The sequence below is a fragment of the Eumetopias jubatus genome, unplaced genomic scaffold, assembly GCF_037043125.1.
Source record: "Eumetopias jubatus isolate StellerSeaLion01/CBP00866 unplaced genomic scaffold, mEumJub1_p1.0 scaffold_9, whole genome shotgun sequence".
NCBI lineage: Eukaryota > Metazoa > Chordata > Mammalia > Carnivora > Otariidae > Eumetopias > Eumetopias jubatus.
The window spans coordinates 130,657,128-130,945,485 of NW_028274815.1; the positions used below are offsets into that span (position 1 = coordinate 130,657,128).

The window sequence follows — 288,358 nt, forward strand, 5'->3', positions numbered from 1 at the left end:
CACTGTGAAACGCACTTACCTCATTCATTTAATTCCTTGGTTCATCCCACATTTATTGAACACCCACAATGTGCCACCTGTTTTGAGGTTTCCAGAGCAGCATGTAAGTCCGAGCCCTGTCCTCACAGAGCATACATTTCTGTGGGCAGGGCTGGAAACAATGCTCTCATGGTGCTAGGTGGCTGAGGACAAATGCAGCTGGGCGAGGGGCTAGGGAGTGACGGGGCTGTGACATCAGACGGGGCGGTCAGCGAAAGGCTCTCTGAGAAGGGCCATGTGAGCAGGGGCCATGAATGTCGCCTCCATGGTGTCTAGAAGCTGCCTGGCACCCAGGAGGCACTTGATAAACACACAAGCCGTGGATATCGAATGGGGCCGCCAGACAGTTCAGGGGCCCTCTCCCTCCAGGTGACGACATCCCCGCCATGACTCATGGCTCAAGGCCTCTGCCCCCTCCCAGAGCTGACTCTGCTCATAATTAGAAGGTGGGAACAGTCATTGTGACACAACGACAGTGGCTAGAGAATGTGGCAAAGCCCTGGGAACTGCCATGTCGGGGATGGAGGGAAGGCGGGTCCTTGGGATGAGGAGAGTCAAGTCAATGGAGCTTTCGTTCGTCATCTCTGCTGGCATTTCTCAACCTCTTGCGACATGCCATGAAGGAATGCAGCTTGCTGGGCAGATGAGAAGTGGTTGTTTTACCAGGAGCCTTGAAGCTGAGGGTTGAAGTGGATTGTAGCTCAAAAGAGGCAGCTGCCTCTAAGACAACAGGGCTGGGCTCCAATCCTGATCCCTCCCATCACCTAGGAGCTGTGTGACCTTGAGCCAGTTACTGAACCTCTTAAAGCCTTGCTTGTACGAAAGAGAACAAGTCTCCCCCTCTTCAAAAAGATCCCCGATACAAAGCACTATGCATGTAGCCAGAGATGCTTTTGACCCAAGACTCCGCGAGCCAAACTGAGAAGTGATGTGATGCCAAATTCGAATCACAATGAGATATCACGACGCACCCCCCAGAGGGGCTAGAATTAGAAATCGTGGCAATAAAGAGAATAAAATGTCGAGCTACAGGTGGGGGGGGAGGGATTTGAAATCACATATTCGACAATATCTTTGTATCCAGAATCTATAAAGAACTCTCAGAAGTCAATTAAGAAAACAACGGGAATTTTTAAAAAGTGGGCAAAAGACATGAACGCCTCCCCAAAGAAGGTATGTGGGTGGCAACCAAGCACACGCAAAGACGTTCAATGTCATCGGCTTCTAGGAACATACAATGAAAACCCTGAAGAGGTACATCTGCTAGAATGGCTAATGCAAAACCATGGACAAGGCCAAGTGCTGACGAAGGTATGGAGACGTGGGACCCCTCGTGCGTGCTGGTGCAAAATATTGGCGGGTTTTTTTTAAAATGGAGTTGTTGAACTACAAGTTACATACTATATAATTCATCCATTTAAAGTGTACTGTTCGGGACGCCTGGGTGGCTCAGTAGGTTAAGCGTCTGCCTTCGGCTCAGGTCATGATCCCAGGGTCCTGGGATCGAGTCCTGCATCAGGCTCCTGGTCAGTGCAGAGCCTGCCTCTCCCTCTCCCTCTGCCTGCCGCTCCCCCTGCTTGTGCTCTCTCTCTCTCTGTCTGACAAATAAATAAAATCTTTAAAAAATAATAAAGTGTACTGTTCAGTGGGTTTTAGTGTATTTTCAGTTGTGCAACCATGTGTCTAATTTCAGAACATTTGCATCACCCAAAAAAGAAACCGACTACCCATTAGCCGTCACCCCTCATACCCCCTTAGGTTCCCCAGCCCGAGGCAACCATGGATCTGCCTTCCACCTCTATAGATTTGCCTCTTCTGGACATCTCACAGAAATGGAGCCATACATACATACATACATACAGTATGTGGCCTGTAGGGCCTGGCTTCTTGCACTGAGCATCATGTTTTCAAGGTCTGTCCGCCCTGCAGCACGTAGCATACTTTACTCCTTTTGACGGTGGAACGGCTCTGCCACCTCTCGTTTATGTACTCAGCAAGTGCTGGACATTTCCACTTTTTCTGCCATCATGAATAGTGCTGCTGTGAGCATTCGTGCTGCTGTGTGGGCCTGATCTGACCCCAGGCTCCCTGTGACGCTTTTCTCACCTCCCAAATGGGGATGATAACACCTGCCTCCCGGGATCATGAGGGGTAGGTAGGGGAAGCACTGTGCAACTCTAAAATACCAGGATAAGGCAAGGTCCACTTATTTCAGTCAGGTTCCTGAATTTTCCAGAACCTTCTCTTAAAACTCAATGACTCGATGTCACTGAACGAGACATTCCAAAATGGTTAAAATGGTCAATTTTACGTTATGTGTATTTTACCACAATAAAAATTAAACAACCAGACCCTCAGTGTTTACTGAGCCCCAACCATGGGCCCGGCCCTGGGCTGGCTAAGGATAAAACCAGCTGTGCCTTAGATCTGTAAAGAGCAGAGCCAGTGAAGAGGCACCGCCTGCCCGGGCACCAGCCTCCCTTCCCCCCCAACACATCGCCCAGGCCTTGCGGTTTCTTTTTTACAACTCAAGCAAAATTTGCCTTCTTCTCTATTACAGTAATGAATTTGCTTTCGTGTAAAAAAAAAAAAAAAGTGTTACATGATTGGCCATTCAGTGACTTGCTCTCATTCTGCCTCCCAGATCACGGAGTCAGTGGAGTCTCTGGGAAGTCCCCTTTCTCCCTTGGCCACATCTACCCCCAACCCCGAAGGCCTTGAGCGTCCCTAGGGAGGCCCAGGCCAGCCCCGCGTGATGCAGGCAGGTTCGTGTCCCACGCAGAGCACCTCTGGGAGAACAGGGCCCGGGGGGGCGGGGGGCGGGCATTCGAAGGCAGAGTGCCTGCGAGGTCAGCAAAGGTTAGTGAAAAGACTCAGGGGGAGATGTTGCCTCCGCCCAAGATCCGAAATCCCCTGCGAACTCTCTCCAGTTGGGGGACCTCCGTGTTTGAAGAGTCTGGAAGCGAGGAGGCCTCCCTCCATGCGCAGCCCGCCCTTTGCTGAGGTCCCCAGGGGAGGTGAGGCTACTCCCCGCCTTCCCCAGCTCAGGGAATTGTAGGAATCGGGCCCCCATCGCTCAGTAAATATGGGAATTGGTATTCGAATCTGTCTCCATTCCAGCTGGGTCCATGGCACGTGTCCCTAGGCTGCCCGCCCCCAAGTTCCCGCACCTCCCCTAAAATGGCATCGCATTCATTTCTATTCTCCCTCGAGTTAGGGCCCAGAAGAAAGGCAGCGCTTTTTCTTGGTGTCTTCCTCAAGCCTGAAGCCATTTTGGAGCAAAAGTCTCCACGTCTGCACGAGTCAGCCCAGCGAGCATTCTTTCTGGTCTGATTTTTCTCTAATTCTGGCGGTGATGAGCTGCCTGAGAAAATTATGCTAAGTTATGTGCATAGGGAGCAGCATCTTACACCCTAATTATCGGCCCCGTCTCTGAAGAATTCCCGAGCAACTCACCTCTTTCTTTGGGTCTGATTAATCGCTGGGGCCAATTTAAACCCCCGCGCCCCTGAATCAACAGGGCTCTGGATGTCATTAGCTACTCCAATTGCCTTTTAAAAAATCTGTTTCACATAAAAGGACAAATGAGAATGAATATTTGCCCATCTTTAAGACACTAACTACATTCTTTTCCGCAGCCTGTTCTCGTTATTCTTTCTTTCTTTGGGAGGAATTTGAACACAGCCTGGGCTCCCGCACGCAGGCTTCCTCTTCGACATCGGACCCAAGTGGGCATATTCTGGAAATGTGGCAACTTCGAAGAACGTGACCCAGTTCACTTCTCTACCTGTCCTCCCCCCGGACTCACCTCCCCGTTCTGACGTGGCCTGCTTTCCAGGACTCTCAGATGAACAGCCGCCCACTGCACCCCAAGCAGAACAGAAGGCCTTGGTAGTATTTGCTGGAAAAGCAAGAATTTCATCCAAGGACCAGCTTCTTTTCCCCTTTATTTAACAGTGTCGTTTATGCCAATAAAATCACAAGAAATACCAGGGATGAGAGTGGGTTGATTCCAGTGGGAGGGGTGGGTCTCCCCGGAGCCCTCTTAGACCACGGAGGTGGAAACAAGAACAGGCAGGGATGGGTCAGGGAGGCATAGGAGACGGCAGTGAAACAGGGCCTCTCAGACACAGTTCAAGTGTAGCAGGCAAACTTGAATAATGCTTGCTCAGTTCTCAGACAGGGCGCCTTAGTCTGAATGCCATGGTCTGCAGGCCTTAACCTCTGTCCCTACCCTCATCTCCTCCATGTTCCCCCTTGGTCTTAGCACACCAGCCATGTGCCCCTCTTTCTGCTCCTCCAACATACCCAGCCTTTCCAACCCCAGGGCCTTTGCACACCCCACACTGCATGAATGCTGCTTCCCCCAGACCTTGCCACAACTCCCTCCTCTTTATCCTTCAGGCTTCTGCTTCAGTGGGCCCATCCCCGAAGGGTTGCTTCTCTGACCCCCATCACTTTCTCCAGTCTTACTCCTACCGGATCAATGCCCTCTGCCCACCCCTCACCCTGTTTTGTCTTAGGACACTAGAATCCGTACCTGTCTTCTCTCTCACACACATACAAGGATGTAATCATAGTGAAGGCAGGGACTGCCCATCTTGTTCTCCACTGTCCTCCAGCCCAAAGAACAGTACCCAACACATAGTAGGTGCTCAGTAAATATTTGATGAATGAATGAATGAATGAAAAAGCAACCCCTGTCCCCCTTTCTCTTTCGGGATTCTGCAATCTTTCTTGAAGAAAATTTAAAAATATTTCTGGGCTTATCTGGACCCAATAAAAGAAAAGAAAATGCTTTGCTCTTAAATCTCTTGAAAATGGACCGCAGAGGCTTGGAACACCAAGTTCTTAGTGTGAGCAAACAGAACCTGCAGGCTGAGTTCTAAGAAATGGGGCCCACCCGGTTGTCGGGCACAGGTTGCGGAGCTAGTGACCTCACAATATGATTCAATTACCCCAAATCTTAGTGGGAATGCACTTCAAAGTCCAAACCTCAACACAGAAGGCTGAGGGGTGGCTTGGCTTTGACATTCCTACAAGAAGGCAGGCTCTCTGAAAAGACACTACGTTATAGATAACTCATCCACCAAAGGGGGAGCAGGAGCGAAAGGGAGAAACCCAGGATCGGGCGTGTTTGTCTGCTAAGGCTTCGGATGGAAACTGATCCGGGGATGCGTGATCCTCCAAAAATCTGCCAGCCCCCAGAGTGCTGAAGTTATCCCTCCGACCACAGCCACATGGAGGATGAAATTAAATCCCACGGAAAGAGTTGACTTTTTTAACATTATGCAATGTTTGGGTGAAGGAAAGGGGGAGCTATCAGGAAAAAAAACTCTTTTTCCCAGAGTTTAGCAAAGCTATTTCTAGCTTTTAATGATACATTTCACCATCACTACATGGGTAGTTTTGAGAGGCACGAAGGCGGGACTGTTCTTGTTATGTAACCCATTTCAAGTAGGAAATTAGCAAGTCCTGAATGAATTCTGTTACTGTGCTCGACTTCTGGAAAGTTTGGAGCGACTACAGTTCTATTTTGAGGTGAGCAAATCCATCATTTATAGATCTCCTCACAAATACCGCAGGGCTTCATGTCACCCTGAAAAAGTTTCATAACAAAAACAGTTAAAGTACTTGGGGTGTTGGAACATTTCGTCTCAAAACCTTATTAGCCTGAATAAGGAGTAGGGCAAGGCCTCCCAGTTGCCAACTATTCAAGAATACAAATATCCAAGATCAAATAAATATTCATCTCCCCCCACACACCCCCCTCCCAACCCTAGTTTTTTTGTGCGTGTGTTTTTTTAAGCGAGGTCCAGCAAATAGTCTGGTCAACAACATAAAAAGAAATGTCTGTTTTTAACAGAGCCGTTGGCCATGAAATCAGTTCTGAGCTATGAAAGTGGCGTCTTGAACAGAGCGGCTGGGCTCCAGGACCTTCCTGGTTGTTGAAAACAGGAAACATAAAGGTCTTTCAATCTCAAGTTCCCCCTAGTGGCGCGAAAGGGGCAGTGTCTGCACGCGCATGGAATTTCACAGCTGAGGCATGACTACCTTGATAGCACCCGTTCCGGAAAAGTACTGTGGGTCTGTCTACCCCTCTGGAACCCATGTCACAGGGGCTGAGAGCACGCGCCTCCAATTTGCCCAGAGGAGCCACTACAGGGTTGAGAGGCGGCTAGTTTACAATTCCCTTTCTAATCGATAAACTGAGGATGACCCTTGCAGCGCAGAGCCAGGAGGAGGAAACCAGCAGCACACACCGCAAATAGCTCCTAATTAAAACACTTGGCCAGCTGGGTGTGTACGTAGCTGGTTCCCTGAGACACCAGCGTTCCCATCGCTGCACTCCTCTGGAAATGAAGAAAGTCTCCTGCAAATGATAAATCGGACACGTGCGGGTTGTAGGGGGATGGGGAGGAGGGTTCTCAACCTCAGCACGTTGGACATTCCAGGTCGAGTAATTCCATGTTGTGGGGGCCGTCCTGCAGCATCGCTGGCCTCTCCCTCATTAGGTCCCTGAGCAGCCCGCCCCAGTTGTGACAACCAAAAGTACTTCCCGACTCTACCTGGCTGAGAGGCACTGGGTGAACTTAATAAAACATGTCCTCTGCTTCCTACACAACAGCTTACAAACCTCTTCTCCCTAAAACTTAGGTCACTGCGTTCCTAAATCTATCTTGATTAAAAAAAAAAAAAAAAGGTATCTAAACTGATCAAGGACTACGTATATAAATAATCTGATAAAATGTTTTTTCCTATTTGTATCGATTACCTTTTGAAATTCTGACATGTCTGGAATAGACAACAGTACAGAATAATAATGCATGGGTTTGGGATGGGATTTTTTCTTTTTTTTTTTTTGCCAAAATCGAAATAACTTTAGCTGGAGAAAAAGCTATTCACATTTTTTGTACCATGAGTTACACACAAAGCAGCCTTCATTTTGACACCAGAATTCATGTTTCTGCACAAATTAAAATGATCCCCCAAAGGCATAAAGTACACAAGCTTTATTGGGCAACAGCGATGGGCCAGGCTGGCAGACCATGAAAGGAGAACCGCTCAGAAACACGCAGGATCACATGTGTATCATCACAGGATCGAGAATTTAAATCATCTGGGAGTCCCCACTAAATTAAAGCATCCTGTACCAGGCTTCCCTCTAATGACAAAACGCTGTCCTGGTGAGTATCTGCAAGGCGATCACCCGTACAGACCTACATGGACTCCTAGGAGAGTTTATAGTTAGCCCCATTGCAACAAAATCAGAGATTAGCCACAACTTTTTTGTGCATCCCCCACCTGCCTCCCCCCCCCCACAAACACAGGATTCACTGACGTTGCCCAGCTATGTGAACGGATGGCACCTCTGACCACGGGGTGACCAGGACGGATCCGCAGGTAAAGCTGCTGGGGCGTGAGCAGGTGCCGCAGAGCTCAAGGTCTTCAGGGCGCTGCTCACGCCATGGTGTGCCTCTCCGTTCCATTCGAAAACATATACTTTTCCAAGATGAAATGAACATCATTAGTGGAAATATTTCCCCATAAGTATACATGACAAAAGGCTTTACATTAAAGGAAGGGAGGAGATAAAAGCGGTTGTATTTACAAAGCTCCTTGTATGCTTTTTAATGAAAACAAAGCTGGGATTAACGGGATTTAAATGCAAACCAAGTATCTCATCAAAAAATTGGAGGTGACACACTCACATACACACACACTTACACACAGATTAAACAGCTGACAGGTGTTTGCCTTCAATAGGATGGAGTGGAAGCACATGTAGGTCCCATCAGCAAATTTTGGCAAAGGTTTAAAATGCTGCCCCATAAAGGCATGAGGGCGTTCCCATCCCCACCCCAGTAAAAACAAAACAAAGTATAAAAGCAAAAGCCCGGAGAAAGAAGAGGCATTATCGTGTCAATTTCCAATGAGCACAAAACTCAAAATACATTCAAAAGTTGTCAGTGTAACCTAAACTTTCAGCAGAGAACACACTAAGGGAAGGGTAAGCAGACACTGGTATTCAAGATTACTGCGACATGAAAGGGCTTCACTTATTAAGGGAAGCTGGCCTGAGACCTGGATAGAATAACCGCATCAGTGGGAGACACCCCAGCTCTTGGTCTCCCAGCTCCCAGCAGCTGCAAACAGGTTGTTTGCTCCGATGTCAGGATGCTCCCGGGGATGCCCTCCATGGCTCCATGACGGAGTCCGCCGCCCCAAGCAGCCCCAGTCAGTGCAACCAGCCTCTCCCAGCATCGCGGGCAATGCGCACCTGTGCCCGCACAGCCGCCAAACAAGAACCAACACTGTCAGGCATCAGAAATTACTGGAGATGGAGAAGCTCCATCTGGTCATTTTCTTAGAGGAAGGAGGGAAAAAGGAGAAACCACGAACAGATCCCATTGTCCTCACGCACACACAACGATCACCGGAAGAGCGAATAAAAATCATCATAAAACATATGTGCTTACTGTGACAGAAATGGGTAGTGGTGTCAGAGGGTGGGCGGGGGGGGTTGTAATTTTTACTTTAAGGAGAAATGTTTGAACAGCACTGATGGCATGCCGTGGGGCCTCCAGCCTCGAATTAAATCAGCTGTCAGAGACTTAGGTCCCACTGAGGTCCAAAAAGAGGGGAAGGGGTCAGTGGTGCTTCCTAAATTCTTTCCAGATTGGTAAACCAAGGAAATGGTCAACAGAATCCTTATGCTTACAGTTTATGAACTCAGGAGTTTCCTATAAAGTAGCTCGGGTGTTTGTCTTCCCCTATAACTAAGATAACCCGCGTGTGCACCACTTCTCTCTGCTGGGATGAGTCTGACATGTGCAGGTGAGGATCCTGCCCTTTGAGGCTCCAACTTTGAGAAGCACGCGTGTTCCTGGCTATTCGAGGCCCCCCGGCAGGGGGTGTGAACAGGCTGCCCACTAATGGGGCCACTCCACAGCATGGTGGTCTGGGCTCCACTTGGGTTCCGGTCCCTCTGGCCCTTGACTGCCTACCAGAGTACAGCCGAGACAAGGGAAAAAGGTTTGCAATGGTACAGACAAGCATCCTTCAACTTCCGGGGGGTAGGGGGGCTTCTTCAGCCTCTCTGAGAAGCTTCCTTCCTTGGAGATGGCAAGCAGTATCTCAGGTGTTGACTTCAAAAGTCAACTCACACACCTGGATCAAACTTGGGACTTGAGGGAAAAAACCAGAGAGACCATCTCCCTCTATCTGCTGGGAACGTCTAAAATTTCCTAGCAATAGTTCTACAAGCCCTACCTCAGGAGCCATCACCTGTGAAGAAGGCCAGTTTCAGGGTCTGCAAACTCAGAACGGAACGACTTAAGACTTATAATTGGACTTCCAAAAGCACAGATCGGAAATGTGAAACTGAGCCCCACGCTCCCCTCCCCTACCTATGAAACTCCATAACGTCACTCAGGAAGATGTCTGATGTGTTCGATCTTTCTAAGAGTTTGGGACCAAGGTCCTATTCCTAAATAACCATTCACTGCAACCTATATTCTCTGTAGGTCTTTTGTGTGTGGCAGGAATGGGTGGCACAGGAAGGCAAACGTGACTGCAGAAATGCACAATCTTAACACAGAAGCCACGTCTACAGCCAGCTTCCCAGTGCCTGAAACCTACGGCCATTTTATGAAGTTTTAAACGGGCAACATAAACACACGAGCGTATCGAGAGGGCTCCCCAGGGAAGGGGACCACCGCCTGTTCCTCCCACCCCCAACTCCCCCAGAACCGGATGCCCGGAGGGTAGTGGGCGCCGCCACCAGGCCGGAGCTCGGAGCCCTGAAGCCCACACAAGCAGGAGGGCTGAAGGAATTAATCCAAGTCCAAGATCTTGAGCACGGTCAGCTCTGGAAGATCGACCAGCCGAACCCTGGTGCCATGCATATGCGGCTGTGGCGCCGAGCGACTTGAAAACCCAAGAATGAATGCTTTGCCCTGCCCCGTGCAGGCCTTGCACACCCCCTTCCTCCTCTGAAGCAAGAAGCCACAGCTTTATGAGAAACACACATGCGTGTACTCTGTCCCTGTGGGGGAGGGATCTCTACCACCGCCTGCCTTCCAGCAAGTTCCCCTTGAAAGCTGTGGGCAGCGCGACGGAGCCCGGGCCTCCTCCCACCGGGGCAGCCACCGACAAACGATGCGCGGCAACACGTGAGACGCCTCTGCCTTTGTCATTCAGCCTCCTGATGGAAAACAGACTTGTGTGGAAGCCTCGAGCCCCCATCCCTGACCTTGCCCTCAGGACTCGGAGGGGCCCGGCCACATGTGCAGCGTCGTCTAAAGAATTAGTTGAGTCTCACTCTGTCGACACGTTTGGGAGCTGTTCGGTGGCACGTTTCCTGCTACAACAACTCTGCTGAAAACGTCTGAGGGTGTCCTCGGACGGCCAAAGGCTTGATAATTGTTACCAGGTCCAAACAAAGCAGGATAACACTTTTGAAATTCTTCTGCGAGGTGGCAGGTGGAGCTAAGTGAAGCGCTGGAGACGCTGAGTCCGAGGGAGGAGACCAGACTGCACTTACGGCCCGTTCTCTCACTCTCTCTCCTCCCATTTGCTTTGTGTCACTCTAGGGAGCCGGTGCGGAGGGCAGGAGTGAACAGCGCCACCTCGGACAGGATGTTCCGCATTTCCACCTTGAGATTACCGTCTGCATAACTTTCTACCAAAGTCACAGTCTTTTCCCGCAAACCTATACCAAGAGCTTTTACATTTCTCTGAAACAACCGGTTTTTAAGAGCGAGAAAGATGTAAAGAGTACACACACATTAGGATGGTTTAAAACAAAAACCACTCTACGATCGTCAATTAGAAACTTTTATCACATGACAACAAAATTCAAGTCATAGGAAGCTCGCACAGTGACCCATGTATAAATCTGTTAGCTGAGCCACCAGCTTTAACATATGTACATTCACCCCGGGCCGAACCGCCAGGGGCCCGAGCAGGCCCGCGTGGGCCCCTTCTAGGAACCTCCCCGATCATTCAGCGTCAGGACTCCGCGCAGAGCCTTTTCATGTCAAAACTGCACATGTTAGTGATTACTGCAAGATCCACAGGTGGCGGTTAAGAACAACGCAACTTGAACTCTGCCCACCAGGAGAGCGCAGAGGCTACTGTGCCCCGGGCCAGCACACGCCTACGATGTGAGCTTCGAGTAGCTGGGCGGGGAGAACCGTCTCCGCAGGTACTTGAGGACGTACAGGGGCAGACAGCTGACCAGAGTGATAACGGAGACCTTCCACAAGAACGACAAAGTGGCGATGAAATACACATCTGCAAGCAAACGGGAAGACAGCAGTGAGCAGGCAGAATGTTCCGGAAGGCGTGTGCAGCTCAGAATAGCCAGCATAATGATCCGGGGGGATGGGCGGGAGTTGTCTCCCGCCACCGACATATGGCTCCTGGCACTGGCCCGGTGCTTCCTGCGAGACCCCCAGCTCCCTCCCCTGACCTGCTTCTGCAGCTGAGTTCACTGACAGTCACTGAAATGCTGTTTCCAACACCAGGGAAAGAAAACGAGGGGCACAAACAATTCTTACAGGTGTTTCTGATGTGGAATCTGACAGCCAGGGTTTTTCTTTGTACACCCCGCCGCCCGAGAGCAGAAAGGCACTCCAACACCAGAAACGTTTTCCCTTCGCCTCTGGGATGAGCACCAAAGCCCAGGTCAGTGGGGCCTGAGGGCGGTGCCGAGTGGGAAATGGGGGTAGCCTCGGGGGGCTTCCAGATAAGCACAGGTGCCCCCTTCTGCTGCAGGACAGTAAGCCTGCAGTCCAGAGGGTTCTGCGAGAGCAGAGCACGGCCGTGGGCTTCCGCAGAAGTGGAGCTCAGGATGGGGAGCGGGCGGCTGGCACCGGCCGCGGCCCCACTGAGTGCCCAGCCATGGAGCCCACCCATGGCTGCCCAGCCGGCCCCGTGGCAGCTTCCCAAGGGCAGAGCTCAACACCCCCAAGCCACTGCACACACAGCAGGCACTGACAAAACCCATTCGGACAGACTCTCAGAACAAGTGTGAAACTCCTTGAGGACTTCACTTTTCACAGGATGCTCCTCCTACCTTTACCAGACCCTTAAGGACCGTTTGCTGATCAACAAGAGATGGAATCAGAGGTGCTTTCAGGGAATGGCGGAGTTTTTCCACCTCCTGATAAGGACAAATCCTGCGGGGTTATCACTTATTCATGAGCAAGACCTGGATGTCTGACCTCTCCATAGCCCCCCAGAGCCCAGCACAGTGACCAGCTCCCTCAAGAATCCCACCCGGTCTTTGCTGAATTACATGGGATCCCCTTCTAGGCCAGTTAACACAGTGTGCTTTTAAAAGGAAACCCTATTGACATCATGCCCGAAAACCTCTGTTCCAGGAAGCTGAGTCACAACTGCCACTTGCCCCAAGGGGACGCCAGTAACAAAATGGGGGCCACTGAGTGCCAAGGCCTGCTGGACAAAGAGCTCAGGATGAGTCCCGGGAGGCCCCCAGACCCCACTGCCAGGATGCAGCCCCAGGGTGGGGGGCGGGGGGCTCTTACCGATGAATTCGTGTAGGAACACCAGGGAGGCGATGTAGCAGGCCAGACTGAGCAGCTCAGCCACTGTCATGAGCCAATGCCACGTCTGGATCGTCAGGGCCACCATCAGCAGCTCAGTGAGGATCAGCGACGTGAAGGAAATCGCCACGATGTGCACGAACTCGGACTCAAACAGCAGCAGGGCCCCGTACATGATGGTGCTCCCTGCGAAGGCAGAGGAAGCCGGCGTCCCACCCCGCCCTGCCTGCCCGCAGATGCCGCCCCCCGCGCTCCCCGCCCAGGGCTCCTGGGGCTGCTCACAGGCGGGGGCTCCTTTTTGTTTATTTTCCGTTTAGACACGAAAGATGACACTTGCTAAATGAGGCTGACGAGTGCTGCTTTACGGAGATTTTAAAGAGGTGTCCCATTCTGGTTTCCCATTTTCCCTTTGGACCTTATATAATAAGGCGTCTATAATTGCAGGGGAGAGGAGAAGAGGGACAAAGAGGAAGGAAAGAGAGAAGGAGGGAGAGAGATGGAAAGAAGGAAAACGGAAGAGAGGCAGGGCAGAGTAACCATCTGGAGTGGATGCAACAAGAAAGAGAAATTTAAGCTTAAATCTATGATTTAAAATGACAGAGGTAAGCAGTCACAAAAAGGCAAATACTGTGGATGTTCTACTTCTAGGAGGTATCTAAAGTAGTCACACTGGAGGAATTGAAAGGGAAGGGGGAATGGGGACAGAGTTTCAGCTTCCCAAAGATGAAAAAGTTCTGGAGATCTATTCTTACAACAATGTAACGCTATAAATGTACAATGTAACTCACCGCTGTGAATACACTGCACACTAGTGAACTGTGCCCTTAAAAAGAGTTAAGATGGTGAATCTTAGGTCATGTGTTTTTTTAGCCACCACCCCCCACACACACACAAAATGACAGCGGTAACCCAGAGACACTCAGTGTCATGCCCCTAGAACAGGGCAAGAAAGGAAAGTGGAGGAGGGTACAGCTGTTTTTCTAGCACAGCAGAACCAGAGACGGTGATGGTGCTCGCGTAGATCCCAACTACAAGCAGCACAAAAATATTACTAGATGCTAAACCCCAAAACTCCTCAAGCCACTGCCTACTGTGACAGGGTTCAAGATGGAGGGGTGACATGGAGCTTCCCTGTTCATTATCTATGAACTTCTATACATAAAAGGTAGCTGCAAAAATCTATGCATACATTATGCTCTGATGGAGTTCTTAAAAAAAAAAAAATTCCTCTATTTTTTAATGACAATTTAACCTCCTGCCAACAATTTTAATGGTTTCTACACCTTTTGGTTGGATGTCCCATCAGTAAGACCTCCCAACATACAATGTATATCTGTAAATTGTATGTTGGTACCTGGGCTGACATAGACAGATATCAGGACCACTGCACAATTATGTGCACATTATAAAACATACCTCAAAATAGAAATAAACACCAACAAAGGTTTTGATATTTTCTTCTCCTATACTTGTAAGTCATCTTACAAAATCTCTGCAATCTGAGGGACCCTCCCTGGAGGCCACTGAGGTAAATACATCTTTCAAAAACCAGAACTTGACCTCCGAAAAAGTATTAGAACATTCCAGAAAAGCTAACACTTTCTGTTACAATAATTTAAGCCCCTTGTCAGGTTTTGAGTAGTATCCCTTATCTTTTTTTTTTTTTAAGATTTTATTTATTTATTTGACAGAGAGAGACACAGCGAGAGAGGGAACACAAGCAGGGGGAGAGGGAGAAGCAGGCTTCCCGCGGAGCAGGGAGCCCGATGCAGGGCTCGCTCGATCCCAGGACCCTGGGATCATGACCTGAGCCGAAGGCAGATGCTTCACGACTGAGCCACCCAGGCGCCCCTCCCTTATCTTTTTCTCGGACTTTATCTCATGAGGCAGATGGCACCACCTCACAGATCTATCACCGTGCTGAATGTTCCAGTCCTTAGAACACGCCAAGCAGGGCCTCCCTTGGGGCACACTGTCCCGCTCCTTAACCAAATTTCAGGGTTCCAGCTTCTTCTCTTCATGTTCTATGGACAACAGAAAAGCTGACCCTTAGCACAAGACAACAGGTGGTCTCGCTTTCCTTACCTTGATAGATGCTAATCAAAACCCATATTAAGAAGGTCTTGTAGGACAACGGTCTTCCCTAAATGAGAAAGCGAGAAAGAGCAGGTTACTACCGTGCTTGGCTCCTCCACTAATGAGGCAACCTGCCTGTTTCCATCAAAAAAAGTGTCTTGCATGTATCTGAACACATTCGAGAAATTACATTTTTTAAGAATTGATATTAAGTGGAAATAAATCTGATCTTCAGTAAAATTCCTTGAGGACAAATAAAGGAAATCATACACACACACACCACACACCACATACCACACACACACACACCACACACACACCACATACACACCCACACCCACACACCACACACACACCACACACACACCCACACCACATACACACACACCACACAGACCACATACCACACATACACACACCACACATACACACACCACACACACTCCACATACCCCACACAAACCACATACCACACACACCCCACATACCACACACACACACCACATACCACACATACACCACGCACACCACATACACACCCACACACACCACCCAGACCGCATACCACACACACCACACACACACACACCACATACACACCCACACCCACACCACATACCCCCACACACACACCACACAGACCACATACCACACACATACCACACACACACCACATACCACACATACACACAGCACACACACACCCCACATACCACACACACACCACACACCCCACATACACACACACACCACACACACCACATACCACACACACACCACACACACCACATACCACACAATCACACACACCACATACCACACAATCACACACACCACATACACCACATACCACACACACACACAGCACATACCACACACACCACAGAACACACACACACCACAGAACACACACCACATACACACAGCACATACCACACACACACATCACACACACACCCCACATATTACACACACACACCACATACACACACATCACACACCACACATACCACACACACCACACTCACACACATCACACATACACATCACACACACACACCACATACACATCACACACACACACAGCACATACCACACAAACACATCACACACACACACCACACATACCACACCACACACACACCACATACCACACACACCACATACACACACACACACCACATACCCCCACACACCCCACATACACACACACACCACACACACCACATACCACACACACACCCCACACACGCTTTTTTACACACACACCACATACCACATACACACACACCCCCCACACACACCCCACACATGCTTTTTTTACACACACACTTTTTTTGGAAGTGTACACAAGGACGTTTCCAGGAGCAGGCATCAGCTGCAGCTGCAGGATGGAACCATCAGGACTTTCTTTTAAAGTTGTTAGTTGGTCTGTTTGCAGTTTACGTATTATTGTACTGTTTAATATTCTTTACACGTGCATATACTACTTTCTTAAGGAAAAAAAAAAATCCCATGCCTTCCTCTGAAAAACCACCAGTTCAAATCAGTATATTCAAACCAGATATGCAGGGTCTGTGTGAAATAAATTAAAAGTAGGGAGAGAGAAGGGGAAGGAGGGGTAAGGAGGAGGAAGGAATGAGGAAGGGAAGCGGGAGTCCAGTGAACCTTGAGGAGATCCTTGTAGAGCTCAGGATACAGCATGGCAACTTCCGACTTGACATCTTTGTCCAAGACCAGAGAAAACACAGGAAACATGGTGTAAATGGTGGAGTACCTGAGAGGGAGGGGGCAGAAATCACCACAGGTAAGACCCAGCCGAAGGAATATGAGCAATTTGTTTCTCCAGCCTCTGCAGCCCAATTTCCATTCATTCCTTCAACAACCATCCACTGCGTGCTTATTCTGTGCCAGGGCTGGTTTTAAGCACGGGAGATTCAGATGAAAAACAGACGGAAACATCTGCCCTCGGAGAGCTTTCATGCTAATTACTGAGTCAACAAAGTCAGTAAACTACACTGTGTTGCAGGTAAGTGCTAAGAAGTAAATTCTAATGGGGAAGAGGGAAAGAGACATGGGGGTGGTGTGATTTTAGAGAGGGTGCCCAAAGGATGTGGCATTTGAGTAAACACCCATAGAAGGTGAGAGGCAGTCATGCCCAAATGGAGGGAAGAACATCCCAGGCAGCGAGAGCATCGCGTGCAAAGGCCCTGAGGCGAGAGTGCGACTTGTTTGAAGAACAGCAAGGCAGCCACTGCAGCTGGAGCTGAGTGAGTGAGGGGCAGAGAGAAGGAAATGGGAACAGAGAGGGACAAGGGGTCCAGTCATGGAAGGCCACAGGGAGCCCCTGCCTACACTCTGGCATGTTCTTTCGTTCTTCTGGGACCTGATAAAAGACAGTCCACTTGTCCAATTAGAAGCAAGCAGAATTCCACTGCTGACTCTCAGACCGAATGGGCCAACATAAAAAGAAGGCAGGCATCCTTCGTAAGACTCTCCCCCGGGGTCAGCCGGCCTTTCTATGCTTCCCACCTCTTCACGACCAGGAGTGCACCCTACATGCGTCTCCATCTAGGGTGTGTGGTAACCAAACTCCACCTACCTGGGCAATTCACAGACTGAGCACATTCTCTGAAGGATCAAAAGGAACGTCATGAATTCCAAGTCAGGAATGGGGCTGGGTTTGAAGGCAGCAAATGTCCAAGTGACACCCTAGTCTAATAGGTCAGTGGCACACAGCAATGAAGGTCCGTTAGGCGCATCCCCCAAGAGAGCAAGGCTCTGGCCCCGCCTTACAGACCCAGCGGCACAACGTTCTACCGGGGTCCACAGCAGGGAGGGTACTTTCCAGGGCTCCCCTTTCACTTTTTCTAAGACCCCAATGAAATCACTGAGTCTGAACCTTCAATCTTGCTTTGGTTGCCAATCACCGATCAGCTCAGACTCTCATGGGCAAACATTTTTCCATCTCCAGGTACAGACGGCCAAGTGCTATGAACCACAAACATATTGGACTCTACTTCCTCAATCTGGTTACAGGCTGGCCAGTTCAAAAAAACTAATGAAAATTCGAGAAGGTTCTGAACTGCATCGCGGACAACTTGGGGACCAAACAGTCTAGACAGCATGTTTCTTCTCTCATCTGTGGCATTTTAGGGAGGTTTCATAAAAAATTAATACCCTGCCTAGATTTCCTTACCCAATGATGAGGAATCCTTGATAGAGAGGAACGGAGGCAAAGTAAAACACGGAGGAAAAGACAGCCTGTGCCAACGAGAAAGGAGGATGTTACCGAAAATCATGACAAAATCCCTATGCTTATATAATAAAATAACACCCAACACTTAACATGGCACAAACTTTCCTAGCACCGTTGTGAGTGCTTTAAGGACATCAGCTCATTTCACAATTGCAACCACCTTATGAGGTAGGTACTGTTATCATCAACCCCTCGTCACAGATGACAAGAGTAAGGCACAGCAAGGTTAAGGGACCTGCCCAAGATCACACAGCTCGTAAGTGACGGGAGCCAGGAGTCATTCCCAGGTGGTTTAGCTCCAGAGACCCTCTGTGAACATAGACTTTAACTGACACAGGCTGGACCCAGGAATACTCTGTGTGATCTCCGTGAATCCCCAGAACCACCCATGAGAGCAAGTCCTCCTATCACCTGCATTTCACAGGAGGGGAATCTGAGCAGGTAAAGGGCACTGCAGGGCTGAAGCCCAGCTCTGTCTCCAGAACCCACAGTCCTGAGAGCTCAGAAGCACCACCTCTCTGGGCTGCGACCGATAAACAAGTTTGCGGAGGTACGGACACAGAGGTAGAAAGAGTCCCCCACTTGAGGATGTACACCAGTTACCCTGGAGGTGGGGCGGCAGAGAAGGCATGTCCATGTCCCTTCTTACAGGACACATTTTACTGTTTCTGGAAATTTTTACAAAGAGCCCACAACCTGCTGCCTTTGTTAGACAAGAGCAATAAAGACACTTCCAAACCCTCCCTGAAATGTCTGCTTCCTGACTTGGAAAACAGCAGCTACTGGCAGTGAAAACCAGGCTGGGGAGATAAAATCGGACTTGATGCTCCGTTACACTTCCTTCTCTGGGCATCGACAGGCTAACAGAAGGAAAGTGGCCTCAAAGCTAATTCCTATTAGTATAAAACCAAAAAGAGGCCAGAGACAGCTAGAGGCTTTTCAAGAGCTGTATACAAGCAAGAGCCCAAGCCAGCCTGGTGATTAGAAAGGGTGTGTGACCAGAGGTGTCTCCCCCAATCACCTGCGGATCAGGTCCTGGGCAGCCCCACCGGCACTTTGGTCATATTTCAGAACTGGAAGGTGAAAGCCACCTTTCAAATGACTTTTCACCTCAGCTGGGCTGTGGCACAGAAAGGATGGTTGTAAAAATGTCAAGAATCTGGTGTTTAGTTTCGTAAATCAACGTCAAGAACCTCCTTCCTCTAAAAGGGCCGGGCTGGCCAGAAATCCTTCATCTTGGAGAGAACACTTAAGGGAAAAGAAAACACTACGGCCACATCTATCGAAGAGACCAACGCCAAGGTGCGGTTCTAACAGGGACATGCCCTTAGCCAGCCACTTTCAGCACAGTGGACAGGGGTGAAGGGCCTTTTTCCATAGCCCCAAAGAACAATTTCCCATGGAAAAATTCCCTGGAATTTTTTTCTAAATTGATGTTCAGAGTAACAACATACAGGCTTTACAGAAGTCAGCTCACCCAGCCCAGCTTATGTGTGCATGCCCAGGGACAAGCTGATTCATCTCCCAGTGATTACACCATAGCGATATCTATGAGCTACCATGAAAGTACAGATGTGGTCTGATGAACCGTAACAGCTGTTTGGGTGTAGATTGCATTGATAAAAATCACTTAAAGGCTCCTATGCTCACAAATGCAAAAGATATCGAAAACATAAAATCAACCCCAGAAGGCAAGGAAGAAGCCAGAGGAGGGGGAGGCTCATGTACACAGAACAGCATCACTTCAGCTACTTGGAAAGGCAGGATGCCTTTTATATGGTAATTAAGTGCCTTTCCCACAGATTAAAATGTCACCTTACTGGATACATCATCCTGTTTGGTTTTTATGAATAGAGGCAAGGATGCCTTCTGCACTTGACACCTTATAGAACTCTACTTCTCAAAGTAGCCTTGTCCGAGAGGCAAGGCAGGTCTTACCATCTCCATTTCACAGATGGAAGACTGAGGCCCAGATGGGTAAAATGACTTGCTAAAGGTCTCAGAGATATTTAGGGGTGTGGTCAGAAAGAGATGTGGGTTTCAAGTCACATCATCCCTATGTTCTCACTACTTAACTGCGATATTTTCACCAAATGTCCATGAAGGTAATCAGTCAATAGTTCTTCAACACCCAAGTGTTTTCTTCCCCACCCTCTGGCCTTCCTCCTAGTGTACACCTAATCGCTACAGCCTGATGACGGATGTTAAAGGAGCTGGTGAGACAGAAGGTGGGGAAAACACTCTAGAATCCTTTTGTGGGGAACAAGATGGGAACAAGATGTTACTCCTGAGAAGACGAACAATCAAGACAACCCAGCTTGACTCTCACCCGCGATGGCTGGAGGCAGAACTGTGACACCGGGGGCCCCTCAGGCTATGCTGCCCCACCCGAGAGCCCATGCAAGCCGAGGCAGTGGCGGCCTCCATGGATCGAGGGCACTCAAGGAGACACCGTGATGAAGGGCTCTGCAGTCCCCCCCCCCCCGCCGATGTAGACTAAACCCCCGAGGGACACTGCACACATTTCTCAGCCTCGTGGAGGCTCAGGCTCCCCATCTGTACAATGGGCACAGGCTACTGTGACGACTGCACGAGACACTGCATTGTGAACATGGAGCCGGGCATCCAGGGTGTAGGAAGAGCTCCAGAAAATCAAGTTCTTCTTTTGTGGTTATTCTCTGCTGGCCCTCATGTGTGCATTTGGGAAACCTAGGACCAGAGTATTCACCTAGCATTTCACTCTGCATGCTTCCCTCTGGCAAAGCAATCCTAACAACTCTGGGCATTGACACCACACCTCCCCCCTGCCAAGCCCTGGACAGCCACCCCTGCTGATGCTTGCAGCCACCCCCCGCAAGCCAGGATGGCCTGCCCCATCCACCAGAGGAAGGATCTGAGGCAGTCCAAGGTCTATCAGCCAGAATGTGGCCAGGTAGGGATCTAAACTGGTCAGGTGGGAAAATAAATTCCGTAAGTGAAGCAAGAGACTGGCCAGGGAGGGTAACAGCTCCAAAGCCCGCTCTAGCCCCAGGCTCTGCCCCTGCCGGCCCCGTGCCCGCGTGGGGCGGCGGAGCGCCTGCCCACCTGCATGGTGCTGATGCAGAGGCTCCGGTGGATCACGAACTGGCTGAGGGCGGCTGAGCGCTTGTAGCTGTTCCGGCCGTGCACCGTGAGCAAGCGGCCGAGGTGCTGGAACTGCGTGACGGAGAAGTCTGCGGCCAGGGAAGCCTGCTTGCCCTCCTGAAATCCGCGTGAAATTGGGCACCGTCAGGAGCACAGGTCAAGGCAAGCACTTTTTTTTTTTTCATTGAAAAAGCAAGACACTGTGAGAAGATCTTTGGAAAAACTTCAATGAAGAGCTTCTTTGGTTTCAAGCTGTGCTCGGTTAGTGATCTAAGTCCAGATGTGATTTAAAAAGAGGAATTTATTCTGAAAAAATTCTAAATCACAGACAGTTATAATCTGGAGGCCAAGTGGATCTAGTGTGAAGCCTTGGCGGGTAGGCCCACCCTATGACGTGTATTAGAAGCAGAGGACCGTCAGAGATAGGCACTTGACAGCGCTCCGTCCCTCTAAGTGGGGTGTGAGGCTGGGAGGGCGCCGAGCCTACTAACACCACCAAATGGGACATTCCTGAGCGCACAGCTTCGCACATTTGTAGACGTGCAACCATTACAATTCTCTGATTTCAAAAGCTGCATGACGGGTGCCACTAGTGGGGCAGACCGGCATTAAAAGAGTCCGTTCCAGTAACATCTCACTCAAAGATCACTGAATTCTGTAACTTTGAATAACTGTCAACGGGATGAGAACCACAAGACCAGAAAGGGTGGAAAGAGGAATACAAAAATGTTTGCATTAAGCCCAACTCATGAAGCTATGGAACAAAGTGCATAAGACAGCATCTCCGGCCCTCACTAAGGACCTCTGTACTCTTGTTTTACACAAAGCTCTAACAAACCTGGTAACCAATCTTCTTGCCTATCGTCATTTAGAGGTCACAAATTAGGACAGAGGAAACTGTAAGAGGCAAGTACATAGGCGACAAGGACAGAAAGAGAAAAACTATTATAACACACCAACTTTTTAAAAATGCAGCTTTTAGCGAGGGGCAGACCGTGCCACATTCCTCCCTAATCTCCAAGACATCCACACACGGCGTGATGACTGATGCTTTTATGGACACCATGACAACGGCCGTGGGAAAGTGCCAAGTACGTTCACTGTGCCCTAACAATATAGCAAAACACTCTTTTTTTTTTTTTATTTAAGTCTTGGCATGTGAAAAACCAGCACTTGTTGTCTGTAAGATGGAGTGATGTAGATCTCCGTCCGACTCCCACGTAATAATATCAGGTGATCATGTTTCATGGTTCTTTATGCTTCATGATGCGAATCTAGAATTTTCAGGAGCATCAAAGCTATGTTTGGAGGGAAAAAGAAGCTCCAGCTGGTGAAGCAGAGCAGCTACGACGACCCGACACCCTCGTACCGACTACTCGGCAGTGAGCAGCCCCCCTCCACGCCCCACACCCACACTCACCTTCCCCTCGACCCCCACGCCGCAGTCAGATTCCTGAATCATGCTGACATCATTGCCTCCATCACCTGTGGGCCGCATGGACCAGAGAGAAAAGCCGGGAAATTGGGGAGAGGCGAGAAACAGGATCCCCACATTTCATCCTTACTTTGAATCATCATGCACGATTTGCCTTTTACTGAGTGCTTGCTTATTACTAAGAGCCTTTTCTGCCCTGCTCCATTTAATCATTCCCACGCCCCACAGTATCAGCTTCCTGTCTCATAGACAGAGCAGCTGGGCGTCAGAGGAACCCCAGGTGACTGGCGGGAGCCCCAGCCATCGAGCAGCGGCAGGGGGACCGTGTCCACACCACACCAGTGTTCACAGCCACCGCACCCCTGCCTGGGAGGTGCGGGGCGCCACATCCCATCAGGATCAGTGACGGACTCTACACTTACTGAGCCTATACTGTGCCCTGTGGCCAGTGCTTTTTAAATCTACCCCTTTTCCAGCCTCATCAGCACCATTTGAGTGCTTATGACCCCATTCTACCAATAGGCAGACTGAGGCTCCGCCGGGCACTGGGGCTAAAAGCAGCACAGACGGGAGCCCAGATCCAGCTCCACCATGTGTGGTCCACAGCCCTTTGCAACACTGCTTCCTGCCTCCCAAGCAAAGAAAGAGCAAGCTCAGGAGAAAAGCCCTAGAGCACGCTTATCTCCACTTACTCAAAGGGAAATACTAAAAATAATAATAATAACAGAGCCAAAGTCTGTTGGGAGAAAAGAGCATGACCTACATGAAGTGGCCTGGGGATCTGAGGAACACAGCAACCGAGTCTGACCACCCTTACAGAAAGGGACCCGGTGCAGCAGTGGTGGCCGGGGCGGGGGGGGGGGGGTGGGGGGGGGCAGCTGCCTGCCTACCCACTGCGCAGGTGAGCTTCCCGGTGCGTTCCTGGAGCAGGCGCACGATCTGGGCCTTCTGGGTGGGGGTGCAGCGGCAGCAGACCACAGCTGGGCACTGGCAGGCCAGCTCCATGAACTCATACTCATAGTACTTGAGGCAAACCTGGGGGGAGCGGGGGAGGCGGAGGGGGTGGGTCAAGCGAGGTCCCCGCCCCCGCCCCCCCCGAAGCAGGAAGGGGCGCACAGTCCTGGGAGGACCCCGCCGGCGCGGTCCCTGCACCCACCTCCAAGGAGTCTCCAGAGATGACCAGGGCACAGTCATGCTTCCTGCGGAAAGCGTTCAGCTCGAGATGGGCCTCACTGCGGTTGGTCACCTGGAAGGGAACGGAGGGGTGGAGAAGGCCTTGCTCTCCCGAGATGGAAGAACAACAAACAGCGGCTTCCTGAAGCCGGGATGAAGACAATGGCCACCCCAGCCAAGGACCCCTGCCCCGCCCCTGCCACCAGACCCAGAGCCAAATTAAACCGTGTTTGTTATGATTCTGTGGGAAGTGGGACAGCCTGTATACCAACTATCACCTTGCATTGCCCCCAGGACGGCTGTGACCCACGTAATAAAAAAAAAAAAAAGCTAAACATGACCCCACTTTCATTGTGTGCCAGGCACTGTGCTAGGCACTTTCCATGGATTTTCCCCATTTACTTCTCACAACAACCCTACAAGATGCATAATGATAACAGAAACACTTTTACACGTAAGGAAACGAAGATGCGGCAGAGCCGTGAGCCTGCCCCAAGTAACACATCTAGGGGGCTGTGAAGCAGGCGTCAGAAGCCAGGCATCTAGCAGGGTGGCCAACTTTTCTGTAACACACCAGATGTTACACACTGCAAGCTCTGGGGACCCCACAGTGCTCGTCAAAACGACTCGACTCTGCTGTTGTAGCGCCAAAGCAGCCCTGACCCTCCCCCTGCTCGTGTTCGCTCTCTCAGATAAAAATCTTAAAAAAATGAAATAAAACTTTATTTACAAAAGCAGGTGGCACATGGACTGTCGTTTGCAACCCCTAAATATACAGAATGTAGAGAATACAGAATATATAAGACATACAGTTGATTCTCATTATTTTCAGTAGTTACACTCGATAAAGTCGCTGTGAACACTGACTTAGCAAATAAGGAACCATTCATTGCTCCTAGGGGAAATACGGACGAGGTTCCTATGAGCCTTTGGCCACAACATTTTTGTCAATCAATATATAACCTTGTTTTATATGTGTTTCTAGTTAAACCCATCTTTTTTGTTTTTTTAATATTTTATTTAGGGAGAGAGAGCATGCAAGCAGGGGGAAGGGCAGAGGGAGAGGGAAAACAATCTTAATTGTTTTTTCAGCAAAGAGCCCGACCCAGGGCTCGATCTCACGACCCTGAGATCATGACCTGAGCCGAAATCAAGAGTCAGATGTTTAACTGATGGAGCCACCCAGGTGCCCCTAAACACATCTTCTGAAATACATATTGTTGACTCATGAACACTGAACTCCTAACCAACAGCATTCTAACTCATGCCTAAAGGAAGCCCATCCAACACACATACGTTCTCCATAGAGCACATCGGAGCCCTCCTGCGCTTCACAACACTAGACAGCACTCCAGCACTGTGCTGGGAGGGAGGATTTTAAACAGTGAAATCACTGACAGCACAAAAATAAAAAAAAAAAAAAGTGGCCCTGCACAGACCGTGAAGTACGCTCATGTGCAGTAGAGGGCAGAGAAGGCAGGGAATCGCCTTGTGTGACCCCAGCTGGGAATGTGCACATCAGGCAACAACGATTTCTCTCTGCTCTGCACATGTCCATGGAGGACTCTGAGAGAGCCCTAAGGACTGATTTCTGGGTTAGGAATACATTTTAGTTAAGTAAGTGCATTTGCAAATCTGGAATCCATGGCTAATAAAGACGAACTGTATCTGTCTCTACACAACACTACTGGGGCCAGTCCCCAAACTGCCGGATCTCCTGTAGGCGGCGTGTACCACGGACCAAAGGCAGGGGGTCGAGGGGACACTCCTGGGACCGGCAGAGAGCCCCTCCATTCTGGGCGTGAGGGCTCTGGTTTCAGGAGCAGGACTGGTGCATCCTGCCCGGAGGGGACCTCCCGCTCCTCACCTCCCAGCTCCGTCAGGCTGATCCCAGCCCTTGGCTTCTAGCCTCGAGCAGCTCCTTGTGGCTGCACTGTTGGGGGTCAAGGGCTTGCCGCAAGGGCAAGACACAATTTCCCATTTGCCCACCCACTATACCTCCTTCTAAAGACTCCTAAAGGCTTCCTTCAGGAGGGCAGACAGGCCACTATCTGTGATCTGGAATTTACTTCTTATCCAAGGACTTGGTCTTCAAGGGTCCAGGGGCATCTGGGCTCATATGTACAATTTTCCACGTATGGGCCTAGCTGCATCCTTCATCCCGATTGTGTCCTGCATCAGCTCCTCAAATGGACCATGACCCCCACCAGGTTAAGAACCCAGGGCTGTACTAGGCCCGCACTACCTCCGGAAGGAAGCCTGCAGCTTCCCCAGGGCCCCTCAGTAATTTCCCCCGGCAAACCAATGCTGTAAGATCCCCCGCCACGTGGTTAACACGCTCCTCCCTCCCCTCTTTAGGGGTGCACTGGAGGTCCTGAGGTCACGGGGCAAACTGCAGCGTCACCCCCATGAGACCCCAGTGCAGACAATACTTTACCAGCCGGAAAACGTGGATGTCCTGGTTTCTGGTCACCAGATGTGCGTTCTTCGCTGTGCACGTAGCTGTCTCCAGCTTGTCCCCCGTCAGCATCCAGACCTGGAACCACAGCAGAAGGAAGCGCTTCTTGGTCACTGTTCAAGGCCAGCCTGCAGCCTGTGTCTGTTCAGTTTCCAGGAACATCGAGCTAAACTTCATTTATTCCAACTTACCTCAAGGCTCATGGTGTCCCCAACACACCACAAGGATACCCCATTTCAAAGGCTTCAGGACCCCAAGTGATCACTGCTGGTGGCAGCAAAAGCTGATACAACATTTCTCGAAAACCATTTGGCCACACGCTTCCACAGACATCATGAAGGTCGGCCTCGGACCTCACCACCCCCCTTCTGGAAATCTTTGTTAAAGCAATGAAAAATCTCAAAGAAGGGGATGGTGGTATGGGTGAGGGGTCACTTCCGTGTCCTACAGAAAACACTGGTTTGTCACGTTACATGCAGTCTTTCTATGTGGTTGGTTAAGCCAATGGTAAATGTGCCAAGTTCCTCCCCACCTCCTAACAGATCATTCTGCGTTTTGCTGCCGCGGGCTCAGAGAGGGCAGGTGACTTGCCCCAAAGCCTCACAGCTAGCTCCTGTCCCAAACAGGCCCAGAATCCCAGCCTTCAGAGCCCAAACTGAATGCGCTTCCTGCTCCGCTGGTTTACCCACTGACCCCCTGCTCTCGCGGCCCCAGCAGGGAGGGTCACGCACAAAGCACATGCCGGCAGTGGGGAGGTACAGGAAAGCAATGGCCATGGTCTCCAGAGCATTTGCCGGGCCGGGCACTGATCAAGCGCCATCCACGCTCAGTGCACTTGACCTTCAGGGTAATGTGGAAAGGTAGGAAACAGAGCACTGAGAAGTCAAGCCACTTGCCAAGGGCTGCCAAAGCAGTCAGTGGAGAAATTGGAGCCAAACCCAGGCAGTGAGACAGCCAGGATGCGGGCACTGGGCCCTTCTCAGGGGGGCTGTGGCTCTGGGCTTGGCCCTGGTGGGTGTCAGCCTCCTCTCTCAACATCTCATCTGGCCGTTAAAAAAAAATTCTTTGTAGTGATCCCAGTGTTCAGGGTTTGCTGAAACACTGGGAAAGGAGCTAGGAGGCTCAAGTTCTAGAAAACCATGGAAAGTCATCGAAGCACCATGTGACTGATGCCCCACGTCCGGGATGACAGGGGGGCACTGCAGGTACGTGCCCAGACCTGAGCCCCAGGCCCAGCAGCACACTTCCCACCTTGCTTGGCCTCAGCTGCTGCATCTGGGGAGGGGCTAAAGTAGAAATTTTCCAAGTTCCAACAGCTTCTGGCCTGTGAAGGACCTTGTGCTAGGCCTGCCTACAAACCCCCCTGACCCCTCACCCCCCCCTTCCCCCTCCCGTCTGACCAAGGAAACCAGAAAGAGAAGTCCAGTCCACACTCTGGGAATAAAACAGCCTTTTGGAGAGGACAGCTTTGAGGGGAAGCTCAGGATGGAGCCAGAAGCAGAAACCAGAATTCCAAATCTTAGGGAGATGAGGTCTACGGAAGTTGCCAGGGACAAATTTCAGCGCCACAGTGCAACAGAAGCAAGCCCTTCTGACTTTGGACTGTTTTTCCAAAACTGGGATCTTGCTGGCAATGTCCTTGCAACAAACTAGATACACGACAGGATCTGGTTTGCAATGACACTTGCCCACATGCGTGTGAGTCCCCCCCACGGGCACGACTGTGGCTAGAGCTCCCTTATTACTGCGGCCCCGCTCACGGGAGCCCGTGCCAAGTACCGGCCCAAGGACTCCCCCGAGAGCTGCTTCGGGGAGGAGGTGGGCGGCAAACACGCCCAAGTCCAGGAGCTTCAAGCCAGTGAGGTTGCGCTTGTTTTGCTCAGGGCCTTTAAAACGTAGCGTGCTGTTCGGACGCCCTCTGCTGGCCTCTCTGGATTAAATGCCTGAATTTTTTTCTTTCTTTTTTTTCTTTTTGGACCCAAACAGTGTAAATAAATAAGGCAGTTTGTTGGTACAGGTGGTCAGTCCACGGGGCGGCCCCTCATTCACCGAGAACAACAGGAAGATGGCTGGCCAGCCGGTGGCTCAACAAGAATATGCCGAACACCCCAAGCCTGCTGGAGGGAGAAGGGGAGGCACGTGGTCCCACGGGGAGCCCGCTGCGGGGGGAGGGTGGCGGACGACAGCAGTAAAAGCAAACACACAAGACGTCTTCCAGAAGCAGGGCTGGAGGGACGCAGTGGCTCATCTGAGCCAGAGCTGTGGGTCGCTGTCCGTGCCCCCTCCTCCCCCCACCTTTCCTCTATTCCCACCTCCTTCCCCACCCCCTCCCTAATTTCTTTTTTTTTTTTTTTAAAGATTTTATTTATGTATTTGACAGAGAGAGACACAGCGAGAGAGGGAACACAAGCAGGGGGAGTGGGAGAGGGAGAAGCAGGCTTCCTGCCGAGCAGGGAGCCCAATGTGGGGCTCGATCCCAGGACCCTGGGATCATGACTTGAGCCGAAGGCAGACGCTTAACGACTGAGCCACCCAGGTGCCCCCCACCTTCTCTAATTTCTGCACTCTGCTGCAGGGCCGATGGTGAATCTCAGCAGCTGGGTCCCAGGCAGGTCCGGCCTACCTTAATGCCAGCATTCCTCAGCGTCTCCAGGGTGGGCCTCACGTCCGCCTGCAGCTGGTCCTCCACCCCCGTCAGACACAGCAGCTCCATCTCCATCTCCAGGCTCTCGATCACGGTGGCCACTTTGAGTGAGCGGTCGTGCACACTCAGCTTGGCCTGGACATAGCGGGCCTGCGACACAGCGGGAGACCCAGCCACTGCTTAGGGTGGGAAGGGGCCAGGCTGACGGGCAAGGAGAATGCAACACCAAGTGGGGGACCCCAGGGCATGGTTGGACCTCCAAGGGATGAACGGAGACTTCCAGTGTCCTTCCAAGTTCATTGGCCCAGAACTTGCATAGGCCCTAGTTCTACCCTTTCCTCTTTACTTACCTGCTGTGCAACTTCTAGCAAGCTGCTCAACGTATCTGAGCCTCCACTGTTCTCACCCATGAAGCAGCAATAACAGCCCCAACCTCCCTGGGTTGTTGCAAGGATTGGTACAACTTAAGATCTCAAAAAAACGGCAGGTTCTCCCACACACAGCACACGCTTTGTGACCAAGAACCCCTGATCACTGGGTTTTCTGGAGATGAAGTCCCACCTCCAAAGACCATTGACCCAACCCTTCAGTTTAGCTACTTTGCAGGGTTAGCAAAGACATGGAAGAAAATCAAAAATCCCTTAATGGGTTGTTTCAAACACACGCCTTTAAACTTGAAAGGACGGTAGAATTTATCAGGGCTAAAATTCTTGCTAAATAAAACTTTACGAAGAACTCAAGCACAAGGAAGAGACAGACTCAGGCATAGCTCCTCTGGGTGGAGCCAGACAAGGACCCCAGAAGCCTGTCCCCAACCACACTTCTCTCCCTTTCGGTCACACACCCATGCATGCGCTGGGCTTTGTGACAGGCCGGGGGATACAAGGACCCTTCCCTCAAGAAACACACAGTTTATGGGAGAAGAGGACAATAAACCAGACATATTCATGCTGGAACCCTTGGCCGTGAAAGTTAATGATCTATTTCAACTCTTTTTTCATACAGAAATGAGGGCTCCAAGGAGGTGATTCATTTCAAATTTTCCAGAGGGTATACCATGTGCCCATGACTAACCTAAGTAGTGGGATACAAGAGCAAACCAGACTGATGGTCTCTGCTCTGAAAAAGATTTTGTTCCAGGAAGGAGATATGAAGAACACTAGACAGAAACATAGAAATAAGATCATCCTAGATGGGGATTCGCACAGTGAAGAAAGTTAAGCAGGTGATGGATGGCAAGCAGTGAGGTGGTGCTGCCTTAGATGGGGAGTCCAAGAAGACTTCTCAGAGGCAGTAGTATTTGAGCAGAGACCCAAAGGAAGCAAGGGAGCAGGCCACAGAGCTCTGTGCAGGAAGAGAGTTCCAGGCAGTGAGAAGAGCAAGTGCAAAGGCCCTGTGGCAGAAGTGAGCCTGGGGTGCTCAGAAAGGACCTCAGTATGGCTAGAGCAGAATGAGCGAGGAAGAGACGGAGAGGAGATATGACCAGGGAGGTAAGGGTAGGGCTGCAAAAAGTAGCAGAAAGGTCCCAGGACCACTTACTTCAAAGTCTTGATACTGCTCCTCTGCGAGAGACTTCTTCGCCACCACGAGCACCCGCAGACCTTCTCGGGCCATGTTTCCACACTGCAAAGCAGACCTCAAGTCAGTGGAGAGCCATACTAAGGGCTCTGCCTCCAAGCCCCAGACTCTCACTGAGGAGGGCTGGATGCTGCAGTGGACACAGGGGCATGGGGAAAGTGGCAAATCAGAATATGGCTTTCCCCTAAAGCAACCCTCCCTGAAGTAAATCTCAAGGGAGGCTGTGACATCACAGCCCACGGGCCAAACATGGCCTATGCATAGGTTTTCTTCGATTGGCACAGTATACATTTCAAAATGTAAGTCAATGCTCTAAGACTTCACAGATAAATGTGGATTTTTGGCTTGCTGGAAAAACCGAACCTCTGAGGAAACCACACATGCTTTCCCAAATAACCGCAACCAACGATGGAAGAAAAGCAGCTGCTTCTAGGTCTTCCCAGAAAACAGTTGTCAAGTGAAGACACACAAAGTGTGACCCTGTTATAACACACCCCAGCCTGTTTCATTTGACTTACCTGCCTGGCCCCTGTCGGCATTTGAGTTTGCAACCCTCTAACTGAAAACATAGTATTACTGAATGGAAAATGTGTATTCCCCTACCTGGAGCTGAGAGATAAAATAAAAACGGCCTGATAAACCAGAGTTTCTTCCCTCCTTGCTGTGGCCAATTCTCCACATCACAAACCGGGATAGGCAGCCTGTGACATGGCCCCCAGTGACCCCCACCCTCCTGGTACCTGCCTCCAGCCAAAATCCAGTGAGGAGCTGACTCTTGTGCAGGGCAGCTGAGTGAGCTTGGAAGTGTCTTGCCCCACTTGAGCCTTCAGATGAGACCCCAGCCTCAAGCAAGCCCTCGAGAGACCCTAAGCAGAGGACCCAGCAAAGCTGTGCACAGATCCCTAGCCCACAGAAACCAGGAGAAATAAAAGCGTGTTGTTCTAAGCTGCTAAGTCTGGGGGTGATCTGTTACATAGGCACAGGTAACAAGTACAGGGACCCATCTTACTATGCCATGCAAGGGGCAGCCTCCAGACATGCTTCTGCCGCCCAGTTCTCAGTCCCTGCACCCCACTTACCTCTTCCTCCAGCCAGTCATTGTACTGCACGATGCCAGCCATGACAACATCCGCTCCCTTCATGTAAAACGTAATCTCTCCCGTTGATTCATCCTAGAGAGGGGGCCCAGTGGAATGAACACCCAGAGGAACACCCGCTTTCTGCTCCTGTGCCCACTTCCCAGGACAGATGGCACACAAAGCATACTTAGCGGACGCCAATGTTTTTTTCACTTGGCCAAAGATAAAAAGCAAGAAGTGGGGGTGGAGGCCCTCACTTTGGGGCAAAGGCCACAAGAAAATAGAAGAAAACTCAAAGCATTTGGAAACACATTAAATGATGAAAGCAAGATCAAAAGGATTTAAGAACTTTGTTTTTAGTTATTACTATCCCAACAGAAACAGACTCCCACGCTGGAAGATCATCTTAAATTTATAGACGGGACTGCCAGGATCATCAAACTGTGGTCTACCTGGAAAAGTGGGGAAGTAAGGTAATTATCTAGAGCAGGGTTCTCAACCTTGGCATCATTCACACATGGGCTAGAGAGTACTTTGCTGTGGGGGTTGACCTGTGCACTGCAAGACCTTCTGCAACATCCCTGGGATGTCCCCACCAGCTGCCAGCAGCACCCCGATGGCGACAACAACCCAAATATCTCCAGACATAAACAAACATTCCCTGGGGAGCAAACTGCCTTCACAAACTGCTGAGTCCAGTAACTCCAGACCCCTATGTCTACCTGAGCACCTAGCTAGTGATCAGATTACCCAGGTGTTCGTTCACACTGACCAGGTTTTCTGGGAAGTAGGTAACACCACAGCCGAGGCATTGAATGCTTAGACCCGACACCAGCTTTTGGCTGTGTGCACTTGGACATGTTTCTTTCTCTAAACCTCAGTTTTCTCATCTGTAAAACAGGAATACTAACAACTCTTACCACATAGGCTGTTGTGGCTTAAACAACGTCACCTACACAGAGCACAGAGCCAAGGACCGGACACAGAGATGGTGTCCATTCAACATCATCAGTCCTGCTCAGGGGACAGTAACTCTATGCGCCCCTCGAGCACACCGTATGTGGAGACCAAGGCTTATTAGCCCAGCGGCTCTCCAGGGAGGGGATTTTGTATTTGCCGGTATCTGGAGACCTTTTTGGTTGTCACAACTAGGGGTTGTGGATGCTACTGGCATCCCATGGGTGGAGGCCAAGAATGCTGCGAAGCACCCCACAGCACACAGGACAGCCACAGCCTAGAATCATCCCGCGCTGGCACCAACACTGTTGAGGCTGAGAAAACCTGGCTTTGAGGAACGGTGGTAAAGCCCCTGGTTCTTACTCCCTGACAGTCCTTCCTCAGCAACCCCCATCACGGCGAGCCTGGAGGCAGCAGAGACAGGGAAGGGGACGGAGCATGGCCGTCCCCACTTCCTGCCGGGATTCTGCTGCCGGGGAAAGCCCAGAATACGTACCTGTAAACTCGTTACTCAACACGAAATAAATACCCAAAGTCAAATTTGTGGTGTAAGTTTCCTCCTTTAAAACAGCTTTCTAATGCCCTCTAATCACTGACAATCTTTGAGAACTACACGCTTACCCATAAAAGCCCCCGCCGGCCACCCTGAGAGGCACCTGTGTGTTAACAGAGAAAAGCTGCACGCTTCATCTTTGACGGATCACACCTATGCCTGCTCGTGACTCCGGCCAAAGACAACTGCCTGAAAGCATCCCAGGGCTTTTCCCTTTTCCCTTCACCCAAAAGGTGCTTAACGACACAACGGTAGGAAATAGCTTCCCCCTTCCCAGCTTCCTCTCCTGCAGAGGGTGCTCGGGAGAGCTCAGACAGCCCGTCCAGTATAAACACTGTATCAACCATCTCCTCCCGTTACTCATTTCCTCCCACCCAGTTCATCACAAGGTTACTTCGCTCTCATATTATGGCAAGACTACGCCGTAAATTTACAGAGCTGCTGGATGCACTGCATTGTTTGGGGGCCTCATCTTTTTCCACTGTGGTCTGATTCTGGCCCCCGTTCAAAGGCCTCTTTTATGCAAACAATGACAGGGGTATGATCTACAGCGATGATCCGCCTCCATCATTCTACGTGGGACGGGTGGGGGAGCGGGCAGTGAAACATCTGTACACAACGAAAACAAAGCAGGCAACGCAGCCTTTCTTCAGAGAGACAAGGACGCTAGCCCCAAAGAAGCCCTCAGAAGACAGAGATTCTCGCCAAGACTTCACTTTGTGAGTGCAAGAAGTACCTGCCAAGTACCGTCCACGGGCTCACACGGATTTGGGGGTGCTGATGAACCAGGAGAGAGCACAATCCTAACTGTCAACAGGCACCAAGCCAAGACATCTTACAGCTGAGTTAACACTTCCTTCCACGGGGTAGTTGGGCAGGTATCTTCAAGTAAGAGGCAGGATATCTGGGTACATCAGAACTGAGCTGTTGGCCCCCACACAATGAACATTTGGGGTGGATGGATCATTCTTTGTCAGGAGGTTGTCCTGGTCTCCACCCACTAGATGATGTCAGTGGTACCACCCTGAGTTGTGACAACCAAAAATATCTCCCAACATTTTCGAGTGTCCCCTGGAGGCGAAATGGCCCCAGGACGAAAACCACTTCATTAGAGGAGTTAAGGAGATTTCTACAGAGAACCTGCCCACATGCCCTGGAGGCTAATTTCCACCCATCAAAACCACAGATAAAGAAGGAGACAGGGGCGCCTGGGTGGCTCAGCCAGTTAAGCGTCTGCCTTCAGCTCAGGTCATGTTCCCGGGGTCCTGGGATCAAGCCCCACATCGGGCCCCCTGCTCGGCGGGAAGCCGCTGCTCCCTCTCCCGCTCCCCCACTGTGTTCCTGCTCTCGCTGTCCTCTCTGTCAAATAAATAAATAATATCTTAAAAAAAAAAAAAAGACAGGTCAGCAAACTAGAAAACTTAGCAATAATACGCATTTCATTAAAGATGGCCTAGCAAAGATGGATGCTCACAAATTGACTTTTAGTTGTGGAGAAATGAAAAACGTTAAGTTTCCAAGAAAGGAATATTTAATTAATGGTATTTTTTTTTTCAACAGAGCACCATGCACACATTAAAATCATAAAAATCATCTTTTACTGATCTGAGAAAATTTTCACCATATATATTATTCAATGTGGGGAGGGTTTAGAAAGCCTTATGTGACATTTGATCCCAATTTCATAAAAATTTGTGTGATTTTTACACTCCTATATGCATAGAAAAAAAAAACTGAGCGGAAATTCTCTGAAAAGGGAAGAAGGGGGTCATCTTTGGGTGGTGAAAATAAAGATGATTAGAGCTTGAGCTCTTTCTTTACATACGTATTTGTTCTGAATGCCTTAACTAAATATTGGGTTCGTCTGTTTTTTATTACCTTGGAAGGGTGGGGTGCTGTTTTTAAAATAACCATTTGCCCATCCAACAAGTATCCCCTACTGTTCCTGCTGTGATAAGACACGGGGCCACAGCTCATAAAATATGGCGCGTATCTGGGAACGAACGAGAGCCCCTCACAGCTAAAGGAAGGGTGGGGGATATTGCTCACTTATCCGAGAATGGCTGATATTGGGTATCTGACGATGAGTCAGCCCTCAAATGACTTCAGCAGTGCCCATGGTCCTAAAACTTGAAAACATAAAAGCCGGAACAAAAGTAAATCCATGGGAGATAATGACTCTGATTCACCAGGAAACACCCACCCACCTGATTTGTGCTGTTGCTTCCAGGCCACGGATGTTCTTGACATCAGATGTGTGCTCAAGATAACGGTTTAGAAGCCATGGGTCAGGCCAGGTATGGGCCCGTGGGGAACAGCAGCAGCAGCGTGGGCAAAAGAGCCCCCTTCCCACCCAAAAGTTGCCAAGGATATGCGTCCTGTTGAGTCTGAAAGTACCTACTGGCATCAGGGACATAAAAATCCCTTAAAATGTGTCATTTTCAAAGCATATTCATGCTGTGTCACTGGGTCAGCACAACAGCAGTTCATGAAGCTGTTTCTTCTACACGGAGGGGAGGCAGCTTCTTCAACGGCTCCCAGTGACCCCTAGGCCCTGGTACTCATGCCCTTATAAGACCTGCTCCCACTGAGTTGGGGCGGGGGGCGGGGGATGGACTCGGTGACTTGCTTCCAGTTTAGCGTTGCAGAAGTGAAGTGAGGGGAGGCCAGTTCTGAGAGCAGGTTACAAAGTCTGTGCCTTCCCTCCTGCTCACATGCTTACTCGTTCACTCAGACAAAGCCGGCTGACAAGGGAGCTGACCTACAGAGAGGCCCGTGGAGCAATGAATGAGGGTGGCCTCCTGCCAAAACAGTGAAGAACTAAGCCCTCGGTCCAACAAGCGCAAGGAGCCAAGTCCTGCCAACAACACTGATTTTATCTGGAAGTGGATCCGCCCCCAGTTGAACCCTAGGTGTTGGCAGCCTGCGAGACACCATGGGCCACAGGACCCAGCAAGGCTGCACCCAGAGTCTTGGCCCAGAGACCCCGTGAGATACCACCTTCTATTGTCAGAAGCCACTAAGTGTGGGGTAATCTGCTATGCAGCAACACATGATACACTACCGCAACATTACTACGGATGCTCTAGGAGCTTTTCAACACCCCATTCACCACACCTAAACTCCCAGGTCCTAGTGGTTAAAGAGCATGGACTTGGGGGCCATATCACCTGGGGTCCAGTCCCAGCTCCACCATTCTCCAGCAAGGTGAACTTGAGGAGACTGCTGAGCCTCTCTACACCTCAATTTTATCCTCTGTCAAATGCCAGTCATACTGGTACCTACCCTGTTGGCTTACGATAAGAATTAGTGAGTTTATGCAAATCATTTAGAACAGCATCTGGCACGCAATAAGCATCATTAAATGTTACCTATCATTACATTATTGCTGTTCCAGCAGCTACTAGTACCTCTGCTACCGCTAACGACCCTGATCACAAACTTCTCGTACTACTATTACAGAATTATTATAATGGAATCTACAGCTCTTTGCTCTTTATAAGGCATAAAACACTGGGGTAGATCAGGGTAAAGGGGAGCCTCATTTCTTTTTTTTTTTTTTTTGATTTAAATTCAGTGCCTCATTTCTTTTAAAAACAAAAAAGATGAGTCATATTCCAAAGTTGCCCATGATCTGAGCACAGTTTTTTCCAATCAAGCCAAATGATGTGAAAAACCTTTACAAATGCCAAGGAACCATCCCAATACCAAAACAGGTCCAGATGGGACAAAGTCATCTGCATTTTTAAAGCTCTCTGGGTAATTCTGATGATCAGCCAGGTTTAAGAGTTACTGAACACAGTGATGTGTGGAACACAGGGTTCCCAGGCTTCCCAGAATGGAAAGTTGTGGTTCTCTGAGTAAAAGAGCAAATGGTAAAACAAGATAGTGACAAAATTTTAAAAATCTGACACTATCGAATAGTGGTGAGGACGTGGAGGAACGGTGGGGCTGAGATTAGTACAAGCACTGCGGGGAGAGAAGCGGATGACCTCTGGTAGAGGTAAAGATGTGTATGTCGCCAGTCCAGCCAACCCGACCTCTGGACATACTCCACAGAGGAACATCAGCATGACATCTAACGGAGGCCAGGACAAGGACATGCAGGGCAGTGCTGCTTCTAACGGCAAACACAGGGCCAACTATCTAAATGGGTATCAACAGGGAACTCCAGTAAACTGAAGGAAGGGACATATATCCATACAATGTAACGCTCTAACATGGCTAAAAGTAATGAAGTAGCATTAAGTGTATGAACATAAAGTTCTTTTAAATGTTAAGAACAGGAAGTGAGATAATGATACAATGCTACTTATACAAAGAATAAAAATACGCAAAACCGTAATACACATTATTTATCCCCAAACGTATCTGATATTAATATTTGAAAATTCCTTAAAAGTTACGAACTTCCTATAGGAATGGAAAGGAAGCACATCCAGGAGGGGCAGATGGGCCTTCAACTGAATGCACAATGTTTTATTTCTTTAAAAAAATATTTAAACTGCAATACCTACAAAAATAGGGATGAATCTCACAAATATAAATTTGAGCAAATGAACTCAAACATGAAAATCTACTGCATGATTTCTCTTATATAAGGAGAAAATCTCAAAAAGAGATTAATCAGTGGTAGAAATTGGGAGAGTGGTTCTATCCCTGTTGGGAGAGGGATATAGGTGACCAGCAAGGAGCACAAGGGAGTTGCTGGGGTAACGAAGGTTGGGATTCTGATCCTTGCTCTGGATGCTGGTCACATGGGTGTGCCGTGTAAAACACTTGAGCTGCACACTTAGGATGTTTGCACTGTTCGCTGTGGACGTTGTATTTCAACAAGTTTCAAAATATATAAAAACAAAATTTGAAATAAATGTGACAAAATGATAATGCTGAGTGATCACCATATTTTTTTCCAATAATTTTTATAATTGTACAAATGAAAAACCTTTTAAAATATTGAATTACAACAAGGGGGCCAAGACTACTCAATGAAGAAACAACAGTCTCTCCAACAAATGGTGCTGGAACAACTGTATATACACATGCAAAAGAATGAAGTTGAATCCCTACCTCACACCATATACAAAAATGAACCCAAGATGCGTCATTGACTTAAAGAGCTAAAACTACAAAACTCCTAAAATATAGGGGTAAATTTTCATGACCTTGGATTTAATGATAAATTCTTGGATATGAAAGGGTATTATGCTAAGCGAAATAAGTCAATCAGAGAAAGACAAGTATCATATAATCTTACTGATATGAGGAATTCGAGAAACAAGACAGAGGACCATAGGGGAAGGGAGGAAAAAATGAAACAAGATGAAACCAGAGAGGCAGACAAACCATAAGAGACTCTTAATCTCAGGAAACAAACTGAGGGTTGCTGGAGTGGTGGGGGGTGGGAGGGATGGGGAGGCTGGGTGATGGACATTGGGGAGGGTATGTGCCATGGTGAGCGCTGTGAATTGTGTAAGACTGATGAACCACAGACCTGTACCTCTGAAACAAATAACACATTATATGTTTAAAAAAAAAAATAAGATAGTAGGAAGGGAAAAATGAAGGGGGGTAAATTGGAGGGGGAGACGAACCATGACAGACGATGGACTCTGAGAAACAAACTGAGGGTTCTAGAGGGGAGGGGGGTAGGGGGATGGGTTAGCCTGGTGATGGGTATTAAGGAGGGCATGTATTGCATGGAGCACTGGGTGTTATACGCAAACAATGAATCATGGAACACTATAACAAAAACTAATGATGTAATGTATGGTGACTAACATAATAAAATAAAATGAAATAAAAATTTAAAAAATAGATTACTAAAATAAAAAAAATTCTTGGATATGACACCTAAGTCAAGTGCAACAAAAGAAAAAATAAATTGGGCTTCAGCAAAATTAGTGACTTCTGTGATCAAAGGAATTTTATCAAGAAAATGAAAAGACAACCTACAAAATAAGAGAAAATATTTGCATATCAACTCTCTGATAATATCCAGACTACATAAAGAACTCTTACAACTGAACAACAAAAAGACAAACAACCAAATTAAAAGGTGGGCAAAGGAGTTGAATACACATTTCTTCATGGAAGATATAAAATTGGCCAATAGGCACACAAAAAGATAGTCAACGGGGCGCCTGGGTAGCTCAGTCGTTAAGCGGCTGCCTTCAGCTCAGGTCATGATCCCAGGGTGCTGGGATCAAGCCCCACATCGGGCTCCCTGCTCGGCGGGAAGCCTGCTTCTCCCTCTCCCGCTCCCCCTGCTTGTGTTCCCTCTCTTGCTGTGTCTCTCTGTGTCAAATAAAATCTTAAAAAAAAAAAAAAGAGAGAGAGAGTCAACATCATCAGTCATTAAGTTAATACAAATCACAACCACAATGAAATATCACTTCTCAACTGCAAAAATGGCTATAACCAAAAAAATGAAAAAGGAAAATAAAAAGTGTTGGTGAGGATGTGGAGAAATTGGAAGCTTCCTACGTTGCCAGTGGGAATGTAAAATGGTGCAGCATTACAGAAAACCATTTGGAGGTTCCTCATAAAGATAAAAGGATTACCCAGCAAGTGTGTAATGGACCCAGGATGACCCAGCAATTCCATTCCTAGGTCTATAGCCAAAAGAATTAAAAACAGGTATTCAAATCCCTGTACGTGAGTGCTCATAGCAGCACTATTCACAATAGCCAAAAGGTGGAAACAACCCAAATGTCTATGAACAGATGAATAGATAAGCAATCGCTTAGCCGTATAAAGGAATGGAGTTCTGGTTCATGCTACAACCTGGATGAACCCTGATAACATTATGCTAAATGAAAGACGTCAGACACAAAAGGTCATGTGTCATAGGATTCCAGTTATATGAACTATCCAGAATCAGTAAATTTCTAGAGACAGAAGCAGATTGGTGATTCCTGGGACTAGAATGAAGGGGGGAATGGGGAGTCGCTATTTAATGGGTATTAGGGTTCCTTTTGGGGTGACGAAAATGTTTTGCAACTTGACAGAAGTGGTAGTTGCAGGGGGCCTGGGTAGCTCAGTCAGTTAAGTGTCTGACTCTTGATTTCGGCTCAGAGTCATGAGATCAAGGCCCGCACTGGGCTCCGCACTGGGTGAGGAGCCTGCTTAAGATTCTCTCTCTCCCTCTCCTTTCACCCCACCCCCCAGGGCATCTGCATGGTCTCTCCTAAAAAAAAAAAAAAGAAGAAGAAGAAGCGACGGGTGCACAACACTGTGAATATACTAAATGCCACTGAATTACACACTTTAAAATGGTTTGCTTATGTGAATTTCACCTCAGCAGATAGATGTTTAAACAAAAGTGTACACAATGAGAAAGGTATTGTTATCAAGAAATGCCCAGTCCTTGGGGCACGTGGGTGGCTCAGTCGTTAAGCGTCTGCCTTCTGCTCAGGTCATGTTCCCGGGGTCCTGGGATCGAGCCCTGCATCGGGCTCCCTGCTCCGCGGGAAGCCTGCTTCTCCCTCTCCCACTCCCTCTGCTTGTGTTCCCTCTCTCTCCGCCAAATAAATAAATAAAATCTTTAAAAAAAAAAAAGAAAGAAAGAAAGAAAGAAATGCCCAGTTCACGTACTTTAGGCCTTTCCCTCTAGAACTAGGTTAACCAGAAGCTGATCAGCTATCTGAGGTCTTGTCTAATTGATGGACTGATAATATTCTTAACGTTCAGGCAATTCTATTCTCTTGTTAGTTTGGACAATCGACATCAGAAAAAAGAGGGTAATAAACAGTTAAGAAAGAATGTTGAGGTTACGGGGACCCACGCAGGAGACTTAAGTTTTTAATCATGTTAAGTCCTAGAGAAGGTAACTCACCCTCACGATGATGCCCATGCGCTTGCTTTCATAGGTGAAAGGGAATATCTGTAAGATGGTGAAGTTCAGGATCTGGTCGCCAGGGGTCCTCAGCTGCATGGAAGACTGGTCTCGGCCCACCAGGGTTAAGCCCACGCTTTCGGTCCACTGTACCAGGGCCACCTAAACGTGACACAGGGTCAAAGGTCAGATACACCGCCGAGGGTCCCGGTTCAGAGGTCAAGCAAACGAACACCAAGGGGGAAGGGGCTGCGGCGACCAGCAAAGCGCAAGCTGCCCCTGTGTCCCTGGGGAAGGCTGGGTCGGCCGGTGACAGCATCGGTTCCTCGGGGCCTGCAGGCGCTGCCACCCGCCCAGCCGCCCTCCACGCGGCACAACTCACCTTCTCTCCCAGGTCCCCAGGCAGGCTGCATGCCTGAGCCGGGCAGAGAGCGCGCGCAGGGTCGAAAGGGACCCCTTCTGGAGGATTCGCACCGAGCCCACAGCAGCACGAGCAGAGGAGGACGCGGTGCAGGGCGGCGCTCGGCCTCCACGCTCTCCTCTAAGCCTCGCGAACACCCAGCCAGGCAGGTGTCCACAGCGGGTCTCAACCAGGCAGCTCTGCCCCCTAGGGGACATGCAGCCATGAGTGGGGACAGCTCCGGCTGCCAAAACCGGAGAATGGGCGTGCTCCTCGCACCTCCTGGCCTCCGCCCGTGAGGTGCTGCTACACCTCCCAGAACGCAGGGGACAGCACCCCCCGCCCCCAGACGGCAGGACCGCCGAGGGTGAGATCACTGGTCCACGCAGAGGAGGACGCAGGTGCAGGGGGAGGTTACTAACTCACCGCGCCAGGTGATGCTGCTGGGCAGTGGCGCGGCCAGGCCAGGCGGCCACCCGGGTTTACCCGGCGCCCAAGCCCACCCACCGCGCACTGCCCTTCCTGGAGGCGCGGCTTCTGTCGCCGCCTGGAACCTTCTGTCGGGAGGGGGGGGTGCAAACTGCAAGACAGGGGCCAGACCGGCTGCGCAAGTCAGTGAAGAGGGCGGGGGGGGGGGAGCGCGTGCCAAGGGGAGCCGCGGCACACCCACAGCGGGCGGCGACCCCCGGTCGCGCTGAAGGACGCTGCCCCAAGGCAATGCGGCCCAGGAGCGCCAGAGCGTCCAGCCTCTCAAGAAAAACGAGATCTGGGCCTGTCCCTGAGGTCTCCTTTTAGATGTAAACAATGGGCGTGTTTTTAAAAGCCTGTGAAGAAAATAAACCCCCGTCCACAGAAGAATCTGGCTGAGTGTCCGGGAAGTACGAGCGGAAAAGGAAAGCAAAGGTGGGGTCAGAGAGGGGGGCCGGGGCGGGGTGGGACAGCTGCGAGTCCTCACCCCCGCCACTGCCCAGGAAGGAGACCCGAGTAAGTGTGAAGAGCCCACAGCGCCCCCCAAGGGACACGGCCTACACGACAGGGCCAGCCCGCTCGCGCATCAGCCCGCTGAGCTAAGGACCAACTCCGCCTGACGCGAGAGGCAAGCGTGGCGGGCTGCTCTCGGCTGCTCTCGGCTGCTCTCGGCTACTGTCGGCTGCTCTCGGCTGCTCTCGGCTGCTCTCGGCTACTGTCGGCTGCTCTCGGCTGCTCTCGGCTACTGTCGGCTGCTCTCGGCTACCGTCGGCTGCTCTCGGCTACTGTCGGCTACCGTCGGCTGCTCTCGGCTACCGTCGGCTGGCAGCGGCGACAGGCTGACGTGGAATCTCATCCTGGATCTAACTGACCAAGTATAAAGCCCCAGGGAAACGCCAATCCCAGCTCATCCGGGTGCCCGGCCGCAGAGCACCGGGGCCAAGGCTGGGCGGTGCATGCGCACTGGCGCATCCTCAGGGGTGCCTGACCGCAGTCAGGCATCCATCCCTGACATCCCCCCCACTGTCACTGCTAGAAACTTCACAGGATGTGCAGCAGGCCGAATAATGGCCCCCAAAGATGCCCACATCCCAATCCCCGGACGTGTGAATATGTTACCTCACGGGGCAAAGTGGGCTTGGCAGGGGGTGATGAAGATGAAGGACCTGGCACTGGGAGACCGTCCCGGATTATCCAGGTGGACCCCATGTAATCACAGGAGTCCTCAAAAGGCAGAACGCTCCCGGCGGTGGCCCGGGAGAAAACCGCGGGCAAAAGGAGGGTCAGAGCGATGAGACGGTGTTGGTTCTGAAGGTGGAGGAAGGGACATACACCGAGCAATGGGGGCAGCGTCTCGGAGCTGGGAAAGGCAAGGCAACAGAGCCACCCCTGGGGCGTCCGGGAGGAACACGGCGCGCCCTGCCGACACCCTCATCACAGTTCAGTGAGCCCGACCTCACCTACCCCGCTGGAACACATCGTGCTGTTTCAAAACAGCAGATTTGGAGCAACTGGCGACAGCAGCGATAGGAAACGCATCCAAGAGGCTCCCGATTTTAATGCCAAACAAGCTGCCATTTTATTCTGATCCAAACCCAAGAGCATGGGGTCTAAAAAAAGAAAAAGCACCCTTCCCCCCCCCCTTTTTTTTCCTAGAAAATTCAATCTTTAGGGAAAGAAACGGAGGCAGGTTTTAGGAGAGAGCAGACCTGGGGAGTGACAGAGGGTGACAGAGAAAGGGGCGCATGGAAGGTGTCAGTTCTGAGATGTTTTATTATCTTTAAGCCCAGAGTGGGGGACAGAGGTGCCCATTAATGCTCATCTGTAACTGTCTGCAGTATTTCACGGGGTCCCTGTGGGGGCTGGAGGCAGTGAGAGTCACTCTCCCAGGGAATCAGATGCCCACACTTCTACTTCATTGGGGTGCTTCCTGAGCTCCCCCTTCTGCTACCAAGGGACTCTGCACAAGCAGACACCCGCTGCTCCTCGGTTCTGTTTCCAGAACACCGAGGCCCTCCTGGGCTGCCCTGCTTTACCCTGAAGCAGTGGGGAGGATGAAACCAGGGTTCCAGCCCAGCTCTGCCACCTACCCGCACTCCCTCCAGCCTCTGCAAAGTGCGGGGCTCCAGGTGGCTTATTTTCCATTTCTGTTCCAGCTCTAAACATTCTGTGCATCCATCCTTAGTGGGCTATGCTCAGATACCTAACTAGGTTTCTGCGGTGGACACAAATTGAATTTACACTAACAAGAGGCTTGTCTTCAAGAATGGGAAACTCTACCCTGTTTCAATGATGTCGAAACAAGTCAACCAGGATTTACAGAAAAGGAAGGTACTGTCACACTGACCTCCCCCTCCAAAGAAACAGGCCAATCAAGTAATGATTGTTTTCGGGTCTTTTTGCTATTAGCCTACATCAGTCTTTGGAAACCTATTCATTAACTCGTTTAATTCAACGGCTCTTTCAATAGTGTCTGTCTTATCTGATAACAATCCTCTCTCAAAGTCCAAAATGAACAAATCACTGAAGATGGGTATACACAAAATACTCCCATCGGTACATAAAATGGGCATTGGGTGCCACATGTGATGAGCCATACTACTATCTTCTACTTTTACCCTTCTGCACTACTGAAATATTTTTATCATGTACATGCACTTTTTATTTATTTTAATTAAGTAAACTCATATCCCAACACAAGATATTACAAATACGTAAGGACACACAAGCTGAGAAAGCTTGACTAAGTTTACACCTTTACACACCACTTTATAGTAACAAAGAAAAATTCTTCTCTGGAGGTCTTCAACCATAATTGTTAGTGAAAGGGGTTTTTCCATTCTTGTTTTCAAGCTGCAGTGACTTCACCCCCTAAAAACCTCTTTCATTGTTCTAAAAAGACGTAAAAAGTGGGTGGTACTGGGCTTCAAGGAAACACATTAATTACCCCAAAACCTGCTCCTCACATCAATCATCAATCCAGGAAGAATGTGGAACTCCAGACCTGGAAGCAGCTTCCAAGCCTATGAGGCAGTTCTGGCCTTGGCCAGCCCAGCCCCCATGCCAGGGACCCAAGGGGCCGTATTGGGGGAACAGTTGGTCTTTAAATCTGAAATGACAAACAGTGACATATGCTGATGGATGAATTACACCTGTAGGCAAACACCTTCTAACTGCACTTTGTTCTGCAGCGAACCTCTCAATGGAGTGAAGGAACCAGCCACCACCATGCTTGCTGCCCCCCACCCTGGGTCCAACTTCCTCATCAAAACCCCTCTGGTCTCCTTGGGGACAGACGCCCCCAGGACATGAGAGCCCTGTGGTGGAAGTAGAGTCAGGAGTGGGGAGGGTCTCTGATTCTCACCTTCCCCTCTCTGGCCCATGTTAACTTAAGTCAGCGTTAATTTGGAGCTGCTTTCTAATAGAAATCCCTGAGATTCTACTGAGAAGAGACTGGTTTGGAACTGGGGTGCTCCCTGACCCTTCTCAATTGCAGCAGGGACAGACATTTCAGGGGTCAGGAGAAACAACTGCATTTCTTCCCAAAACAAGATGATAAAAAATGAGGCTACTTCTTTCTTATCCTGGCAGGTCCGAGCTTCCGTTCAAGAGAATCATCCCTTATCACCCAATCAGAAAGGATTTGGGGGTTTTGAGTCTCACTATCCTTAACAGCCAGAAGTGGGGTCGCTGGGGCTTCGGATCAGAATATCCAGAAGTCAGAGCAGAAGCAGAAAAAGAAACCCTGTTACGGTTGAATGAATGAATGAATGAATGAACAAATAAATTAACTCAATCAAATGAAAACCGAGAAGGGGTGGAGGGTGGGGAGCTGGGGTCCTGAGTCGCCTGTGTGCTCTGGTTCGGGTCAGGAAATCAAAAGGACAGGCTGCTACGCCCCCTCCCTAAAATGCCCATCTGAAGAATTCACGCCAGAACAATCCATGAAAGGGCTTTTTCATCATTTGTGGGTCAGCAATAAACCACCTGTGACAAGTTTTAATAATTTTCCCTTTGTACCTGGGAATGTGTGCTTGGGAAAGATGCCAGGTCAGGCTAACGAGCCTTGATTTCTTGTCAGAAGCAGGATATGCAGTAATCGTAAGAGCACGCGTGAATCTGATATCTTTGGTGGCATTCAAGAAGATCAACACTCGGGCTCACAAAGACTGGCCAGTCCGCCCTAATCCAGCCTTTCAAGGCTATGAATGCATCCACAGACCGAAGTATTCTTTACTTAATGAGGAAACTGATTCACTAAGGCACCACTGGGGGCTGGACAGGGAGCAGATAGGAGGAGGGCGGGCCCCACAGGGGCAGGGGTAAACTGAGGCAGCAGCCACCCAGCTCGGCTAACCACTGCCCAGTAGAAACTGGGCCCACCATTTCCAGATGTGATCTTCCTCAAGAAAAGCTGATTCTTAGATAACATTAAGTGATCTTTAAAATACTGCTGATTATTAAACACACACACACACACACACACACACAGCACGGAGCAAACAAAACACGGCCGGTTTTGCTTAAGAACCTGTGGGCAAGATGGTGGAATAAAAGGCCACTCCCTGATCCAAGTTCTTTGATCCATTACTTGAAATTCAGCCGCCTCCTATCACTGAATCAGACGAAAATTAGTATCTGAAAAGAATGACGTCATCTCCATAAAAACGTAGCCCTTTAGAAATGACTATTCCCTTAAGTCCATTCTGGGCTTAACCCTAATAAGAAACAGGACAGAACTTTTGCATCTCTGGCCCACGGAGCAGCTGATACCAAGGATGGCTCATTTGATAGTTTCCTCCGGTGTCCCTGAAACACAGCACCCCCTCTCTTCCGAGCAACCAAAATTCTATTTCAAGATTCTTACCCCCGTGGTTAATAAATAACATTGATGGAGGAGGGTTTTCTCCTTGAGTTCCTGACCTCTGTTCTCTGAACTCAACCTGGAGCCGAGGACCGGCAGTGAGATGGTAAAGCCCCACGCACCTCCTAAATCTCACTCCTGCGCGCTCTGGTCTGAATGCGGTCATTGTCCGCGTGCCTGGAGCGCAGGTACAAGGAGGCATTTTGGGGGAGCGCACACCCCTGAGAGAGGAACATGGCCCCGGAGGGGAAAACCACGGGGCCTCACAAGGACTGAGCTTGCAGGACCCCCGGAAAGCCACACGCTTGCCCTTCCCTGGTGGGTCTCAGCCTCACTCTCTGCAACAGAGTTAGGAAGATGCAGAATGAGACAACTGGGACCTTTTGCATACACACTCGGAGATGTGCAGATTTAATCCATCAGGCCATCCGTCAGGACGTTAAACTGAGGACAGCCAGGAGTGGGAGGCAGGATAAATCATCTGTGCTGTACCTAAGCAGGAGAAAAGAGTGTAGCCACTAAACATCCTACCACAGATGCTACTGGACGGGGATGAGACAATGTACTACCAAGTGGACACATCAAGGTGGAATGTGGAATGACGCCAAACATTTTAATTCTATGTAGAGAAGAGAGATGGGAAGGGAAAATACTCGAATTTTTTTTCTGTAATTGTTTACTTTTTCTTTTGTTTTTTAAAGATTTATTTATTTACTTGAGAGAAAGAGGGAGCACGCACGGTGGGGAGGGGCAGGGGGACAAGGAGAGACTCTCAAGCAGACTCCACACCGAGCACACAGCCCAACATGGGGCTTGATCTCAGAACCCGGAGCTCAGGACCTGAGCTGAAACCAAAAGTCAGATGCTTAACAGATGGGGCCACCCAGGCGCCCCTGCTTCCTTTTTCTATAACAAGCTTGTGTTACTCTTATAATTGGGGGAGGAACTAAAAATAAAATCCGCTTCTAGGTGAGCTGTAGCTTCACTCCCCTTTTCCATCTCCCAGCACAGTGACCGGAACACAGGAACGCCCTCCTGCCACTAGGCCATTGGGGAGAGACCTGTGCACACAGCTCTTTGCTTATCTCTCGTCCGTCTGTAAGGGGGACTGTTTCAAGGTTACTGGAGACTCAAGGAGCAACACACCGTCATTCGTTTTCCTTTCCAAGGACAGGATCTTGGAGAGATGGGTAGTGAAGGCAAGACACTCCATGGGAAGGCTTCTGCGGTCTGCTAGAAGGTTTCTTAGCTCCAAGCATGGAAGCCGCCCAAAATGAGAAAGAGGCAAGGAACCAAAAAGCATGCTTCACTGAGCCTAGGAGGCCAAGAGCCCCTGAATGTGAGCTCAGAAGAGGCAAGAATAACCAGACACTCGGCAGGTCACGCAGTATCAGCCCTAAGCTCCCACCACAGGTGCACAGCCCTCACTGTCCTTCGTGAGCGACAAAGCACGTTCCAGCCCTCTTCCCATGGGTAGAGAAGCAGTACTGCTGAGTCATGTGACCAGCCCCCGGCCGGAGGCTGCCTCGTTTTAATCCTGCCAGCCACGTGGCCTTGCGGGTACCCCTTAGCCAACCTACGCCTCATCTGCAAAACAGGCACAATCACAGTAATTGGGTTGTAAGGGCTGCCCAGAGCACAGTGCCCGGCACGGAGAACAGGTGTTCAGCAGGTGGCCATGTCATACTGCTGTCAGCTCACCAATGCTTTGCCTAAAATCACTCCGCGAAGGAACCCTCGTGCACTGCTGGTGGGAGTGCAGGCTGGTGCGGCCACTATGGAAAACAGTATGAAGGCTCCTCAAAAAGTTAAAAATGGGGGCACCCGGTTGGCTCGGTCAGGAAAGCATGCAACTCTTGATCTTGGATCTTGGAGTCTGAGCCCTACGCTGGGCACCGAGATTACTTAAAAAAATAAAAATAAAAATAGGGCGCCTGGGTGGCTCAGTCAGTTGAGCCTTTACCTTCGGCTCAGGTCATGATCTCAGAGTCCTGAGATCAAGGCCTGCATCTGGCTCCTTGCTCAACGGGGAGCCTGCTTCTCCCTCTCCCTCTCCCTCTGCCTGCCGCTGCCCCTGCTTGTGCTCGCTTGCTCTCTCTTCCTGTCAAATAAATAAAATCTTTAAAAAATAAATAAATAAAAATAAAAACCAGAGAGTATTATGCTAGGCAAAATAAGTCAGAGAAAAAAAATATCGTATGATTTCATTCATATGTGAAATTTAAGAAACAAAAGAGATGAACATAGGGGAAGGGAAGGAAAAATAAAATAAGATGAAAACAGAGAGAAAGACAAACCATAAGAGATTCTTAACTCCAGGAAACAAACTGAGGGTGGCTGCACCAGAGGGGGTGGGGAAAGGGAACTGGGTGATGGGCATTAAGGAGGGCACTTGATGGAATGAGCATTGGGTATTACATGCAACTGATAAATCACTAAATTCTACCTCTGAAACTAATAATACACTATATGTTAATTAAATTGAATTTAAGTAAAAAAAATTTTTTAATAAAATAAAATAAAAAGTTAAAAACAGAACTACCCTACGATCCAGTAACCACACTACTGGGTACTTACCCAAAAAATAAAACAACAAAGGGATACATGCATCCCTATGTTTATAGCAGTATTATTTACTACAGCCAAATTATGGAAGCAGCCCAAGTATCCATCGATAGATGCATAGACAAAGGGGAAGTGATACACACACATACACACACACACAATGGAATATTAACTCAGCCATAAGAAAGAATGCAATCTTGCCATTTGCAACGACATGGATGGAGCTAGAGTGTATGATGCTAAGTGAAATAAGTCAGTCAGAGAAAGACAAATAGCATATGATTTCACTCCTGTGTGGAGTTTTAAAAAAACAAATGAGCAAGAGGACAAAAAGAGAGATAAGCCAAGAAACAGACTCTTACTATAGAGAACACACTGATGGTCCCCAGAGGGGAGGTAGGTGGGGGGGTGGGGGAAACATGATGGGGATGAAGGAGGGCACTTGTCAGGAGTACTGGGTGATGTATGGAATCACTATGTTGTACGCCTGAAATTAATATTCACTGTCTGTTAACTGTACTGGAATGAAAAGAACATAAAATAAAAAATTTTTTAATTAAAAAAACTAAGTAATAAAAAGTCAGCATGTGGTAGTTAAACACAGCTGATAACTGCACTGGGGGAGTCAGGAGGCCAGTGTGATGCCCTCACCTTCCATTAAAATGGACAGGAGGGTCCTTAAATGCCATCGAGAGATTATGGGAACACACAGTACCTCAATATTTGAGTAAAACTCAGGCCTCTGCTGACATCACAACTCGGTGACGCTCCAGGTACTGACACGCTGCAAGCAAGGTGCAGAACTGAGTCTGTAATTTACAACTGCGCTTTTTACATTTTTTAAAATACGTTAATAATGGAGGGGCGAGAAAAATTCTAATCCATGCAAAGAATTATTTCTGCAAGGATACTCAGATACTGATAACAATGGTGTCTCAGAGGAAGGGAGGGAGGAGGTCTGTGTAGAGAGGGCAAGAATGAAGGTCTCAGGGTAAGGAGACACGCGTCTCACCTAAGGCCGCCAGCATGGGGCGGCCTTGCAGAACAAACTATACGTGACCTAGAACTTGTAATTAATTGCTCTGAAATTAGTGAGCCATGGCCAAGGCATCAGAAAACTTTCAATCATATACACATCACACACACACACACACAAGTCCACACATACACGTGCTCATAGGGCACATGTGAGCACATACACACATGTGCCTACATACAAACACACACACTCATGCACACAGAAATCCTAGGAATATGACAACATAGGAGACTTGCTAAAGGATGTTACTGAACTCACTCCACGCTCCTTCCTTCCCTGGGCTACAGTATGATTCTGTACTATGAAACATGCAATTATGTTTCTACATATAGAAGCAGACGCTTGGGGGAAATCTATAGCAGAATATAAACAGTAATCTCTAGGTGGTGGATAAAATTAATGTTTATCCACTTCTTTTTCGAATCTACAATTTTATTTTTTCTGTAATGAGCACATTAGTACTTGTGATTTTAGAAGCCTAGAAAAGTTTTCTTCTATATGAAAGAATTCCTAGAAAAGACAAATAAATGAGTCCTAGGGCTGATTCGACCTGCTCTTAGGAGAGCACCTCCTTACCATTCATGCCAAGAAACAAATACATTAAAAATTGCATCCTGACCACCTCCGAGAGCTCTCCTCCCTCGCCCGCTGTACCCGACTTCCAACGCTGCCAAACATCCGGGACAAGATGGAATGCTGTCGGGCTGAGCACTTAAGGAGCACCTCTCTCTCTGGCCAGATTACATCGATTTCATTTCCCCTGGGAGTTACCCTACGGGGGCAGGCAGGCCCCAGCGCCCCTCAGGCTGTAATCAATGGCTGAATAAAGACACTTCAAGGCTTTTTCCAAAGCAGAATGTACACAGGAAACAAATTTAGGAAATCCTGCTTTCTGTTACAGGAAATGAATCCTCCCCTGACTGGTAGAAATTATTCCGGCAAGTCCAAAGTAAAATGAATGCCGGTTTCTATGTGTATTCCAGACACTGACCTTGCATAGACCAGCAAGATTTTATTGATATAGAATTTCAAAGGTAGGAGTCTAGACCCAGCCAAGCCTAGGTGGAATCCTACAGGGATTTAGAAAACAGTACAGCCTTCTGAGAGATTTGGCTGGAAGTCGACGTAGCCTCCTTTCTGTCACACGGTGTATTTATATACACAGACTTGTATTTTGCAATACACATCTTTCGAAATAATTTGGAAGGCAGGTCAGTAAAATATTAACAGTGGTCACATCTTTAGTTAGCAGGAGTACAGTTTGCTTTTTCTTTCCTTATCTATATTTTCACATATTCTGCCATAAACATGAAATAACTGTGCAATGATAAATAAAGTTGTTGGGGGGGGATACTAATAAGGTAACACTGACCTCTGTGAAGACACCGAGGACCAAAAGAAAATAACTTTTTTTTTCGATCACTACTCAGAATCTTAGAAAAACAAGACAAATCTGAATCTGAGTGCAATTAATGAACAAGAGCTGAGAAGCACAAAGCATTCCATAGAAGATTTACCCGCATGGAAAAACTGCCTAGCCCTAAAACAAATATATCAAAGTTCAGTGGGAACCAGGATTGGGGGACAGGCATTAAAGACCTCCCATGTGCGTGTCAATCAATAGCCAGTATTAGGAGCTCCCAGGTAGCAGTGCTGATCAGATCGTCCACATCTGAAACCTGTTCAAATTCTAGTCCCATCAAACACCCGTAAGCTACCGGTTCCCAGTGTGTAACTACCAAGAACCTGGGCCTTTCACACATCTCCCATCCAGGGATATTGTCTCCCATTTCCAAATGGAAAAGCGAGATCCAACAGACTAAATTCGGTGGAGAAACGATGACCCATCTGAAGCTTTCAGTTACTACAGCACAAGTCCGAATAAATGGGTTGGATTATCCACATCCATCCGCCCTCCCCCTTCTCACTCTCTGCACACAATGCCCATCTCAGAATTTGGCCAAGGTTACAACATTTTTCACCCCTAAAAATACAGGTTCAAATGTCAGTGGTCACAGATGGGCTGCGCTCAGAGTTGAGCTGTTCCACAAACACCAAGCTGACTGCAAGGAGTCAACTACCAGGGGCCACACTCCAGGGCCCTCAAGAAGGATAAAGAAGCTACTGGTCAGGGAAAGCCATGTCCACACATCCTTTCCTTTCGGAACTTTGGAAAAGGTTATCATTGCGGTATTCCCCCAAGCACCATCCAGCTCTGGCTCCCTGATACTCTCCAATTAGTCCAGACCTCTATGACACTATTTACCAGAGAAGCCCCCTCCCTCCTTCGTAAAATGAACAAAAAATAATTGGAAGCGCCTGTAACATTGGTGGAAGAATAAAATGGTTTAAAAATAATTCTGGAAATTACCTGATCATTTATACCACGAGTCTTAAAAATACTCCTTCAGTGTGACCCACAGGACTGACTGTCTGCTAAGGGGCTCATGACAACCCTCTTGTCACAAATACAGGGAGGTACAGAGAGATGCGGCCGCCCAGGTATGGAGCTGGCATCCCAAGACTCACATGCTCAACGGTCTCACCCCTGCCGCCTCCCTGGGGACAGGAGCTGCTGTCTTGTTAAACGCTGACTCCCCAGTGCCCCGTCCATCGTAGGCACCCCAGAATGCTTACTGAATTAATGAGCCCAGTCACACCATTTCTAGAAATATTAGGTATAAGGATGCTCACTGCAAATGTGTATAAATGTTGTGCTAAACATGAGAGAGAACTTAAGTCCCTACGAGAGGAGAATGGTTAAAAATATTAGTGTGCATACATAAACAGTAATTATAAAAAGCAGTCTTTTAAGGACATTCAAAAAATTTGGGAAACGGGCATGATGAAATATTAAGTTTAAAATGGAGAATACAGAACTTTATGTTAAAAATTCCTGTTTTTTAGGAAACAAATATATGAAAAGATATTGGAAGATCACACATCAAGAAGTTCTTGGTCGTGGGGCGCCTGGGTGGCTCAGTCGGTTAAGTGTCCAACTCTTGATTTCAGCTCAGGTCATGGTCTCAGGGTCATGAGATCGAGCCCTGCATCGGGCTCCCTGTTCAGTGGGGAGTCTGCTTCTCCCTCTCCCTCTGGCCCTCTCTGCTGCTCATGCTCTCTTGCACTCACACTCTCTCTTAAATAGATAAATAAAATCTTAAGTAAATAAATAAATAAATAAAATCTTAAAAAAAAAAAAAAGAATTCTTACTGGCTTCTGAAAAATAACTAAGTAAAATGACTAAGAGTTTGGGTTGTGACAACACACTCCCTGGGTTAGAACCCTGGCCCTGTCAGTCAGGGAACTGCTGTCATAAGATTAATTAGCAAGGGAGAATGGCACCTTTACCATGAAGAAACCTGGGGACACCACCGGATCCAAGTGACCTTAAGTTAGCATCTTGAAGAGCAGGACACACCAACAGCAGGTCTCCTTATAACACACACTGAGGACAGCGCCAAAGATGCAATAAACTGAGTCCTCACCGTAAAAAATGTCATCAGACCCAAACTGAGGCACGTTCTATAATGGCCTGTATCTTTCAAAAGTGTGAGAGCCATGAGAGTCAAGGAAAGCTGAGGAACCATTCCACATTAAAAGAGGTAAGAGGTATGAGGGGCGCCTGGGTGACTCAGTTGGTTAAGCTTCTGCCTTCGGCTCAGGTCATGATCTCAGGGTCCTGGGATCGAGCCCCACACCAGGCTCCCTGCTCAGCCTGCTTCTCCCTCTGCCCCTCCCCCTGACTGGTACTCTCATTCTCTCTCTAATAAATAAAATCTTAAAAAGAGAGAGAGAGACAAAAGTTATGGCAACTGAATGTAGTGTGCATTCCCAGGTTGGACTCTGATCTGGGGGGAGAAATATTCTTTTTTTTTTTTTTTTGGTGGAGATGTCAGTGGGACAATTGATGACATCTGCAGGGCAGATAATAGTACTGTATCACTGTTAATTTCCTGTTTCTGACAAATGTCCTTGTTGTTTAGAAAATAAAAGTAAAAGAAGATCATGTCTGCAGCTGACTCTTCTAAGGTGAGGGAGAATGATAAAGCACAGGCAGAAAAAGGTTAACATTTGAGGAATCAGAGTGAAGTTTTGGTAATGGGGAATTCTTTGTACCAATTTTACAACTTTTAAGGATGAAATCGTTTCCAAGACAAAAAGTTAGAAAAAAATCCAGGTGACTTTAGGCTAAATATTTAAACTGCCTTTGATTTTTCTCTTCTGAAAATGGGGGTCATAATGGGGCCCCTTAGTTGCTAGAAAGATTAAATGAGATACAACATGGAAAGCACTTCAGATGGGATCTGATGGGCACCAAATGCTCAAGGAAAGTTACCTATTGTCATCTTTCAAGAATGAGATTACAATTGACCCAGTTTCTTCTTTATAGTTGTCTGAAATGTCCAAATGTTCTATACTGAAAAGTAATGGCTTTCATAATCAGAATACAAGTTTTCTGGAAGGGAAGGAGGGAGAAGGAAAAAAGACCAGAAAGTTACCAGCTTGGTGAACTACCCCTGTGTCTGAATCACACTCAAGTCAGGAAGATAAAGAAGATCCTATTTTCATGATGAGGGCATTCCCATCCCATGATACCCCGATACCCCGGGAGGGAGAACAATTAGGGGCTTGTTACAGAAAACCATAAAGGGCAACCATGCTAGGAGACCCTCTGTTCTTGAACATGTAATCAAAGGAGTCCTGGTTCTAGCAAGAGCATGTGCTTACACAGAAACAACAACTTTGAAAATATGTGGCTTATTGGGCTCGATCAAAACTAAACACTTTAGGGTTTCAAAGGACACCATCGCAAAAGTAAAAAGACAGCCTTCATAGTAGGAGAAAATACTTGCAAATCATATATCCCGTAAGAGACTTTGATCTAGAATGTATTAAAAAACTCTTTTAACTCAACAACAAAAAGACACATATTTAAAAGGGGGCAAAGGACACTGGAGAGAAGCACAAGCAGCCAGTGAGGGCATGAAAAGATCATCCTGAGCCATCAAGGAAAATGCAGATGAAAACCACTCCACACTCACTAGGATGGCCAGAGTCAAAAGGACTGCCAAGGAGTGGGCATGGAGAAGGACTGCCATGTGGGCAAAGGAGAAGAGAACCCGGAACCCTCATGCATCGCTGCTGGGGCTGTAAAAGGATGTGGCCACTTTAGGGAGCAGCATGGCGGTCTTGAGAAGCTCAAACGTGGAGTTAACATAGGACCCAGCAATTCCACTCCTACAGATACACCAAGAGACATGAAGATATATGTCCACCCAAAAACCTGTGCACAAATGATCACAACAGCATTATCCATAACAGCAAAAAAAGAAAAGAAAGAAAGGAACAATCCAAATGTCCACTAACTGATCAATGGGTAAACAAAATGTAGTATTATCCATGCAATGGAATATTAGTCATCCATAAAAAGGCCTGGGGGTTGATACACGCCACTATGTGGATGAATCTGGAAAACCAATGCTAAGTCAAAACAGCCAGACACAAATGTCATATACTGTACATTTCCATTTGTATGAAATGTCCAGAATAGGCAAATCCAGAGAGACAATAAGGGGAGGGCAGAGGCTTGGGGGAGGGCAGGAGTCCAGGAAAATACAGGATGGAGTGCTTCCTTATTCAGGGTGGTGAAAATATTCTCAATCGATTGTGCTAATAGTTGCAGAACTCTGTGAATATACTAGAAACACTGAACTGTGTATGTTAAATGAGCCATTGTATAGTATGTGGACTATAACTTAATAAGGCTGGTATTTTTTAGAAAAGGGAAGGTGTGGGGCCACTGGGTGGCTCAGATGGTTGGGCGTCTGCCTTCAGCTCAGGTCATGATCCCAGGGTCCTGGGATCGAGTCCCGCATCGGGCTCCTTGCTCAGCAGGGAGTCTGCTTCTCCCTCTCCCTCTGCCTGTTCTCTGTCTCTCTCACAAGTGAATAAATAAAATCTTAAAAAAAAAAAAAAGAAAGAAAGAAAAGGGAAGGTGTGGTTTAAGTGAGACCTTGTGCCCTTATGAGCTGGCCATCTGAATCACAAACAAGATCTCTTTCTCCCTGCTTATTTGGGATATATCTGGAGTCCAAGAGTATTTGTTCTAGAGGGAAGCAAGTCTTGTGTGCATCTGAAAATGTGTTTCCCTGGCGGCACGGTATCCTCCTGGCTCATGTCTGCTGACAGGTGGTTCCCCTGGGGAACCCCACCTCCAGCACGTGGAAAACGGGCACAGCATCTCTCTGTGTGTCCAGCCACCTCTGCCTGGGATTTACCTCATCTGGGCTGGAGGCCTGGTACACGCGGCAGGAGTCTTCGTACTGCTTCTCGGCCTCAGCCTGGTCGGTCACACCATTGGACTCGTACACAGGAGTCACATTGTGGCAGAGCGCAATGGCCTTCACGGCCTCGTGCACACGGCTGCTCATGGTCCGCCGGACTTTGGTGGTGAGCGTGGGGCCCTTCTGAGCAGGTGGATCCTGGGATTGCTACAGGAGAAAGAAATGAACAAGGAAGATGACTGGAAACACAGAAGGGTCCAGAACGTGTGGAAGAACCACCACGTGGAGATACTGCTTTTCTTTCCATGGCGTTAATGCACAGCTCTTAGATACATCTACAGTGACACTGCAATAAACGGCATGTAATTTTTAGGGACCCAATCATTTATAATTGGCCAAAAAAAAAAAAAACCCCAAATGCAAAACAGAGAAAAACACTACAATTCAGTGAATGTGGGTGATTCTACCTTTGAACACATGAATCTGTCCTCCTTTGGGTGGTGTCAGGGGCCTGCGCTGTAAGTGAGGCTGGCGCAGGAGGCCAGGGCTTCTTAAACTGGCACAGCTGACACTTGGAGAGGATAATTCTCTGTTGCAAGGGCTGCCCTGCACTTAGTCTTCGTTAAACGCAGATGCCCCCCTACCCCATGGGTCAATGGGGCCTACCTGACCAGCCCCTGCCCACCTGTGTAGCCTCCCTTCATGCCATGTTCCTTCTCCTCTCTGCTCCAGCCACACTGGCCTTTCTGTTCTTTGAACACCACCAAGCTCCTTCCTGCCTCAGGGCCTTTGCAGCTGCCTTGCCCTCTGCCTGAAACATCATTCCCCAGAACTCCGCAGGGCTGGCTCACTCTGTCTCATCACTGAGGTCTCAATTTAAATGTTACATACTCAGAGAGGCCCTCACCGAGGCCCCCAGCTCATGGTGCCCTGTGTGTCCCCCCACCAGAAATCATGCCCCCACACTGCAATGTGTGATGCTGTGTTCAGTCTAAAACGGGCTCGTTCACCTGAGGATTCTCCTGTTAAGCCATGAGAACAAAACTTGTCCGTGTGTGTTATTCATCACTGCAAGCCTAGTACCCAGGGCAGTGCCTGGCATACATCTACATTTGCTGAACAGATGAGCCAATTAACCACTCAGGATTCCTAAGGTGATGGTGGGGCATCCTCCCCTGACATGGCAGTTTTTTCTATTTCCAAGAAGAAATAAATATCAAATCGACCAACATTCCTTCCAGGTTTTAAATCACAGTTGTGGACAAAAGGAACCCCTTGCAATGGTCTTCCTCTACAGCCATCGGAGTCCCGGGAGTTAGAGATGTCTCTGGACTTACTGGGTGCGCATTCCATTAGAAACATAGTTGATCCAACAGAAGAGAAGTGACCCAATCCCGCAGAAGGAGTCGCGTTTTATACCCATGAACACATGGTTGCCCAAAACGGAGAACAGATGGGTCACAAGAAATAAGAAAATGACTTTCATTTAATTTTTTAATACTATTTTTAGCAGTGGCATTAGCCTCCCCAGTAATTAGACAATTACTAAATTATTCTGGTCATGCAGGCACACATACTGCTCAGGCTTCCTGCTCTGTTAACCTCTGGTGTCAAGAGGGCATGAGTTTCACTTCCAGGCCAAAGGGCACTGCATGGTTACGGTAATTAGAGCAATGAATCAGAACTACAGTTTAAATGAATCATTATTTGCCAAGTGCTTTTAATTATAAAGAATTTAACTCTAAAATTATAACAAGGACTAGAGATTTACAGAAAGGTTCTCTCCACTGGAAAGACTACATTCAGAACGTTCTCTCTGAGCTCTGTGATTTATGTTCTAGCCACGGCCACGTGTCTTCCTTTTGCCCACATTCTTCGCACCTGGACCAAATTATTATTTGACATTAGAGGCAATAACAAGACCTCTGACAACGTCATTGCTTTGGCCGGGAAGTTTCAGTAACAGTGGGTTTGAAGGAAAGGACAAGCGAAGGGCATCCTTTACAAACCTTTGATTTGTATAAACCATCTGATTTCACATCTCCAGAAATATTTCCACTAGTATTTCAAATGGGGGATAACACCGAGCTCTGGGGCTTTGTATTCCAGGGGAAACCAGCCAAAAGCAAGGCGAAGAGAGAAACACGGTAGCCACAGATTTCTTGCAAAGACCTCACTTCCAGACCAGGGAACCAGCTGACACCAAATCAGAACACGGGGGTGATTAACCTCAACCAGCACCATGGGCCACAGGTGTAATGTCTCCACGTTCATTTATTTCTCTCTCAAGTTAATACTTATTCCCCTTTCCAACCAAAGACGTTTCAGGGAGGAGGAATTAAAATCACAAATTCTGGGTGGCTCAGTTGGTTCAGCGACTGCCTTCGGCTCGGGTCAGGATCCTGGAGTCCCAGGATCGAGTCCCGCATCGGGCTCCCTGCTGCTCAGCAGGGAGTCTGCTTCTCCCTCTGACCCTCCCCCCGCCATGTGCGCGCTCTCTCTCTCTCTCTCTCTCTCTCTCATTCTCGCTCTCTCAAATAAATAAATAAAATAATCTTTTAAAAAAAAAGTTAAAAAAAAAATCACAGATTCTGAAGCGCGTCTTTTAATTCTCAAAAGAAAGGCTCAGCCACACACCAAATGGCAATCCACATCCACCTTGAAGGTGCTGGTAATTACCAGGGGCTCGGCCAGCATCAGGAGGGCCCAGTCTTCAAACATCCTCACATTCCCCATATGGAAGAGTTTCACATCGTACAGTGTTTATCTGCAGCCTCCTCCCCACAGGCCTTGAACCTACGCACATTTCTCTTTACTTAAAAAAATACCAGGGGAAAACAAAAACAGATGTGGTATCCACAGAGGCAGGTTACAACTCTTTCTGCCCTGGGGAGAAACCACGGGTCCTCTTGTGGAGGGGGACAAAACCTCCACATGAGGTCAGAAGCTGGAAGAGGAAATCGAGGCCTTACAGACAAAGGCCCCCGACATGGGCCCCTGGGTGGCTACCTCACACCATATAACGCTTCAGGGTCGTTCTCCACGTCCAGCCAACATATGAGACACAGAGGTGAAAATGAACAACAGGCCTCCATGTCTCGCTAGCGATCCACGGCAGGGGCCCTTCCCAACAAGAACGCCAGTCTGTCTCAGAGGAAAGATTAATACAAAAATTAAACATTGATTTCCCACAAATACCTGTTTTCTTTCTAAAGGCAATTAAAACGTCGCCACTTAGGAGCGTTCATAATAATGGATACTGGGAATGGGTTGCAACTGGTAAAAATACATTTACATAAAAGAGGAAGAATTCCTGTTTCGAAAGCCTCACTTCACTCCCTCAAATAAAGCTCAAAGCTGATAGCTCATTAACCTCAAAGGATCACCCCCACAGAGATAGGCCCAGAGCCTCCACTTCCAAATAAGTCAAATGAGTTAGGGGGCGATTAAGTGACTGAAAAAACTTAATGTTTACTTACTTCATAGACATCTTCCAGCATGACAAAGGCAACAAATTTCAATTTGTTGAAATTGAACCCCACCTAACACAGGGTTTTGCCCCCCATCAGTGTCCGGAGGTATTTCTGGTTCTTAGAACCGAGGGAGGGGGACACCTCAGGCATCCAGATGGTAGAGGGCAAGGATGCTACTAGACATTACGATGCACACACAGCCCGCACCACCAAGAATGATCCAGCCCACTATGTCACTACGCCAAGGCTGAGAACTGGGGTATAAAGCCACTGACAACATAAAATCAGGGCCAGGACTACGATGAGGGATATGAGCCTTCACAGTGCCAATCAGAGCTGGATCCTGTTAATTTCAAAACTCAGATTTGTGTTCATCATGGAGTTCTGCACTGAATTTTTAAAATATCGCATTACCAATGAATCATGGAACACTACATTAAAAACTAATGATGTAATGTATGGTGATTAACATAACAAGAAAAATTTTTAAAAAATAAAATAAAATATTGCATTACAATGTGATTTATCTTGATCGCTGTGTTGTGCGTTGTTGTGGAAGGTTTTTTCAGCATCTCATTAAGTTTTGTTCCCTAGGTGCATACCTCAGTCTCCTTACCCTAGTCCTGGCCCTGTTATAAAACCACTGGTGGTGGTGGTGGTGGTGGTGGTGGTGGTGTGGTGGGGGGCAGCCAGGTGGCTCAGTTGGTTAAGCGTCTGACTTTGGCTCAGGTCATGATCTCAGAGTCCTGGGATGGAGTCCTGTATTGGGCTCCCTGCTCAGAAGGGAGCCTGCTTCTCCCTCTCCCTCTGCCCCTCTCCCCTGCTTGTGCACATGCTCTCACTCTCTCTCAAATAAATAAAATCTTAAAAATAAAAAATAAAACCATTAAAAATGATTGTCATCACTGACATAAGTGAAAAAAAGTAAGTCTGATAGTGATATTCTAACAGTGGTTCTTAACTGGAAATGGTTCTCAGAATAAGCAATAAAGATTTTAAGAAATATGTGTTTGGGCCCCCTATACCTAAAGAATGCAGTATGGCCCAGGCATGTTGCATACATACATATACATATATATACACATACATATGTGTGTGTGTGTCTCAAAACATTCTGATCACATAATACACTGAGAAAAAAAACTTTTTTTTTTTTTGAAGATTTTATTTATTTGTCAGAGACAGAGCAAGAGAGCATAAGCAGGGGGAGTGGCAGGCTCCCTGCTGAGCAGGGAGCGCGATGCGGGACTTGATCCCAGAACCCTCAGATCATGACCTGAGCTAAAGGCAGATGCTTAATCGACTGAGCCACCCAGACACCCCATGGGAAAAAAATTCTTGAGTACCCTCCATATGTGTATTTAACTTTGTATAAATATTGTATTGTGCCTTATAAAACAACAAAAGACGAATTCTAGAAATGATAGGACAAAAATGAAACACAGCATTTTTCACAGAATTGACTAATCCATTCAGGGTAAGGGGCACTGAACGTTACAGATTTGAAATGACATTTCAAATGGTCACGTGTGTCGTTCCATCACAAAGGGGAATGATGCGCAGATGCATGCTACCACCTGGAGGAACCTCGAAGACATTATGCTAAGTTTCCGAAATAAACCAGGGGCAAAAGACATTGTAAGATTTCACTTACATGAAACATCTAAAACAGGCAAACCTACAGACACAGAACGTAGACTGGTGGTTGCCAGGGCTGAGGAGTAGGGGTGGGAGTTGAAGAGATATGGGGTTTCTTTTGGGGGTGATGAAAATGTTCAGCAATCAGATAGTAGCAACGGTTGCATGGTGCTGAGAATATACTAAACACTGAACTGTACACTTTAAAAGGATAAATACTATCCCTGTGAATTATATCTCAATTTTTTAAAATTTTTTTAGATTTTTTTGATTTGAGAGAGAGCACACCCATGCTCAGGAGGGAGGGGCAGAGGGAGAAACTTTAGAAGACTCTGCGCTGAGTGTGGAGCCCCATGCAGGACTCAATGTGGGGCTCGATCTTACAATCCCAAGATCACAACCCAAGCCAAAACCAAGAGTCAGATGCTTAACCAACTGCACCACCCAGACACCCCTGTAGCTCAATTTTTCAAAAAGGTACTAATAAATAAAGAAGCCAAAGGAAAAAATCATCCTATCTCCTTAGCCTGTCATGGTTTTTTTCTCAAAATGAGTTGGGCATTTTCTTATGGTTTACTTGGGTTTATATTAATAATGTGGAGTCTTCCTGCAGAAATCTTTTAAAGCCACCTATTTATGAGGTTTAGTTAAATGACATCCCTCAAATGGGTCACATGAACACTCATCACCTGCAATCTACATCTCCATGTCCTGAAAATAAACCCCCACAGAACTCTGACTCCTGAGACTCCTTCCACAAGACACCTCAAGGACCGGACCTGACAGACGCTCGTCTGATATACAGATTGAGGGTCCCTGGCTTTCAATATTTAAATTTTGCTTCAATGGGGCCCCTGGGTGGCTCAGTTGTTAAGCGTCTGCCTTCGGCTCAGGTCATGATCCCAGGGTCCTGGGATTGAGCCCCGCATTGGGCTCCCTGCTCCGCTTGGAGCCTGCTTCTTCCTCTGCCTCTCCCCCTGCTTTTGCTCATTCTTTCTCTCTCAAATAAATAAAATAAAATCTAAAAAATAATAATAACTTTAAATTTTGCTTCAAGTTTGAAGATGCAAATCAGAGCAAACAGACGCCCTAATCTTTTCTTCTGTCTCTCCAACGGGTCATCTCACAAACTCTGTTTTGGAGTTTGTTTGGTCATCTGGAGTCCACAGATTGAGACACTGGTTTTCTGGGAAACAGGGCAAACCTCAGGTTCAGGGTAGCTGTTCTTAAACACTGCTGTACTTTGGAATCACCTGGCTCACCTGTCAGAACTGTAGGTCTAGAGAGTCCGACTATCCCAAGGGATCTGACCCAGGCGTTCCAAATAGTGGACTTCATGAAACACTGGTATAAAATCCCATTATTAAACTCTGAAGTCAACTGAATGAGTAAGGAGCTCGGGGGAATCTTTTTGGGGTTGTGGTAATGGTTCCACAGCTCTGTAAATTTACTAAAAAATCACTGACTTGGACACTTAACAGAGCTGCATTTTATGATAGGTAAGCTACACCTCCATAAAGCTGTTTTAAAAACCTGGGAAAGCCTCTGAAAGCCTCATCACAAACGTATTCACGTGTTCACTGCAGGATTTTTAGATGGCGTGAGAGAAGAATGCACACACCTTGCTGGGGTGAGCGGGTGCCGTAACTCTGAGCTCACACTAGCCTCGAGATGACCCAACCCTGTAACACTATTTTAAATCCAAGGCCAGGATGGGTAAATGAATTTATGAGCTTCCGCTAAGGAAGGGGTATGGGGTAGCGTTCACGGTAAGAAATGTCCCTTTCTGACTTGTAACACTTGACAAAGAGTGTTATCTGTGCTAAAGCAAAAATGGACCATAAAAGCTGAGCTGTGCAAATATCCCGAGAAGGGATGGTTTCTGCAAATACCACAAGCTCTTAAATACACCACCCAACTGGGCAAGGGAGTGTCTCCTGCTGGGGAGCGGGGCGCACACCCCGGCTGTGAAGCTGGTGGGTACAATCATCAGCCGGCAAGCGGGGCTGAGGACTGGAAGGAGGGGGGTTCAGCCAGGTGCTGGTGAGCCGGACAGCCCACACAGGGGACCCCCCCAGGTGGGGCCCGGAAGGCATCTGGGGTCAAGGGTGCAGAGGGAAGAGTCACAGAAACAAGGCAGCTCACCCTGCCCTAAGCACCGAAGTTGCGAGCGGAGGAGGGTGAACTACAGGAGGGGTGCCCGGAGTACGGGGAAGTCTCAGCCCCAAGATGGAGTTAACGGTATAAGGGGCACCCCATGCTCCCAAGAGCAGCAGGGAAACTGTGCAGGGCAGGGAGGGCGGGGGGATGTGCGTAGACAGCCGGGAAAGGGAGAGTAGTTTTGGCCTAGCGAGTGAGAAGAGATGAAGACAAAAGGCCAAACACATGAGCAGGTGGGAGCAGACATCCCCAAGGGTCTGGGACTGAAGGGTTGGGGAAGGAGGGGGCGTTTCTCAAATCCTTGGAGGGAGCAATGGGTGTGGGGGGGGGGGGGCACCGCACTAAGACAAGAGCCTCTGGAAGAGAAGCAGGTGTAGTGGATGGGGGAAGAAAGTCAGGACTGTAGGTACATTGTCCTTAGGATCCGTAAGCAGCCATGCCAAGCATGCAGGTATCTTCCAGTCTAAAGCTCCAGGTCGGGGCCACAGACAGAGACGGGGGCCACTGGCGGGAGTGATGGAAGCTGGGGGAGGAAGGGACCGCCTCGAGAGGGGCACACGGGGGCCAGTACGGAGCGGTGGGGGCTGATAGGTCAGAGAAAGGGACCGGAGGCTGGATGTGGCTTTTCCTTCCTGTCCAACAAAGTCCTCGTGTGTTTTTAAGAGTCCTAAAGTATATCTTTGGAAACAGTCCAAGGATCCGTTTGGAGACAAGCCACAAATGCCCCACTCAGGGAGCCTAGAAGAATTATAGGTATTTCACTTACAGGGATCAAATTAACTGTCCTCCATTTAAAACTCACTCCAACTTCCAAACTGTATTCCCTGCTCTGCCATTTTCAGGAGAGAACCCTAGAAGTCCGGGCGTGCCTACCAGTGAATGTTCCAGAAAACTAAACGTCCAATGTAACCATGGCATGAAGTATTCAGGAGTTCTACCTCTATCCCTTATTGGGAAATAGTTCCTTCGCTTTTCTAACTGGTCTTTTGACAACTGAATCATTATCTATTTTGATAAATTTAAGCAAAATGGCCTCTTTATTCTCATCTCCAGACAAGTGCCACAACGTGTGGCTGGTCCGTCAGCCCCGATGTGTCTCAGAATTACCAAGGCACCTGTCTGTGTGTCATCCTCATTTTGAAACAAAGAAGCCCAGCTCTCCCCTAATCCTAATGAATCGGAATCCCTCAGGTGAGAGGCCCAAGTCAACGTCCTTCCTTTGGTTTTTGTTCCATTTTGTTTTTAAAATATCACTAGTGGTTCTGAGCAGCCAAGGTAGGGACCCACGGGTATAACGTTTTAGGAATATTAGGACACTTTCCAGTAATATCTTTCTCTGAAAAAGGACTGATTTTGAAAAACCTTGTGGAAACAAATGTGGGAGCAGAGAAGTTGTAGGCCACCTCTGACAAATTAATCCCTTCCACGCGATCATGGAGTTGAAAGCAGACGAGAAACTGAAGCTCATCAGTGACAGTTTTTCATGAGCAGATCGCTCATGACTACTGCTTCGGCTTCTACCCAGGGAAGAGCAGTAAAGCTAACCAGTGGGCTCCCAAAGCTATTTTTTGTACTAGTTATTGGCAAACAAGTTTCTCTTAGGTTTTTCCCAATATTCATAAGCATTTCAGTAGAGCAGGGTAACTCTGGGAATGAGGAATACGGGGCAGGGGGAGGATCTCAACGGCAATTTTAATCAAAACATAAAGGACTGGTAGTTGCCCTGGGTTTGGAAGGGGAGGTGGCTGGGGAGGAACAGGGAATGACAGCTAATGGGGATGGGGTCTCTTTTTTGGGTGATGAAAACAAAATTGATTATGGTGAGAGTTATACAACTCTGTGAATACACCAAAGACCATTGAATTGTACCCTTTAAATGGGGGAGTTGTATAGTATTAGGAAGAATATCTCAATACAGGTGCTAATAAATGCAAAAGAATTGTTTCAGGTATCAAAACAGAAGGTTTTTACCTGGGTATAAATACTAAATATGTGGCTCTGTACTTCATCCATTGAGTCCAGGCCATAGGCCACAGTGCCCAGATGGAGCCGTTTGAAAACCATCTCATTCTGGGTAAGAGTTCCTGCAACACAAGACAGATGAGTAACTCTGCCTACATCCTGGGGCTTCTCGTAACATGAAGGACAGCTGTGGTTTTCTGAGCGTTTACTACTCTACGTCGTACACGGGTTTCAGCACTGCCCTCGTTGGGGAGATGTCTGCGGTATTGATTTGGTCTGCCCGGAATCTAACTCCTTTTCTTTTGAAAATGGCATCCTGGGTTTCCATGGGGGAAATGACCACCCTCATTCCCTGGGATGGTCTTAAGGGAAGGTCAGGCAGGGTGCCTGACTCATTCCATCAGCCAAGATGGTGGCACATGACTTACACTAGATTCTGTTCGGAAGGAATCTGAATCTTGAGATTCTGAATCTGAATCTCTCACCCCAATGGGAGAGTCCTACAGAGACTATCCCAGGAGTTCTGATGCTGACATACCCAGAAATTTTCTGGTTCTGTTCCTTCCTGAAACCTCATTTTTCTCTGATGTGGTGAGCCACCCCAGATCTTTGCAACAGATTCACTTTCGTCCCACGGTCACTAAGCGGTAGAGAGGAAGCTCTTAGCCACTCTGATGGTAAATTGTGGAGCAGTGTTTTGGGGTGCGGTGATGAGGACTCAAAGCCAGACTGCCCAAGCCCGAAGCCTGCTTCTGTCACCCTGTGCTTCTCACAAGGCAGTCAACCTCCCCATGCCTCATTTCCTCATCTGTAAAATGGGGATTAAAATGCCTACCTCACAAGATGAGGCTGAGGATTAACTAAACAACCCTCTATGAACACCCAGAAAAGTGCTTTGCACATAACTAGTACCGTATGAGGTTTTGCTTCTTGATGGTGAGGACAATCATCACCAGCATCATCACCAAAGAATCAACATTCATCAAAAGGTGAAGAGAATAAAACAGCAGTAAGCATCCATCTCTAACGTCTCCAGAAAGAGAATCCAAGTCCCTCCCCTCACCGTGAAGCCCGGGGAGACCCCGGAAACAGCTCACCTGTCTTGTCCGTGAGTAAGTAAGAAATCCTTCCCAGCTGCTCAGGGATGGTGCTGGAACGAACCACGGTCGCAGGGATTTTCGAGTCCCTCCGAATCACCCAGCTGTACACAATCTTGCCCATGTCGAGGTTCACACGCAGGCTATAGTCAGAACACCAGAGCACACAGGTTAACAGGATATCCTCGAGGCTCCTTATGTGTCTGTCTGCGGACAGCGAGGACCCCAAAACACATCAGCGGTGCCACAACATTTGGAAACCCTCTCCGTAGCCGCACAGCCTTGAGGCCAGATCCACAGAGTTTTTTTTTTTTAAAGATTTTATTTATTTATTTGACAGAGAGAGACACAGCGAGAGAGGGAACACGAGCAGGGGGAGTCGGGGAGGGAGAAGCAGGCCTCCCGCGGAGCGGGTAACCTGATGCGGGGCTCGATCCCAGGACCCTGGGATCATGACCTGAGCCGAAGGCAGACGCGTAATGACTCAGCCACCCAGGCGCCCCCAGATCCACAGATTTAATAAGAGTCAACAGCACTCTCAGATATCTCACAGATATCTCAAATCATCACTTCCACGAAGTTATTTTGTTTTGGACTAAAATAAAACAATGAAAGTCTAAAATGCTTTTAAAATACTGAAAAGGGGGGGCGCCTGGGTGGCTCAGTGGGTTAAGCGTCTGCCTTCGGCTCAGGTCATGCATGATCCCAGGACACTGGGATCAGACCCCACATCAGATCAGCCGGGACTCTGCTCCTCCCTCTCCCCTCTTCCCCACCCCACACTCTCCCTCTTTCTCTCTCTCTCAAATAATCTCTTTAAAAAAAAGAGAGAGAGAGAGAGAAAAACCATTAGGTGTGCAGCTCAGTGGCATTAAGTATAATCACACTGCTGTGCAACCACCCCTCTCCAGAACATTGTATCTTCCCATACTGAAATCCCATAACCATTAAACAACAACTCCCCACTGTCCCCTTAAGGCCTCCAGCCCCTGGCACCCACCACTCTCCTTTCTGTCTCTCTGAACTTGACTGCTCTAGGGACCTCACGTGGGAAGACTCATTCAGCATTTGTCCTTCTGGGACCAGCTGATGTCACTCAGCATAATGCCTTCAGGGTTCATCCCTGTTGTACTGTGTGTCTGAATTTCATTCCTTCTTAAGGCTGAATAATATTCCATTTACATGTATTCTATTCATCTTGAAATATTATTTTATTGCAAAAAGTAAAATCAAAAGAACGTCAAATTCATTCATACTCCTATAAATTAACCAAACTGCCTACTATTTTACTGGCTCGTCATTGGCCACATGAAGATTCAACTCACTAATTTTCAATCACGTTGTAGACAGACCTTTAATGATTACAACTTCACTTAACATTACACCACAAACACTTTTTCTCTGGTGATAAAGCAGATGTATTTTTCTTTGAAACCATGACCTAGACCACAATGGCTAGGGGTCCAATCCCCCTGGTTCTAGGGACACTGCGGTACCAAAACTACAATCCCTATCCTCAGGAAAACATAAATTCTAGCTGGGATGATATAAATACCGAAAGAGCGAGACAAATCGTAAGGCAACAAATCGAGTTTAAGATAGAGATTATAAGCACTAGAAGCTTCAGGGAAAAAAAAATGATTTATTTTATTAATGATTTACTAAACATCAGTTATGGGGGAAAGTAGAAACAAGTCCCCAATAATACAGAGCTAAATAGTTAAACCTAGAATATATAATAGGGCAGTTCTAATGGGGTACCAGTATATTTGATGGGCAAAGTTATCTGCAACACATCTCTCTGTAAAAAAAAAAAAAAAATAGATTTTACGTAAAGCAGAAAGAATCCCCCTTTAAAATAGAAAGCAGCTTAGAAAAAATATATGCCAAAATATTAAGAGCACCTATCACTCAGTTGCGAGATGGGAGGTGATTCTGATCTTATTCTTTTGCCACTGTGAATCTCTGTTTTTCCCTACTATGACAATTACCTGTATCATTTTTCTAAGAGCATTTATTCAGCCTCCAAGGAAGGCAGGCAAACAGGTGGCATGTGCCACCACTGCTAATCAATCACCGTATTTCCATTTAAGCACAGACCCGGGCCCAGGATCTGTCTCAACACAGCGCCCCAGCAGCCACCACCAACCTCTTGAGCCAGCAGATGAGATGGGCCCTAAATGGCATCCCTGGCACAGCGCAGGCAAGCAAGATCTTTTGAGTGGAGACTAATTCAGGAAAGGTTGGTTCAGGGAGGAATTGCACTTTCCCTGCTGGAGCCACAGACCAGGGCTTTCCATCATCATTCTTCAAAGGGACCACGAGTAAACAGAAGAAAACATCATGGCTCATTCTCTGCTTACCTGATGGGAATGATGTTGGAAAACAAGAGGAGGAAGCGGATGATCTGGAGGTACCAACGCCCAGCAAAGTGCTGAAGGGCGACCATGACCAGCGACACCACCACCAAAGCACCAAAGAGGATCTTGGTAAGGCAGTTCACTTCCAGGTCAAACAGGCCAATCTGTGGGATGATGCACAGGGGAGCTTGTGGTTAGCCGGTGCACCCTGGAGCCCACCTGGAGAACTGGTCCTTCACTCAAGAACACCTGCCCCCCAGGTGACAGTGGGACCCATCAATCCCTACATCTTTGGCTAAGAACACTGGGCTCCAGGGGCTGGGGTTCCGAACAGACAACTAAGGGACCTCAAAGAATTCTGATTGTTTTGTTTTTTGTTTTTTTGTTTTTTTAACAATTAAGAAGACGGGTGCCCAGGTGGCTCAGTCCATGAAGCATCTGCCTTCAGCTCAGGTCATGATCTCAGGGTCTGTGAATTGAGCCCCGCATCGGGCTCCCCGCTCAGCGGGGAGTCTGCTTCTCTCTCTCCCACTCCACCTGCTTGTGCTCTCTCTCTCTCTCTCTCTCTCTCTCTCCCCCCCCAAATGAATTAAAAAAAAATCTGTAAAAAAAAATGAAAAGACAGTAAGTCTATATAAATAAAATAAGAGTGTTAGGTGCTCCTGTCTTTAAAGCTAGCTTCTCGCCCACCAGCACCAATCATCAAACTCCATCAAGTCAGAAAGTTGTGACAAGGAAAGGCATCATCCTCTGACCACGTACACACCTTACTTCGAGGATTTGAAGTGTTCATGACGCTCCGGAGTTCTCTGCCCGTGTAAAGAACAACACCCACGACAGTACCTGGAATGAGAAAAGCGCAACACAAAGAAATGTTAACACAGATGATGAGCCAGAGCCACAAGGACCAGCACGGTAGCTACTGGCCACAGGCCGCCATTTCAATTTCAATACAATTTAAATTCAACAGAAAGTAGTATATCCAGTTTTCCACCTTCCCTCCACTTTCACACAGTTTCAAGGGCTTGGTAGTCACTGCGAAGATACAGAGCGCCATTATTGTTGCTAAAAGGTCTACTGCTCAGCGAGGGTCTATGGGGTCCCCTGGGGGGGGGGTAGTGGAGGTCTGTCCTTCATGCCTCCGCCCTCAGAGGCTTCCAGAGGTGCTTGGAACATGCCTATCTTCACACATCATTATGGAAACTTACGAACACACTCTTCTGATTAGAGCCTTCTTCCCGCTGATTCTGCGTCTAACTAGAATACTTGGGGGTTATCTGTCCAGATGACCATTCTTTCCTGAGAACTTCCCCACCCCCTCTCACGCCTCCCCCACCCCCGCTTATCAATCTTTCTAAAAGTCAACAATTTATAGAAGAAACACAAAAGGCCAGTTAACATTCTCGAGAAAAGATGCTCAACTTTGTGAGTAATCAAAGAAATGCAAAATAAGGGATGCCTGGGTGGCTCAGTCCGTTAAGCGGTTAAGCATCTGCCTTCGGCTCCGGTCATGATCCAAGGGTCCTGGGACCAAGCCCCACATCCAGCTCCCTGCTCAGCGGTGAGCCTGCTTCTCCCTCTCCCTCTGCCTGCCTCCCTACTTGTGCTCTCTGGCTCCCTGTCATATAAATAAAATCTTTTTAAAAAATGCAAAATAAGCCACTCTTTTCCCTATCTTAACAACAAAAACTCCACAGATTGATAACATCCAGCGTCTCCGCCAAGAGGCGGAGAAATGGGCCCTGTTGTAACTTTCTGTTGGCTGGAGTGTAAACGGGAACAGTCTGTTTTGGGGTGAAACTGGTAATATCGATTAAACATTTACCTGTCTCCCCTTTTGAGTGTATGCCACGAAAGTGCTCAACACAGTGGGGAAGACAGATGATGAAGGAGGAAACGAGAAACAGGTAATCACGGATAGCGGCAGGCGCCATCGTGAAAATCAGGTGGAGGAACAGACAGGAAAGGAGCTGGAAAAGCCTGCTGGTTGGTATGGGTCAGAGAAGCAGTCTCTGAGTTCAGGACACCTGAGCAGGAGCCTGAACCCTGACAAGGGGCCAGCCCCACCAAGCTCTCAGGGAGGATGCCAGGTACACAAGCAATCTGGTCTCTGCTGGGAACAAGAAACACCTCAACTCTCCTCCCTCAGAGGGAGATGCAAAACGTCAGAGAGCTTCAAACAGAGCCCAAGCCCAGAGGAAGTGCTGGGACTGTGTCTCCCCAACAAAGCCCCGGGAGGAGACACTGAAGTCCCTGCTCCACGCTTAATGCACACAGTGCAGTCCCTTCCAGGCAGGCTCAGCAGATGGCAGGCCGGGAGAGCTCACTTGCTGGCTCCTTGGCAGATGGCTCCTGCACAGATGTGTTCAGTCTCGGTCGCCGAGGTCCAGGGTTCAAGAGGGTGCTAATAACAAGGGCCCCTGAACAGGTCCTCCACTAGCGCCGGCCAACCATGAGGCCTCCCAAGGCTGAAATGAAAATGGCCCTTCTCCCCAGTGCCTGCCTGAGCTCAAGGCCAAAACCACTTCCATAATATCTAAACACCAGCCACAGTCACCAAGAGAGAAACCACACACGTGCGCTGGTTTGGTCTATACTGGGCTTCAAGGGTTTTGAATTCATTGCCATCTTTTAAATACAGGAACTTTCATATAAAAAATTGAGAATTCTGGCTTCTCCTGGAGAATCAGGAGATCTGGTGACACTGGGTCCATATTACCAGCAGGTGTCAAGCACGGGCACTCCTTTTATCCAGGGGCAGGCTCTCGGCTCATCCTGGTCCCCACCCAGCCCCTTCCAGACCTCGTGACCCAAGCCTCTCTGCCCCCCACTTCCCATGCTGTCAGCTCCAATGTCCCCCCTCCCGCCCTCTGCAGTGGGCAAAGTGCAGAATCCTCGGCCAGCTGGTTTCTCCAAGTCAGAATGCTGTGGTCGGGTGTCACACCAAGTTCTCCCTAACTCTCCACAACAGCACGGTCCTGGGGTCGGGGCCTACTCTGTGACCTCTTTGTCCCTGTCTGCGACAAGATAAATGCTACCCCCAAGAGTGAGCTTTCAGAAATGTTTACAGCAGTGAGACACTGCTGCGACATTCAAGCGTGCGACCGCGGGATGAGTCCCATTGAACAGGGTCTAGACCAGCTGGACATGATCAAACCCACGTGGCAAGGTGCACAGGGAGACAGCAGGGCCAGAGACTGATCTGCTGAGGACTGGGATGGGAGGAGGCAGCCGCACAACCAACTGGAGAGTCTTTGAAGAACAGGGCCCTGTAATACCAGGGCCACCGACTCTGCCAAGCCCCCAGGCCGCACCCCCATCCCTTCCCTATCTCACCCCAGTGATGACTCAGCCTAGCAGCACTGGATTGGGTTGCCATGAATAACCGCGTCCTCTCTAGGTTGATGCCAGCCAAGGCAGCTGGACCCTAGGCACTGCCTGGCAAGCTTTTTCATTTTTTTAAACTTTTAAGTGATAACAGCCGAGTGACTAAAACACAGGAGTTAGATTATAAAGAGAACAGAGAAGTGAAATCTCACAGAATTAAGATGACTAACGATGGCTGTTTCTTGAGTGGAGCACCAGGAGGAAATGGCTTGTGTATAACTTCATGCATGCATTAGTATCAGAATGCAGAGGACTACTCACTGAGAAGCAGGGGAAACTGAGGCCAGCTGAGGTAACAGTAAATGTCCAGCTTCTCAGACTCACTCCGAAACCTACACCCGCGGGAGGACTTGGCAGGTGATGCCACTGGATCATTGGAATCACTGCTCTTTCTCTTCCCACATCACCAATCACAACTTTGAAATCTTTTCTCCCATCTTCAAGATCCCAACCTGTTTTACACTCTCTGCCTCCCAGGAGAGGACCTCCTAGGCTGTGTGACCTTAGGCAAGTTGCTTAACCTCTCTGAGACTCCATTCTTCATTCCATTAAATCCCCATTTAATGTTGTGAGATCAAAACAAGAAAACGGCAGCAAAACACTTCGTAAATAAAAAGAGCCTGATAAATAGAAGACTCATTACTGTTCATCTCTGAGATTAAGGCTGACAGGTCCCTCCACCTCAGAATTCTCCACATGGCCACTTAAATCGCTTCCCTTTATACTGGTTTCAGAGGGATTTCAGAGAACTGCCCCCATTTCCTCCCATCTCCTCTGTAATCTGTATTAAGTTTAGAGTAAACTACAAATACCACAAGAATGGAGACAAGGATTTTCCGGCATGCCACTGCAGCTCCAGGACCTAGCAACAGGGTGTGGCAGCATCACATAGAGACGCTCAAGAAAAAAAAAATTTTTGCCGGGGGGGGGGGGGGGGGTGTCTGGCTGGCTCAGTCAGATCAAGAGCATGCAACTCTTGATCTAAGGGTCATGAGTTCGAGCCTCACTTTGGGAAGTAGATTACACTTAAAATGAAATTTTAAAAATTCTTTACAAAATTTTTCAAAAAAATAAAGTTTTTTGTGTTGTTGTTTTTTTGCTGCATGGAAAGAAGCAGGCAGGGGAGAAGAAAATCACCAGAATAAACACCAGACAGACACGTGGATGTGAATTTATTACTAAAATGTTAATATTGTGGGCGCCTGGGTGGCTCAGTTGGTTAAGCGACTGCCTTCGGCTCAGGTCATGATCCCGGAGTCCCAGGATCGGGTCCCGCATCGGGCTCCCTGCTTGGCAGGGAGTCTGCTTCTCCCTCTGACCCTCTCCCCTCTCATGCTCTCTCTCTATCTCATTCTCTCTCTCAAATAAATAAATAAAATCTTAAAAAAATAAAATAAAATAAAATGTTAATATTGTTAAAACAAATGCCTAACCAAACGACTCAAAGCTATCAGGGATCAATGCAGCTGTCACCCTTGGGGCGCCTGGGTGGCTCAGCTGGTTAAGCATCTGCCTTCTGCTCTGGTCATGATCTTGGGGTCCCGAGATAGAGCCCCACCCGGCCCTGCCCACATGCATCCAGCTCCCTACCCAACAGGGAGCCTGCTTCTCTGCCCCCCTTGCCCCTCCCGCATCGTGTTCGCTCTCACTAGCTCTGCTCTCTCTAATAAATAATCTTTTTTAAAAAGGTAGCTGTGGGGGGGACTGGAAGGCAGCTGGGGGACCTCTGGGGGGCTGACAAAACCCTGATTACTGATCAGAGCACTGGTGCTATGTTTGGGATTTGGTTACTTTCCGTATACGTGCTTTCGGTAAAACGGAAGAAGAAACAGAAGGACACCTGCCTGCAAGGAATGACGTGTGTACCATTCACGTTACAGCCTGGTGAAGAGATGTGCACATCCCGGGCGCCCTGAGCTTCCAGCTCTGCGTGTGCCAGATACAGCACAACACGGGGAATTCTACCCCCTCGTGTTCTGATCTCCGTTCACACCCCCATTCCACCTGCTGTTCTCCATCCCAAAGTGTGCGCTTTCTCCTTTCACACACGTCCAGTCCTCACGGGCACTGTGGATAGGCGGCCACACGCACAGACTGAGCACAAGGGTCCGGAGCTTCGGGCTGGAGCCGAGGTAAGGCCCCTCTGCCAGTAAGTTTTCCTAACTTCGCTCCATGAATTCAAATATTTTAATATGAAACTATATAAACACTCCAAGAAAACATCAGTGTATTTTTCTCATTGTCAAGCAGGTAAGATTTTCTCGGCATGGCACAAAAACCAGAAATGTAAAGAAAAAAAAAATCAACAGGTTTGAGGATGTAAAAATTTTAAATTTTTGTGCCAAAATACGAATGAGATCAACTGGGAGACAGTAATTGCAATTAAGATAAGAAACAGAAGAATGCTATTCTTAGGATATAGAGTTCTTAGAAATCACTTTTTTAAATTTTTTTTAAGATTTTATTTATTTAGGGGCACCTGGGTGGCTCAGTCGTTAAATGTCTGCCTTCGGCTCAGGTCCTGATCCCAGGGTCCTGGGATCGAGCCCCGCATCGGGCTCCCTGCTCAACGGGAAGCCCGCTTCTCCCTCTCCCACTCCCCCTGCTTGTGTTCCCTCTCTCTCTCTCTCTAATAAATAAATAACATCTTTTTTAAAAAAAGATGTTATTTATTTGAGAGAGCATGAGCAGGGGGAAGGGGCAAAGGGAGAAGCAGATTCCCTGCTGAGCAGGGAGCCCAGTACAGGACTGGATCCCAGAACCCTGAGATCATGACCAGAGCGGAAGGCAGATGCTTCACCGACTGAGCCACCCAAGTGCCCAAGAAATCATTTTTTAAATGAATCCATCAACCCCCAAAAAAATGGGCATAGGGCATAAACTGGTAATTCACATATACATTTTAAAAATGCAAATGAAAAAATGCAAATGAAGAAAAAACATTGAAAAAAATCTAACTTCACAAATAATTTTTTTTTTTAAGATTTTATTTTTGGGACGCCTGGGTGGCGCAGTCAGCTAAGTATCTGGCTCTTGATTTCGGCTCAGGTCATGATCTCGAGGTTGTGATCGAGCCCCCACATCTAGCTCTGCGCTCAGTCAGAGTCTATTTGGGATTCTCTCTCTCTCTCCCTCTGCCCGCCGCCCTCCGCGCCCCCCCCCGCTTCTCTCAAACAAATAAATAAAAATCTTAAAAAAAAAAAAGAGAAAAAGATTTTTTTTAAATAATCTCTGTACCCAACATGGGGCTCAAACCCACAACCCCAAGATCAAGAGTCACATGTTCCACCACCTGAGCCAGCCAGGCACCCCCACAAATAACTTTTAAAAGGCAAATCAGTAAGTTAGATATTTATTCAACGGCTATCAAATGGGCAGAAATTAAAAAGTCAAACAGAAGACAGTGTTAGCTAGGATGTACATATAAGGTCAGATTATCAGGAGTGTGATTTAGAAGAAGAGGAAGTTTGCGGGGTCAACCGAAATGTAAAATGTATATGCCCTTTGCCCTAGGAATTCCGTTTCTATGGAAATGTGGATAACATCAATATTTAGAATTTCTATCTGGAACAACCAAACAAAGCACATCAAAGACAAAAACAAAAGACAAACAATAAACTTGGAAAAGAGATTTGCGTCACATACGAGATGACAGTTTGATATTCTCTCTGCTATGAAGCACGCTTACAAGTCAATAAGAAAAACAGAAAGTAGATCGACCAAAACGTTAAGAAATGTCTTATGTGTAGAAAGATGTTTCCTCTATTCACAGTGAAATAAACAAAACGATAACAAGATACCCTCTACCACCAGACAAGAACGGTAACACTATGAAACTCCTGCACATCAAATACACCATAAAATTGTTTCAAAAACCAGAAATGGAGAGCTCTCACAAACGAATAAGAGAAAGAGAAAAAACAGCTAGTGGGTATAAAAAGTAAGGAACAAAGGAAGAGACCAGACAGACCACAAGGAAAGCCAACCTTCCAGGCAATCTAGGAAATGCAAATCGAAACACACTCCTTATTTTTCTGTGAAATTATTAAATATTAAAAGGAATAATTACTTGTTAATAAATGACTTCAAAGGGGAGAAAAACTGGGAGGGAAGAGTAACCAGTTCTGAGAGACGTGGGTGGACACGTGGCAGGGGAGAGGCTGGAGGGGAAGGGCTGCTGCAGGGGCTGGTGGGTGTGGCCGTGGCTGTGGGCGTGGCCTCGGATGTGGGCGTGACCACAGTGTGGCAGGCAGTGCGTCCTGACCCGTGCAGAAACTTAAGGACCCATTTCCTTTTTTTTTTTTTTTTTAAAGATTTTATTTATTTATTTGACCGAGAGACACAGCGAGAGAGGGAACACAAGCAGGGGGAGTGGGAGAGGGAAAACAGGCTTCCCGTGGAGCAGAGAGCCCGACGTGGGGCTCCACCCCACTACCCTGAGACCGTGACCTGAGCCGAAGGCAGACGCCTAACGACTGAGCCACCCAGGCGCCCCTTAAGGACCCATTTCTCACTTCTTTAGTCATGAGGAGGAACTGAGAGACATTCCAGATTAGGCTGCAAATACGGGCAGGGAATGGAAACGGAAAAATGGCAGGAGACCTAAAGGAAGCGATCCTGTCTGTCCGTTTGCATTAAGTGTTTCACCTGTGGACGGTAAGCAAGGCGGCCATGCGTTTAGTTTGTGCTGGTCTGTGCTGGCCATTCCCTTTCCTAGCCACAGAGTATCCTGAGCACCTGTTGTACTAAAGAGCCACAGAGCAGCATCAAGCACAAGAAAACAGGTTGGTAGGAGGGGTCAGTGAAATGGGTAATGCACGTAAAGGGCTTGACGAGGTGCCGGACAGCCTGGTGGCATCCCACTGCTACCAACACTGCTACCGCAGACACTGCTCAGCCCCTGGAACCTCTTCGGGTCCGTTTCACCCCAGGGTTCAAAAAGTAAAAGACACCAATTTCCACATCGTCTCAGTGTTTTAAACACCAAGACCCTCCAACTCAGGCCCACGGCCCTTTCCTGCGCACCCGGGGGCGGGGGGGGGGGGGCGCAAGACTGGCAGGACTGGCTTGGCAGCCCCCACAGACACAACTTCCGGCCAGAACATCCAGGCTGGCCCAATTTCTGGGAGAGATTAGAATGTCAATCTCAGGTGGCAATTAAGGGCTATTCCCAGAGTGGACGCTGCCGAAAAGCACACCGGCCAGAGCAACTTCTCTTAAAGACGTCCACAAGCGTCCGAGGGGCAATCAGATGTCAGCAAAATTCCCTGGAGGGGCAGAAGCAAGTGGAAAACACCATATGACCGACGGCTAATTTTCCTAACTGACAGATGATTATTCTAATTATACAAAAGGATTTTCTTTCCTTTTCAAATTGCTAACACATTCCTCAGAAAGGGAGCCCTTACCCGACGCAATGACAGTACCAGCCCAGAGCGTGTTCTCTATGCTCAAGCTCTCGCTGATCGGAGGGTCGCTGTCTTCCTGCAAAAGACCAACAGACACGCATTTATCCACCAAGGTTCTGGCAGAATCCACAGGCTGTCTCCAGCCTGCTCTTCCCAAGACAGGAAGAGAGGATGACCCCTATTTGGAAGCCCCCAGTTCAGCCAGGAGAGAAGGGACAAGCTCCTAAGCTACCGTCCTTGGTGTGGTTTTCATTCCCAGGGCCATTCATGAAAAGACTGGTTTGTGATTGAAGAAGGACAGGCTTCTAATACTGAAGACATGTCTTACAAGGCAAGAGCTAAAATGCAGATGCAAATCAAACAAAAACAGCCCTTTGCTGGCCAGTCCTATGGCTTCTAGAAAGAGACCAGGAATTTAATGTGGGTTCTATAAATCTACTGTCCCAGATTCTTCAAATAATTGACATCCAAATTTAATTTCTAGCCTGAATAGTTGGGAAGTGGCTTAAAAATTGTTAACAATGCCAGCCGGGACTTGTGTGAGTAGAAGAGGTCGTGAACGTGTCCAAATGGGACAGAAAGAGTATCTGCCTTCACATCACAGAGTTCCCGTTAATTCTAACACCACTCGGCTCTACGCTGTCAGGTAATTCAAGCTGTTCAGAGGCCGGGAGAAAATACCCGCTGTGCCAACCTCATTGAGAAACACTATGTCAGCTTTCAAGGTGGGGCTTCTTAGGGGAACCTCACCCCTCCCTGGAGCAAAGCTATCCCCTGACAAAGACTTGTCAACACTTCTCTGTAGGTCTCTGTCACTAGCATGTGCTCTCGGTAAGGCACGATCGCACAGTCAGCTAAGCCTACTTACTCTGGTAAAAGTTCCCACAAAGTTGTGAATGTCGATATTTGGCTCTTCTGCATAGACGTATGATCGAATCTGAAGGAGATCCTGTTCAACAGAGGTAACATTTTGGAGTTAAAACAAAGTTCATGATTAAAAAGATTTTGGGAGGCCCCCACAATTTTTCAAAAGCAACTCTATCTCCCAAACAGCAAGCAGGCTCTCAAAAGTATAGGGCAGGTGGAAGAAAAAGAAGAAAAAATTTTCTATTAAGTAAGTTTAGGAATCACTCCACATGCTAACCCACGACACCCTGCAGACCCCACAGTGAAGATGCCTGTTTATCTGTGTTCACCCCATGTTTCCCAAACTGGCTGACGGCCGAGGTCCCCTTTCTGCTCCACTGCAGTGACCAAGAGCTGGTAGTACCAATGAAGATCTGGGCTCCGTCAACAAGTGGTTACTGGGCCCTACTCTGTGTAAAGCCCTGGAAAAGGCAGAGGGGTAAAAAGCAAAAAATACACCTGATGCCCATTAGGATGGCTACCATCAAAAAAGTATTGGCGAGGAGATGGAGAAACTGGAACACTTGTGCACTGTTGGTAGGAATGTAAAATGGTGCAGCCACCGTGGAAAACAGCATGGCAGTCCCTCGAAAACTTGCACATAGAATTACCGTATGATTAGCAGCCACTCACTGGGAACTGAAAGCAGGGTCTCAAAGATATTGTACAGCCATGTACATAAAAGGATTATTCACAATCACCGAAAGATGGCAACAACCCACATGTCCATCACGGATAAATGGATAAACAAAATGGGAGATATCCATACAATGGAATATTGCCCAGTCTTACAAAGGAAGGGAAATCTGACCCAGCCTACCACATGGATGAGCCTTCAGGACACTACGCTAAGTGAAATAAACAGGTCACAAAAGGACAGATCCTGTATGATTCCACTTAGATCAGGTCCCTAGAGCAGTCAAATTCACAGAGACAGAAAGTACAGTGGTGGGTGCCAGGGGCTGGGCAATGGGAAATTGTTGTTTGATGGGTACAGGGTTTCTGTTTTGCATGATGAAGAGCTCCGGAGATGGACGGTGGTGATGGTTGCACAACGTAAATGTGCTTAACACCACTGAACTGTACATTTTTAAAATGATAACATGGTACATTTGATCCGTATTTTACCACAATAAAAAAATTGGAAAAAAAAAATCTCCAATCAGGTGGCCAGGCAAATTCAGACAATACCCCTTGGCTACAGGGACCTAGAGGAGGGGTAGAGGCTACTGGCTGCAGCGTCGGACTCTTGATTTCGGCTCAGGTCGTGATCTCAGGGTCGTGAGATGGACAGCCCCACATGGGGCTCTGCGCTCAGCGTGGAGTCTGCTTGAGGAGTCTCTCTCCCTCTGCCCCCTCCTCCCTGCTCTCTTTCTCAAATAAATAAATAAATCTCAAAAAAAAAAAAAAAGACCTCGAGATACATTCAAAGTAGACAAGAGCAAAAGTTGCAGAATCACAAATACAGTGTGATCTCATATATGTATAAGCTCCCCCCCACCAACAAGTTCACAGTTGTGCATTTGTAGGAAAGTGTGCTGGCAGAGGTCTGGAAAGATCACTACGGACTTTACACGGAGGGAAGCAGGTAAGGTCTGTGGCAGAGGCCATGAGCAAGACTTTTTATTTCTTCCTCCAAGGCCTTCCATACAATTTATTTATACTTTTTTTTTTAACAAGAATATATTCAGGTAATGCCCAGGTCATCCTTTCATACAGTTCTTCTGCTCAGTTGCTGCTCCCCACTCAGATCCCTCCGGCCCAGTAAGGAAGAGTTTCCTGACAACAAAAAAGAGTGGCATCTCCTCCTTCTCTGGAGCCCAGCCCAGGCCTGGGCCAGATGGGGGCTGGGCGGGGGGGGTGGGGGGGGGCAACATGAGTGTTTATTAAACTGACACCTCCAAAGCACACATCGACAAATGCAACTCTGCGCAGCAGACAGGGAAGCACCTTCATGATTCTAGGCTCTTCTAGACTGTCTCTTAAAGAGAGTCCTTCAAATCATTTTGAGGATCAGAAAGCTTCCCTTGGAGAAATCTTACCAGGGAGTTAAAATGCGTCACCCAGAAAAATCAGAACCCTCTCATTAGATGAACCCCATAGCGGGGGCAGGACAGTGCCTCCTAAGGATTCCTAGGGGCTCCCAACCATCGTTAGAAACTCACTGCTCTATATACGAAAACAATGAATCGTGGATCACTACATCAAAAACTAATGATGTATTGTATGGTGACTAACATAATAAAATAAAATTTAAAAAATACTCACTGCTCTAGAATTCTGGTTTAAAAATTAATACTAATAACGGTGCTATTTCACTTGTCACTGACCATGAAAAATCATTAGGGCAGGGGGCACATTTACTGGTATATTAACATGGAACATTCTCCTGCCCACTCCTTCCTCACAGAACACGGTTAAGGAACAGCATCAATCCACATGACCACAAGCCCAGGAAAAGCTTTCATGTTCTTCCTAATCCTTTCAGACCACTGTTGGGGCATGTTGGTCTCTGGGCATTTAAATTATGTTTTGTGACTTTGTAACCTAGTCCATGGGCCACATCCAATCCACGTGGCTCATGCTTAAACTTACTCTCTGGCTCCCTGCCCCCCCTCTCTTTACAGATCATGGCCTGAGTGATGTGGGGCTAATGGGGAAGTGTGGGGCCCTGCAGACCCTTGAGAGCCTACTGGTCCTAACTCCTTAGGCCACCCCGAGAGAGGGTCTGTGTGCTGTTCCTCACACTGTTCCACGCATGGGGTATTCATTCAGTAGTGAACATACCAGGCAGAACTCTGCTCTCGGAGACACTGCCTTGAAGTGAGTCGGGTGGGAAGGCAAGCAAAAGGTGGTCAGAAAATGCCTCTCAGATAAGGAGATCTAGGCACAAAACCCAGGAGGTATTCAGGAGAGGCCCAGCCAGGCAGCCCCTGGGGTACAAACTGTCCCTGGGGGAGGAAACGGCAAGGACAAACGCTGGCACACAGAGGATGCCTGATCAGGAGGGAGAGGGCACGGGCAGGCAGGTCACCCAGGCTGAGGTCGGGCTTCAGGCAGGGACACGGATCACACGGGCCTTGAGGACAACAGCAAGGGCTGCAGTGTGGGTTCTCAGTAACCAGAAGCCTCGGGAGACCCTGAGCAGAGGAACGATATACCTGCCTTACCTTCTAGCTTTATGCGAGGCACCTGGTTGAGGCTTCTTAAGATTCTGAGCTTCCCTCCAAAGAGCCCCGCTCCCACTTCACTCGGCCATGTGACTTGAAACCACAGGTGCTGGGGGGGTTGCCCAGGACCCCATCCTGTCAGCCCTCATTCACACCTGACATCCCACATCTGGCATCTGAGGGCCTCTGAGTTCGAGGGCCTGATAAGGACACCGTGGCCAGTCTGTGTTTCTGCAGGAGAGCTACTCACGGCCGCAGTGGGGAGCCTCTGCGTGCAGGCCACAGGGAGCCGCAGCTTCCAGTCTGTCTCGCCGTCCAGCTGATCTGTCCGCAGGAAGCAAGACCCTATGGAAGGAAGGTGGGCACTGTCTATTCGCTTTCGATTCAAGGATCCTTCCCCTGGCAGCTCTCAGTAGTTCCTGCTGTGGCCTTTGTAAAAATCCAATTAGTGGCCCACAACCAAAAGGGAAAACAAATACCCCATTTCCCACTTCCTCTGTAAGCTCTTGGGTTGGAAGATCTGGATTCAAATCCTCACTCCAGGGACACCTGGGTGGCTCAGTCAGTTAAGCATCTGCCTTCAGCTCAGGTCATGTTCCCAGGGTCCTAGGATCGAGTCCCACATCGGGCTCCCTGCTTCTCCCTCTCCCTCTGCCTGCAGTTCTCTCTGCTTGTGCTCACTCTCTGACAAATAGAGAAATAAATTTAAAAAAAACAAAAACAAATCCTCACTCCATCATCTGTTCACAGTAGAAACCTAGGCCAGTTTCTTGACTTTGCTAAACACCAGCAGGCCCTATCTGTGAAATGGGAGGAACACAGAGCTCAGGAGCTTGCTTGTGAAGATTTGGGGTGCTAGAACCCCCAGCATGGTGGCTGGCACAGGGCAGCTAGCATTCAAGGCCATTCTGGGCAGGAGATATGGACACCTTATCAGGAACCAGACTCCTAGATTTAAGACTAGCTACCCCACTTACTAGCTGCATGTCCTTGGTAGTTACTTACCCTTTCTGAGCCTTGGTTTCCCTGAGTGTAAAAACGAACAGAATAGCACCAGGGTTGCGGACTCTACAGTTGACCCTGGCTGACTGCTCAAAATGCAGGAAGTGCTACCAGAGCATGTGCTCGTTACCTGCTTGCACATGGATGCCTATTTCTGTCCAACGTGCAAGCCCAGCAATGAGTCAGCTGTAGATTTCATCAGACCCAGAATGCACTGAATTCACGGACACCACAGCTAAGACCTCTGGGCACTATTAAGGAAAAGCATGTCTAATCTTCGGGGGGGGGGGAGTATTGCGAGGGAAGCATTTCAGGGACTCTAATCCATGACACTCTATCTTCACAGATAAGGACACAAGAACCAACTGAGGACAAAGCTGGAGATTTTAAAAGAAGACTTTTAATCTGGTGCCTTCCACTCCATCTCTGGGTAATGTATTTTTAGTATAAAATTTCATCTACAACTTTTATTTGATTCATAATAAAATAGGTTGCAGCAACCTTGAAGTACTCTAAATGCGAACTTTTTCAGATGTTCAGAGATTTGACTGTGCCTGTACACAAGCGAAAAACAGCCTTGTTTCCTCAAAACAGCTTAAATAACAAAAAAGAAAGGAGGAGGAGATCAGAGTCAACAGATGGGGTGGGCAGCCACTGGTGTCAGCCACACCGGGAAAGAACTGGGAATGAGCAGGGTCTTGTAAGAGCCTGGAGCAGCTCGCTCAGGCCTAAGTGGGCTGTGATAATAAATAAATTCATGGGTGAGGGTAGGCATGACCTCACCACTCGTGAGCGAAGGGCCAAGAAGGCCACCTACCTCTCTCCCTGGCTTCTCTTACGGTCACACATATCTCCTGCTATTTGCTAAGAGAGAGGATTTCTGCGTGCTTCTATTTGTGAAGCACGCTTCCTGATCCCGCCAAGTCCTGAAGTTGAGCCCAACAGCAGCTCAGAAAGGAAAATCAGAGCCGCTGCCTGTGGACCAGTCAGCTGGGACTCAGCCTGGGCCCAACTAACTGTATCTTTGTGATGATCAAAATCTATTGACCTGCAAGGACCGAAAACATTTTTTGTTTTAAGACTGCTCTACAAAAGAGATGTTTTTGATTTGCCTCCGTGGCTCCAAAATGATCATCTACTTCTGTTCCATTTTCAAATGATTATTTTGCCAAATTACCACTGAAAGGTTAATGGTTATTTTCAAAATTGATCCCAGATGTTTACCGTTTTTTTCTGATGTCCTCAGGAAGATCATGTCAGCAGGGACCCGCTGGTTCTGTGTAATGAAAAGAAAGACTGTTACCGTGAACAGCCATGTGTGGGGTTTCTGTCCCCCCCCACCAGCCCCCTCAGTGGGGAGGGGGTGTCCCCCTCCGAAACCCACAGCCTCATTTACGTTTCTGCCTTTGTCAGAGACAGATCTGGGGATTTATTTTGTTTTGAATCTGAAAAATCTTGCACGCTGCTGTTACTTCACTAATCCCCTATTGAAATCTTATCTCGGAAAGAGAGCTTCTAGTTTTCTGGAGAAACCAACCATTACCTCCTGAAATTCCAGCCAGAAGGGCCCCGGCTGAAAGCCGGCTACCCTAGCTGGCTTTCTTCCAGGCGGTCTGCTGAAACTAAAGACACACACACACTCGCTCACGCTTTCTGCTCCTACCAATTTTCTGGCTTGATGTTTGACTTTGAGTGGAATTTTAATAAGGAAGTCAAGTAGTAAGAAGCAACAAAAGCCATTCACAAGAAAAAAAAAACGACGTAAGCCAACAGCAGCCCTCATTTAATTATGAACACAGAAGTATCTAACAACATAAAGCGTTTGTGTGGTTCTTCTGAGCTACCACCCAGAAGAGCTTCCCTTCACCTCAAATCGACTTTGAGTTCTTAGATTTAATCCTTTTAAAAGAGCATAGTTCACTTCCTACAGAAACAAGCTACAATACAATCCTTTTCTAATCAAATATTATTCCAAGCCTCTCCAGGGCCACCCCCAAAACCCACGACCTTCCAAACAGACAGCAAAAGGAGACAGGAGTGTTTGCTGAAGTCACAAACGTATGAATGGTGCTATTTTTAAAAATGCATTATTGGCCCTTTTTACTATTCTCATATTACATTTCATTCCTGCTCCCCACAAAATGACAGAAAAGCACAATGTTTAAGTCAAAAAATGCAAGCTAAAATCACTTGAAACAGTAAATGACAAATATTTTTATGTGCTTATGCAGCAAGCTGACTTCGAGGAAAGACTTTATGGTAGTTTTTTTTTTTTTAAAGGCACCAAAATAAACACATCAAATAGGAAATCGAAACTTGGTTTTGTAAGCAGAATTTTTGGCTAACCAGCATACATAAACCTTGAAAAAGTATTCTACGTGGGTGTCTCATGGCAAAGAAATTTTCCTCCCTAGGCAAAGGTTTAGGAGAGAATCCCAAAAAGCCTACATTCAGTTAGTCTACCAGATATACAAATTACATGTTAGGATTTATGAATTAGTGGCAATGACTTCCCATTTACACACTCACACAACAACCGGTCACAAACTGCGGGATCCCACCCACCTTTTCAACGATGATAAGATCTCCAACCTGGATGTTGGAGCTCTTCACCTTCACTGTCCCTGCAAAGAAAGAGGTCCAAGATACATCATGTATGAATGCATTTCAATTCTTCATGCCTTTGTAGAGTGCCCACGAGCCTGCAAAGTCAATACAGTCCTCCCAGAAGTATGTCCCTCCCCGGCCCAGCCAACCTCACCAGCATCACCTGCCTCTCCAGGAAGAGATTCACCTGCTGCAGGAACTGCTCCAAGAACATATCCCCACCTCTTAGAGTCCTAGAATAACTCACCCCAGCACATAAGGCCTTCTGTCTTAACGGCACCTTAGATGCTTTTCTAAATTGGTATCGTGAGATTCATTCAACCTCAAAACAAAAGAAAACAAAAAACAACACAGAAAAGGGGAAGAAAATTAAGAATCAGATCCATGGACAGAAAGTCAACTTTTTTTTTTTTTTTTAAGATTTATTTGCGAGAGAGAGAGAGAAAAGGCACATGAGTGGAGGGAGAGGCAGAGGGAGAGAATCTCAAGCAGACTCCCTGCTGAGCACAGAGCCCTATGTGGGGCTCAATCTCACAACCCTGAGATCATGACCTGAGCTGAAATCACAAGATCATGCTTACTTAACCGACAGAGCTACCCAGACGCCCCCCAGAAGGTCAACTCTTAATTTTCAACACCACTGAAAATAGAGAAGTCATCCTAAAATGACTGATTTTTTAAAAAATTTGCAATTGCTGGGGCCCCTGGGTGGCTCCGTTGGTTAAGCGTCTGCCTTTGGCTCGGGTCATGATCCCAGGGTCCTGGGATCGAGTCCCGCATTGGGCTCCCTGCTCAGTGGAGAGTCTGCTTCTCCCTCTGCCTCTCCCTCTGCCTCTCATTTGTGCTCTCTCAAATAAATATATAAAATCTTTTAAAAATCTGCGATTGCTACATATTTTGTTTATGCAATTATGACCAGACTATACAACTTTAGCTGGATGTCTATCTGGAGAAACAGTAGCAGCTACTATTAAACACAAACCTGCACTAAGCTGTATAGATGCTGATACAGTTACAGCTCCCTTTAGCCCTCACAGTGGCCATGAGAAACAGCTATTACTGCCTCAAGTTTTCAGACAAGGAAAGTAGGCTCAGCCTACGCCATCCCCACACCCACCCCAGCACCAACCTCACAGTTAGAACAGATCAGAGCCAGGATTCATACCCCCATCTGACCCCAGAGAGTAAATTAAAAAAAAAAAAAAAAAAAAGTGAGTTCAGTTCAATGCCAAAAAAAAAAAAACATTTACTGAGTGCTATGTCATGGGAATTCAAAGAGGCAAGACAGTCCCCTTATCCTAGAAAAAAAGCTTGGTCTCCTTCAGGATTCAACAAACGTGCTGACGGGGGCCAAGGCAGTGAACAGTTTAGGTTTTGTAGGTTTTGTAGGTCAAGAAGTGAGGTTCCCAAATCTGTCAACAATCAGTCCCCACCAAAGGCTCAAAACTATTTTTAGCAACCAGGTCATACCAAAAAAAAAAAAAAAAAAAAAGGCGGTAGGCTGAATTTGGCCCCTGGGCTGTAGTTTGCAAACCCATGAGCTGGTAAGAAAAAGAGCCAGACACACGCTCTTAGTGCAAAATCATATGTGAAATGATGCAGCTAAGTCCAGAGTGCTAAGGAGCAGAAAGGGGGTAAATCTCTCCTTTGGAAAAGGACCTGGAACACTGCCCAGCACACAGAAGGCTCCTGATCATGCATTCAACATTCCAGCACCATTTACTGAATGCCTGCTGTATGCCGGGTGATCCGCAGGTGGGGAGACATGGAACTCACATTCCGGTGGAGGGAACGAGGCAACAGGTAAATAATGAGTAAGCGGGGTAGGGTAAGGGAGGTGCCAACATACACTTTGCAGGAGAGGTGAGACCGGGATCGGCCAGATGAAGGACACGGTTACCAGTAACCCATGAAAGGAAGGCAGGAGATGGGAGAAAAGTGGTGCACGTGAGTCGTCCATGCATGCGTGTGGCCACAGGCTGCACCTCCTTCAGCAAGGCCAGAAGCACTGCACGCGAGGCAGGAAATGGCAAAAGACAAAGGTGGAAGGGCCGGTCGGGGCTGGGCAGTGCTATGAACAAGCCCAGGGAGGAGGTGGCCCTTGATTCTGGTGACGGGTCCAATTCTTGCACAAGGAAGCAACACCGAGAAATCTTTACATCCCTGGCTTTTCATAAAACACTCAGCCGAGAAAGAAAGGAAGTAATAATGACTCTCAAAGCCTCCTCAATAAAGTAGCATTTTATCCAGCAGCGAGAGCCAAAGTGGGATGGGTCTGCTGAGTCTGCTATTCCCTCCCTGGACTCATTCACTCAACAAAAACCCAACGTTCACTAAGCAGGATCTCCAGCTTGAGCTTCTTTAGTTTTAAGAAGAACTTAAAGACACTAATGAAGTAATCTGAGTGTACAACTCCAGGCTTTTACAGTTTTTCACAGTATCATATACTTGTCTTATCAAAAAGATCACGTGTCCTTTTGATAATTTAATAATGTAATAATTTTAATAATTAAAAATTTTAATAACATCAATAAATTTAATAGTTTAACAACTTAATAATTTACCAGAGATTTTCCATAGCATTCCAATCATCTCTACTGAAACAACTTTTTCAAATAGATTCCCTAGGGTTTCATTTTAATTAATTATTGTACTTAATTAAATTTTGTCATGGTAACAGTCAGGAGAACTGACACTAGGAGGGAAGCGCCCAAACGCTATTAATGATTTCTAAACAGAATACACAGCAAGTGGTGATGAACTGGACCAACCCTTGGTTGCTTTGAGGGCTTCTAGACTCTCCCAGTTTGGGCATCTCACACTATGACATGACTGTTTCATGTGCCTCATTTTCACCAAACACAGGACTAAATTCAATTCATGGGCCTGAGCCCTAGCCTGCTAAGAGAGCAACCCGGAGCCTCAAGTGTTTGTTATGTCAAAACATGTGTAGAGGGAACAGAGGACATCCACCAATCCAGAGTCAGAGCATTAGAAATGAGGGAAGAGAGGGGCGCCTGGGTGGTTCAGCCGGTTAAGCATCTGCCCTCAGCTCGGGTCATGATCCCGGGGTTCTGGGATCAAGCCAGTGTTGGGCTCCCAGCTCAGCAGGGAGTCTGCTTCTCCCTCTCCCCCTGCTCCAACCCCCCTCCCAGGCTCTATCACTCTCACGCTCTCTCTCAAATAAATAAAATCTTTTTAAAAAATTTTTAAAAAAGAAAAGAAATGGGGGAAGAGAGTGTCCCAAGTGCAGAATTCTTTTCCTGCCTGAACATTTCTTCTGGGCCCACTAGGGGGCAACAGGAAAAATATAGACAGACATGCTATTCCTCCCGGGGAGGTTATCAAGGTGTTGCTCGAAGGATGGAAGATCATAAATTCAACATGGCCCTCTGTGCCAATGAACTTTTCCTTCACCTGAGCTTGCCCTGGCTTTCCCAAACATAAATTTACACATTTTCTTTGGTTTTATTACTAAAACTGAAGCTGGTGGCCTGACCCAAAAGATCACTGAGCTTGTGTTCCAACCTTCAAGACCTAGCTACAAGTCTTCTCTTGTATTTAACTCAAAGAGAAATACGTATTTTAAGTCTTATTGAATAATAACTGTATATGTATACGTGGGGATGTTGGTAGGGCAGACAAAATCAGGAGGATTATGCTGGAGGGGTTGACGGGTGATTCTTTCTGGGAACATAGGGAATTTATCACTTTCTCTGGCACACATACTTCCTAAATTCTTCACAGTGTTTTTTTTTTATATAAGCATGAGGTGTTCTTCTAATAAGAAAGAAGAAGAATAAATTAAATTAGCTCAAACTTCTAAGTGACCAGACCCAGATCTTTCCCTTCTACAACGGAGTCCTGATTTACGATCAGTTAATGTGAACTCTGCCTCTCCCTGTCCATCTGCTCAACCTCAACAAAAACCCCTTTTAATCCGCTGTGTTTGCAAAGCAGATTCTGACTAAGGCCGATCCCTCAGACAAGGTATCCTCAGACTCTCCTGCTCTATCGAGCTAACCCCCGCAGTCTTGACCCTAAATTTGGATTTCCCTTTCCAAAGCTGCCATTTGTTGGCGATCAATAATGCCCTGTGCAGGGCTGCGTGCAGGACACCTGGTTAGTGTGGGTCTGTGTGTGTGTGTGTGTGTGTTCTGAATGAGGACATAAAACCAGAAGAATGAAAAGCAGAAAAAGCAGCAGGAAGAAAAGAGAAGGGAAAGCAGATCCCAGGGTGTATATTCCAACGTTGACTGGGCTTCCCAACCAGCCAGGTACCACGGCCAGCTGTGGACATCTGAACAAAGGCCCAAGCGGTGTGCCCAGCTGCCGTGGCCAGGGTGGCAGGGAGAAGCGAGAGGAAAGGGGGGGTGCAGAGAGACTGACGAGCCAGGCAATCCAGGGGCTGGGATGAACTCGTAGAATGAAAAACACTTCAAATTGTGGAAAGGACTCCAAACACATGTTTTCTAACCTTACATTAACTGCTATTCTGAGTTTTCTACAAACGTTCTTCCAAAAAAAAAAAAAAAAAAAGAACAAGGTACAGACGCCCTCTGGCAGAGCTCCCCATCCACCTAACAAAAATAACACGTCTCCAATGAGTATTCAGAGGACGGCTCCCTACTGCCCAGTCTCCAACTGGAAGAAAATACTCTCCCAATACCCCACTGTGAAGTCAGCACACACACTTCCCAAGGACCACTTCTTCCTTTTTTCCTCTCACCTTCCTTGAGGTCCCTATGGCTGAAGGAGAGCTGGCCCTGTGGGCGTGCAACCTGTGTTCACACCCCCCCACACACACACCCTTGGGTGAATGACCTGTGGTCATCTTAAAATTCTTAACTTTTCAACAAGGGGCCCCACCTTCTCATTTTGCACGGGGTCCCCCAGATTACATAGCTGCCCCTGAACAAAGGTAAAAACACCCAGTAACATCTTCAATACACAGGGCCCAGAAAAAGCTGGCCACCTTCTGAGAAGAAAAGGCCACAGCACCTCCCCTCCCCAGCCCGCCCTGCTCTTCTGGTTCCCCTAACACCCAGCCTCTGGGATTTTTAAATACATTCGCAGAAACTTTACAGAAGTTGGCTAAGAGATTTTTACAAAGGTTAAGTGGAAAACTGTCTGTTGGCCACATCCTAAATCATTAAATGCCTTCTATAAAATAAATTTATCCCTTTCAGCTTTCGACACTCTACCCGAGTCACCCCTGAGCCAGAGTTTATAACAGGGAACAAAATTCCAATTACAAGAGCTGTTTATTTCTGTAGAGATGGACCCCAAGCCTTTCATAAGCAAAGCTATTGAGCCCAAACCATGCTTTTCATGGATGACAGCTTCAGAATAAGAGCAGTTTGTCTCCATTGCAGGGAGAAACCAGATGTTTCCCTTGAGTCGAAACAAGCAAATGACAATTCAGTCAAACTATGGAACAGCCCGCAAGAAAGAATTTTTTTTTAAATAAATTCCGGGGCACTCGTATGTGTGGGCCTCTGTTTTGACCCCAAACACCTCCAGCCCTACTTCTATTTCTCATTGTGCATGCAGGACATTGATTGCTTTTGTAGATCTTGAGCAGCAATCTCTACGCACCAACCCTGGTTAATGTATTACTCTTGAGCTCACACTCTGTGACAGTGATGAGTTGTAAATTCTACAGCGTGTGTACATTTCCTGGGGTGGACATTAAAACGCCTCTGCAGACCCAGCAGAGTTCATAGGTTTCAAGTTGAAATTTTCATATTCCAATAGAGTTGTCTGCATTCCCCAAAGCCTAAGACTTATTTGAAAACAGGCAAAGGGCTGAGAAGTAGTATTATAAATTCCATGGCCACATCCTGGGGCTTTTGTTTAAAATAGTGGGAACTTAAAAAAGAAAGGCTGAGGTTTAAGTGTAACAAGTTTATACCCAAGAGGCTTTTAAAATAAATATACAAATGGTCCTCCCTGCTTCTGGTGCCCAATAATGAAGAAACAGACCCACACCCCAAAAGATACCTTTTGGGAAAGATAACAGCGCAATGTGCATGTGAGATTGTTTTCAGGGGTTTTTTTGTTTTGTTTTGTTTTGGGCTCTTTTTAAACTAAACAATAGATCAGTTCACCAATGATTTGTAATAAAGTGAAACTCAGTACTTTGGAAAAACAAAGAAACGTATGGGTCTGAAATAACTTTGCATCTGTCGGAGAAATGTATGAGAAAGTGTCTGGCAAGATCTGTTTTAAACAAGACTTATAAAAGCGAATGCTGTGAATCTTAATGAGGGAAGCTTGGGCAGGGGAATTCTTTGCTTCCTGAACTGCCTCTGAGATCCTTAGTAAAGGATTTTTGCAGTACTTTTGCTGTAGTTAATATCAGAAACACCATCACTGGGGCACCTGGGTGGCTCAGTTGTTAAGCGTCTGCCTTCGGCTCACATCATGATCCCAGGGTCCTGGGATGGAGCCCCGCATCAGGCTCCCTGCTCTGTGGGAAGCCTGCTTCTCCCTCTCCCACTCCCCCGCTTGTGTTCCCTCTCTCGCATTCTGTCAAATAAATAAATAGAATCTTAAAAAAAAAAAAAAAACTCATCACCGTAATTCTCTTCTCTAAAAAAAAAGTATAAAACAGGGATGTCCCATCAGTGTAGGCACAATATAGTGCTGGGTGCCTTGCAGATCTGATCTTTTATTCCTCTGGACTGGAGGCCTCGGCCACAACCATGTCACCCAAGATCCTGGATCAGGCCAAGACGTCTAAGAGCTTGATCCCCGCTCTTCGAATTTATTGGAGCGGGAGGTTTTGGAGCAGCGCTGTATGTCTTGTACCTGGCACTGTTCAATCCAGATGTCAGTTGGGATGGGAAGAATAACCCAGACCCCCAGAACAAAATGGGTCCCAGTGATCAATACAAGTTCTACTCAGTGAATGTCGATTATAGCAAACTGAAGACAGTCCAGACTTTTAAATGAAATGTTTCCCTATAAAGGTGCTTTGAATGAAAGTCTTCCAGAAGCCATCTGCACTATTTTCCACTCATCCAGGAAATATTTCCCCTCTAAATGCCAAAATCATGTATTTTGTTGGGGTTTACACTGATTAATAAATATCTGAAACTTATAAAAAAATGAAATAAAAAAATTTTTGAAGTATAAAACATACCACGTCTGAACAGAGTTTATACTTTGAAAACAAAAATGGTACTTGTGCTTAAGAATAGGGAATTTCTGGATGGAACTAGAGGGTACTACGCTAAGCGAAATAAGTCCATCAGAGAAAGACAACTATCACGTGACCTCACTGCTATATGGAACTTGAGAAACAAGGCAGAGGATCATACGGGAAGGGAGGGAAAAATGAAACAAGACGAAACCAGAGAGGGAGACGACCATAAGCGACTCTTAATCTCAGGAAACAAACGGAGGGTTGCTGGAGTGATGGGGGGAGGGAGGGAGGGGGTGGCTGGGTGACGGACACTGGGGAGGGTATGTGCTATGGTGGGCGCTGTGAATTGTGTAAGACTGATGAACCACAGACCTGTACCCCTGAAACAAATAATACATTGTATGTTAATAAATAAAATCTTTTTAAAAATTATTAAAAAAAGAAAAAGAATAGGTTATTTCCATGTAGTTAATTACCCATGAGCTAAACAATGCCCCATTAATGAACACATCTTCCCTATATTAACCTACCTTCTCCTGATAAACTCCAATGGACTTAAACTGCCAAAAAGAAAAACATGTATATCCTTTGACCTCAAAATTCAGTCACAGGAACCACAATCCTACATCATGGTCCAAAATGGGTTTTGAATTTCAGTGAAGAAAAAAAGATATCACTCTTCAGTGGAGGTGAGAGATCCTGAGATTATTCTGTACCTGGGAAAGGGTGAACAGAGCACCTGGAAAGATGCAGAACTATCTGGAAAGAAATGGGGAAGATTAAACATACCAGCTGGTTTTTACCACCACACAGTACTCAAAAACTGAACATAGGAGAGATTCTCTCCATTTCACATAGACCTTCAGCTTATGACTTATGGCTTACCGGGTGCCCAGATGTCCCCAGCGGGAAAGAAGCATCAGCAATTGTGTTAATTGTGCCTCTGTTTGCACTTTCTTTCAAAGCTAATTATCTGCGTGCCTCATTTAGCCCATGATCACAGGTTAGTCTGGAAAACATTCCTGGTAGGAAGACCCACAGAATCCCTCTTGGGAAAATGCAAATCCAACTGTCCTCACCACCTGTGATAACCAAGGCAAACCCCTCTACCCCCAGAATTAAACTTTTGGTTTGGGCAAGACACAAAGAAAGAGAAACAATCCATTTACTAATTATTCCTTCCCCACCCAACCCCAATCTCTGCAGGAACAAAATGGCATTTTGCTGGGTCAGCTACCACTTCAAGACCCTCTCTCCTTTGGCTTTGGTATCTCCAGGGCCTCTGAACACTGTTAGAGAAGACAGCTCTAGAAAACTCGTAAGGGCCTAAAAGCCTCCCTCCAGTCTGATCATGCTACAAACGTGGATTTCAAGAAGGCGGGGGGATGCTTCTTTATCTGAAAGCATCATCCCTAGAGGGTGTTCGACAACTCTGTCTAACAATAAGTTGTCCACCTCAGAATGAGGATGCTCGGGGCACCTGAGTGGCTCAGTCGGTTAAGCACCCAACTCGTGATTTAGGCTCAGGTCATGATCTCATGGGTCCTGAAATTGTGCTGTTTAAGAAATTACACACTAGACCTTGTCCAGCACCTGGCTGGGTTATGGTAGGTAACCTTTCATTTTTTTTTTTTTTATGGCTTTCCAATTTTGACAGAAGTTTTCAAACACTTCCAACATCACCTACTCCCTAGCATGCCTTGTACACAGATTCCTAGATCACAGAACGGACTTTCGCACAGTGTCAGGCCCTCACTGGCCTGCATGGTCTTCTCCTCTGTTTTCCCAGGAGGGAGACTCGGGAAACATGGCCTAGGTGGGAAGAACAAATGGAGCCAGAACCTGGGGTATGAACCCTACACTCCCAGCCATCACACCTGTGGCCTTTGGGAGACTCTTCCCCAGGGCCACTTCATGCCTGTGTGCTCTGGGTACTAGCACCAGGCCCCGTGCTCAGAAGGGTCCTGGACTTGGTTTTATGCTCACCTACTGCCATCTTGAAATTCTTAATTTCTGAACAAGGGCCCCACATGTCCATTTTGCACTCTGCACCACAAACACACAACCAGTCCTGCTCTCTTCCACCCTCTAAGACTTAAGATGAGGGTCACTTCTTCTGAGAAGACATATAAGGGGCGCCTGGGTGGCTCAGTCGTTAAGCATCTGCCTTTGGCTCAGGTCATGATCCCAGGGTCCTGGGATCGAGCCCCGCATCAGGCTCCCTGCTCGGCGGGGAGCCTGCTTCTCCCTCTGTCACTCCCCCTGCTTGTGTTCCCTCTCCCGCTGTGTCTCTCTCTGTCAAATAGATAAATAAATCTTTAAAAAAAAAAAAAAGATATCAGCTCCTCTCTGACTGGCCCCCATAACCTCCCATGACCCCTGGCTCATACCTCCATTTACTGATTCACACCCACCACCATTTAACGGACCCCTGCTATAATATCATCACCACTGGCTTTCTTGAGTACACACCAAATCCCAGGCCAGTATTACGTTCTTCTCATACAAGAGTTATATTTACAGCAACTCTCATAAGGTAGGAACTATTACTACCCCCAATTTACTGAGAGGTTAAGGACCTGCCCGCGGAGCTGGCTGCAAGGGAAGCAGGACTCTTGAGTTCAGGCAGAGCACAGGCTCAGAACCAGGAATGCAGTGCTCAAGAAAGGGACAGTCTTTATGAGAGCCACCCCACTCCCACCGCTGATGTATAATTATTAGTTGCATTTTTTAATTATCTATTTAAATGTCTGGATACTTCACCAAATTATGAATTCCCAGAATCCCCAGCCCCTTGTGTTCATCTCTGTAATATGGAAGCCTATCGTCGACTTGGGACATGTGGTAGTCAAAAAAATTCTCAAGAAAATGAAGAAAAGCTCATTTTGATGTGAGGTATTAAAATACTTCAAATATTTCCTATTAAACCATGACAATGACATTAAAAAATAATCTAACTGGTGTGTTATTTTAGGTAACAAATTACAAATTATTTGAATGAAATAAGATGATCTAAATGGAAGTAGCAATTAACAAAAAAAAAAAAAAAAAAAACCTATCATCCATTTTTCCTCACAGTGATAAGTGCCTGACTTTCAGGATTTTTAGTTGTTTAAAATCTACTTTTTTCTCGAAGTTTGAAATTTTTTCAATTTGATTACCATAATGCCTCTAAAACTCTGGCAAAGTCCCAACAAGAAATCTATGCCATTAGCATTCCTAAAACTATATTAACTCTTGCTAAAAATGCAGGTCATGAATCTAATTTTGACACATCAGACAAACACAAGTTGAGGGACAGGCTACAAAGCAACTTCCCTGAAACTGGCCAGTCCTTTTCAAAATGTCAACGTCGTATCAAAGAAAACCAAGGAGCTATGCCAGGCTAGAGGAGATTGAGGAACAAGGACAATTAAATGCCACTGGGAAAACCTGTACTGGTTTCTGTACCAGGAAAAAATGCTGTTAAAAACAGGATATTTTAGACACTGGGGGGTGGGGGATGGGGGGGAAAAAAACACAGAACATTTCAGGAACAGATGGCAAATTTTGAGTAAGGACTATAGAGATTAGATTAATATTAATGTACCAATGTTGAATTCCCTGATTTCAATAATTGTACTGTGTTATGTGAGAGAAATGCCCTATTCGGAATTAAGCATGAAAGTATTTAGGAGTAAAGGGAATAATGTCTGCAACTTAATTTCTAACGAGAGAGAGAATATTAAAAAGCAAACGTGACAAAATGTTAACATTTGATGGAAGAGCGTATCACCGTTCACCACATGATTTTTGTAACTTTCTTCCTAGTTTTTAGAAGTTACTACCCCCCAATTTTTTAAATTTTATCAGCACAAGTACTGCTGTTATTAATCAGGAAATGATGCAGAATGCAGGTAAATATCATGGCCTGTAATCTAGTGATCAAGGACTCGATATTCTGATTTCTAAAGGTTTCTGAACTCTAAAAATAGTGTTGAAAAATATATTTTAAGACATCATGTGATAAAATTAGTAAGTAATTAAACAGTAAGGTCAAAAAAAGCTTCTTTCTCTTCCTCTCTCTGAAATCTTCCAGTTGGGGCTTCCAACCCTGGCCCTTCTCCCCGCCCGCCCCCCCCCAAGTGTATCAAATAACTAACCTCACCTCGATCACTTTCTGAGCTGACAGTTTCTTCAGTGCTTTTTGGGGGCTTTCAAAACAAATGGCTGAGCAGGGGCTGGGTTAATATTCAGAACTCTGCTCGGGTTTCCCCTACTGTCGTATTGGCATGACAATGGAAACCACGGGCCACAAAAGGAGACCAACAAAGGAAGACAAGTTTTTAATGCTAGAGCCATCTGCCAATTCTCCTTAGGATCTTTCCAAGAACTGAGTGAAGATAAAGCAGGAGCTGAGAAGGGGGTCTGCAGGGGAGGGCAGAAAAATCATTCACAGGAAAAGCAATTGCAATATGAAAAGAACCAAAGAAGGTTTGGAGCCTGGATAGATGAATGAATGGAATCCCTCTAAATAGATCCACCGCACCCTCTCCAATGGGGCTTTTGTTGGTTGCCTAGCATTTTAAATGTTATAGTCAGAATATGTTATTAAGGGAGGATTTAATATACACGAACCACAAAAAAACACCCCGCAGAGGGGTCTTCTGATTATCCACGTGGAAAGCCCAAGCCACCTGCCTTTACAAAGATTATGCCGGGTTTTCTTTCTTTACGTAGCAAAATGTTCTAAATACAGTAGTTTAGCAATAATAAAGCATTTTTATACCAACTCTACATCCCCCACTTCTCCCAGAGACTTGCAAAATGTTAAGACCACCAACTATGAAAATCTATTTAAATGCCCTAAAACGAAATACATTCATGGCCTCGGGGGATTTTATTTAAAAAACAATTTTTTTGAGCCTAAAACATATTCCTCTGACATTGTTCCTAGAAGAGAAGTTGTATGCAAAACCCTGAAACCACGTGTGGACGACTTCTTGGGAAGACTAAAGCTTTGGAAAGCAGTTCACACTTGACTCAGATATGCCTTCCCCGAGACATCTATCTCATCTTTTTCAGAATTCTCAACATCCTGAAGGTAAGGCACAGCTTTTCTCCGTCTCTGCCTCTCCTAAAACATTACTAAACCCTGAATGGGATCAGTCATCTTCTGGAACTTTAGGTAACATGCACTCATTTCTGAACACATCCTTACAGGTAATCTCCTGTAGAATTCGTAGTTGAAATAGAAGTCAACATTGGCTGGGTTGCTTTGTGGGTTTTTAATGGGGTGTTTGGGTGGTTTTTGTTTTGGTTTTAATTCCACCAATTTAAAAATGCACTCATCTTGGGGCGCCTGGGTGGCTCAGTCGTTAAGCGTCTGCCTTCGGCTCAGGTCATGATCCCAGGGTCCTAGGATCGAGCCCCTCATCAGGCTCCCTGCTCCCTGGGAAGCCTGCTTCTCCCTCTCCCACTCCCCCTGCTTGTGTTCCCTCTCTCGCTGTGTCTCTGTCAAATAAGTAAATAAAATCTTAAAAAAAAAAAAAAAAAGGCCATCTAGTCGCTTCTCTTTGGGTCTGACTATATACACTCCCCACCATAATTTTTAGGATCTATAAGATGCCTTTCAAGGAAATCTTCACAGATACAGTGTTTATATAAATCTGGTGCCTATTTAAAAACTAATGTTGCGAAGTTGTAGCATGCGTTTTATAATGTTGAAAGAGTATCTTTTAAAGCTTGTAGGACAGACTTTGCAGTCTCCACCACGTGAACGAGAGGGGCTCTCTCCTTCCCTCCTCAGTCAGCCCAGGGACAGGCAAAGGTGCAGGGTCAGCCAGAAGGTGCAGGGTCAGCCAGAAGAGGATGCCCAACGAACAAAGTTTAATTCCAGGCTGATGACAACACAAGTTGGCCAATAGGCCTGGCTCTGGGAGCGACTGTGGCAGCCTCAGGCACACGCTGGCCTCCCTGGTGCCACCACACAGTGTCTGCACACCCAACGGCCCCGGGCCTTGAACTCTGCTCCCTGACTGTCAGCGGCCCATGATGGAGTTGCAACCCTGTGGCCCCAGGCCGGAGCCGGGAGGCTGACCTCTCGTCGTGAGCCGGCTGTAGACCTGGCAGTTGACTTCCCTGTCCCGCACATAGCATCGGATCTCCTCCACAGCCTCTCGGATGACAGTGACGGCCAGCACAAAGCCCTGCGGAGAGAGTGGAGAGAGGATGAGCCCTGAGGAAAGTGACCTTCCTCTTCTGCTGCTGGGGACAGAAAAGGCCAGAGGCCACACCGAAGGGCAACAGGGCAGGGCCTGCTAATTACCCCAAACGCACGCGCCCCAGGAAGCCCACTTCTCCCAACTCCTTCCTACACACATGCCCTGGGGAAACACTCGCTGACACACAGGTACACGGGCAGCCCTACCCACCACCACCGCAGGGTTTAGAAACCACAGGGTTTCTAAGAGGAAAAGGTGGTCTGTCCACAGGCAGTGACAGAGGGATGGTGTCTGCTCTTCGTACCCCACTCGTCTTGTGCTGGGCGCCCTTCCAACTACACTACACCCCCACAGCAACCCTACGCTCACGATTGCTGAGCCGGAGCCTCAGAAGCACAGAACGGTTGAGTCATCTTGCCCAAGGATATGAAGCTCTAAGTGACAGGCAGGAAATCTGGCTCCAGAGTCCTTGCTCCTAACAGCCACGGTGTTGTGCCTCCAGACAAACTTGGAAGACTTACTAGCCAATAAGATGGAGGCCCATGAGAAGGTTAAAAAGAATGAAATCCATCCCATGCACTGACCTGCCAAGGAGGGAAATTCACTTTTCACAACATACAATGTAACACCGTGCATACAAACAAGGGACAGCCACCATCTTCTGTGAAGAGTCCCAATTTCCTTAACTATTGGCTAGATTCCTTAACTATTGGCTAGATTCCTTTGCAAGGAAGGGACTGAGAGGGACGAAGGGGCCAAAGGGGACTTCAGTCTTGTCTGTACTGTTTTAAATCCTTATAAAGAGAACACACTGAAGCATTAATTGTGTAAGTAGAAACAAATTATAGAAAAAATTGGAAACTGCCCGACCTTTCCTGGGCCAGGTACCCCAACTCATAAAATTTGGTGGGAACTGGTGTTTGAGTCAGCCATAACAAGAATCTATTTCCATCTAGATTTCTCCTCTCATGTCAATAAAGGCAAGAACACTCATTCATTTTTCTTACAAGATAGGCTTGTCATCTCCTTTTAAAGTCATTTTTTAAAAAAAATTACAGAAAGCACCATCACCCTGAAGGTTAGCAGCGGTCATTCTTTGAGCATTTCATTTTCATACTGTTTACTCCGTGAAATATATTAACTTCGATTCAAAGGACTTTAAATCTCTTATGTAAATCTAGCCAGAGATGTGCGGCTTTGTGAAACTCCTCCAAGGGCTCATTCATCTTTACAATCAAAGGATTACTCCTGTTTCCAATCAGATTGTAAAGTACTGGCTGCAGCCAGAGCAAAACTGGTGCATTTCAGAATAAAAGCATAACAAGACCAGGAGGGGAGAGGAAACCTGTTCTGGGAAGAACGCAGACCCAGGGTGCACAACCCTCCCCCCCCGCCCCCCCAAACTGCCAGTTTCCTTGTTTTGGGCCAGAATCCAGGTGTTTGCTGTTTGTTCTTTCAAATGTTCCCGTTTCTATTTCCCCCTGCGTGGGCCCAGCTAAATCCCATTGATGACAGTGGAAAGTGTGTGCTCCTACAAAGACAGGAGCCGCTAACCTCCCTGCTGCAGATAAATACCGCCTCCTAAATTATCCTATCTGCTCCCCCCACCCCACGCCCAAACACACAGTTCCCATTAATCCCAGAGGACATGCCATCCCTGAGGCTAGAAAATGCTTTCACAAAGAGATGCAAATGTAGTCCAGAAATAAATTCCAACTATGCAACTTCAGAGGTCCTTCATAGCCACAGATATTTAGAGAGAGGCTTTAATAGGGAGGCCTGGGGTTGTCTGAGCTTGTAAAAGAATCAGAGGCAGTGATAGCCTCTGATTAGCGCCGAGACAAGCCATTCTGAAGGTGCTAAGCCTCCTTTTGTAAAGTTGTACGTCAAAATAGAGTACAACAAAGCAAAACAAATCTATGAGCTAGAAATCAGAAAAGCAGTTGCCTCTGGTTCAGGATGGGGTGACTGGAAAGGGGCATTAGGGAACTAGGGTGATGAAACTGTTCTGTATTTGACCTAGGTGCTGTTTCCATGGGTGTTGACAAGTCAACACTCACCACTTTGTGAACGTAGTACCTGTGCATCTAAGGTACACAAAGTAGATCTTAATAACAAAAAAATCTAGATTATTTGGTCTTCATACAATTTTATGGATTATTTCAGCTATCTATTGAGGAATTTCTCCCTCTAATACATTAGTACCAAAAAAAAAAAGTTATCAAAAGCTAAACCTTGGGGTGCCTGGGTGGCTCAGTTGTTAAGCGTCTGCCTCCGGGGCTCAGGTCATAATCCTGGGGTCCTGGGATCGAGCCCCGCGTCGGGCTCCCTGCTCAGCGGGAAGCCTGCTTCTCCCTCTCCCACTCCCCCTGCTTGTGTTCCCTCTCTCGCTGTCTCGCTGTCAAATAAATAAGTAAAATCTTAAAAAAAAAAAAAAAGCGCGAAATCTTCATCCAGTGAACAATGTTACTAGTGCCAGAATTTTAAAATTCAAATGAGAGTATGTCCTCTCAAGAGGCATCTTATTTGTAGTACTTCATTTAATTCTTCCTTTTTTTTTTATAGATTTTATTTATTTATTTGAGAGAGAGAGAACGAGAGACAGAGAGGAGAGGGAAGAGGGTCAGAGGGAGAAGCAGACTCCCCGCCGAGCAGGGAGCCCGATGTGGGACTCGATCCCGGGACTCCAGGATCATGACCTGAGCCGAAGGCAGTCGCTTAACCAACTGAGCCACCCAGGCGCCCTCATTTAATTCTTCCAACAAGCCAGGGAAGGAGACATGATCGTCCCTGTTTTACAGATGAGAAAACTGAGATTCAAATTATCTAATTTCTCAAAGTATAGCCAGGAACCACACCTCAGCCGCATGGCTCTCAGCCCTCATTCAGAACCACGGTGCTTATTTTATTTATTTTTTAATAATTTTTTATTGTTATGTTAATCACCATACATTACATCATTAGTTTTTGATGTAGTGTTCCATGATTCATTGTTTGTGCATAACACCCAGTGCTCCACGCAGAACGTGCCCTCTTTAATACCCACCACCAGGCTAACCCATCCCCCCACCCCCCTCCCCTCTAGAACCTTCAGTTTGTTTTTCAGAGTCCATCGTCTCTAATGGTTCGTCTCCCCCTCCGACTTACTCCCCTTCATTCTTCCCCTCCTGCTATCTTCTTTTTTTTTCTTAACATATATTGCATTATTTGTTTCAGAAGTACAGATCTGTGATTCAACAGTCTTGCACAATTCACAGCGCTCACCATAGCACATACCCTCCCCAATGTCTATCACCCAGCCACCCCATCCCTCCCACCCCCCCACCACTCCAGCAACCCTCAGTTTGTTTCCTGAGATTAAGAATTCCTCATATCAGCGAGGTCATATGATACATGTCTTTCTCTGATTGACTTATTTCACTCAGCATAACACCCTCCAGTTCCATCCACGTTGTTGCAAATGGCAAGATCTCATTCCTTTTGATGGCTGCATAATATTCCATTGTGTATATATACCACCTCTTCTTTATCCATTCATCTGTCGATGGCCATCTTGGCTCTTTCCACAGTTTGGCTATTGTGGACATTGCTGCTATAAACATTGGGGTGCACGTACCCCTTCGGATCCCTACATTTGTATCTTTGGGGTAACTACCCAGTAGTGCAATTGCTGGGTCGGATGGTAGCTCTATTTTCAACTGTTTGAGGAACCTCCATACTGTTTTCCAGAGGGGCTGCACCAGCTTCCATCCCACCAACAGTGTAGGAGGGTTCCCCTTTCTCCACATCCCCGCCACGGTGCTTATTTTACAGCTGGGTTTGGAACGAGAGGCCTTTCGGGGTAGTCAGACATTTCAAATATGTATTCTAGTCCAGAACTGGAAACAGACTCTGCACAGAAAAATCTAGGGGAGGACAACACCTGGGTAGTTCAGTCTGTTAGGCATCTACCTTCAGCTCAGGTCATGATCCTGGAGCCCCACGTCGGGCTCCCTGCTCAGTGGGGAGTCTGCTTCTTCCTTGACCCATTCCCCGCCCCTGCTTGTGTGCACTCTAATATATAAATAAAATCTTAAAAAAAAAACTTTGTGAAATATTAAAAAAAAAAATCTAGGGGAAATCAGCTATAGTCACACCTAGAAATAGATGCCATCTACTTTGTCTTTGACCCCAAACCTCCTTCTCTGCAGCCCCTGGGAAGAGGCAAACCAAGACCCACATCCCCCCACAGTCCTAAGCCTTCATAGGAAAAGCTGCCTATAAACGAGACACGGACGCAGAGGCAGGAAGTTCAGGGCCACCAGAGGCTGCTATTCCCCTGCCTGGTTTCTACCTGCGGACACAGTTCACAGTTTGGGGTGGGGGGGGGAACAGGTGAGTCAGCAGGCAGACAGGGAGATGGCAGAGGTGGCTGGGGTCACAGTACCACACGCACTGAAGGTCAGGCTTCTCTGGGAACCTCTAGGCATCACTTCAGCAAGGTGACAGAGGCAGGAGCTGGGGCCAGGCCCTCTAATTTAGAAGGGGGGGGTGGGGGGTCCTCTAGGCCATCCCTGTCCCCACCACTTGCTCCAGCCCAGCTGGACTGGACAGGAGGGAGATTTTCACTGGGAACGTTTTTATGTTTCATGCATCATGTGAATGTATTACCTTTCAAATAACTACACTTCAAAAAGGGAACCAACGGAAGGCAATGTGATAAATTATATTTTTATATACATTAGAGACTAACCTTTTATTTTTTTATTTTTATTTTTTACAGATTTTTATTTATTCATTTGAGACACAGAGATACAGAGAGAGAGAGAGAGAGAGAGAGAGCATGAGCAAGGAGAGAGGCAGAGGGAGAAGCAGGCTCCCCACTGAGCCAGGAGCCCAATGTGGGGCTCAATCCCAGGACCCTGGGATCATGACCTGAGCCGAAGGCAGACGCTTAACCATCTGAGCCACCCAGGTGCCCCAGAGACTAACTTTTTAAAAATAAGCAACTTAGGGTGACTCTATATAGGTAGGTATGTAGTAAACAGTGGAACGAAAAAACTCAAATTAAACTGGGGTATTTCATATAAAACTCTAAAGTTTCTAACTCTGGGGACTGGCAACTCCAGGTCTATGTCTGCACCTGAGGAAATGGAGCAGCGCCTTCCATCTTGGAAGGGACAGGAGCTCCCTAGCTCTCCCAAGGCTCGGTTGTGGCAGCCCAGCCTCTGAGTCCGCAGCATTTCATTCCGTGTGTAAGAACGCAGACTGGAATGTTTGTTATGCAAGGGAAGGATGCAAACAAAAGTTTGCTCCCACCCCCAGAGTCCTACCTCACCTACAAACGACAGCAGGACAGAAGAGCTTGCACATCCCCAAAGCACCCTTGCTGTTCATGTGGGAAAAACGAATCCCCTCTCCTTTCTCAGGGCTGGAGCTGCTGGCCTGACTTATCTGCTAATGCGACAAGTAAAAAAATCCTGTTCTTACTTCTTTAAGGAAGGCTTAAATCTTTTCTACTGTAACAGTCTTCTCCCAATTAAAACGTGAACAATATTTGTGAACAGAGAATTCAAGTGTCCTCCCAAGTCCCACCTAACTTAGTGAGAAATAAACAGCCTCTATTTGGAGAAGAGGTGTCAGTTTCACCCTCTCCACCACCCAGTAACACTGGGTTTCCTTCTGTTCTTCAAATGCTCTGAGCACATCCCTACCGCAGGGCCTTTGCACGGCTGTTCCTGTAGCTGGAATACTCCTGCCCTCCTACTCTTCTGCCCATCCCCTCCTCAAGAGGCTTTCCATGGCCACACTGGCTAAGGCTGCCCCTCCACACCTCCCTTCCCCACCTTCATCCATTCAACAAGTATTAAATGTGCCTGGGGGGCGCCTGGGGGGCTCAGTTGCTTAAGCGGCTGCCTTCGGCTCAGGTCATGATCCCAGGGTCCTGGGATTGAGCTCCACATCGGGCCCCCTGCTCAGCGGGAAGCCTGCTTCTCCCTCTCCCACTCTCCCTGCTTGTGTTCTTGCTCTCACTATCTCTCTCTCTGTCAAATAAATAAATAAAATCTTAAAAAAAAAAAAAATAAATAAATAAAATGTGCCTGGGATTGCCCATCTAGCCTGTGACTTTATTCTATAACCTCTGTGGCACTTTTCATAATTCAAAATGATTTCATTCCTCTGTTTACTGTCTATCCCTTCCGAACATCAACTCCACAAGGGCAGGAGTTTTTATCTGTTTCATTCCATGCTGTGTCCCCAGCATCCAGCACAGTGCCTGACACACAGCAGGTGCTCAATAACCACTTGCCAAAAGGAGGTAAGGGAGGGAATGGAGGAGCATTCTGGCCAGTTCTGTCTGACTTCGTACACAAAGCACAGAACCTGGTACCTTTCAAACCCTCATGCTGACAGACTCTACATAAACAGAAAAGGCGATCTCAGAAAACAATTCAAATAGTACAACCCATAAAGACAGAAGCTCATCTTTCTTGCCTGCCACTGTGTCCCCAGAGTCTAGAAGGGGGTGAAATGCACAATAAGTATGCAATACATAGTAGCTGAAGAAATGAATGACCGAGCAACTGATGGACAGAATGAATCAAGAGCACAGGCTTCACCAGAGTTTGATCCTAGTGTTGTATGAAAGGGAGCTTCAGCATGAAAATCTCGGGGGGATGGAGGGTCTCTCTCTCCAAAGGCCGTATCCCTTTCCAGATGCCCGGGTGACAGAGACAAAGAAGTGTCTGTTCCCAAAGCCCTAAGGCCACTGAACAAACCAGGCTGATTTACTCACCAGGGGGACCCAGTAGGTATAGAGGGCACCGAGTCTCATCTCAGGAACAAACTGAGAGCAGGCAAGAAGTAAGAAATAGAGGTTGAAAAAGTATTTGAACTGGTTAAACAGCACCTGGAATGAGGAGAGAGAAGAGGGAAGACAGTCAAGGCTTGTCTGATGAGGTCGGGGGTGGGGGGGGTGGTTTAGTAGGAGGGGAACCTCCATTGAAAGCATTCCTACCCAAGAACACAACTCCCACGGTACCATCCATGGGAACTTTAAACACTTCTATATATTGTCTAGGAAAATACATATGGGTAATAAAAATATTTGTAAAAGTAAAAATATAAATAATGATACACGGGGAAATGATATATTTCAAGAGAGTGGGTACCCCTGGGGGTGGCGGGCAGGGGGGAAGCCATGCCGGGGGCATTCAACTTTATCTGTTATGACTTATTTCTTAAAAACCATCTTAAGTACAGGTAGGCCCCTCAAAACATGAAAAGGAGGTTTTAGTGGAAAATGCCTCTACTGTTAAGATTGATCAGGAAAACGAGGTAAATCATCATCTCCATGATATGGTCTCAACACCATAAAATAAATACAGCAGAATCCCATCCTGGGTGGAGGTGGGTTCCGGCAGAGCCTCGGCTGAGCCCACGTGCCCTGGGCGTGGGACTGGTGCCGCAGGACTCATCTGGCGCACTGAGCGGAAATGACGTGTCTCTCCGGGGTGAAGGCAATTAAGAGCGCTTTGTCGGCCCCCTCGCTCTTGCTTGGCCATGGAGATACGGGTGGCCTTGTATTCCAGAGCACATAGCTACAAGATGGAAGAGAGTGACCCCGTGTACACCAGGATTTCCATCAATGAGAAATAAACCTTTTCCTGATTTAAGATACTGAGATTTGGGGGAGGGGGGAGTTGAAGGTAGCAATGAATGTAGTCGGAGTCGCCCTAAAACAACATTCAAATTGACCTTAAGCGACAGCATTACACATTTGTGTTTTCTGTACTCTCTCTCAATAAATCAAAGAGTCATTTTTTTTTTTTCCTTCCAGCACTGGAACTGGTTGCTGTTCCTGCTTCTAAAGTCAGCTGGTGTGTGGGGGAGGCTCTGGTGGATAAAAATAGGTATGCAATTTGGGGTAGGGGGGAGGTTTGTACAGTACACATCCACGGATTGGTCTAAGTTAATGCGGAAACGCTGTGACTCCATAGCATAAAATACCAAGCCAAACAGAAACATCCAATAGCAAAAATATCCACAGAAATTCTCTCTGGATGGTAGGAATGAAACTTACCTCTTAAAATTTTTCTCTATATTTGTGTCTCCTGACTTTCCTAGAGTGAATATGCATTTCATGATGACAGGGGGAGGAATTTAGGGTCTGATGGGTTTTTGGGTTTTTTGGTGTGGGGTTTTTGGGAGATGAACAGCCAGTGGCTAAGGCAGCCTAGAAAACACACAGGCTATTCTGCCACGGGAACCTGGGTCTCCTAAAAAACGGTCCCTGGCCATACGTACCCCAGGAAGAAAGGTGAAGAAGTTGTACTTCTGGTTGTTGATGACATTCCAAGGGTACCTCTGGTCCCTCTTCTCGGGATGCCCCAACCACACAGTGCGGGGCCTGGGCTCCCCTCCACCGCAGCATCGCACCCACTCACAGCACCTGTGGGAAAGACAAAGTCACACTGTCAAGGCCACGTCCACACCTGCCCGCTCTTCTCCGAATGTTTTTCTCTCAAGCATCTGCCCTGGGTCGGGACAAGAGCCACGAATGGGGCTTCATCCGTCATGAGAAGGGAAAACGGAGCCAAGGCTTCTAAGAAGCTGTGCTCCAGATAAAAGATGGTTTGTGCCCAAGCCCAAATTGCTTATTTCAAAATGTAAGATTCATTTTAAAAATGAGATTTAAGTTAAAAAAGTAAAGATACAGCAACACATTAGCACTATTACTTTCACATTTTGCTGATGAGAGGAAAGCTCGCAACAGTTAAATGAAGCACCCAAGGAGGACCTAACTCAGATTTCCACTTCAATCTGTGTCTCCCAAATTCCAATTCTAATTACCCAAATGAAAGTCTGTTTGCTTTAAAAAATAAAAATAAAATAAAAAATAAAGCACACAAGTTTGCCAGTATGTGAGAAACAGAGGAGTCTGGCCTTGAAATGCCTCCATCTCATTCGAAAACCTAGTGTCTTTCCAGCACCCCATACTGTCGAGGTTGCTGGTTCCAACCAAGATAACCAGGTAAAGAAGCGAAAGAATATCCTCTCGACACCCAGATCTCCTTTCAGCAGCACCCCAGAGGAACCAGCCAGGAAGACAATGGCTCAGGGCCCGGCGTCACCTGGAGCCAGGCCAGAGTACCAGCTGCGGGCCAAATGACCACCCAGCCCCCACAGCTGTCCGGGCTGTCCTGTGAGGTCAGCTCATGAGTGCACCTGCTCCCGGGTGGCCCGCACCAGGCAGAGCAACGTGGGCAGCTCCAGCAGAACAAAGACACTCTGAAAACACCCCAAAAAGGCAGCTCATCCTTCTGGAGAGCCCATACACAAGGCATTTCAAGAATCACAAGCCCTCATAAGCACTGTGATGGAAACACCCCATGCCGAATTGTTGGCCTCTGTCCCCACGCACACAGGCCGGGAGGGAGAAACCCCAGTCCGGCCAGCCCCTTGTGACGCTGCCAAGTGAAGCGAAACCAAGCAGACGGGGAGATTATGACTTACGTAAATACTGGTACACCTCGGCCTGCCCTTCTCCCCCTCCTCCTATGGGCCAGGCAGGTCCTGGTGGGGTGCTGGGGTACAGAGCTGAGCAAACATGGTCCCTAGGCATCAGCAAGCTGCCTGCCCAGATGCTCAAAATTTCCCGGATGAAACACAATGCTCTTTCTTAAAAATAGCATCTTCATTCCAGTAAACTGGTGCTCGGGTGGAGTATGTGACAAGGACAGATTTCACTTCTAGTAACTCATCTGTGTTGGCCCTGTTCTAAGTTGTCCAAAGGCCAGGGACAGAAGCCTCAAGGAGTCCAACATGATTACTGCCCATGGATGGGAAGCACCCGTGCGGGCCACCGGGGGACATGCGCTAAGTGCTGAATGAATGTGGGTGGGGGGAGGATCATCGGACAGGGAGCACACCTCTCTCATTTGTGGAAGCCATCCCACTGGTCACGACCGACCCCTCTCCCCATCCTGTAATAATCCTGTAATGATGGCTCCCATACTAACGAAAGCTGAAGAATGGATTTCAGAAAACCAAGCATCAGGTCGACTATGTGTTTATATGCGTTTTGTCTGTGTTGTCTTAGCAGGCTCTGCACCACAAGCTATCAGGTTAAGCCATTCATTACTTAACCTGCAGATCTGCACACGAGCACAAAGTAGGTGGGAAGTCACTGCAACATGCACTGTGGCTGCAGAAGACTGGAAACAGAGGGGGCTGGGGAAATCAACAAGAACAGCCGGGCGCCTGGGTGGCTCAGTTGGTTAAGCGACTGCCTTCGGCTCGGGCCATGATCCTGGAGTCCTGGGATCAAGTCCCATGTCGGGCTCCCTGCTCAGCGGAGAGTCTGTTTCTCCCTCTGACCCTCCCCCCTCTCATGTGAGCGCGCTCTCTCTCTCTCTTTCTCGCTCTCTCAAATAAATAAAATTTTTTTTAAAAATGTATTCTTAAAAAAAAAAAAAAAAAAACCCAAGAACAGCCACAGTAGTCCTTCAAGAAGAATGAGAGCTGGATGCACTAAATGGCCCCATTTTGCAAGATAGGCTAAATTGAAAAGCAAGAGGCTAAAAGGTGTGTCCAGGATGCTCCTCTTTGCATGAACACAAGAGGATCCACAGGCAGACATGCTTCAAACGCAGGAAATCTCCAGTACCGGTTCCCTTTGGGAAGGAGGGAGTAGGGAGACCTTTTGCTATGTATTCTTTAGTTACAATGTTTCATATTATCCAGGGACTCAATGTGGTTTTCCCAGCTCAATTCATAAGAGTAAGCATTTATTAAATATCCAACTGGTAGGAAGTTAGACTACTCCAGGTCCTATGGGGACTGAATGTTGGAACAGGATCTTGCCTTCTCCTTCCTCGCAGTCCCACTGCAAAACAGGGTTAAGTGTTCAGCACAAGATAAAATAAAAACTTTGTGTCACTCGAGCCCAGTATAATTGGCCCCAAGGCCATCTCATTTAGCCAATCTGACGGTCACTGCATTTACTCACTTTCTGCATGCACTGGCTATATATAACTTGCACATTTCCAATACGTGATCAATCCGACTTTCCGGTCAACAGTATTTATTGAACGCTAACAACAATAATAATATAAGACAAGTAATCACTGCCTCTTTTTTGTCACCTGCTATGTCTTGTGCGCTCGGTGTCCTGGGCCCTCCCCCGGCGCTTGGGCATTCAGGAGTGAACAAAACAGACAAGTCCTCCCCCTCTGGAGCTTCTACTCTAGTGGAGGGAGACAGACCATAAACCACCACCCAAAATAAAATAAGGCCTGGGCAGGAGAGGGTGTGGGGGACAGGTGTGGCTTGGGAAGACCAGGTGGTCAGGGAGGCTGGTGTGACAGCTGAGCTGAGGGGACAGGGAGCAACAGCCATGCAACCATGCAAGGAAGTACAATCTGGGCAGACTGGAAGGGAACCCCAAGGGCAAAGATCCAGAGGTGGGAACCAGCCTGGTTACACACTTGCCTATAAGGACTGGTGTGTAGCAACCACAGGGGAAAGAAGGGAGGAAGGAAGGAGGGAGGAGGAGAGAGAGAGGCCAGGTGACACTGGGCCTTGTCTCTGGGGCAAGGAGTCTGGATTTTACTCCATGCACCGCGGGGATCATGGACGGGTTACAAGCAGGAGATGGCATGATCTGATTGACATTTTTAAAAGTTCGGTCTGGGGCCTCTTTCCTCGGGTACCAGAAAGAGGCGGGTCTCTTTTCATTCCCAGTGCAGCCATGGCTCGTGGTCCCAAGAAGCATCTGAAGCGCGTAGCAGCTCCAAAGCATTGGATGCTGGATAAACTGACTGGTGTGTTTGCTCCTCGCCTATCTACTGGTCCCCATAAGCTGAGAGAATTCCTCCCTCTCATCATTTTCCTAAGGAACAGACTTAAGTATGCCCTAACAGGAGACGAAGTCAAGAAGATCTGTATGCAGCGTTTTATTAAGATTGATGGCAAGGTCCGAACTGATATAACCTACCCCGCAGGTTTTATGGATGTCATCAGCATTGACAAGACCGGGGAGAATTTCCGTCTGATCTATGACACCAAGGGTAGCTTTGCTGTTCATCGGATAACACCTGAGGAGGCCAAGGATAAGTTGTGCAAAGTGCGAAAGATCTTTGTGGGAACAAAAGGAACCCCTCATCTGGTGACTCATGATGCTCGCACCGTCCGCCATCATGACCCCCTCGTCAAGGTGAATGACACCATTCAAACTGATGTGGAGACTGGAAAGACTACTGATTTCATCAAGTTTGATACTGGTAACCTGTGTATGGTGACTGGGGGTGCCAACCTGGGAAGAACTGGTGTGATCACCAACAGAGAGAGACACCCTGGTTCGTTTGATGTGGTTCACGTGAAAGATGCCAATGGCAACAGCTTTGCCACCCGACTCTCCAACACTTTTGTTATTGGCAAAGGCAACAAACCGTGGATTTCTCTTCCCCGTGGAAAGGGTATCCGCCTCACCATCGCTGGAGAGAGAGACAAGAGACTGGCTGCCAAACAGAGCAGGGGGTAAAATGGTCCCTAGGTGACGTGATTGGAAGACTTTATACTTAATTAAAGGTCATACAGCACGAAAAAAAAAAAAAGTTCGGTCTGGGGCGCCTGGGTGGCCCAGTCGGTTGGGCAACTGCCTTCGGCTCAGGTCATGATCCTGGAGTCCCAGGATCGCGTTCTGCATCGGGCTCCCTGCTCGGCGGGGAGCCTGCTTCTCCCTCTGACTCTCCCCCCTTTCATGCTCACTCGCTCTCTCATTCTCTCTCATTCTCTCTCTCAAATAAATAAAATCTTTAAAAAAATAAAAATAAAAATAGAAGTTCCGTCTGGATGCTACACAAAGACACTGCAGTCGGTTAACAGTAAAAACAGATCAAGAGGTGTGAGGTTCCTTTTTGGGGTGATGGGCATGCTCGAATATTGATTGTGGTGATGGTTACACAACTCTACGAATATACTTTAAAACTGCTAATTATAGGGCGCCTGGGTGGCTCAGTCAGTTAAGTGACTGCCTTTGGCTCAGGTCATGATCCCGGAGTCCCGGAATCAAGTCCCACATCGTGCTCCCTGCTCAGCAGGGAGTCTGCTTCTCCCTCTGATTCTACCCCCTCTTGTGCTCTCTCCCTCTCTCAAATAAATAAAATCTTAAAAAACAAAAACAAAAAACTGCTAATTATACACTTCAGATAGGCGAATTGCAGGGTACGTGAACTGTATCTTAGTAAAGCTGTATATTAACCAAGAAAAGTAGGAACAGGGGGATCATCCAGGAAGCTACTGTCATCATCCAGGCAGGCAGAGACAGTGGTCCAGACTAGAGTGGTAGCACTGGGTACAGATTTTCAAAATATTACAGATGTAGAAATGTACTGTCTTTAAGCAAACATTTAAAAAAAATGCGGGGCGCCTGGGTGGCTCAGTCGGTTAAGCGGCTGCCTTCGGCTCAGGTCATGATCCCAGGGTCCTGGGATCGAGCCCCATGTCCGGCTCCCTGCTCAGCAGAGAGCCTGCTTCTCCCTCTCCCTCTGCCTGCCACTCTGCCTACTTGTGCTCTCTATCTCTCTGTCAAGTAAATAAATAAAAAAAATCTTTAAAAAATAAAAATAATAAAAATAAAAAATAAAAAATAAAAAAATAAAAAATAAAAAAATGCACTAGGGGCACCTGGGTGGCTCAGTCCATTGAGCATCTGACTCTTGATTTCGGCTCAGGTCATGATCTCAAGAGTTGTAGGATCAAGCCCTGCATTGTGCTCCACGCTCGGCACAGAGTCCCCTTGAGATGCTCTCTCTCCCTCTGCCCCTCCCCCCACTCACACATGCTCTCTCTCTAAAGCAAGTAAATAAACTCTTTTTAAGAAATAATTTTTAAAAAGGAGAAATGCACATTTCATTTAATGTTCACAATAACCCTACGTGGCATATACAAGCTTTGCCTCCATTTTCACAGTGGAGAAACTGAGCCCAAGAGGACTCAGTGATTTCTCCAACACCTGTACTACATTTGTTCCACGCTGAGTGAGGGAAGCTGGCCTTAAGCCCAGGCCTGTGGGATCCAGACCCTGAGCTATGAGCCTGAGAGTGCCTGAGAGCACCTTGCACTGCCATAAACAGCCTCATCAGCACAATTATCTTACAGCTTTTTTTTTCCCCTAGGCTCTCTTCATCTCAGAAAGTTGGAAGAATCTTTAGGAGCCCCAACAGCAATGGCTGCCATGCTGCTGGGACAGAAGTTCTCCCGCAGGCTCATCTTCGGGCCAGTTACGAACCTCCTGCCTCTCAGCTCCACTACCTGCTCTGGGACAATGGACAGAGTTCCTTCCTGCTCCCCCTCACAGCCAGCACACTGCTAGCTCTCTCCTCAGAGGACACTGGGGGGGACACCACTGGAGGAGAGTCTCTCCTGGGCTTCCCAGGCAGAGGCACCCAGTGGATCAGTGCATGGGTGTGAGGCCACCCAATGGTGCTCTGCCCAGCCACCCACCCAGGATCTGCAGTCCCTTGGAGACCACCGAGCCCCACTGTGGAGACTTTCCCGGGGCCCTCACAATATGGACATCCTGCCTCCTCTGCACCAGCACCCTGATCCCCTCACCCCCAGGCTTGTCCCCTGAGTTCCTCCTGTCACTGTAGCCCCCGGTGTCCCAATTCCATTGCACGCCCAATGTGTCAACCGCCGGCTGGGCCTGCCATCCCACCTGCACCCCAAGATAACTTTCTGCTTGCCCCATGCCTGCAGACCAGCTCTCACCCTGCCTTCTGGCAGCCTGAACTCAATTACACCATCTCCAAGTCCATCTGTGTCCCAGCCTTGGGGACAGGCCCCCTTCCAAGTGCATCCTTCCTTGGGTCCACTCCCTCAGCTCAGACTACCCCAGAGTCTTCCTCTATCCTATAATTATCCTTTATCCTAATTTACCAAGTCACTTCCCTCCATCTCTCCACCTGGGCTAGCTGGGCCAACCCCATCTCCGAGCCCAGGTGCAGTGAGCACAAGGACCCAGGCATAGCCAAGCAGAACCCTCAACATGTGATGAGTTCAACAAAGGCCAGCAAGACCCCTGGCTGCGGTTATCACTGGAAATACTAAGAAAGAAGTGCCCTTCACCCTGAGGTGGCTAAGGTGGCAGACAACAAGCAAGGGGCTGCAGGTGGCCCCCCTTTGTTCTTGTTTAGGGAAGAGTTGGCCTGAAAATGAGAGTCACCAGGAGGAATGCAAAGGCTCCTGACACTTTTGGAAGAGCGCACAGGTCTGCCCATCTATCCGTTCCCTGGGTTTTTCCGTCTCAGGAATCCGTTAATTGGTTTTTACTTTTGCTCAAGCCAATTTTAGTTGGGTTTGTGTTAACCACTGCCCCAAACCTCCTGTCTGATATTCCTGTTTGCCACACGGCTACACTGTCCTTAAAGACACAATCCTGTTGGTTTTGTGTGTCTCCAAGTCTAAGCTTTTAAAGTGTGCGGTCAACAGCTTCAAGCCTGCATTCTACCATCCTGACCTCTCTGCTCTGGCTTCGTTGGAGCAGTGCCGTCCAACATGGTAGCTTCTATTACATGGGGCTGTTTACATTTAAATTAATTAAAATAGAAGAATTCCAGCCCCTGTTCCCACTAGCCACATTCTGAGTGCTCCACAGCCCCCTGTGGCCTGAAGCCACGGACTAGACTGTGCAGATCCAGAACCTTCCAGCATGACAAAAGCTGTATTGGACAGCACTGCTTCACAGCATCCCTTTCAGGACCTCTCCTTCCACCTTGCTCTTTATCGGCTACCAGCACCACTGAGCCACCCAGGCACCCCAATAAATAAAATCTTTAAAAACTGAGAAATTAATGAAGAAATAACAGATGAGAGCCATAGTTTCGAAATAGCAGGGCCATAAGGGGTTAAGTAAGGAATACCAGCTTTTGGGGCACCTGGGTGGCTCAGTCATTAAGCGTCTGCCTTCAGCTCGGGTCATGATCCCAGGGTCCTGGGATTGAGCCCCGCATCGGGTTCCCTGCTCAGCGGGAAGTCTGCTTCTCCCTCTCCCACTCCCCCTGCTTATGTTCCCTCTCTTGCTGTCCCTGTCAAATAAATAAATAAAATCTTTAAAAAAAAGGAACACTAGCTTTTAAGTCAGATGGACTTGGGTGCCAAGCCCAGCCTGGCTCCACACTGGCTACGTGGCTTTGGGCTACTCATCTTTTGTGATCCCACTTTTTCTGTCTATAAAATGATAGTAAGACCTGCCTTGCTGAATTACTATGAGGATGAAGGAATTTATATAGGAAAGGCATATGACAATACACAGCACACGACAGGCATTCAATTAATAGTACATATATTTCTCTAAGTTTTTTTTTTTTCCAGGGGCGCCTGGGTGGCTCAGTCGGTTAAGTGGCTGCCTTCAGCTCAGGTCATGATCCCCATGTCCTGGGATCGAGACCCACGTCCAGCTCCCTGCTCAGTGGAGAGCCTGCTTCTCCCTCTCTCTCTGCCTGCTGCTCTGCCTACTTGTGCTTTTTCTGTGTCAAATAAAGAAAATCTTAAAAAAAAAAAAGTTTTTGGGGCGCCTGGGTGGCTCAGTTGGTTAACCGACTGCCTTCGGCCCAGGTCATGATCCTGGAGTCCTGGGATGGAGTCCCACATCGGGCTCCCTGCTCAGCAGGGAGTCTGCTTCTCCCTCTGACCCTCTTCCCTCTTGTGGTATCTCTCATTCTCTCTCTCTCAAATAAATAAATAAAATCTTTAAAAAAAAAAAAAGGTTTTTTTCCAGATAAGAAAACATAAAACAATGTTTTTACCTATTGATAGCAACAGCTATTCAACGAGGTTAAGACGTAAGGCCAGAAATAATTTAGTTTACACTGCTTCTAGCTTGACCATTTAAACAAAGGAAAATCAAAGTATATTTTCTTATGATTTGACTCTAAAACAAACAAAGGTTTTGATGGTGGGCAGCCTGCTGACCAGATGTGTGGTGGTTTCACACAATCTGGTTGAAAGGCAAGGGAAAGCAAATATTACAGGGGAAAGTGCCAAGGGAACGATGTTTCTGGAAAAGGTAACTACTGTAACAAGGAGCTGGCCTCCAAGGAAATGATCATCTCTGCTCTGGGTGTAACCACAATCAGCAAGCAGTCGGTAAATATTTGTTGAATTGCCCCCATGGTGTGCTGAACTGTCCTGAAGCCCGAGTCCAGAAGCTATTGGGTCTGTCTTGATACTGGGAAGATCCAGGAAGAATTTAAAGAAAAATTAAAAGCAACATGGGGGAAAAAAAAAAAAAAAGGTAATCTAGAGCAGTGGTTCTCAATGGAAGGGAAGGGCTGGGGGGGGGGGATTTGCCCCCTGCCCTGGGGACACTTGGCAGTGTCTAGAGAGATGCTTGGTTGTCACAATTGCAGGAGCAGGGAGGGACTCCTGGCATCTCATGGGTAGAGGCCCAACATCCTACAGTGCCCAGGACAGCCCCACACAGAGGATTACCCAGCCCCAAATGTCAACAGTCCTGAGTCTGAGAACCCCAGTCCAGAGCAGCACTGTCGGATGCATTTCTGCAGTGACGGAAATGTTCTCCATCTGCATGGTCTCACACGGTGGCCGTGGCCATGTGGCTGTTGAGCACTCAAAATATGAAATTTAAATGTTATTCCATTAATTAATTAAAATAGCTACATAGATCTAGTGTGTGCCATACTGGACAGCAGGTCTAGAAGGATGGAACTCAAGCTGTTAATAAGCCTAGATGCCTGGAGAGGGATGCTGGAAAGCATGGAAAGGAAGGTATAAGAGAAAATTTTGCTCTGTGTTCTAAGAACATCTAGGAGGCTGAATTTTTTTTTTTCTTTAACTAGGGGAATATGAAATCTAAAGTCAGGGGCACCTGGCTGGCTCAGCTGGTAAAGCATGCAACTCTTGATCTCAGCGTTGTAAGTAACTGTACACTCACCCCATGGTGGGTGTAGAGATTACTTTAAAAAAATAATAAAATTTTTTAAAAATAAAAATAAAATCTAAAGTCCAAAAGAATGCAAAAAAGGAAGCTAGTTCACTGAAGTCTGAACGTTATCTCTGGCCACAGCAATGCTACCTACTGGTGCAAAAACTGGGCCATATCAAAGAAAAAAGCCAAGTCAATGTGGAAATTTCTTTTTAAATAGAAACAGGTCCTCTGATCTAGCAAGTCTACCTGGAGGGATGGATTGTATATGAATTCTGGTACAGGTATGGGTGAGCAAGAGGAAAGGTCCAAGAATGCTCCCAGCAATAAGAAAGCAAACCCTGAAAATGACCAAATGCCCATCAGAGAGGAACCCCCTGCACAGTGGACCTGCACTGATTTTTTTTTTTAAGATCTTATTTATTTGAGAGAGAGAGAGACAGAGAGAGGATGAGTGGAAAGAAGGGAAGAGGGAGAGGGAGAAGCAGACTCCCCACTGAGCCAGGAGCCTGATGCGGGACTCGATCCTAGGACCCTGAGATCATGACCTGAGCCAAAGGCAGATGCTTAACCGACTGAGCCACCCAGGTGCCCCACCCTGCGCTAATTAAAAGAACAGGTAGATGCGCACACTGACAAGGCAAGATCCAAGCGATGAAGGGGGAAGGGGAAAGGGGAAAAATAAAGCAAAAGATATGCAATTACGCTATATTTTAACAAAAATAACACATAATATATACATGGGAAAATAACACTGAGAAACAAATACGCACACACACCCCCAGACTGTTAATTCCGGTTCTCTTGGGGGAAAGGGGGCAGTCATGGGTGGTAGGGTCTGTAGCTTTCCCTATTTCTCCGGCCAGAAGTCTTTCCCTACTGGTCTCTTGCCGCTCAGCAGTGCAGCAGGACACCTCTTACGAAAGTATGACTCATACTGCATCCCGCCCCCACGATGAGTCAATCAATGCGGACTCAAGTCCAAGCCTGTCACCCCTCATCCCAGGTCCTCTGTTATCAAGCCTCCGACTGCAGCCAAAGCCAATGAGCTCCAGAACTCTACTTTTCTCCAACTTCCAAACCCTCTGGCAAGACTCCTTCACAGCAGATTTCCTTGAGCAACCCATTCCCCTTCTTCTACTTATCCTTCAAAACCCACCTCTGTACTTGCCTGCTTCTTTCTAGAAAACTCAAATCTATGGAAGCCCAACAAGCAACATATAATAATAAAGTAACCAAAATAAACACAGGGTCGAGTGGGACAGGGCACAGTGAGGAGCCTAGACCTGTGGGAAGGAAGTGGCCCCCGGGCCTCACCAGGGTACATTCTCACACAAACCTAATACAACAGACCCTAAGATTCTTCACGACAAAGACAAAAAGCACAGATTCTGAAGCGCAAACCCTCAGTTTTTTAAATGTTGGTAACTGACGCAATGTTTAAGAATTAGGCAAAACTAAAATCACACCAAGGTGTCATTTTTTACTTAGCATGATAACCAAAATCAAAAAGCTTAATAACCCCTGTGTTGGTTGGGATGGGCAAACAGACACTTTTCGCTGCTGGTAGAGGCCTCAATCAGTATAACCTTGAGGGAAGGCAACCTGGTGACAGCTCTCAAAATTAAAACGCATTCACCTGGACCCAATGATTCCCCTTCGAGATATTATGTATGTTGTAACATGGGCACAAAGACTTAGGTTCAACGTAACACTGCTAATAATAACATACCATTACAAATAACCCAGGTGTCCATCAGTGGTAGACTGGTTAGATTAAGTATGGTAAGTCTATTCAATGAAATCCTTTAAAACCATTTTGTTTAAAAAAAAAAAAAGAATAAAAAGAGGTGGGCGCCTGGGTGGCTCAGTCGTTAAGCATCTGCCTTCGGCTCAGGTCATGATCCCTGGGTTCCGGGACAAGCCCCGCATCGGGCTCCCTGCTCCACGGGGGGCCTGCTTCTCCCTCTCCCACTCCCCCTGTTTGTGTTCCCTCCCTCGCTGTCTCTCTGTCAAATAAATAAATAGAATCTTAAAAAAAGAAAAAGCTTTTTATGTATTGATACATAACAAGCCCAATGTATACTATTAAGTGAAAGAAATATGTTGTACTGTGTAGGGCACACTAACAACGGAATAAAAAAGGTCAAATCTATGTGTTTGTGTCTAGATAAATATAAAATACATGGGCCTTCTTTTGGAAAATGATTAAAAATTCTCTAGAACGACACAGAAGAAAGTGATAAGCAGTCGCCTGAGGAGGGTACAGGGTAGCCAAAGCAGGGGACGGAGGGAGGCTAAGTTTGCAAAGTACACACTTCTGTACCTGTTCAACAGTGAACTATGTGACTGTGATTTTTTTTTTTAATTTACAAACAAAACAAAAATCCCCACCCCACTGCCCACACAGCACCCAGCTCCCCATCTGCAGCCTCGGATGTTGGCCACAAGCCCGGAAGTCAGAAACCAGATACTATTCGCCTCACACCCCTGATCGGGTATACAGAAGGTGCTCAGTTGCCCCGTGTGGGTTGAGGTGCCTCTCCTGGGCCTCCCCCCCGCCCCAGGCCCCCCAGCACGCCAAGACCTGCTGCCTTACCTCGTGTGTTTATACTGTATCTGGGGCATTTGCTTACAGGTTCTAGACCAGGTCCGGGGCCACAGCACAGCCAGCCTATCACCTCCCTCACTCGTCCCCAGAGACCTGCAGGCAGGCCCTCCCCCTCCAGGAGAGGAGGAAACTGTACGCCCAAGAGTCCAGCGGTGGGTGAGGGCAGAGCCAGCCGTGAGTGCAGCAGGCTGACCTCAGAGCCAGCACTCGACCACGGTGTTTGGAGTTCTATCACCCCACAGAAGAATGTGAGCGCTGCCTCTGAGCTGTCTAGACAGCAACCTAGGGAGGCACCCCATGACGGGGACACAGCAGGAACACAGCAAGGATCCCCAGCGGCACTGCCCCAGCTGCCTGGCTCCTCCCTCCAAGCACTGTCAGCCACAAGGGTGGCTAACACTGCCACTCTCCTCTCCCCCAGCCACATGCTTTGGGGTCTAAGCACCCTGCACACATGAACTCTGGTTAGCCCTCAAAACTACGTGCCCTATTATCATGCTCATGTACAGGGAGGTGAACTCACTCGCCCAAGGTCATATAGCCAGTGAGTGGCAGAGCCCAAACTTGCACCGAGGCAGTCCTTGCTTGAATCCACGCTCTCAAGCCCTCACAATCCTCAGCAACCAACCGTGGCCTTGGGGAGCTACCACCTCCTGCCAGGAGCCCTTCCTTCCCAGATCCGGCTCCTCCCCTGCTCCAGTGGAGACAGGGGCAGTAGCCACTGCTACAGCCCTGCTCCACCTTGGGCGTGGCTCTGGCACCGAGACCGCCCCAGGAAGGCCATGGGGGAGGTTTCCAGGGGCGCCTACTTGTAAAACGCCAGAGGTGACACCACCAGGCCCTTGGGAGGAGTTTACCTCTGGAAGCAGGTTACGGTAGAGCTGCTGAGGGTCTAGCACAGTGACCACTCAGGCGGAGAACACTTCCCAGGCTGCAAGTTCACACCTTTTCTACCATTATTGTTGCTGGTGAATGCTACCCTGACCTCCAACAGCTGTGCCGCAGACCTCCACTCCTTGCAGGGAAGCCCGACATTTACTGCACTTGGCCCTGGGGTCTACACACAGCTGGGTCGTGAGCCACTGTCTACAGAAAGATTTTCTTGTACTCACTCAACAAATATTTATACAATGCTTGCAGATTCTCAAGCACACCTTCTATAACTCCCAAACATACAATCATGAGCAGTCCAGTTCACCCAGTACGTCCACAGAGAATGTGCCGTGTAGTGAGCATCTCCCCAACCAATCCCAGGCTTCTTCTGTCCTCACACACATCAACAGGAAGCCCAATTTGAGGTAAACAGAGAAAGAAAAACATGTTTTTTTTTTTTACTTTTTCTTTTTTTTTTTTTAAACCTTCCCCATCTCATGGACACGTACTGAACAAAAGGCAAAATAAAAAGAGTGGGTGAAGAAGGCCATCACTCATCTCCTGACCCTGGAACAGAAAGCAACTCTGGCTTTCATAGGGCGTAAAATGGCAGAGCCCTTCCAGAAAGCCACTTAGAGCCACACAGACCCCTTAGATGTCCACACGTTCCATTTAATCCAGGGAACTGGAGATTCTAGCCTATTAAAATTTCCCAAATGTAGGGGGCACCTGGGTGGCTCGGTTGGTTGGGCATCTGACTCATGCTTTCTGCTCACGTAATGATCTCAGGGTCGTGGGATGGAGCCCTGCATCAGGCTCCATGCTCAGTGGGGTCTCTGCTGAAGGTTCTCTCTCTTCCTCTCCCTCTGCTCCTCCCCCACAACACCCACTCTCTCTGTAAAATAAATAAGTAAACCTTTAAAAAAAATTTCCAAACGTAAGAGAAAGCTTAGACCAAGATAGCCTCCCTAGACTAAGCTCTAATTTATAACAGCAAAAACAAACTGCAATCATGTCACTTAATAGCCACTGGATTAAAACATAGATCAAAGGAAACAAATACTTAAATATTAACAATAGCAGATAAGGCTTTAAATAATTCTAAGGACCACATCTTTAACTTTTCTGTAACAGGAATTATTACTTTCATAATGTAAAACATAAAACGCTAATGTATAAAAGTCCCACACAGGGCCCCATGGCCGGGAAGTGCGCTCGGGCTGGCCTCTGAGCGCCTCCCGGGCCATGCTGGCCACCTCTGGCTTGCCTGTGCATGGGGTGTTTCTCTAGCAAGGTCTGGTGCCCCAAGCCCCTAGTTCCATCACCTCACATGCAACGGCTCGATGCTATTCAGGGGGGTGCCAGTGACTGCTGACAAAGGCTCAGCCCCAGTGAATGCAATTCCCTGGAAACATTATAAATCTCAGCCATGCAGCAGGAAGCTGCTGGGAACCAGTGTGGACTGAATGGGGGCATCTCCAGCCAAGTAGCAAATATGGGATCAATTAGACTCTCCAACCCAGGTCTCTGACAAAGGCCTCTGTGGCTAATTCCTTACGGCAATGGGCTATATGAACAAGGAAGGAGGGAGGAGAGAGAGAGGAGACAGAGGAAGGCCTAGATCCCCCCTTTCTTTCTGTGAAAGGGTTATGTTGTTTTACCGCCATGGGCTTCAATACTCAGCACACACCTTCACTGAAAGCCCAAGTGCCCTGCACACCACGTACACCCCTGATGGATCAGGAATGTGATGTCCCTTGGGGTGACTAAGATTTCCAAATAAAACTAAGGGCGCTGGAAACGGGCAGACCTGTTCAGAGCTGTGCCTCCTACTCTTCGTCTACTGGCTCATTTAGTCAGTTAGCAGATATTTATTGAGTACCTACTACGTGTGCCTCAGTACTAAGCAGTGGGACATGCAAACAAGACAAATGAGGGCCCCATCCGCGGGGAGCCTACTATTTCACAGAGGTGCTGGGGGGCAATAGGAAACAGCCAAAAAAAAAAAAATACGTCAACAAGAACATGTCACTTGGGGGGGCGCCTGGGTGGCTCAGTCGATTAAGCTACCGCCTTCAGCTCAGGTCGTGATCCTGAAGTCCTGGGATCGAGCCCTGCGTCAGGCTCCGTTTGGTGGGGAGCCTGCTTCTCCCCTTGACCCTCCCCCCTCTCATGCACTCTCTCTCTCAAATAAATAAAATCTTTAAAAAAAAAAGAAAGAAAGAAAGAAAGAAAGAACATGTCACTGGGGGTAAGGCAGCTCCTTCTGAGTAGGTGGTCTGAGAAGACCTCTCTGAAGAAGAGACAGCCAAGCTGAGCCCGGAGACAAGGCAGAAGCAGCTTGCAAGCAGTGTGACCCTGGGCTAGTTAGTGAACCCTTCCAAGCCCTGGTTTCCTAGGAACAGGACAATGGCACCTGGTATAGGACTATGTGAGGAAGCCACAAGACAACCCACTGAAGCCACCAAGGACCGTGGTCCTGATGCCTAAGCAACCAGGGGTTAACAAAATTCATGCAAGAACACCCCTTACGTGTCACCAGAAGGCAGCTCTGTGCTGGCGGGGACTCCTGTCTCTTGTGTTTACCGCTAGATCCCCGACATTAAAACTATTCCCCGGGGGCAAACACCCCTATGGGGAGAATGAATGGTAACCCTCCAAAACATCCAAAATTCGCAGCTAAGTTCCTGGTTTTCTGTGGGGTAGGAAGCACTGCTGTTTTGTGAGTCACTTAGCAGACTGGGCTCATCCAGTTCCAGAAAGATGACATCACAGGCCCAGGGGTCTGCACCTCCCTCAGCTTTCCCTCTTTATGTCTTTGGGGTGACTCTGCCGGCAACGAGAACAAAAGCGTAATTTAAAAAGTGAAAGTAAGGGGCACCTGGGTGGCTCAGTCGGTTAAGCGTCTGCATTTGGCTCAGGTCATGATCCCGGGGTCCTGGGATCAAGCCCCACATCGGGCTCCCTGCTCCACGGGGAGTCTTCCCCCTCTCCCTCTGCCTGCCACTCCCCCTGCTTGTGAGCTTGCTCTCTGTGTCAAATAAAATCTTTAAAAAAAATTTTTTAAGTGAAACTGAAAAACAACTTGTGAAAATATAGGGCACTGGTTAAAGTAAATTAGCCACCCTACTCAAAGAAATATCATGTTGCCATTAAAAATGTCATTTACAGGGCGCCTGGGTGGCTCAGTCGCTTAAGTGACTGCCTTCGGCTCAAGTCATGATCCTGGAGTGCCAGGATCGAGTCCCGCATCAGGCTCCCTGCTCGGCGGGGAGTCTGCTTCTCCCTCTGACCCTCCCCCCTCTCATGCTCTCTCTCTAATAAAATAAAATCTTTTTTAAAAAAAGTCATTTACAAAGTACCTCATGATACAGAGAAAGCCTTATATTAAAATGTTAAGTCAACAACAGGAAATAAAAACACATATGCTACATGGTTATAATTCATAAAACAATGTACACAGAGAAAGGAGACTGGGAGAAAACAGAGTATCTAAGATGTTCCGTTAAGGGCAGCTGTCTTGAAGGAAAGTTAACATCAGTGTTCCACTCCTCAGTCTTCTCTGTTTTCCAAGTTTTCTTTAATACACACGCACTCATTTTACAATGAAAAGAAAATAGGGCGCCTGGGTGGCTCAGTTGGTTGAGCGACAGCCTTTGGCTCAGGTCATGATCCTGGAGTTCCAGGATCGAGTCCCGCATTGGGCTCCCTGCTCGGCGAGGAGTCTGCTTCTCTCTCTGACCCTCTTCCCTCTCATGTGCTCTCTCTCTCATTCTCTCTCTAATAAATAAATAAAGTCTTAAAAAAAAAAAGACAGTGATCTCAAAAAAAAGAAAAGAAATTTTATGTATTTTTACCTTTCCCTCGTAATGTAAGCTAATGAAGAAGAAGGTGCTTGGTCAGAGAGGAAAGCCACCATGATGTGACCATTTTGCCAAGTCTCACAAATCCCCAGTTCCTTTCCCCCTCAACTAAAGTCACCTGCTCTGAGTGGATGCTACAGAAAAAGTCAAAGAGAAGTCATCAAGACAGGTCGCAAAATGGAATTTATTGCCCGAGTTCAAAGTAAAATGAGTCTTTGAAAAAACTGAAATGAGGGGCACCCTGGTGGCTCAGTGGGTTAAGCATCCAACTGCTGGTTTGGGCTCCGGTCATGATCTCAGGGTCATGAGACCGAGCCCCGGGCCAGGCTCTGCGGTGGGCAGAGAGTCCGCTTGAGATTCTTTCTGTCCCTCCTCCCACGCGCACTCTCTCTCTCAAATAAATAAATCTAATAAAAACAAACACCTGAGGGGCGCCTGGGTGGCTCAGTTGGTTAAGTATTTGCCTTCAGCTCAGGTCATGATCCCAGGGTCCTGGGACAGAGCCCCACATTGGGCTCCCTGCTCACTGGGGAGTCTGCTTCTCCCTCTGCCTCTGCCCCTCCCCCCACCACTGGTGCATGCTCTCTCGCAAATAAAAAAAAAAATCTTTAAAAAATAATTTAAAAAAACTGAAAAGTCTTTGTCATTCTAAACCAAAACCCTTCTTTTTCTTTAGATTTTTTTTATTTGTCAGAGAAAGAGTGAGCACAAGCAGGAGGAGCGTCAGGCAGAGGGAGAAGCAGGCTCCCCGTTGAGCAAGGAGCCCAATGTGGGGCTCGATCCCAGGACCCTGGGATCATGACCTGAGCTGAAGGCAGACTCTTAACCGACTGAGCCACCCAGGCGTCCCAAAAACCATTCTCAAAGGAAAAAACCCTCTGTTCCTCAGTCTCATCATCTGTACAGTAGGACTGTTAGGAGGAACAGGATGATGCACTTAAAACTCTGGAACAGGGCGCCTGGGTGGCTCAGATGGTTGAGCGTCTGCCTTCGGCTCAGGTCATGATCCCAGGGTCCTGGGATCGAGTCCCGCATCGGGCTCCCTGCTCCTTGGGAGCCTGCTTCTCCCTCTGCTTCTCTCTCTCTGTCTCTCATGAATAAATAAAATCTTTAAAAAAATAAAATAAAACTCTGGAACAGTGCTGGGCACCTAGTAAGCACGCAATAGTGGTTAGCAACTATTAAAATTCTCATCAAATTCTTCTAGCACAATCCAAGTCACTAGAACTAACAGCAAACCATACAAAGCACAACCTAGGTAAGTGACTACTGTGAGCTCTTTAAGCAAAAGGAGGCAGCGGGGGCCAGTGCCTCCAACCCCTCCACCTGGCGAGCACGTGGTACATTGGGGCAAGTTGGGGCAAGTTTGGGGGTTGGGGCAAGTGGCAGGGCAGCGGGGGTCAGCTCCAGTCCACATGACTTTGCAACATGCTCATAGAGAGCTCTGGAGACAGGACTATCTAAAGAAAACTGCTAAGGAACTCATCATCAATTTAGAATGACGGTTTATTAATAACATCAACAGATACCACGCCTGCCAAAATGGGCATAAATAAGATACTTCCCGTATGAGTTTGTTAGGGTTGCCATAATAAAGCACCACAGGCTGGATGGCTTAAATAGAACTTTATTTTCTCCCTGTTCTGGAGGCTAGAAGTCCAAGATCAAGGTGTGGGCAGGGTGGGTTTCTTCTGGGCCTCTCCGCCTGGCTTGCAGAGGGGCTGCCCTGCTCCTGGATCCTCCTGTGGTCTTTCCTCCCAGCCCTGGCTTCTCATAAGGACACCACTCAGACTGGAACAGGGCCCACCCTAATGGCCTCACATTAACTTAATCACGTCTTCTTTAAAGGCTCTATCTCCAAATACAGGAGTCACAGTCAGAGGGCCTGGAGGTCAAGGCTTCAACAAAGAATCTGTGAAGGGATATACCTCAGCCCCTAACACTTCCCAGATGCTCTCCTCCGACCAGTCAAGGCTTCCGCAGACACTAAATCAGAAAGCTGAACTCACAGTGATGAGCAACAGTCCAAACATGAACTTCTTGCCTAACAGGTTTTTCTTTAAAAGAGGGGGGGAGGGAGGGAAGGAGGGAGAGAGAAAGGGGCAAACTTCACAGGACACTAAGGGACACGGCCACGCAGAGTGAGTATTCATTCCATTCGTCCAGGGGCTCCTAACAGGTGCGATTTTGCGCCCTCCCACCCCGACTCCCCAGCCCGGGGCACTGGGTGACACTTGGCAATGTCTAGAGACATCTTTGGTTGTCATGACTCAGTGGAGGGTACTGTTGGCATCCAGGGGGCAGGGGGCAGGGGCTGCTGTCACACATCCTACAATGGACAGGGCAGGCCCCACAATGGGCAACTGTCACACCCCCAAGGTCAATAGTGCTGAGGCTGAGAACGGCTGAGGTCTAACCTGGCCAGGTCTGACTTCACCCTGTGTCACAGCAGATGGCCTGGCAGAGGGTGGGAGATCCTGCCAGGCCCATTCTATGGGGGGGTGGGCGGGGGGGCACTGTCCATGCTCCACCCTGCTTCTTCCTTGGGGAGGCTGGCCAACAGGCTCCTCCTCCTGGCATTTGGCAAATGCCACAGACCTCTGTGATGACAAGAGCATCCGGCTGCCCTTCATTTCCCACGGGGAGCCTCTCTCTCCCTGAGGCCCCTTCCAACTGCCTCTCCCATAATCCCCCCCGACTATTTATACAATAATAAAAGCAACATTAAGATCCCCAATCGACCTGGTAAAGTAACCATTGTTTAAAAATCCTGTTTTTCCAAAAAAAAAAAAAAAAAAGTTTTTCATGGATGACTTGGCAGAACAAAAAAATGTTTTACTCTATTAGCAAAATCAGATTATCCCATTTCCTTCCCCTTAGAGCAATATTATAATATTTTTAGACTAAAAGCAACATTTTAGCACAGGCGGCCACTCCCTAAATATCAAGACACGTCTGGGGGCACATCTGCGAAACTCATGATCTTTGACTGAGTTCATACTATTCTTCAAGTCAATTCTCTTTTTTTTATGTAAGTACACTCTAAAAGGAAACTCCTTATCACTACTACAAAAGGAAAGCAAGTATCACTTGGCTGATAGTTGAAAGAACAGAAAGAACCATAAAGAAGAACAGAAAGAACCATAAAAATAATTGCTATCCTTTCAATGTCTGGCCACGAGCCACCCAACGTGATCTTTGGCGACGTTTCTCTATCAATCTTTCCAAGTCACACGAAGGCAAGAAAACAGACCAGCTTAAGAATTCAGCTCTGTTCCGGGCGCCTAGGCGGTGCAGTCAGTTGAGGCTCCAGCTCTTGGTTGCGACTTAGGTCAGGATCTCAGGTTGCTGGGATCAAGCCCCACATGCTCAGCATGGAGTCCGCTTGAGATCTTCTCCCTTTCCCTCCGCCTACCCCCTGCTCGTACTGTCGGTCTCTCTAAAATAAATAAAATCTTAAAAAAAAGCGGGGGGGGAAGCCTGGGTGGCTCAGTTGGTTAAGCGTCTGCCTTTGTCTCAGGTCATGATCCCAGGGTCCTGGGATGGAGTCTGGCATCGGGTTCCTTGCTCAGCAGGGAGCCTGCTTCTCCCTCTGCCTGCCACTCCCCTGCCTGTGCTCTCGCTGTCTGACAAATAAATAAAATCTTAAAAAAAAATAGTAATTCAGCACTGTTCTAGCTCTGTGGGTAAAAGTCATCGCTAAGAACATTACAAGTAGTGGGGCGCCTGGGTGGCTCAGATGGTTGGACCACGGCCTTTGGCTCAGGTCATGATCCTGGAGTCCCAGGATCGAGTCCCATATCAGGCTCCCGGCTCAGCAAGGAGTCTGCTTCTCCCTCTGACCCTCCCCGCCTCATGCTCTCTCTCCCTCTCAAATAAATAAAATCTTAAAAAAAAAAAAACAACATTATAAGTAGTCTTTTTCTTTGGAAATTAAACCAAAGTCCACTCACTGTCATAAGTAAAGCTGGAGGCACTCCACATCCATTCCCAAAAGTGGCCACAAAAATACCACCAGAGCTAATTCATGACTTTCATCATTTGCATTTTGAACGATGCGGAAAGAAAGTTCTATTCTGAGAAGTGACAGCCAAAAGTCCAGAGATGGATTGGTCGGTGCCTTGCCTCTTCCAACTTGTTGCATGGGTGCCTTAGGTCAAGGTCAAACGGCCATGCTCTTTCTTTGGGACTGGCACACAGGGCCTCCAGTCACTGGCCTTTCTCCAGGAAGCCCCTGAAAGCATGGTTCCCATATCCACCTCTACGCTTCAGCATCCCTGCCTGGGTGTGTAATTCCACACTCCCTGGTGTCACTGCCTGTGGCGGCACCCAGCCTGGTTCCAGGCAGGGACTCTGTCACAGGAAATGGATGGCCTAAGTGCTGCTGAGTGGGCTCGCAGAGGACACTGAGGGCACTTTCCAGTGGGCCGCTTGCCAAGGCTTGTCCCAACTGTTCTCGTCCAAGGGAGCAAAGAGCTGTTTACACAACTCTCCACTCCACCCATGGAGAGGGGAAGGGCTGGGGTCTATGGATGTCAGCGATCAGCACGACCCCCTCCTCCACCCTGCCCCCAAACACACCCCTATACACTGTCTACCTAGGTACCACCCCCACCAGTTCAAAAGAAGGACATTGAACACACACACACACCCCTATATACATCTGATCCTCATTATTTGTGGTTTCTGTATTTGCAAATTCACCTACTACCTAAAATTTATAACCTCAAAATCAACACAGCACTGTTGTGGTCACTCACGGACATGAGCAGAGCAGCAAAACATCTGTATCGCCTCTCACAGCTCCCCCAGCTGAGGTGGGACAAGGCAGCACTTCTGGTCCCAGCTCCATACTGTACATCTGTGTCCTTTTCACGGTCTATTTAGGGCCACACTTTTTGCATTTTGGAGCTTGTTGTTAGTGACATCACTATTTAAAATAGCCCCCAGGGGCGCTTGGGTGGCTCAGTCATTAAGCGTCTGTCTTCGGCTCAGGTCATGATCCCAGGGTCCTGGGATCGAGCCCCGCGTCGGGCTCCCTGCTCTGCGGGAAGCCTGCTTCCCCATCTCCCTCTGCCCCTGCTTGTGTTCCCTCTCTCGCTGTGTGTGTGTGTCTCTCTCTGTCAAATAAAGTAAAAAAAAAAGTCTTTAAAAATAAATAAATAAATAATAAAACAAATAAATAAAATAGCCCCCAAACATAGTGCTGACATCCTGTCCAGTGTCCTGAGAATAGGAAGCCTATGAGTTGCAGTGCTGTTGGTCATGAGTCCAATGTTAATGAATCAACAACATATATTAAATACAGAGTCTTTAAACCAAAATATACCTTTAAAACAAGGTAAAACATGACCAGAGGCTTGCAGAAAACTAATCCTCTATCTCCCCTAGGAACAAGAGTTCAGTATTTGCTAATTCAGGGCTGGCAGGGACCTTCTGCGACATAACCGCTGTGAATAATGAGAATCAACCAAACTATGTTTCACACTACCTCCGTCATGTCAAAAGAGAAAAGAGCATTTTAACCCCACAAATTAGAAAGGACAGCTTCAGACCTTTCAGTGGAATAAAGTTATATATGAGAAGAACTCCCTGTGCTGGCATTATCTCTCTTCTTTCCCATCAACAGTGAAATCCACAGTCCTGACAGACCCCGGTCCTGGCACGGTGCCGAGGAATGCTGCAAAGGCACGCACAGCCTGCCACAGCCCTGTCACCAGACTCGGTCATGGGAGGTCTGAGACGGCTTCTCGTGGCATCCAGTCCTCTGCAGGCATTTTCCAGCTAGAGTTCGTACTCCAACTAGACCCTCTCCAAAGACCTAGAAAGAAGAGCACATGACGTCATGCAGGGCAAGAGTCCCACCCTCTAGGCTGGGAGAAGAACTCCTTTCTTTTTTTAAGATTTTATTTATTTATTTGAGAGAGAGAATGAGAGAGAGAGCACGAGAGCGGGGAAGGTCAGAGGGAGAAGCAGACTCCCTGCTGAGCAGGGAGCCCGATGTGGGACTCGATCCTGGGACTCCAGGATCATGACCTGAACTGAAGGCAGTCGCTTAACCAACTGAGCCACCCAGGCGCCCGAGAAGAACAATTTCTAATGCTCACCAGTGCTCCCAACGCTCGTCTGCACGCACGATGCCCGGTCAGCCAGGCACCCTTCCCATGTCCCCATGGTGCACAAGAGGAAGCTCAGGCACAGAGGGGAGAAGGCAGTGGCCCGGAGTAATACAAGCAGAAAGATGGCAAAACTGGGATATTCACCTAAGTCTGTGTGACCCTGGAATCCAAACTCTTAACTCACAAGTCCATAAAGCCAGCAGTCAGTCTGGCCTGGGGATTTAAAACTGTAGCCTACAAAATTATCTTTGTTCTCTCAGTGGTTTTGAAAATGTGATATGCCTTAAAGAGCTGCCACTCCCAAATTCTCTATCCTGCAGCCACATGGAAAAAAAGAAAAAAAAAAATCATTCATTGTTCCTGGAGGGGAAAAGAACTCAACTGAGGAAAAGCACACTGAGGGAGCAGAGCTGACCTGAGCAGAAACACCTGCTCTGAGAAATGCTCCCAAGTTCTAACTGGGAGGCAGGCTCACCCAAGTTCTCATTAGTTTCTGCCATACGTGCTTGGCCAGGATTAACTGCTTAACCTTTCTGAGCCTCAGTTTCCTTATCAGTAAAACAAGCATAAAAAATACCAACCTCAAAGGGGCACTGTGCAGCATGGGCAAGAAAACCTTAGTTCAGAGCCAAGACACTGCAGATCCCGAGTAAACATTGCTTCTCCCCCCTCAGCAGTCACAGGGAGTGGGTCGTGCAACACGTCGATTTAAATTCTGCACCCTCTGGGACGCCTGAGCAACTCAGGCATCTGCCTTTAGCTCCGGTCATGATCCCACGGTCCTTGGGAGTGGGCCCGCATCGGGATCCCTGCTCAGCAGGGAACCTGCTTCTCCCTCTCCCTCTGTCTGCTGCTCCCCCTGCTTGTGCTTTCTCTGACAAATAAACAAAATCTTTTAAGATTACTTAATTAATTCTGCACCCTCAAGCCAAAGGTTAAGCATGAGCCTAGGAGCCTTGAGATGCCTCTGCTATACCCAGCAGATAGACGGCCACCCCCACCCCACCCCCACCCCCACAGCCTCCCTGGGATGTGAAGCCTGGGCTTAGGGGATACACCCAGCTAGCACTGGCCCCTGCTCGCTGTTGTAACCCATCCCCATACATTCTTTATCTTACAGTTCTGGAGGTCAGGAGTCCACAGCAGGTCTCAGGGGCCTCTAACCAAGATGCCAGCGGGGCTGGGTTCCCTCTGGAGGCTGCTTCCTTGATGTTTCCTGTTTCTAGACGCCCCCTGCGTGCTCCCTTCTTCATTTTCAAGCCAGTAGCGGAGCGTCTTGCAATGTCTCTCAGATTCACGCTCCTCAACTTCAAGGACACGTGTGATGACACTGGACCCACCTGGCTAATCCAGGACAGTCTCCCCATCTCGAAATCATTAACTTCATCACATTGGCAAGGTCCGTTTTGCCATGAAAGGTCCTATACTTACAGGTCCAGGGGGCCATCATTCTGCCCACCACACCATACATGCTGTATCCTCTACAGCAATCTGGATTTCACAGTTTTTTATTCTTTTCCCTTAAATGCTTGACTTTTACATTAATAGCATATAAAGTGTTTCACATAAATCATCCACCAGAAAAAACCTCTTCACTAGAATACACGTCTCGTATTTAAAGATGAAAACTAACTCGCCTCACAAGCCCAGACACCACCTAAGCTGCTGTCCCTCAGTGGAGGAAAAAAGACAAAAGCAGAGGGGGCCCAGGCTGCCTTCTGGTACTCACACCCCAAGTTCCCCAACCCCACACTCAAATCATGTGGTTAAGACTTGATGCCATCAACCAGTGAAGATCTCTGAGCCACACAGTCACATCAGAAGGATGAGTAAGCAGCAATCTGAGAATGTCCAACAGACTTCTGCCTGGACCATCTAGAAACGGTTACCCCCCCCCCATCCCCAGGAGATCACAAACTGGAGATCAGCTTCAGGCATGCCTTCTCTCAAAAAGGATTTACTGGGCACCTACTCTATGCCAGGCTCTGTGTGACGGTGCTTAAGTGGTCACCAACCGGGGCCCCGGGGTTCCCAGCTGAATGATCACACGAACACATGTCACACTCCAACTGTGCAAGACAGAAAAGAAGCAGGTGCTCTGAGAAGCTTCGAGTGGGATCTCATCTCTAAATCAGGAACATCAGGGGGGCTCCCCTGAGGACATGAGACCCCAGTAAGGCTTAATGGAAGACTGAGCTTTGACTAGGTGAAGAGGGGAGAGGATATTCCAGGCAGAGAACAGGATGTGCAAAGGTCCTGTATCAAGAGGGAGCCCAGGAAGGGATACGGAGCGCAGTGTGGCTGGAGGAGAAAGGGGTCAGGCTATACTATACAGTGTGAAGATGATGATGGAAGGAGGCAGGGGCCACAGCAGAACTTTCGGTGATGGTGGAAATGCCTGGACCTTCACCATCCAACACGCAGGCACTGCTCACATGTGGGTACTGGGGACTAAAATGTGGCTAGTGCCGCTGAGGCGCTAAATTTTTAACTTTAATTCTAATTATTTTAACTCTGAATATAAATAGCCACATGAGGCTCATGACCACCGTGGCGGACAGCACAGGGCCTCACAGAAATGGAAAGGCACAAGAAGGCTTCGAGCAAAACGTCTTCATGATCAGAACATCTGGCCACATCTGCTCTGGCCGCAGGGTGGAGACCTCACTGGCCAGTCAACACCTCAGATGCGGGAAGGTGACAATGGTGACGGTGGCCTTGAGAGACATGTGCACAGATTTCCAAGCAATTTGGCGGGGGGGGGGGGGGGTGACCGTGGGAGGTGTTGGTAAAGGACAAGCAAGGGAAGACGAGGGCGAAGGCAGCATCGAGAATGATGCCTGGGTTTCAAGATTGTGCCACTGAAGAGATAGCACCTGCTCTTGGAGCTTGGGAACACCAGAGGAAGGAAGACCAGGCTTGTGGTGGGAGCCAGCCCGTGAGTTTGCTTTTGAGCAGGTTGAGGCAGGAGTCAGGAGGAGGCCAGAAGACTTGGCTCTCTGGTAAGGCGGTCACTGAAGCTATGGGTATGGGTAAACTCAACCCATACTTCTAAGGGGAAGGAGGTCCAGGACTAAATCTTGAGCAATTGCAACATTTAATGGTGAAAGAGGAGGCAGAACCATCCCATCCCGGAGGATATAGGAAACGTTGACAAACTGCATCTCTAAAACTCAGGGTAGACAGGTAAAATGAATGCATATGTCCACAAAGAGACTTGAATGTTCTTTACGGTATTATCTATAATAGGCAAAAACCAGAACTAATCCAAATGTCCATCTTGGTTAAAAAAAAAAAAAAATGTGATATATCCATATGATGGAATCCTATTAAGCAATAAAAAGGCACTTTGAAACCACTGTGCTGAAAGAAACCAGACACAAAGACAACATATTGTGTGATTTCATTTACATGAAATTTCCAAAAACTGCAAACCTATGGAAATAGAAAGATCAGCGGGACTAAGTGCACATGGGCATGAGGGAGCTTTGTGGGGTGATGGAAGTGTTTAAAAACTAGACTGTGGTGATGGCTACACAAACTCTGTAACTTTAATTATTTTAAACTTTATTTTTAAGTAATCTCTACACCCAACATGGGGCTGGAACTCACAACCCAGAGACCAAAAGTCTCATGCTCTTCCCACTAAGCCAGCCAGGCACCCCTATAACTTTACTTAAAAAAAAAAAAAATCAATGAATCGTGGGGCGCCTGGGTGGGTGAGTCAGTTAAGCATCTCCCTTCAGCTCAGGTCATGAGATTTGCCTTGATCCCGGGGTGCTGGGATGGAGCCCCACTTTGGGCTCCCTGCTCAGTGGGGGATCTGCTTCTCCCTCTCCCTCTGCCCCTCCCTGTTTGTGCTCACACTCTAAAATCTTTAAAATAAAAATCAATGAGCTGTACATTTACTACATAAGTATTTTGTTATGTAAATTATGCCTCAATAAAGTTGTTTAAAAAAATTTAGTAGAATATGAACCTAATCAGCTCTTTCTAAACCCAGTTCATATCTAGAACTCCCCAGTCCAAATACATCAAAAATCAAAGCATCTTCATCCAATCTGGCCACAAAACCCAAAGGCAAAGACTTAGTTGAGCCAGAGTACAAGCTCCTTGCCCTACAGTATCACACCAGGGCCTCGACACACTTGGTTGGAATAGTTTAATGCAGTTAATCATTTTCCCAGATTTGATCAGAACAGAGTCATGAAATCCATAATATTTTTAATGTCCCATCATCAAAGGCCCCTTTCTCTCAACACAGCATTCCAGAGAGCCCCCAGTAGCAAACCTCATGCAAAGGCCTATTTATCACCATTAGCCCCAGCAAATACTAAGTTGTATTGAGTGCTTACTGTTCTGAGCTTTACACGGATTAAGTCTCTAAAACGACCCTCTGAGGTATCCAGAATTCTTATTCATCCCACTTTACAGATGGAAAAACTGAGACCCAGAGAGGTAAAATAATTTTCCCAAAGTGGCTAGTCAGTGATGGAGCCTGGGCTTGAACCAAGCTCCTCAACTGTGGAACCCACACTCCTAGCAACCAACGTCTGGTGTCTCACCAAGAAGGGAATTCCGTTCAGTGACCAACAAAGCACATGAAGTCAGGGAATGGTTTCCAGCAACGCAACGCACAAGCCGTGTTTTCTAACTGAACCACTGCAAAAGGTTTCCCAGCATCAGGATGTGGTAACTTGAGAGAGAAAAGAGCATCGAAGCCACAGGATTTCTTCAGCAAATAAACTACATGTCCCGGCAACATATGCTGAATGACCCCAGCGTTAATTACCCTCTGTCTCTTGGGACTCACGGCACCTAGGTTTTTGGTTCAACCATAAAACCCCCAACCATCCTATAGCTTAAGAACCATATAGGTGAAATGAGTGGACTGGGTTCAAATCCACCCCCTCACACTAGCTACCTCTGTGACCTCAAACAAATGATTTAACATCACTGAATCTTAACTTTCCTTGTCTATAAAATGAGGAAACTAACTCCCAAAACTCACACAGTCATTACGAGGATTAAAACATGAGACGCCTGGCTGGCTCAGTTGGTTAAGCGTCTGCCTTCAGCTCAGGTCATAATCCCGGGGTCCTGGGATCCAGTCCCCCGTTGGACTCCCTGCTCAGGGGGGAGCCTGCTTCTCCCTCTCCCTCTGCCCTTCCCCACCCCTACTTGTGCTTGCTTGTGCACTCTCTCTCTTTCAAATAAATAAAATCTAAAAACAAAAAACAAAAAACCAGGGCTATTTATGTCAAGTACTCAGCAGCGAGCCTTACCAATCACAGACAGTCCCTGACTTATGACAGTTCGACTTCAGATTTTGCAACTTTACAATGGTGCAAAATCAATATGCATTTGATATAAACTGTATTTCGAATTGTAATCTTTTCCCGGTGATGTGATCCTCCGCCCTAGCTGGCCACGTAACCACAGATACACTGACAACCACCCCATACCCATACAACCATTCTGTCTTTCACTTCCAGTACAGTATTCAATACATTACATGAGATATTCAACACTTCATTATCAAATAGGCTTTGTGTTACATGATTTTTCCCAACAGTAGGCTAACTTAAGTGTTCTGAGCATGTTTAAGGTGGGCCAGGCTAAGCTATAATATTCAGTAGGTTAAGTGTAGTACATGCACTTGCAACTTAAGATATTTTCAACTTACAACAGGTTAATCGGGATGTAACCCCTTCGAAAGCCCAGGAACATCTGCCCATCGGGCTGCTTGCTCAGCGGGGAGCCTGCTTCTCCCTCTGCCTGCTGTTCCCCCTGCCTGTGCTTTCCCTCTCCCCCTCTCTTGCTAATAAATAAATAAAATCTTAAAAAAAAAAAAGTACAGTAACATCTATCGGTTTCTTCTTCCTTTAACTCCCCCCTGCCATTATATTTCAGGGCACTTCTCCATTACTCTGCTTCCAAAAGTGTTTCCAAACACCCAGATTCCCACCTTGATGTGGCTACTCCTAAAAATGCATATTAAATACAAGAAAATATACACAAATGCCTGGCTCTCCTGATACAGGATCTGAATCTCAGTGTCACTGTTTAGGAAATAAACTAGTTCCAAAGTGGCAAATTCTAAAGGGGGTGTGTTCCTCCATTCCAATACCAAACAGAAATTTTTTTAACTGTCTGCACCACTCCCTCTGAGCCCCCATATTAAAAGTACATAATCTCTATCATGGTAATTACCACTTTCAAATAATTACCTGCATTTCTCTCTCATGCACTGAATCAGGAGTTCTCAACTACCGCGGCACAGTAAAATCGTCTGGGGAGCTTTAAAAAAATAAAATAGATACCCAGGTCCCATCCCAGATTATTTCAAAGGTTTAACACGGGGGCAGATATGGTAGTTGTTAAAGTCCCCTAGTGATTGCAATGCACAACCAGGCTCAGGAAGCGTGTGCAATTCCACAGGGCTTGGGGTTTTGTTTTGTTTTTAAAGATTTTATTTATTTGAGAGAAAGAGAACGAACGGTGGGAAGGGGCAGAGAGGGAGGGGAGAGAAGAGAGAGAGAGAGAAGCAGACTCCCTGCCGAGCAGGAAGCCCCTCGCGGGGCTCGATTCGAGGACCGGGAGATTTATGACCCCAGCGGAAGGCAGACGCCCAACCCACTGAGCCACCCAGGCGCCCCCGGACAAAGCTTGTTTAACCTTTGCATTCCAGTCACCTGGCACCGCCCCTGCACTAAGTAGGCGTCTCGTGTAATTGTTTTAAACGCGAATTGGTAACTAACTAGAGGACTTGAGTCCACTGATCACACAAATTCATATTTACCGAGGGTGTGTATTACACGCAGACACTCTCCGGGCATAGAGCTCAAGTTAATTATCATTGTTTAGCCTTGAGTAGTCAGGATTAAAACACGCGAGAACAGTGAGGAAGGGATGGAGGGCTGTCTTTGGGCCGAAGACCCGGACTGAGTTCAATCTCCATTTTGCAGCATCTCCCCTGCAGTCCTTAACCTCACTGAGCCCGCTTCTCCTGTTTTACATCAACCGGGGCCTCCGGAACATTCAGGAAAGACGGGGACAAAGACCCCACAAAATGGCAGCTAGCACTTTTCTTTTTTTCCTTAATTCCACGGACACCTGATGGAAGCAAGCAACCCTAAGGGTTCACCCTCCCCACCTCCTGCACCGAGCGACTGACGCCGCGTTAAGCAGGAGCCACAAGGAAATGGCCTGAGAGCGCAGGATGTTAAGCGAAAGGGCGGGTCCAAGGCCGCAGCCCCGCCCAGCTGCCGGTCTCAGCCGTCAGGGGACGTCAACCTCACCTGGGCAGCCTGGGAAAAGGCACATTTCCAGGTCCCACCCCCCCCAGCCCCAGGAACTCTGATTGGCGAGCCCGGCAGGGGCCAGGGAACGTGCATTTACTTTAACCAGCCCCCACCAACCCTCACCCCCAAGTAACTCTGTCGCAGGCGATGGCACAGTACCTCACAATCTCAACAGGTCACTGCCATCCTCCAAACGGGAGGACGACAGGGCGCAAAATACCTACCCGTCCTCTCCCTCTCCAGGAGAGGGGAAACCCACGCCTAGGCTGCCCTGGGGTCTGCCAATGCGGGAAAGGCACAGCAGGTGGCAACCCCCACCCCTGCCAGGGGCTCCTGCCCTTAAATAGTGGGGAGCGGGAGGTTCTCCAGCAGACCAGGAGGAGCCCCGCCCAGCCTCCTGCGGCTGCAGGCTTCAGATCCACCCAGGGCGGGGAAGGGAAGGCGGCGTCCTGGGGCTGGGACCCGGAGGCGCTGATGGGGGACCCCGCGGCGGGTGTGCGGAGGAGGCCGAGCCCCCCCCCCCCACCAGTAAGCTCAGCATATCCGGGCTCCCGAGGGCTGTTCCAGGCGCAGAGCACGGTTTCATGTGGGCCGGATCGTAATCACAACGACTAGGAGTAATCAGGAAACAATAAAATGGATGGCTGGTCCTAATTCCGCGCGCGGGTAAACAGCGCTGGGGCGGGTCCGGCTTCTCGGGGTTTCTGAAGGAAGGTGGGCAGGAGTACAAGGCAGCCGCGCGCTCGGGCCCACAAGGGTCGGGATCGCCCAGGGGGCCCGGGCCGGAGCTGCAGCTGGGATGACCCTCCCGCCTCCCCGGCCGGCCGGCCGGCCGGCCGCCCGCTCATGGCGCCGGGTGCGGCGCGGCCAACCTGTCAGGCCCGGCCAGGCCGCCCCAGCGCCCGACCCGGCCCGCGCGGACAAAGGCGGCCGGCGGCCCCGGGCCCCGCTCACCCGGCGCGGGGCCTGCTGTCCATCCGCTTCTTTTGGCGCACCGGCTGCAGCGGGATGTTGTCCGTCATGTCGCCCGCGCCGCCCGCCTTGGCCGCCGCGCCCCCCGCGCCGCCTGGGCCGCCGCCCGGTCCGGCCTCCGCGCCACCGCCCGCCGGCGCCGCGCCGCCCCGGGGGAGGAGGCGGCGGCAGCGGGCGGGCCGGGCCCGCAGCGAGGGGGCGAGCTCGCGAGCGCCGGGCCACGCGCGGAGCCGCCCGCGCGGCCCGACCGACGGACACGGGCGCACCATGAGCCCGGGCTCCGCGCTGCGCCCGCTCACCCCGCGCCGCGCCTGCCACGGGGGGCGGCCGGCTGTGTCCGCGCCGCCGCCGCCGCAGTGTCCCCGCCCCCCGCCCGCGCCGCGCGCCCCCCACGCGCGCCCACCCGGCCACGCGCCCCCCGCCCACGCCCCGCCGTGCGCGCGCGCGCCCGCCGACCGCCCCCCCCGCCACCGCCGGCCGCCGTTCACCCGCACACGCACGCACCCGGCTGCGCTCCCCAGTGCCACCGCGGGCATTTCCTCTCGTGGTCGCGCTGGCACCAACATGCACTTTCACACTTGAGCCCTGCAGACACGCACTCATTCTCACCCGCTTGTTCCCCATCGTCATCCCCATTCACAAACCACTTGCGCACCCTGCCACCCACAATCACACTGCACACCCGCACACACACCCTGCCGCTTCACCCCCTGACATCCCGATCACACACCTGTACACCCTACCACACTCGCCCCCCGTTGGTTCCCCCTCATCTACCCATCTGAATCTTAGGCCTCACACACGTGTGCCCCAGAATCACAACCGCACAGGGACATACGCCCTACCTCACTCCACTTTCAGTCCCCCTCATCCACCCTCACTCTCCCACCTGGATCCCTGGGATTCACAATCACACACACGTGCACGCACTCATTCTCCCTCGGCCACCTCTGGGGCTTACACTTGCCCTCTCAGTCACTCACACACATTCAAGCATGCTGAGAATCTCACACACACACCTGACTCCTCCACCCAGACCCACATCCACACTTAGTTGCTCACGCACTTCCACACAGTGTCTAGGGTCCATTAGCTTTCAAGGGCCTGCTAAAGCTTTAAGAACAGGAAGAAAATGAGTGGTGGTGACAGAAGGAAAAGTCAGACGGGGGGGAAATTAAAAATCTGTATGTAATTGAAGAGCCTTAAAGTGTAAAACCCTATAAACCTGTAACTAAAGCAAAGTTTTAAGTAGTTACACCTAATATATTTCACGTGGAGTATGGGTTCCTTTTAATATGTTTGCTGTGAGCCACCAGGTATCTGAGCCTGAGACCTTGGATGAAGGAAAGCGGATCCCAAACGGAAAAGCGTGACTTATGTCCTGTCACAATGAAGTCCCCCAAGAAACGAAGCATACCATTAGAATTGCTGCATTGCACCTGGGAAGGGAAAATAGCGTTGTTTGGCTAACAGAGCCGGTCTGCTTTGCTTTCTGCTTTCTCTCCTGTCTGCCACAGTGCTGAGCACATGGGGTGGCACACAGTCAACACTCAATAAATGCTTGTTGAGTAGAGGAAATGGAGACACCTGGATGCTCTGATTGGGGCATCAAAGTAGGCCCCACCCTCTCCCACCTGCTCCCCTGGAAGTCCCCCTTAAGCCCCACCCACCTCACATCAGCTGCAAACCCCAGACACTTTTCTCCACTCCGTTCCCACACAGGCTGACAGAAAAGACCAGAGATTGTGACCCTTTGCTCCAAGCTCCCTGCGGCCCTTGTGGAACCCATCAGTGGCCACCATCATCAGACTGTGCTCACTTTTTCTAAAAGCTGGAATAAGAACAGTGGCTCTGTCATCAGAGATCCCACATCACTTTCCGAGACAACTTACAAACGGCCAGACCTCAGTGTCCTCATCTGTAAAGTGGGGATAGTGCCAGCCTCAAGGGATTGTTGGAAGGTTGGGGCACCTGGGTGGCTCAGTCGATTAAGCGGCTGCCTTTGGCTTAGGTCATGATCCCAGGGTCCTGGGTTCGAGGCCCCCACTGGGCTCCCTGCTCAGCAGGAAGTCTGCTTCTCCCCTGCGTGCCACTCCCCCTGTTTGAGCTTCCTCTCGCCCTCTCTCTCTGTGTCAAATAAATAAAACCTTAAAAAAAAAAGGATTGTTGGAAGATTTAAATGAGTTCATGGTAAATATAAAACAACTGGAAGGATGGCTACACGGAGGAAGCACTCTAATGCTCGTTATTACAGATTTGGAAGAGTTCAGTGCAGTCATGAGAACTGGGAAGCCCTCAGCTCAATGCATGCACGTGGTAATACTCGTGGAAGGGAAGCTCCTACAATTCCTCCTCCCCCAACTACTAGGAATATTTTTATTTTTCCCTGAAGAATGACCACCATAGTATTTGTCCATTGGTCATCTCTGGACAAAAAGATTCTAGGTAGATATTTAAAATATAGTTTATAGACTATTTTGGGGGGTAGTTGGGGATTTAGAGAAGACTTGAGCAGATAGTAGCAAGAGCTCCATACACCCACCCCATATCTACTCCACCTCACCCCCACCCCAAACTCAGCAGTCCCCTTGTTGTTAACATCTTGCATGAGGGTGGTCCATCCACGTGGATCTTATAATTTTCCCTATTTTTAATCTACTCTTTCTATTCTTTCTTTAGTAAACATGTATCACTTTTACAATGGTTTTACATAAATAATCATTTATTTTTTATTTTATCTTTTTAAAGTTTTTTTTTTTAAGTGATCTCTACACCCAACGTGAGGCTTAAACTCACGACCCCGAGATCAAGTCATATGCTCTTCCAACTGAACCAGTCAGGTGCCCCTAAATGAATAATTTTTTAAAAGACCAAGGAGCCCCCTCTTACTCTCCAGAGGTAATAACATTTTCATGTGAAAAGAGGGATGATTTTTATTGTTTTTGTATTTTCTCAATTTTTTTTTTCAGTACAATTTTATAAGCATTGGAGAAGACACGTCTCAAAAGACTTCAAGCAATGCAATCTCAGGAAGAGAGGCACTTAAAAGCTTTTATCTCATCTTGAGAGAGATCTAGATGCATGAGGCAGGAGAGAGGCCCATGGGGCCTTTGAGCGCAGTGCTAGGGGCCAGGAGAAGAGCAGGGATAGGGCAGGGCAGTGATTGGCTGGGCGGGTAACTGGGGGTCCCACTCAGGAGGACACCACTTCTCTCCTCCTGGCCCGGCCTTGCCTTCTCCCCATGGTCCTGGGAATGGTCACCTCGGGGTTCTGCTTGCAGTCTCGTTCAGGGACTCTTGAGAGCCCTCTCCATCCAGCAGGCCCTGAGTATAGGAAGCTCCCGGAACTAACACCGGCAACAGAAAGGTCTTTAACAGAGAAGCCAACTTAGTCCAGCCCCTGCTTTCCAGAAAACACATACACTGAGGTGCACAGAGGCTGTCCAACCTCACCAACAGGTGGTAGGCTGAGGCAATGATCTATTTTGAGATCTCGGTACAGCCCACCTTGAAGCCTTGTTTACATCCATCTCCAAGCCGGCTCTTGCTGTTTCTAAGCACGTTGGCAGTAAGTAGACAAGAGGTCAAGGGCATAGCACAGATGAAATGGAGGCATGGAACATGGGAACTCAAAATTATTATTACTTTTTTAAGATTTATTTATTTATGGGGCACCTGGGTGGCTCAGTCGGTTAAGCGTCTGCCTTTGGCTCAGGTCATGATCCCGGGGTCCTGGGCTCGAGCCCTGCATCGGGCTCCCTGCTCGGCGGGAAGCCTGCTTCTCCCTCTCCCACTCCCCCTGCTTGTGTTCCCTCTCTTGCTGTGTCTTTCTGTCAAATAAATAAATAAAATCTTTAAAAGAGAGAGAGAAAGAGAGCGAGCTTGATTGGGGGAGGGGCAGAGGGGGAGAGAGAGAGAGAGAGACTCTCAAGTAGACCCCCCCCTCCGCTAAGCATGGAGCCCGACATGGGGCTCAAACTCACGATCCTGAGATCATGACCTGAGCCTAAGTCAAGAGTCGTATGCTTAACCAACTGAGCCGCCCAGGTGCCCCAGGAACTCAGAGTTATTACAAATCTTTTGGGTAAACTCCAGCTGTGGGGAGAAGAAATGAAGTTCTTTGGGTGCCTGGAATATTCTCTCTGAATGATTTTGGGTGAATGCTCTAGGTGTTCCCTAGAGCAGAGTTGCTCAACCTGGGTGCTATTGACATTTGGACTGAACGATCCTTTATCCTGGGGGCTTTCCTGTGCCTTGTAGGGTGTTTATAGCAGTACCCCCTGGTCTCTCTCCTCTACAAGCCAGCAGCAGGTCCCCTCCCCGCTCCCAGTTGTGACAACCACAGATGTCTTCAGATATTGTGAAATGTCCTGGAGGGCAAAATTGTCCTTGGTTGAGACCCACCAGGTTTGAATGTGAGGTTAAGTAATTTTTAAACCTCTAGCAAAGCTGTGTCTCTAACACTAATCTCATCCTCCCGGTCCCATTTCCCGCCCCCCGCCACATACATACAGACCCCTTCTTAAAAATAAGAACTCCTTAAGAGCTTTCCAGAAGCAACAGTATCTACCTAGGATTTAATAATACCATTTGGTTTGTATGGTACTATTTTTACCTCCAAAAAGACATAGGAGGTTTAGGGAACAATTCCACAGAACATTCATTCATTCAAGTTATCTTCACTGAGGACCTACAACGTTCAGCGTATTGGGGATACGGTTAACAGGCACATATAATCCCAGCTCCCTGGTGTCCAGGTTTCTGGAAGTTATTATCCAAGCTACCTGTGCCTTTCATTGTCTTTGAGCTATTTCACAACTCTGTTGAGAAACAACCATAATACACATGACTCTTGCCCATAGAAATGCAAATGAATTTTATCCAGTGGAATGCAAGTGATTATTGCCTTGTGGGTCCTGACTACATTTTCCACCTATTTGTAAATTCACTTCGATATTCCTGATTGCCTGCTTTTGGGGGGGGTGATTCTCCTTTGAATCGGCAGTAAATCTGTTAGTACGATCTTTGACACGTGTCCTTTTCTATTTGTAGGAGCCATGATTTCCCCTTTTTTAAATATTCTGAGTAGATAGCAAATCAACAAGTAAACATTTTAAGAGTGCACAGTGCCATGTGGATGTGAAAGATATTTATTGTGCCGTTGTTAATCCTCCTTACTTGATAAAAATAGAAAATTGGCCACCTAAGCCGTCCCCTCCAATTTCCCCCCTATTTCACTGGCCTGCGCAATCCCCAAGAGCAGCAATCTTAAATTCCATGAGCGTCTCCTCTTCTTCTCAGGGGTTTTCACCATGTGAGAAAAATGAAGATGAAGATTATTATTGGTCTCTGATATGTCAATTAACTCGGGACGTTTCGAGAAGTGAATGGAAATAATTTTTCCCATCAGACTATGAGCAAACGTTAGAAAACAAAAACAAAACCCCCAAACGGATTCATGGGAAATAGGAAAAAGGGGACAAGTGTCTTCAACACTGGGTCTAGCTAGAGCGCGTACCAGCAGACACAGAGGGTCCTTGGTTTCATAGCTTTTAAGGACCCACAATGATCCACTCAGGATAAAATTAATTTCGGGGCGCCTGGTTGGCTCAGTTGGTTGGGCAACTGCCTTCAGCTCAGGTCATGATCCTAAAGATCCAGGATCGAGTCCCGCATCGGGCTCCCTGCTCAGCAGGGAGTCTGCTTCTCTGACCCTCCCCCCTCTCATGCTATCATTCTCTCTCTCAATAAATAAATTTTTTAAAAATCGTTAAAAAAATAATAAAATTAATTTCATCTGTTTCGCGCCTATTCCTTTCAACTTAACTCTTTTGCTTAAAATAGTAAGTTGTTTACAAAAGTTTGCAGGGGAGGGAAAGAATAGGGGAGGGGACAGAGGGGCAGTTCTGCAGGCCATTTAGGATGTTTCTTCTCCCAAAAGGATCACTTTCAAATATACTTTTGACTTTAAAATGCAGAGCTTGATGCTTCTTTGGAACACATTTGCAAGGTCTTATCTTAAATACCACAATTGTGAAGTCCACTTTTGAGAGGTAAATTTACTTCCTTATCCTGATTTTGGCCTAGTTTAACTAATGCTGTTTTTCTTTTGACATTCAGAAATAGCCGGAATTGGTTACAGCCAACTGATATGGACCTAGGGTTTTTTGTTTTTTTTTTTCCAGGCAAAAGTCTGAATTTTCATGTGTACCAAGGTCTTAAATCCCTACAGAGCAGCCGTAATTGGCCAAAAGCAATGGCTTCTTTGGGTGTTATCAGACTGATCTCTTGGAAAGCCAACCCATTTTCTTTGAACAGAAATAGGGATTCCTAATCACTGTGATCATTTCACAATATACGATGTATAAATACTGAATCAAATATGTCCCATACCTGACGCTAATAGGATACGTGACATAAACCTTAATTTAAAAAATGCAAATTCACTATGATCATAATTCATATTTGGAGTCATGCCACTTTGCCAGTTACATTTTATGGCAAAATGTACTTTAATTTCCTAGCTAAACCTTTTCCCAGCTTTCCTTAAAAAGTTCACTTTAGAATTTATACTTCCTTCAACTCAAGATGCATTCACTTTTAGATCCTTCTGAAAGATGACATTCTCTGCCGCTTATGAATAATGTACTTACTGCCTGTGACTTCAAATGAAATAGGTGGCCAAAGAGATGTATTGGTTATGCAAAAGCAAAAAAAAAAAAAAACACTAAATTTTTTTTCAAAAGGAATGGGCATTCCCAGGGCACCTGGGTGGCTCAGTTGGTTAATCGCCTGTTTCTCCTCCTCGCTCTGCCCCTCCCCGCCTTCATGTGCACTCTTGCACATGCTAGCTCTATCTCAAATAAAATCTTAAAAATAAAAATGGGCATTCCTTATTTAAGTGCTTCATGATTTTGTTTGGAAATAAGAGAACAGAACTGAGGGATCTGGTAGGATCAAGCGTTTACAAAAACCTTAGGCTTTCTCCACTGGAAAAAGTGCCTTCTTTAAATGAATGCATTTGGGGGCATCTGTCTTCCATTCAGTTCATGATCCCAGGGTCCTGGGATTGAGCCACACGTCAGAAACACAGGCTTAGCCAAAATACAGCTTTTTGGTAAGACTCAGAATGAACTTCCGCAACACCAAGGAAGGGGGGGCCTAGGAGAGCAGTGTTCTGTCACTTTGTTACTTCCAACCACGGGCATCGGGAGATCTTGGTGTGTCAATAGCAGTGGGGGGAGGGGGTTAAAATGTACATACAGGAACCAATGAAATGTGGTAAACCCTGTTGCTTACGTGAAAACCCACCTTAAAAATTACCCCTACTGGCCTATTTCCCCCTGCACTTTCTTTTTTTTTTTTAAGATTTTATTTATTTGAGAGAGCGAGAATGAGAGAGAGCACATGAGGGGGGGGAGGGTCAGAGGGAGAAGCAGACTCCCTGCTGAGCAGGGAGCCTGATGTGGGACTCGATCCTGGGACTCCAGGATCATGACCTGAGCCGAAGGCAGTCGCTTAACCAACTGAGCCACCCAGGTGCCCCTCCCCCTGCACTTTCAAAGCAATCCATCAGGGAATGATGAAATAGGGCCATTGCACGCACACCCTCTGGTTTATGAGCTACAAAAACATTGTCTTCAAGAAGCTGCCCACTGCTGGGCACCTCCTGACCCAGAGTTGAGGCAAATTCTGCCTAAGGAGAGTGTCAATTTTCTGAACCCACCAGGAGAAACAAGGGTGGCTACCATACTAAACTCAGGAATTCCTGTGTCCCAGATTGTTTTCATGCTCTTGTCTAACCTCACCATAATCCTGTACATCAAAAGTTCTCCCCATTTTGCAGCTGAGTTATCTGAGGTCCTACAAATTATCTTGCCCCAGGGCACCCAGGCTAAGCGTTGACCTGAACTTCCCAAATGACCAGCCAGTGATCTCATGAACCCTTCCTATCCCCTGACTAGAAATGTACCCACATTATCTAACCTCTGACTGACTGCTGTTTCTGGATGTTCCATGGATGCCGACTTTCCCTTTTGGGACCGAGCCACCTGCTGCATTGTAAGGAGGTCATGTTGCTGCGAGGGTTGCCTTTGAAAGGACTGAAGAGCTTCCTGTAAACATAAAGGCCTTTCAATACCTTCCTTGATGCTGTGGTTTAGTTCAACTGTCACCTGGCTCAAGCTGGCACTTCCAGACACAAAGGGAGAAACCACCACCTTCCACAGACTGCCCTCCCCTTCTGCACAGCGGGTAGGTCTGCCTGCCCAACAAGGTACAATCTCCACCTGGAGGGAGGGGCCTCCTCCAACCTTCCCCAGACCCTCCCTGCAAATGCGACTAGCCCATACAAAGCAACAATTCCTTTCCCAGAAGGGAACTTGTCTTTATAAACAGATTCTGGGGGCACCAATTGAAGGCAGAGGGTCAGGGGGAAATACGGAAGTTTATTCGTTTTTTCCCCCCAGTTTCACGGAGATAGTTGACAGTTTAATGTGGAGAAGTTGAGATTCCCTTAAATCTTCCATCAGGTATCAAAAACAGAGCTTTGAATACAAGGAACCCATCAAGGAAAATGCCAAGAGGTAGGCTCTCAAATGAGCAAGTTTTATGGCATCTGTACTGCTTAAGTTTCTGGGCTCCTGCAACAAAGACAATGTGCTAGATTATAGTGGGGCGCTCACATCACAATCTACTGGAGCATCAGCTTCCGAGATTAGGGCAGAGAAAATACAGATATGATGCACACTTAGGCAAACTACTCCAAGCACATGTGGAAACGTTCATCTTTGCCCCAGCAATCCCTCAGGTGGGAAGCTACCCTGAGGTCAACTGCGGCGGAATGAAAACTATGCCACAATGATGATCAAGACTATTTACGAGTTTGGGGGAAACAGGAGTACTGTAGAGCGATAGCTGATGAAACATTTTTGTATCATTGCAGGTACTTAAAAAGGACTAACCAGAAACGGCTATACCTTGGAAAGATGTCTGAAATGCGTCGCGAAGAGGAACATTAGCTTTTTACTTACGTAAAAATAATCCTCATACATTTCAATCCTGATAGAACACTTCACTGTGGGTTATCAGGTGGGAGAAGGCTTTCGATACTTCCGTTTCAGTTTATCTCAAGGGCCGGGTTAATCTTGCTGTCAGAGTCGAGTGCCCACCTCACCCCAATTTTAGATGAATTGAGGCCAAAGGACAGACAACCCTTAGAGGGAGGAGCGGGCATCCACCTGCAAAGGATGTAGCCAGGCAGGGCTCACATCAGATTTTAAGGCCATGAGAATGTAATCCCTGGCCTCCTCCAATATCAGGAGGACCCACTCACAGATGCGGATGCACCCACATCTGTTAAGATTCTCCCCGAGCCTGATGCCCGTTCTTGCCAACGGGTTTGCAAAGAAAAACACCGCAGAAGATACACAACAGGGTACCTTCCCAGCAGGACACTAACCTGGTCTTGCCCTGTCTCTCCCCCCAGTGAGTACTTTCCCCATCACCCTCTCAAAGGATCTTCCCTCGGAATGAAGTGCCACGTCCTATGTGAATCACAGCAGTCCATTCAGTAGATGGTAACAAACAGTCTCTCTCTGCCCAAGGGCTCATACCAGATCAGGATGGGTAGAGCTATGGGGGTAATCTCTGGCATGATAAGCTTTCCATGGTCACAAGTGAGCACAAGCAAAAGTTCTCTAGAATGAGCTTACTCTAACAAAACTTTTGCCTTAAAAAAGAAAAGACAGCAGTTATTTGTGTGTGCTTGAGAAATGGGACGAGCATGGATGTAACCAGATGTACATCTTCGGTTCTAGGACCTGGAGGGTCCTGAGAGCAAAATGGTTAAATAAGAGTTCTCAGCTTTAGAGCAGAAATGAACCAGAAAAACTTAACATAACGCGCCTGGTGGGGGCAAAGGAAAAAAAAAAAAAAAAAAAACACATCCAAAATTTATTCTCCAATAAGACAGACAGCATCAGCAGGTAAAACTACAGGGGTTTCTCCAAAGATCATACATTCACAAGGGCATTATTTGCTTAACAGTGAGAAAGGCTCCGGGTGTTCTCTGTTAACAGTAAGCACTTCACAGTGTAAACAGGTTACTAGCATTGTGTTCAACTTACAATTCCAGGAGGAAAGGCACAACGTGGCAAAAAAAAAATTTTTTTTGGATCCTAAAATTCAGGTGCAATAACAGACAAACTTTTAGTAACAGTCTTGATCTACTTGTCCACAAAGAGGGAGACGTCTCCACGCAGAAATTAAGGTCTTTCTCCTTCCTTGTTAAACCACGAGAGCATGTTTCATCATTACATATACAAAAAGGGGAGGGAGTTTAAAAAAACAAAAACAAAAACCAAGAATCACGAAAATGTTAAGTCCAGCCGCTCCCACCACACATCAACTCAGGTTTAAGACAGGGCGTGAGAACACTTCAGCGGTCATAAAATAGGAAAATAGACGCTATGGCTACAAAAATAAAAAAATAAATGAGGTAGATAAATTAAAGCTTTCACACCCATGACCTGCCTGTTCCAACTTCGTAGCCTTCAAGCAATACTCGAAGAACAATCTTCATAGTAACTTGGCGTAAGTTGCACCAAGGACATTTTTGTACACATCAGTCTGTGAACCTGTGAGAAACATGCCCTTCTGGGAGTTTCTGCAAGAATGGAAACCCAGTTCTTCGATCGAGTAGGCACTGGCGAACCAAATGAAGTCACCTGAGGGTCCCTGCTCAGGTGCCCACCTCTCCCGGTGGCTCAGGAAGGAGGCATCTGGAGAGCAGACGGGGTACATTGGCACACTTGGGGCTTCAACCGAACTGTATTTAAATAAGCAGCAACACACACTGACTCCCTACGGACTAAACACAGTCCATTTGAGGGCATCCTACTTAAGGTTCCAAGGTTGGAGGAATTTTGTAATTCTACAACCTTAAGTCTAAAAAAATACATTCAGGAAAAAAAATGGGTGAAGGGTTGGAGGTCATACAAAACACAGGTCCCTAAACAGATGCCAGATCGTGTTCATGTACCCGCATACAGTCACCGGGGAAGTCTCTAGTACCCCCCTCCCCAATTAGGCTAACGGTTATCTTTTCCATTGTAGTTCACTAAGTTCCAACTTGAAACAAGGGGACAGTCTTTGGAAATAGTTACTCTCGGTTGTACAAAGGTTTTTATGTATACAGTTTGTCGCCAAGTAACAAAGCTACTTTGCAAGACCCGCTTCTTTCCAAAATTAAAGAAAAAAAATTCTAGTATTTGTTTTAGTATGTATTTTCTTTTTTGTTTTTTTTTCAAATTTTTTTTTTCAATTTTTTTCCTTTTTTTTTTTTTTTTGCAAAGCAGCATATCATCATCTGATTGTAGGACTTGCCTGAGGTTGTGATCACAACTGTAAACATCATTTGCACATCAGTAAGAAAACAAACAGGAGGAGATGGGGTCTTTTAAAAAGGAAAAAAAAAAAAGTACAGTTCTAGAGGCCATTCTGCCTGCCATTTCTCCTTCAATAAGGGTTCTCCTAGAGCTTAGCTGACTGCAATCTTGTTTTCTTCAAGGAAGTGAGGGAACTGGTGTTTGGGGACGCTGTCCGCAGCACCTGGTTTTTCTACTTCAGCACTAAGGGCGGACTGGGAGCCATCCATCTTGGAGATAGTGGTGTTGTTCACAATGGAGCTGGCCCCCAGGGAAACTGGGAGGGTAGGAATACCACCGCTCTGGATCACAGAGATTTCATTGGTCTTCATGGCCAGACCTCCATTGAGCATGGTGGTATACTGGTTCCACACGACAGGGTCCACGTTCACCGAAGGCGCCAGGATTTCTTTGGGAAACATCTCAGGGACTCTCTTCCCATCAGTTCCTAACAGAGCCATGGTGTTCTCGATGGCCAGCTTCCTCCCACGGCGTGCTGAGCTGTTGTTGGCCCCATGCGTCATGTAGTGGACCTATGGGAAGAGAAACAGAAAGGTTTCCACCAAAACCGATTTGAAAGCGTGCATGTTGGCAAGCTAGTCCATCTGCCTATGGGTTTGAACATTTTAAAATTCCAGGTTATCTGTTCTCTTGTGTATTATGTGTGGGGGTGGGGGGGCGGAAAATCAGATAATCTGGCAACAATGGGCCCACATTCCTGCCTAGAGGCAAGTAAAGACAACCAAAGCAGGGACATTTGCTCCAATTCTGTCCCCATCCCAACTCTTCATGTAAGCAATTTACAGGGACACCTACTATGCACCAGGCTCAAGTGCTGTGGTTAAAATCTGCAAAGAACAAACCCACACAGGTAACACTGCGCAGCACCGCGCAGCACTTCACACACACACACACACACACACACACACACACACACACACACACAGTACAAATAAAATGGGAAGATCTGTAAGGTCAGTAGGTTGCATCCAGGTCCGTATCCTGGTTGTGTTATTTATTCACATTAGAGTTTCGCAAAATCCTGCCACTGGGGGATACTGGGCAAAGTGCGTAAGGATCTAGGAATTCTGAGTCTGCAAGTACCTGAATAAAAAATGAGTTAAAAAATAACTTTGAACCGAACAGGACACTGCCCTGATGGAGCCACTACACACTACTCAATGATCGTCATCAATGTGATCGTTCTGTTATCACAGATAAAGCAAGCCCTGCCAGAGCAGTGATGGAAGGCCTCTGTGGGAATGAATGCTAGTTATTCTAGGATCGTAGGCAAGGCAAGGCCTCTTCTGATGACAGAAATCCTACCGTCTATGGCTCCTTCCAATTCTTGTTCTCGTCCAAGTTTCTAAACCCTTTTCAAAAAATGTGGTGGGCACTACTTTCTCAGCTCACCTCCTTTCAACGCACCGACATCCTCAGAAGTTAGTGGCTATCTTTGCCAGTGAGCTCAGAAGTGACTCATTCTTCATCGCTCTAAGCTGTTAAGATGTTCCAGGCATAATTTAAAACTCCTTACTAGTATGATTCATTTATCCTCCTGGACAACTCTGAAGTTGTCACTACCATCATCCCCACGCCTGGGAAACTGAGGCACTAGGAGCCATCTGCCCAAAGCCATTTGTGCAGCAAAAGGACTCCAGTCCTTCCCTGGGCTAATCCGAGGGCCTGTGAACTAACTGAAGTTTTCTATTTCTAGAAGTCAGTATTAGAGATTAAGTTACTTTGTGGTCCTTCCCTGACATTTTTGCCAACTGCAAAATTAAAAGAATATAGCTTGTTTTTGTAATAAGTATTTTTTTTTAAAGATTTTATTTATTTGACAGACACACAGTGAGAGAGGGAACACAAGCGGGGGGAGTGGGAGAGGGAGAAGCAGGCTTCCCGCCGAGCAGGGAGCCCAATGCGGGGCTCGATCCCAGGATCCCGGGACCATGACCCGAGCAGAAGGCAGACGCTTAATGACTTGAACCACCCAGGCGCCCCCGTAGTTAAGTATGTTTAATCTTTTAAATGATATACAGTCTTATGGGTCTTTAAGACTATATATAAGGGACGCCTGGGTGGCTCAGTCGGTTGAGTGTCTGCCTTCGGCTCAGGTCATGGTCCGAGGGTCCTGGGATCGCAATTTCAGAAACACTGTGATGTGAGAAAACGTACTTTCTGATGCCTATTTTGAGAGCCAGCTGTGAGATATGACTATACAGTACCCCACCGGTCCTTAGAAGAATCCGTCATGGATGGATGAACACCAATAAAGACCTGCTGAACACCTACCCCATCCCTGCTGAGAGCCCAAAGAAACTCACCTTCAAGTTGCCTTTGGTGGTGAACGCTCGCCCACATATGTTACACACGAAAGGCTTCTCCCCTGTGTGAGTCCGCTCGTGGATCTGCAGCGCACTCGCCGAGGAGAAGTTCTTCCCGCACCGTGTGCAGCCGTGCTGTTTGGCCTGTCGGCGTGGCTGGGCCGCTAACAAAGGTGTCATGCCTGGGGACATGGTCGTGGGTCCACCAAATGCACCAGGGACTTCAACTTTGACATAGGTTGGCTGGGCTCGGATAAATGTTGATGGCAGACTGCTACGACCTAGTATCCAGAGAAAAGAAACCCCAAACCTTTATCATCCCATACTCATTCCTTCTCCAACCACAAAAGAGCTTTGATGACAACTGCCCACCGAGAGCCTGGAAACAGCTTTTGGGACAATGTGTTATCTCCGAGGCAGCCTTCCTCTTTAGCACGCTGACCTGCCCAGGGAATAACAACTCAAATATTTACTTCGGAAATGTCACCATTTTAAGTGTTAAGGTATGGGCAACACACAAACCCCAGAAATTCAAGTTCCTGCATAGAAAGTTATCTTTAAGAGGAGCCTGGCTGGCTCAGTTGGTGGAGCTCCGTGATTCTTGATCTCAGGCTTGTGGGTTCGAGCCCCACGTTGGGTGTAGAGTTTACTTAAAAATAAATACCTAAAAACTACTTTAAAAAAAGTTACCTTTTATGCCTGGAGGGTAACCCTCTCGGGTTCCCTCCCTCCTTGGGAGCTTTGTGCTATTACTCTGCTATCACTCAGTAAAACCTTACTTTGCTGCCACAAAGAAAAAAAAAGAAAAAAAAAAAGTATGCCCGGACACCAGCTTTATTTCATTCTACATTACAGCTGTTTCCCCATTTCACCATTAATGACATCAACAGGCATCCCACAATTTATATGTGCACTTTACACAGTTTAGATTCTCCTCCTCATGCCCACCGCCTCCCCCCACCAAGAGTTATTAATCTGTGAACCTTCCATTAGGGAGAGGGACCTCAGAATCAAGGAACTATGGCTTATCTCAGTGGCCAAAATGCAGTGCCTACTTAAACATTTTCCTACTGGATCATTTCCTTAAGATTACCCAATGTCTCCCTGGGGCTCAACCACAAAAGTTAAAAACCAACAAGTGTGCTGTCCATACCCAATTTGCATTAACCACCGCAAATAAAAGGACCTTAGTACTAGGACAGAGGTAGTTATTATTGCCCTCTACCCAGAAGTACAAAGAGGCTAACTGCCCTACAAAGGAGCTGCTTTGCATACATCATACTGTCCATTTGCCAAGTTCAACCCAAGTTCCTTTTGGATGACCTTGTGCCCAAAATGGACCTAAGTTAAATCCAAAGCTCTATCACCTTCCATCTCAGTGCGGATGTTCTCGGAGCTGTCTGCTTTGCCACCAGCATCAGGAGATCTGGACTTGATGCTTTCTGCCTGGCTATTGGCTGGGGACAGTGCCTGGAAGGACGCAGTCTCCAAGACATCTGGACTTCGGCTTTGGTACTCCTGCTCTCCCATCACCGAGGACGAGGAGTCGTTGGTCAAGCCATCACTCTCCACCGAACCGTTTTCTCTGCTGCTTTGCCGCTGCAGGAGAAGAGGGGCAGGACCCACCTTCCCCGGGGCATCTAGGGAAGCCGTCACGGCAAACCCGAGCGTGGGTGATGCCGAATGCACGCTGGGAAGAGGCACGGGGACCTTCACGGAGCTACTGGGGGCATCCTGGGGGCCGACCTCGTCAACATCGATGCTTTCGATAACATCATCGTGACAGACGGCACCTGCGCTACCATGTTCACTGACCATCATGGACTCGGGACCCGTAAAGTCACAGGGATTCTCGGGCAGAGGCGTGTTGGGAATCTGGCCACCCATGTGCATCCGGATATGCTGCTGCAGCAGGACCGCGTTGGTAAACTTCTTCTGGCAGATGGGGCACGAGTGCTGCGTCTTTATGGACGTGTTGGTTCGGTGGACCCCGAGGTGCGTCTTCAAGTTACCCTTAGTGGAGAAGGCTCGCCCACAGATCTTACACTGGAATGGTCTCTCCCCGGTGTGGGTGCGGTAATGCATTTTGAGGGAGCTTTGGCAGCTTAAGACCCGGTGGCAAATGAGACATTCGTTGGGATCGGTGGTGGCCTTGTCGATGTTCTCCACCAGCTGCTGCAATTTCAGGGTCTCTGACCCTGGCTCGGGTGTCCCACTCCCTTGGAAGCCACCAACCCTTGGGGAACTGTGGTTTGGCCCCACCCCGGATAGTAGGGATCCATCCTCACTGTCTGGAGAAGGCCCGGGCTGTAGGTCGCTGGGCAGTGGGCCGCCCATGAGGTCCTTGGGGTTAGTCCCTGAAGAAAGATTTTGAGGTAGCCCTACGTTGGGGGTCCCTGTTACAAGGACAGGTTTGCTGTCTAAAGAGAGACTCGATTCATCTACGGGGACAGGTACAGAGAGTGCATAGGGAATGCCATTGCCTGCCGCCATTTTGTCGTGGAACTCGGCAAAGAGCTGGGGGTTCGCCTTCACCTGGGGATGTCGATGAAAGTGCACCTTGAGGTTGCCCTTGGTGGTGAACCGGTGGCCACAGACAGAGCACACGAAGGGTCTCTCTCCGGTATGGGAGCGGAGGTGGATCTGCAAGGAGCTATCAGTCCCAAAAACCTTGCTACAGTACTTACACTTGTGCTTGCAGAGGATGGCCTCGTCTTTGGGTTTGACCTCCACCGGGGACACGTTCGGGGGCTTCCCCTTCCCTTTCTTGGACGGGTCTAACGCCACAGTGGAGAAAGGGCTCTGGAAGAGCACAGAGCCCGGGGCCTGAGGTAGCAAAGCACCGGGAAGGCGCGACATGACGTTCGGCAGCACCCTCGTCCCATCCGGCTTCAGGGGGAAGGGCGCCAGCCCCTGGGACGCAGAGCTGCTGGTGGCAGAAGGGATGTTTGCGTGAGGTAGCTTGGCCTGTTTCAAGGCATCCAGAGACAGGCCCTGGCTTCCGGCTTTCTGGCTGAGCAGAGCCACGGCCGCCGAAACCTGCTGGGACATGTGGCTGCCCAAGGTCTTGAGGGTGTCCGCCCCCGCCACGCCCGAGTGGAGCGCGTGGGAGGCCCACATGTTCACCTGCACGCGGATCTGCTCGGTGAGCTGGATCTGCTGCAGCTGTTGCTGCTGCAGGCACAGGATCTGCTCGAGGACCCACGGGATGCTGCCGGCGCCGGGCAAGGGGGCTGGCGGCGCGTCGGCGCTCCGCTGGGTCACCGCCACCTTGGTGCCCCGCAGGGCCTGAAGAGTGACGTTAGTGTGGGCCACTTTGCCTTTGGGTAAATAGCTTAGGTCCTGGGACGTGGATGGCAGGGCGGTCTCGGTCTTCAGGTACACGACCGACTCGGCCCCCGGCTTCTCCTTCATCTCCCCCGAGCCGCCGCCATCCTCCCGGGGACCCTCCTTGCTGCTCGGACTCAGCACAGCCCCGGCGAAGTCCTCTGAAGGCACTGGCCCCTCACTGTCGTTCATGATGAGGACAGGTGGATTTTTAGTGCAATTCTTCTTGTGTTCTAAGAACTCGGAGAAGCTGAAGAACTCCGCACAGCATTTCTCACAGATGTGCGTCTCCTCCCGCCGAGTCCTCTTTGCTGTCATTCCATCCCTGCTGGCTTCATGGCCATTCCCTGGGTGGTTCATTGGAGCACCTGGGACAAGAGAACACATGCTAAGAACTGTGCCCAAGAAGGGATGTGGGGTAATTTCTAGCGAAGAACCACAGCTCACAATACAGACGCCTTCATGACCTGTGTCCTAAGAGGCAGAAGACTGTGAAAGGGAACCAGCCATTCAGAGGTCTGAATGACCTAACCACTCGTGTAGTGGGTTGAATTGTGTCCCCCCCACCCCCACCCCAAATATGTCCAAGTCCTTATACCCAGCACCTGTGCATGTGAACTTATTTGGAACAGGATCTTTGCAAATCTAGTTGGGAGGATCCCTAACCCAATGCCTGATGTTCTTCAAGAGATAGGGAAAGGAGAGATGGAATAAATAGGGCCCTATGGGGACTCCTCGGTGGCTCAGTCGTTAAGCATCTGCCCTCGACTCAGGTCATGATCCCAGGGTCCTGGGATCAAGCCCCGCATCGGGCTCCCTGCTCCGCAGGAAGGCTGCTTCTCCCTCTCCCACTCCCCCTGCTTGTGCCTCTCTTGCTGTGTCTCTGTCAAATAAATAAAATCTTTGGGCGCCTGGGTGGCTCAGTTGGTTAAGCGACTGCCTTCGGCTCAGGTCATGATCTCACGGTCCTGGGATCGAGTCCCATATCGGGCTCCCTGCTCAGCAGGGAGTCCGCTTCTCCCTCTGACCCTCTTCCCTTTCATGCTATCTCTCATTCTGTCTCTCAAATAAATAAATAAAATCTTTGAAAAAATAAATAAATAAATAAAATCTTTAATAAATAAATAAATAAGGCCCTAGGAAGGAATTACAGGGCTGTAACCAAGGACTCCTGGAAGCCAAGAGAAGACAGAAAGGAGGCTTGGAACAGTTTCCTCCCCAGAGTCTCCAGAAGGAACCAACCATCCCCGCCAACACCTCAATTTCAGATGTCTGGCCTCCAGAATCATTTGTTTTTTGCTGTTGTTAAGATTTTGAAAAAGACAGCATAAGCAGGGGGAGAGGCAGGGGGAGAGGCAGAGGGAGAAGCAGGCTCCCCACTGAGCTGGGATCCTGCTGTGGGGCTCGAACCCAGGACCTGGAGATCATGACCTGAGCCGAAGGCAGATGCTCAACCATCTGAGCCACCCAGGCACCCCTAAATTTCTGTTGTTTTAAGTCATCCAATTTGTAATGGAAACCCTAGGAAATTCATACAATTTATTATTAAAAATAATCCCCTTGGGGCTCTGCACCCAGAGTGAGCTTGCTAAGGCAAATGGGTCTCTGAATATAAGTGACATTGGAAACCTGCTCAAATATGGCTGCTCACCACCACTGTGGGGCCCCTAAAAGCGAAACTGCATTAAATCACTCATTCAGGGATGCCTGGGTGGCTCAGTTGGTTAAGCGTCTGCCTTCGGCTCAGGTCATGATCCCAGAGTCCTGGGATCGAGTCCCTCACGGGGCTCTCTGCTCAGCAAAGAGCCTGCTTCTCCCACTGCCTGCCGCTCCCCCTGCTTGTGCTTGCTCTGACAAATAAATAAATAAAATCCTAAAAAAAAACCCCACTCATTCAGTATAACGAGTGTACCTTCCCAGTTTCGGGTGCCAACAATTGTGAGAACAGTGCCAAATTCACTGAAAATACGGAGAACGGCACGCTGGATCCATTTACACAGGAAGGCCAGGCAGATATTCCTATAGGAATATTTTCATATGAGACACTGACAAAAGAAAAGATTTCATGTTCAAGGAAGGCTGTGACTATGTGACTTTGATGACCTTACAGGTCATGAAAAACTTAAAAGTCTTACCCGTCAGGACACTAAAAGGGTTAATAAACCATTATGTAAAAAGGGAAGCCTGAGAATGGAAAGGGGATGAGAATGATGGGTTTCATTCTTCTCCCTGTACTTGCAACTTCTACCACTCTAATTTATCTGAAATGAAATATACAAAATCAAACATCTTCCTACATCTGGGCAGTTACATTCCTAAAGAGGACTGGTCCGTGGATTTCTTTTGTAATTGGGTCCTATTCCGTTAACGCTAGCCTGCATATTAAAATGCCCATCTTGGGGCTGTGGCTTTATCTGGATGCTTGGGTCCTGAAAGCAACAAGTTGGGTGAAGAGTCTCCCTAAGCTACTTTATTGCTCTCATTTCCTGGCTATCGATTGTATGTATATTCTCCCACTAAGAAGTCAGAGGTATACCTCGGAGCCAGCAACTCTTAGGTGTATGGATCTAAACCACACAGATAATTGCAGAAGTATACGAAGATCCATGTAAGAAGGGTTGTTTTTGTTTACAGAAATGTTTATAGCATAAGTAAATTTTGATTCACCCATACAGCAAAAATGGCCTGGGCGCCTGGGTGGCTCAGTTGGTTAAGCGACTGCCTTCGGCTCAGGTCATGATCCTGGACTCCCGGGATCGAGTCCCACATCGGGCTCCCTGCTCGGCGGGGAGTCTGCTTCTCCCTCTGACTCTCCTCCCTCTCATGCTGTCTCTCATTCTCTCTCTCTCAAATAAATAAATAAAATCTTTAAAAAAAAAAAAAAAGGCCTAACTTCTGTATGACATGGAGACAGATGTTAGGTCAAAGAAATAGGCTGCAGAACAGTATGTAAAATGTGACCACTTTTGTTTAAAATAAAACGTGTTTGAAATGTAGGGATGCGTGGAAGAAAGGCCAAGAAGGATACATCTCCCTTTTAAGGAAATTATTACTTTTTAAAGAAAACGAATATATTTTTGCCTCTCAACTCCTTCGGTGATTACACTCCCTAAAACCATAGGGGTTTGTTTGTTTTTTTAAAGATTTTATTTATTTATTTGACAGAGAGAGACACAGCGAGAGAAGGAACACAAGCAGGGGGAGTGGGAGAGGGAGAAGCAGGCTCCCCGCCGAGCAGGGAGCCCGATGCGGGGCTCGATCCCAGGACCCTGGGATCATGACCTGAGCCGAAGGCAGACGCTTAACGACTGAGCCACCCAGGCGCCCCAAACCATAGGGTTTTGACAGAGAAGTCCACCACAGTATGGGGGAGGAGTTGATCTTGGAAGAAAAAAGTGTATTTCTCTTGAGAAGGTTTACAGAGTTTCAAAAAGTGGTTCTTTAAAACTACATAAGGTGGCCTAATCTTTATGAATTTCAGACCCGGCACTATGAAGTTTTGCAAGTGTGTGTGGGTTGGGGGTGGGCCAGGGAGAAAGAGCCAACAAGCCAGGTCTGGCCTGCCAGTGCAGGGAAAGCAGGTTAGGGCTGACCCAGCACTTGCCTGTGAACAAGTTGGATATGGTAGCCTTAGCCCTCAGAATCTGCCTGAGGGCGCCTGGGTGGCTCAGTTGGTTAAGCGACTGCCTTCGGCTCAGGTCATGATCCTGGAGTCCCTGGGAGTCCCACATCGGGCTCCCTGCTCAGCAGGGAGTCTGCTGCTCCCTCTGCCCCTCCCCCCTCTCATGTGCTCTCTCTCTCTCATTCTCTCTCAAATAAATAAATAAAAATCTTTAAAAGAAAAAAAAAGAATCCGCCTGAAACATGCATAATCATGACAACCTCATAAGGTAGATATGCCTGGGTTAAGTGAAGTTTTTAACAAATGTGTGTCAAATGCCTACTAATGTGCCTGACGCCATCCTGGATAGGATCTGGCCAAAGTGCAGATACTGTGGTGTTCAGTGAACATTAGTTTCTCTACACCCTCTATTTCTAATGGCTCAAATGGTTAGCAGGGCAACCAGGGCTGCTGAGAACAAGATTTAACAGTAACGGTCACTGAATGCCTAACTCATTTACCAATACTTCCCACCTCCTACTGGGCACAAGACAGGGGAGCTAGGGATCTGACAACGGTGGTGAAAAAGATGAACCTGCTATTCTTGTCTGTCTGCAGTTCAGACTAGGGACCTCTAGGTGCCCCATACTATACTCACCCAATCTATGAAGTATCTGCCCCATTTAGAGATGAGAAACACAGAAGTCACAGTATCGTGACTTTCCCCAAGGCAACACAATTAAAAATTAGTCATAGGTAACTTCTGAGCACTTACTATGTGCCAGGCAACAATTTATAGGTTATAACAACTTTGAGGTAGAGGCTATCGTATTTCACAGAGAAACCAACGCACAGAGGACATCAGTTTGCCCCAAGTAATACATCTGATAAACTGCAAGGCCAGTATTAAAACCCAGGCATGCAGCGCCCAGATCCTCCCTTTCTTCCTACACTTCCTACCATAATATGTTTCTTCTGTTGAGACTGCAACTATCTTTCCTCTAGAAGACACCCCAGGGAGGACAGACAAGCCTGAGGGGTCAGGGTGGCAAGGAAGGGGAAAGGGACCAGGGCACATGCCACTACTATCTTTCTGCGACTCCCTGAAGTCACTTTAAGTTAGTACACAATGCACCCCTGCTACCTAACCGGTGATCAATAGGTAAGTTCCTGATCCCAGGCATAGAATCCAGTTAAAAATATTTGTCAGTTCCCAGAATACAGTATCTATCCCTACACTTTCCCAAGACAGGGAGTGGGGTGTTGGAGGGGTTGTTACATAGCACTTTCCGGAAAAGCAGTTCTGGCAATTATGTGTCAAGAACCTTAAAACAGAGAACTTTTTAACAAGTGTCTCTTGGCAGGGAAATACACACTGTATATTTACACACCCTGGTAGGTGTATATAAGAGATACAGCTCCTTCCCAGCACTATCGGCAACATCAGGTTGGTGCAATTCTCCTTTGACCCTTGTTAGGCGTTTACTTTATGAAATACAAGGATACATTTCTCATATTAACAAACAGCAAAAACAAAAACAGATGCACTCTGTGGTCAAGCAGTAAGGTTCTGATTAAATAGGTCAGGGTAGGGGCGCCTTGGGTGGCTCGGTTGGTTAAGCGACTGCCTTCGGCTCAGGTCATTCATGATCCTGGAGTCCCAGGATCGAGTCCCGCATCGGGCTCCCTGCTCAGCGGGGAGTCTGCTTCTCCCTCTGACCCTCCCCCCTCTCATGCTCTCTCTCTCATTCTCTCTCTCAAATAAATAAATAAAATCTTTAAAAAAATAAAATAAATAGGTCAGGGTACAGGGGAAAAAAAGGGACTACTTCGTAGCCTACCAAAATAAAGCAGATCTATGTTATCTGTGCTGCTCTAGGGGACAACTGCCTGGGATTTTATTTCAAGAGGACGAGGTGAACGGGATGTATCTCTGTGGTCCCATCTGTGTTTGTGGATAAAGATATAAATATGTACGTGGAAAAATTTCTATCTGAAGTAAGAGAAACGAGGGCTGCGCTCTAAGCTCTTGGGAGTGTGGACCTGGGGACTGAGGAAGAGAAAAATTTTAAAGTATCAACTTTTGTACTACGGTTTCTTTCTCATTAGCATGTTTAAAAACCTGGACTCCACCATTCTAACTTCTGGAAATCTCCAATAAAGCCCCTGCAAGAATGCCCATCCCACTCTAAGGGAAACCACCACCACCCTCCACAAACAAAACACATGCTATTGCACCTTAACCCATTCATCTCTTCAGCCACATAATCAAGCAAGCGTCCTCTGTCCCAATTTGCAGATGCACAAACTGAGGCTCAGAAATAATTAAGTGGCTCAAGGCAACAAACTGCTAACCAGAAGAAGATGATCAGGGATTGTATTCTTAAGTACCATCTAGAAGGGCACTAAACTTAGTGGCCTCATTTATCGTGTTTCTTCTAGAGCCGAGTTTCTCACACTTCTTTCCATTTCATCATTCTATGGAGGTTTTTAAAGCTTTCTTTTCGTAACTACTGCCCCCCCCCATGAAATTTTAATACCACAAATATACTGTGTATCTGTTTATGCACTATGGTCCTTCGGAAGGCCACAAACCACTGTAAATCAATCTTCCGTCCCCTCCCCCTCAAGAAATGTTCATACCACCCCCCAAAAGAAATTAAAAAAATGTTCACTCCCTTAGGGACAATATTCCTTCATTGAAATCAGGTTCTAAACCAGCATTCTTAAACTGGAGTCCATGAAATTAGATAAGAAAAAAAAAATCTTTATTTTCACTAATCTGTACTAAAATTTAGTATTTGAGGGGTGCCTGGGTGGCTCAGTCATTAAACATCTGCCTTCCGTTCAGGTCATGATCCCAGGGTCCTGGGATCAAGCCCTGCATCGGGCTCCCTGCTCAGCGGGAAGCCTGCTTCTCCCTCTCCCACTCCCCCTGCTTGTGTTCCCTCTCTGTCAAATAAATAAGTAAAATCTTAAAAAAAAATAAAAATTAAATAAATAAAATTTAGTATCTGACTTTCAATGACAGATGTGGGAAACACACCACAAGGCTATCTGCATAACCTGTGACTTCATCACCAACAGCAGATCTTTTCATATGATGTTAATGCCATTGCCTTACTGGAAATTCTGGTGGTTATCTGACCAGCAGTGCCGATCTTATTTAATGCGTTCATAAAGAAGCACATTATATCACAAATATTTTTTGGTTTTGGTAACTATATATATATATATATTTTTTTTTTTTAAAGATTTTATTTGACAGAGAGAGACACAGCGAGAGAGGGAACACAAGCAGGCGGAGCGGGAGAGGGAGAAGCAGGCTTCCCGCCGAGCAGGGAGCCCGATGCGGGGCTCGATCCCAGGCCCCTGGGATCATGACCTCAGCCGAAGGCAGATGCTTAACAACCGAGCCACCCAAGCGCCCCAATAACTACATTTCAACGCAATTTATTTCCTTGGTGTTTCTGTGCATTTTAATTTTGCATTTAAATGCGTTCTGTGGAGAAGGAATCTACGGCACAAAAAAGGTTAAGCTCCCCTGCACTAGAAGGATCTAACAGTTTCCAAGAGTGATTTACAACCTGAATACCAGCTTGCCTTCACTGTATACACAGGCTGGCCTCTTCTGCAGGTTGGATGCAAAACCAACAACATCCCACTTGAGTCTTAAAACAGCAGAAGCTCTGAATGCATGTGCAGTAAAACGTACCTTCTGCATCCAGACCACCATGGGCAAATACCAAAGCCCTACTTGCCCGAGAGAGTAAGAGGACTGGGTTATTAACAATTGCCTGCTCCGCTTAAGTTAACCCTTCCCAAAAGGAAAAGGCAGAGTTCAGAGAGATTACCCAGCAACTAGTTCTTCCATCTTTTCCACCCCACCCCCACTCCGAATTTTAGGAATGTTATCTCTCAGCATCTAGTTATCCAATAAGTTGGAAGAATGCAGTAAACCCAGCAGGGGTCTTAGATTCAATCACTGCCAAATGGATAGAAAATACTCTTACTATTGTATAGAAGAAAGGCTCATCTACTAGAAGCCAATCAAACTCTGGAGCCTCCAAAATGCTTAAAAAATAAAACCTATATAATCTTGAGAAAAGCATTATGACTCAAGCTTATTTCCCCTCCCCCATTTCTATATTAGAAGAACCACAATGAGTAGATTAAAGTATACAATATCTTCGACCCTCCCCCACCCACAGGATAATTGCTTACCAAAAAACAAAAGGGATGGCCTTTGAACCAGTTGAAAGAAGTGTCCATTTTACGAGTTTAATTTTACATCTCAATTCAGCAATCCCAGAAACACTTAAGTAACAAGGCTTTAACTCACTTCATAGATAGCAAATTAAAGCTATAATTAAGTTTGACTTAATTTAAGAGCTTAAAACTTGTTCGGAACGGTCCTGGATCAAAATTCAGAGACTCTGCTGAGAAGGAAAAACGGTAAAAGAATCCAAGAGGGCTGTAACAGCTGTTAATGTGTCTGAGTTCTGCTATTTACATTAAGAGATAGGTCCCATTTTCCCTCAACTGGAGTTCATCTTTTAAGCAAACGTGTAAACTCCATGTAGGCAGGGGCTTTTGTTTTCTCCTTCTAGAGTCCTCCCGCGCCCCCCAACAAAGACTGACAGTCACGAAATTCATTTGAAAAAAAAGGATGGGGGTAGTAACTGGAGATGCAGTGCTTGTGTGAGTTTAGTCTTTTAAAATGGTTTAGATGCTTTCCTTAAAGAATCAAAAGTACAACAGTTAAGGGCTGAGGAAAGAGGGAACTTGTTGAACTCTTCCCCATGATTTTTCCAGGGCAGTAAGGCCCAGAGCATGAAATGCAAACACTGCTTTATTTCCAACTCTCCTCCCCAAAGACCCCTTAATCTAAAGTCCGAAAAGGCACATCTCAAACTTTAAAAGGGAGGCGAGATTGTCAAACTCGACCAGCTAAACACTCATCAGGGCTCCTTCATCAAAGGAACTGATGGAAAATCCCATCTCATAACCAACCAGAGTCAGATCATGAGAAACAGCTCCTTGGATTCGGAGCATGGCTAAAATCAACCATGAGCAAGCCATTTCAACGGGGAGCTACTGTTTACTCTAAAATGAGTACAAATGAGAATTAAAGATAATGTACTTGAGGTCCCCAGCCTCGTTAGTAGGCTACAGTTAAAAACTGCAGAATCATCTCAATGAGCAGTTCAGAACTGTCTTGACACAAGAAGTAAATAAAATTGAAAACAAGTTATTTTTAACAAAATTGATTACTAATCACATTCCCAGCACACAGTGGGGGTCCTTCTGCAGTTGAAATGATCTGAGCAGGACTCTTTACCTCCACCGTATAAAGGAAAAATCCAAAAGCTCAGAGAAATCGAGCAGGTCTCAAGGTTACACAGCTGAAAGTCATACAACCGGATTGGAATGCACATCTCTAAAATCTTACCAAAACACTAACTTCATTTAAAAAGAGGAAGTGCTGACTGCATCCCCTGCCTCCCAAGATGGCTCCCCAACTCCCCACCCATGAGGAAGCCAGGGGAGGCTGAAATGACCAAGTACCGACTTGTGCAACTTATTTTTAACGGAACAAAAGGGGCTCCGGGCAAGCTGGAGCCCCTTTCTCTGTCGGAAACGAAGATCGAAACACAGAAAGTCTGGCCTGCAACATTCAAGCTACTATCAACGAGATTTCCCTCTCTCCCCAATTAAAATAGGAACTTCCAAGGGCCCTCTTGCTAAATCATTACCGCTAGCGGAGGTCATTTCAGTTTAGAAACTGGGGCTAGGCAGTTGTTTGAAACTTGGGGATCTTAATCGTTGATGGTTGTAATCCAGTTTAGCACAAAGGGCATTCGAAACTCTTTTGAGAAAATGCTAATTTTCCCCGTATGTAGCGTGAGACCACTGCCCACCTGCAGATGTTTTGATCTGCTAATTGATCCCCAAACTCCATTTTCCTCTCAAGAATTCTTTACAAGTGGATCTCAAATTGGTTTTGCAAAATAGGAGTGGGCCAATCTTAGTTTTTAAAAAATTACGCATATCTATGTATCTGTCGGTCTACACAGATCCACACAGATCTATAGATCCGTGTGTCTATATAGCTGCATATATATTAATACGGAGATAGGTACGTACGTACCAAGCTGCTCAAATGCAAAATGCAGCCATTAAAATGTATACTGCTTGAGGAAAACTACCTTCTGTCTCATGGTGGCAACTGGAGATCCTGCAAACACATTCTAGAATCGAGGAACTCTTTTCAAGAATTCCAAAGACTTGGCAAAGAGTACCAAGTACAGCCAAGGCTCGCGCAATCAACTGGCTTAGGTCCCCAGGGGCGCCCATCCTTGGGCCCAGCCAGGCGCTCTCCATCCCCACCCCCCAACCCGTCCCACCCATCAGGTGTGAGCCGGTACCTGTGAGGGGACCCGCCTCTCAGCAAAGCGTGCGGCTCCAGGCTGGGCCTCCAGGGGGCGCCTGCGCGCAACTCGGCGGTCCGCTGTAACCCCAGCGCTCAATAGCGAACCCACCCCCCTCCCAAATCGTGGAGGGAGCGCACAGTCAGGCCTGAGATCCTAAGCGGAGCTCGTGTTAACTGACTGCAAACTCCAACCAGCGTTAATTTAAGAAGCCACCCTGTAACAAGCTCCCCGCAAAGGTGCCAAACACCACCAAAAGCACCACTTGCTGCGCCCACCAAAAATAAAGGGGGTAGGAGAACGGGGAGGTCAAAGCAGAACCAGGGGAGGGGTCAGAGCCCGGAGCTCGCCCCTCCTCTTGGGAGGAAGCGGGCGGGCGGAGGGTTAACCCTTTTGTTCCAGGTGGGCCAGGCGACGAAGCCTCTCCATGCTCTCCCCCCAAGTGCCCCCCCGACCCGAGGCACAAAGAGAGTCCATCCTCCTGGGGCCTCGGGTGCCCGCAGCCCTGACCATCAGACGCCCCGAAAACGCACAGCTGCCCCTGGTCAAGCCGATCTCTTTAATTTGCCCTGGAAAAAAGATGTTACTTGCGGGGGGGGGCGGATAGAGATTTACATTAACCGATTATAAATTTGGGAAACATACTACATTCCCTCCCCGGAAAAAAGGGGTAGGTAGCCAAAAAGGAGCGCAGCCTTCCCATCGGAGTTGGGAGTTGTGGCTTAGAATGTCTGGGATTACAGTGCACACCCCCATCAGCGGCTGGGAAATTAGAAAGCAGGCGGGGAGAAGAGGGGAAACGACCCACAAGGCCCAAGAGGAGGTTAACAACGCCCCCTCCCCCCATGCGTAGCTAAAAACTTATCAGGCGACAATTTGGCGGGCCAGGACCGAGGGGAGATAGTGGGAAATCGACTCGCTCCTACACCCTCCTCGGCCAAGTGACTAGGAGAAGGGGAGTTTGTCCGGCCGCTCCCGGCGGGGCGAGGGTCCCGAACGCCTCCCGACCCCGGAGACGCTCCCCGCGGAAGCGTGGGGCGGGTCAGCCCCGGGAGCTCGCCCTGGCCGCGACCGCCCAGCCCTGGCCCGACCTCTCCCCTCTGGCCCCCGAGGCACGCTTCTGGAAAGCCGGACACCCCAGGAAAGCCCCGCAAAATTCCAGCCGGGTGCACCCCAGAGGAGCTGCCGCGCGCCCGCGACCCCGGCCCCGGGGAGCCTGCACCCCTCGGGCTCGCCGCGGTTATTTTTAGGAAGTCGGAAATCAAAGATGGCTGGAGGTCAGGCCCCGAAAGGTTAGGGCGAAGATCGCAGGCGGCAAAGCCCGGGGAGAAGCCAAAACCCTAAAGAAATTTTTTTTAAAAAGGGAAATACTGTGCCCTTCGCCCCCACCTCTTCGGGCCCTCCAATCCCCTCAGAGCGGGTGGCCCGCACCCCAGCTCCCGGAGGTGGGGAGAGGTCGCGCCCCCCTCCCCCCGCTTGGCCCGGGAGGGGCGCGTGCAACAGATCGCCCTCCCCCCGGGGGTCTTCCAGGGGTGCGCCCCTTCTCCAGCCTCCTAGAAGAGCCCCCAAGGGGTGAGGGAAAAGGTGGGGACCCCCGGGGTCTTTCTTTTAAAAGCGGCGCCAGGGAGGGAGGAGGGGAACCTAAGTTACAAGTTGGGGGGAGGTTACTAGCGAGGGGAGTGGAACCAATTAAGAGGGGCAAGGGACGAGAAGGGAACCTTTCAGGAATGAGGGACAGAGGGTGGGGGTCAATCTTACAACAAGAGGAGCGAGACCTGGGGGTGAAACTTACACAAGAGAGGGAAGCCGTAAAGTGTAAAATTAACAAGGGCGGGGGTGGGGGGTGGGAACGAGGGTGCCTTCTCTAGAGCTGAGCCCCCAGATCTTGGTTCCAGAATCTGCGTTAGAAGCCGCTAGTTCCCCGAAGCTCGCGCCTTCGAGGGTCCAGCGAACGTCCGGGAAACTGCCCGCCCCCGGCGCGCGCCCCCAGCCCCACTCACCCGGCTCCCCCGCCGCCGGCGCCGCTGGGGCCGCATCTGCAAACTCCGGGGCCGGCTGCTGCGGCTGCTGCTCGCCCTGGTCCTCCTCCGAGTTGATGTGCTGGGGTTTCGCCTGCTTGCGCCTCGACATGGTGCGAGCATCGGGCCGCCCGGAGAGCCGCGGTTATTTGCCCACTCCGCCACAAATTCCTGGAGTTAGGAAATTTACCCCCCTTCGGCCGGAACGCGCATGTCCCAGTAATTATTATTATCAATAATGCATTGCGATTTATCATGAGCCCTGACAGCTGATTGGCCTGGGTCCAAGACCTCAGAGATCATTTAAATAAGCCCTCATTGATCAGGGAGGGGCGAGGCATTCTGGGCTTTGTAGTCCGGCCCTGCATGCGACAAAGGCGTGTTCCTCGGGGGAGCGCAACTAATTAGCATCCGGGCTCAGATTGGCTGGATCGTGCACGAAATCAGAGGGGGACCCATCCTCGCTCCAGCTATCTGAGTCCTTGGAGAGAAGAATAAAAATAATTGTGTGCTTATTAAAAATTAGGAGCGTCCGTAAAAGTTTTGGAACGAGCGTATCTGGTAGTGTGCTCCAGAAATTACTTTTGTAAGGTTGATATCCGCGCAAGCCGGGGTTGGAAGGTCTTTTCAGTGGAATAGTTTGGCACAATTTTCACATCTACCCAGAAACCCTGCAAACAAAAAACAGATATGACACATGTCTCCTTCCATCTTATTTTTTATTGAAATGTTTAAATGGAATTTCGAGATGCCTGAAGAATAGTGAAAATGGTGGTTTATTCAACCTTCCCAATCCATCTCACCTCTTAAAATGGCCTTGGAATTTCCAAAATTTCAGATTATCCTCTCATCATGATTTATTTCCTTTAAATGCTAAATAATAGCCCCAGGGTTCATATTCGCGAGGATTGGTTTGTTGTTACAATGCGACCGTGGTTTTTGGTTTGGGGGCTTTTTACTCTAAAATGACTGGATACTAAATACAGAAAAGGCAGATTAAAGGCCAGTATAGTCAAAGATAGTATCAAAACAGCAAGCAATTGCATTTTTTCCTCCACAAGCCATAAAAGTCTGATAACATCATATTTTATTGCTGAGACAGTGCTCCTGCATCTCCCATGGAATAGCAGTGAGTACTGTCAGAGTAACTGGGTGTCACTAAACTAATCGCTGGAATTTTTTTGCAATACGGACTTCATTATGGAAAAGGGGTATAGTTCAAAGTGATTGCATCATCCTGACATGGGGATACCTGGCATTTTCTAAAATTGTGTGTGTGTGATATTACATGTATATACATCGATACAGTAAATCTCTATATTTAATTCCACTAACTGCCTTGCGTAATGTAAATGCTCAATAAATGTTGAATAAATGATGAAATTTTCAGCCTTCTAAGTCTTTGATGGGTGTTTCCGTGACGCCTCTGGGCCTGCCTCTTTATTTGGCGTTCACTTCATTGTAAGAGAACTGTAAACCATCCACATTTGTGCCTTGCATTTTCTCGATTAGTTATATATCAAGTTCCCAGCTTGTAAGAGTTTCTTGTGAGCTCATCAGAAATGCAAGCAAAATAGAATGCTGGGCTCATAAATACATTCACCTGGGTGTTTGGACATCCCAAGGCAGAAAATAAATCAGCTTGATCATCTTTTTGATATTCATGGCCATCAATAAAAGCTTACTGAAAGAAGGTTAACCTCCAATTTTGAGTCTCTGTTTGAAAATGTTTTGCATTGTTTTATGTAAGTCCCCTAAAGCAAAAAAGATAGAATTACAGTCAGTGGCCAAAGTTGGGAAGGTAAGGATTTGGTTTAATAATACATGGAAGCTGTTTAGAATTCTCATCCTGAGTAAAAAAGCCAATTAACACCTGCCTTGCTGACTAATTTACTTATATTCCCAACACCTTTTCTGTTTAACGTGGCTTAGCAGGAGATGTAATTGACAAATCTAAACGAATGTACAGTAAGTTTACAGCTCAAGACCTCTCAGTGGTTTAAGGAAAACCTCATTAAAGATACAGTTTCTTATATTTATTTATTTTAGTTGATAGTTTCATCATTTCTACTTAGAACAAGGTCAGAAAACTACCACTTGCATCTCCAAGTGATGATGATAGTAATTATTGTTTGAGCCCCTGTTATGTGGCGCAGCAGACCCGCTAGATGCACACTCCCTTGTTTTATCTTCCCAGGGAAACTGAGGCTCAGAGATGTGAAGTGACTTAGTTAGGAAGTGGCTGAGCTGGTGGTCGATCCCTAAACCTGGCTCCAAAATTCTTATTGTATCCCCGAACCTGTCATGCAGCTGAAGCTGAATATAGACAAGAAAACAAGAACAAGAAAAAATGGGGGCAAAAGAAAACATAGGCTTAAGTAAGCCTGTCCTGGAAAATCCAGGCTCTGTAGAAGTAAATTCTACAGGTAAAATCAAGGAGTTCTCCTCCAATGGAAACCTTCCATGAACATCATATCAAGAAAAGAAGGCTGTCATACACATTTTGAACCTACCTCCTAGACCCTAGAGCAGAGCAGGTGAATAGAGAATAGAGAGCTACATGCAATACCCCCAATCAAAGGCATTTTTAAAAATTATTTAATATTCCTTGAAGAACCCAAAGACCTGGGTGGAACCAGAAAGAAAAAAAAAAGATCAAAGTAAAAGATAATATTAAGCTTTTTAATGCCTTCTGTTAGGTGACTCGGTTTATATAATCCAATCATTCTCACTCTTTGCCCCAGGCAGAAATTGTTGGGAAATTCATTTCTTGTTCTATCTTTCAGGCAAGCGGTCTATGAAAACTGAGGCTTTACTGTCAATGAGGATATTTGGGCTACATAATCCTATTTCATCCTCATTAAAATCCTTTTTTTATTCCTGTTTCATGATGGGAAAACCAAGCTCGGAGTTCCTGTCAGCACCTTGTAGGTACTCACAAATGCACGCTCAATGTTTGAACTCCGTAACTGTCCAGTTAAACGGCATAGGTCCCCCTGGAGCTCAGAGCTTCTACCCCTTTCGGCAAAAATCCCACCTCTGCGTCACCCGGCCCTTCCCTCCTAGGTTTCCAGTCTCCAGATTTCCCTGCCTAACACGTACCTTGCCTCACCCAAACCAGGTCTCACCTTTTCATCTCCTAGAAGCCAATTCTTCCTTTGATAGCGTGGTTCAAAATTTATGATTATAGATTTAGTTGTATGTCCGTTTATTGCTTGTTTTTCCACAGTGTCTGCGCGAAAGCAGACACCTTCACCACTGAGCCCCTAGCCCTTCGCCACAGCAATGGAACATGGAAGTCGCAATAAATAATGAATGAATCCATCCATGGCAAATGATTTTGCAGGCCTGAATATAAAATAAAGTATTAAAAGGCAATTACCCTTGGTGGGAATGTAAATTGGTGTGGCTGCTGGGGAAACAGTATGGTAGTTCCTCAAAAAAATCAAACATCGCGTTACCATACAATAAAGCATTTCCACTTCTGGGTGTATGCCCCAAAGAACAAAAAACAGGGACATGAAGACATATTTGTACACCCGTGTTTGTAGCAGCATTATTCCCAAGAGCTAAAACGTGGAAGCAAGCCAAGAGTTCATCCACAGATGAACGGATAAACAAAATGTGGTGTCTACACACAAAGAAATATCATTCAGCCTTAAAAGTGAAAGAAATTCTGGCACGTGCTACAACATGGATGAACCTTGGGAACATGATGCTAAAGGAAATAAGCTAGTCACAAAAAGACAAATACCAGTTGATTCTACTTACATGAGGTGCTTATAAGAGGGGGGAGGGGGAGTTGTTTAATAGGTATGGAGTTTAGTTTTGCAAGATGGAAAGAGATCTAGAGATTGCACAGCAATGTGAATGTTCTTAATACCACTGAACCGTACACCTAAAGACGGTTAAGATGGTAAAATTGTATTTTACCACAAGTGGGGAAGATTGTATTTTACCACAATTGGGGAAACAAGGCCGTTACAAACTGAGGGCTGCCCAATTGTATTAATTTATTAAAAACTATCAAACTGTACACTTACAATGGGTGCATTTTATGATATGTAAAGCATACCTAAATGAAGCTGTTTTTAGGAAGGCAGTTTAGAAATTTGGTTATCCCTATAATTGAAAGGGCCATAAATATGGGGGTGTTTTTTTTTTCCTATGTGGGATTGCCAGCATCACAAGCTTGAAAAGGCTAAAATGGTAAGGCTGGTGTCCATAAATCATGATCTGCCACTGCAAAAGTATGCCCCTTTGGGTCTCTAATTATTCATGCCAGGAAACGGCCACGTGGACCGACATGGTAACCATTGCTGCTTAAATTTGGGAAATGTGAGGCTTGGATTCGGGAAGTATAAAGAGTGGCCTTTTTCTCAGCATGGATCAACCTCTTGGAGGCTATGGATTTGCATCGATTTGATATCGGCCTGCCTCATGGAAGGTTTTATTTCTGGAAGGAAGTCTTCAAATTCTAGAGATTTAGAAGTTGAGCTAAAATTGCTTAAGAAATCATGCTTGTAATTCACCAGGAGTGCTTTATTATGGGGCCAAATGTCCACTTTTCTGAGCGTCCTGGCTTGGAGCCCCTCTGTTAGGATGATTTATGGTTGCAAAGGCTGGCTAATTGCAATAATCACCACTTAACTGATGATTCTCCCCCTCCCTCATTTTGGTATCTCAACATGTTGCCATTTTATCAATCCCAAATTGGTATCGAACAATTTCCTGCCCTAATTAGTCTTCCTAGTTGCTGCTAATATATGGAAATCTACAAGTGTATACTCAAAAAAAAAAAAAGAAAGTATTAATACTCCAGAGTTCGTTAAAGCAGAAATGAAATGTCAGCAAGAATTTCTCCTGCCAGTTCTTCATTTGAAGACTAGATGAACAAAGCATGAAAAAATTGATGTGAGGGGTACTTTTGTCCCTCAGCCACTTGACTAGCTCACTCTAGTCCAGGCATGCAGGTCTTGAGTCAATCTCAGGCACTCACGTGCTGTAGAGAATGTTGATTCTCTTAAGTCCACAGCAGAGGTTCTCAATGGGGGGGTGATTCTGCTCCCTCCCCAACCAGGCGACATTTGGCAATGTCTGGAGCCGGTTTTTGGTTGTCACAACTCAAGAGGGCTACTGTTATCTAGACGGTAGAGGCCAGGGGTCCTACTAACAGCCTACAATGCCCAGGAGAGCTACCCCACAAAAAGGAATTATCTGACCCAAAATGTCAATAGCACCGGAGTTGAAAAACCAGGACTATAGGCAATATGATTTCAAGACCATGTTAGCATCGACCTAATATGTTTTTTTAATAGTAAGACGTTGTCTAATAAAGCTTGAAATACTAAATCACAATCAAATCCTCTTATCTTTTCCAGGGGAGCCTTCTTAACCTCCCCCAACTAAATCAAACCCCTGCATTCTTGCCTTTTCCCTCAAAGATTGCACAACTGCAATCTTATATTCACTCATGGGATGATTTGAGTAATTTCTCTGCTTCCTCTGCAGATCAGAGAAAGATAACATTCTAGTGAATTTTCTTCTAATCTTTCTTCTATGAATATCATACCTTTAACATAATTGACATCAATTTGAAAATACAGACTGGCATTCTGTTTATTTCACTGAACCAGGGTGTCATAAGCCTTGCCCTCCACATTAAAAAACAAACACTTTGTAAATGTGTTTTATAATGTAATTTTTTTCACTCTGGAAACACACCTTTAATTTGCTTAACCAGCCCCTGATATACATTTGAGTTGTGTATCTTTATTATGGATACTATTTCAGTGGTCATCCTGTTCATAGAGCTCTGTTCAAATTTTGGATTTCTTTCCTTTTCTTTTGTCCTCAGTTGTTCTGAAATGAATGTTGGTGTTTCACAAATTTACAACCCTTCAAGAGCATTTTCAAATACTATCTTATTCCCTTTGCGGGCTCTTGTGCAAGACACGAGCCTCGGTAACATGAGTGATCAAGCTAAATGGGTAAGCCCATAAACATGCTTATCAGAATGCTCACATATTTCGTAACTGGACAGGAGAAACATATAGATTTTCAAAAACAAGTCGAAGGTTCAATTGATTGAACAATTTTTCAGCCAAAAATGCTTTCCTTTCCTTTTCCTTTTTTTTTTTTTTAGCAGTTCTGATATATTGTTTCAAACATTTCTCCACATTGGCACCTGCAACCTTTCCCAAAAGTTCTCTTGCTTTTTTATCTACCAGACACAAATACTGCCTCCCCCTGCCCAAAGGTGCTTATTCTGAACTCTGTCTTAAAACAAAACAAAACACCGAGAAGTCGCTTCTGTAAATCTGCCATAAGCGTTCTTTATTATAACAGACCTTTAGAGAGTTAAAAGGCCAGCACGCAGGAAAGTTTACTGTCATAAATATCTATCCGTCTTTGCAATATAAATTATAATTGAAAATAAACTTGTCAGGGAACTCTCCCCAACACACAAAAAGTGAGACAGTTGGAGCAAGGCAATTAAGAATGTTATTTGGCACAGAGAGAAAAGCAAAGGACAGTCATTGTTAAGATAACTGGTCTATAAACACCTAAATGGATTTTGTGAAGGGGAAGAAAGGATCATCTTTTGACCATGAAAGGGAATACAAAATGTTCTTTTCTTTGTTTTAATGTGTGGAGAGATTTTAACTTCTTTTTTTCTGGCTCGGGCTCTGAAATAAACAAATGGCTTTGGTCCCAGTCTGGCTGGGTCACAAAAGAGCTGGGGGGTACAGGAATGGAGGCGGGGGGCGGGGGGCTGAAGCCCAGACAAGAGTAGAAGAAAGCAAATGCTGAAGAAGAATAATATGGGGGGATGATGAGTGCAGGGGAGTAAATCAAGACAGCAAAAGAGAAGGAATCATATTCCAAGGAAACAGAACGAGAGTTAAGCACAGGGAAGCACAAGAAAGTTTTCACTCATTTCTCACCCTCCAGGTGATCTAAAGGTTAATGTCTGAAAGCCACAACATGGACGAACCCACGAAGACAGACCCCTGTGTGGGTCTTGCCCTTGCAATGTCTGTCCAGGCTGTCTCCATTTCTCTATGCCCTGTCTTCTTCCCCAGTAAATGGGGAGACTAACCTCTCTCCTTGTGGCATTGCCTTGAAAATTAGAAATGATTTTTGTCAAGTCTCTCGCATGTGACTGGTGTTCAGGAAACATCTATCCTTACCATACGCATTTTTTCAGGCTACAGCAGGAATATTTATGTAAGGATCCTCATCATATTAAGTTGACCCACCATATCGGTGAGAGTTTAGGGATCAGAATTATTTGATTTACTAAGTCATTCATTTGTTCGTTCATTCATTCAATGAGTAATTCTTTTGTCCACTATGTGCCAGGCCCTGAACCAGGTGCCAGGAATTTTAGAGACGAAAAATTCAAACAGTCACAGTCTAGAATGTGTGAAAGCTTAATGTCAGCGTCGTGGGCTCATGCAAAAATGGTGACGTATGGTACATGGACTCTGCCTAAAACGGGGCTGGGGTGGGATGAAGTCATGAAAGGCATAACTGAGGACACACCCCCTTCCAGACTAGACATGCCGTGACAGGGGCCGTGGTCATCACATTCACCATCGCATAAACAAATACCTTTAATATATGTCAAAAGCAAGTGCTACGAAAACAGTTAAAGCAAGGTAAAGGGATAGAGAACGTCAGTAGATGCTTCTTTGTAAGGTGATCAGGAAAGGACTCACTGATAAGAAGACATGTGAGCAGAGACATGAAGGAGGTGAGCCATACAGATAACTATGGGAAGAGCATTCCAGGCAGAGGCAACAGACAGTGCAAAGGCCCTGAGGCAGGAACATGTTTGACGTGTTTGAAGAACCTTAAAAAGGCCAGTGGAGCTGGAGTGGAGTAAGTGAGAGGTCATGGGGGTGGAGCTGGATGGCTTTAGTGATCTAGGTTTTTTAGGGGTTTTTTTTCTAATAAAAAAAAAATCGTGGTGAAATAGACATAACATGAAATTCAACATCTTAATCCTTTTAAATTGTATGGTTTAGTGGCATTGAGAACACTCATTGTTGAGCAATCTCCAAAACTGTTTCTATCGTGTGTAACTAAAACTCCACAAAACTCCATTCCTATTAAACAATAACTCTCCATGTGCCCCTTCCCCCCCACCAACTGCACAGGGTTCCAATTTCTCTGCCTCCTCACCAACACTTGTTATTTTATGGGGTATTCTATTTTATTTTATTATTTTATTTTATCTCTGTAGTCAACAGGGGCTCAAACTCACAGCCCCGAGATCAGGAGTCACATGCTCCTTCGACTGAGCCGGACGGTGCCCCTGTTTTGTGTTGTTGTGGTTTTTTGGGTTGTTTTTTTTTTTTATATACAGTAACCATCCAATGGGTGTGAGGTAGTATCCCGTTACGGTTCTGATTTGCTGTCCCCTAATTATTAGTGATGCTGAGCATCTTTTTCTAGGTTTCAAATATATGCATATTTCTGCCCAACAAAAGCTGCTGTTTCTCCATTTATTTTAAGTGCCATCCCACAGTGGCACTTGACCAGGCAGATACCCAAACAACCACGAGGACATGTCACAGATGTTAAGTATAACTCAAAAGCAGTGATGAGTATAATGCTTAGGTCTTAATTGTTGTGCACCAAAGGCATCTAAGAGTTGAAATATTTACTAGGCTTCATCCTAATGTCTTAAGGCTAAGACAAGAGCCGTAAAACACCACCCTCCTTTTTTTTTTTTTTTTTTTGAGATGAAAAGCTGTTGGCGGGTTTGAGCAGAGGAATCACACGTTGTCCTTAGGCTTTAGGAGAAGTCTGACTGCCATGGTAGACTGTGGCACGCGGGGGCGGGGAGGCAGATGTGGGAAGGGCAGCGAGCACACTGCAGCATTAGTCCAGGAGGGGCAGGATGGAGGCTCGGATCAAAGCAGAAGTGGTGATGGGGGAAAACGCTTGGACTGGGGGGATACATGGTGATTGTGTGGCTGATAGGGCTTGCTATGGGAAAGGGAGGTCAAGGATGACGCCCGGGTTCTTGCGCTGAGCGCCTGGAAGGATGCAAGGGCCGTGTGCATGCACAGGCATGGCTGGGGGACAAGCTGATTTCCTGGTGGGGGGAGAAGTGTTGCCTGGAATGAGAGACCTACTTATTTGGGACTTACGTTTGAGATGCCAATTGGACATTCAAGTGGAAACGTCCTATCAGGAGGAGGCTAGACCAGTCTGGAGTTCAGGGGTGAAGCTCTGGAGTCTGGTGACAGCAGCACGAGATGGTATTTGAAGCCTCAGGACTGGCTGGCTCTTCTAGCCAGGGAGGGGAGATAAGCAGAAACGAGTGCAAAGATGAGGCATGAAGAGCTCCAGACCTGAGCGGAGGGGAAGTAGAGGAGGCACCTACCCAGGTGACTAAGAAGGAGCAGCCAGTGAATCAGAAGGACGAAGAAAGAGCCGCCCGGAAAGGAACGTGCTTCGAAAGGGAGGGGCTGATCCCCTGTCTGTGTCAAGGCAGACAAGCACTGGGCTGACCGTTGACTTGGGCCACGTAGAGGCTGCTGGTCATCAGGAGACTCTCCAGGGGAGCCATAGGGCAAAAGCAGATCGGAAAGGGTTGAGGAGGATGGGGGGAGGGGGGAGGAGGGGTGAACAGTCTTCTGAAGGTGTTTCATGGTGAGTGGGGGGAAGGGGACAGAGTGCGGTGGGAAGGAGAGCTGCAGGGGGGATTTAAGTTCAAGGGAGCTACCATAGCAGGTGTTGGGGGATGACAGGAAGGATCCAAGGGAAGGGGGGTTGTTGATAATGCGGGAGAGAAAAGGAACAACTATGGGGCCATGATCCTAAGAAGGTGGGAGTGCATGGGGTGCGGGCCCATCACACGGCACCGTACACTTCATCCGTAACAGCATGGAAGGAAAATATTTGGGTTCACATCGAGGAAAGTAGGTTGATTTAGCTTGGGACCACGTGGAAGTCCTCCACTCATTGCGTCTATCAGGTCACTGAAGTTAGAAATAAGAGCAAGGAAGGAGAGAGGTTGTTGAGAAAGGAAGGGGTGAAACTGTCTTCCAGGAGAGAGGGAGCATGAGTGGAAGAGGGAAATGCAGGGGAGTGGCTGGGCCCAAGTGGGTGGTGGTATACTTAAAGACAAGTTCTTGGGGTTCGCCGTTTCTTCCCTGATTCTTCGGGTGTTTCCGTGAAGATGCAGAATGGGCTAAGAGTCAGATTTAACCTGGGCTGCATTAAGCCAGCAGAGAAAGAACAGAGCGAGGGCGTTTAGGGTGAATGTCAGGGAGTGTAAGGATGGACCGTAGCACCCATACCTCGCAGCATGTGAAGGGGTGAAGGGCAAACCATGACAGAGTCAGTAAATGTGGAGGTTATAGGAAGGTCATGGAACTGGTGGGCTTGGGGTCCCAAAGGGACTGAACTAGAAAGATATTGGGACCCAGTTGAAGGGAGAGATGTTTGAGACTGAGGTGTTGGAGGTGATGTCATTATTGGAAATGGGGAGAGTATGAACACCGGAGTGTGTGCAAAGCACCCTAGTGGAGAGGCAGTCCCAGAACTGAGCCACCCAGCCATGAAAATGGCCCTCTTCATAGGTCTAGACAACACCCAGAATCATTATAGGTGAGCAAGATATTGAGTGACGTAACAAAATCTTTAAGAACTAAGGGGCAGAGGTGCCTGGGTGGCTCAGTCGGTTGAGCATCTGACCCTCTCAGGGTCCTAAGATCAAGCCCCACACTGGGCTCTGTGCTCAGCGGGGAGTCTGCTTGGGATCCTTCCTCTCCCGCTGCCCCTCCCCCTGCTCTCCCTCTCTCTAAAATAAATAAGCAAATCTTAAAAAAAAAAAAAGAACTGAGGGGCAGCAGGGGTCTGCAGAGGCTGCAGTGGGAAGGGGGTGTGGATAGAAATGTCTGAATTCTGGGCCTCCAATGGGCCGAATGGTTTGAGGGAGAAAAAAAGGGATCATTGAGGGAATAAGCAAAGAGCTCACCTAACCTAACTCCAGGGTGATGTACGGTGGTGTCAGAGGGACTCAGCCACCGTTGCAAGGGCTGGAGGGGAAACCAAGAGGCAATTAGAACAAAACGATGTAGGGACATTCAGAGAAAAGGGTGAGCATAAGGGAGATTTTGCCATGAGGGACCAGAAGACCCTGGGGAAATGTTGGGGGGTCAGGGGTGGGGGGGAAGATTGGGTCAGAGAAGTCACTGGATTCACGGACTTAGTTACTTGGGGCCAGGCATGGCTCCAACCACTGTGCATGTGTTTAATCATTTATTCTGGGCGGCAAGTACTATTCTTATCATACTCATTTTCCAGGTGAGGACGTTAAGATGAGAAAGGTAAGTGACATGCCCAAGGTCTCACAGTCTTAGGCCGACATTCAGAACTAAGTGACTTCCCCAGGACCATACCAGGGATCAAGCAAGCCATGGCCTGAAGGCCAAATTCACCTGCCATTTACTTGTGCATGACCTGCAAGCTAAGAAGGGGCTTTACAGGTGAACATTCGCCATCGATCTGATGACGAGAAACATTTACTTTGAACCCCAATCAAACAAAATGTTATCCTCCCAAAGAATTCCATTCTTCTCATGAGTAGATCTGCACTGGAAAAAATTATAATCAATTATTATTATATTTTGTATTTCATCAGTTGAAAATCTGTGAAAATCTGGTTTTTTTTTTTTTTTTGTCTTTCATGTAAGAATCTATGTAATATCCTCAGTTTTGCCTCTTGGCCTGCAAAACCTAAAATATTTCACCTGGTCCTTTACAGGGAAAGTTTGCTGACCTCCGGACTGTATTCAAGTATCTCTCAGTAGAGGAAACGCTCAATAAAGGACGGTGGTTAGCGCTGACCTCATTATGATCACTGGAGCCTAATTCATAGGCCTTAAAAATAAGCTGGCTGTGAGTCCAGCCCTGTGGTGTCGCCCAAAAGGTATTAGATAAATGTTAGCTTTTTTTTTTTTTTTTAAGATTTTATTTATTCATTTGAGAGAGAGAGAGAGAGCGAGCAGGGGAGAAGTCTTCAGGGAGAGGGACAAGCAGACTCCCTGCTGAGCACAGAGCCCACTACTACGGGGCTCAATCCCATAACCCCGAAATCACGACCTGAATCGAAATCAGGAGTCGGGTGCTCAACTAACTGAGCCACCCAGGCACCGGATAAAGGTTAGCTTTTGAATGAATAAGTGGGCGGGAGGACAGAGGAGGTAGGCAGGGGGGTGGATGAAACTGACAGCATCTTTCACCATGACAGAGAGCATGTCAAGAGGGGGAAAGTCAGAAACAGGGAATTTAGCTTCAGAAATGTTGTTGGAGGGGAGGGTTGATTTGTTCGGCAGAAACCCAGGCAGCGCTAATTGAATCTGAGCAAATCCACTGTTGTCCTCTGTATCTGACCCCTGACAGAAAATTCCATAGCTGTGCAGAAAGCCCTCCCCATATACCTCTGGGATATTTTCATAGGGAGTGTGGTTGGGAGGTATGGGAGAAGATTCTGGAGGGCTGGTCTGGAGAAGAGTTTATCAAGAAAGACCAGTACTTACTGGCTCCAACTAAATTGAAGGCAATGTCCTCAACTGTCCGCACAACTCTGAGAAATAGATATTAATGTAGATGTTATGTTCCCATTTTACAGATGCAGAAATCAAGGATGGGGATAACTGTGACCTGTCCCATGGCACACACCTTGGAAGCAGCAAATGCAGGCTTTGTGTCAGCTTGTCCGATTGCCAATCATCCATTTGCTTCCTCATACGACTCGCCGGGCCCGGCAATGTTCCAGACCCCACGATTCAGCAATGGAAGTCCTGCCTCTTGGAGCTCACCCAGTGGGGAAGACAGATAATAAACAAATAAACCATCCAGAGATAAGTCCAGATTGTTCTGTGGGTCATGGAGGGCATAAACAGGGTAAGATCATCGAGAGTGACTCAAGGTGGAGGCCACCTGAGTTGGGATGTTCTTGGGTGACCCCTCTGAGCTGAGACGTGTAGAGCTGACGGAAGAATATTCTCAAAAACAGGAAGGGCCCCAAGCAGGAAGGAGCTTGAAGAGTTTGAAGATCAGAAATGAGGAAGGTCTAGAAGGTCAGACCGGGAGGAGATTGGTGAGACCCTGGCTCAGCCCTGGAGAAAGTCAGACTCTGGAATTAGGCAGTTTGGGGTCAGAGGCTGCACCATTTACCAGCTGGACAGTGGTCAGCACCTCTCTGAGCCTCAGTTTCTATAACCGTGAAGTGGCAGGAACAGGGTTCCTGCTTCACAGGGAAGTTGTGAGGGTTAAATGAGATTATGCGTCCTGCCGTGGGGCGGCGGCGAAGGCGGGGGATGAGGTGTGCTCATTCAGTGATGGCGCTGGTCTGCACATCACTCAACGGATGGAGGGAAAAGTGGCCTTTCTTTTGTTATTTGTACTCCTTTCTTCTATGTCATTTTTCTTCTTCCTATTTTTAGTGCGGGGGGGGCAAGAACTCACTGGTTATAGGAGAATAATCCACGTGGAAATGAATTGCTCAGTTGTTGGGAAAACATAAGGCCTGCCTTTATTTATTTATTTTTTAATGGCAACATGGCGGCCGAGATTTTGAACACGTTCCCTGTGTAAATGAGACCCTACATGAAATCTAGGGCTTAGGATCTTTGTGATCCATAAGTAGGTTCCCTGGGTGATTGGGTTATTTGACTGTGTATGCCAAATTTGGGGCATTTTTCTGGGGAGAAGGTTTATAGTTTTCTTTGCTTTCTCAGAGGAGCTTCGTGCTCACCTCCCACCGTCCTAAATCTAAACCCAGGATCAGAGTGTCTTAACCTTAGCACTATTGACATATTGGGGGTGGATAGTGCTTTGTTGCGGGGCTGTCCTGTGCACTGTGGGATGTCTGGCAGCATCCCCGACCTCTACCCACTTGATGCCGGGAGTGACCTGCCTCCCTGCCGCCCGCCCCCCAAAGTCTGACAACCAAAAATGCCTCCAGATATTGCCACGTGTCCCCTAGATAGGAGGGCAAAATTGCTCCTGGGTGAGAATCCCTGCTCCTAGACCCCACACTGCCCCTGGGGACACTGAGGCATGGAGGGTGTCAACGGCTACCAGTCCTGCATTCTTACGCACCCCATCCCTGTTGCCCTTGAGGGCTGCTCCCACCCCCATCCCCACCCCCAGCTTTCAACAAGACCTCTCTGAGCCACATTCCTCAGCAGGGAGATCGTGACTCTGAAGCGAATAATGCTCATGTTGACCCAACCGAAAACTCTTCAGAGGATCAATGGAGATCATAGGTATGTTGCCACTCAGGAGGGTCCTCCCGGAATCAGGACACACATCATCATCACAAATATAAAATATTTTCACAAATAGTATACAAATACTGGGACGCCTGGGTGGCTCAGTCGGTTGAGGGGCTGCCCTGGGCTCAGGTCACGATCCCAGGGCCCTGGGATCGAGCCCCGCATCGGGCTCCCTGCTCAGCGGGGAGCCTGCTTCTCCCTCTCCCACTCCCCCTGCTTGTGCTCGCTCTCTCTCTGTCAAATAAATAAATAAAATCTTTAAAAAAAATTATACAAATACAAAAGAGCATTTGATCCAGATTTTTGACTGACCCACCACACACCATCCCTCTCCTTGGTGTGGGCATGTTCGATACACTGTGTCTCTCCCAATTCCCGTCATAACACTGCAACATTGACACTTGTTCCCCGGCTCTTTCCGGAGTATTTACTGTGCGCCAGGCACTGAGCGTCACCACGCCAGTCGGCAGGACACGGGCACCCCTGTCACTTGCTGCTCACGCTGACCCTGCTCTGTGGTTTTTATAGAAGACGTTTCACACTCGACATTGTATTATTACGTGTTTCTTTGTCACATCTGCTAGCGCGGCAGAAGCTGGGATTTGGGACGATTTCTTTCGCTTCTGAATCCCGGCCTTTACAGCAGGGTTTGGTTCATAGTAGGGAATCCCATGCAACTTTTCCAGAAGGTTGTTGGCCCTTAAAGGAGAAGTCTAGCATGGGGATAGAACGCAGGGGGACACTGGTTTGTATAAGGTTTAGGACGTGCAGGAGCAGAGGATGGTCTGGGGAGAGAGCATTCAGTAGGAAGGGACCAGGTGCTTGGGTGCCTCCCCGAGGAGCTGGGGCAAAAGGGATGGTGCTTGGGGCTGTGATCACAAAGGAGGTCAAGCCCAGAGGGTGAATGATGGTTAACCAAGGGGCTCTCCCCGGAAGGAAGGCAGGACTTGTCTACACTCCTCAGTATCTTGATGCTGCTCAGAGATTAAGTTAAGGGCTGGACAAAATGCCTATCGGATTGAGAGATAAGGCCTGGGAGGCCAGGAGAGAGCTCTCAGTGACACGTGTAAGGACTCTTTCCACAAAGGGTGGAGGCTGAAGTGGGGGCCTTGGAATAAGCGGGGCACGTGAGGAGAGGAAAGAGACAGGCCAGCAGGTGAGGGGCAACGGAGGGTTTTTTTTTTTTTTAAGATCTTATTGATTTATTTTGGAGAGAGAGCACAGGGGAAGGGCAGAGGGAGAGAGAGAATCTCGACTCCACACTGAGCGCGGAGCCCGACTCGGGGCTCGATCCCACAACCCATGAAATCACGACCCGAGGGGAAATCAGGAGTCTGACGCTTAACCAACCGAGCCACCCAGACACCCCAAAGGAGGGTATTTTTTTAAAAGACGGGAGAGATTTGACATGCTGGAGGGTGGATACCATTCTAAAGGCAAGTTTGCGTATTCTAGAGGGAGAGAGAGCAGGAAGGTTCTGAGGTGGCAGGAGGGGCTGGGAGGGGTGGATCTTAGGTAGAAGGAGGACACCCTTCAACAGGAGGAAAGAAGCTGCGGACGTGGGCAAAGCCAGAGAGCTTCTGAGGCAGGAAATCCCTCCCAGAGTGTCCTTGCTCTGCTCTGGTTCATCTATCCGGGCCTCTTCCCCACTCTGCTCGGCCACCTGCCCCTCTCACCTTTGCTCAGGCTTCACTTCTCCCTCTGCCCAGAGCACCTGCGGCAGAGCCCCCCGTGGCCCGGCCCCTCACTCCACTGGGTCTCTGCACTCATGTCTCTTTTCTTCTCTTTTTTAAAGATTTTATCTATCTATCTATCTATCTATCTATCTATCTATCTATCTATCTACTTATTTATTTAGAGAGCATGAGCAGGGGGAGGAGCAGAGTGAGAGAGAGAATCCGGAGCAGACTCCCTGCTGAGCGTGGAGCCCGATGGGGGGCTCGATCCCATGACCCTGAGATCACAACCTGAGCCAAAATCAAGAGTCGGGCGCCTAACTGACCAGCCACCTAGACTCCCCTGATGGCCCTTTTCCAGAAACCTTCCCTGACCATCCCATGGGTAACAACATCCTCCTGCCTTCAAGGTCCTCGTGATCATAGGCATCATGCCCTCATCCTGCTTGAGTTTCTTTGCATGGCACCATCCTGCACTGTATTAGGTGTTTTCCATTTATTTGTTCATTATCTGTCTGTCTTCATTAGAATTTAGGCTCCATGCCTTTGTCCAGTTTCCTCCTGGCTGTATTCCTACCTCCTGGCAGACACTAGATGCTTGAGAATTGTTTGTGAGTAAATGAATGGATCCAGGAATAAAGCGGGTTTATATATTTGGGTGGGCAAGCTGGGGGTTTCCCCTTCTTTTTTTTTTTTTTTAAGATTTTATTTATTCATTTGACAGAGAGAGACACAGCAAGAGAGGGAACACAAGCAGGGGGAGTGGGAGAGGGAGAAGCAGGCTTCCCGCGGAGCAGGGAGCCCGATGCGGGGCTTGATCCCAGGACCCTGGGATCATGACCTGAGCTGAAGGCAGACGCTTAACGACTGAGCCACCCAGGCACCCGGGGGTTTCCCCTTCTGATGGAGTCCCCTTCCTGTGTTCCTTGGAGTGCTGGGTGGGGTGGGGAAGAGGGGTTCGTTAGATATTTGAGGACCTGTGGCACTAGGGACAGAGAAAGTGGAGAGTGGTCTGATTTGGGGTTGTGCCTCTGGGGTTAGGGTGAGGGGACTCGCGAGCCATCTTGACAAGAGTGTTGTTCATGAGGAGAGGTGAGAGCTAGCAATGGCTGGTTTGGCAGAAATATCAGAAAAACCATAAAGAAATCTATAAAGGACTTATCAAACTCAACCCCCAAAGAACCACTAATCCAATCAAGAAATGGGCAGAAGACATGAACAGACATTTCTGCAAAGAAGACATCCAAATGGCCAACAGATGAAAAAGTACTCAGCATCACTTGGCATCAGGGAAATACAAATCAAAGCCTCAATGAGATACCACCTCACACCAGTCAGAATGGCTAAATTTAACAAGTCAGGAAACGACAGATGTTAGCGAGGATGTGGAGAAAGGGGAGCCCTCCTACACTGTTGGTGGGAATGCAAGCTGGTGCAACCCCTCTGGAAAACAGTATGGAGGTTCCTCAAACAGTTGAAAATAGAGCTACCCTATGACCTAGCAATTGCACTACTGGGTATTTACCCCAAAGATACAAATGTAGGGATCCGAAGGGGCACATGCACCCCAATGTTTATAGCAGCAATGTCCACAATAGCCAAACTATGGAAAGAGCCTAGATGTCCATCGACAGATGAATGGATAAAGAAGAGGTGGTAGATATACACAATGGAATATTATGCAGCCATCAAAAGGAATGAGATCTTGCCATCTGCAACGACATGGATGGAACTGGAGGGTGTTATGCTGACTGAAATAAGTCAATCAGAGAAGGACAATTATCACATGACCTCACTGATATGAGGATTTTGAGAAACAAGACACAGGATCATGGGGGAAGGGAGGGAAAATTGAAACAAGACAAACCAGAGAGGGAGACAAACCGTAAGAGACTCTTAATCTCAGGAAACAAACGGAGGGTTGCTGGAGTGGAGGGGGGTGGGAGGGATGGGGTGGCTGGGTGATGGACACTGGGGAGGGTATGTGCTATGGTGGGCGCTGTGAATTGTGTAAGACCGATTGATGAATCACAGACCTGTACCCCTGAAACAAATAATACATTTTATATTAATAAAAAATTAAAAAAATATATCAGAAAATCCCAGAGTAGGCAAGAAAGGAGGAAGAAGAGGGTGAGCAGTACCTAACGATTCTACCTGTTTTACAGCCAAGAAAATAAAGTCACGGACAAGTCAAGTGTCCTTCCCAGGTTCCTATGGTCTGCATTTGAACCCGGACCTGCCACATTCCATAGCCCGTCCCATCAACAACAGCAAGTACCCACTTCTTGCCTTTGCTTTAAGGCATGATCCTAAGCCTAAAATGATTCTAGTTTCTGAGCCGGAAAAATCCAACGGGAAGCATCCCAAGGTGGAGTTCCAGGCGTGTCCCAGCGTGGTGAGAAATCTCTCTCTAGCATTTCAGGACTCTGAGATCTCCTGTGTTATGCTTGTATTCCAATATTCTCAGGGCATTTCCACCTCCTCCCCCACGTTCCTCTGCTCTTTTGTTCCTTTAGTGTTCTCGCTCGAGGTCTGATGGGTGTGGCTGAGAAAAATCTAAACTGGAGGCATAGAAGGTTGTTGCTTAATTTATCAGGTGACTTAATATCACCAGTTATTGTGATACAAATACTAGTTTCTTGTCAAAGTTTTTGAGCCCTTTTCATGTGTAAATGAAGCTCTTCTTTAAGGCAGTTATTTTTAACCAGGGTCTAAGGTCTGGGGATGGGGCCATGAACCCTTTGCCACTGTAAAAAAAAGTTTGTGCATGCCTGCATATTCTTCTCCCTGGGAAAGAAGTCACAGCTCCTATGAAATCCTCATGACCTCCCCACTTTGAGCCTCCAGGCCTCCGCCAGCTTCTTTTCAGACCTTCTCCCTTACCACAGTGCCTTTGCACCTCCTTGCCTGAAACACTCTTGCCTTCCCCGATCTTGTGAATGACTCAAGCTTGAGCCCTAGTTCAGTCCTGTCTCCTCTTCCTCCATGAGTAGGATAGGCTCCCTCATGCATGGCCCTTGGAGCTGGACACCTCTCTACTAGCATTTATCGCTTACAATTTTGTTTATTTGTGAGTTTACTTGACTAAGATCTCTCTCCTTCTCTAGACCGTAAGTGCCATCTGAGTAGGGGCCACGTGCCATCTGAGTAGGGGCCACATTCATTTGATCCAATCTTGTATCCCTAGTGTCTTGTGTAGTGCCAGACACCTAGCAGGTACCCAAGGCTATGGCCTTTGGGCACACTCATGTATCAGAACCGTGGCTCAGCCTGAGCTCCAGATCTGAAGACTGAGGTTACAGATACACCATTAACGCCCATTTATTGAGCACCCAAGCCCATGCCATCCACATATGTTACTGCCCTAAACTATTTTCCCAAGAATACCCTTCCTTGCATAGAGGTTAAAAAGGTCCTCTGGAATCAGACTGCCTGGATTTGACTCCTGGCTCTATGTGCCAGCAGTGTGGCCCCAGGAAAGTTGATTCAGCCACGTTGGGGCCACACTTACCCACCTGCAAAATGGGAATAATAACACATGCATTATACATCCGCTAGGAAGATGAATACAATTACCACATGGAACAGGCTAGAACCATACTTGACACATGATGTATACTCAAAGTAGCTATTTTCATATGCTAGATTTTGTGTTAAACTTACTGATTTTTACACTGAGCCCCTAGAAATGATCAACCCAAATTTTGGGCACATGAGTTTTTATTAATGTCTCAGGAAGCTCGGATTGGAGGTTGTGCACACAATGCCCGGATCCCGCCTTGCATTTGCAAACTGATGCATTTCCAACTGGCCACATTCAGTTTTTAAAGAGTAGTAAATACTTGCAAGAGACAACGGCAGGAAGTGAATGAAGGGTTGGATACATTCTCAAGATCGAGGGACAGCTTGGACATCTGGGGAGCCATGCGGGCCAGGGGATGAATTTGTTAGTTTCCATGTCAGATGTCCTGCAGGTCGCGAGATGGCCTTTGGTCTTGACATCAGCTAAGAGCGGATCTTTGGCAGGATTTGTCTGTCAAGCACATTTGCTGAAACATCTTGGCTTCATTACATGTATGAGTTTTAAAAGCATGTTAAGATATTTTATGTGGTTCTTGCCGAAGAGTAGCAACATAAATAACCAGCAGGGACTGGATGGTTTTCAAGAAATGGGGTCTGTCGAGTCCACCGGTGTTAGCCCTGTGGACATCCAGAGTGTGCAGAATATTCGATTTGCCCTTCCTGATCCCCTCTCCGTGTTCTCCGCCCTGCTCTGTACCCAGGATGCTGACCCATGGGGACTGCATTTAGTGGCTCCCGTGACCCCAAGGTTTTTTGCTGGCTTCAGCCCAGAGGGAGCAGGAGCTGGAGACGGGAGTTGGGGAACAGTGAGGCTGAGGTCTTGACTCCCTGGCTGGCTGGATGTAGCAGCCTCTGTACCTGTCTACAGAAGCCACAGCCCCTGTCGGGTGGCCCTCTGCTCTGGCTCCTGCAAGGTCACTTCCTGCTGCCTTTTCAGGCTGAGAGGAGGTAAGGGCCCCCTGCTGCTGGTAGCCTGAGGGTGTGTCACCACTCCTACTGGATTCTCCACACCCTACCTGCACCTTTGTAGAATCCTCATTATTAAACACTCCTCAGTTAGCCTCTTTGGGTGAGCTTTCTCATTCTTGTCGGCGCCCTGAATGGACCCACTTCTTTATGTCATATTATGGTTAGAAATCAAAATCTTCCAGGAGCCTGAGCCTTTATATCATGATGGCTTCCTGTCGCAGTGGAAGGCAAGCCTCACTATCGAGAGGTCAAGCTCAAAACTGTAGCCAAACACCAAACAGTTGATCTAAATTAGGTGCTTTTTACATATCAGTGTCTAGAGAGGCAAGCTATATATGATTTCAGGGCCCAGAAAAACATCTATTTTAGCAGAGGAGACAGAGAATCCAACACGAAACCATAGTATGAGGAGGAACATGACTTAGCAGTTAAGAGTACTGGTGTTTGGGGGCGCCTGGGTGGCTCAGTCGTTAAGCGTCTGCCTTCGGCTCAGGTCATGATCCCGGGGTCCTGGGATTGAGCCCTGCATCGGGCTCCCTGCTCCATGGGAAGCCTGCTTCTCCCTCTCCCACTCCCCCTGTTTGTGTTCCCTCTCTCGCTGTGTCTCTCTCTGTCAAATAAATAAAATCTTAAAAAAAAAAAAAAAAAAGAGTAACTGGTGTTTGGGTCTGGCATTAAGTTTTCTAGCGCTCTTAAAATAGTTGGGTGGACTCAGTCACAGAAATGAATTGTCTCACAGTTGTGGAGACCAGAAGTCCAAGATCAAGGTGTCGGCAGGGCCGGTTCTTTCAGGCGGGCTGCAAAGGAGGGACCTGTTCCAGGTCTTTCTCCTTGGCTTGTAGAAGCCCGTCTTCTCCCCATGTCTCTTCCTTTATATGGTCTTCCCTCTCTCAGGTCTGTCTCTGTATCTACATTTCCCCAAAACGCCATGGGTTTTAACTTGATTTTAACTTGATTACCTCTGGAAAGACCTTTCTTCCAAACAGGGTCACATTCTGAGGTCCCGGAGAAAGGATGACAATGTTTCTCTTTTGAGGGTAGACAATTCAACCCACGACAGAGTCCAATGTGCAGGAGTTCAAATCCAGTTGTTTAAACTGTTTGCTGGGCTTTTAAAAAATTTTTTTATTAAGTAAACTTTACACCCAAACACGGGACTTGAATTCACCACCCCGATATCAAGAGCCACATGCCAACCAGGCGCCCCTAAACTGTTCAGTGTTTGTACTTCCTCATCTAAATAATGAAGTTAATATCACCACATTATTTCTCAGGATGATGGCAAGGATGCCATGAAATAACGGGTGTGAGAATGCTTCAAAAGTGCGTGGCCCGCATTGGATGTTGACCAAATCGGGGTCTTTCTATTATTAATGCTAAAGTGTTATACTTCATAGGGTTCCAGGCTGGCTCAGTTGGTAGAGCATGTGGCTCTTGAACTCAGGGTTGTGAGTTTGAGCCCCACATTGGGTGTGGAGATTACTTAAAAATAATAAAAAATCTTAAAAAAAAATAAAGTGTGATACTTCTAGATGCCATGTCCATTCGGATGTCTATAGCTGTCTCCACCCAATGGGCTCCTTTTGCAATCTTACCCATCTAAGAAAATGGCACCCCAACCACCCATTGCTCAACCATCATGATTCCCTTCTTTTTTTATTTTTTTAAGATTTATTTTATTTATTTGAGAGAGAGAAAGAGAGATAGTGAGCGGGGGAGGGGCAGAGGGGGAGGGAGAGAGAGAGACTCCCTAGGAGACTCCCCGCTGAGCATGGAGCCCGATGCGGGGCTCGATCCCAGGACCCTGAGATCATGACTTGAGCCAAAATCAAGAATCAGACGCTTAATTGACTGAGGCACCCAGCCCCATGATTCCTCTCTTCTTGTCATCTCCATTTCACACCATCCGTGAGCCTGACCAGCATCTCTCCTCAGACACTTCTTTCTGAATGCATTCACTTTCTTTCCATCTCTTTACAGTTAGATGTCACAACAAGCCATCATCATCTTCTCTTGGACAATCTCTTCAGCAAAACAGTGGCCTCCTAAATTAATTGTTATTATTTCACTCCCTACCTGCCGATCATCCTCTAAATAGGAGCTAAAGGGATCTTTTTTTTTTTTAAATAATCTCTACACCCAATGTGGGACTCGAACTCATGGCCCCGAGATTAAGAGTTGCAGGCTCTGTCGACTGAGCCAGCCAGGTGCTCACAAAGGGATCCTTTAAAAACATGGATCACATCACGTCTTTCCCTGCTTAAAGCTCCTAGTAGCTTTCCTTTGAGATTAGAAAAAAAATCTACTGAAAGAAAAAAAGAAAAGAACAAAACCAATACACCGTTGCTCTAGCTTCTAGGGCCCTAATAAACTGGTCTCTGTCTGCCCCCCCAACATCACTTCCTACTGTCCTCCCTGATCACTGCATTCCAGCCACATGTGCCTTCTTGCTCTTCTTCCAATATAACAAGTGAATCCAGCATTAGGGCCTTTGTGCTTGCTGTTTCTTTCATGGACTACCCTTCTCCGAACTCGGGCTTTCTCCCCACTTCACTCAGGTTTCTGCCTGAACTTTACCTCCTTGTAGAGGTCTTCCTTGGCCACCGCTTCCTGGATAAGTTGGCTCTCCTGCTCCCTCAGCTCTTTACTGCCTCATTTTCTTTTTCTTTCTTTCTTTCTTTTTTTTTTTTTTAAGATTTTATTTATTCATTTGAGAGAGAGAGAGAGAGAGACAGAGAGAGCACAAGCAGGGGGAGAGGCAGACGCAGAATCTCCCCTGAGCTGAGAGCACAACGCGGGGCTCGATCCCAGGACCTGGAGGTCGTGACCTGAGGCCGAAGGCAGATGCTTAACCATCTGAGCCACTCAGGGGTCCCTATTGCCTCATTTTCTATTACTGTCCTCAGAGTACTGGTCACCCTGAGGAGTTACCATGTTTATGTACTTGCTTGTTTACCTGTGATCTGCTTCTGTCATCAGAATGCAATTTCTCTCTCTGATAGCCGAGAACTGCCCTGCTCACTGCAGAAGCTCCAGGACCTACCTACAACAGCACCTGGCATTTCATAGGCACCGAGGAACTCTAGCTTCCGTTCTCCCTCTTCTTCTCCCTACTTGGCCAACACCACCGGCAGAGAAAAGAGCCAGATGTCTAAGAGAGCCACCAAGACCCTGGTTCGGGAAGATGGCTAGGGGCTGGGAATCCAGGACGGATCCAGAGTGGGCAGGCCCTGGCTTGTCCTAACAGCGGTATCCCACGATGTAAGCGTGGGTGGGCTGGGGTAACAGATCCCCCCGGGGTGGGGGCCCCGGGGCATCACGAGGTGTTTAAGCCTGTCAATAAAAAAAGTGACCACTGCTTTGTATCTGCAGCTACTCAAGGGAAATAAAGCCGTTTGCTTATAAAGAATTTCCATAAACATTTCTGAGGATGTGTATTAGGGGTAATCTTGGGATGTGCATTAAGCTAAACAGGGTAGTATAAACACAGGAACAGGCTGAAAGAGGGAGAATAAATGGCCCAGGGTTGCCCTGGCCCGATGGCCCTTAGGCAATTTGCACAGCCTGTAGAAACCTCCAGTCTCCAGTTCTTTCTTCAGAGAAGGCGGAGGCAAGGAAGGGAAGCCAGAAGCAGCCCCACCACGGGCAGATTCTTGAGCAAACTCTGAAATTAAGCATATTTTTTCTTTCTCCTAACGTTCAATGCTTTGGATTCCTGATGTCATCTAGTTTGAAATACTTAGAAGTGGCAAAAAGAACAAGAAGAGGTGGTCATTAGGAGTGCACTCTGGGCCAGGACAGGTCCAAAGGCTGCACATGCACGATCTCATTTCATACTCCTGATGCCGCTAGGGGGAGGGTAACGCTATTGTCCCCATTTTACAGATGAAGACACTGAGGCACAGAGAGGTGTGATGACTTGCTGGCAGTCACAGAGCTAATGCGAGCAGGAGCTGAGCCTGTCAAATGATGCCCTACTGATGAAGGACAGTGCTCATTGGTATTATCACCTGCATTTTCTCACTGAGCCTTCGGATGGATTTTGAGGAACCTTCAGGGCACAGAATGCAACAGACGATGTGCCTCCATTCACGCTCTCATCATTGGTGTGTGCACGAAGACTTCTAAAATCTATTATTTATTTATGCAATCTATACATGAATGCGTTAGCAAATTTAAAAGGCTCAAATGGGTGTAACAGGGAAAGAAGGTCTGCATCTCCCTATGCCCCAGGCACCAAATTCTCCCTTAAAATTTAAGATTTTAAATAAAATCTTTAAAAAAAAGTGAATCCTTGGGTGCCTGGGTGTTTCAGTTGGTTGAGCAACTGCCTTTGGCTCAGGTGATGATCCTGGAGTCCCGGGATCGAGTCCCGCATCGGGCTCCAGTCCCGCATCGGGCTCCCTGCTCAGCGGGGAGTCTGCTTCTCCCTCTGACCTTCTTCCCTCTCATGCTCTCTCTCTACCATTCTCTCTCTCTCTCAATAAATAAATAAAAATCTTTAAAAAAAACAAAACAAAACCTTTAAAAAAAAACTGAATCCTTCCCATCCATTTTCTATATATGTACTTTTATTTATGTGTCTTTAAATATACATATGTGTATACATGTACATATAGTATTGCTTTGTGTGTGTTTAATTTATATAAATAATATGTTATGAAATATTACAGAGATTTTTTTTTTATTTTACTTTTTTAAAGATTTTATCTTTAAGTGAGCTCTACACCCAACGTGGGGCTTGAACTTACAACCCTGAGGTCAAGAGTCACATGCTCCACCGACTGAGCCAGCCAGGCGCCCCTCAGATTATTCTAATATATTTGTGTATGAATGGAAAAAAGATAACCACCAAAAAACTCACAGTGGTAGGTTAAAAACTCCGAAGAGTAAGAACTAGGGCTGAGTTATTACTGTATCCTACTGATGCAGAGTTTCACTTCATATACATGTCTAATGCTTGAATTTTTTTTAATAACGAACATGTATTGTTTTATCAAGACACGAAAGAGGGAATGAAATGTGTCTGCTTAAATATCTAAGACATCTGGGGAGATTCAGATGACGTCTAATCTAAATAGCAAAAGATAGGAAACAAAACATGTATTCAATAGAGGACTGGAGTTTATGGTCCGTTTATGCCATGGAATATAATGTGATTGTCTCAAAGAATGAGGGAGCTGAGTGAACTCTACTTCAATTAAGAAAAAAAAGGGGGCACCTGGGTGACTCAGTTGGTGAACTGCCTGACTCTTGATTTCAGCTCAGGTCTTGATTTCAGGGTTGTGAGTTCAAGCCCTGCATTGGGCTCTACGCCTTAAGAAAAAAAAAAAAAGAGAGAGAGAGAGAGAAAGAAACAAAAGAATGAGGAAGCGCCTAGAAACAGATATGAAATGATCTTCAAGGTAATGCGACAGAGAGAAAAAAAAAGGGGGGAAAGGCGTACAGTATGCGATCGTATGTAAAAGAAACGGGAAGTGTATTTGCACGGAGATACACAGCAAGAACCCACAGGACACTGTGGTGCAGGGCGTGGATGGACAAGGGACAAGAGCTGGGGCATCCTTCCATGATGCCTATCCTGTCTAGGCTTTTGGATCATGTGAATGTATCACTTATTTGACAATTTGAATTTTTTTCCAAAACCTTCTGTGGAGGTATAAATTTAAAAGCTAAAAAAAAAATTTTTTTTAAGCTTTTTTTTTTAACATTTAATTCATTTATTTGAGAGGAAAAAAGGGAGCGTGCGCGCGCATGTGCGGACTGTGCGCACACTAGGGGAGGGGCAGATGGAGAGGGACAAGCAGACTCCCCGCTGAGCGAGAAGTGATTTCCCCGGACCCTGGAATCATGACCTGAGCTGAAGTCAGATGCTTAACCAACTGAGCCACCCAGGTGTCCCGTTGTTTAACATTTACAATAAACAAGAGAAGGGGCGCCTGGCTGGCTCAGTCGGTGGAGCGGGCAACTTTTGGTCTTGGGGTTGTGAGTTTGAGCCCCATGTTGGGTGTAGAGATTACTTAAAAATAAAAAATCTTAATAAAAATAAATAACTAAAAAAAAAATAAACAAGGGAAAATGAAAAACTTTCAGGAATGCAAAGGCAACATGTCCCAAAGTTTTAAAAAAAAACAGCATAACTGCTTTTGATATGATTGCAGAACTAAAATAGTTGGCAAGCAGGTCAGAGCAGGATTAAAACACTGATGGAATCGGCCCTTCTATTACCTTTTTTACATGGACATTATCTCCATCAACAGTAACCAATTCTCTCTCTCTCTCTCTCTCCTTTTTCTCACATGGCCTGTTTCACAGTCCTGGTGCATAAAAAGCAAATATACCTCTTTCACGTGTTCTGGAAAGAACTGGAGAAGACAGAGATGCAAGGTTCCAGAAAGGCTGAATAGTAATATTATCAACAAAGTTCTGGTGATCATAATGTTTGTTTTCTGGGAGGCAAAGATCAGAGGAACTGTCACCAAATTAGCCCAAGGCTGCTCAAACCTGAGGTCAAAACATCTGGGAGAAAAGCTGAACTCAAAGATCTGGTTGTTTTCGCATATCTGGATTCATTCACTCAGCAACTATTTATTGAGCACCTGCCATGGTGCTAGGCCAGGCTGGAGTCTAGAGTGAGACCAGACGGGGCCCTGGGGCACAAGATGGGAGGAGCTTCCTTTACCTCATTCTTGTCCGCATACCATGCCAGGCACTGTTCTAGGCACTAAGACTATAGCAGCGAACAAAACAAATGAAGGGGGAAAAAAAGAAAAGATAAAGCTGGATACGTGATCAAGTCTCCACATTTTGGGGCTGGATATGCAGGTGCTCAGTTGGTTCTAAAAAGAGACGCTTTTGCCCACCCCTCACCTTAGAGCTATTAAATGACCTCCCTGGCAGTCTTGCTTTGCTTGGTTTCTCATTCTGCATCCCCAGGTTGTCCTTTGTGGCTCAGGACCCGCTTGCACAATGGGACAACCCACTTCCTGAATGCTTGCCAATGCCTGATGCTATCGACCACTGACCAATCTAATCTATGCAATACCCCCTGAGGTGGGACCTTTGATTATCACCATCTTTCCAGACTGAGGTCATAGTTGGTCTGTAACTTGGGGGAGATCACGCAGAGACGTTCCCAATGACCCTTGAGTGGGTGCTTTTCACCAGGTCTACACTGTTACTTAAGATTGGTTGAGTCTGGTTGAGTCTTTCTTCCTTGTGGGTGGGCTGGAGTCAAGATATTGCCTGCAGGTGCCAGGCTGGCTTGGTCCATAGAGCATGTGACTCTTGATCTCTGGGTTGTAAGTTCAAGTCCCATGTTGGGCGTAGAGATTACTTAGAAATAAAATCTTAAAAAAAAACAAAAACCAAAAAAAAAAAAAAGATATTGCCTTGAAATACAGGCAGGGGCTGTTCTTTTTCCCTGTCAAGTGAGAACTCTGGCAAGACTCAGTCACCTCAGGTGACCTCTGAGGTGCCATCCATACCCACCATCGTACCTTCTGGCCCAGGTACAAAGAAAGGCTTTAGCTTAGCTTTCTGGCCCCTTCCACCATCCCAACCCAATCTGCTGCACTTTATCACCTCCTCCCTCAACATCCTCACCAAATCATGTCTGCAACAGTATCAACAACAGCCAATGTGCCCCGAGTCCTCTCTTCTCCCTTTCTTCGAACAACAAAATTATTACTTGACTACCTATTACATGCCAAGCCCTAGGTTTAGCACTGGGACGTGACAATAAGCAGAAGTAGGCGCCTTCCTGTCCTCATGGAACCCATGGTCTACTGCAGGGAGATGGATATCAGCCAAATAGTCATTCCCAAATACGTAGAGAGATGCCATCACACTTCGATGGCTGGGAGGAGGTGGGGTTAGTGCAAGGGGGCTTCTCTGAGGAAGGGACCTCTGAGCTGAAACCTGTAGGATGATGTCACTGGGTGAAGCAGGCAGGAAGAGCATTCTAGGCAGGTAGCTGGGTGAGTAAAAGGAGCCGAAGTCCTTGGTGCTGGAAGGTGCTGAGCAAGATGAGCCTGTTGAGAATGCACCAGAGGAGAGGAGATTCTAGGCGCTCCTCATAATGCACTTCAAGGCCAAAAATGCGTTTCCATTGGGCATTTTCATTAGTATAGAAAAAAACAGCTCCGTGCAGTCCTTTCTTCAACGGAGATATACATAGAAATATGTATATGAATAGAAATAGAAGTGCGTAGAAAGGCTGGAATTATATGCACTAACTGCTCACAGAGGTTAATTCTGAGAAGGTGAATGGCTTTTGAGGAGAATGTGGAGGTGACAGGTAGGGGGTTGGGAATTCAAGGGGGAATTTCACATTTTACCATCCATCCTCTGGATTGTTTATTTATTGGTTTAATCCACAGGGAGAACCTGTTAATGTATTACTAGGGTAACTTAAATTTAAATATTAAGATCGTGTAAAACTGAAGACATGAAGACATGAAAAGCTTGCTTTACAGGGGCACCTGGCTGGCTCAGTGGGTAGAGCATGTGACTCTTGATCTCGGGGTCATGAGTTCAAGCCCCACATTGGGTGTGGAGACTACTCAAAAAAAAACCTTAAAGAAAATAAAGAAAAGAAAAGCTCACTTGATAAATAATACATGTGTCTTAGTCCTTCCTCTGCACCAATGGCCTACAACAAACTTTGACCTAGTAATTCCACATGGAGGGATGTACCCTTCAGAATTGCTCACACATGTGTGAAATGATGTCCAACTAAGGTTAGTCAAGGGAGCATTGTTTGTAACAGCAAAAGATCAAAGACCATCTAAACACTCACCCATCAACTGGGAATGGCTACGTAGATTAAGTGGAACACTATGCAGCCATAGAAAAGATTGGTGGGCTCCGCATGTGTAGAAATGGAGAAAAAGCCAAGATAAATGGGTCATGCAAGGAAGAGAGAGAGAGGACCAATCTGTAAGGTATGTTAACATCGTGTCAAAAAGCGGATAAACAAAATATGTATTTCTATTTGCTGATGTATAAGCACAATCGACCCCCCAATGTTATCCTCTATAAAATAAAATAGTTGTATTTGACTGTAAGAGAAAGGGAAACAGGTGGATGCAGGACAGCAAAGAGACTTTTCACTGTTTGTTATACTTTGTGTTTTTGAACCACTTGGAAGCATTACCTATTCAAAACTTTACTAAGCGAGAACAAAACAAAACAAACAGAAGCTTCTAGGGTTCTCTTTATTCCTCTGGGAATCGTCACTCATGGGAACTACATCTGGGGAACTCATTGTGAACCTAATAACCCAGGGGCTTGGTTTCCCATGAAAAGAAAGCTGCTTTTCAGGGGAGGAGAGGGACAGTCTCCGTCCTAAGGGGACATGCACAGCCCCCCCACCCCCATGCTGCCTTCATTGGCATCTCTTCCTTGGCTGCTCTCATTTTATGAGCTCGGCCTTTTTTCTTAAAGGTCTCACCAATTTTCTTTCAAGAGTACTGGAGATAACAATTTCTGTAATTTTGCTTTTAAAGCACCCCCCGTCGCATTTTAAAAAAAGAATAAAGATCTTCTAGAATAAAAAGGATGAATAGGAAAAAGCTGGTTTCACCCTTTCTTCTCCCACCCCGACTACTGAAACAAAACTAAGAAAAATGAACGTGAATAGGAACTGTAGACAAGGGAAATTATGTCAAAATCAGAACAATTCCTGTCATCTCCAGGGCTGGGGGTAGAAAACAGGTTCTCTGTAAAAGCCCACGGTCCCAGTAACCGGGAAATAGAACTTTTCAAAAAATGGCACATGCTTGTCTATACTTTCCAAACTACAGAAGCCAGAAATACCCTTGTTGCTTGTGAGCAATTTCCTTGTCTTTCTCATGCTTTTCCGCGATCTGAATTCTGCTTGAGAAAAAGAAAAAAACAAGGCAGAAAATAATGCTTATTTAGGTAAATATAATCAGCTAAGGAAGGCTTCCCAGAAGGAGCATAATTCACTGGGTTCCAGTTTATAGAAGGAATCCCCAAACAAAGGACTTTTGTGAAGGGATCAGTCTTGAGCCCACCATAACTTAGCATACAATGGGACAGCTTAATAAAAGAGGTTTCCAAGGGCCATGATGGTTATCGAGGAGCACCCAAAGAGAGAGAGAGGGGAAAAAAAAAAGGAATAAACTTCTGGAATGTTCCCAACTATCTTCCTAGTTAGCATTCATTAATGCATAAAAGGTTTCTTATCAGCTTGAGTCCCACCCATTTTTCAAAATAAGAAGCTTCTGCCATCTCTTACAGGGTCAACAAAGGTCTTTGCCTTTGGTCTATATTTGTAAATTCATATAAATACTTTTTCAATGAATGTCTTAAGGAATGTTTTAATGAATGTCTCATTGTTTATGTTAAATGATCAGGAATAATAAAACAGCCCTTTAAACTTTGTTCTATGTATGTTACTATATAATACATATATGAGAGACACACATACGTTTTGAACATTTCAAGAATTAAATGTTCAATGATCGATTTTGTTAAAAATGGAATATTTTGCTCTTCAGATGGAAAGACCCCTAAAAACTATGCAGTTCAGTAGCAGGTGGCAGTTAGCATGATGATACATTTTGTAGCTCTTTATGAGTTCTATATTTTTCTTTGGCTCCTGCAAAGCTCATAGGACCTTGGATCTAGTGCCCCAGCAGCCTGTAAAAGTAACCCCGAAAGCGGCCCTGGGCTTTCTAGGGGAACTGACCCACACCTACCTCCAATTCCGTTTGCTACTCATCTGAAAGCACATTTCTGATTTCTCATTGTCATTGGTCCATTTGGGCCTCAGGAGGTGAGGGTGAGGCTCAGAAGGGTGGGGGCTTGGGTGCAGGTGTGGCTATGAATCTTCAAGTATTTCTTAATCTTCCACTGAATGCAAATGCTTAGGTGATAAAAAAGAAATATAAAACAAAATCCCTTTATGAGATTGCAAATGACTATTGTGGATTAGGTTAGCAGGATGTATAAGAAAAGATTCTTAACCCTGAGGCACTATAAGAAAAATGTGAATATAAATTCCTATGAGATATCTCTTTTTTTTTCATTTATCAGATTAGCAGATACCAAAGTTTGATAACACTGTCTCTGTAAAGTGTGGGGCAACAGGCTCTCTCACACATGGCCTCAGTGGGTGGGAGTTAAAATTGGTTCAACCTCCCTGAGGGGTATTTGGAAACATTTACTAAAATAAAAGATGTTCATATCCTTTGACCTAACAATTATTCTGCTGGAAACTTACCCTACAGATCCACACTGAACGCATGACAAATGATGTATGTACAAGGAAATACACTGCAACATTGTATGTGAAAGCCAAATAATGGAAACAACCAAAAAGTCCATTAGAGGAAACTGTCAAAATAAGTTATGGTCATCTATAATATGGCATTGTAGTTCTGCAGCTGGAGGCAGCTGTTTGTACAGATATGGAATATTCTATCAGGGGTAGAGTGAAATGAAAAAAGAAGCTGCCACACTGTGTCTTAGATGCTACCAATTCAGTTGAGAAGCAAAAAAGCATTAGGTTGAACCATATGGAAGTGCCAATATTAACCACTTTTGACATATAAACACAAAAATTTGATATGATTCAATATAATGTATATATTCTCTCTATATATATTACTTAAGCTTTTAATTTGGGGATATGTGTAGATTGATATGCAGGGGTTTTTTGTTGTTGTTGTTGTTGTTGTTGTTGTTTTTTGCATCAATTGACCTTTAATGTCCAAAAGAGGCATGGATGCAGAGCATAGGAGATATCGTGGGGTCTCAACCCCTGCTCCAGAAATGAGGGAGAGATGAACACAAACCAGACATTACCAACCGGCCACACAAGTCTGGGAAGGCAGGGGGAAACACAGATTTGGACATTCATAAAAAAATAAAACCTAAAACCAAGCCCTCAATCTCGTGCCCACTGAAGGGTCTGATATGGGGAACTCACTCACCATCCCAGTACCCACCCTCCCCTGACAGTATCAGAAAGAAAGCCCGGCACCCACTAAAGGCTTGGGGAGGGGGAATTCTCCTGCGTCCCCACCAGCCCCAAGGATGGACTCAGAGGAAAAAAAAAAAGAAATAAGAATGAGCTGGATCCCAACCACCCGCCTCCCACAGTGCCAACCCTACAAAGTTGTAAGAAGTGGTAGACAGAGATGATAGCTCGGTGAACTCCACCTAGTTCCCTTAATGGTAACACTGTACAAAACCAGAGTACAATATCATAGCCAGCCTGTTGATCTTGATACAATCAAGACACAGGGATCCTTCCTGTTGCCCATTTGTGGCCACACCCACTTTCCTCCTGCCCCGCCCTCCCTGAGGGGGGACAGTAAGGGGAAGTGGGGAGGGGGGAGGTGTGGGGGGGAGGGGGGAGGTGTCAGGGGGAGGGGGAGGGGAGAAGGGGAAGTGGTGGGTTAAGGACTGATCTGTTCTACATTTCCATAGTTTTGTCCTTTCTAGGAGTTACATAAATGGAATCATGTATTATGTAACTTTGGGGGATTTGCTTCTTTCATGCATATAATTCTCTGGAGGTTCATCCAGGTCGTTGAGTTTAGCAACAGCTTGTTCCTTTCTAGTGCTGACTAGTACTCCATGGTAAGGATGTACCACAGTTTAACCATTCACTTGTTGAGAAACATCTGTGTTGTTTCCAGTTTTGGTGGACAGTGAATGAAACTGCTATAAACATTCACCTACAGTTTTTTTTTTTTTTTTAAGATTTTATTTATTTATTTGAGAGAGAGAGAATGAGAGAGAGAGAAAGCACATGAGGGGGGTAAGGGTCAGAGGGAGAAGCAGACTCCCTGCTGAGCAGGGAGCCCGATGCGGGACTCGATCCAGGGACTCCAGGATCATGACCTGAGCCGAAGGCAGTCGCTCAACCAACTGAGCCACCCAGGCGCCCTCACCTACAGTTTTTTGTGTGAATGTTAAGTTCTCACCTTGCTGGAATAAATGCCCAGGAGCGGCTACTGGCTCCCAAGAGCACTGGCCTCAGAACCTGAAGAACCAGTACTTTCCAGTATTTGACCTTGAGCCAGCCCCGTCGACTCTCTGAGCTTTGAGCGCCTCCTTTGAACAGAGGGCAGCCCCATTCTACTGGGCAGCTTCGAGGACTGGGGGAAGTAAGGGTGTGTGCGTGTTGGCCTGTTCCTTCCTTCTCTCATGTTCCATAGGTTGTCAGGGGACAGACGGGGCTGCAGGCAGGGGGGAAGTGAGCCCTAGGTCCGAGGCACGGAGGAACTGGCCGGTTCTGTCCTTTTCATTCAGGAGCTGGTCAGTGGGGTGAAGGGGGAGCCATCAGATTGGCCTTTGCCAACAAACCTGAGACAGGAAGGTGTTAGGCTCAGGAATTGTCCACTCATCTCGGGGTGGCGGGACGCAGCTAAGACAACTGGATTACAAAGGCCACCCCAGCCAGGCTGCCTGCCCTCCCAGGGCCTCCGCCAGGACGGAATGAATCCTGGCCCTTGATGACACCTGACAAGAAACTGTTCAGATGTGACAGAGAACACATTTTAACAGCCCCAGAGAGGTGGAATTATCACAGAATGGTGTAAAAGGAGCAAAATTATTTTGGATAAACCACGAAGGAATTTTATTACCCAGGGACATTATAAATCAAGTTCTCTGTAAATGCAATAAAACAATTGTTTAGTCTGCATGATTCATACCACAAACCTTAGGATTCTGGGTTTTGATCTTATTGCCGCAATAAACTGTCTAGACAGCAATTAACAAACTGTTTTTCCTTCAGATGTTTGGAGCGCTGGTACAGCGGGAATCGGCACTTAGAAATACAGGGGCTTCTTCCTGGCTCCTATTAATTATCGGGTTGGGGTGAGTGGGAGAAGCCCGAATCCTGTCAGAATTAGTCTCCTAGAGTGTCCCTGTCTCTCAAGTGCCGTGTTTCACCACATAATGCTGGCCTATTATCAGGAAATATAAATGTTAAGATTTCTCTTCAACCTTGGCTTGTTATTTTAGCGTCACTTTTAGAAAGAGGTTGCCAGAATTAGGTTTTAAAAAGTTAGCAGCATGGAAAGTCTAAACTGGACGCCTCAGATCCTATGGGATGAGAGAGAGAGAGAGACTATATTTTAACAGTGACAGGTCTGTATCGACCGAGGCTTCCCTAAGGGGCAGGTGCCTGACATGCTATTTAAGTCCATCCCGTGAGGGGTGCAGCTGAGGATGCCCCAAACTCTGAAAGACAAGTTCCTTTGCCCAAGGTCTCAAAGCTGTCGGTAAGAGGCTGAGATTAAAATGAGTTCTCTTTGGTTCTGCTGCCCTCCCTCTTTCTACCAGATCACACAGCCTAAACTGATGGAGAGGGAATTCCTTCACTTGGTCGGTGACTCTGTGTCACGTCCGTGGCTTTCCAGTAACTGACGGATGGATGTCCCATGTGCACATGGAGGGGGATGTGGGCTGTAGCATTAATGGTAAGAGAGAAAAACGGAAAATCACCTAAATGTCAATCAATAGGGAACTAAAACAATGAAGCCAGGGGAGGTACCGGGACTGCAGAAATATCCTAGCATAGTTAAAGAGAAAGAGACGACTTTGGGGGCTCCACGTATATTACTGAGGGGTCAGAGCGAGTTGTAAGACAAAACACAGAAAACACAAAATAGTGTTGTATGTTCTCTATAGATGCATAATTATGTATGGACATGCATTGAAAAAAGTTCTGGAAGAAAAGAAGTTGGGTCAGCAGGTCATCAAAGGGGACTTCAGCCTTATTTATGTTTTAGTTTGAGTTCTTTGGGTTTTGGGCTTTTTTTTTTTTTCCCAGAGAATATGTTCATGCATTACTAGTGAGCTTACAAATTAATTAAAGAAAAGAAGAAAGCCCATCTATGGAAGAATAGCTCCATAAATTATAAACCGAACAACCCAGGAAATAGAATGCAGCATGAAAAATAATGAGGCAGAACCATATGCACTCTGCTGAATTCCCTCCAAGTCCCATTATCAAGCAAAAAGAGCAAGTGGCAGAAATGCTTCATATGGAATGACTGTATTTATGTAGAAGAAATTCTAGAAGGACATATATGATAACTTTATTCTAGAACATTCTAGAATAAACTTCATTTAAAAAAGAAGAAACAGAATTACCTATGTATTTTCATATTTGAATTGATATTAAAAACAAAAAAATTTTAAAAACCAACAACTGACATTGAATTGAGGTTACCGGAGGCCGACACTGTGATAATGCTTCCCAACAGCCCTGTGGGGTGTAAAGTATTTCTAGTCTAATTTTACAGAGGAGGAAACGGAGGCACAGAGGTGAAATCAGTAGTCTAGAGCCACACAGAGTCAGAATCAGAGGCCCACAGGCATTATCACCCATTATTGCTACCTCTTGGCTCAGGGGGACTCCACCCTGTCCTGGTCAAGGGTGAGTGCAAATCCTGAGCAGAACAGTCTCTGGAAAGGACATTCATGATCATTCTATTTTTTTTTTTTAAGATTTAATTTATTTATTTGACAGAGAGAGAGAGCACACAAGCAGGGGGAGCAGCAGAGGGAGAGGGAGAAGCAGGCTCCCCGCTGAGCGGGGGAGCGGGGAGCCCGATGCGGGGCTCGATCCCAGGACCCTGGGATCATGACCCAAGCCGAAGGCAGCCGCCTAACCGACTGAGCCACCCAGGTGCCCTGACATTAATGATCATTCAACCTACTCACTGGCCCTACAGGATTCTGAGGTCTGGAGAGTCTATGCGAGTTCTATGATCACAGGGACAACCAGAGGCAGAATCCGGTTTCTACCTAGGCTCTACCCATAGTTTTTCTACCCTTTTATGGTCAAGGGCCCCAAGCTAATTTGTAAGCTGGAACCTCCTTAGACAGCCATACTATGTTTTTTATTTGTTTGTTTTAATGCTCCAAACTCCATACATATGGTGTTTGGTTTGCAAAGCAATGGGAGAATTTTCAGGTCTGTTCCAGGTAAAGGTAACACTGAAGACATCAGATCAGTTTTGTTCCTCTTTAGCTTTTGTACATACTTTGGGAAAAATCTGTTCACAGACAAATCTTTCATTCATCCATTTTTCAGCATTTAGGGTATAGTGGTTTAGCATGCTCCCTCAGGAGTCAGCAGAATATAGTGTCATTTTGGGCTTGTGATTAAACCTTCTTGAGGCTTCTTTTCCACATTTTGAAAATGGTGGGGATGATTAAATCAAATGATCTATGTGAATTGTCTGGCACATAATAAGGGCTCAAAAAATGTTCACTGTTACTGTCTATCATTCATGCATTCATCTACCCAATCACTCACTCACCATCCCTCCGTCCACCCATCCGCCCACCTTTCATCCTTCCTTTTATGCATTTGTCCACTCATCAATCCACACGTCATTTCTTTTCTTCCCACCTTCCTTCTTTCTAGATGCTGTCCATCCATGCATCCATCCATCCATCCATCCAACCATGCATGCATGCATGCATCCATCCACCTACCCACTCACTTATTGATGCTTCCCTTGCCTGGTGCTCGCGGACAGATTGTTGAGATTACAGAAACAAATAGAACATAACCTCTGACTCCACAGAGACCCCAGTTTATTTATTTTTTGAAAGATTTTATTTATTTATTTGACAGAGAGAGACAGCGAGAGGGAACACAAGCAGGGAGAGTGGGAGAGGGAGAAGCAGGCTTCCCTAGGAGCAGGGAGCCCGATGCGGGGCTCAATCCCAAGACCCCTGGATCATGACCTGAGCTGAAGGCAGACACTTAACGGCTGAGCCACCCAGGTGCCCCGAGGCCCCAGTTTAGATGCAAAGGCAGAATTAGGCCTTTGGCTGTAGGGAGCATTCAATCCTGAAGGTAATAAGAGAGAAAACCTGGGAAAGTGTTTAGTTTCTACAGTCTTTTGCCTCAGTCTCCAGGGAGCTGCTGTTTTTTATCCTGGTCCTTAACCAGGCATGGGCATTGGTCACCAGTCCAGTCCTTATGAGGCTTGGTGTCTATCAGGAGAGACCAAGAAAGAAGCACGAAGGGGCACCTGGCTGGCTCAGTGGGTAGAGCATGCAACTCTTGATCTCGGGGTCATGAGTTTGAGCCCCACGTTGGGTGTAGCGATTACTTAAAACAGAACAAAACAAAAACTTAAGTGAGAGGGGCACCTGGGTGGCTCAGTTGGTTGAGCGACTGCCTTCGGCTCAGGTCATGATCCTAGAGTTCCGGGATCGAGTCCCGCGCCAGGCTCCCTGCTCTGCAGGGGAGTCTGCTTCTCCCTCTGACCCTCCCCCCTCTCATGCTCTCTCTCGCTCTCATTCTCTCTCTCAAATAAATAAATAAAATCTTTAAAAAAAAAAAAACTTAAGTGAGATTGCATCCCTCCTTGGTTCATAACCCTCCTGTGGCTCCCACCTCCTCGGAATAAAAGCCAAATCTTTTTTTTTTTTAAGATTTTATTTATTTGACAGAGAGAGCACAGAGGAAGAGAGAGGGAGAAGCAGGCTCCCTGCTGAGCGAGGAGCCCGATGTGGGACTCGATCCCAGGACCCTGGGATCACGACCCGGGCCAAAGGCAGCCTAAAAGCCAACATCTTGACTATGATGTACAAGACCCTACGTCATCTGGCCCCCTTCCGTCTCTGATGTAATTTCCTACTATTCTTACTCTTGCTCTCTCCATCACACCACACTAGCCCCCTTGCTGTTCTTTGAAATCTTCATGCAACTCTAGCCTCGGACCTTTGCACTTGCTGTTACCATTGTGGCTCCTTTCTCCCAGGTATCTTCATGGCTTGCTCCTTACTTCTTGCAGGTTTTTACTCAAACCTCAGCTTCTAGAAATAGTTCCCCAAGCCATCCTGCATATAATTTTATGCACCCCCCATGCTTCCTATCACTCTTTCCCATTTTAATTTTTTTCTTTAGTGCTTATCTCTATAAAATTTGCCACATATTTTACTTCCCTTAAAAAAATCTAGTTATCTTCTCAAATAGAGTGTAAGCTTCATGAGGAATGGGATTTTTCTGTATTATTCACCACTCCATCCCCTGCATCAGAACTACTATAGCATCAGGGTGCCCTGGGTGGCTCAGTTGTTAAGCGTCTGCCTTCGGCTCAGGTCATGATCCCAGGGTCCTGGGATCGAGCCCTGCACTGGGCTCCCTCCTCGGCCGGAAGCCTGCTTCTCCCTCTCCCACTCTCCCTGCTTGTGCTCTCTCTCTCTCGCTGTCTCTCTCTCTCTGTCAAATAAATAAATGAAATCTTTAAAAAAAATATTATAACATCAGTAAATATTTCCTTGATAAGTAAATTCTGATTGTGCAGATGAAGAAACTGGGGTTCACAGAGGTTAAACAGCTTGCCTAAAGTCACATGGTGGATTTGAACCCAGGCAGTCAGACCTCAGAATGCAATAAAGGCCATTTATATTACCCCTCTGTACTGATGCTTTGGTTCATGTAATGGAAAACTCCCGGGGTCAAAACTCTAGGGTGTGTGGTGGCTCCTCAAAAAGTTAAACAGAATTACCACATGATCCAGCAATGCCACTTCTGGGTATGTACCCCAAAGCACTGGAAACAGAATCTTGAAGAGGTATCTGCACACCCATATCGACCGCAGTGTTATTCACAGCCCCTGACATATGGAAGCAGCCTACATGTCCACTGATGGATGAATGAAGGCAGGAAATCTCCCTCTCTCTTACAGAGACACAGACACATAGACACACAGACACACAGACACATACAGGAGTATTACTCAGCCTTTAGAAAGAAGGAAATCCTGCAATATATCACAGCTTTGATGAACCTTGAGGACATTATGCCAAAGTGAAACAAGACAGTCAAAGAAGGACAAATACTGCATGATCCCACTTACGTGAAATATACAGAGTAGCCAGACTTACAGATGGAGAAAGTAGAATAGCAGTTATTGCGGGGTGGGGGTGGGGCGCTGAGGAGAAGGGAGCAGGGAGAGCTGCTGTTCAGCGGGTATAAAGTTTTTGTTATACAAGATGAAAAAGTTCCAGAGATCTGCTGTACGATGTTGTGCTTATAGTTAACAGGGCTGTACTCTGTACTTAAAGATATATTAAGAGAGTAGATCTCATGATATTATTTTTAACCACAATAAAAAGAAATTACCAAAAAACCCCATAAAACCCCTCTAGGCTGCAGGTATGGCTGAATCCAGGGTCTCAGGCTGTGTCATCAGGTTCTGACCTGTTAAATCTCTGGATCTGCTTTCCTGGCTCATTCCAGCCAACTCATGATGAGCCTCTTGGAGGGTCAGCTCGCAGGCTGTGTGCTGAACAATCCCAGAAGAAATGCAGGAGATTCTCTTTCCCGTGAGTTTCACCAGAAATGTCAGGATTGACTCTGGCTTGCTGTCTAGGGTCGCATATCCATCCCTTAAGTGGCTTGCTCTGGCTAAGGGGCTGCCAAATATCAGGGGTGGGCCCACCACAGCCACAGGCAAGTTTCTGGACAGCTTGTGCTCTAAGAGTGATTTCTGCATGTCTAAATGGTTGGAAAAAAGAACCAGAGGATACCATCTCATGACCCTTGAAAATGATAGGAAATTCACATTTTGGTGTCCTTAAGTACAGTCTTATTGGAACACAGCCCTGCCCATTTGCTTCCGGCGGGGCCCAGGGCTGCTATGGGCCACGGTGGCAGACAGGGGTAGCTGCGACAGAGGCCTCCTGGCCCACACAGTCTGGAGTATTTGCCACCCAACCCTTGACAGAGAACGTTTGCCGACTCCTGCCGAAAGAGAACCACTTGGCCGGGTCAAAGGTCTGCTGCGGTGGCGTGGTGGGGTGAGGTCAGGGGACTCCGGGTCAGAGGAAGGGACCAGCCAGGGGGGCCGACACCAGCTGCCACTGCATCGGTGTTCGTTGAGAATAAGGTGTGACTCCTATGACAGGGACACGCAGTAACTGAGGTTGGAACTAGAGCACAAGGAATGGCTTTCTCACACGCCAACATCCAGTAGCAGCCATCCAGACCTGGGAGAGCATCTCCACTCCCTGGGTCCCACCTTCCACCTTGCTGCTGTGCCTGGGGCGGTGCCCTGTCTCCAGGTCCAGCGGGCTCTCCTCCACATCCCCACTCCGGCCCATAGGAAGGGAAGAGGGGAAGAGGGTGGCGGGGGGCAGCCCCACAAGGAGTCGCTCCGGAAGCTTCTCAGGCATGCCCACACACACCTCACTGACACGAATCTAGTCACGTGACCACACAGGGGCCCCTGCGCCTCACCGAGGATGGCTCTGTGCTCCTCTCTGTTACCCTAAGACGGGGAGAGGAAGAACTGGCGGACTCCATCACAACCTTTCACGAGCTTGATGCCGCCCCACGTCCCACTGTGTGAATGTGTGAGTCCCTCATTTTTCCTGCTTTCCTTCTGCTGGGGGGACAACTCCAAGGCTGCAAAAGGCTGGGCTGGTGGTGCACTCAGGGTCTCTGGGAAGGCTCTCTACTTTTCCAACAGGGAGGAGGTGGGTCCCTGGGGAGAAGTGTGGGAAGACCCAGGGTGGCCTCTGCCCTTGACTGCTTCTGGGTCTGAGACCTTGGATCCAGTAAGGAAAACCCCCCGGGCTTCAGTAAAATGAGAAAAAAAAAATAAATTATTTCCACAGGGCTGGGAAGACCAAACTGCATCACCAAATCCATTTGGAAAAGGAAAAATGTGTACAAGTTATTGTGTGTTTTATCATCATCACCCCCCCCTTTTTTTTTTGCTGAGCGTATATAGCTGGATTTATATAAGTACAATGGGTCCATGGTGAGCGTCCATTTTATTTGTTAACATTTTATTTGGAGAGAAAGGTATAGTCTCTCTCTGAGCATTTCCAACATACCATTCTTTTTTTTTTTTTTGAAGATTTTATTTATTTTTTGACAGACAGAGACACAGTAAGAGAGGGAACACAAGCAGGGGAGCGGGAGAGGGAGAAGCAGGCTCCCCACTGAGCCAGGAGCCCGATGTGGGGCTCGATCCCAGGACCCCGGGACCAGGACCTGAGCCGAAGGCAGGCACTTAACGACTGAGCCACCCAGGTGCCCCTCCAACACACCATTCTTTTAAACGAATGTGAACTCCCCGTGAAAGTACCAGCCTGGACCTGAGGAAGAGTCTCTGAATGGGTCCTGGTCAGGTTTGGAGGAGGAGGCCCATAATAGGTCTTCTTCCCAGGAACAGAGTCCCTAGGAAACTGGCTCATAGAAAAGAAATCAAAGGATAAAAGAGGTTCCTTTACTGGGAAAGGCCACAACGTCTCCAGGAATGGCAGCAATATTCCCTGAAGTCCATATCCCAGAAAATCACCCTTCCCGGGACAGGCAGGGTATATTGCCTTGACCCCAACATACGCCCCTGGTTGCAGCTGGATTCTCTTGCCTCCAGCTCTCCACCCAAGCTCTCCCTGGAATGCTCTTCTCTGACTTATTTTCTCCCCCCACTTTTATCTCAGGGGCAGCAAGCCCCCCCCCCCACTTTAATATCATTGCCTACTCTGAGATTCAGTGGTCCAGTGAGTCTGGGGTCCACAGAGTCAGTATATACATTCCCACTCCTCCATGGACACATATTGTTGAGCTTAACTGGAGAAGCTCGGGACGCTGAGCTCCAGTGGGCAGTAAGACATGGCAAATGCGATTGAGGCTACAGAGGAGACCGTACTGGCAACATATAGAGTGCCGGGACTCCCAAAGCTCTTCTCTTCCCCTCCACACCCTGCCATCAGGGGTTCTCAACCCTCGGAGGCTGCACTTGAGAATCACCAGAGAAACTTCTAATAACCCTTATGCCTGAGCCTCACCCCTAGACCAATTAAATCAGGCTCTCTGGGGGCGGGGTCCATGCATCAGTATTTCTAACGCTCCCCAGGTCATTCCAAAGCACAGCTGAAGCTGACATGCACTGCCTGGTGGCCTTAGCCATCTCTACGGCTTCAAGATGCAGATGATGTCAGCTGTGACCACTTTCGAGAGTTCCAGACCTGCTTATCACATTCCTCAGCATCATCATTGAAATGCCTCATGGACAGCTCCTCATGCAAGATTAACAAACGTGTCCCGACCTGCCTCTCCCCAGTGGGCTCTGTCTCAGAGATTGGCGTCACCCCCGGTTTCAGGGCAGAAGCTGAGTAATTTCCTTGATTCTTCTTTTCATCTCACCACCCAGAGCCCACCTGTTAGGCACTCCTGCTCTCTGTATCTCAAATTACATCGTTGTTCGAATCCTACCTTGCCCTCTCCCCAGCTAGCTTTCTAAGAGACCCCGCGCTTCCTCTTTCGAACCTTTCTAGTCTGGTCTCTACCAGCAGCCACAGTGAAATCTAGTAAAAATGAAATTTGGTATGAAAAGATGCTCGGCACCATTTAGTCACCGGGGAAATACAAACTTTAAACCACAATGAGATGTCACCATAGACCCACCCAACCCCACATTGGATGGTTGTGTGCAGCATCTGAAAGCCTCCTGCGCAAGAATGGCTAGAATAACAAGACTGACAGTATCAAATGCCAACAAGGCTCTGGAGTAACTGGAACTCTCACACACGGGTGGTGGGGATGCAAAAGGGTGCAAACGTGTTGGATAAATGTTTAGACATTTCGTAGGCTGTGAAATGTACATCTACCTTATAACCTTAGCAATTCTCCTCCTAGATATTTACCCAAAGAAATGAAAAACGTTTCCACAAGAATGTTCATAACAGCTTGGCTCATAATGCCCCCGATCGAAACCCACACCAATACCCTTCAGCAGGACAATAGATGAACAAATGGAAGTATGTTCATGCATTGGAATACTCCTCATCAACACAAGGAATGAATTACTGGTACAAGCAATGACGGGAATAAATCTTATAGACATTCTGCTGAGTGAAAGGAGGTGGACATACTGGATGATTTCATTTATATAAAATCAGTTTCTAGAAAAGGCAAAACTAATCCGTGATGATGTAGGAAACAATTGCCGGTGGGAGGGTGGAGTGATCGGAAAGGAGCATCAGGGAACTTTCTGAAATGATGGGGGAAAAAAATTCTGTATCTTGTTTTGGGTGGTGATTATAAAAGTTTAAGCTAGGGGCGCCTGGGTGGCTCAGTTGGTTAAGCGACTGCCTTCGGCTCAGGTCATGATCCTGGAGTCCCGGGATCGAGTCCCGTGTGGGGTTCCAGCAGGGAGCCTGCTTCTCCCTCTGACCCTCCCTCCTCTTGTGCTCTCTCTCTCTCTCTCATTCTCTCTCTTAAATAAATAAATAAATAAAATCTTTAAATAAAATGAAATGTCTGTGCATGGGCGCGCGTGCGTCTGAGTGTGTGTGTGTGTGTGTGTGTGTGTTAGTGTAAATATTTCTAAAAGCTATTTAAAAAAAATAAAAAAAATAAAAGTTTAAGCTAATTGAACTATTACTGTTTAATAATACTGTGTAATTTTATTATATGTAAATTATACATTAAAAAAGTAACCTAGGGCCCCTCACTCCTCTGCTTAAAGTCCCCCAGGGACAACCTTTAGCTCTTAGAACAAAACCCGGAGCACCTGCTCCGGTCTTCAAAACCCTGCACAAGCTGGCCTCCCCCTTCCTGACACTGTCTCTGTCACTCTTCCTCATGCCCACTCTCTCATCTGCTGCACCGGCTCTCTTGATCTTTCTTACACAAGCCAAACTTGTTCCTACCTCAGGGCTTTAGCACTCACTGTCATTCTGAAATGGCACTGCCCAGGTACTTCTAGATACTTCTCTAGGGAGACCTTCCTTGACCATCTAGTCAACACATCCTCCCCTCTCCACACTCTATCTCCTTATGTGAGTTTATACCAGGATTTTTCCTGTTCAGTTATTCATTTATTTATTTAATGTCCTTCTCACCCTAGTGGAATGTCTGCTCCATGAGGTCAGTGACTGTCTCCCCTGGTCACTGCTGTGTCTCCAGAGCTTAGAGCTGGGCCTGGTCTTCAATGAGTATTTGTTGCATGGATAAACTGGATAAATGAGTAACTACTGAGTAGACACAGGTAGATACCGCTTTGACATTCAGGTGAGAAGTCTGAATGAAAAATCTGGTTGGACTCATGACCATATTGGGGGGATATGCTTATACATTTATCAGGATCATTCAATACATATTCATGGAGCAGGCACAACAGATGGAAGCTAGAGACACATAAATAAGACATAAATGAGCTTTCAAAGAGCCCAGCATTTCATTGTCATTCACATCCTCACGAAGTAGATGTTATTTTTATCCACACTTTGGGATGAGGAAATTGGGACTTAGAAATATTGGTCATTGTCACCCAGCTGTAAGATGCAACCTAAGTCTGTTTGTTGCTAAAGCCAATGTCCTCAGCCACTATGCTACTTTTTCTCTTTCAAATATAAAAATTTCATTTTATTTTTTAAAAGATTTTATTTATTTATTTAAGAGAGAGAGCATGAGCAGAGGGGAGGGGCAGAGGGAGAGGGAGAAGCAGACTCCCCACCTAGCAGGGAGCCCAACATGGGGCTTGATCCCAGGACCCTGGGATCATGACCTGAGCTAAAGGCAGATGCTCAACCGACTGAGCCACCCAGGTGCCCTTCAATTCTAAAAATTTTAAAAGTATCTTTTAGGAAGTAGTATCCAAAGGATTAAGAAATCAGATTTACAGTCAAAGCCTCACCTTTTTTTTCCTCACCAATTTTTTCCACCTTTATTAAAATATAATTGACAGACAATCAGAGAAAGACATGTATCATACGACCTCACTGATATGAGGAATTCTTAATCTCAGGAAACAAACTGAGGGTTGCGGGAGTGGTGGGGGGTGGGAGGGATGGGGTGGCTGGGTGATAGACATTGGGGAGGGTATGTGCTATGGTGAGCGCTGTGAATTGTGCAAGACTGGTGAATCACAGATCCGTACTTCTGAAACAAATAATGCAACATATGTTAAGAAGAAAGAAAAAGAAGAAGATAGCAGGAGGGGAAGAATGAAGGGGAATAAGTCGGAGGGGGAGATGAACCATGGGAGACTATGGACTCCGAAAAACAAACTGAGGGTTCTAGAGGGGAGGCGGGTGGGGGGATGGGTTAGCCTGGTGGCGGGTATTAAAGAGGGCACGTTCTGCGTGGAGCACTGGGTGTTATGCACAAACAATGAATCATGGAACACTACATCAAAAACTAATGATGTAATGTATGGTGATTAACATAACAATAAAAAATTTAAAGAGGAAAAAAGATATAATTGACAGATAACATTGTGTAAGTTTGAGTTATATAATGTGTTGATTTGATATAGATTGCAAAATGATTACCACCATAGTGTTAGCTTAAATTAGCATTTTCCACATCTGCTTTATCTTCTCCTTTTTTTTTTTTTTAAGATTTTGTTTATTTACTTGACAGAGAGAGACACAGCAAGAGAGGTAACACAAGCAGGGGGAGTGGGAGAGGGAGAAGCAGACCCCCCGCAGAGCAGGGAGCCTGATGCGGGGCTCAATCCCAGGACCCTGGGATCATGACCTGAGCCGAAGGCACGCACAATGACTGAGCCACCCAGGCGCCCCTATCTTCTCCCTTTCTTTTTATTTATATGACAGTTGCAGAACATTCCTATTTTATTCGATTTTTTAAAAGATTTTATTTATTTATTTATTTATTTATAACGATTTTATTTATTTGAGAGAGAGAGAGAGCATGAGCGGGGAGGGAGAGAGAGGGAGAAGCAGACTCCCCTGCTGAGTGACCTGATGCAGAACTTGATCCCAGAACCCTGGGATCATGACCTGAGCTGAAGGCAGACACTTAAATGACTGAGCCACCCACGTGCCCTAAAACCTTTTTTTTTTTTAAAGTAGACTCCATACCCAACATGGGGCTCAAACTTACGACCCTGAGATCAAGAGTCACAGGCTCTTCTGACTGGGCCAGCCAGGTGCCCCAAGATTATTAGAACTTTTGTTAAAAGATTAGAAGAATCCTTCAAATGTGTCCACCAGGTAGTAAATGAAAAAAATGTACTTAAAGAGAAATGTAGTTAAAGAGAAAGAGAGAGAGCATGAGAAGAGGGAGAGGGAGAAGCAGACTCCCCAACTAGCAGGGAGCCCAACATGGGCTCGATTAAACTAAATATTTACAAACTAAATATTTAAAAAATGTATTTAAAAAAACGCATTGGAGGTTCCTGGGTTGGAACTTGGAACCAAAAAATGACAATAATGGAAAAACTGGTGACATCCAAATGAGGTCTGTAGTTTACTTAGTAGCATTTTACCAACATGAATTTCTTAGTTTTGACAAATGCTCCTGGGTAACATGTTAACTTTGGGGGAAGCTGGATGAAGGGCATATGGGAATTCTGTACCATCTTTGCAACTCTACTGTAAATTAGTATTATTCCAAAACAAAATGTTTATTAAAAAAAAGAGGGATAACATTTAGTGTTGGTGAAGGTATGGAATTAGGGACTATTGGGAACTCTCACATGTTGGTTTATAGGAGCATCAACCGGTTGAACCTTTTTAAGGGTATGTTAGTTTCCTAGGGCTGCCGTGAGAAACAACTACCAATGAGGTGGTTTAAAACCATGGAGATTATTCTCTCAGCGTTCTGAAGGCTGGAAGTCTGAAATCCAGGTGTGGGCAGGGCCATGCTCCCACTGAAGGCTCTCAGAGAGAATCTCTCCTTTCCTCTTGCAGCTTCCGGTGGCTCCTGGCCATCTCTGGTGCTCCTCGGCTTGCCCCTGCACCATTCCCATCTCTGTCTGTGCTCACATAATGTTCTCTTCTCCTCTCCTTACAAGGACACCAGTCCCTGGGTGAAGGGACTCCTACTCCAGTAGGAGCTCATCTCATTACATCAGTAATGACCCTATTTCCAAATAAGGTCAACGTCTGAGGTTCTGGGAAGGAAAAGAATTTTAGAAGCACAGTAATCAATCCAGTACAGAGGGTGATTTAAATGAAAATCCCATTCTTGGGGTGCCCAGGTGGCTCAGACAGTTAAGTGTCTGCCTGCCTTTGGCTCAGGTCATGATCCCAGGGTCCTGGGATCCAGCCTTGCATCGGGCTCCCTGCTCAGTGGGGAGTCTGCTTCTCCCTCTCCCTCTGTGTGCTCTCTCTCTCTCTCAAATAAATAAATCTTTAAAAAAGAAAGGAAGGAAGGAGAGAAAGAAAGAAAGAAAGAAAGAAAGAAAGAAAGACAGTCCCATTCTTTCTCTGGACTGCGTACCCATGAGGCGTATTCCCCAGTTCCCAGCATGGCAGGTATAAAGTGCACTTCGCAGTGCTGTTCAGTAATGATAAAGTACAAACTCCCTTGCTTTCTGTTATTGATAGGCATAGCTAAGCCAATGGCTTCATTAACATGAAGGAAATGGATGAAGTGGTATAAGAAAATGAGATTAACTCTTAGTACTAACACTGGCATTATTTTCAAGTGAGAAAGGGAGGTTATGGAACAATATACACAGCTTGATCCAATTTATGTATTTTTAAAAACCCATCCCCACAGAAAAGCAATGTATTTCTATATGGGTATGAATACACCGAAAAAAATCTGTCTACACACCACAATGATAAGAGTGACTCCCTCTGAGAAGGGAGTAGGGAAAGAGGACTATGACGTGGACCTTCTGTTTGTTCTGTGTGGTTTCACATTTTTACAACAAAAATGTTTTAATATACTTCCTATAAAATTAAAATGAAAATTAAGCAAGCTATACATCAGTATGCATAATCAATCGCATTTTTATATAAAAATACATAAACATGTAATTTTAAAAAAATTTAAAAGATTTTATTTATTTATTTATTAGGGAGAGAAAGAGAGAATATGAGTGGGGTGGGGGGGTGGCAGGGAGAGGGAGAAGCAGACCCCCCGGGGCTCGATCCTGGGACTCCAGGATCATGACCTGAGCCGAAGGCAGATGTTTAACTGACTGAGCCACCCAGGCGCCCCTATACTTCCATTTTTAAAAAAATCATAAAAACAAAACAAACAAAACCTATGCCTTTGAATATGGCAGCCACCAGCTATCTGTGGCTCTTTAAGTTAAAACTAATTATAATTAAGGGGCACCTGGGTGGCTCAGTCGTTGGGCGTCTGCCTTCGGCTCAGGTCATGATCCCAGGGTCCTGGGATCGAGCCCCGCGTCGGGCTCCCTGCTCCGCGGGAAGCCTGCTTCTCCCTCTCCCACTCCCCCTGCTTGTGTTCCCTCTCACGCTGTGTCTCTCTGTCAAATAAATAAATAAAATCTTTAAAAAAAAAAACCCTAATTATAATTAAATAACTTTAGCAATTTAGCTCCTCAGTTGTACTAACACCATTTCAAGTGCCCAGTAGTTGCTTGTGGTGGGTGCTACCGTAGTAGACAGTGTAGATTATAGAGCATTTCCATCAATCTGGAAATTTCTACTGGATAGTACTGATTTAAAGTGTTGTCCACCTCATTGGATAGGATTTTTAGCCTGGGAAGGCATTCTTGCATTCTAAGCTCTCAGAGATGTCCAGGAGAAGGTAGTTCAGTGGATTCCTTCTCGTTAAGTTGCCACTTTGGAGAGCAGGTGGTGTGTGATTCTGAGCTTGTCATTCCATGGACCCACCACTCCGGTCCCCCCTGCATCTTTCCATCCATTTAAAACATCTTCAGTAGACTATTAAGTATTCCCAGGTTCTGGTCGAACTCGTTTATGAAACCACAGTCTGAGAAGTCCCGTCTCACAGGCGGCCGGGCCCTGCCTTTGTGTGGCCGTAATAAGGTTATTTATGGAGGATGGGGACCACTCTCGGGGAAGATGAAAGGTTTGATGATAAAGGAAAGCAGAAGCTCAGAGAAGCAGGTTTCTCCTCAGAGCAATGACTCTCCAGATAGGATAAATCACTCGGGACCATTAAACCATCACGAAGAGTGCTCGTAAACCTCCTCTCCAAACTCACAAAGCAGATTCTCTCCTGAGCGGCCCATGGGGTGAGGGGGGCTCGTGGCTTTTCCCAAACCACCAGCTAGTCACAGTTTAACCCTCCTGGGCTCTCTGCCCAGGACACTGAACCAGAAACATCACATTCAGAGTCATTCCATAGGGCGCCCAGCTTTGCCCAGGGGCGTCGGATTTCCTGGGACTTGAGATTTTCAGGACTGAATCCCAGAAAGTCTCAGACAAACCTGGACAAATTCGTCACCCCATTTCCTCTGTTCCTGGGGGATAAAGCATACCCTGGTGCGTGCCAGGGCAGGGCAACAGAATTTTTTTTTTTCACAGTTAGCTACCATTTAGTGGGCTCTACCATGTGTCAGGCAAGAGAGCTCTTTACTTGCTTTTACTCCCTCATAACCTATTTGTTCCTACTTGACAGGCTCAGAGGGCCGAAGTGACTTCCCTCGGGTCAAACTGAGATGGTGTCTATGTCTCCATAGCCCATGCTCTGAACTGCTCTGTTCTCCCTCTTCTTTCTCACTCTGCCTCTGGCACAAATTGGGATTTCTGGAGGTTCCAGAAGCCTCCCACAGAAAGAGATGCGGAAGCAAGCATATTTGCTCACCAGGATGGTAGGAGAATGCCCCGCGAGGGGTCAGACTTGCAGCTGAAATGCATTTGTGTGTTAAAAAGTCAAGTCTAATTTTCGATAACTGTCTGGACCTTTTCACTGGCAAAGGCCAAGTTGGAAGGACGGTCCATAAATCACTCACAGATGTACCGTGGCCGAGGCTACACAAACGCCGTCCTGCTCGCCCCAGCACCGGCGAGGACTAGAGCCAGGCCGAGCTGAGATTCCCCCACCAAATTCAGGACCTTCTCAGAGTTCAGAGCACCTGCGACCACAGGGAAACCCTGGCCTCACCAAAGTCCTCTTCAGAGGTGAGATACGGGACAGCAACAGTATCAGCTAATAGATCACTTTTATTGAGGGCTTACTATGTGCCAGGCAAGGCTTTATTCCATTCACTTCTCACATCTAACTATCTGTGAAATAGATAAGCTTGTTATTTTAGCTCAGAGATGAGGATACTGAGGTGTGGGGAGCTTGAGAGGCTTATCCAGAGCAGGGGTTCTCAACCAGGGGCAATTTCACCCCCCAAGGGACACATGGCAATTCTGGAGACATTTCTGGTTGGCACAGCTTGGAGAGAAGTGCTATCAGCCTCTGGTGGATAGAGGCCAGGGATGTTGCTAAATAGCCTACAGAGCACAGACCGGGCCCCTCCTCCCCCCAACAAAGAATTTTCCAGCCACAAATGTCAATAGTGCTAAGGTTGAGAAACTGGTCTAAACCAAGGAAAGGCCCATGCATTTTGGGGGAGGCCCTCACCCTAGAGCTTGAGTGAGGGATTCCCCCGTAGTCCCACGCCTCGCAAGGGGCAGAGTTGTGAATAGGTAGATCCCTCCTGTCCTTACTGTCATGTACCTTTGAGAACAATTACTAGAAGTTTAGCCCAGGAAGGGATGGTTGTTTTTGCTGCTGCAACAGTGTTGGGCACAAAGTAGGTGCTCAGGAAATAGGTGTTGAATGAGTGGACGAAAGAATACTAAGTAGCAATTCACTGAGGGCACCGGGTGAGCACATTCCCCACATCGTTCATTCAATCCTCAGAACATCTACCCACCTCTTGGAGGCAGGTGCTTCCACCCTCGACCTTAGGAGGCAAGCGCAGAGAGGAGTGGTCCCATGTGGGGCCACACAGCTGGACAATGACTTAGTGGGTCTCTAAGGTGGTTCCCGTTGAACTCTGTTGTCTCACGCCAGAACGTCCAGAAACAAGAGCAGCTTTCGGGGCTCATATGCAGTATCTTTTTCTCCCTGTCCTGGGATTTATGAGTATACCCTCTTTTGAGCATGGACCCCTCTTTTTTTTTTTTTTTTTTTTAATTAGTTGTGGCCCTAATAGAGGCTGTAGACTACACGAAATTAAAAGGCATCGGGGACAGCTTATGAAAAGGCCCCAGTGCTGTGATCAGAAAGAAAAAGTTCAAAATAATAGTTTGTAGCAGGAGATGAAGCAATATAGGAATTAGGGACCTCGGGAGCATTAAGTTTCTCCCGAGACTAAAGGTACCTTTGCCAGGAGGGGAAGGCGCTTTTCCACCCCAGGGGCCTAGCCTTGACTTCCCTGGACTCTTGTCAATGTGAAAATTTCAATGGGTCTCCCCAAGATGTGGGCTCTCCATTGTATTTCCATTTTATGACATCTTTTTATATTCCAGAGGAGAGGACTCTGAATAAAAATGAGCCAGGCTTTTAGGGCTCCTTTTTATTATTAGCATTTGGTAAAAAACAACCTTAATGAGGTGTTAAGAGTCATCCTGCAGCCTATTGTGGAGGAGGCCTGAGAGCTCATAAAGTCCTGAAAAGCCACAGGGCAATTTACGACCCTTGATACCACCCCTTCCTGACCGAGCTTCCGAGGGAGCGTCTTTGCTGCAGCGGTGTTTCCTGCAATTTACACGCCTAAGCTGCTCGGGCGCATGGAATTAAACCTTATCAAACATCCGCGAGGATTCTCCCCGCCAGGCTGCTCACCTCTGAGAAATTGTGGCCGGTCCACCAGACAGGACTCTGCACGTTTCTACTGAGTTTGGACACAAAGCGTCTCGAGGCTGTTCACACGCCTCTCCTCACTGGTGAGGAATTTAACAGGGACCCTGCGAGAATCAACAAAGCCAGGCAACTTTTGCTTCTCAGCAGGGAGAGGAGTTTCTGGACAAATAAATACACTGTTGTTTTGTTTTACTAATCAGTCGACATTCTTCCTGAAATAGGTCTCATTTAAGGCTGAGGGCTCCCCCCCTCCCCCGAGAAAAAGTGTGCTACCCACCAGTGATGAGAAATAGAGCAAAGTATGTGAGAGATATCTCAGGTTTGATCTTGGAATCAGTCATTTGAAGGAACAAGGAAATAGGTTAATCCTTCCTTTCCTCCTCATTTGGGAAGCTTCATTTTTTTTATTTTTTAAGAAAAACCCATATGCCACAATATATATTGACCCTTCCTGACTACTCAATTAAATCTTCTAAGGGCATCTTATTTTTTTGTTATTAAATCATAATATCAGAACTTTACAAGGTCCCTATTTGATTTTCATAGTTCTTTTTAACAGAACACAATGTATATTTAACCTGAAAATACACATATACATATGTATTTATTTTTTTGAAAATATATATTCATGTATCCCTGGGTGAAATATGAAAAAAGAAAAGTGTACAAAGTATATATTTTGTCATGCAAGATTTTATGGTGTTTCTAGAATCCAATCGAATAAATAATTCATACATGAAATCTCTATGTTTGGTTCCTTGATCCTCTGGAGGATATGAGGGGAGAAAAAGCCCACAAGACTTGGTGTTGGAAGGCCAGAGTAAAAGTCCTATCCTGACACTTAGCAATAGTGTGGTTTTGAGCCTTCACTCATTGTCAGGGATCCCAAATATTTTTATTAGGAAAATGGAACTGATGATATCTATGTCCCTGATTGTTCAAGTATTATTATTTATTTTCACTGTAATTGAAAGTTATTTAATTAGGTATAAACTATGAGCTGGGTGGTATGGATGCATTATGTCACCTAACTTCCAAAATAACTTACAAAGTGGGAACTTATTAGCCCCCCATGTGACACGTGAAGATCCTGGACCACAGAAGGGTTAAGTGACTTGCCCATGGTCATATAGCCTCCAAGTGGTGGAGCTGGAATTTGAACCCAGGAATACCTAATGGCAAAAACTGTACCCCAAGTCATTCCACGTAAACCTGCCTTTCTGGGATGATGTAAGTGAGATTGACTATGAGCTCTAAAGTCATCTCTAAATGCCTGGTTGAGAGAGATGTGGCCATGACATCACAGATTTTTGGGAAGAAAAAGGTACTGGAATCATCTCATTAAACAACTCAATTTCAGGATGAGGCTGAAAGCCTACCTTGGGTCACCAACAAGGAAAGATATTCCAGATGAGAAGAAAGATCCCCTGCTGCCCATGAAACTCACTGCAGTGCTGTGGTTAAATTCTCAGATCTGGAAGACAGAAACCTGGGTTCAAATTTGAGATCCCTCATTTACTAGCTGTGTGACCCTGGGCGAAGTACATAAATTCTTTATACCCTAGTTTCTGCATCTATAAAATGCAGATGAGAGTAAATGCAGAAGGATTAAATGAGTTTAAAACATGCAAAATGCTTATGACAGTATCTGACACATGGTAACTTACATACTTGTAAGTGTATCACTATTCTAGCCACCAATAATATTCTTAAAATCTGTGCCATTCCTAGCTGATGAGCTGAACATACAAAGAAATCTATGTGTATCATTATTGACTCCATCTCTAGGTAAACAGGTAGGAATGGATGAACCTGTACAAGATATCTTTGTTTTTTTTTTTTAAAGATTTTATTTTTATTTATTTGACAGAGAGAGGCACAGCAAGAGAGGGAACACAGGCAAGGGGAGTGGGAGAGGGAGAAGCAGGCTTCCCGCCGAGCAGGGAGCCCGATGCGAGGCTCGATCCCAGGACCCTGGGACCAGGACCTGAGCCGAAGGCAGACGCTTAATGACTGAGCCACCCAGGCGCCCCACAAGATATCTTTGTATACCATGAATCTGATCCTTTCACTGCCCAATTAACACTGTGTCATAAAATATTTGCAAATCATATACATGATAAGGAACTAGTATCCAAAATATATAAAGAACTCTTACAACCTAACAATTTCATGGCTTTTAAAGACAAATGACCCAATTAAAAGTGGACAAAAATTTGAATAGCTATTTCTCTAAAGAAGACACATAAATGGCCAATAAGCACATGAAAATATGCTCAACATCGTTAGTTATTAGGAAAATGCAAATAAAAACCATAATCAGATATCATTTCATATCCTCTAGGGTGGCTATAATAGTAATAAAAATACAATAGCAAGGTTGATAAAGATGTAGAGACATTGGAATGGTCATACATTGCTGATGGGAATGTAAAATCGTGCAGCCACTTTAGAAAACAGTTTCATGGATCCTTAAAATATTAAACACAGAATTTCCATTGGCCTAGAAATTCTATGGATAGGTATATAGTCAAGAGAACTGAAAACATATATCTACACAAAAACTTGTACATGAATGTTAATCACAGATTTACTGCCCATAGCCAAAAAGTGGAAACAACCCAAATGTCTACCAGTGAATAGATAAATAAAATGTGGTACGTGCATACAATGGAATATTATGCAGTCATAAAAAGAAATGAAGTAGACCAATGGAAGAGAGATCAGAAAAAGCCCTCGTGTATGAGCTCAAATGACCTTCAACAAGGGTGCCAAGACAATACCATGAGGAAAGGCTAGTCTCATCAACAAATGGCGTTGGGAAAACTGGGTGTCCACATGTGAAAGAAAAAAAATGGACTCTTATCTTCTACCATATACAAAAATTAACTCAAAAGAGATTAATGATTTAAACGTAGGATCTGAAACTATGAAACTCCCAGAAGAAAACACAGGGAAGGGACACCTGGGTAGCTTAGTTAAGTGTCTGCCTTTGGCTCAGGTAGTGATCCCAGGGTCCTGGGATCGAGTCCTACATCAGGCTCCTTGCTCAGTGGAGAGCCTGCTTCTCCCTCTGCTTGCCAGCCCCCCTGCTTGTGCTCTCTCTCTCACTCTCTCACTCTCTCTCTCTGACAAATAAATAAATAAAATCTTTAAAAAAAAAGATAAAAGAAAACATAGGGAAAAGCTTTATTACATTGGAATAGGCAATGATTTCTTGGATATGACACCAAAAGCATAGGTAACAAAAACAAAAATAGACAAATTGGGCCACAGCAAACTTAAAACCTTCTGCAGAGCAAAGAAAACAATCAACAGATGTTGATTCACTCTGTTGACTGTTTTCTCCCAGATGGAAGGGGAGAAAGTATTTGCAAGCCATATTTTGGATAAGCGGTTAATATCCAGAATATATAAAGAACACCTGGGGCACCTGACTGGGTCAGTTGGTAGAATATGCGACTCTTGATCTTGGGGTCATTTGTGAGTTGGAGCCCCACGTTGGGCATAGAGAGTTCTTAAAAACAAAACAAAAAACTCCTACAACCCAATAATTAAAAAAACAAATAAACTGATTTAAAAATGGGCAAAAGGCTTGTATTTCTCCAAAGAAGATATACAAATGGTTAACAAGCATATGAAAAGATGCTCAACGTTGCAAATCATCAGAAAATGCAAATCCAAACTACAATGAGATACCACCTCATGCTCATTAGGATGGTCACTGTCCAAACACCTGAAAACAATAAGTGTTGGCAAGAACGCAAAGCAATCAAAATCCTTACACACCATTGGTGGGATTGTAAAATGGGGCAAGCACTGTAAGAAACAGTATGACGCTTCCTTAACAAATTACCACACAATCTAGCAATCTCACTGCTCGGTATTTATTCAAAAAAGTTGAAAACAGGTCCTCGAAGAGATACTTGCACACCCACATTCCATTCCAGCATTATTCTCAATAGCCAAGATGTGGAAGCAACCCAGATATCCACTGACATTTGAATCAAGACAACGTAGTATATCCATAGGCTGGAGTATTACTTGGTCTTAAAAAAGAAGGGAATTCTGTCACAGGCCGCAACAGGGATGAACCTAGAGGACATTATGCTAAGTGAAATAAGCCATCCCTAAATAATTCTGTTCATATGAGGTATCAAAAAGAATCAACTTTATAAAAATGGAAGGTAGGCAGGCCTGGGTGGCTCAGTCAGTTAAGCCTCCGACTTCAGTTCAGGTCACGATCTCCGGGTCGTGGGATCAAGCCCCGCGTCTGGCTCTGCGCTCAGTGGGGAGTCTGCTTCTCCCTCTCCCTCTCCCTCTGCCCCTCCCCCTGCTCACGCTTTCTCTCAAATAAATCAATAAAAATCTTCAAAAAAAAAAAAAAAAGAAGGTAGAAGGGTGGTTGCCAGGGCCTGGGAGGAGGGGAAAACAGGGAGCTGCTATTCTGTGGGTACAAGGTTCAGTCCTGGAAGATGAATAAGTCCTTGGGATCTGCTGTACCACAACGGGCGTGTATTTAACAATCCTGTAGGGGCATCTGGCTGGCTCATCGGTGGAGATTACTTAAAAATAAAATCTTTAAAAAACAAAACAAACAAAAATAAACTAAAACAACAACAAAAAAAAGAGAAACTGGTGGAAACAACAAAATAAACAAAAAGGGATGAAGTGCTGACACAGGCTACAACATGGATGAACCCTGAAGACATGATGCTGAGCAAAGAAAGCCAGACACAAAGGACCGCATACTGCATGAATCCATCTACATGAAGTGTCCAGAATAGGCAAATCCGTAGAGACAGAAATTAGGTTAGCAGTTGCCAAGGGCTGGAGGGAGCGGAGAACGGGGCGTCAGGTACTGTTTCTTGTGGGGGTTGGGGGAGAATGATGAAAATGTTCTCAAATGAGAATAGCGGTGATGGTTGCACAATTGTGAATTTACTAAGAAATCACTGAATCTTACACTTTCAAAGGGCAAATTTTAGGGGCACCTGGCGGGCTCAGTTGGTGGAGCACACGACTCTTGATCTCAGGTTGTGAGTTCCAGCCCCACAATAGGGGTAGAGATTACCTAAAGAAATAAAATCTTACCTAAAAATATAGATAAAAGGGTGAATTTTATGGTATGTGAAATATATATATGTGTGCATATATATACACACACACGTATATATAATTTTTAGGTAAGCTCTATGCCCAATGTGGGGCTTGAACTCACAACTTTGAGATCAAGAGTCATGGGCTTTACTGACTGAGCCAGCCAGGCTCCCCTGAATTATATCTTAATTAAAAAAGATAGGGGGCACCTGGGTAGCTCAGTTGGTTAAGCATCTGCCTTCGGGTCCTGGGATCGAGCCCCGCAATGGGGGGGGGGGTCCTTGCTCAGCAGGGAGCCTGCTTCTCCCTCTCCCTCTGCCTGCCGCGCCCCCCCCCCCCCGCTTGTGCTCTCTCTCTGTCAAATAAATAAAAATAAAAATCTTAAAAAAAAAAGTGTTAGAGGAAACAACCTCCACTTTTCATAGCTAGCTCTCTGTTGTGTCAGGAGAAAGACCGCATTTTCTGCTACACAGGCCCCCGGTGATTTGGCCCCAGCTCACATCTGCAACCTCATTTGCTGCACTCTAGTACCATTTTACTCATGTGACAGCCACATGAGCCTTCTCCTTGCCCTTCATTCCTGAGTGTTTCCAACGTGGCACTGCTCAAAAGCAAAATTAAATGATTTGTATAAATTTTTGTTAAAATTTTGACTCTCTTATTAGATGCTCTGAATGCCAGTGCTGTGTCTGTTTTGGTCACCATTACTCCTCCTTTAGAATAGTGCCTGGCACCCAGTAGGCACTTTATAAATAGTGTTCAAAGGAGGGCCCGTGTGGCTCAGTTGGTTAAGCATCGGACTCTTGATTTTGGCTCATGGTCTCCGGGTTGTGAGATCGAGCCCTGCATCTGGCTCTGTGCTCAGCGGGGCGTCTGCTTAAGATTCTCTCTTCCTCTGCCTCTTCCTGCCCCCACCTAGTGTGGGCTCTCTGAGAAAAAAAGGAAGGGAGGAAGGGAGGAAGAGAGAGAGAGGGAAAGAAAGGAAGGAAGGGAGGGAGAGAGACTGGGGGTTAATAAATATCTAAGATGCTGACAAGTCCCAGGGGATTTCTGGGCATAGATGCCTGGGTGGCTCAGATGGTTAAGCGTCTGCCTTCGGCTCAGGTCATGATTCCAGAGTCCTGGGATTGAGTCCCGCATCGGGCTCCCTGCTCCTTGGGAGCCTGCTTCTCCCTCTGCCTCTCTCTCTCTCTCTGTCTCTCATGAATAAATAAATAAATAATCTTAAAAAAAAAAAAAGAAGACATTTGATAACCTGAATTAGGGGACACTTGCATATTTAGTCATATGTGATTTGATCTTTGCTGCAGAAGAACATCTTGAAAATTCAACAGCCTTTCTTTCTACAGAAGCTCCTCTGGAAAGCCAGCCTTCAGGATCTTCTGGGAAGCCAAATTTGCACCGTTGAACCTGACGCAAAGAGCCGATGGGCTCCTTCCTGTTTGACACCTGCCTAAGGCACAGGGTGACAGGACAGGGAGGGAGGAAGAGGGTGTAGGGACCAGACAGCAGTACGATTTCATGGTTGTGAGCATGGGCTCTGAATTCAAATCCTGGTTGAAATCCTCCACAGGTGGTGTCAGTATTTTTAGCCTCTTACGACCTTAGTTTCCTCATCTGTAAAATGGGCACAATAATAAGATCTCCCTTAACAGAGTGGTTGGGAGGGTTATGAGCAAATACAGGTAAAGCCCTTACAAGAACCTACCTTCTACTCAATAAGTGTTAGCTGTTGTCATTATTCTGCATGCCAAGGTTTCACTAGTATGGTGTACCCGAGAAACAGCCTAGAGGATTTTTCTGGTCCCCATCTTACACTCACTGAAAATTCAGGCCATGAAAGAGAAAACAAGATCAACAGTATAAGCCTTGCCAACATATAATAAGTACTTGTTAGGGCCAGCTCTGAGCGGGAATTCACTTGTAGGAACTGGGGGTACCACCCAGGGGGGTTACACCCGGGGTGTGTTCTGATTGGCATCCCCCAAGTTAGCCACATACACTGATTCTCCTTATTCAGGGTAGCTGTGTTCTATAAAGTCGTGAACACGGAACTGTCAAATTCTGAACCATTGCTGTTGGAACAAATACAGGGTTAGGTTCTTGTGAGCCTCTGGTCACAACATTTTCATCAACTGATCAATACACAACCTTGTTTTATGTGTGTCTCTGTTGAAAGACACCTTATTTCATATGCACAGTTGATTCATTAACATTGAGCTCAGGGTCAACATCACAGGAACCCAGGCTGGAAGGAAGCCTCATTAGCACTAGGATTTCCCTCCTAAGGCACAGGCCAGCCTTCCCGTTTAGGAACCCTAGCCCTCTCTTCAGCCCTGCACTGGGGGGCCATTCTAAACAACAAAGTCACCAACAAAAAGCTCAAAGATGTGGGAAATATGGCACTGTTCAGATGGGAAAAGGCCGCGTATGCAGTATGAAAGCTGAAACGAGAAATTGCAATGTATATATGGGGCGTCTGGCTGGCTCCGTCAGTGGAGTGTGTGACTCTTGATCTCGGGGTTGTGAGTTCGAGCCCCACTTTGGGGTGGAGATTACTGAAAAATAAAACCTTCAAAAAAAAAAAAAGAAATCGCAGCGTGTACTGGGCATTGCTCTGCATATGTCTGCAAATGACTGAGAAAGCACCGAGAGTGGTGGTTTTTGGGGTTGGAAATAAATTTTAGTGGGCAGGCTACAATATGCATTTCTGGGATGATGAGGATACATTCCCTTTTGAAGACCACCTTCGTGGGAATTCGGTCAGACGAGGCAGCCTCCTCGAGCTGATGGTCAAGGTGTCAGGGCTATTGGAGGGGAAACGTTGAGTTAAAATTTCTCACTTGTTTGTAGCTGAGGGTCTCCCAGCTGACCCAGCTTCTCACATTTCAGGAATTAGGAGGGAAAGGCAATGTTTTTCGTTGTACCTAGAAACCAGAGATTTGTACACATTCAAGACAAGTTACAATTTATTATCGAAGAATTCTTGGTGGCTAGGAGATTTCAATCAAGAGATGAAGGCTGAAGAAGTCCTTCTTCCCCAGGACAGGAAGGAACATCTAATTATCTCCCTATCTTTAGTTTGCAAGGCGAATTTAAAAACTGATGCTAGTATTTTTGGCTCTGGAAAATCCAAATGAGTTGCTCACATTCATGTAATAGCAGGCACAGGTTGGGGTCTAATCCTAGCTTGATTATAACCTAGATGTGTAATATTGAACAAGTTAATAGGACTCGGTTTTCCTCACCTGTAAAATGGGCATAATAGATGTAACATTGTGTGACGATTGCAAGACTACCTGGCAAGTAGTAAATGTCTTACAAGGTCAAGGAATGCTGGCTTTTAAAAGGAAGAGCGGGTAACAGTCATTAAGTCTTTGTTCTGTTCCAGGAATTGTGCATTGTGTTAAGCAATTCACATTGCAATTTTAATTTAAATAGTGCTTTGGAGAGCTATCTCCGGACATCTGATCTAAAGAAGAACCTCTCCCAACCCACTTTTTCTATTGCATAAAGCCCCGATCATGACTTTCAATTACTTTATTTAAATTTATATTTTGGTCTGTCCTCACCACCAGGAATGAAAGTCCCCTAAGGGATTTTATTCCTCCTGTTCATCTATGTATCTATTCCCAGGCATGCAGTAGGTGCTCAATAAATATGTTAACTGAATGAATGAATGAATGAATGAACCTCAGATCAGTGTCTGAGGAGTCCCTGCTGCAGACACAAAGCTGTGCTTCCTCTCACGTCCTGCAGAGTGGCTGGAGGGTGCGAGGGGCGGTGGGTGGCAGTCCTGAGTTAAGAGTAGCACCATCCAATATGGTAGCCCGTAGCCATATGTGGCTACTTAAATTGAACTTTCAAGGAATTAAAGTTTAGAAAAAAAGGAAAAATTCAGCTCCTCAGGCATACTAGGACATTTCAAGTACTCAGTACTCAAGAGCAGTGACTATGCAGCCAGGATAGAGAATATTTCTATCACAAAAAGTTCTATTGACAGAGCTGATTTAGATCCAGGAGCATTTGGCGATATCTGGAGACATTTTTGATTGGGGAGCACAACTTGAGGAATGCAACTAGCATCTAGTGGGTAGAGGCTGGGCTGCTGCTAAATATCCTGCAGTGCCCAGGACAGCCCCACAGCAGAATCACCTGGCCCAACACGTCAGTGGTGCTGAGTCTGAGAACCGTGGTTTACGAGAAGACACTCGGGTGACAATTTTCTCTGTATGACCAGAATGCTAAATTTCCCAGGATTTAGATGGATGAACTCGCAATTAAAAGCCTGATGAGGACCTTTCAGTGTATGTGGCATGAAGTCCAGTTCCTGGCTTCCATCCCTGGAAGTCTTCCTTACATTTTGCACAGGATATTAAAACCCAGAAACCATTATCTAGCTGTGTTGTCAAATGTCCGCACTTCCCTGGGAGTGTAGTGAGACCCATCGAGAATGAGCCACATCACCAAGACCAAAAGGGATCTCCAAAGGCTGGCTCTTTGAGATCAAGGAGGATCCACAAACTATGGCCCTTGGGCCAAATCTGTGCACGAGCTCAGAATGGTTTTTACATTTTTAGACGGTTGAGAAGCACTAAGCAATAAGAGGGGCGCCTGGGTGGCTCAGTTGGTTAAGCGTCTGCCTTCGGCTCAGGTCATGATCCCAGGGTCCTGGGATCCAGCCCCGCATTGGGCTCCCTGCTCAGCGGGGAGCCTGCTTCTCTCTCTCCGACTCCCCGCTATCGCTCTCTCTGTCAAATGAATAAATAAAATCTTCAAAAAAAAAAAAAAAGAAGAATTTTATGACACATGAGAATTACATCAATTCAAATTCTGGTGTCCATAAATGAAGTTGTTTTGGAGCCTGCGTGACCATCATTTGCTTTAGTATTGTCTGTGGCTACTTTCACACCCGAGGCCAAGTTAGTGGTCTCCCCACGGAAACCCTAGTGTGACCCTCAAACCTGAAAACTCTCTCCTCTGCCCCATTCCAGAAAAAGCTTTTGCTAATTCCTACTCTGGAGATGAAAGATCTTGGTAGATTTTTCTTTTTCTTTGCCTTAACTCCTTAGACTTTTCTTTTACTTTCTTTCATTTTTTTATTTTTATTTTTTATTTTTTTCTTTAAAGATTTTATTTATTTATTTGACAGAGAGAGACACACACAGCGAGAGAGAGGGAACACAAGCAGGGGGAGTGGGAGAGGGAGAAGCAGGCTTCCCGCTGAGCAGGGAGCCTGATGCGGGGCTCGATCCCAGGACCCTGGGATCATGACCTGAGCTGAAGGCAGACGCGTAACGACTGAGCCACCCAGGCGCCCCTCTTTCATTTTTTTTAAAAATCATAATTATCCTGATAATTCGTAGGTATAGACTCAGACCAAATGAACAAACGGACTTTCTTTGGGAAGCAGAGCGCAGGAGGGGATTAGCTGTCATGCAGGGGCTTTCATGTGAAAGATTCCTCTTAGATGAATTTAGGGAACAAAGACCCCATGGTCAATGATTTCTGTGGGTATGGAAGTAAAAGACTGGCCGAGTCCTTTTGTCAGTTTTGAGCACAAATCATACAGTTACTGAATACCCCCGGCCGCAGTAGTGTTCTTTTAATGCTTAACTCCGTGACCTCACAAAAATAATTGCTGGGAAGCAAATTTACTTAGCCCTCTGCCTTTATTTGCTGACCAAGGGGCTCAGCCGATAGTCATATTGTTTATGGAAATGCGGGAGGGCGTAGGGTGTGGGGAGGAGAAAGAACACAATTTGGACAGAGAAGGTGGATGTATTGAAAGGATTCAAGGGATTTTGTCTTTGCTTTATAATTGGAGTCAGGATTTCCCTTCAAGTTACGCATTGCAGATGGGAAACCTCCCTGGGTCCCTCTGCCCGAAAGCCCTGTTAAGCCCTATTCTCACTGGGTTGGCATCTGGCTTTTTAAATCCTTGTCATTTTTATGATTATAATAATTATTACATCTTGCCTAGTGAATGGGCTTTTTCAAATGCTGAGAATGCCTTTAGTCAGAAAGAAAAGCAATTGATTCAAAATGATTAGTTTGCTTCGGGGGCAGTTGTGAATTTGGGTTTCTAAGTCTCTTAACAATTTTCACCAGTGCCTGCCTCTCAATTGGCCTTGGAATCCTACTTGCAGAAATGAAAGAATGCATGTTGGAAGAAAACCCCCAAATAACCTTATTTTGCTCCACACCCTAATTTTGGAAGACAGATGACTCTGATTACAGAGGGGATGGCCTCAGTGGTTTGGGGACTGCCTCCTGTAGGCAAGAAAGCAGGGAGATTTTCCAGCCTTTCTATTTGGAAAATCAAAACCTGCCTTGGCTGCAAGTGATAGAAAAAAAAAAAAAAAAGAAATGACATTAACAAAAGCAAAAGTTAGCAACAGGACTTCACCAGGCCAGATTCCGCTCCTTAAGCCCCTTCAATGCAATACTGAAAGTGGCTTCCTTAGAAAAATACTTAACCACCCAATCAGTCAAGCCATCTGATAACTGCTTATCTTCTCTAATGCGATTGAGATTCTGTTTGATGCCCCTTTGCATTCCAATCACAAAGCTCATCTTAGGTAAGCACCTTGAGGAGGGAAAAAAAAAATTCATGAGTCTTCAGCTTCTGCATTCATGGAATTTTCTTTTCACAATGGAAGGAAACATGTTAAGCTGGGTGGGGGTGGGGTGGGGGTGTGGAGGTGGTTGAAAATCTTTGAAAGGGAGGGGTGCGGTGTTCAGTTTACGTGTAGTGCACATGCCCAGAAAGGTGAAACACTTTATTCTGGCTAAATGGTTGAGAAACAACTAAAAAAAAAAAAAAGGCTATTTCATGATGTGTGAAAATGATACGAAATTACACTTCAATATCCATTAAGAAAATTGTACTGGAATGCAGGTTCCAGCCTCTGGAGCTAAAATAGTAAAGCAAAGAAATCCTGTGAGGGAGGGGAAACATGGAAGATGGATTAGCTACTCTGTTCTTCATTTTCAACCCCCCAACTATGCAGGAAAAATAAAAAATTTGTATAAGTGAAGATATGCAAAATTTGTGATAATCATAACTTGCTGTGTCCCCTGCACTCCCCCTCCCTTTTATAATCCTCTACAAAATGGGACAGAAGCAGAGTGCCCCTCTCATAAGAGTAAAAGTTAATAAATGGGAATAGCCTGGCATACAGTAGGTGCTCAAAAAAATCTTAGCTGTTTTTTTTTCTCTCTAATGCAATTTATTTTTTAAATTCAATTAATTAGGGCGCCTGGGTGGCTCAGGTGGTTAAGCGACTGCCTTCGGCTCAGGTCATGATCCTGGAGTCCCGGGATCGAGTCCCGCATCGGGCTCCCTGCTCGGCAGGGAGTCTGCTTCTCCCTCTGACCCTCCTCCCTCTCATGTGCTCTCTCTCTCTCATTCTTTCTCTCAAATAAATAAATAAAATCTTAAAAAAAAATAAATTCAATTAATTAACATATAATGTATTATTGGTTTCAGAGGTAGAGGTCAGTGATTCATCAGTTGCATATAATACCCAGTGCTCATTACAGCACGTGCCCTCCTTAATGTCCATCGCCCAGTTACTCATTCCCCGACCCTCCTTCCTTCCAGCAGCCCTCAGTTTGTTTCCTATGATTAAGAGTCTCTTATAGTTTGTCTCCCTCTTGGATTTCATCTTGTTTTATTTTTTCCTCTCTTCCCCCGTGATCCTGTTTTGTTTCTTAAATTCCACATATGAATGAGATCATACAATAATTCTTTCTCTCACTGACTTATTTCGCTTAGCATAATACTCTCTAGTTCCACCACGTCATTGCCAATGGCAAGATTTCATTTTTTTTTTTTTTGATGGCTGAAGTAATATTCCATTGTGTACATATACCATATCTTCTTTATTCACTCATCTGTTGATGGACATCTGGGCTCTTTCCACAGTTTGGCTATTGTGGACATTGCTGCTATAAATATTGGGGTACAGGTACCCCTTCGGGTCACTACATTTGTATCTTTGGGGTAAATACCCAGTAGAGCAATTGCTGGGTCATAGGGTTTAGCTGTTAACTCTTGTTAGATTATTGTTAACAGCAATTGTTCCTTCACTGGTTTGTCTCCCATTGTTGGGGAAGTACGAATTGATATAACCTCATTTGAGTGAAATTGGCAGTATCCACCAAATTTCAAATCATTATGTACTTTGACCCAGCAATTCAATTCATAGGAACTCATCTAACAGATAAACGCCCAGTCTCTGTGTCAAACAGATTATTTTTGTTTGGGGTTCCACGCCATGTGCATGTCTTCTTTTTTTTTTTAAGATCCATTTTTTTTCATTTGAGAGAATGAGAGCACAAGCAGGAGGGGCAGAGGAGAAGGAGAGAGACGCTCAAGCCGACTCTGCGCTGAGCATGGAGCCTGATGTCAGGCTGGATCCCACCACCCTGCAATCAACGACCTGAGCTGAAACCAAGAGTGGGGCACTCAACTGACCCTGCCACCCAGGCACCCGTACATGTATTATTCTTTCAATTCTGTGTTATTAAGGACTTACACATTTGGGGCGCCTGGGTGGCTCAGTTGGTTCAGCGACTGCCTTCGGCTCAGGTCATGATCCCGGAGTCCCGGGATCGAGTCCCGCATCGGGCTCCCTGCTCGGCGGGGAGTCTGCTTCTCCCTCTGACCCTCTCCCCTCTCTCGTGCTCTCTCTGTATCTCATTCTCTCTCTCAAATAAATAAATAAAATCTTTAAAAAAAAAAAAAGTGAGCTTTTAAGAACTCTGGTCTCGGGGCGCCTAGGTGGCTCAATTGGTGAGGCAACTGCCTTCAGCTCGGGTCATGATCCCGGGGTCCCGGGATCGAGTCCCGCATCGGGCTCCCTGCTCGGCGGGGAGTCTGCTTCTCCCTCTGACCCTCTCCCCTCTCTCGTGCTCTCTCTGTATCTCATTCTCTCTCTCAAATAAATAAATAAAATCTTTAAAAAAAAAAGGACTTACACATTTGGGAAATTGAGCCCATTTTCATTTTGTAATGTCCCATTTTTACTCTGGTGATAATTTTTCACCTGAAGTCTACCACTTTGAAATTAGTATAGCCATTCCACTTTCCTGTGCTTAGTGTTTGCATGAATTAGCTCTTTCAATTCTTTACTTCTAATCTGTGTCTTTATATTTGAAGTTGGTTTCTTGGCTCTTGCCTTTTTATGCATCTTGATGATCTCTGACTTTCTAATTGGAATATTTAAGTCATTTATACTGATAGTAATTTTTTATATGGTTGGAATTAAGTCTACCATCTTGCTCTTTGCTATTGTCTCACCTGTTCTTTTATTTTTTTCTTGCTTTCTTTTGGATTAATTGAATTATTTTTATGATTCCATTTTATCTCCACTGTTGGATAAATGGCTATATCTTTTTATTTCTCAGTTGTTACTCGAGGGCTTATAACATGCATCTTTAACTTATCATAGCCTGCCATCAAATTGTATTATAATACTTCACATATCATGTAGAAACCTTGTCACAAAATGCTCCCAAAATACTTCTGTGCTATATCTGTCATAAATTTTACTATGACTTATGTTATAATCCCTGAAATGCTTTATTTTTCTTTAAGCAAAAAAACCACAAAAAACAAAACAAAAACAAACAAACAAAAAAACTCAATTGTAGAACAGTTTTAGGCTTACAGAAAAATTGTGAAGATTGTATTGAGGGTCCCCACACCCCACAGTGTGTTTCCCTTACTATTAACCTCTTACATTCGCAAGGTACATTTATTTCAATTAATGAACCAGTACAGATTCATTATTATTAACTAACACACATACTTTCCTGATATTTCTTTAGTTTCCACCTAATGTCCTTTTTCTTTTTTTTTTTGTTTGTATTATTTTTATTAAGGTATAATTAGCATCCAGTGAAATCCACAGGTCTTAAATCATGAGTTTATGTGTTTACAAATACATATACCCATGTAACCCACTCCCCTATCAAAAGATGTAATATTTCAATCACCATAGAAAGTTCCTTCCTGTCTCACTCTGTTAACTCTGCCTTTCTAGAGGCGAGCAATGTTCTGAGTTCTTTCACCATGTATTAGCTTCCTCTTCTAGTTTCATATAAGTGGAAGCATGCACTATGTACTCTTTGGCTTCTTCAGCATAGTCCTAATGTCCTTCTTCTGTGTTTGGATCCCATCCAGGCCACCACATGACATTTAGTTGTCCTAAACTTAGGCTTCTCTTGCCTGGGACAGATTTGCAGACTGTCCTGTGTTTTTCACCATAACAGTTTTGAGGATTATTGGTCAGGTATTTTGTAGAAGGTCCTCAATTGGGATTTGTCTGATGTTACATATTTGTGGGAGGAAGACCACAGAGGTAAAGCCGGTCTCATTCCATCACATCAAGGGGACATCCTATCAACACAACTTATCACTGCTGATGTTAACTTTGATCCCCTGGCTCATGTTATATTTGTTAAATTTCTCCACTATAAAAAAATTTCCCTCTCTTTCTACTCTGTACATCAATAGTTATTATTATTTCTAGAAACTTTATTTTCTGCCAACCTTATTTCCATTTTCCGTTTAAGCTTTTCTGGAAGAATAGCTTCAGACTGCTCAGAGGTCATTCCTGCCTATTTGGTGGCCTGAACAGTGGGAGCTGCAGGTCAGTCTTCAGTGGTGGGCTGAGCCCTGTGGTCCTCACCAAGGAACCACTGAACGGGCACAGAGGGCACCTACATGCCCTCAGACCGGCCTGTGACTTTGGGTTGAGCAGCAGTGAACTCAGGAGCTGGATCATCCAAATTCCTCCTGGGTCACAGCCTTTCCAGCAGCTGCCTGCCTGTTCTTCCTTCTCAGTCTCTTCGGATCTCTGCAGAAGCAGAGATCAGACGTGGCCTCCCATGGGTGTTCACAGAAGATGGTGCCATGAATGTGCAGGACTTCCTGGGCCAGCACCCACCACATCAGACCCACAGAATGAGCTTTCTCTCTGTTGCATGGGATGGCAATGTCCATACAACATGGAGGAGCATCTGTGTTATACAGAGCAATTATAGGAAGGTTAACAAGATAAGCTTCTGGGGGAGGCTGGAGGTCAGCCCTGGGATCAAGAAACACCAAAAGTCTTGGCTCCCAGAAGGCTGCCTGGGTCTGGTTAGCGAAGGTTCCGGGAGGGAGGCGGCCAGCAAGAGGCCTGGCTCCAGCGGTAGCCGCACACTCCAGCACAGCTGACACACTGGCCCTTCCATGCAAGGCCACTTCTTTATTCAGCTCGTGGCCCATTAAACAGAGCCTCCTGCCACAGAGGAATGCTGGGCTGTGTCAGGCTTATGAAGAGAAGGTATAATGTGCACAAAGTCAGACTGTATTTTATTGGCCATTTAAGGGATATTTTTGAGGGACATTTTTAGACTATATGCATTTTTTACTTTCCATACTGGCTTCAAAATCAAATCTCCACTTCATATGCAACTTTGTAAATTGTACTGCTATAATTTATGGATATTAAAATAACTCAAAGGCACAGAACATTTCCTTTCTTCTATTCTATACTGACATTTACCCAGACATATTAACCAATGAGAATTATTTCCTCTCAGTCTCTGCTCCTGGAAAACAAATGTTTATTTTTTTATTATTTTTTTAAAAGATTTTATTTATTGGGTGCCTGGGTGGCTCAGTTGGTTCAGCGACTGCCTTCGGCTCAGGTCATGATCCTGGAGTCCCGGGATCGAGTCCCGCATCGGGCTCCCTGCTCGGCAGGGAGTCTGCTTCTCCCTCTGACCCTCTTCCCTCTCATGCTGTTTCTCTCTCTCTCTCTCTCAAATAAATAAATAAAATCTTTCAAAAAAAAAAGATTTTATGTATTTATTTGACACAGAGAGAGAGACAGCAAGAGCAGGAACACAAGCAGGGGGAGTGGGAGAGGGAGAAGCAGGCTTCCCGCCGAGCAGGGAGCCCGACATGGGACTCAATCCCAGGATCCTGGGATCATGACCTGAGCTGAAGGCAGATGCCTAACCACTGAGCCACCCAGGCACCCCAAGGTTTTATTTTAAAAACTAAAAATGTGAATAGAGTTTTATACTCTTCACCTGAGCATTTTCCCTCCTGGGACTTCATTCTGCATAAACGGCACAGATGAGTCCAGTTTTCTATATGAGGATGTGCTTTGCAGCATTGTCAGCAAGTGCAAAAAACTGGAACAAATTCACTGTCCAAAAGCAGAAATGATTAAATATATTGCTGTATATCCATATCTAGAAAAATGATGGGATGGCCAAAAAAAAAAAGGAATGAAGTAGGAAATTTATACGCAGATGTAGAAAGTTATCCAGACCACTGCTGTCCAATAGAACTTTCTGTGATGATGAACATGTTCTGTGTCCAGCGTGGTGGTCATTAGTCACATGTAACACTAGAAATGCAAAGTGCAACCGAAGAACTGAAGGTTTGAATTTATTTATTTATTTATTTAAATTTAAATATTCATATGAGGTCCATGGTAATGTACTGGACAACACATATCTAGAACGTATAATTTGAAGAAAAGTTTAGTTGAAAAATAGTGTGGGGGCGCCTGGGTGGCTCAGTCGTTGGGCGTCTGCCTTCGGCTCAGGTCATGATCCCAGGGTCCTGGGATCGAGCCCCGCATCGGGCTCCCTGCTGGGCGGGAGGCCTGCTTCTCCCTCTCCCACTCCCCCTGCTTGTGTTCCCTCTCTCGCTGTGTCTCTCTCTGTCAAATAAATAAATAAAAAATCTTAAAAAAAAAATAGTGTGAAGAGTATGATTCCCTTAAAAGGTATTAAACAATATATGTCACTTTATTTTTTAAATTTAATTAATTAATTGATTAATATTTAGAGAGGGAGGGAGAGAGAGAGAGAAAGGACAGGCAGAGGGAGCAGGAGAGAGAGAATCCCCAGCAGGCTCCGTACCCATACAGAGCCCGACGCAGGGCTTGATCACACAACCCTGAGATGGTGACCTGAGCTGAAATCAAGAGTCAGACGCTCAACTGACTGAGCCACGCAGGTGCTTCAATATATGTCACTTTCGACATTAAAACAAGTCTGATGGAAAATCCACCAAACCAGAAGTAGTAGCTTTCTCTGGGACAAATTGTGGACTTGCCCTTTTAATACCATCTACTCATCCAGAATTTGAATTGTTATGTAAGGGGCAGTTTATTGTGAAATAAAAAAGAAAGAAACCCCACAAAATAAAACCCAGCTTGGATTCCAAATTATTTAGAGCTCCATGTCCAGGTGGCATGGGTGGAGGACAAACCTGAGAGTACCTGCTGGGGTTCATCAGGGTTTCAAGCGCCCCAAGCAAGAGGGTGGGTCTGCGGGGGTCGAGGCTACGCAGCTGGGGCTACCGGGCTACCATGGGGGCTCCTGATAAGTGCATTTAGAAAACAATGTTTATAGCTAAGGGCAAGGGGAGCTGAATTCGGACGTCCTGCTGCTCTGCCCCAGCACAGTAAGTCTTCTCACGGTTGTGCCCGCCCTGCTTGTCACGTGACTAGCATCCAATTGCTGCACAATGGACATGATGGAGCATGAGAGGCTGATGCAAACACTTCAGTACCGGGAATTTGCCATTCAAATTTAAACATGGTCTTTGCTGGTACCAATATGCAACCAGAGGTTTTTCCTTTTTTTTTTTTTTTTTTAAGATTTTATCTTTTGTCTTTAAATAATCTCTACACCCCACATGGGGCTCAAACTCACAACCCCGAGATCAAGACTAGCATGCTACATGGGCGCCTGGGTGGCTCAGTTGGGTAAGCGACTGCCTTCAGTTCAGGTCATGATCCTGGAGTCCCGGAATCGAGTCCCACATCGGGCTCCCTGCTCAGCAGGGAGTCTGCTTCTCCCTCTGACTCTCTTCCCTCTCGTGCTCTCTATCTCTCATCCTCTCTCTCTCTCAAGTAAATAAATAAAAAATCTTAAAAAAAAAAAAAAAGACTGGCATGCTCCACTGACTGAGCCAGTCAGGCGCCCCTCCATTTTTTTAAAAAAAAGATTTTATTTATTTATTTATTTATTTACTTACTTGCTTACTTACTTACCACATGCGAGCAGGGGGGGAGAGGGAGAGAGAGAATTTCAGGCCGACTCCCCCTGAGCCCAGTGTGGGGCTCGATCTCACAACCACGAGATCATGACCCGAACCAGAATCAAGAGTCGCACACTTAACCGACTGAGCCACCCAGACGCCCCCACCTTTTTATTTTTTTATTTTTATTTTTTTTAAAGACTTTTAATCTATTTATTTGAGAGAGCAAGAGCAGGGTGAGGGGCAGAGGGAGAAGCAGGCTCTCCCCTGAGCAGGGAGCCCGATGCGGGACTCTATCCCCGGATTCTGGGATCAAAACCTGAGTGGAAGGCAGACACTCAACAGACTGAGCCACCCAGGCACCCCGCCCCCACCTTTTTAGGAATACTCTTCATATAAAGAAAGGAGACCAACACTTTCTTTTGCCCTATAATTGCCAGCCCTTCTCCCTCCCCTATCAAACAAATATATGAATCAGTTTTGTGAGGGTGGCCATTACGGAAAGGGACAGAAATCTCTTTGCCTTCAGGACAACGCTTAAGTAAAGTGACTATCTGGGACAGAGGTGTGGCTGAGGATAACATGGAGCTACAGGCACCTGATTTGGGGAGTTTTCCTTCATCTTAAATTCATTCTCCATGCTAACTCTGGCAGAGGAGTCCCAGGGAGTACTCTGATTGGCTCCGTGTGATCCCTGTTCATCTCTGAACCAATCAGGGAGGCAGTGCTGATACTAGGAGACTGGAATAGAGTCCTCTAATTGGCGAATCTCTGGGGGTGGGGTGGGGGATATACAATCTGACACCTTGATTGGCAGCTTCCTCATCATCCCAGTGGGGCGGAGTTCCCCAAAGGAAGCCTAGTGGCCACGGAAGAAAAGTTTGCTGGAAGCCTGGAGCAACCTATTGCCCAACTCTAGGGGCCATCATTCTCAAAAGAATCACACAGACATACATATCCTTCTTCCTTGCACAAAATTCCAAAAATGCTAACTCAGCTACCCAGTGTTAATACAGTAAAGCAGGCTTACCCAATAGGAGGCACCTCAGTATCCGAGTATTTCTAGACGATGTGCCTTCCCCGGCTTTCGTCTGGATGTGGCATCTCAGGAAACGGCAGCCTATGGCCAAATGATAAATTTATTTACCTCCAAATTATATACGTCAATTATATATTTCCACATAGGATATAATGTGGCGGCATAACCAGAGAACAGGAATCCAATCATTCTACAGATACGTACTGGGTTCCCAACAGTGAGCCAGACTCTGGTTTTTTGCTTTAAGTAAACTCCACACCCAAGGTGGGGCTCGAACTCATGACCCCAAGATCAAGAGTCGCATGCTCTATGGACTGAACCAGCCAGATGCCCCGAGTATACATTTTTTTCCTTTTCTTCTTTTTTCAGACTCTTGCTCTTTATCATCCTGGGTCTCGGTATGCTCATCCTAAAAGGGACATGATTCTTCTTGAGAATCAAGAGCTGATGCCCATCAGGTGTTTACTGCAGTACCTGACACCGAGCAAACACTCAATAAACAGTAGCTGTTATTATTCTACCACGGTTGACGCCTTTCATCTAGGTAGCCTATGAATCTGAAGTATGCTGCATTATGTGCGGAACACCAAAAAACTAAGACACATTCACGGCCTTCCCCTTTGGGAGCAAGCCGCCTGTCTGGGAAGGCAGGAGCCTCTCACTTGAACCACAGATGAGAATTAATTCCAGGAGGTGGATAACAAGGCACATCTCAGCCACTCTCAAGCTTCTTTGGTCTTCTTCATTAGCAGACTTGTTTTTCCCTCAGGCAGCGTTTTTGGATTCCCAGAAAACAGCCTGATTGTTTCCTCAGTCAAACAGACATTACTACATGGTAATTGACCCACTCAAAAAATATATATTGAGTACCTGCTATTCCTCATGCATGGTCATCAGCAAAGTGGGTACAGAAGGGATCGGGACCAACAAGGAGCTGACATTTGGACAGGAAAGATGGACAACAAACACACAGAAATAGAAACATCATATGTCAGGAAGTGAAATGGTTCAAAGGAAAAATACAGCCAAGGTAGGGGGGAGTGTGGGGCTTTTAAAATATGTTTGCAAATTCCGTGACCCTCCTTCCCTTCAGAGGTGAAGTCTATTGCCTTCCCCTCGAATGTGGGCTGGACTGAGAGCGCACATCCACCAGACAGAATGTGGTAGAGCCCTGTGATGTGGTTTCTGAAGACACAGATTCTGCCTGGCCCTCTATGTCTTGGGACCCTCACCCTTAGAATCTGGCTACCATGTTGAAAGGAAGCTGGGGCCACACGGAGCAGCCATGCTGAGGGTTCCAGGTGACAGCCAGCATGTGAGTGAGAGGCCTTCAGATGATCTCAGGCCTCAGCCTTTGTGTCTTCCAGCTGAGGTCCCAATCAGCATGGACAAAGATAAGCCATCCCTTCTGTGCCCTCTCTGAATTCATAGCCCACAGAAACCAAGTGAGATGATAAATCATTACTGTTGCTTTAAGCCATCAAGTTTGTGGATAATCTGTTACACAATAAGAGATCATTAATGCAGGGTGGTGAGTGATAGGGGTGCAGGGTATCAGGGGGTGAGTGCTAATTAAATAGGGTGGTCAGGGCAGGCCTCTCTGTTGAGGGGACATCTGAGCAAAGACCTGAATGTGAAGTGGGGAGTGAACAATGTGGATACGGGAGAAGAGCTTTCAAGGTAGTGAGAAGAGCACGTACAAAGGCCCTGTGGCAGGAATGTACTTGTGGTTCTGGTTGGCATAGCTGGAGAGATGAGGGGGGGAGAGAGAGACAGCGGTAGGGAATGAAGTCAGAAAGACAGAGGAGGGGTATTGCCGATGAGGTCAGACCAGTGATCAGAACTGAGCAGAGAGTGATGGTGTGATCTGAGCCAGGGTTTAAGACAGTGATTTTGACTATTGCTCAGTAAACAGTCATCAGTGGGGAAGCGTGGAAAGGGGGATATACTGGGTGAGTGATGGATGGTGGCTAGGACTGGAGTGGTGGAGGAGGTGAGAAGCGGTGAGACTCTGGATATCTCAAGGCAATGTCGACGGGACTTACCTTTGATTGGGTGCAGGGTATGAGACAAGGGAAGCTGGCAGGTTGACGAGCCTCAGAGGGAGCTGGGATCCTTCTCTAGGTCCTCAAAGAGTGGTCCACAGGCCAGCAGCCCCCACAACACCTGTATCGAGTGGGTGCTGTTAGACATGAAGACTCTTGGGACGCCTGGGTGGGTCAATCGGTTGAGCATCTGCCTTCGGCTTGGGTCATATCCTGGGGTCCCGGGATCGAGTCCCACATCGGGCTCCCTGCTCCCTCTCCCTCTGCCTGCCGCTCCCCTTGCTCGTGCTCTCTCACTAACTCTCTCTCTATCTGACAAATAAATAAAATCTTAAAAAAAAAAAAGAAAAGAAATGAAGACTCTCAGGCTCCACCACCACCTGCTGACATTTAATGAGGTCCCCAGTTGTTCCCCGTGCACACACATGCTTTGAGAAATGCTCTTCTAGGTCGGTGCTCAGTCTTTGCTGCACATTAGGAAATGTCTGGAAAGCTTCTAGGAAACGTAGCGATGCTAGGATGGGGTGGGGTGGGGGACGGGGATTGGCTCAGCTGTTTTTAAAGCTCCCCAGGTGATTCTAATACTTGGATTCTCCTCCAGAGCTTTTCAGTGCATTGTGTTGGTTCTATCTCTAAAATACACCTTGTGTCTGACTGCCTTTCATCCCCTCCAACACGGCCAGTTTTGTCCCAGGCGCCATCATTTCCTACCTGGGTGTCGGGATTTAACGGCCCCCTCTAAGATTCAGTGGAGACGGGGACCAGTGGGGCCATAGGCCAGTGGCTTTCAAACCTTAGTGCTTCTCAGCAAGTGTGAGAATCACTTGCAGGCTTTGAGCAAACGCTCACTGTCGGGTGGCACCCCCAGAGTTTCTGATTTAGCAAGTTGTGGGTGGGGCCCGAGAATTTGCTTTCATGACAAGCTTACTGGTGCTGCTGACGCTGCCGGCCTGGGACCACATCTGGAGAACCACAGCTTCAGGTGGCCATCAGAATAGCTTCGGCAGGGGCGCCTGGGTGGCTCAGTCGGTAAACGTCTGCCTTTGGCTTAGGTCATGATCCCAGGTCCTAGGATGGAGCCTGCTTCTCCCTCTCCCTTTGCCTGCCGCTCCCCCTGCTTGTGTGCTCTCTCTCTCTCTCTGTCAAATAAATAAATAAAATCTTAAAAAAAAAAAAAGAATAGCTTCGGTAAACACCACTTGTGGGGGAAGCATGTGTAATGATGGGACACTATACTCCCTCCCTTCTAAGAACTGACCCTGCAGAGCACTGACTTAATCCATTTCCAGAAAGGGTTCCCCTGGTCCTGACCAGGACAGGCACTGTGTGAAGTGAAACGAAGTCATCTGTTCGTCTGAGTTGGCCCGGGTGGAAAGGGAGCTGGAAGGAGCTGGAAGGAGCTGGAAGGACTCAGACCAGGGTAAACAAGGAGAAGGGGACACAGCTGGCTCTTCCAGGACACTTGGGATCCAAGCTCCAGGGGCAGCATGGGGGTGAAGAGTTGACTGAGCAATGAGGCCAGCAGGGAGAAGGCTGTAGGGTCCCTAGGTAGTTAACCACCACCCCACTAGGAAGGACCCTGCTTACCAGGAAATGAGAATATCTATGGCCAAGACAGAAAAACTCAAACCCAGATAGTGATGTTGCCCTTGACCAACACCTTCAAGACATAAGTACACTTACATCTGAAATGTACGCCAGGCAATCTGCCTAATGAAGCAGAGGACCCAGACTGGAAATTGGTTCGCTAACTTTCTGTTTAAAATTTGGGGTAGATTCATGGGGTGCCTGGCTGGCTAAGTCAGGACAGCATGTGACTCTTGATCTTGGGGTTTTGAGTTCAAGCCCCATGCCTGGTGTAGAGATTACTTGAAAATAAAATCTTAAAAAAAATAAAATAAAAATGGTAAATAAATAAATTAGAATGGATTAAAAATCACCTCTGGAATAATAGCACCCACTCTCACTTGTGTTAACATTTTAAAATTAACTTTTCTGTTTTGGGCGGCCGTATACATTTTGAGGCATTTTAACATGCATACCAATTTGTGTAACCACTACTAGAGTCAGAACACAGAACAGTCCCATCACCGCAAAGCACTACTTTGTGCTACCCCTTTCTAGCCATACCCTCCCCACAGCCCTAAGCAGGGACCGGACCTGCATCTATACTGGGGGATAAGTGAATTCAGCTGTGAAGACTGACGACATGTGGGCTAGGAGACCCAGGAGGTCAAGATAGAGACATTACTTCAACCTTAACATAAGACTGAATTAGGACAGCGAAAACATGTCATCTGGTGGACTACCTCCAGCCAACCGCCTGGAATGCTGGGTCGAGCAGGGCTCGGAGGCATCCTAGGGATAGTTGAAGAGTGCAGTGATTGATTCGTGATGTCTCTCACGGACACAGGTTAGTGGAGGGATGGCCCACATGCTGGGTAGTATTGTTAGCATCAGGGCTGGATTGCTGGCCACTAGAGCCCGGGGAAGGACTGAGAGAATGAAAGAGACAAGCCCCAAACCAAAATCAGGCTCCCATGTGTGTTGTGTATTAGATCTGAGATATTCGCTCTTCGAGTTGTTTACACCGTTTGTCTTTGTTTAATTGTGCTCAGGAACAACAGAAACCATGACTTCCTTATGAACGCATAAAATCTTGGGGGAGACAGAGAATTAAAGAAGAAGAAACACCGGATAAGTTGTGTCTGTCTGGGTATTTATATAAGTGCTTAAAGCCCCGGATTGATTACAATTTGAAGCTATCCCAGAGGGCGTCAAACACAACAATACTGAAAGGAAGCAAGTTAATCATCAAAGAGAAAACTAGGAAACAACTTGATGACCCAACAGTAGGAGACCGTGGTCTGTCCAGAGGAGAGAAGTCTACAAAGGGGCAGCAGGAGGGAATTTTGGGGGCAGACGGAACTCTTCTGTATTCTAATTGTGTGGTGGTTGCACAACTCTCTCAAAGTGTGTTAAAACTCATGGAATGTAGACACATATACAAAGGTGATAATAAAATCTAAAATCTATTTAAAAACAATGCTATAGAACTTTGTCAAAATGTGGTATACACACTTCTGGGTGTACACCAGATGATTGACAACCATACCCAGACAAACATTTGAATTGTATTAGTTATATATTTACATTAATTCATATTAGAAAAATGTATAGTTAGGGGCACCTGGCTTGCTCAGTCAGTAGAGAGGGCAACTCTTGATCTCGGGGTTGTGAGTTTGAGTCCCATGTTCGGTATAGAGGTTAAAAATAAAATCTTAAAAAAAAGCCCAGAATGCATAGTTGGTTTATCAAGCCTATAATTTCAAGAAGACAATTGCTTAAGGTTAGGCTAAGAAAAAAAAGTGAGTTGCTTTAAAGGGAAATATTAAGTAAATTCTTGTATAGATGTTATACATATATGGCAAAATCTGAGATTGGGGCATAAGAATAAGGTTGGAGAAATACTGTTCAAAGGCTCTGCCCTCATGGCATTTACCATCTAGCAGATGCAGAAAAACACTTGAGGGATATGAAAAGAATTTCATGCAGTCACAAAAAATTTGAAAAATGGGATACTGAACATATATACAGAATGATGGTATTTTTGTAAAAAAAAAGTACATAGTCACACAGAGGAAAACAACCTAAAGATATTTAATGATAACAGCAGCTATCTCTGAACAATGAGATTATGGGGTGATTTTCATGAAGGTTACTTGCCTCCTCCAACATTTTATAGAATAAATACATATTAGGAAGAAGAATGTATTTCAAAGGCTTTTTTTCTCAGATAATCCTTTAACCTCAGAGACAAATACTTGTTTTATCCCACCATATATACATAACCATCTAAGAATAGCATTATCAACTTGACTACCAACAATATGATTCTGGAAAAATATACATATTTTTAAGTTTTTATTTAAGTAATCTCCACAGCCAGCATGGCGCTTGAACTCACGACCCTAAGATCAAGGGTTGCATGCTCCACCAACTAAGTTAGCCAGGTGCCCCTGGAAAAATAGTTTTAAAGATTCATTATCTGCAGTTCTTTTTGTCCTGAGGGCACCAAAGATATACAGCCGAATTATGTGTGTGATGTCCCTTGACACCTTTCCCCTGTGTGTGGTTATGCTGCTAAGTAAATATGCAGTTAGGTTCTTTGTTTAATTTTCTTTTTTAAGATTTTTATTTATTTAACAGAGATAGCACAAGTGGGCAGAGAGGCAGACAGAGGGAGAGGGAGAAGCAGGCTTCCCGCTGAGCAGGGAGCCCGATGTGGGGCTCGATCCCAGGACCCTGGGACCATGACCTGAGCCGAAGGCAGAGGCTTAACTGACTGAGCCACCCAGGTGCCCCTCTTTGTTTAATTTTTTTATTTTATTTTATTTCATTTTTTTAAAGAGATGTTATTTATTTATTTGAGAGACACACAGCAAGAAAGGGAACACAAGCAGGGGGAGTGGGAGAGGGAGAAGCAGGCTTCCCGCGGAGCAGGGAGCCCCATGCGGGGCTCGATCCCAGGACCCTGGGATCATGACCTGAGCGGAAGGCAGACGCCCGACGACGGAGCGACCCAGGCACCCTTTAATTCTTTTTATTTTTTTTATTATTATTATTTTTAAGATTTTTATTTATTTATTTGAGAGAGAGAGAACGAGAGAGAGAGAGAGAGAGCACATGAGGGGGGTAGGGTCAGAGGGAGAAGCAGACTCCCCGCTGAGCGGGGAGCCTGATGCGGGACTCGATCCAGGGACTCCGGGATCATGATCTGAGCTGAAGGCAGTCGCTTAACCGACTGAGCCACCCAGGCGCCTTCTTTTAATTTTTTTTTTAAAAAAGGTTTTATTTATTTATTTTAGTGGAGGAGAGGCAGAGGGAGAGAGAGAATCTCAAGCAGACTTGCAGCTGAGCACAGAGCCTGACACAGGGCTCGATCCCATGACCCCGAGATCATGACCTGAGCCAAAATCAAGAGTTGGATGACCAACCGACTGAGACACCCAGGCACTCCCTTTTTTGAAAGGAATTTTGTTTACTTATTCTGTTTTCAAACTTTAGGGATTGCTTTCTTAAGAACTGAATTTAAATTTTCATTATGCAGGACACTGAAATGGGACCAAAGTAAAAATTATCAGAGAAGGTTCTGGCCTTTCTGCTTTCTTTTCCCATTCCTTAATGGTAATCAGTCTTTAAAAATTTTTGGTTCCTTTTTACATTATTTGTTTTTTAATATAGCCAAGCATGTATGTGTATTTGTGTCCCGGCACCCCTTAGAGGGATAGCGGCATACTTACCAGACACACTTCTCCCCGCCGTCTCCTCAGGACAGCAAGCTTTGACAATCCCTCTGCAGCAGGGTATAGAAACACGTAGTCCTCATTCCTGTGGAGCCTTGTTCTCGTGGAGGCGCCATGGTTAATGGATCTGGTCTAACTGTCGATGACTGGGTCCCTTTTAAAGATGGAAGTAAACCTTCCTGAAGCCTCTGGCAGATTTGCTCTCCTGTCTCACAGACCAGAACTTGATCTCTAGCCCGTAACTGCACCCAGTGCCCAGCAGGCCGCAAAGGACCACCCAGGCCCCTGGGTCTTCAGAGAGGCCAGCCCCCATTGGGATGGGGCTACCCAGGGAAGAAATGGAGGCACAAGCTGCTTCCCTCCTGGGCCTCAGTTTCCCTCGTGTGCATAAGGAAGGGTTTGAAAGCGATGAGTGTTTCCAAACTCTAGCCTTTACTCACCTGTGAATCCCCTTGTACAATTACTTACTTAATATTTTCCTTTAATCTATCTTTATATGGACTCACTTTTTTTACATTTAGCCTCAACCTTGGAAATAATATCTGTAAGATGGTCTTCTTGGCTAGTTATAGATTTTTCTAAAAGCCATTAAAATATATACATAATTATTTAAATTGAAATTATTCATCAGTAAACTACCTAATATTATCTCATCTGTACCACTAGGGAGAATGTGTACCACCATTTAGGAATTACTGAAAGAAACAGACTTTAGGATTCCTTTCCAAAAATCCACTGTCCTGTGATTTTTTCTGAGTTGTAAAAAAAAAAAAAGGTGCTGAAAACAAAACAAGATTAGGAAAAATATCCCTAAAAATGGATTGGACCCTGGAACAGAAAACAGAACAGCAGTGGAAAATGGATGAAATCATAATGAAGTCTGGACTTTAGTCAATGCTATTTTACCAACTTTAATTTCCCAATTTTGACAAATGGACCATTGTATGTAAGATGCTAAAATTAGAGGAGATTGAGTGAAGAGTATGTGAGAACTCTCAAAACCGTCTTTGCAATTTTCCCGTAAACTTAAAATCATTCCCAAGTAAGAAATTTCTTTTAAAAAGATAAGTTCTGAAGTTGGAATGATCTTTCAGCTTTTCAGTTTCTGTTGCTGCCGGTAACAATAGTCCATGAAATGACCACTTTTGGAATTTCTATAAATAGCATTTCTATAAACAGCACGGGGATCAGGCAAGTATTGAAATGTTAAGTTTAGGGTACTTCCAAAACAGAAATTAGAGACTCTAAAATTTAAAGAGGAGATGTTTTTCTCCCCCTTAGCATTCTAAAAAAGCTTTGCAGTGACCTTGAGAAATTCTCCTTCGGGTACCCTTACATTCAGGGCCCTGGAACCACAGGATGCTCGCATGAACCAATCCATGCATATGGATCAGGGGCCAGATAGCCTACTTGTGTTTCCAGAAATATAAGGGGGGGAGTACTTCCCAAGGAGAGGATGTAGTCTCTTTGAAATCTGACCCTTTAAAAGTTGGGCTGCTGGACATTAATAAGGAAGAATGGAAAGTGCAGATCAATAAGACTTGCTGAAAATAAAACACACATTAGCATAGAGTATTCCTCATAACCCATAACCCAGATTGATGCCTTTTTAAACCAAACCAGAGTAGAAAGGTATATCTTTTAGGCTAATTGCCACTAGCAGATTGCAGAGAAGAAAGGAAGACAGGCTTGGGGGCAGGGCAGGGGCAGTGGGGGGCGGGGTGTGTGGACAAAACCCAAGTGCAGAACTTCAAATTGCTGGAGTGAAATGAAATGACCCCTGGAGTTATGTAGAGAATTTAATCAGTACAGAGCTTGGGTTTATTAGGCATGTATTTTGAAATTTACATACGTTCTGGGGACAATGCCTTTTTACAGCATGGTCGGGAGCTTGCCCAATGGGAGACCTGCGTGTGTACCGAGAGGAAGACATGTTCAAACATAAAATCGCTGGCTAAGAGCTCCCTCTTCTTGGACGACCACAGTGAAAAGACTTCTGTGGAATCCCAGTCCTTCACCCGACACATCCTGTGTCTAGGACTCTATTTACTCAACAGGAACTCCCCTCCCCTGTTAAATGTTATTTGTAATTGGCAATTACTCATTGCAGAGCCATTGCAGGAGATTTTCATATCCTTGTATATGGTGCTCGTTCTAAGAACTACAATACTGATTTTTCTGTTTGTGCAATATTTTGGTGTTAAAAATATGAAACTAGAAGAATTGGTGGCTTGAGATATTCTGAGATGCATTAATGTTTCAAATCAAATATGCGCTGGTTTAAAAAGCTTTCTGATGACGTCCCTCACCTGTTCATAACCCTTTCAATGTATGGCATAGTGGGTAAGCAGGTGGAATCTGGAATGTGATTGTCTGGGGCCAAGCCCAAGCCTCCCCCACCTTGGTGTTGGCCAAGTTCCTTAACTCTCTGTACCTCATTTCTTCATTTATAAAATGGGGCTAATAGCAGTGCCAGCCTTGTTGGGTTGTTTTAAGGATATACAGGTGCATAACATTGCATGGATCTATATGTGCATCTACCTACTGCATATATCACATTATATATGCAATAGTTTATACACATACATATGTATATACAGCATGTGGAGGAAAATTCTCAATAAGTGGGAGGTACTGTTGTTTTAGCTTTTCCTTAGATTGTGACCAGTGAGTCTCTGCTGGTCCCCAGAGCTGGTTTAGTCACAGAAGAGTGGAAGAGCGTAGGGTGGGGGGTACCGGTGGGGAGACCACAGAGAAGTGGGGTTGGAGAGAATGGAAGGAGGGCTGGAGGTCCAGGCTTAGGACCCCGCACTTCTCCTGGAGCCTGGCAAACCCTCTACCCCAGAGCTGGTCTCTCAGTTCTGCCCCTCTCCAGAGCTGATCCATCCTCTCAACCTAGGAATGCCCGTCCTAAGACAATTTATTGTAACCATGACCTTCCCATCGCTCCTACCTGGGAAGACTCAAGCCAGCAGCTCAGATGGGCCTCAATCCTTGACTAGGGTCCTCTTTTGGCTGGCCCAGCATCTAAGGACAAAGCATGGAAGGCAATGTTAATAATACGTTACTTTGAAGACAGTGAAATATGGCTGATAATGAAGGAAGATAATACTGTAGGGAATGCAAAACTCTTCCTCTACCTCTTAGGTTCTCTGGCTGGGCCTGCGAATAAAGTTGAGCAAGGCAGATGAATAGGAGAAAAGCAGATTTTACGTAATAATTCTTTTTCCATGGACATGGGAGCCTTGGGGACGAGCTCTGCCTTGATCTGCCACACAAGGCTATACCCACTTGGTGCTTCTTTTGTTAAATGTATGGTGATTTCTCACATTAAAAACAGATCAATGCAGTAACTCGGGGGGGGTGGGGTGGGTGGGTGACGGAGGTGTTAATTACCTTGATTGCAGTAATCACGCCACATTGCACACGTGTATCAAATCATCACGTTGTACATCATAAGTATGCACAATTCTTATTTGTCAGTATGCCTCAGTAATGCTGGGAAAACTAGGTAGCCTGCTGTTGATGGCTACTTCTTTGTCACTGATACAGCCTTCAAAACCCACTTCCAATGTCACTTCGCCCATGAAACCATCCCTGATCTTTTAAGGGTTGAGGATTTCTTTGTGTAGCCGTATATCGCCACCACTCTTATCCCTGCACTGCCTTCCGCTCTTTCTCCAAAGGTAGCATTCTCTGCCGTAAAGCCATACAGCACCTTCCTGGTACACTTGTCAGCTTGTGGAACTCAAATTGTTGTAGTTGTTAGCAAATCTGTCTCCCAGTTAGATACTGACATCAGTTCTTGAGGGCTGGGAAGCTGCCTGATGTGTTCCTGGCTCCTTGCACAAGCCTGGTATACATTGGGTGCTCAATAAATGTTTTTCAGTGAATTGATAATGCATTATGGGAGTACCTCCAGTAAGATTCCACCAACAAGGTGACGTATGAGTTGGGACTTGAAGGAAAAGATGGAACAGATAATGAGTTTTTTCTGCAGAAAACATTTATTTATTTATTTTTAATTTTATTATTATGTTAATCACCATACATTACATCATTAGTTTTTAATGTAGTGTTCCATGATTCATTGTTTGTGCATAACACCCAGTGCTCCATGCAGAACGTGCCCTCTTTAATACCCATCACCAGGCTAACCCATCCCTCCACCCCCCAGAAAAGACACAAAGTTTTTTAAAGACACAAAGTTTTCCACAATCTCCTTGTTTCTTTCTTTTTAAATTTATTTATTTGACAGATATAGACACAGAGGGAGCAGGAACACAAGCAGGGGGAGTGGGAGAGGGAGGAGCAGTCTTCCCCACGGAGCAGGGAGCCCGATGCGGGACTCGATCCCAAGACCCTGGGATCATGACCTGAGCCGAAGGCAGACGCTTAACAACTGAGCCACCCAGGCGCCCCTCTCCTTGTTTCTTATTTATGAGAGCTCTATCTATGGATAGATAAGGGTGTGGATGTGGGTATAGATATTGATATGGATATATCTCAAGAAGCTTTGGGGTTATACTTCTCCAGCAGGAGGACCTCATTATGCCTCCTCTGTTCTTTTTCTTTTTTAAGTTTTTATTTAAATTCCAGTTAGTTAACACACAGTGTAATATTAGTTTCAGGTGCACAATATGGTGATTCAGCACTTCCATACATCACCTGGAGCTCATCATGACAAGTGCACTCCTTAGTCCCCATCACCTGTTTCCCCCACCCCCCACCGACCCCCCCTCTGCTGACCATCAGTTTGTTCTCTATAGTTAAGAGTCTGTTTCTTGGTTTGCTTCTCTCTCTCTCTCTCTTTTTTCCTTTTGCTTATTTGTTTTCTCTCTTAAATTCTACATATGACTGGAAACATGGTACTTGTCTTTCTCTGACTTATTCCGCTTATCATTATACTCTGTAGCTCCATCCATGTTGTTGCAAATGGCAAGGTTGCATTCTTTCTTATGGCTGAGTAATAGTCCACTATATATCATATCTTCTTTATCCATTCATCTGTTGATGGACATCTGGGCTCTTTCCATAATTGGCTATTATAGATAACGCTGCTGTAAACATTGGGGTGCATGTATCTCTTTGAATTAGTGTTTTTGTATTCTTTGGGTAAATACCTACTAGTGCAATTGCTGGGTCGTAGGGTAGTTCTATTTGTAACTTTTTGAGGAACCTCCATTTTGGTTTCCAGAGTGGCTGCACCAGCTTGCATTCCCACCAACAGTGCAACAGATCCTCCGCATCTTCACCAACACCTGTTGTTTCTTGTGTTGTTGATTTTAGCCATTCTGACAGGTGTATACCTCCTCTGTTCTTGGTTAGACTTTCTTTTTTTTTTTAAGATTTTATTTATTTATTTAGAGAGAGAGCGTGAGCGGGTGGGGGCAGGGGGAGAGAATCTCAAGCAGACTCCCCGCTGAACACACGAAGCCCGACGGTGGGGCTTGAACCCACGACTCCGAGATCACAACCTGAGCTGAAATCAAGAGTCGGACACTCAACTGACTGAGCCACGCAGGCATCTCAAGTTCCTGGTTATACTTTCCAAACGGAGTGAAAGGCTCCCTCCTTCGCGATTGTACAGCCCTGGATTCCAGCAGGTGTCACGACTCTTGTCCCACATTTGTGTCCGGAATAGCGCAGGGGTCATGTCATTGTTCTTGCTCGGTCTCCGGTTTCCGAACCCGGAAGGTGGGGGTAATAGGGATACATCCGGCGCTGGGATGTTCCTGGGAGTTCACAACGTCCGCGGGGCCATTGCACACCTTTCTCCTTTTCCCGCTGCCAGAGCCTAGAGTTGGTGCTTGTACTGTTTACGGCTGTGTCACAGGTTACCTAAACCTTAGTGTCTTAAAACAATAAACATTTATTACCTCATAGTTTCTGTGGGTCAGGAATTTGGGAGTGGCTTATTCAGACGGCTCTGGCCTGTGGTTCCTCATGAGGTGACAGTCCGAATGTGGGCTGGAGAGCGGTCACCTGAAGCTCTGACTGGGGCAGGAGGGCCCTCCTTCCAGATGGCACAACCACGTGGACCTCTCCACGGGGCTACCTGACGGTTCTCACAACATGGCTCCAGTGAGAGATCTGAGAGAGAGGCAGCCTCAGTGACTCATTTTGTTAAGTAGAAGAACTCATTTTATTCACATTTTTTGTGGTAACTGACATGACTGGTCTGATTCATATCATCTCAATTGTTTCTATTATATATATGTATACATATATATATTTTTTTCTGTCATTGAAGTAAATTCACATACCATAAAATTCACCCTTTTAAAGTACACAATTCAGTGTGTGTGTGTGTGTGTGTGTGTTTTAGTATATTCACCAAGTTGCAAAATCATCACTACTAATCCCAGACACATGTCTTTTAAGACCTACTCTCAGAAGTCATACACCTTCCTTTCTGCAACATCCTATTGGTTAACAGGCCGGCTCTATTCAGGGTGGGAGGCAAGAATCACTGGAGGCCATCTGGGAGAATGGCTAGCACAGTGCTTGATTTAGAATGAATTAATGGATGATTTTGTTAACTGAAGGGGGATGAATCCAGAGACAGCAAGAGACTGACCCTTCCACCTTGTTAAACGCCATGGGCAATTAATTCTCAGAGATCATCTTTCTTACCCTACCAGCAGCATTCAACATAATATATCCTCCTTGAAACACAGTCTGGGCTTCTAGAACATCACATTGGCTTGGTTTTCTTCTCAGTTCCCAAGCCACTCCTGATGCTGGTTCTCCTTCATCTTCCCGACCTTGTCATGCTGCCACGCCCAGAGCTCAGTCCTGGCCCTCTCTCTTCTCTGTGGACATCCACTCTGTTCACGGTCTCACCCAGCCTCTACGGCTATAAGTACCAACTGTCTGTTAGCAAAGCACCCGCTCACCCCTGTCCCCAAGTTCCAGGCTCAAATAGCCACGGCCTTCCAGGCACCTCCACTTAGGCCCAGAGAAGCCCCCAAAGGTAACATGTTCAAAACCAAACTCCTGGTGTTCCCCACACTGGCCGCTCTTAAAGGATTCTCCAGCTTGGCTCATGGCAATTCTATCCTGCCACTTGGCAAAAAACCAAGGGGCTTGGGGGGCGCCTGGGTGGCCCAGTCAGTTAAGCGTCTGCCTTCAGCTCAGGTCATGATCCCAGGGTCTGGGGATCGAGTCCTGCATGGGGCTCCCTGCTCAGTGGGGAGCCTGCTTCTCCCTGGGCTTCTGCTCCACCCTCCCTCTGTCTCTCATGAATAAATAAATAAAATCTTAAAACAAAACAACCAGGGGACATCCTTGACTCCTTTCTTTCTCTGTCATCCGCACGCAACCCACCCATCCGTCTCCACCTTCAAAGTGTTCAGAATCTGACCATTCTCTCCCTCCCGCTCAAATCTGGGCACAAGGTGGCTTCCTAGCTGCCCTCTCGTGCCTCCTTCTGCCTCTCCCCAAAGTCATTCAAAACAGACAGGTAGAGGGGTCCTGTGACGGTGCAGCTCCGTGACAAGGCCCATCCGCTCAGGTCAGGAAAGGCCCATCCCGCAGTCTCCCTGGCCGTGGCTCTCCTGGCACCCTCCCCTCCTGGCTCCTGCGGCCATACTGGCCTCCTCACTCCACAAGTACCCCAGGCACGACCCCACCTCTGGGCACTGGTGGTTCCCTCAGGCAGGAACACTTTCCCCCAGATACCTACCTCCATGCCTCCCTCCCTCCCTTGTTCTGTTCTCCTTTCCAAAACACCTTCCCTGCGACCTTCGCTGACCTCTGGATCTAAAATGGCAATTCCTACCCATTTTCCTGGTTCCCCTCTCTCCTAATTTTATCCCTAGCTCGTACTGCTATCTAGCAGGTTATTTGTTTTACTGAGATTATTTTGTTTCTCGTCTGTGTCCCTTCCCTCACTGCCCCCTCCCGTGAGTGCCTCATTCGCAGCTCTATCTCTTGCTAGAGTCTCGTCTAGCACCTCGTCAGGCTCAGTCATTAGTTGTTGAGTGATTAATATCTGTCCACTTGCCTACTATCTTTTTCACCTTCTAGAATATTCAAAGGAAGGCACTGTGTCTGTTTTCGCTTAATCCTGTGCCTGGTGCATAATGGTTGTTCAATACGTTTTGTTGGGTGACCCTGTGTGGCCCTACGTGGCCCTTTAAGGGCTTCTGCTCCCCTCTCTGTAGCAGGAGAAGTGGGAGTGGCCGACGACCTTGGCCCCAGCTGGTTACCTGTAGCCACTTTCGAGAGCAAGCCTAGTGTGGTCACACCTGCCCATTGGCCAAAAGAGCCAGTGATCTGAATTCTTATGTGAACGCGCCTAAGCTTTAAGTGTTAGCAATGAATTTAACATTTTCAAAAATCAGCTCTGTTTCCTTCATAACAAACCACTGCAGCACTTAATGGCTTAATACAACCACTGCTTCTGGAGCTCATCCCATCTAGGGCGGCTCAGCTGACCTTTCCAGATCAAATAATCCTCCCAGGCGACACAGATTAGAATCTATGCTACCGGCGAGCAGGGGGCTTTTGTACTGAAGGAGGAAAACTCCTCCATCCCAGAAAAGGCTGGCATGAAATTAAGGTGACAAGGGAAAAAAGAGTCATGAGCTGCTGGCTAAATAATTCAGCTTAATCTCCAGGAAGCGATTGTCAAAGCATTCGGAAGGTGTTGGTGCGGACATGGCCGAAACAGCATGGCGGTGCGGGAAACAAATTCATATCGCAGGTGACGTGCCCCAGGGCAGCCAGCTCTGGATGTAGTAACAACTATATTACATGACTGAGAATAAATAATGATGCATGGAGTGACCAAGAACCCCCCAAGCTAGGATGAGCCCACATTTACCTTTGAACACATAATCAGTGGCTCTGAGGGTCCCAAGTCACGTCCATTTCTTGAGATTCTCTGTATATATACATTCTATATATACACCGAATAATTTATATACATTCTGTATAAATTGCAGAATGTATAATATATTCTGTATATATGACGCAGAATATTCTGTATAATATATGATCATAGCTATTGATTCATAACATGCAATATGTTATATATTCTGTATATATACAGAAAAAATTAAAAGTATAGTGTTACAAATAAACTGTGTGATATACAATACTGTAGAATGTTTTAAATGTATGCGGTTAGGGGCGCCTGGGTGGCTCAGTCGTTGGGCGTCTGCCTTCGGCTCAGGTCACGATCCCGGGGTCCTGGGATCGAGCCCCGCATCGGGCTCCCTGCTCCGCGGGAAGCCTGCTTCTCCCTCTCCCACTCCCCCTGCTTGTGTTCCCTCTCTCGCTGTGTCTCTCTCTGTCAAATAAATAAATAAAATCTTTAAAAAAAAGTATGCGGTTATAAATTATAACTTTTTTTTAATAGATCTCCCCCCCAAAAAGGGAAAAAAAGAATCTTAAAAAACAATGCAAACGGTGCCTGGGTGGCTCAGTCCGTTAAGCGTCGGACTCTTGATTTCGGCTCAGGTCATGATCTCAGGGTCATGAGATGGAGCCCCACATCGGACTAGATCCTCAGTGTGGAGTCTGCTTAAGATTCTCTCTCTCTCCCTCTCCCTCTGCCACTCCCACCCCCCCCACTGGAGTGCATGTGCATGTGTGTGCTCTCTCTGTAAAACAAAACAAAACATGGTTTCATCTGTGCTACATATGCAGTCCAGTGATGAGACACAAGTTGAAAATTGTATGAAATCTTCCTGCAGCTAGGTTATTGAAAAGGACAACGGGCCTAGACTCTTCAAAAACATTAATGTCCTGGGGGGAAAGAAGTGTGGGGTACAAAAAAAAAAGTGTGGGGTAGGAGTGAGGGGTGTTCTGGATTTTACAAGGGCCACAGGACATGTAAGAACCGCATGGAACACATGGTCCTTGATTGGATCCTGGCTTGAATAAACTGGATCCTGCTTGAGTAAAGGATATTTCGGGAAAAACTGTGATTGCATTTAAAAAACCTCCCTATTGTTTTAGAGACACAACCGGAAGGATTTAGGGACAAAAGTCATGTTGTCTATCATTTGAAATACTTGAGGAAAAAGAAATGATTGATGAAGCAAATATGGCAAATGTCAACGACCATTACATCTAGACCATGGCTGTGTGTAAATGGATACATACTACCCTCTGTACTGTTTGGCATATTAGAAAATTTTCCTAATAAAAAGTAAAAATCGGGGCGCCCGGGTGGCTCAGTCAGTTGGGCGTCTGCCTTCGGCTCAGGTCACGATCCCGGGGTCCTGGGAGCCTGCTTCTCCCTCTCCCCTCCTGCTCCCCCTGCTTGTGCTCCATCTCTCTCTGTCAAATGAATAAATTAAATCTTGAAAAAAAAAAAGGTAAAAATCATACAAAGCTAGCTCAGGAGCTTGTGAGGAATATAAGATAACACGCTTGTGTTTGATATATTCACGGGTATTCCAAATGAGGGTGTTGAAAAGAGCACAGGGCTGTTTTGGGGGGAAGAGGTGTTTGGGGAACACTATCCAGCTTCAGTCCACATTTTAGACCCTCCGTAAATGTGAAGACAGGACGGGAGGGCTTCCTTCAGCTCCCTGTGATAGCTCCTGGTGGCTATTGTCTTTTTCCTTCTTCATTTTCCTCTGACAATGATTTGGCTGGAGCACAGATATTCCAATGCCCTCAAGGGACCCACCCAACTTCTCATAAGCCCTCTGTTTATTTTTCAAAATAGGAGAGGGAAGGTGAGTTTGTAGATAAGGGATGAGGCTGATTAACCAGTTAAACCATTTCTGTTAGTTCAAGTGATCAAATTTCACTGTATTATCTGTAATGTGAATAGTTAACTTTCCGGGTGGAGTCTTTCATAAGGGAGATGAATTCAGAGAGTAAAAGTATAACCATATCCCCCCCCATCCCCCGCCTTTCTTCCAGGTTTTCTAGTTGCCCTCTGGAAACGTAATATTGGGAGCTGGAAAGACAGGATTGGTTGCAAATGCATGTCACACACGGACACCCCATGAATTTCCTTTTGGAGGAAAGGAATTTCTGAAGAACCAAAGTCCACGGATGCAACATTTTACAGGCTTCTATACAATGAAATACAATAGCGTGGAATCAAACATTCCAGTTTATCGCACAGATCTGGGATTCCGGGTTATCTAGAACAGCCTCAAATTTCGAAATGCAAACTTAGTATCTTCAAACACCAAAAAATTCCAGAAAGCTTCCAAGATTGGCTTTATTCTCACCCCTGCCAAAACTCACCCATGGAAAAAAGAACCCATGGTTAGAGGTATTGACAAAGAAACTTAATGCTGATAATTTTAATTCTCAAGGAACTTTAAGAGCCAATGCACAGGGATGCAATTAAACATTACCAAGAGAAGACCATATTGATTAAAAATCTAAATGTCTGACCTATCTCTGTTTATCTGCTTTAAGCAGGCAAGCGGGTTAGCCCTGTCAATCAAGAGAGCGTTGCCTAACTTACAGCAATACTGTTTCTTAAACACATGCTTTAATGTAAAATTCAGACATGGCAGAAGCAGAAAGAAATGCGTGTCCAGAAGTGATTTTTTCCAGTGCAGCTAAAGCCTGGAAGTCAATTGACATTGTTGGCTCCTGTTATGTAGTAAATACAGAGATTGGCAAACTAGGGCCCAAGGGCCAAATCTGGCCCTCCACCTACTTTTGTAGATAAAGTTTTATTGGAACACAGCCAAACCCTTTCTTTTATGTATTTATTGTTTATGGCTGCTTGCACGTTGCAAAGGCAGAATTGAGTAGTTAGGTCAAAGACAGTATGTTCTGCAAAGCCTAAAATATTTACTGTGTGACCTTTTACCTAGTAATGCCGTGAATGTTGGAATAAGGCAGGCCCAGATCCAGGGTCCAGCCCTGCCAAGCTATATGACCTTCAGCACATTCCTTAAGATCTTCAAGTGTTTCTGCCTCTTAAATGAGGCTAATAAGAACAGTAATTGCTAAATTTACAGAGTGTTTACAATGTGTCCAGCAATCTTCTGGATGCCTTGAATGTACTAATTCATTTAAGACAACAACAACAACTCTATGAAAAACATGATTGTCCCCATTATAGAGGTGAGGAGCCAGAACCAGGGAGGTAAAAGTAACTTGCCTGAGGTTGTACAGCCAGGAACCTACCACCTCTCGTGATAATTCTTCTTCTTCTTTCTTTTCTTTTCTTTTTTTTTTTTTAAAGATTATTTATTTATTTATTTGACAGAGAGACAGCGAGAGAGGGAACACAAGCAGGGGGAGCAGAAGAGGGAGAAGCAGGCTTCCCGCGGAGCAGGGAGGCCGATGTGGGGCTCCATCCCGGGACCCTGGGATCACGACCTGAGCTGAAGGCAGATGCTTAACGACTGAACCACCCAGGCGCCCCTCACATGGTAATTCTGAGTGTAAATGGGATCAGGTGAGCACGCAGGGTTCTTATCCCAATGCTGGAATATGGCAAGCCCTCAAAAAGTTACAACCGTAGTTATACTACGTTTGAATAGAAGCCATCAGAAATGAATAAATTAGTTGGCACCTGAGCTGAGCCTTCAAAACTCGATCTGTGGAGTGTTTATCTAACTGACATCTTCAGGAGGAGCTGCTACCATGTCAGAATGGTGTTTGTTGTTCGGGGGAAGGTGATAGATGATGCAGAGTTTGCTTTCCTCAGTCTCTGGATTGTCAGTTTTTCCAACAGGATTCTGATGCTCTTAAGATCTTCCAGAGAGTCTGAAAACTATTAGTTCCATTAAAAATAAGAAGGAGGGAGGGGCGCCTGGGTGGCACAGTTGGTTAAATGTCTGACTCTTGATTTCAGCTCAGGTCATGATCTCAGGGTTGTGGGATGGAGCCCCGCGTCTGGCTCTGCACTCAACAGAGTCCACTTAAGACTCTCTCTCTCTCCCTCTCCCTCTGCCCCTCCCCTGCATGCTCTCTCTCTCTCTCTCTCCCCCTAAAATAAATAAATAAAATCTTCCCCCCCAAAATAAACAAATAAATAAGAAGGAGCACCTGGCTGGCTCAGTCGGTGGAGCATGTGACTCTGGATCTCAGGGTTGTGAGCGAGTTCAAGCCCCACGATGGGTATAGAGATTACTTAAAAAGAAAATCTTTAAAAAAAAAAAAATAAGAAGGAAGCAGAAGGGGAAGAGCAGGAGGAAGAGAAAGAGGAGGAAAGAGAAGAAATGGTCTCATGATGATGAGACCAGAAGCTCACTGTATGCATTTCACGATGGTTTGCTGGTTAGTCATGGTCCTTAGTTCATAAACCACAACCAAGACATACATATAATGAATTAAATTGGCTGTTGTAGCCCGTTTACTTTCTCTAAAATATAGGAGTCACATATTTGTTGTAGAAGATTCAACAGGAAATAGAAAAACAATCACCCGTAATCTCACCATCTTGAAATAACCAACTTTAACACGCTGGTAGTCTAGTTCACACACACACACACACACACACACACACACACACACACTTTTCCTGCTGTTGCAGAAATTGTTTCAGTAGGTCACAATGTAAAGCACTGACACAAATGATGGTAACTACGGTTATCTGGCGGGCAGGTTGAGAGAAGGCCTCCACTCTCTGTACCGTATTTCTGTACCCCCAACTTTTTTTCACCAAGCCTGAATCTCTCTTGAGAAAAAGCCCAGTAAACGTCAGTTTTTATGTTAAAAGATGAACAGTTACAGTGAATTCAGAGCAAACATTTAGAGCACCCATACCGGTTCAAATATCTCTCTTTGGAAGGCAGAGTAGCCAGCAAAATCATATATACACTCCTTGGTTATCTGGAAAGAGCCATCATTGACTGAGTTTCCCCCATGAGATGGAGTGGTTATTCAGACAGTGTCCACACAATTTCAAAACAACTCGTCAGTTTGGTAGGGAAAAAAAAGAATCCCAATACCAACCATCCAGTCAATTCAGGGGGAAAATTATCAGTCAACTATTTGTCATGTAATCCAAACAAAAGGTTAACTAAGTAAATCGGCTTTTTAATTAGTTATGCTCATATTGCATAGACACTGTGTCAGGCAAGACTTTTGGTAGCAAAACAAAAGACTGAAGATTTTAAAGGAGATATTTCCATGTAATCCTCCTTGGATCCCACCTGGGGTGAAAAAAACCATTGCTGTGTATTGATCTTAGTCCATGATTATTGAGAAAGAAGAAATAAAATTTTGATAGGTATAGAATCTCTCTGGAAAAAAACAAAGAAGCTGACGCCTTTTCAACAAAATGTTCAAGTACAACCAAACTGGCTCCTCAGTAACAGATCATGCAAATATAAGGCACATTGGAAAAACAAAACAAAACTGAAAGGAAAATCTACAACGGTAGCAGGGGCTATTTCTTGGTAGTGGGATTATGAGCAATCTTTGTTTTCGTTTTGCTTCTTGGTCTATTCTGATTTTCTTATAATGATCATGTAGATTATAACCACCTGTGGAAGAAAAAAAAACTAAAGAAAATAAGAATGAAGCATAAAATAAAGGTGGACGAGGTAGACCCACTCCAAGGTGTCAGAGATAAGATGAGGTACAAACTTCTACACCTGGTCTAGCAAGGTTATTGTCCTTCCTTATCTTTAACACCTTCCTTGGCATTTTTCTTTGTGTTCAAAGAAAAGGCTCAAGATCAGAGACTGCACTATCATTGAGTGAATGGTCATAGAGATAGACCAACACATGCCAGGTCAGGGTGTCTGAAATTCTAACCCTCTGTGTACATACATGGTCACACTTGCTCTTTGAAAAAGTTATTGCAGAGAACCAAAATTAAACTGTTTATATGTTTATCTACCCACCCATCTATCATCCATCCATCCATCCATTAAAGATATGACATAACACAGAAGGGAGGACAGTGGATTCTGGAGCCAGACTGCTTTAGTTTGAAACCAAACTCTACATCTTATTAACTCTGTGACCTAGAGTGAGTGACTAAATTTCTTGGATCCACCCTCTGGACTCGTGCATCTGTATACTCTGCGTTGCTTTTCTTTTCTCATGAAAGGAGCTCCTGTTTGTAGCAGAATGGTTTTGCCACCTGCTTCCTGCCTGTAGAAGTTTGAGGGGTCAAAGGTCTCTTTCCATTTTATACTGTCTCTGCTCATTTCAGTCCAAGCTGGCTACATTTCTGCCACTATATTTCTTTTAAAATTTTTGTGGGCTGCCTATGAATTTAGGAGTGGTTCAGTGGGGTGAACTTACAGGCAAGTTGTTGGCCAGGGTGGCAGTCATCTGAAGGCTTGACTAGGGCTGGGAGGATCTGTTTTCAAAATGGCGCCTTCACATAGTTGGCAAGTTGGTTCTGCGTGTTGGTGGAAGGACTTAGTTCCTCACCGTGTGGGCATCTCCACAGAGCCGCTTATGGTCCTCATGGCAGGGCAGCCAGCTTCCCTCAGAGTAGGTGATTCAAGAGAGAGCGCAATGCAGAAGCCACGATGCCTCCTATGGCCTTGTCAGAGGGTTCACACACTGTCATGTCCTCTGTCTTTTATCAGTCCCACCAGGGCATTAACATGAGGAAGTGAGGATCATCAAAGGCCGTCTGGTAGCTGGCTACTATAGATCTCTTTCAACATAAGCCTGAGACAGGCTTTTTAAAAAAAAATTTTTTTAAGATTTTTTTTTTTTTTTAAGTAATCTCTACACCCAACGTGGGGCTCGAACCCACAACCCCAAGATCAAGAGTCGCAAGGTCTACTAACTGAGCCAGCAGAGTGCCCTGAGACAGATTTTTTAAAATGTCATTCAAGGCCTTGGCATTTTCTTTAGGTTTGATCTCTGCTTGGTCCAACAAGCGTTTATTTAGTACCAACCGTGGGCCAGGCACTGGGTGAGATGCTGGACATACAAACATGAGCAAACATCTGGTGTTCATGTTTCAAGTAGGTGAAGTCACTATGGACCCTGTATACATATAAGACGATACTTTCGCACAATACAGTAATTGCAATGATTACGTTGTGCACAAGATGCATTTTTGGACCAAGATGGAGGTCCTATAGCCAGGCCTGGGGTGGGGTTGTAACGGGGATCGGGAATGGTTTCCGAGAGGAAATAATCCTGTCATTTGTTGGCATTTATCACGAGCCAGGTCTTATGCTAAGCACCTTTATTTTATTTTTTTAAAGATTTTATTTATTTATTTGACAGAGAAACACAGCGAGAGAGGGAACACAAGCAGGGGGAGAGGGAGAGGGAGAAGCAGGCTTCCCACCTAGCAGGGAGCCTGATGCGGGGCTCGATCCCAGGACCCTGGGACTGTGACCTGAGCCGAAGGCAGACGCTTAACGACTGAGCCACCTGGGCATTTATCACGAGCCAGGTCTTATGCTAAGCACCTTAAAATGCATCATTTCAGAGAACCCTCTCGAAAACCCACACAAGGTGCGTGGCTTTTATTACTATATTTATGCTCTTGTTTATTGCCTGTCACTTCCTGTTACCCCTCCTCCAACTAGAACACTTGCTTCAGGTGGACAGTGGTTTTTGTCAGGTTCTCCATCCCCGGCATCTGGAAGGGTTCCTGGCACATAACTAGCCCTCGATATTTTTTAGTCAAAGCACTGACGACCCATTTTACAGAGGACAAAACAAGGCTTAGAGAGAGGTGACGTCCCCAACGTCACTCGGCCGAGGAGTGGGCTGAGGCAGAATTCCAACCTGTACTCATATCCATGGTGATGAACTCCCCACCCCCCGCATAGCCTGTGCCCCCGAGGACTGGGCAGCTTAGTGGGGAAGCCCTCCCGAGAGGCACTAAGGCAGGTAATCGGGGGGCAGTACACATGCCATGAATAGATGTGATTGGTGTCACGGAGGAGAGAGGACTAGCTTGGAAACTGGTTGGCAGGCAGGGGTTAGCCAGCAACAGGTCTGGGGCTGTGGGTTTTGATCATGGTCCTCCTGAGAGTGATGCTCTAACTTTATTCCGGCAGGATTCAGAAATCCCAAGTTCAAGTCGTCCTTGAAGCTGAGTAGAATGGATCACCGACCTGCTTAGGGACACGGCTATTCAATCCAAGGGTCCATGCTCCTCCTCTGGGGCTCTCTTCTCCCCCCCTCTGCATTCCCAGTGCCTGCCACCACGGGCCGGTGACTCCCACCCATTGTCACGGGTGCTCAGTGTCCTGTTTGATTATACCACGACCACAATAACTGCCAGCAGAGACCCGAAAAACGGTTGCAACTCACAAGTGTGAGATGGAGAAAGAAAGCACCGGAAAAGAGCCCGGGCGCACCGTGCTAATTCACAGGCGGGCGTCAAGAGGAAGGCCTTATCTTTAGCCATCATGCTTCAGCAATTGTTGCTTCTGTGAAATGGTAGAGATGAGTCAGGGCAAAAGTAGGACCCCCTTTGGTGGTGCGGGCACATGCCCTGGCAGCCTGCGCTCACTGGCCAGCTGGTAGGCAGGGGTGGACCCTCTGTTCTGTTCAAGTTCATGGTCGAGAAATGTGATCAACTGGCTTTCATTAAATCACTTGAAGTCAGACCTCCATAGCGGCTTCAATTTGGGGTTGACGGTGTCAGGGCCTGCATGGTCTCTGCTATCTGGCAGGGGATATCTCGTGAACGAGAGAAGAGGGGCTGTTTCTTTACAGAGCTGTGTTTTCTCATGCTGACTGTAATGACTTCAGAAACGCAAACGTGCATAAATAAAAGGGAAGTCAGCCAGTAGGCCACCACGCAGATGACCAGTAACACTTGTATGTTCCTTTCTCTGCTCTGTTTTTCAATGCACATGCCTGTTAGATCCGCAGAGTGTAGTGCTCAAAGCACAGCTCTGGGCCAGGCACTTGCAAATTCTTCTGGGCCCTGGACCCCTTTGAAAGTCTGGTGAAACCCACTGACCCCTTCTCAGAGTTATGTTTCTTAAATGCATAGATTAAAACACAAAGGAAATCAATTATACTGGAAAGCAATTATCAAGATATTTTATTTATTTTTTTAAAGATTTTATTTATTTATTTGACAGAGAGACACAGCGAGAGAGGGAACACAAGCAGGGGAAGTGGGAGAGGGAGAAGCAGACTTCCTGCTGAGCAGGGAGCCCGATGCGGGGCTCGATCCCAGGACCCCGGGATCATGACCTGAGCCGAAGGCAGACGCTTGATGACTGAGCCACCCAGGCGCCCCAATTATCAAGATATTTTTAAAAATGTTGTGACACTAATGTATGTGCTGCTTTGTTCATTCATTGCATGACAACATCTAGTGGTGAATCTGAGAACGCTTTTAACTTCAAAGCGGTGATGAGCGTAAGTGATGGCTCCAGATGTCTGCGGTAACAGGTATGGGAAGTATCTCTGCGTCCCACCGGTGACGGTCACAGGTGTCGTTCACGCCGCCGTGGCTCTTTGCCTACATCCATAATGGAAGGGATGCTAGATTTTAGTTAAAAGGCAGTGAAAATAAACATAAAGGTTTCTGTTTTGTTTTGTGTTTTTCCCTATCCAGCTTCACAAACCCTGTAAAATCCACCCACAGGGTTCAGATTAAGAACTGCTCTGGGGGCGCCTGGGTGGCTCAGTCGGTGAAGTATCTGCCTTCGGCTCAGGTCACGATCTCAGGGTCCTGGGATCAAGCCCCACGTCGGGCTCCCTGGAGCCTGCTTCTCCTTTTCCCTCTGCTGCTCCCCCTGCTTGTGCTCTCTCTTACTCTCTCTCTCAAATAAATAAATAAAATCTTAAAAAAAAATTAAAGGCAAAAAGCTCAGGGGTGCCTGGCTGGCTCAGTGGATGGTCTGTGCCACTCTTGATCTTGGGGTCATGCGTTCGAGCCTCATGTTGGGCTTAGAGATTACTTAAAAATAAAATATTAAAAAAATAAAAATAAAAAATAAAGACAAAAAGCTTGGAAAACTCAATGTTATTTTAACTCATTTGGTAGCCAAAGCTCCCGATATGAACTTATTTGATGACAAAACTTGACCTGGATTGACACAAGACTACTTGTGTGGATGTTCATAGTTCTGTGCTGCAGAAATATGAGTGTGCTTGAGGACAGGGCGCTGTTCCCGACACCTACACATATATGGTAGACGTGCTGCATTACCTTCCTAAATGGACACATGCTGAACCACACAATCCGTCTGACACGAACAGACCTGTACTTCCCGTGTTAGAAACATGACTTTTTTCTTTAGTTGAGCTGCAAACTAATTATTTCATCTTATCCTCAGAGTCAAGTAGGAGAGGCATGCTTATCTCCCATGCAATAAAGGGGGAAACTGAGGCACAGATTCTCAACTTGTTAGGCAAGCTGTCCTGACTCCCACAGGTACTGGGCTAGAACACGGTGCATAGATAAGCCCAGGATGTAATGTGCCTGTAGGCACCCAAGGATCACTACAGAAACCTAGCAAGGGTAGTGTTGACTTTTTTTCCCCTTTAATTTAAATTTTATTTATTTATTTATAAACAATTTTTTAAAATATTTTATTTATCTGAGAGAGAGAGAGAGTGCACAAGCAGGGGGAGGAGCAAGGGGAGAGGGAGAAGCAGACTCCCCACTGAGCAGGGAGCGCCACAACCTGGGGCTCGATCCCAGGACCCTGAGATCACGACCTGAGCCGAAGGCAGACGCTTAACCCACGGAGCCACCCAGGCGCCCCTAATTTAAATTTTAGAGTTAAAAAAAGCAGGGTGCTGGGAGTCAGGCAAGCACACCCCAGATTCAAATCCCCGTTGGGGTCTTATTCAAGCTGAGTAGGAGTCATGGTGGTAATAATGATCAAAGCCATTATTTACTGAGCAGTTACTGTTGGCCAGGTGTGTGTGGGATCTCAGTTAGGAAGGGGGGGTCCTATATATATATATTTTTTAATTTGAGAGAGTGTGCATGTGGGCATGAGCGGGGGGGGGGCAGAGGGGCAGAGGCAGAGGGAGAGAGAGAATCCCCAGCAGACTCCCCGCTGAGCGCAAAGCCCCACCTGGGGCTCCATCCCCTCACCCTGAGATCAGGACCCCAGTGAAATCAAGAGGCAGACGTTTAGTGGACTGAGCCACCCAGGCGCACCAGGGGGGTTCTATTTTTAATCACCATTTTACAGATGAGGAAGCAGGCCCAGAGAGGTTAAGTAGCAGGCACCAGGTCACACAGCTAGTAAGTGGCAGGGTTAGATTTGAATATGGCACTGGCCGGCAAACCAGAACCCTCCTCGACTAGCTCTTTCCTTCCACACTCTCCTCCACATTAAAGGTTTGTTTTCCTTGCCAGAATCTCATTCCATTAACCTTTTCAAAGGCCTTGGTCCAAAAGGATAAAGGAGGAGCAATTCTACTTCCGGGGAATAATCCTCAGACATAACTAGAGATATGGACGAAGATAGATGTTGAAAGGTGTTTAGCACATTATTTACAGCACTTAAAAAAAGAATTGTGAGAGATAGAAATGAACATTTTACATTTCTTATGAGAAAATATTGCGCAATCATAAACATGGAATTGTTAAAAACTTACTGTAAGAAGATGTTCATAATAAACGGTTTTTAAAAAAATGGATAAAAATCTGTATATATGTGGCATTAGCCTCTTTTTGGAAACAAAATATGTATGTGCACATTTGCATGTAGCAGGAGTCTGCGGGCCAAATCAGGCCCCCCTGTTGGTTTTGTTACCACCAATAAGCTGAGGATGGTTTTTACATTTTAATCGTAAAGTTAAAAAAAAAAAAAAAGGACTATGCAGTCTTTCAGCAAGAATGGCTGTTTGAGGCAATGGAGACATTGCCTCTTGGCCCGCAAAGTTGAAAATATTTACTATCTGGCCCTTTGCAGAAAAAATTTGCTGACTCCTGCTACATACCAAACAGAAAACGCTTGTGTGTTGTACTGGAATAATCCATCTCAGGTCAGTTGAGAAGCAACCTTAATTCTATCTGCTACCTTACTTCCCCTTTGCCATGTAACATAACATAGACAGGTCTGGGGCTGGGGACATGCACGTTTTTGCGGACCTGGTGGGCTGCAGAGAGTTGTGTTTCCACGTCCAATAGGGTGTAGATTCTTTAGAGATAGTACTTTATTTAATCCTGTAAGGACCCTGAGGTTCAGACAGGTAAAGCGATTTGCCCAAGATCATAGAGCCCCAAGTGTCAGGGTTTGGGTTTGAGTCCAAGTCTGTGGGGCTTCAAAGTCTGGGGGTTTCCAACCAGGCTAAGCTTGACTCTCACTGACCTGTGCCAAGCAATCTCTTTCACTTACTGGCTGCACTAGGAAGGGTACAGAAACCTCAGTTAATTCAGTTGCTCAGCCTTGTCAATTTAGGAGCAGAGAAGAGTAAATGCAGGGCAAGCTTCTAAAGGCCTGGTTTAAATCCCACCTTAGGCAAATATGTCAGCTTTCTGAGCCTCAGCCAGCTTCCCAGGGGTTAATGAACCCTCTCCACGTTTTACCCAACCAGGACTGTTCAAGTCATTCATACAACAAAAATCTGTTGCCCTTCTATGTGCCAGACTTTATTCTAGAAATTTCTAAAGCACCCCAGAAAAGCAGGGTAAGATCAGTTTATTGGAACCATGCAGATAGTTTTGCCATTAAGTTATTTTAATAGTAAAAGTCATGGCCAAAGTTATGAAGGGTTTACCGTGTATCAGGCACAGAGTTATGGACTTTGCAAATACAGACAGTTCTGAATCACAATTCATTCTAACAGCTGGACTTCAAAAGAAACTGCAAACTTCCCTTATTCAAGTGTGGATACATCCTTAATGAAACCCCAACTTAAGAGCCAAATAGCTCATGATCATAAGAAGAACCACCAGGCTTATGGTGGGGCAAGAGGCTCCTAGTGGGACACTAATTCTCCCCATTTCCCGTCCTGAAGTTGAGCCTTTGATCTTCCAGCTCACAGATGACAGGGCTGCCCATGGTCATCAGGAATTGCTAAAGTTTCTGTCTCTTTGAGTATGAAGGTGTGCAGACACTGAGAGCCTCCTTGCTCACAATCAGATTTTGGAAGTGTTGAACTCTGAATTTTGAAGGCCCCGTTTCATTTCAGGTTGATCTACTTTTTTGAAGTAAAAGCAGTTTGCCTGTGCTCTGTGCTCATTGCAAAAGGGGAGGAGGCTCCAGGAATGTTGATGACCAAGTGTTTTTCCGGGGAACAACTTTTTGCTTAAAACTTGTGGAGTCTCTCCTTGTTCCCAGTCTGGGCACGGCTGGGACTCACCATTTGGCATGTGTTACCGCCCAGAATGAATTTATGACAAAAAAAGAAAGAACGCAAGAAAGAAAGACAGAGAGAGAAAGAAAATGAAACAATGGAATTTTAGAAGTTTCTGGAACTTGCTAACAGAGTGGAGATGAAATGAGAAAGAGCTGAGATCTGTACCCTCCAAAATTTTGGGAAAACTATCCCAACCCCAATCCTTTAGGCCAGCATCTACGTTTGGGGTGGTGGTGGAGGTGGGGGTGAGAACCAGCACGGATGCTGTTAATTCAGAAACTCTTAGAAAATGGGTTCTTGGGTGCCTCAGTGGCTCAGTCGGTTAAGCATCTGCCTTCAGCTCAGGTCATGATCCCAGGGTCCTGGGATTGAGTCCTGCATCGGGCTCCCTGCTCAGTGGAAGTCTGCTTCTCCTTCTAACCTTCCCCCCTGCTTATGATCTTTCTCTCTCTCTCTCTCTCAAATAAATAAATAAAATCTTAAAAAAAAAAAAAAAGAAAATGGGTTCTATCTACCTGATGGACCGCTCACCCATCCATCCATCCATCCATCCATGCATCATTTATCTAAAGACATGGCAACGTTAGCTAAAAGCAGGAAGAATAGATAGTAACTGTAAATAACTTGGCAGTAATACCTTCCAATATGAAAAAGGCACCTGGCTTTCGATGTGGTGACTCCATATCTAGCATTTAAGTCTACAAAAATCAGACCGGGGTGTGTAAAATAGATGTGCAAGGACACTCACCACCGCCCTGTGAGAAAGACTGGCAACAGCCTCACCATTAATAGGTCCGTTGGTAATTTTTCTCAACCACTTAACTGCCTACTTCCTCAATTTTCCCTGTAGAACAAGGATATTCAGAACACTATTGGTTGATGATGGGGACAAAATGAGTTCATGGTCAGTCAGGGTTTAGAATCAGGCTGGGCACACGCTGCATACTCAATAATTTTAGCTATTATTATTACCAAATAATAGAAATCAACATGTTTTTAAAAAAGACTGAATCTTAAACATATTACTAAAATATCTATATTTATGGTTCAGAGGAAAAAAACCTCACAAACGACAGAATATGTAGAATATGGTGAATCACATTGGTGCTTTTCAACCAAGAACATGCCTCACATAGGTTTGTTTATAGATAGAACATTTCAGGAAAGATACACAAGAATTGGTGATCCACAAAAATATTTCTGTCCAGACTCTAGAGAGTTAATGCTAAAACACAGCAGAGAAATGTGTCTATGTCCTTTTAAAGACATCTGTTGTCTACCAACACTTCTCATTCATGGCTTATGACATATATAGGAATGGAACAATTTGAGTCACAACGGTATAATATGGCCTCGTTTTCAACTAGTGGGTTTAATTAATTAATGGCTTGAACCAGTAACTAAGAAGCACTAATATGTTTTAAGAAAAAAAAATAGGTAGTTCTGCTGGCAATAAATAAATAAATAAATAAAAACAAAATTTAAGTTTGAAAATGATCGATGAATCATGAACATTTATAAAACATAAATTTGTAGAATAAGAAACTGAATCCTCGAAGTGCATTTTAAATGAGCTTCCGTGTCCAATGCCAGGTATGAATTAATGATAGGAAATTAAAGAAAAAGTTTTTGACAAGAAACTGAAAGATGGATCACAAGTTGATATGAGTTCAGCAACTATTGCTTAAATGCCTTATTTTATACAAATAACCCAACGGCAAAAATGAGAGGAACCTCGTGTGTAGACAGCTATGCATGGTTTGTAGGTTGTACCAACTCATCCTTGTTCATCATTCACCCACCCTTGTTAGATATTCTTTATTTGAATAAAATCTGGGTCATTTTACAAACACAACGATGTCTGGGTCCATCCAACTGCTTACCATGTTTCCATAGAAATTTCTTTCCTGGACTAGATTTAGCTTCTTTTCTGAAATGTCCTTTGAATGTTGTTCATTGTAAAGTTATCTAATGAAAAACTGCTCGTGGAGGTGACTACAAGCCATTTGGCCCCCCCCCCCCCCCCCGCGAATCAGGGGAGGAAAAGAATAACACTGAGCAAGGCTGAAGGTTTTTATTATCACGTCGTAAATGAGCAAATGGCATCTGTCAATAGAAAGAGACTCAGAGGGCCCTGGAAAAGGAAGCTGGGCTGGGGGAGGCTGTCGACTGACAAAATGGATTTTTATTAACCTCCCGCTCGAAAATCTCTTTTCCTATTTTCTTTTGCCTCATTCACTTTGCAACATAATAATGCTGTAAAAAACCACCCAAACAGGAAGCTGATAACCACTGGAAACGGCCGGGCTGCCTGCTTACTGAAAAGCAGCCGAAGAGCCTGAATCCCGGCCGGTGCTTAGAGCTGTGACCAGATACATGCCAACACACGTGCGTTGTCACAGACGGCCAGGCCGGCTTTGGGTCTTCTTTAGAAGATACTGCTTTCCAAGAATAACACAGCCTGTGTGCCTCAACGTTCATTCTCACCAAGTTTTCATATTTGGGTCATAAACATCTTTCACGACACTGGTAAAACTGCCCAGGTGTTTATGAGCTGCAAGAAGTATTTATGCTGAATGCATAAGAACAGAAATGGGACCATTCACATCAAACCCCGAATAAGCTGCGCTGCTGGTGTGGGGGAAGGGAAGCCTGGGGGGGTGGGGGGGGGCGCAGAACGATTTCGCTGGAAGTTGTTAAGGTGAAGGTCTCATAAAAATGTTCAGTAAATGTTAACAGTAATTCAGGCCTGAGCAGGTGTGAGAGCTGCACACACGGCCAGGGTCATTGGAAGATGAACAAGGGGCTGTGCGCGTCTAGAAGGAAGGGGTTCCTCTCCTTTTTGCCGGGGAAGGGCACGGACCCGCAGCTCAGGTTCTGACATTCTAACAATGGGGGGCACTTCGTGGTTTCCAAAGAGGTTTAGAGCCTGGGCATAAATTGGGTTACTGTTTCCAGGAGAAGTCAACAGCTGTAGTGTAGCTGTTTTATCCTAAACATTTGCACACTGCAACAGGTCTAAATCTGTTCTGACGCGGCAAGATGCCCACGATTTTTTTAAAAGGCAATCTTAAATATGATATGCAGCTCAGAGGATCTTTTCTGTTGTTACTGTTTAAAAAATCCGCATATACACAGAGAAAATAACCTGGGGAAAATAACCACAAATATACTGGGTTTGAAGATTCTGTGTTTTATATTTCTGGGTTGCTTGCATTTTTTTTTAAAGATTTTTTAATTTTATGACTTTTTTTAAAGATTTTTTTTTTTTTAATTTATTCATTTGAGAGAGAGAGCACAAGCCAGGGCAGGAGGAGAGACAGAGGGGGAGGAGGAAGCAGATTCCCTGCTGAGTTGGGACCCCCCCTCCCCCCACTCGGGGCTTGATCCTAGGACCTGGAGATCATGACTTGAGCTGAAGGCAGAAGCTCAACCACCTGAGCCACCCAGGTGCCCCTTTCTATGATGTTTTTCTCTCTTCATGGACTTTTTAAAAAATGCAATCCGGGCACCTGGGTGACTCAATTGGTTAAGCATCTGACTCTTGATTTCAGCTCAGGTCATGATCTCAGGGTCTTGAGATTGAGCCCCCCGCATCAGGCCCCACACTCAGTGGGGATTCTATTTGAGGATTCTCTCTCTCTCTCCCTCTCCCTCTGCCCCTCCCCCCCACTCATGTGCTGCCTCTCTCTTTCTCTCCCTCTCTAAATTAAATAAATCTTTAAAAAAAAACCACCTAAATATTAAAAAATATATACTTTTTAAGTAATCTCTACACCCAACATGGGACTTGAGCTCACAGCCCCAAGACCAAGAGTCACATGCTCGACCGACTGAGCCAACCAGGTACCCCAACTGCATTTTTTAAAAAGGCCACGAAGGATAAAAATGCCATTGATCTACACATAAAGACATATTAAAAATCAAAAATGAGTGCATGTAAAAACTGGTGAAATCTGACTAAGGTCTGTAGTCTCTCTAACCGTATTATGCCAATGTCAGTTTCCTGGTTTTGATAAACGTCTGTGGTTACATGGGATGTCACCATTGGGGGAAGCTATGGGATGGGACCTTTATGTACTTGTGATCTATAATTACTTCAAAATAAAAAATTTAGGAGGGCCTCTCTTAGTTTGTAAATGAAAAAATAAATACAAACAAAATGATTTGTAAAATAGATGCCCATGATACTCTATTGAAATTGAAACATGCAGATGGCAGAGCAGAATGTATACCCAGGATGTATCCAACAAAATGAAACACATATGCTCAGCATAACGTGGGATTGGAGGTTGCCAGAATGCTAATAGTGATTCTCTTTAGACCAAAGCTGTTCATTCTGGGGGGGACTTTTTGGTACTTAATTTTTTGTTTTTTAAAGTAGGCTCCATGCCCAGTGCAAAGCCCCATGTGGGGCTGGAACTCACAACCGTGAGATCAAGACCTGAGCTGAGATCAAGAGTTAGATCCTTCTAGATACTGGGCCACCCAGATGCCCATTTGGTACTTAATTTTTTAAAAATGTGACTATACATTACTTCTAACAGTACTTGTCATTTCATTCATTGTGCTTTTCTTTCTTTTTTTTTAAGATTTTATTTATTTATTTGACAGAGAAAGAGACAGTGAGAGCAGGAACACAAAAGGGGGGGAGTGGGAGAGGGAGAAGCAGGCTCCCCACTGAGCAGGGAGCCCGACGTGGGACTCGATCCCAGGACCCCGGGATCATGACCTGAGCCGAAGGCAGACACTTAACGACTGAGCCACTCAGGCGCCCTCATTGTGCTTGTCTAAGGTTTATTTTTTCCTCCAAACTTAGACACACATGCACAAATATGCACATACATGTGTGTATCTGTATTTAATTTTTGCCCCAGACAAGTTCTTCACTCACTGCTTTTTTTTTTTTTTAAGATTTTGTTTATTTATGTGAGAGAGAGGGAGAGAAAGCACAAGCAGTGGGGAGGAGCAGAGGGAGAGGGAGAAGCAGATTCTCTGCTGAGCAGGGAGCCCGATGCGGGGCTGGATTCCAGGACCCTGAGATCATGACCTGGGCTGCAGGCAGATGCTTAACTGATTGAGCCACCCAGGCGCCTGTCACTGCTTACTCTTTTTGGTAAATCATCACTAAGTCCTTTCATCTGTGAAAATGGAAATAAAGACTATTATCTCATAGTTTGGCACTGGCTGTAAGCACTCTAAGGGAAAGCTTGGCCTGGTATACCATGTCTGATCTCTAAGGAGAAGGGTATTTAAAGATGCTGTGGACCTACTGTGTGCAAGGCATGCTATATCCTTTATCTTACCCATTCCTCAAAACAACTGGAAGGTGTAGATATTTTTTGATCACCTTTTAGCTGGTGAGTAAGCTGAGGTAATAAGAGGTTAACAGAGGTCACAGGGCTGGTAATTTGGGGAGCTAGGATTTGAACCCAGACAGCGTAGCTTGGGTATCTGTGCTCTCAAGCACTACTTTATACTGTGTCAGGATGGAAACTTAAGACACCATCATCATCATCATTGAAATGACTTATAATGAATATACTCTGCTTTTGGATTGAGAACCAGTAACATAATCAATAAATAATAAAGGACTCAGTATTGCATGTAGAGAATGCAATGAATAACAGCACTGACTACTGTAATCAGAATATTCTATAGGAAAAGCAGCCAGATCAAGAGAACAACCGTGCCCTGCAGTGGGGCTGTGTGCATGAGGAGAAGGGAGGGTCAGGATGGAAGGACCAACCTGAAGCTGCCAGGTCCTCTGTTGGAAAGAGAGCTCTGGCAAGACAGGTGGTCAAGGGCAGAAGTCTCAGGGGATCATTTGGGAGGAAAGAGGAGCAGAGTGGCAGGAAGAAATTTATAGGGCTTGGCAGAGCAGGAGGCTCCAAAGAAATGACAGGGACTGCGGTAGGCTGAATAATACCCACACTTAGAAGTCCACATCTGAGTCCCTGAAACTTGTGGGTACATTACCCTACATGACACAAGGGGCTTTGCAGATGTGCTTAAATTAATGACCTTGAGATTCAAAAGGTATCCTGGATTATGTTGGTGGATCCTTATAAGGGTCCTTATGAGAAGGAGGCAGCAGGTCAAAGAAGGAAATAGGAGATGCAACAACAGAAGCAAGAACTTGGGTGGTGGGAGGAAGGTTCCAGGAGCCAAGGAATGCTGGTGCCCTCTGGAAGCCAGAAAGCAAAGGATTTTCTTTTTCCCTTCCTCTTCCACTTCCCCTTCCCTTCCCTTTTCTTGCCTGCCTGCCTGCCTGCCTTAAGATTTATTTATTTATTTTGAGAGAGAGAGAGTGGGGAGGGGCAGAGGGAGGGGGAGAATCTCAAGCAGACTCCCTGCTGAGTGCAGAGCCCAATGTGGGGCTTGATCTCACGACCCTGAGATCATGACCTGAGCCAAAATCAAGAGTTGGACGCTTAACCACCTGAGACACCCAAGCTCCCCCTTCTCTGTTATTTTAATGACACACTCCAATTTATAAAGTCTGCAACAATGCAAGGACAAAAATCAGGAATATTTTTGTAGGTAGGACAGGGCAAAAATGAATGTAAATGGAGAGTTCTTTTCTTTTCTTTTTTTAAGGATTTTGTTTATTTATTCGACAGAGAGAGATAGCGAGAGCAGGAACACAAGCAGGGGGAGTGGGAGAGGGAGAAGCAGGCTTCCCGCAGAGCAGGGAGTCTGATGCAGGGCTCGATCCCAGGACCCTGGGACCATGCGCTGAGCTAAAGGCAGACCCTTAATGACTGAGCCACCCAGGCGCCCCGAGTTCTTTTCTTTTTTAAAAAACTGTAATTACACAAATAATACATACTCTTGTAGACCAAATTTAAAATACAGATAAAAGAAAAAACCTAATTCACTTCTTAGAACATGAAACAGATAACTACTGTTGGTATAAATTGTCAGTGTATTTTCTACGCCTGAGCATACTTACATATTTTTGCAAAAAAAGGTGATCATACTGCATAAACTATGTTGTGGCTGCTTTGTGCATTAAATTATCATAAACATCTTTCCACGTCAATAACTAAATTTCCCGGGGCACCTGGGTGGCTCAGTGGTTAAGTGTCTGCCTTCGGCTCAGGTCATGATCTCGCTGTCCTGGGATTGAGCTCCGCATTGGGCTCCCTGCTCAGCGGGAAGCCTGCTTCTCCCTCTCCCACTCCCCCTGCTTGTGTTCCCTCTCTCGCTCTCTCTCTCTCTCTCTGTCAAATAAATAAATAAAATCTTAAAAAAAAAAACAGGGCGCCTGGGTAGCTCAGATGGTTAAGCGTCTGCCTTCGGCTCAGGTCATGATCCCAGAGTCCCTGGGATCGAGTCCCGCATCAGGCTCCCTGCTCTGCGGGGAGCCTGCTTCTCCCTCTGCCTCTCTCTCTCTCTCTCTCTCTCTCTCTCTCTCTGACTCTCATGAATAAATAAAAAAAAAAAAACAGCTAAATTTCCCTAAGAGCGTCTCCCAAAGTGGTCTCCAAAGAATGTTAACAGATATTAAAAGAAGCTCTAGGGTGGGATTATGTTGAAACCTTGGGTTAGAGGAAGTTAGAGACTTACCCTATAAAATCTCTCAGATACTTTGATATGACAGACACAATGTACAGATCTAAGATGACTACACAACAGAATGTTTCTCTAAGCTATCCTACCACAGAACCCTTCCTCCCTCCCCCTCTTTTTGTGATGAAAGGAAATGTACAGAAAATTAACCATTTTAAAGCAAACAGTTCAGTGGTATTTACTACATTCACAATGTTGTGCAACCTCCATCTCTATTTCGTTCCAGAACAATTTTTTTATTAATGAATTTATGACAATTTATTTTTAAAGATTTTATTTTCAAGTAATCTCTACACCCAACATGGGGCCCGAACTCACAATGCTGAAATTCAGAGTCCCAAGTTCCACTGACTGAGCCAGGCAGGCGCCCTCCAGGACATTTTCATTGATCCAAAATAAAAGCCTGTACTCATTAAACAGCGGAGTCTTCCTTATCCTGGGATCATGAGCTCCTGGCTCTTCCTAGTGTTTGCTGAATGAATAAATAAAGATATGGTTTAGGACTACAATAACAACTCTTTCGACTTTGATCTGTAGGGCTACCTATTTACAAGAGCACAAAAGCCCATGATACAGATCCACACTCAATGGTAATCCAAGAGTGTCATCTCTCAAACCCTAGAGCAAAAAAGAGTCTGCTAAGATTTGGTTTGTAACTACATAGCTGCTCAGCCAAACAATATATTTACCCATATTATTTAAGCATAAGAAGAGACTATTTTTCCCCCAAAGCATTTTGGCAGATCAGAAGCACTTGAAAGAACTTTTCATTCAACATACTAATCATCCTCACCACCTAAATGTCTAGAAAATAGTTATCTTGTATCTTTCTAGAAAAGATACTTTAGGAACAAACAAGAACAGCGAAATACCTCTATCTATAAAGGGAAGGGGGGAGGGAGGTGAGGGCTTCATCTTCTACAGCAGGAAGTCAAGAGATTAAATTCTACAGTTGATACTCCACACCCAAGGGGTGTAAATCTAACACTCAGATTTCAGAAGAATTAGAGCAACTACAACCAGGAAGAATTAAAGTGTTTTGTCTCAGAGACCCAGACCTGGTGGGGGGGGGGAGGGGAGCCTTGCTTTTCATTATTAACCTTCCACAGCTGATCAATTTTTAACCACCAGCAAGGAATTCTTCCACTTAAAATGGTTATTTATTTAAAAATATTTTTTTTATTTAAGTAATCTCTACACCCAAAGTGGGCTTGAACTCACAATTCCAAGACTGAGAGTCGCATGCTCTTCTGACTGAGCCAGGTGGGGACCCCTAAAATTGTTTTTTAGGTGAAGGGGATTAAGAGGTACAAACTTCCAATTATAAAATAAATAAGTCACAGGGACGTAAAGCACAGCATAAGGAATATAGTCAATAATACTGTAATAACCTTGTATGGTGACACATTACGGTAACAAGACATCGTGGTATTTCGTAATGTATATAAATGTGGAATCACCATGTTGTACACCTGGAATTGATAGAATATTGTAAGTCAACTATACATTAATTTTAAAAATAATAAAATAAAATTTTTATTTTATTTTTAAAAACTTTATTTATTTGAAAGGGAGAGAATGAGAGAGAGAGAGAAAAAGAGAGAGCACGAGCAGCGGGGAGGGGCAGAGGGAGAGGGAGAAGCAGACTCCCCGCTGAGCAGGGAGCCAGATGTGGGATTTGATCCCAGAATCCTGGGATCATGACCTGAGCCTAAGTCAGACACTTAACCAACTGAGCCGCCCAGGGGCCCTAAAATTGTTGTTGTTGTTGTTGTTGTTGTTTTAAAGAAATAGGTGCTTTGGGATGATAACAGTGATACCAGATAATTTTGCGTTGGAAAAGTACATGAGGGGCGACTGGCTGGCTCAGTAGGTGGAGCATGAGACTCTTGGTCTCAGGGTTGTGGGTTCGAGCCCCATGTTAGGTGCAGAGATTACTTAAAAATAAAATATTAAGAAATCTGAAATCTGGCCAAGTTGAAGCCCAGAGTGAAGGCAAGAGAGCATAAAATATCTCCAGAATGACACACAAGAAATGACGGGGCTCGGAGGGAACAGTATGGCCAGAGTAGAAGGGGCAAGAAGGACCTTCACCATACACCCTTCATAGTTTTTACACTTTGGAAGAGGAGAATATATTACTTGTTAAAAAAATAACCATTTTGGGGAGGAGAAAAAACACCAGGGGCCAGTGTTTACATTTATTTGCAAGGCTTCATTTCTATTGTTTTAAATGTATTAAAATGAATAGAAGGTACTACAAAGAATCATAAAGTGAATTATTCAAAAGCAGTGTGGCCAAATGTCACCGACGTCGGTGAAGGATATGAAGTTCATTTTCCTATCTTGCAATTACAATTTTTCCAAAATGAAAGGTTGAGGAAAAATATTATAAAATTAAAATAAAATGGGCAGACAGCCTCTCTTTTGCTGTCCTGCCCACCTCTGCCTTGCAGTGTATTCAATACACTTCTGTCTCCTTAAAAGAAAAATTAAAATAAAACGATAAACACGCGAGAAGCTTAAAAAATTCTGGGGCTCAGGCCACATCCTGTAACAATAAAATCAGAAAATCTGGGAGTGGAACCCAGCTATAAGTATTTAAGATTTTTTTTTTTTCTCAGATGATTTCACTGTATGGCAAGGCTGAAACCAGTGCTCTTGAGAATCTCAAGAGGTCCATTTTGCTTGGGGCGCCTGGGTGACTCAGTCGTTGGGCGTCTGCCTTCGGCTCAGGTCATGATCCCAGGGTCCTGGGATCGAGCCCCGCATCGGGCTCCCTGCTCGGCGGGAAGCCTGCTTCTCCCTCTCCCGCTCCCCCTGCTTGTGTTCCCTCTCTCGCTGTGTCTCTCTCTGTCAAATAAATAAAATCTTAAAAAAAAAAAAAGTCCATTTTGCTTTACCTTTTTATAATCTTTAGAGTGATTTCCTCTCTCAGCAAAGTAAGCTGGAAGACACTGGAGTGACTTCTGTCCTATTTTATGAATAACTCAGCTTTAAAGTAATGAGAACAAATAATAAGAATGATAGTATTAGAAGCAGGTAAGTATCCTTATGGGGAAACAAATAAATATGTTGCTCTCTGAGAAGCCACTTGAAGCTCACAGCTTTGGGTTGAAGGAAACCAGTGATATCCTGTGTTTTTTTTTTTTTTTTAATCTTTTATTTGACCTATTGAGTTTAATAAAGTTCTCTTCTGACCTTGCTGCATGCTCAGAGCCTTTGCAGAAAGGCATAGTCAGTTCAAGTCCACAGGGGAAGAGAGAAAGTTCTAGATTTTTCAATATTTTGGAGGATCTGGCATGTTAGGATAGGTTAGCGACAAATAACGGAAAATCCAATTCAGCAGGGCTTGAACAATAAGGTCATTGATTAACCACCTATTAAGGACTTTGGCACTAGGCTGTCTCGAGGGGTGGTGATTTGGTTAGTTAATTTAGAGCCAGGTTTTTTCTCTTCTTCCCACGCTCCCATTTCTAGCTCGTTTTTGTCTGCCTCCCATCCAGACCTCACGGTGGCTGCAGAGTTCTGGGAGTCCTAGGGAGATGGTGATGTCCAGATGCAACAAAAAAAGTCCCCACCTCTCGTCCCTCTTATGAGGGTGAAGAAAACCTTCCCTGAAGCCTTCTCAGCAGGCTCCCCTTTATACCTGTTGGTCCAAATTATATCATGTACCTGCTCCTAAGGCAATGACTTGGCAAGAAAAATGAGACTAGCATGGTGGCCTCACATCCACCAGAGCACTGTACACACACGCACGCACACACACACACATCCAGAATGATATAAATGACTTTTTATTCCAAGGTATTCTCTTTATTTTCTTAAGTAAACTCTACAGTCTAATATGGGGCTCAAACTCATGACCCCAAGAACAAGAGTCACATGCTTTACCGACTGAGCCAGCAAATACCAATACCAATGGTGTTTGAACAGAAGAGAAATGGAACATAACTATACTAAGACACTGCTTTTTTTTTTTTTTTTTACTCATTACACCAGAGATCACAAAGTTTGCTAATGTACCGCACTGCAAAAGTGGGGTAAGACAGCCACCCTCATATCCACCAAATTTACTTTTTAAAAAAAAAAAAGATTTTATTTATTTATTTATTTATTTGAGAGAGAGAGAATGAGAGATAGAGAGCACAAGAGGGAAGAGGGTCAGAGGGAGAAGCAGATGTGGGACTCGATCCTGGGACTCCAGAATCATGACCTGAGCCCAAGGCAGTCGCTTAACCAACTGAGCCACCCAGGCGCCCCCACCAAATTTACAAACACAATATTGCCCTTTGGACCAGTAATTCTCCTTCTGGGAACGTGACATACAGAAGTACTTACACAAGTGTAAATCCCTAATCCCTTACGGGAAAAGTGTCTTTGACACAGCCTTATATGTAACAGCGAAATATTGGAAACAACCTAAATACCCAACAGTAGGGGACTGGCTGAACAAATGATGGTCATCTGTGCAAGAGTGGGGGGACTCTATGTACAGATATGAGATGAGCGTCGAGGTATATGGTTTATAGGGGCGCCTGGGTGGCTTGGTTGGTGAAGCATCTGACTCTTGACTTCTGCTCAGGTCATGATCTCAGGGTCGTGAGATCGAGCCCCACATCATGCTCTGCGCTGTGTGTGTGGATCCTGCTTAAGATTCTCTCGCTCTCCTTCTCCCTTTGCCCCTCCCCACCACCACTCTTTCTCTCTCTTAAAAAAAAATAAAAATAGAAAAACCAAAAGGTATATTGTTTATATGTACAGAAATTGGAGTATAAGCTACAATTTGTATGTTAAAGAGAAGAAAAAATACATACATCTATTAAATTATATGTACATAAAGTATCTCCAGGAGAACAAACAAAAGATGGATAGAACTGATGTTTCTGGGGGCTTTGGTCAGAGACTTCATTCTCTTCTGTACCTTGTGTACCTTTTGATTTTGAACCATGTGAATTTTTCACCTATTCAAAACAATTAAGTTTATGCACACCCCACACAGATCCTACTTGGCATTCTTTTTATAAAAAATTTTTTAAAGATTTTATTTATTTATTTGACAGAGAGAGACACAGTGAGAGAGGCAACACAAGCAGGGGGAGTGGGAGAGAGAGAAGCAGGCTTCCTGCCGAGTGGGGAGCCCGATGCGGGGGCTCGATTCCAGGACCCTGGGATCATGACCTGAGCCGAAGGCAGATGCTTAACGACGGAGCCACCCAGGCGCCCCCCTACTTGGCATTCTTAATGCATATTCAGTGAAATGCAAATGTGCCATAAAATGACACACATGACAGCGACCTGCCATCATCCCATGCCAGGTGGTTTGCACACGGCATCTCATTGAAGTGTCACCAAATCAGGAACGGCGTCAGGGGTGGCTTAGAGCAACTTCACAACATGCTTTCCCATTTCTGTTGGCCTTTCCCACTTGACCCTCCCACAAGCCACTCCTAATACACTTACAATGTAAGTAGAAACAGAGAGCTCATCATGGAAACAGTTTCAAAACAAAGCGCCTTAACACCTGCTCCCTCCCCACAATGGGACTGCAGCCCTGATTCCCTCCCACATAAAATTCAGGCATGGCTGCCGGCACCTTGATCATGATCCCTTTTGCACAGATGAAGAATCTGGTGTGGCCAACATTCTACAGATCATGGCAGAGGGGTCTACAGCTGGGTGTGTGTGACCTCAAAGGCCAGGATTTCTCAAAGATGTCCTTGAAATCTGTTATGGAACGTCATCTGATTTTCTTTAAGAAAACATAACTGATTTCACAAAGCGAATTGAGGGAAACCTGGAGTCAATATACAGAAAACCCTTCTTGTCTAGTTTCTTGGGAACTCAGTCATTTCCCTCGTACGAGGCACGCCTTCAGGACAGTAGCAACCACAAAATATAATGAAAATAAGACGTTCTGGGGTAAAGTGATCGTTTCAAAGTCTACTCTCCTGTGCCAGCATTTGGGAAATTGGCTGGCTTGTGTGCGCGTGCACACGCACGCACGCGTGCACACACACACATGAACTTTTTCCCTTTGTGTTTGGATTTAAATGGAAGTTGAAAGTGAGAATTGCTGAGGAAATTAGTGACATTTCATAAGAGTATTAAGGAACCTTCATGTTTAGAAAACCATGCTGTGGGGGTGCCTGGCTGCCTCAGTCTGTGGAGCCTTCGACTCTTGATCTCAGGGTTGTGTGGGTTCCAGGACCATGTTAGGTGTAGATTACTTAAAAATAAAATCTTAAAAAAAAAAAAATAACGCTGTGACTTGACCATAGGATCGCTTTCTGAAACTGGTGGGGAAAGAAGACTCAGAAATTTCCAGGTCTCTGCTATAACAGGAAACGATTCCTTGTCCTTTTCTCTCCATCATCTGGGGATCAAAGACAGTGGAAAGACTTCAGAAACAAAGGGAACAACAGAAAAAGCTCATGGCTAAAAGTAATTAAAAGGCTTCATCCTTGGGGCACCTGGGTGGCTCGGTCGGTTGGGCGTCTGACTTCGGCTCGGGTCACGGTCTTGGAGTCCTGGGATCGAGCTCTGCGTCAGGCTCCTTGCTCGGTGGGGAGACTGCTTGTCCCTCTGCAACCCCCTTCTCTCTCTCTCTCTCAAATGAATAAATAAAATCTTAAATTTAAAACAGAAAGGCTTCATCTTTAAGCATAAATGCATTATTTGTTCTTAGTATTTATTTATTTTTAAAGATTTTATTTAATTGACACAGAGAGAGAGAGACAGTGAGAGAGGGAACACAAGCAGGGGGAGTGGGAGAGGGAGAAGCAGGCTTCCCGCCGAGCAGGGAGCCCGATGCGGGGCTCGATCCCAGGACCCTGGGATCATGACCTGAGCCGAAGGCAGACGCCCAACGACTGAGTCACCCAGGCGCCCGGATTGTTCTTAGTATTTAAATCTCTCAAGAAGTCTAAGTCAAACTGCCTAGCAAGGTTTATTTCTTTTGTGGCAAGGAATTAAAGCCCTCTCTTCCTTTTTATTTAGATTTTTAATTGTCAAGAGAGAAAGTTAAACAAGGTGAGGAAAGCCACGATTTGTGATGTAATGGTATATCTTTCCTTCATCTTTTCTGTGGAAAAGAGCACATAAAGCTGTCCTTATTCAAGAGAAAGGATAAATTCACTTGAGATGATTACGAGTTGATTCTCTCCTATCTCTATAAGCAAACAAATTTTTTTCATGATAAAATATCAATAATAAAGTTAATGCAGGATCATGGAAGAAAACTTGAAAAATATAGGACATTATAACTTAAAAACCTACCCAGAATCCCACATTCCAGAGATAATTACAGCAAATGTTTTGGTTCGTTTTCTTCCAGTCTTTTTTCATCGTGGGGAGGCAATGAGGAGAATTTTCAATAATTTATTAATCAAGTCTCCACAGTGGGGAGTATATTTGGACTGAGAAGCAAAATATATTATAAAATGAAAATACTCATTCAGTCTCTGTCTTAGGTCATGTTTTCTAGAAGCAGACTCTCAGATGGAGACTTGCTTATAGGAGTTTATTAGGGAGAAACGTGGGCCCAACACCTGTCAGGGGTGGAGGGAGAATTTGACTAGGTGTGGTTGCAGAAGTAGTCTTAGCTGGGGCGCCTGGCGGGCTTGGTCGGTTGGGCGGCCGACTCTTGGTTTCGGCTCAGGTCATGATCTCAGGGTCGCGGGATCGAGCCCCGCGGGGAATCTGCTTGAGATTCTCTCTCTTCCTCTCCTTTTGCCCCTCTCCTCGCTTGCAAGTGGGTGCATGTGCCCGTGCCTTCTCTCTCTCTAAAACAAATAAATCAATCTTAAAAAAACAAACAAACAAGGTTTAGTTACTGGCAGAGTGAAAATGTAGATCTCACAAAGAATGCAAGATTTCATGAAGTCAGTGAAAGTGATCCTGGGAGCCATTCCAATTACAAGCAAAGCCATTTCAAGGTGATGATCTGGCCACATGGGACACAGAAGAAAAAAACCAACAAGGACAAAGAAGATGAGCTTTTTCTTCAATAAACACGTTGCAAGAATTAAAGAAGAGATAGAGGGAGAACCAAGGGAATAAAAGAAAGTTAAAGGTTAAAATTGCAATTTCTTGGACTTTATTTGGATCCCATGTCAAATAAGCAAATTGTAAAAAATAATGGCATTTATGAGACAGAAATTTAAACACTGATTGGATATTTGATGACATTAAGGAATTAGTATAATACTGGTGTAGCGGTTCTATAAACACAATAGTCCTCCTCTTTGAGAGATATATACTGAAATGTGTACAGATAAAGAAATACGGCATCTGGGGTTTGTTAGTAATGGGGGGCTGGTGTGGAAACTGGGGAGGGCAGGGATGGACTTAGAGTGACGTGAGCTGGTATTATTGAAGCTGGGTACACAGGGGTCCATATACTCGTCTGCCTCCTTTTGCATATATGTGAGATATTTTCCGTAATACTGTTTTTTAAAAAAGAGAAGGAGTGCAATTTCAACCTGGATCGCCAAAGTCCCTTGGGAAAACTAATGACGCTGTTGAATATTATTTTTTTAGTGGTTTTTTTTTTTTCCAAAAACTGACTTTCTTTATGACCCAGCACGAAGTTGAATGTCAAGAGAATATCCTATAGGGCGCCTGGGTGGCTCAGTCATTAAGCGTCTGCCTTCGGCTCAGGTCATGATCCCAGGGTCCTGGGATCGAGTCCCACATCGGGCTCCCTGCTCAGCGGGAAGCCTGCTTCTCCCTCTCCCGCTCCCCCTGCTTGTGTTCCCTCTCTCGCTGTGTCTCTCTGTCAAATAAATAAATAAAATCTTTAAAAAAAGGAGAGAATATCCTATATACTAACCTACAATTCCGTCAGCAGAGTAGCCAACCCCCAAAACAAAAGAACACATGCTTCCTTCATTCTCAAGGACGTCCTCAGAATTAATGTAGAACGGTCATTAGGACCTGCGTGTGGTTGAAAATAACATTAAGTCGCTTATTTTTGTAGCCTTGATTCTCGTTTTAAAGATAAAGCCCCAATCAAAAAAAAAAAGGATAAAGCCCCAATCAAACAATTTCCCTCTTTATATATTAGAGAATTTCAGTCACCATTCAGAGTGGATTCCTTTGAACAACTATCAGCTTTTTTCTCCTCTGCTTTTTAAGATAGAATTATAAAATCTAAATATAAAAACCATAACTTTTGATGCCTATTTCTTTCTGATACAAAAGTAGAGAAACCCAAAACCTGTCTTCTTGAGTTGACCAGAAAATGCCGCGTTTACAGCTGCAGGCTTCTGGCTGTGCTTTACTAAGCTTAATCCTCACGGGTTTCCATTTTGGTGTGGGTGTTTTATTGTGAATGCACGAGACTCACAGCATTGCAAATGAAGTCAATTCCTTGTAACTCTCTCTCACTTCTGTCTTCCTGGGACCTAACACGCATAACCGAATGCGGCACAGTGATGGTTAAAAGCCAGTGCCCGGGGAGAATGGTGACTTAGCAGGATTTCTTCCTCCCACAGACAGTATGTTTGCTGAGACGTGATATTACATTCCATTTACTCCTGCCAAATGCTGACATCCAGCCATGGACACAAAATCATCTTTTTTTCCCTCCCCTACTTTCTATACTCCTCCACCCAACTCTGCATTCGGAAAGCGATTGACAAACTAATGTATGGAAAGCGAATCTTTTGTGCTCCTTATAATGACCAATTTTTCCTCTGGGCTCACCAAAGCTGCGCAAACAAGAGCTCCATTGTCCCTTTCAGAAGGGAATAATAGAAAACTTAAATGAAATCTGGAGGCCATTTGACCTCCTAGGAAACACGGAGGTAAATGTGCAGCTTGAAGCCGGGGGTCTGTTAACATGTGACATGTTATGCACACTCATTATTTCTAGAGGGAAACATGAGGACTCCTGACACCCACGGAAGTTGCGGAATAGCGATATCCTTATTTCAGGGTTCTCACTGTGAGCCACATCAGAGAACCCACCAGGTGTACTTTATCCAAAGCCAAGATTACAGTAGTAACAATGATCATCATAATAAACTGAGCATAATGACAGCTACCATTTACTGAATGTTTGATATTTAACCCCCACTACGAACCTGTGAGGTGAGCATGACTGTCATGCCCATTCTAGAGATGGACAGACTGAGGCTGAGAGAGAGAAAGTAGCTTATCTAGGAAGTCTTAAAGCTGATTTTCAAATCTAGATTATTTTGGAAGTTTCTTTCTTTTTTTTTTTATTTAAGATTTTATTTATTTATTTGATAGAGAGAGAGCACAAGCAGGGGGGGCAGCAGAGGGAGAAGGAGAAGCAGGCTCTCCACTGAACAGGGAGCCCAGTGCGGGGCTGGATCCCAGGACCCTGGGATCATGACCTGAGTCAAAGGCAGATGCTTAACCAACTGAGACACCCAGGTGCCCCATCTTTCTTTTTTTTTGAATGATGTTTTTTTTTATTTTTGGAGATAGAGACGTGATGGTGAGGGGCAGGGAGAGGGAGAGAGAGAACCTCAAGCAGGCTCCATGCTCAGTGCAGAGCCCGATGCAGGGCTCAATCTCATGACGCTGAGATCATGACCTGAACTGAAATCAAGAGTCGGATGCTTAACAAACTGAACCACCCCGGTGCTACTGGAAATTTTTTTCTTTTCTTTTTTTTTTTTAAAGATTTTATTTATTCCTTAGAGGGAGAGAGAGCACACAAGCAGGGGGAGAGGCAGAGGGAGAGGGAGAAGCAGACTCCCTGCTGAGCTGGGAGCCCGACGTGGGGCTTGATCCCAGGACCTGGAGATCATGACCTGAGTTGAAGGCAGACACTTAACCACCTGAGCCACCCAGGCGCGCCTGGAAATTTCTTTCTTAAACAGTGTGCAGGGGTGCCTGGGTGGCTCAGTCGTTAAGCATCTGCCTTCGGCTCAGGTCATGATCCCAGGGTGCTGGGATCAAGCCCCGCATCGGGCTCCCTGCTCGGCGGAAAGCCTGCTTCTCCCTCTCCCACTCCCCCTGCTTGTGTTCCTTCTCTCACTGTGTCTCTGTCAAATAAATAAATAAAAATCTTAAATTAAAAAAAAGTGTGCAATTTCTCTTATCTCTCAGAGCCTTTTTTTTGAAATGTGAAAAAATTTACCATGTATTTAATTACATAATAAATATTACTGCAAATTATAAACTGGAACCTCCTGAATAATCTTAAACTCTCCAATGGCTGCTGACCGCGGAGTCCTGGGTGACGGGCCATGAGGCTCTGAGCCTGACTGTGTGGAGATGCACCAGGAGAGGGTGAAGGG

General features: G+C 46.4%; 3 protein-coding genes and 2 pseudogenes across 4 annotated transcripts; 2 read left to right on the forward strand and 3 right to left on the reverse strand.

Moving 5' to 3' along the window:
• Positions 1-10,865: 10,865 nt before the first annotated feature.
• ATP9A (ATPase phospholipid transporting 9A) lies at positions 10,866-138,870 on the reverse strand. Its single transcript, XM_028125226.2, has 28 exons — positions 138,584-138,870; positions 107,217-107,361; positions 105,706-105,819; positions 98,807-98,915; positions 85,536-85,594; positions 84,195-84,246; positions 82,219-82,313; positions 78,761-78,841; positions 77,893-77,968; positions 69,864-69,940; positions 69,101-69,261; positions 66,738-66,880; positions 65,650-65,762; positions 56,402-56,614; positions 40,784-40,945; positions 31,437-31,529; positions 30,319-30,402; positions 28,759-28,929; positions 26,115-26,213; positions 23,661-23,750; positions 23,395-23,539; positions 22,490-22,554; positions 21,031-21,186; positions 17,887-17,951; positions 16,356-16,464; positions 14,697-14,754; positions 12,594-12,797; positions 10,866-11,337 (listed from the first exon to the last, which is right to left on the reverse strand). The coding sequence occupies exons 1-28, from the start codon at positions 138,868-138,870 to the stop codon at positions 11,201-11,203; spliced, it is 3,363 nt and encodes a 1,120-aa protein (XP_027981027.2). The 3' UTR covers positions 10,866-11,200.
• Positions 92,285-92,534, forward strand: LOC114225504 (cytochrome c oxidase subunit FA4 pseudogene; annotated as a pseudogene).
• On the forward strand, positions 110,653-111,482 carry LOC114225524 (small ribosomal subunit protein eS4, X isoform-like). Its single transcript, XM_028125227.2, has one exon. It carries the CDS (start codon positions 110,662-110,664, stop codon positions 111,451-111,453), a length of 792 nt encoding a protein of 263 aa, XP_027981028.1. The 5' UTR covers positions 110,653-110,661; the 3' UTR covers positions 111,454-111,482.
• Positions 138,871-149,975: 11,105 nt separating the features above from the next.
• On the reverse strand, positions 149,976-167,842 carry SALL4 (spalt like transcription factor 4). 2 transcript variants are annotated; one of them, XM_028125239.1, is made up of 4 exons: positions 167,713-167,842; positions 155,041-156,048; positions 152,354-152,634; positions 149,976-150,559 (listed from the first exon to the last, which is right to left on the reverse strand). In XM_028125239.1, exons 1-4 carry the CDS (start codon positions 167,840-167,842, stop codon positions 150,140-150,142), a joined length of 1,839 nt encoding a protein of 612 aa, XP_027981040.1. In that variant the 3' UTR covers positions 149,976-150,139. The 2 variants fall into 2 exon arrangements, with proteins under 2 accessions (XP_027981040.1, XP_027981039.1); XM_028125238.1 differs by having other exon boundaries at positions 153,721-156,048.
• A 67,570-nt stretch (positions 167,843-235,412) lies between these two features.
• LOC114225520 (small ribosomal subunit protein uS2B pseudogene) lies at positions 235,413-236,175 on the reverse strand (annotated as a pseudogene).
• Between the last annotated feature and the right edge of the window lie 52,183 nt (positions 236,176-288,358).

Excerpts from the sequence above, each read along its gene's own strand:
- LOC114225524 (XM_028125227.2), top strand. The coding sequence starts at position 110,662 with ATGGCTCGTGGTCCCAAGAAGCATCTGAAGCGCGTAGCAGCTCCAAAG.
- ATP9A (XM_028125226.2), bottom strand. The coding sequence starts at position 138,870 with ATGGTGCGCCCGTGTCCGTCGGTCGGGCCGCGCGGGCGGCTCCGCGCG. Across the intron at positions 26,214-28,758 it reads TGAGGAATGCTGGCATTAAG|GTCTGGATGCTGACGGGGGA; the intron begins GTAGGCCGGACC and ends CTGTGGTTCCAG. Across the intron at positions 16,465-17,886 it reads CAAGGATTCCTCATCATTGG|GTACTCCACCATTTACACCA; the intron begins GTAAGGAAATCT and ends CCTCCCTCTCAG.
- SALL4 (XM_028125238.1), bottom strand. The coding sequence starts at position 167,842 with ATGTCGAGGCGCAAGCAGGCGAAACCCCAGCACATCAACTCGGAGGAG. Across the intron at positions 156,049-167,712 it reads GCCGGCGGCGGGGGAGCCGG|GTGCTCCAATGAACCACCCA; the intron begins GTGAGTGGGGCT and ends CTCTTGTCCCAG. Across the intron at positions 150,560-152,353 it reads CCACCAAAGGCAACTTGAAG|GTCCACTACATGACGCATGG; the intron begins GTGAGTTTCTTT and ends CTCTTCCCATAG.